We start from the raw sequence: 288,358 nt of genomic DNA on the forward strand, positions 1-288,358 counted from the left end.
TTTGCGAATTTGAATCCATCAAACTGGGGTACAGTAACAGCAAGATCGACCTGCATATTTTAAATGTCCCAATCTATGGCGGAACATAATATCGTTGTATCGTTACACAGTTTAATACACTAATTATCTACAAGGAGTTTTTTTAAGAATACAACAGATTGAGCCGCATGCCTCAACGGAATGTCTAACAACGAAAAACACAAGACAAAAATAACTGACATAATTTAACTTTACGAGTTAACTTTTTATGAGTAATGTAATCCCTCTCCCACATCACATACAGCGAATATAGTGCAAGTTTAACTTTTATATTTCTTTGTGACTGTCTTTGATGTACTGATTGCAACACCACAATATATTTATTATTATATTAGTCGTTATAATCATGGTACATTTTCAGTAAGACAAATTTCATGAAAATAAACGCAATGAATGAATACAATAATATGTACTTCTCAATCTTCATATTGTGCAAACAGTGGCGGATCCAGCAAAATGTATTGGGGCGGTCCAAGCGACGCTTAAGATATACGGACCGTAAATCGCAGTGAAGCTATGCGTAATCCAGATGATACGAATCTTCATGCGTTTGGCGGGGTGGGGGGCATGCCCCCCCCCTCTGGATCCGCCACTGTGTGCCAATAATACCTTATCAAGATACAACTTTGTCATAGAAATGTTAATAGCACTTAATGACTTTCATAGCCAGAATTTTAATGTAACCATGTATACAGAAGGATTTTAACTTTACATCAAAAATAATTTTAAATAAAAAATAATAACTATCAATGTCGTTTGTACAACGAATTGTATATTCAAATCGCTTTTGGCATTTACGTATTAGCCTTTAACAAAATCTAAGGATAAGTGCTTAACGTTACCACTTTCCTTATCTAAAGTAGTTACCTTTATCTCGGTATTGCCAAATTCAATGTCGAGTTTAAGCAGCCTCGACTTTCCCTTGGTTGTATCTGGACTAGGGAGAATGATTTCCGCAATCTTCTTGACATATGGTTCCCGGACGTACTTCACCGAGTCTTTTATTGTCGTGTAAAAACCAAAACAAACCGACGTCTGGTCTGGGAATAAAGGACAATATTTGAATGACCTAGTGTCACCCACCTTTATTTTTTCACCCTTGGTGGCCAGGGTTCTAAATACCATGCAATAGCATACCCCCCTTTGGGTAACCGCGTACTTCTTATTACATTTGACATTATCACATCTTTCAGAAACATCTGAACCATATGTGTATGGACAAATTCTGGTCTGCACTGCTTTTGTGTTCAGACCAAACAAAACAGCACCCTTAACAACACACAAACTTGCGTCCAGTGGTATCATTATTCGATACTTGGAACCAAATTTCTCTTCAAATCTTTTTGTCAGTAATCTGGACTCTGGGAATCCACCAACAAGATAAATAATACTAAGATTCTTAAGTTTATCATCATTTACAAGGGTTTCTACATGTTTGATAATATTTTCGACTGGGGCTAGGAATAAATTGGACATGACCTCATAACTAAGTATTAGGTAACCATTGTGTAGCTTTACATCGCATGGTTTGTATTGACCTTTAGCCCTCGCCATGAGGCTTCCGTTCATGAAAAATGCATGAGGAAGACGAATCCGAGTACTTGCTTTTGAGGATACAAATTGGGGGGATCGCTTTTTCATTTCGAAGTCTGCCATCATCTCTAACCATTCGGCTGGAGAATTCTGCTTAAAATTCGAAATAAATTTGGCCCCAAATAGAAAAATAATAAGGTTTTCAAATTCGGTTTCAACGTTTATTCCTCCCCAGGCACCACCGGTTGGTTGATACACTTCGTCCACTGCTTGATTGTTGATTGTATGAACAGTAATGTCAACTGTGCCACCTAATAAACGGAGAAATATATTCAGTAATTCAGGACAAGTATTACAAATAATGTAATGTAATTTCAAGCGACATCAATGTCACTTGTCTGGTGTAGATATTAGAATGAATGAGCTCACATTTTTTGTCGAAAAACCTTTTCGCATGAGTATTGTATAACCTTATATTTTCTCTGTTTGTACTAGTCGGTTGAATTTTGTTCAACAATGCACCATTTTATACACGCTCAGACCAATGCAAGACGCAGTATTTTCGCTCACATCTTTCAAATCGCCTAACGTCATACCTTGGTTGCATCCAGTATTGTGGTCCTTGTATAACGCTCTTCAATGATTTGACAATGTTTTGTATTGTATTCTTTGTGCACATTGTTGGTATTGCATGCTTTTATTTTGCGATGTCGCTTAATGATGTATTTTCGAATTCTCACGAAATATAGCTTTATATATCACTAACTTTTATTGGAAATGTTGAGAGTTGGGTGTCACGGACTCATCTACTAACCAAAACATATCTCACTTGACGACAAGAGAATACATCTTATCATAATATTGTATTTTGTAACTGTCAGACTGTCTCCGCAATAAAACGAGACACTCGTCAAAATTATTTTCTTCTATTCTTTCCCATTAAAATATGTTTGATGATTGCCGATGGATTTGCCTTAAAATTGTGCAAACGGTCACCAAAGTGTTGCTATAAATGTAATAATTTGGATAAATTATTATTTAAACTGATAGTAAGATTTTCGTTTCAAAAAACGTGTTTCTGTATGCAATACATATATATGGAATCCGCTAAACTAGCTTAAAGTTTGCACACGCAATTAATTGCGATTGTGGTGTTATGTTGAACTAAGACCTGTGAGTTGAATAGATTAAAATTCGTAATCTACGATATCATATGCATATTTCTCAAAATATTTAGTATTTACGGAATTAAGAATAAAATAACAAGTGCTACTTTGGGTGGTAGGATAGATTGACAAATGACCTTCTGAATCGATACTTACCCCCATTATCAATAATCATGTAGGTAGGCCCGTTGCACGCAATAACTTCAGGAGGCGTTCCATTTAATGTTTCATCCACAAACTCTGATAGATCCCTTTGGCGACAATCAAGCGAAGCAGCTTCTGGTTCCAGTGCTAGAATCAGCTGTGTGGGGTCATCAGATCGGATTATTTTTGCCTGTTAGCAAATACATTGTAAAATTACTCCAAGTAAAACCGGTAGTATCTGAACAAATTGTTGAGAATCTTAGTTGAGTTGAATAGATTTTATTCTCGTGTAAATATCAGTTTATTGTACATCATATCTCAGTGAATAATACCGCTTAAATTCAATATGAAGAGATGATTGAATTACTTAGTTAGGAATACTTATCAATTCATCTTTCGTCGTATTTTGTCTTTATTTGTTCAGTGTATGATATCAAACACGTCATCAAAACCATGGTTACGACTACATCAAAATGATCTCGTATGAATCAGATGCATACTATACCAGGAACCACACAGTTGTCATTTTAGTTCTTGTTGAAGTAATAATTACAATAACACAGGTGGTCATCGCGCCGCATATGTGCGACATTTGTGTTGATGAACATTGATTTTCCCACAATTCACTGGGCTTTTCTGATGAAATCGCGAGTACGAGTTTTGACCTGGGCACACTAATCACTGCCTCGAATCATTCGATACCTTTCTAGTCATCTAACAAATTACCTCGTCAAAACTTTGTAACCTCTCAGTTTGTAACGGCTGGTCTGCGCGACAAAATCGCCATCTTTGTTTATAAGAGACCCATATCCCGTGTATTCGTGGCGCGATGACCACACCCCTTTAATTATTAGGGTTGGTGTCCTACCTGAATACATGCCTCCCTCATAAACTGTTTAGATACTTGTTTCCATATTGCTGGCACAGTTAACACCCATTGGATGTCACTATTGTAAAATATGTAACCTGATGTTGTGGAAATTACTTTCAGAGCCTCTTTTGCGAGATACGTTATCGATTCAGAGAAGATTTTCAGAGCATTGACTTTCTTACCATTACTAGCAACAAGTTCAGTGGTGGTGTCAACCGCCTATAATCAAAAGTAATTACAATGGTAAATATTTGTCAGTAATCTTAGCATGTAAAAGAAAAATGCTTGCATCTTGTAAGTTAAAATAGAATAAGTAAATACATATTAAATACATTATGCAGTATATTGTTTAAAATGGCGATAATGTAAATTACTTGACAGTTATCTCAAACGATTTACAAAGAAACATTACGAAACTAGCATGGAAATGTATATCCGAAAGATATACAAAAAAGAATGTATCAGCAATGACGCAATCAAGGTTATTGACGCCACATTCGAACACTGTTCATCATCAGCAGTTTGCCATCTATACCGACATGACGTGCCACCACAAACATCGATATAATATTTTTTTAAAACATCTTTAATAAATTATATAACTTGGTAAAATGAAATTTACATTTTATGAACAAAATAAGTATAACCATTTTGTATTTGTATCTCAACTTACCCATACAATCACATAGAAATCTATGTGTGTGTTTTTTTTTTCTTGAAGACCGACATCCCTAGCAGTCAACGAGCTGATTCAACTTGATATGTGTGATGATAATCGATATTGTGCCCACTTTTCAGACATGCATATATTCCTTTATTTTATCTTACCTCCCTTTGGTGAAGTTCCATTTTGAATCTCTCAAAATAATAATACTCGTCTTCCATGTTCTCGCCATCATTCAAGGAAATATACTTTTCTTGGGCGTCATATCCAAAGGAGTCAAATGATTCATCCGGATTTAAAAGAATACACGTAGGTGTTTGTGATGTGCTTACACCTCTACTATGTCCCCATTGTTTACCTATGTGTATTCCAGGAATTCCACTCGTATAGCTATTCAGATTATATGAAAACGCAAATCCACTGAAAGTGGTACCGAAATCGATCGCCACTACTGCCAGGTATTTGTCTGAGAGAGGCATGACTCGACCACGCTATGATATCCACCTGTGGGTATATAAATAATAATAAATGCAACCGTGTGCACATATGCATCGAGTACGGGTAGGTGTTTACAACACGTTATAGAACTTTGATAAAAGGTTACGTCGGAATATTGTTCATAATATGTGTATTATTATCACATGACAACGGTAATATCATTTACAGTTTATTTGTTGTATATATATTGATAAAAGAATAATAATTATTGCGACCACTAAAACTGAAAACCATCAAAACTTTATATTCTCGGCTCCTTAGCAAAATTAGCATATGATTTCTAAGTGCAGTTTTGAAGAAAAAAAACATGCAATATATCCAGCTCATGTATGTTGAACGGAGTTTGTTATGTGATAAAAAGGTTCGCACTGCTTACCCAAAACACTCATTCAAAAAACCTTCGAAATATCATGATTTATCAATATAATGATTAAATAAATAATTCAACTCAATATTCTACAATCGTATGACGTCGTATGATACAGCTGATATGCGGGAGTCACGTGCACTCGTCCGCGATGACGTCAACTCGTTCGGAATAACGGGGTATTATAATAATAATTCCTAAATCTATTTGTTATGCGCGACGTCGTGCGACATATTACCTCATCGTCTTCGCACAATTGAAAATATGCAAATAAGGAAAATACATAACATTTTGTCTTGTTTACACACTTTGAAACAAGCCATCTTTAACAGTAAATATATGCATAATGGAAATATCAACGCATCGATGCCCAGGTGATATCATGAAAACGGAACTGAAATAGCAACTTAGCTTGAATACTACTGTGAACAAGTGTACACATATTGACATATTCCCTGCTATAACATAAGCTGTATTTTGGGTCAGTCCTACGTGGCGTAACGGGGGCACTCCTTCTTTCAGTGGCGGTGCATTTGCTGGGTTGTGAGTACGAATCTCGTGCTTCATGAGAATATTCACTTTTTAGATGTGCACAAATAATAGTCACAAAACGAAAAACAATTGGAAGATGTGGTTCATAACTATCTATCATGTCGATTAGATTTTATAATGATGTATAAGATATTGGTGTTATGTTTTATTATGTCACAAACAACCTACCTAGGGAAATGAGAACCGTCTATGTGACTTCGACGCCACAAAGAAATCATTGCATAAATATACTAAAACCCGACATTGGAATCAGACAAGCAAGTATGTTCAATATCATCTTTGTTCATCAAATACTCACCAAGGGAAGGATTGGGACTGAAAGGGTCGAATTCAAGCCTATTCCATCATATTTTCTCACAGGTAACAGCGACCAGTCGCCATCTTACTTACACTGCGTTCAGTTGGGTCACGTGTCATCGATGATGTCATTTTTTGTTATTACGTCATGTGGTTTGCGTGATTGTGTCTCCACTTAAAAGGTTGACGAACTTTTGATTGATTGACGTTCTATGTGAGGAAGAGAGTTATTGACACATCATGTGCGTGTTACCTAGTTACCACGTGGTAAGTAGTTCTATGATAATTCATCAGCCCTGAAGTGAATAATAAAGCAGAAAAATATCTGTTTCTTTACTGGAGCTATAGTGGTGTCGGAGAATACTGTCAAGTTGGTCAAATAAAATCAAAATGACGTCCGGTATCCAGAATTGTGTTGACCCTTCATAGAATTGCTCTCTGCCTAACCTAATTGTTCCATGATATAAGTTCAATTTGTTAACAGCTCAGAACTAATATAATAATTAATGTTGATAATGTTTTTGATATTGACAGGTAAGATGATGCGAGAAAGTAGTAACTGCAATAAAATAAGTCCTACATGTTTAAAATGTGATATTCAGCTCAAGTTCATACATGATTTATTTTATTTAATCGAAATGTTCATCGACGCTAGGCAATTTAGAAAATTTCTATTATTATTATTAACTTCATTTCAGGACAAGCCCATATAAATAACAAACAAACTTACAGTTACCTAAGCACATACAACCACATACTCCACATAGATGATTCAAAATAAACATCACTTTCTAACAAATTCTTTTGCACAGAATTAGTACCTTGCACAATTCATTGCGAAAAACTCGTCTTGCGTAACTTAACATGGAAGTCATCGACATACAATGTTGCAGAATATTGACTACAACTAGTGTTAACATTGTGGTATACGTTACATAACATTGTAAATGCAATATTATATGCTACTTGAATCCAATTAAAATTAACAGGTATAAAGTTCACTCTCTCCATATAAATCCATGGATGTATCGTAGGGTCATTTCATAGCGCTACTATAACTAGTAAAACTATTGTAGCACTTCGATGGTCACTGAGTAACAGTGTGTGTGTTCTGCTATGATGGTGCACTGTCATATACTCTGGGTTGTGCATTTTCAGACAATGGACATGAACCATATTGCCTGGGTCAGACTCATGTTGACTGAATCGACTCGGAGTTGGCTCAGTGTTTAGTTTTATCCCCCATGTAGTAAATTTCGGTAAATGAATCGCACGCTGATTGGTTCCCGTGTTGAATTACACACGTTATACTAATGCATTCCAATTTTATTTATATTTATATTTATACTATACAAGTTTGTATATACTACCTGGGTTCTCCACCACGTGTCATGAACATTAGCGTTGTGTTCGAGGATCAGGAAACTTCGTCTCGCTTGGCTGATGTCACTTCACAGTCACTTGGGGGCTGAAAATACTAATAAATACTAATTTAAAAAAAAACAATCATCCGCTATACGAATATAAATAAACAAGTTGTGAAACAAGGCACATAGTAAATCGACACCTTGTCGGTTTCAAATTTCGATTTCTTACTATAAATTTCGAAACAAAAAGTTTAAAAGGAATCGGGTGTTATGTTAATAACCATTGTTCATAATCGCTAACTTGATTTTATTCAAAACTGTACAAATCCTGCGTTTTCTGATGATATCAGACGATTTCATGAACGAAAATGGTGAACAGCCAGAATCAAGGGTGATTCGCACAGAGTTCTGGGTAAATCAAGTGCGCATACTCATTTTCAGCCAATAACAGCGAGTATTTCCTTGATTTATTCATCACCCCGACACTGAACTTTAACCCAAACACCCCAGGCCCCTAATGTAAATCAATATGCCCCCTCTAAGTAATTATAAGTAACCCAAAAAAGAGTGTTTATACCATTGAAATAGAGGAGGGATTCTGGAAACCAGGTTTAGAATTAATGGCGAGGGTGGTTCTAAAAAACTCTTGGCAATTCAGTTAGGATCGTGAAATGTGAAACTTTTTCTTTTTTTAATGTAATTCATAACTTAATTATATAAATCATATGCATATGATATATCTGTGCCTTATTTATAAGTACATATTTTGGTATTCTGGTGGTTAAATATATGAAGACCTATACACATCAAGAAGGTAAGGAAGAAGAGTAGCACACCATAATCCAAACTATTTTGTAACCTAGCGCAATATTTAACCCTTAATAGAAGACTTGAAAAGAAAAATTTCGCATTCTTAGTTTGTTCAGCGGGTACCGGAAGGCTCTATGCTCTAAAAACTTTAGAGTTAAGCAAAATGTTCAAACAAGGCCCCGGGTTTGTACACCCACACAACACGGGCAACATCAAGGTCACTTCTACACAACACAAGAGTAATCATAATCACAAAAATACATATTGACATAATGCAGGGAGGAAGTTATGAACACCATAGAGTCATCATGTGTTGTTAGTTGCAACGTACAAGGCTGTAGGACGGCTCTTTCCGCAAGCCCATAGAAAGCCTACAGTTCAGTCAGTAGCTACCCATTCATAGACATATATTCTGTTTTCACTGGTTTTGACTAGTTCAGTGGGAGCTATGATATAGAAGCACCTAATTCCAGTTTAGGGTACATGTTCCCATTCTTTGCCCTCTTGGCAGTACCTTGTTGACTGCCAGGGCAAGATACAATTGTGTTAGTATAGACAGACCTAGTAGGGTGTGGTTATCCCGCTACCCGGTCCCGGGGTTGCTGCCCTGGTCATATTACGTGACCCATGAACGCACACGGCTGAGAGTTTTTCTACAATAACACAAAGTACTGCAATTCACCCAAGAAATAGAAATAAATTATTACCAGCGTTTCAAACCTGGAATGCGTAAAACTTAAATCATCGTCTCCAAATAGTTGTTACACTTTCTTGCTGGCTGTTTATTTGCATAAACTTGAATGTTTACAGAAATTAGTACAAAGAAGTCATTTTTTAATTTCACATTAATATAAATATTAATAATTTACTTTCCGCCAACAATCGTAAATACATTGATTACCCAGTTAATCTTGACACTACCACTTCTAATTAATACTCAGAACTGTTCGTTAGTACTAGAAGTACCAGCTTTTTACTAGACTATATGACCAGAGTGATGATTTCAATGAAACTATTATCAATATATCACATCTTTGCAGAAATATCCTACTCTCAACTACATATTTCCAGCTCATTAGATATGTCAAGACATGTGGTACATTAGCTGGATTTTTTAAAGAAACATTACTTTCTTCTTCAAAGCAAACATTTTGTAGAGAACGTCTGACCTTAAAATTAAAAGTTGTTTGGCAGGTGTAATTAAATACAATGAAACTGATGATCACAGATGGTATCAATGATATTTGTCTGATTCGACATCAGGTTGCATGCAGAAACCACGTATGACGTAAAATGACGGTAAATATCATATGTGAAGTAGTGTGCGCTCACTTTTCACACCTGACATGTTCATATGCATATACTGCGAAATCTGAATACGAGAAAATAGATATTAAAAAGATCCATTGACGCTTGAACACTTGCCTTTCCCCTTGGCCCGCAAAATTTAATCAGTGATGCTCAATAATGTTGCCGATTTTGCTGTAATTTCCAGGGTACTTTTTTTTTTATTTTTTATTAACCAAGAATTTTACGTTTGTGTATTTTGACACTTAAAAGGCAAGCACGGTTGATAGCAACAGAAGCAGTGAATGCCCATTGCATCGCAATGCTTTCAGTGTACATTGCTATGATGATACACAAACCAGCAGTACGGTCGTCACATTACATCGTGTTGGATATGCACACAATTACGTGGTTGTTAGTTTCAAACAAGGGTGTGATTTTGTGGGGGAAATGAGGGCCTTCGAGTCATATTAACACGTTTGTTTTGTCATTAACCAAGTATTTTACAACTTAACGTGCCGTTATCAGCAATCGTTGGTAATATTGAAAGTATGTTTTACATCACACAACCTAACATATTTACGCAAATAACCAGTATTGGCATGTACATGCCTGCAGAAGATAGTAATGTAGCGCCCTCTATGTGCTAGAAAATTTCAAACAAATTATACTATAAATGATTGTGTGACAAACTTGAAAGAATATTACAAATATGCATGGTGAGGAGATCAAATAAAAGCCAGCAGGATGAAGTTCTCTATCCGGGTGACTGTGTACTGTTTAAATGGTAAGAAAAACCGTATGTCGTGATTCAATAACATGATATAAAAATTCCACAGTGTTGTCAGAACATGTATACAGTGAAGATTCGTGAACCAAAACCAGCTTGTACATTGGGTTTGCCTTGCCATTTGTTGAAAACTTGATGCAAAAGTCCTAAAAACGATCATGGCTGTCGAGTCGTCGAGAAGTGCGCCACCTTTTGCAGAGATGAGAAATGGTAATATTTATTGAGACTAGTGGTTGTTGTCAGTGGAGTAGTAGTTGTCATACCTCCAGTAATTGAATTTCATATCAAACATCGTCATCTTCATAAAAAGGTATTGTATGTTTATCATCATCTTCATTTATATAAATATATTACATGTTTCCGATATAATTCATCACAACATTGGATTGGATACATTTGGCAAGGGGTGAGTAAGCTCGTATAAGAGAATAAATTATGTTGAAATATGTATAAATATATTTACTGCATTTAGGCCGTGTTGTGATCGTGAAGAAAACAGTCTATTTTAGACGGATTACCATTCCGTGACATAATCATAACATGATCGACATACGTGTAGCGTGGCAAACTGGATGACATTGTTTGTTCTAGTTATATGGGAGTGGTGACCACCTACTTTTTGAACCGGATTTATCTAGCATTGACCTCGTTTCACATTTTAATAGTGTGCGAAAGCGTCATCTGATTAAATTGTCTAAACTGAAAACTATTTGTTCAAGCCATAACAAGGAAAAAATGCCAAGTTTCGAATTAAAATTATATACGCACAATGCATACAATATAGTAGCTACTATGGATACACAAACAAACGCTTTAATATATGTCGATGCGTTGAACTTTGAGTTCATGCCATTAATTCAGTGCGTGCAATACGTTGGGTGTAAACAATAGTCAACACTACTGATGATTAACCGCCGCCTGACACAGCCTCATTCAAGTCATAAATAAATGAATGTCCTACAGTAAATATGTACGTTGTTTAGCAGTTGATATTGAGTTCCTCTGGCCGAAATATTTGGCAAATCAGTAAAACACAATTATTCAGTAATGAGGTGATCATTGTAAATTATATGCTAAATGACAGGTCTGTTAAGCCACTATTTTGGTATTTGCCACTATTTTGGTACCGTGTCAATAATGAGCGGCCTAGGAGGTGGCAGTAAAGCCTATTGAATACTACTAACGAGCAAGCGGACAATAACTATATCGACAATAAAGACCGCCACTAGTAACCAAAATATTTGCAGCTTTTTTGGACATTGGTGGATTGTAAAAGTATCAAGGTTTAGCCTGAAAATAAAATAAACTGAAGGTGTGTTCCAAATTAAATGTTTCTTAGAAAAAGGATTTAATGACAAAAATTCTTTAACAGTAAAATTGCACACAAATTATACTTCACTATAGGAATAGTACCAAAATAGTAGCACATATGATTTAATTGGCGGGAACTGCTACACTTCACAATATGGATGGTACCAAAATAGTAGCACATTTAATTTAGTTGTCGGGAACTGCTATACTTTACTATAGGGATGGTACCAACATAGTGGCACATATAATTTAGTTGGCGGGAACTGTTATACTTCACTATAGGGATGGTACCAAAATAGTAGCACATATAATAAAGTTGGCGGGAACTGCTATACTTTATTATAGGGATGGTACCAAAATAGCAGCACATATAATTTAGATGTCGGGAACTGTTATACTTCCCTATAGGAATGGTACCAAAATAGTAGCACATATAATTTAGTTGTCGGGAAATGCTATACTTCCCTATACAAATGATACCAAAATAGTAGCACATATAATATAGTTGGCGAGAACTGCTATACTTCCCTATAGGAATGATACCAAAATAGTGGCACATATAAATTAGTTGGCAAGAACTGCTACACTTCACTACAGGAATGGTACCAAAATAGTGGCACATATAATTTAGTTGGCAGAAACTGCTATACTTTACTATAGGGATGGTACCAAAATAGTGGCACATATAATTTAGTTGGCGGGAACTGCTACACTTCACTATAGGGATGGTACCAAAATAGTAGCACATATAATTTAGTTGTCGGGAACTGCTATACTTTACTATAGGGATGGTACCAAAATAGTAGCACATATAATTTAGTTGTCGGGAACTGCTATACTTCATTATAGGGATGGTACCAAAATAGTAGCACGTATAATTTAGTTGGCGGGAAATGCTATACTTTACTATAGGGATGGTACCAAAATAGTAGCACATATAATTTAGTTGTCGGGAACTGCTATACTTCACTATAGGGATGGTACCAAAATAGTGGCACATATAATTTAGTTGTCGGGAACTGCTATACTTCACTATAGGAATGGTACCAAAATAGTAGCACATATAATTTAGTTGTCGGGAACTGCTATACTTCACTATAGGGATGGTACCAAAATACTAGCACGTATAATTTAGTTGGCGGGAAATGCTATACTTTACTATAGGGATGGTACCAAAATAGTAGCACATATAATTTAGTTGTCGGGAACTGCTATACTTCACTATAGGGATGGTACCAAAATAGTGGCACATATAATTTAGTTGTCGGGAACTGCTATACTTCACTATAGGAATGGTACCAAAATAGTAGCACATATAATTTAGTTGTCGGGAACTGCTATACTTCACTATAGGGATGGTACCAAAATAGTGGCACATATAATTTAGTTGTCGGGAACTGCTATACTTCACTATAGGAATGGTACCAAAATAGTAGCACATATAATTTAGTTGTCGGGAACTGCTATACTTTACTATAGGGATGGTACCAAAATACTAGCAATATATAATTTAGTTGTCAGGAACTGCTATACTTCACTATATGGATGGTACCAAAATAGTGGCACGTATAATTTAGTTGTCGGGAACTGCTATACTTCACTATAGGAATGGTACCAAAATAGTATCACATATAATATAGTTGGCGGGAACTGCTATACTTCACTATAGGGATGGTACCAAAATAGTAGCACATATAATTTAGTTGTCGGGAAATGCTATACTTCACTATAGGGATGGTACCAAAATAGTAGCACATATAATTTAGTTGTCGGGAACTGCTATACTTCCCTATAGGGATGGTACCAAAATAGTGGCACATATAATTTAGTTGTCGGGAACTGCTATACTTCACTATAGGAATGGTACCAAAATAGTAGAACATATAATATAGTTGGCGGGAACTGCTATACTTCACTGTAGGGATGGTACCAAAATAGTGGCACGTATAATTTAGTTGGCGGGAACTGCTATACTTTACTATAGGGATGGTACCAAAATAGCAGCACATATAATTTAGATGTCGGGAACTGTTATACTTCCCTATAGGAATGGTACCAAAATAGTAGCACATATAATTTAGTTGTCGGGAAATGCTATACTTCCCTATAGGAATGATACCAAAATAGTAGCACATATAATATAGTTGGCGAGAACTGCTATACTTCCCTATAGGAATGATACCAAAATAGTGGCACATATAAATTAGTTGGCAAGAACTGCTACACTTCACTACAGGAATGGTACCAAAATAGTGGCACATATAATTTAGTTGGCAGAAACTGCTATACTTTACTATAGGGATGGTACCAAAATAGTGGCACATATAATTTAGTTGGCGGGAACTGCTACACTTCACTATAGGGATGGTACCAAAATAGTAGCACATATAATTTAGTTGTCGGGAACTGCTATACTTTACTATAGGGATGGTACCAAAATAGTAGCACATATAATTTAGTTGTCGGGAACTGCTATACTTCACTATAGGGATGGTACCAAAATAGTAGCACGTATAATTTAGTTGGCGGGAAATGCTATACTTTACTATAGGGATGGTACCAAAATAGTAGCACATATAATTTAGTTGTCGGGAACTGCTATACTTCACTATAGGGATGGTACCAAAATAGTGGCACATATAATTTAGTTGTCGGGAACTGCTATACTTCACTATAGGAATGGTACCAAAATAGTAGCACATATAATTTAGTTGTCGGGAACTGCTATACTTTACTATAGGGATGGTACCAAAATACTAGCAATATATAATTTAGTTGTCAGGAACTGCTATACTTCACTATAGGGATGGTACCAAAATAGTGGCACGTATAATTTAGTTGTCGGGAACTGCTATACTTCACTATAGGAATGGTACCAAAATAGTATCACATATAATATAGTTGGCGGGAACTGCTATACTTCACTATAGGGATGGTACCAAAATAGTAGCACATATAATTTAGTTGTCGGGAAATGCTATACTTCACTATAGGGATGGTACCAAAATAGTAGCACATATAATATAGTTGGCGGGAACTGCTATACTTCACTATAGGGATGGTACCAAAATAGTAGCACATATAATTTAGTTGTCGGGAAATGCTATACTTCACTATAGGGATGGTACCAAAATAGTAGCACATATAATTTAGTTGTCGGGAACTGCTATACTTCACTATAGGGATGGTACCAAAATAGTAGCACGTATAATTTAGTTGGCGGGAAATGCTATACTTTACTATAGGGATGGTACCAAAATAGTAGCACATATAATTTAGTTGTCGGGAACTGCTATACTTCACTATAGGAATGGTACCAAAATAGTAGCACATATAATATAGTTGGCGGGAACTGCTATACTTCACTGTAGGGATGGTACCAAAATAGTGGCACGTATAATTTAGTTGGCAAGAACTGCTACACTTCACTACAGGAATGGTACCAAAATAGTGGCACATATAATTTAGTTGTCGGGAACTGTATACTTCCCTACAGAAATGGTACCAAAATAGTAGCTCATATAATTTAGTTGTCGGGAACTGCTATACTTCCCTATAGGGATGGTACCAAAATAGTGGCACATATAATTTAGTTGTCGGGAACTGCTATACTTCACTATAGGGATGGTACCAAAATAGTAGCTCATGAAATTTAGTTGTCGGGAACTGCTATACTTCCCTATAGGGATGGTACCAAAATAGTGGCACATATAATTTAGTTGTCGGGAAATGCTATACTTCCCTATAGGAATGATACCAAAATAGTAGCACATATAATATAGTTGGCGAGAACTGCTATACTTCCCTATAGGAATGATACCAAAATAGTGGCACATATAATTTAGTTGGCAAGAACTGCTACACTTCACTACAGGAATGGTACCAAAATAGTGGCACATATAATTTAGTTGGCAGAAACTGCTATACTTTACTATAGGGATGGTACCAAAATAGTGGCACATATAATTTAGTTGTCGGGAACTGCTATACTTTACTATAGGGATGGTACCAAAATAGTAGCACATATAATTTAGTTGTCGGGAACTGCTATACTTCACTATAGGGATGGTACCAAAATAGTAGCACGTATAATTTAGTTGGCGGGAAATGCTATACTTTACTATAGGGATGGTACCAAAATAGTAGCACATATAATTTAGTTGTCGGGAACTGCTATACTTCACTATAGGAATGGTACCAAAATAGTAGCACATATAATTTAGTTGTCGGGAACTGCTATACTTTACTATAGGGATGGTACCAAAATAGTAGCACATATAATTTAGTTGTCGGGAACTGCTATACTTCACTATAGGGATGGTACCAAAATAGTAGCACATATAATTTAGTTGTCGGGAACTGCTATACTTCACTATAGGGATGGTACCAAAATAGTGGCACGTATAATTTAGTTGTCGGGAACTGCTATACTTCACTATAGGGATGGTACCAAAATAGTGGCACGTATAATTTAGTTGTCGGGAACTGCTATACTTCACTATAGGAACGGTACCAAAATAGTAGCACATATAATATAGTTGGCGGGAACTGCTATACTTCACTGTAGGGATGGTACCAAAATAGTGGCACGTATAATTTAGTTGTCGGGAACTGTTATACTTCCCTACAGAAATGGTACCAAAATAGTAGCACATATAATATAGTTGGCGGGAACTGCTATACTTCACTGTAGGGATGGTACCAAAATAGTGGCACGTATAATTTAGTTGTCGGGAACTGTTATACTTCCCTACAGAAATGGTACCAAAATAGTAGCACATATAATTTAGTTGGCGGGAACTGCTACACTTCACTATAGGGATGGTACCAAAATAGTAGCACATATAATTTAGTTGTCGGGAACTGCTACACTTCACAATAGGGATGGTACCAAAGTAGTGGCATGTATTATTCTGTTGTTGGGATCTGTTATTATTCGATATAGGAATGGTACAAAAATAGTGGCATGTATTATTCTGTTGTCGGGATCTGTTATTATTCGATATAGGAATGGTACAAAAATAGTGACATGTAATATTCTGTTGTCGGGATCTGTTATTATTCGATATAGGATTGGTACAAAAATAGTGGCATGTAATATTCTGTTGTCGGGATCTGTTATTATTCGATATAGGAATGGTACAAAAATAGTGACATGTAATATTCTGTTGTCGGGATCTGTTATTATTCGATATAGGATTGGTACAAAAATAGTGGCATGTAATATTCTGTTGTCGGGATCTGTTATTATTCGATATAGGAATGGTACAAAAATAGTGGCATGTATTATTCTGTTGTCGTGAATTGTTATTATTCGATATAGGAATGGTACACAAATAGTGGCATGTATTATTCTGTTGTCGTGAATTGTTATTATTCGATATAGGAATGGTACACAAATAGTGGCATGTATTATTCTGTTGTCGGGATCTGTTATTATTCGATATAGGGATGGTACCAAAATAGTGGCACATATAATTTAGTTGTCGGGAACTGCTACACTTCACAATAGGGATGGTACCAAAATAGTGGCATGTATTATTCTGTTGTTGGGATCTGTTATTATTCGATATAGGAATGGTACAAAAATAGTGGCATGTATTATTCTGTTGTCGTGAACTGTTATTATTCGATATAGGAATGGTACAAAAATAGTGGCATGTAATATTCTGTTGTCGGGATCTGTTATTATTCGATATATGATTGGTACAAAAATAGTGGCATGTATTATTCTGTTGTCGGGATCTGCTATTATTTAATATACGATTGGTACGAAAATAGTGGCATGTATTATTCTCTTTCAATATACGAAAGGTTCCAACATAGGAGTGTGCATTCTTTTGTTGTCACATGACCCCTAACAATTTTTAATTCCCTTTGTTAATGTACTGATCTTTGTATTATCAGATTCCCGGGGAATTATTCGAAATTTTGCACAGTGAAGCCATACCTACCTTGCCAAAACCAATGTATTGTATGTATGTTCAATGGGTACAAAGTATACCCTGGTGGTGGCTGAATTGCGGGAGTTCAAGCCCATTAGTGACCCTCAAGTAAATCCCAAAATGGGGAAAGGGGCGCAGCTAAATAATTATCTATTCAAAATTACAGGCACATATATGAACATATAAACTGAAAAACGAAGATTGGAATTTGAAACACGGCATTGCGTGTTGTGTTGGCCACACTGTTTCTAATCCCTGCCAGGTGGGCTTCAGCTCTATTTCCCACTCTTTATCTCCTCCACTAGCTGGCTAGTTTGTGGGATTTGTCCACCCATGTTTTGTAATATATGCTAATACAGTTGTGTTGTCGCAATGGATGGGAACTGTTTTATTCTATACTTCATCTAGAAAGCAATCTAATGCCCCCCAACATATTAGGTATGTTTATGTGGAGCTGTGCTTTGCAAGGGAGCCACTCCCCATTCTATTTTCAAGGCGTCCATGACCAGTGTTATAGCCGCAGTTGATGGAGCAATCTGTTATCTCCGTCTTATGTTGGTTAAGTCCATTCACTTGATGGCAGTCAAGCTTTGTGGGGTCCATGATATTTCTCATGTGGCGATCCACACAACTGGAGTGTGTGGACCTGGACGAGCATACCTTTGAGAGCTGTTTGAGGCACAAGGCCTCTCATAGATGAAGCCATTTCCAAAAAGCTCAATAATTGTCTGAGCTGTGCGTGCATGCAAAAAGTGTGGCTGCCGGGTCTCTCAACCTGAAACACTCCCAAGAATACATTCCCGGAAATACTAAATGTGGGATATGATTGTTTGAAGGATGTGTGCTAAAATTACTGCTCTTGTATCAACCAGATATTGATAAAATGGATTCACATTGTTGGCCTGCTGTGCAGCCACAAAACTGGCACTGCCATTAATTTTGGGAAAAAAAAAAACTGTGAGGCTACAATGGGCAAACATTGAACTAATTAATATCTTGAATCAAATGTTTGAGTGATATCAGGAAATCCCCTGATGTACACAGCAGTGTACCTCTGCTGGGGTCACCATCACATAAAATGCTCTGAGAGAATATACTGATTCAGTTGGCTTGGGTCTATATTGTTCTTTATTGTTCACCAAAAATATGGGGGAATAACAGGCACTGCACTGCTGCCATTTGCCAATAATTCTCTCACTTCCTGGAAAATCATGCCTACCATTACTCGTGGCAGAGCCATTGACACTGGTGATGGAGTCAACTGAAGCTTTTTGGCCAACTTGATCTTGTAGCTGTGCTTGACTTCTGAAAGGTCCTACAGGGTCATTGTGGTAGTTTGCTACGGTAACCGAACAATTTAACGTCACAGGAAATAAGGGTTGGGAAACAAAATGAATCCTTTAATTCATACCACTGAAAACACCTGACCCCAACAACATCCACCTCAACGATCATTTCCTTGGTTGATATGTTTGTTCCTGTATTCCCCTCGACCATACTGTCATTATTGGGCATTCTGACCCTATGAATGAGATTATTGTTCGTGTGTATCTGTCTTCAGTTTATCATATTTAGAACACATATTATATTGGTGCATCTATGCCTAGCATCATTGGTTCTGGCAATATGTTTGACTGCTGCCTCTGTTGAGGCCCTCAAAATGACAAACTACCTAGGCAGAACTGGGCTAAACTAATTCCTTATATTTGGTCCCATTGAATCAAAATAGTTTTGCAGGCCCCTGTTCAGTGAATATCCTTTTACCATAAATACAACATTCTGGGTGATGTTAGCCATGTAAAAAAAGGGACACGTTACGATCAGCAAATTCTTGTATTGTCCATTGAGTGCCAGCTTAAAGCCAGAGACTGCAGCAAGCACTTGGTAAATCAGAAAAATGCAACTTATGTGGAAATTAAAATTTATTTAACATGGTGCCCAAGGTTAGACATTTATCCTTGCAAAAGAATGGTTCATCTGGGCCCACCAACAGTACTGGATCATATGATACAGGGTCCCCTTTACAATCTGGTTTGTCACCAGAAATACAGTACTGATGTTCCCACTTGTAATCAAATGGTGCTTTGGCGTGGTGTGGAATTTGCAACCCTACCTAATATCCCTGCCCTCTGCTCGACGAATGAATCAACAGCAGGTGGCAGTGGTATAACAGTGGATCTACACTGAGGTTATTGTACCATCTCAGTCACCTCATATACTTATCTATCCCAAGAATTTTTCTATTTGGGCTACATTTTTTGAGTAGACTTGACTCATCAGAAAATATAGAACTAAACTAAAGGGCACTGGACCCCACACATGATCAATTTTATTGTCATATTGGATGATCCCATGTTTAAACCAAATTTGAAAGAATCCCATACACACGACCAAGATCTGGTTTCAGGACAATGTATATATCGGTATATACATATTCATATATACCGGTATATCACAAGATGTTTGATGCATGTGTACAGTTAGAATGTTAGCAGTCCTGGCATGTTAACGATGCAGCTGGAGATGTACGCTTGTACACACACACAAAGATCAATCCCAATCAGTTCCCATTTTTGAACAAAACAATGTGACATAACAACCCACTATGTATGATGCTCATATCAAGTTTGTTGTGGTCTGCCTTTACACTGCTGGGAAATTAGTGTGACCATGCCAACCACAATTAGTGTACACCATGAACCTAGGTCAAACTGTAAGCCCCTAATTTGTGCTACACATGAACAGTTGTTTTTAAATTATTAGACATAAATCATAGAGATCAAAGCTTTATGCTTCAATCAAGTTTAAATTTTTAAAGCAAACATTTTGTAGAATATAAACACAACACAATGTGGTATTGCAAGAAGCAGAAATAATATATTTTTGTCTCATAGGTGTACAAACTATATTATTTGCTCAATTAAAGAATCTATAAACACTGCAATTTCAAATATTATAGAATTTTCCATAGTACTGAGCAATTTAATATATAGCATGCTTGAAAATAAACAATGCACCATCTTACTTATCATCTCACTCATTTGGAAAATATTGAGAGTTCAAATATTATAATTGTTGACAATATGCATAATGCTGACATGATCACATGCTTTACTACAAAGTGACCAACACTGACAAGGGTCCAGAAGAGAAACGTTATTTCTAAATTAAGTATAAATTTATAATCACACTTTAATTCTTGTTGTTATACTGTATGGTACCTTTGTAATACAGTTTTATAATATTTTTGTTATTATCATCATGTTATAACAAAATACACCATACAGTCATGAAATAATCAGAAAACTGAAAAAGTGGTATACAAATACAATTACTAAAAAGTCATAAATCATTGTTACAGGTGCTGAAGCCATTGATACCATATTCTTTCATTTCTCTGTATAGTATTTCCAAGTTTCCTACAATAATAAAAAAAAAAATTGTTAAAATATCTATCAAAATACAAAGCTTGTATGTTATGCTAATTTATCCCAGTACAGGGCCTAAGGGTTATTGGTAACAAGTCTTCCATTAGTAGTTAGTGTAGTGAGTCAGGTCAGGGAATTAATATTAATACCGGTAGTACCCAGTCCTAATTATAGGTAACAAATGACTCATTGGTCATTAGTGCAGTGAGTTAGGTCAGGTTCTCTGGGATTAATAAAACCCAGTCCTCATTAACAAATGCCAGAACAGAGCCCCAGGGATTAATAATACCCAGTATTAGTATAAGTAACAAAAGTCTGATTTGTACATGAAGTTAGTGCAGTGAGTCAGGTTAGGTTCCCTGGGTATAATAATGTCCAGTCCTAGATATAGGTAACAAAGGTCCCATTGCTAGTTAGTGCAGTGAGTTAGGTCAGGTTCCCTGGGTATAATAATGCCTAGTCCTAGATATAGGTAACAAAAGTCCCATTGCTAGTTAATGCAGTGAGTTAGGTCAGGTTCCCTGGGTATAATAATGCCTAGTCCTAGATATAGGTAACAAAAGTCCCATTGCTAGTTAGTGCAGTGAGTTAGGTCAGGTTCCCTGTGTATAATAATGCCTGATCCTAGATATAGGTAACAAAAGTCCCAATGCTAGTTAATGCAGTGAGTTAGGTCAGATTCCCTGGGTATAATAATGCCTAGTCCTAGATATAGGTAACAAAAGTCCCATTGCTAGTTAGTGCAGTGAGTTAGGTCAGGTTCCCTGTGTATAATAATGCCTGATCCTAGATATAGGTAACAAAAGTCCCAATGCTAGTTAATGCAGTGAGTTAGGTCAGATTCCCTGGGTATAATAATGCCTAGTCCTAGATATAGGTAACAAAAGTCCCATTGCTAGTTAGTGCAGTGAGTTAGGTCAGGTTCCCTGTGTATAATAATGCCTAGTCCTAGATATAGGTAACAAAAGTCCCATTGCTAGTTAGTACAGTGAGTTAGGTCAGGTCCTCTGGGATTAATAATACCCAGTCCTGGTTATAGATAACAAATGACCCATTGGTAGTTAGTGCACTGAGTCAAGTCAGGTCCTCTGAAACTAATATACCCAGTTCTAGTTATGTGTCCCATTGGTCATCAGTGCAATGATTATGGCTATGGCCTCAGGATTAATACATGTAAAACCCAGTTCTAGTTATAGATAACAAATGTCTCATTGCTTGTTAGTGCAGTGATTCAGGTCAGGGCCTCAGGATTAAAAAAATCCAGTCGAAGTTCAGTGTTCTCCCCAGACCCCAAGTCAAACACTGTATCTAATTTGCATAATTTTCCCATTGAATATTGTGATACAATAACTGTGTTAGTATAAAATTAGTTAACAATCTATCTACAATTAATTAAAGACGAGACAGTCTGATATTTTATATCATTTTACTCCATTGTCTTTTATGTATTTATCAAGTCAAATAAAGTTTGAAATAGAACAGCAAAACAAGCAGCCTATCGGCTGAGATAGCTCCGCTGTTAGCAAGGCACATTTCAATTAAAGAACTGAGGATATCATATAAGAAAATGAACAATATGTATGGTATGTATAGCAATCGGACTTTCTGTTTCAACAAGAATTCAAAAATATCACTTTTTACTAAAAATGACAAAAATATTCATCAAAATTAGATAATTGAAGATATCATCATGAAATGAACAAATCTGAGGGAGGTTTACCTGAGGTACATATATGTATAGTATCAAAGCAATCAGACTTGCGGTTTTTAACAAGAAGTCGAAAATATCACCTTTTATCAAAAATTACAAAAATATTGACTAAAATCAGAAAATTAAAGATATCATCACAAAATGAACAAATCTGAGAGAGGTCCATATGTAGTACTTATATATATATAATAGCAAAGCAATCAGACTTGCTGTTTTCAACAAGAAATCGAAAATATCACTTTTTACCAAAAACTACAAAAATATTCATCAAAACTAGAGAATTAAAGATATCATCACAAAATGAACAAATCTGAGAGAGGTCCAGGTGTAGTACCTATATATGTAATATCAAAGCAATTGGACTTGCGGTTTTTAACAAGAAGTCAAAAATATCACTTTTTACCAAAAATATTCACCAAAATTAGAGAATTTAAGATATCATTATGAAATGAACAAATCTGAGAGAGATCCACATATAGTACCTATATATGTAATATCAAAGCAATCGGAATAGCGGTTTTTAACAAGAAGTCGAAAATATCACTTTTTACCAAAAATGACAAAAATATTCACCAAAATTAGAGAATTGAAGATATCAACATGAAATGAACAAACCTAAGAGAGGTCTACCCAAGGTACATATACACCAAGTATCAAAGCATTCAGGCTTGTAGTTTTCAAGAAGAAGTCGAAAAAGTAAAACATTGACACGAACGACGACGACGACGGACAATCACTCATATGATAATCTCCGCTCGACAAAGTCGACAGCGGAGCTAAAAAAACTGCAAGAGGGAGCACTGCAATTCAGCGGCACCATCAAGTAGGGGAGATGGGGTTTTCCCTATCAGGGTGTGGAGCATTCTCTGGCTTCCTTTGGGCCAAAATTTCTGTCAGACAGGTCAAAGTTGAAGACTGAAGCCACTTGTGATCCCTTGTCATTCAGAATTTTGTGGTTGCCAGAAAATCTGCCCCCTAGGGTAAGGGGCACATGGCCATGGCATGAGGGCGATGCACCCCTGTTTCTTGTTTAAAAAAATTCCTGAAAATGATTCATTGGCGATTATCTTAGAACCACTAATAAACAGACTGGCAATCCAGGTATTTCTTTTGATCTAACGTGTGTCTCGAGTTAATGTTTTAATCTTAGAAAGAACTGGGGATGATAAAAAAAAAATGTCCACAAAGTCATGCGATAACATACGACTTTGTTGGTGTTTCAACAGGAAGTGATGCAAAAGGTCAGACCAAAGTTTCCAATTTTATCTTACATTTTGCCCTGATGTATCATATTTTCAAGAGTTTTTTAATACATGATCGGCAAAATACAGTAACATAATACCAGCTCTGTTGTAGACATGGCGACGTCAACTATCCTAGAAAAATCGACTAACTATCAGAAAAAATATTATGGTAAAAGTCGTTCATTTTTCTTTATTATACATTCAAGAACATTACTATAAAGATGGTTTATACATTCAAATAATCATTACTTTCCTAAAATATGGTCAATTTTGGCTATAAAATATATTATTTGGCAAATCAACTTAAAACTCAACTCGCCATTCGGCAAAATTTGGCAAAGCATGAGCCACCAGCATAGCCGAGACACACAATCGTTGGGCAGATTGACACCTCCAAACAACAGTGTTGCCAGTCAGTTTTTTTTCTTTGGCGATGCCTGCAGTTGAATAATTTTTGCTTCGATTTATGTACAGTTTTATTTTCAATGGGACCTAATTTCACTTGTTTTTTTTTTGAATTAAAGTACAAACTGCAAATAATAGCAGTGTACCAAATCAGTATATTTTCCGGACATGTGCAGTATTTGTGATTTGTGAGACTTGTTTTGTCACATTGTTGCTGTTACGTGCAATGGGCAAATTATTAATATTCTAGTATTTGATTTGGATTTAGAGGGACCACACCCTTGAAAGAACATCTCACAGGGTCACATCACTGTACCATTACGCTTTAGAGGTGTGGAGAGAACACTGTTGTTATACATGTAGGTAAAAATGTCCAATTTGTTGTTAGTGCAGTGAGTCAGGTTAGGTTCTAGGGGAATAATAATACCTTATTATTAGTTTTATAGTTAGTGCAGCGAGTCGGGTCAGGTCGTCTTCGATTACCAGGTAATAATACCTAGTCCTACCGGTCACTGGTAGTATACCGTAGTGGTTGTCGCATCAGACTCATGATTTGTAGACCCAAGTTCAAATCCTACTAAGGCTGAACACGGAAAGCCCAATTCCACTGGCCAAGATTTATTCACTAACGAATGCGACTTTGGGGGAACTTTGATTAAGGTCGGATAGTGCATTAAATTGCCATTTGATAGGAAAATGGCCGCACAGCCCTGTCATGTAGTCCCAAACTTGAATATGACTTCTGTGGCAAAAATGCACTATGTGTCAGCACTTGCAATTTGCACATAAAAAAAGTCAGGAGAGTCAACAGTGAAATTTAATGTCCGGAACTGTTGCCTGGCACAAAAAAATTATTAAAAATAATAATAATACCTAGTCCTAATTATGAGTAACAAATGTCTTATTGGTTGTTAGTGCAGTGAGTCAGGTTAGGTTCTAAGGGAATAATTATACCTTATTATTTGTTTCATAGTTAAGACAGTGATTCATAATATCCAGTTTTAGTTATACATGTACATGTATAGGGAAGAAATGTGTTATATACATGTATAGGGAAGAACTGTGTTAACTCCATATTTGATTTTGCAAAAAGTTGTGAGATAGAAAATTGAACTGTAGATGGCATTTGGGGGGCTCACATCTTTTCCATAGAGCCCTCCGTTAAAATAAGCTTTTTACCTCTCCTGTTTTCAAGCAACGTGCAAGTTATTTTTAAAAATTTGATGGTTATATTGTTCAGTTCAATTTTCAATTCCACAATTCTTTGCAAAATCCAATATTGAGTTAACACATTTCTTCTCTATAGGAAGCCATTATCCCATTGATCATTAGTGCAGTGAGTCAGGACAACGTTGTTAGATACAAATAGATTGAATGGTAAACTTTTGATTTTCAAAGGATTTTTTTAGTAATATTATTTATTCACTTATGGAACATGTATAAATGATTGTTTAAACATTCATCTATCACAGCAAGTATTTGGAAATGAAATTAAGAAAGCATTTCTGTGAATTCATGGCGTCCCAAAATTCAGTAGGAATTCCAAGTGGTTACTCACATTCTGGAGCTACATTTATATCCACAATGCAGCAATAATAAAGATGGTTTTTGTATTGTAAAACTTACTAAACAAATTAAAATGTAATACAAAAATTGAAATAACCATGAATGGTTGTTATTAGTGAGATTAATAACAAGTGTATAATGAGATTAATAACAAATTGTATGTCTTTTCTAAATGACTATAGTATTGCCTAGGCTGTTTTATAGCTGTGAATCATAGCCCTATGTTGCCGACCGCATTATTTACGTGACTGACTCTGGCCGGCCCGGTTAAAATCCACATGCCAAATTTGGTTGTCGCGAAAATCACATTTTAAGACCTTCGAAAGTACTCACTATGTTTATTTACTTCCAAACAATGACCAGAACCTATTTGCGCTGTGAAATCATGACGGTGGTCATAAATAATTAACTTTATTTACTGTACACCGAGTCGCAGAAAAATAACAAGACGAAAGACGCCATTTTGTATTCCAGAGTTTATAGCAAATTACGCGAGACCTATAATTTTGTACCACGTGACCGAAATCAGTAGATAAATTGCGTTTATGCAACTAGTTTCTATTATTAAACAAAAATCATACAATTATAAATACTGTATGTGATTGCTTTCTTGGAACAATTAGAATAACGGGAAGAGTGAGTTTTATTCTTCCACCACTGTATCACATGATCGCCAAACGAGATTACATTTATTCTGTGCTAGGGAGTGTGGGATGTTAATGGCTGCCGTTTTCTCGTAATTTGCTTGGTTTCCACGGTAATTGTAAAATATCACAAATTATTGCTTATTTATAAACACAAATTGCAAACAAAAGTTTGTATGTTATTCATCCAGCAATCAATTCACAATAAAGGTACGTCACACCATAGTAATCGAAAGCAAAAGCGATTTAATTTATGTATGCCAGATTTCTGTTATTAAACTGTGATAGATCCCGTAGCTCTATGTTCGACGTACAACTACAAAATTAAAAAAAAGACGTCCAAATGAAATTGTTAGGGCGAAATTCGATTGTAGGTCGCACCAAAGAGCTACGGAACCGCAGCTAGCTGTTTTATTGACTATTGACACACCTTTGTCATTTACGCAAGAGTATAATATATTATACAAATTGTTCTATCTCGTCATGTTATAGAGAAAAAATATGATAAAATAAGAAAGTGACTGACATGTTTTATACAAGAATATCATTCAGGTTATGGGTATAAATTACTAATATCAAGACCTCATTAATTACTTAAATCTTGCGTATTAAAACATTTTAATTTCAAGAAAATAAATAGCTGCTAAAATATAAAAATTTCCAGAATGGATGCTACAACTTGACAACACCAGCGAATTCTGTCATCATATACGGAATATTTTACAGAAATGCATCTCAAATGGAAGAAACACAAAACGGAAAAATAGCATATCGCTCGGTGGCTCTGTTGTTGTCCGTCTGCTCAACGTCCGCATATAGATTATTTAAATTCAAGCTGGACATGTACATGAAGTTTAAACTATCACTTTCTGGATCAGATGAACTATATACATGTCTATAAATTACTGTTTTGAGAAATCGATGCACATTCGAAATTGGAATTGAACACAACATGATGATGATGATAGAATCAAATGGACGACTCGAGACGCCGCAGCAGTCTGAGCAGGCACACTAAACAAGTCATAGTGCGATAGCTAGCTAGTAAATATCAATATTAGTATTGAATCGTCATATACTTACCTAGCAGCTTCGCCGAACAGTTTCGATGCACTAACACCATTTCAATCGGCGACGGATATGCTATGCAATTGATTTTTAAAAGTACGACAGTTGAATTGAGCTCCGCGATATGGCTGTTAGGACAGCCGATTGTAATACCCCCTAAGTTAGCGTCACTGTGTCTGCGTCAAAAAGATGACAATTCGGTCTGAAAAGATGCGCAAGTAAAGAAAACTTAAATTAAACATAACAAATTACTCCAAATTATACACAAACTGTCCAGAATTATTCAGAATTATGAGATTTATTGACTTGTGAAGAAAAATAATAACAAAGAGCAAGAGGACGTTGGTTTTAATTTTCGCGGGTACCAAAATAGTGGCAAATACCAAAATAGTGGCTTAACACAGGTCTATGGCCAACATAGGGGTATACGGAATGAAAGAACTGACGACACCTGTTAGACTCCTTCAAATGTGATATAAGATGTTGGTGTGGATATAATCCCAGGCCCGCTTTGGTTCATATGAACTTACATTGGTAGCTTCTTTACCCTATGTTATTTATATTACCTGAAACCCTGTAAGAGTGCATGGAATCATGTGAGAAACGATGTGTATTGCAGTGGGATAACTGTCATAAAAGTCATTGACAGGTCATACTTGTTTTCAACTCTGGAAGGACAGTGGGATCTGCCAGGTGTGCTTGTGATTTATATAACAAAGGATGTTTACGATCTACTGAATAGCCTACATGAGTGCCTGCATGTCATCGTGAGGCACCTGCTAGCAAGACCACATTCTGATTGGCTTCTGAGAAAACCCAGGTGGTGTACCTAACTGGACCATTTATGCATTTATGCAGAGTACTCTGTCGTCATACAAGTGATACAGGCTTCAATTATCATTCTGTGAGACTTGTATGAACTGCTCTGCGATCTTCTGTTATTTGCGGTACCCTCCAGAATAACAGGGTTCCTTAGCAAGCAAGACTCCTGTATCTCTTCGTTGTTGTGTTGCAGAAGCCATTGACTGTCTTCACCTTCCAAATCCTGTAACTGTGAGTTTTCAACAATGCACACTTTCCTAAGCAATCCCCTCTTTTAGTGAATTTATTCATTGTATTATTCTGTGCTTTGTTTCTTGTATAATTATTTCGAGAGGTATTAAAGACAGGAGCTTTAACTTGATATTTTGGTGTATGTGTATTCCAACTCCAGTCTTGTCCACCCCATTCTAGCAGTGAAAGAACCTCTTGTCCAATTTGAGTTCTGTGGGGGCCCCTCTCAATAGCAATAAGCGGGCCTAACACTGTGACATAGTCATCAAATTAACAAAAAGCAAGTATCTGAGTATACGATCCGCGAGTCGCTGAGTGTGGGCGAATTGCGTTGTATTCACATAACGGATGCTAGTTATTTTGTTTATCGGATGTGATACAGAGTGAAAATAACATACCGCACTGTAGATCTCATTTATTTTCATTTAGGTTACACGCACAATGAATACATGTGTGTCACATTTTGTACACACAGTGAACCTCGGAGTACTCGTGTCCCCGCATCGCGCTAATAATTCGAGCTTTTTTCAGTACGGACAACGCGGCCTTATCGCTGAGTCTGTTATGTACAGTAACACATTCTTCACTAAGAAAATCTAAATCACTGTAACCTATGACTAATGTGACCACTATAATATGATTAGATAAATTTTGTGATTTAGGATTTCGTCATGACAAAGAAAAATATATTGAGTGAGTGAGTAGGTGCGTCGAGTGAGTGGGTGGGATGTTGTGATGGAATAAAGTGATGGGTGAGTATAACTGTCCATAATCATGATACTGTCTTTCCAGACTGTTCTGTTGCTGAATGTTAAAATTTTTCACAGGATGTTTGATGTAACCATGGCAACTACCGGGGCTTATGACGCTGATGTTGAAGATATCAGTAACGTAAATCGGCCAGGAAAAGTAATTGATGAGTATAAGTACTTTATAGATGGAGGGCGAATGACGTTTATTGAACAACTGGAGAACGTTGTTTCACCTCTTGAAGCATGTTGCATAGCTGTCGAAATTTTCCAGGTAATGTTTCTTTCGGGCACTTAAATTATCAGTACTATAGAGCTGTTAAAAAATGTTAGAATGTAACGCAATTCATTATTTTTTGCAGTTTTATATCACATTTTTTGAATTACATTTTCCCCATCCTTTCACATCAAAAATCTGGAAGTTTTTCTTTCGGATTTGCTTTGTTCAAAAACCCTCCTTAATATTGTTACTCCAAACAGTGTTTATTGCAAGGAGATAAAAATGTGTTACATTTGTTTTAGGATGCTTATAATCTGGCAAATAAAGCTTTAGAGGATTATCATTCTCGGATGGCAATTGTTATTGATAACCCTGTCAGAAGGAAGACGAAAAGTATATCTAGGAGAAGCTCAATCTTTGCATCAACTAAGAGGGTAAGCATTCAAACAGGTACACCGAAACAACTATTATGTCAGAAAATAGAAATCCGATGGGTTTGTAATAATTTGTGTATCTTTATATTAAATAATGGCACACACACTTCCAGTGTGGATACTTATGGTATTACAAAGCTCAACTATAGGTGTTGTTTAGTTATATTCACATTCTGTATAATTGTCTTTAGAAAAAAGACGTTGCTGTAACCAACACAGTGAGAGTACCGGAAATGAATTATTTCATTGAGCGAAGAGCTCACGTCGAAAACATTGAAGACATATTGGAGGTACGGATTTGTTTAATATATTTTCTTGAAATTATTCAATGTCAATGAAACTATTCATATTTATGTGACTGTGGTGTATTTATGTTACTTCATTTATTGAGTCAATATGTATCAGTCTTCAAAGTGTCCTCCGCTAGTCATATTTTGTGCGTAAATTGAGGACAATACAGAGCATGGGGCCGGATATTTTATCTACTTTGGCTACATACCCTTTCATTCCCACATAGATCATTCTATGAATGGCGCGGACCTGTTCTCACCGTGACGCCTCATGAAAACTTTTTGAGATAGACTAATACTGATCTTGATGCCTTGCGTTACTTATTTTTTCCTTCCTTTACACGTGTCTCCAGGAAGTCATGAACGAGTTCAAAAAGAAGCAGAAAAAGATTTACAAAAAGATCAACAAGAAAAAACACGAAGATGTTCGCAGTTGTCTCAGCGAATATATTCGTCAATGTTGTCGGTTATCCTGGGAGATGGTCGTGTTAACTCCTCCATTAGAAATTGACCTGAAAAGTGGCATCGGTAAAAAACATAACCCTCTACGCCACGAAGTATATATAGATTATACAAGAGGTCCAAAAAAGAATGGACACGATGGCGTAATAGAGAAATACCTATGGCCAATTATGTCTCAGTCACAATCGGACAAGAAGTTAGTTTGCTGTGTGAAAGGGATTGTACTTTTGAAATAATATTCAACTGAATTGCAATATTGGTTATCTATAACACTCGTGTACACTGATAGGAGTGTACCAGTCATATTACATTATATTATTGTGTAATCTCCATTTTATTGTCTCCTTTCAAGGCCAAAACATTTTCAATTAGATATGATATTGACTATACTACATTCGATTAAGGAGGAGTAGATTTGATAATATTTGTTGTATTATATTATATTGATTTTTTGTTACAACCTTTATTTAGTCAGACAAAAAGACGTATCTGCTTCTTAGTGTCATTGGATTGATTTAAAATTAAGTGGCTGAACTAGTATATAGTGTTGTGTCACATTCTATTTTTGACATTACGATTAAACATAAGATATTTTATTGTAATCCTCCGTTGTGTCTTACTGTATTACAAATATTAACAATAAAACATGAGAATATTGGTTTTAATTTAATACCAAAACAAGCGTCGGTTGCCATTGTAGGACAAGGACGGGGCTTCGTATACAAAGTTCGAAAAGAGCATTCAGTCTTCAGAATTCACTTCACTTTATTACTAGCGCGTCTTTTGCTGTTATCATTGTTATATTCACGAATGTTGAACTTTGACCTGGATTTCGATATGATGACAAACTTTTTATTTCCGCAATATTTCGTAGAAATAGTTCCTTATGGCCTCTCTCCTGAATCTCAACCCTAACACCCCAGCCTTCCCCCAATGTAAATCATTATGCCCCTCCAAGTAATTATAAGTGACCCAAAGTGAGGTATATACCATTGAAATAGAGAAGGGATTCTGGAGACCAGGGTTATAATTATAGGCGAGGGTGGATCTAAATCCCCTTTCACAATTGTTGCCAAACAGACTACAACGGCTTGCGACTCGAAATTTTTCCCGTTGTACGACTCGTTGTAGCCGTTGTACCACTTATTGTACGATCCAGATGCGACAAAATGGTCGCATCTCGGTCGGGAAAAAAAACCGTGCTGCTCCGATATTTTGAGCGACTGACGCGATGAAAAATAATTGCACGACAGGCAGTACGAGTGTTGTGCGACTTTGCACGCACTCGTAAGACCCCAAACGAGTGTTGCACGAGTATTTTCATGTCGTACGATGATGCGTCCTGTCGTACGAGTCCGTTGTACCACCCTAAGACTATTGGAAGACCTGTCTTGCCCCCTTTGCAACGTTGTACGATTTTTTTCACCCCCAATATAAGCTCGAGAACTCCTGAGCTTTCATCCCAAATGTCTGGACCATCCATACTGTAAACATGGCTGCTGCTCGACCAATAGCTTCTGGGAGGCTCTTGCATTTGCTAAGTCTGAGAAGGCAAATCCAAAACGTTCAAGACAGACATGTCATATTGATGGCCTTACTCATCCGTAGACGTCAAAGACATGCAAGGCAAAGAAGAAGGTGGTGAGTCAAACCCTGGATTGAGAGACGTGTGCTGTTTGGACAGTATGATAATCTGATGCCGATGCTTGTATTTTGGTTGTGTCTTGTTCACTGTAGCAGCGTCTCGTCAGGCATCAGCGGTTGTAATGAAGAAAGTCGCATCGCATGTCGTATAGGCCAACACCTCGCGCGACAGGTGGTGCGGTGTGTCGCACAATGGGTCGTAGCCTTGTACGATCGGTTGTAGTAGTCGTACAACGGGTCGCTAGGTCGAGCGACATGTGGCGCTACAAAACGCATATGTCGTGCGACTTGGTCGCATCATCGTTCAACCGTTGCAGCCTTTGTACGACTGTTCCACCCGGAAACATGAAAATAATCGCACGATTACGTCTCACGACTGTTGTATCCTGGTGCAGTGGTCGTTCACCTCTCGTACGATTTTATATATAGCTTGCGACTCAAAGACAACACTTCTACAACAGGACGGAAAAAATATTTTCGAAAAAAAAAATTATCGCACGAGTGAGGCGCCAATTGTGAAAGGGGCTTAAAGAACTCTTGCCTATTCTGTTAGGATTGTGAAATGTGAAACTATTTCTTTTTTACTTTTTAGTTACCGTTGATTTTCCATAATAATTGTACTCTTGCCGACAGTTTTATTACGTTCCACGTATATTTTCTATGAAATGTTCCTAGCGCTGCGGTCATTTGATTAGTTCCAAATGTGTGTTTACGGAAATTTCTGTATTTTGTCAGTCAACGTTGGGGTTGACTTGAGAGCTTCATGCAATGGAAGTAAATACTCACCCAACCAGTCAAAGTTGGGCTTGAGTTGAGAGCTTCGTGTAATGGAAGTAGACACTCACCCGACCAGTCAACGTTGGAGTTGAGTTGAGAGTTTCGTGCAATGGAAGTTGACACTCACCCGACCAGTCAACGTTGGGGGTTGAGTTGAGGGCTTCGTGCAATGGAAGTAGACACTCACCTGACCAGTCAACGTTGGGGTTGAGTTGAGGACTTCGTGGAATGGAAGTAGACACTAACCCGACCAGTCAACGTTGGGGTTGAGTTGAGAGCTTCGTGCAATGGAAGTTGACACTCACCCGACCAGTCAAAGTTGGGGTTGAGTTGAAAGATTCGTGCAATGGAAGTAGACACTCACCCGACCAGTCAACGTTGGGGTTGAGTTGAATGCTTCGTGCAATGGAAGTAGACACTCACCCGACCAGTCAACGTTGGGGTTGAGTTGAGAGCTTTGTGCAATGGAAGTAGACACTCACCCGACCAGTCAACGTTGGGGTTGAGTTGAGAGATTCGTGCAATGGAAGTAAACACTCACCCGACCAGTCAACGTTGGGGTTGAGTTGAGTGCTTCGTGCAATGGAAGACGACACTCACCCGACCAGTCAACGTTGGGGTTGAGTTGAGAGCTTCGTGCAATGGAAGTAGACACTCACCCGACCAGTCAACGTTGGGGTTGAGTTGAGTGCTTCGTGCAATGGAAGACGATACTCACCCGACCAGTCAACGTTGGGGTTGAGTTGAGAGCTTCGTGCAATGGAAGTAGACACTCACCCGACCAGTCAACGTTGGGGTTAAGTTGAGGGCTTCGTGCAATGGAAGTAGACACTCACCCGACCAGTCAACGTTGGGGGTTGAGTTGAGGGCTTCGTGCAATGGAAGTAGATACTCACCCGACCAGTCAACGTTGGGGGTTGAGTTGAGGGCTTCGTGCAATGGAAGTAGACACTCACCCATACAATCGTTGGAGGTTGAATGAGATTGATTTCAAATGAAAACAGTTGGCTTTAAATAATAAGGTTTATTAAGTACAACATGAGTTCGTTGAGTTCCATGTTTTTCTCAAATTCAATTATTTACAAATACGCTGTTATGAGGTATATGGCGACAGTCTATCAGTTTATCAGCCTATAAATGTATATGTTATGCTAACAGGAAGTGCTCAGAACAAATATCAAACTTTAGCCGTATTTTTCACCAGGGTTTCGGGAAATGTGAACGTCTCTTGTTTATGAATATGTTTATAAGGCAGAACGACATAGGGTTACGTATTTATTCGAATGTGTCCATGCAAAACCTATTTTAAGTTACGTTCAATATTGGTTGATCCGTAGTTCTTGAATCAGTACACAGAAGCCCAGAGCACAGCAAACAAAAAAATCATCAGTGTCACTTTTGATTAATGAGTATCATGTTCCCCGTGCACAAATAGTTACTATTCACCATAAAATGTGAGAGTATTGTCGATGTAAAATGTACATGTTTCTACAAATATAAACTGGCAATATCATACGTGGTTTGCGGTATTAAACGCAAATGTCCTCTAAATATGCATAATAAGAAGTATTGTTATATATAATATACATATATATATTTACATACAAACTTTATACATATATATACATACTTTGACAGGAATAATATAAAGCGGTGGTTTACTTTGCCACAATCGAACCGTCATTAAGATATAAAATAGGTACATGAAGTTCACTTCTTGGTTTGAAATATTTTGTAAGAATAACAATGTAACTGCTTCTTTCAAAAGGAATAAATACACGATTTCATACTAAATTGAGTAAGATATACTAAATTTAAATAAAATATCCCTGAACACATTACAATCTGTAATTATGCAATCATACACCTAATGATTATAGATATATTCATCACACAAAGGTGCGAGATTCGTCAGTGTCAGTGTCACGATTTCTTTTCACGACCCACGTTCAGTGGAATGGGAAAAGAAATCAAGAAACACAATCTTGCTGTTGCCACTTTCTTCGTCTTTAGTTGTGGCTTGAATTTCTGTATTTCCAAATTGAATGTCCAATTTGAACTGCCTGTCATTACCTTTGCTGGTGTTGAGGCTTTCAAGGGTAACGCTTGCAACTTTTCTTACATGCGGTTCATTTACATACGTCACTTTCTTGTTAGCTGTAATATAAAAGTCAATATCGACAGTCTTTTGTGATTCATTCACGGGGTATGTGGTTACCGACCTGATCTCCCCGAGTTTGACTTTCTCACCAGTCGTGACCAGTTTGTGAAAAATATCACAAAATTCATCGCCCATATAAGTATAACGGTACCTTTCCTCGTGTTCCGATTCTTCGAATAAGACAGTCAGGTAGGTACCGTAGGTGTAGGGACTTACTCTGGTGCTAATTATTTCAGGTTTTTGACCAAACAATACAGCCCCTCTGACAACACATAAACTCGCATCGATTGGTGTCAAAATTTTATATTTTGATCCAAATTTGTCATCAAATTTCTTTCTCAAAAATGGCGAATCGGAAAATCCACCAACAAGAAACATAATAGTAACATTATCAAATTGTCTATCTTTCAACAAATCAGCAACAAAATTGGTGATGTTGTTTACTGGTTTCTCAAATAATCCCATCATCACACTGGGACTAAGTCTAAGATAACCACCTGTCAGCTTCACGTCATCTGCTTCAAAACGACACCTTGCTCTTGTGGTGATCTTTGCCTTAGTGAATAAGTCGTAGGGGAATCGGATTCTAGTGTATTCATTCGACAATTTAGGCGATTGCTTTTTCATTTCAAAATCGGTCATAAGCTCGGTCCATTGTGCTGGATAGCTGTATTTGTATTCGGCAATGAATTTTGAGCCGAAGAGATCACTCATCAGTTTCTCAAATGCCTCCTCCACACAAATTCCTCCCCATGCTCCTCCAGTTGGTCGATGTAGCTCATCAATTGTCTGATCCTTGTTGATTCGATGCACAGTGATATCAACAGTGCCACCTGTGTAAAATGTATTAACATGTGTTAGATAACGCATAATAACAGAAATTATATATTATGTAGTTTCAATTTCTTAGGGTGAGGTTATCTGCCTAGAAACGGACTAACATGTTTTTGGTAACCACTGTATGTAACCATAAAGTTAAAGCCAACATATAAACAACGACTGAAATAAGGAAATATAGCATCAAATGATTTAGTGGTACGACACACTTTGAATTTAAAAATTGGTACTAGCCATCAGATGTGAAAGAATGCAAACGCATTTACTGTGTTTTGGTCGACATTCATTAAAATAGAATACGCATGTTGGAACATCATCACGTATCTGTAAAAACATATGACTATTACAAAACGAAACTTTTAAAACGAAATCTACCGCCATTATCAATAACCATGTACGTTGTCCCAGGCTTTGCAGTAACATCTCCACACTTTTCCTTTGATTTTCCATCTACGAATTCCGCCATACTCCGTGTCCTGCAGTCTAGACCAGCCGCTTCAGGTTCCAGTGCCAGCATGAGTTGCCGTGGATTTTCCCTTGTAATGATAGAAGCCTGAAATACAGTGACGTATTCCAACTGAGATGGATATTTTAATGGCAATAGAATACAGTGCATCAAAAAGTTAATTCAATCTAAATTGTAGTTTGGTAAAAAAAAATAACCATGATGCATATCACTATATATACTGTTTAGACTACATTTATTGCAACCAGCTAAATTTAATACCTGGATTAACAAGACAAATTATTTTCCTATTGCCTCTCAAAGGACTACAACATCGTAAGAAAAGCACAGCAATATATGTTATCTTGACAGCTAGTAAGAACCGCTTCATTGAATCATAATTTAACATTCTTCCCACCTCTGAAGAGTCACACGGGCCCTATTTTATGACCGATCACAATACCTCATAACTAACCTAATAAAAGCTAAGAAGTTAAAATCACCTCGATACACGCCTCCCTCATAAATTGTTTGGATACTTGATTCCAAATTGCTGGTACAGTCAATATCCACTGAATGTCATCTTTACTCAACTTAGAACCAGAACGCTGACGTATTACTTCAACTGCTTCAGTTGCCAGGAATTTTATAGCTTCAGCGAATACAAGCAGGGCATTGACTCGCTTACCATTACTTGCAGTGAGTTCAGTGTTAACATCAATTTTCTGAAAGACATACATTGTCGTATAAATGAATATATATAAATATAGAATGAAAGTACTGGCATATTCTCAAACATGCAATCCAAGATGGACGACTAATTTCACATACACCTGTCGGATTAACTGTACACAGACATTGTTTGCCCAATGCAATCACGTAGCCGACTGAAACATGTACTAATATATATTTGCATAGGTAACTTATATATATTTGATAATATATAATTTCGGAAGAGTGTTTCATGTATACGACAAATTGCCAAGATCAACCAAATCCAGAATACTACGTTGCTTGTAAATTTTTCTTATAGGACTTTTGTTTAAAGATTCATGTTTGGACATGTTATTTCTAATTATTTGTACATAGTAACTTTACCTCTCTGTTATGTAACTCCATTTTAAATCTCTCTAGATAATAGTACTCTTTGTCTGCTCCTCCTTCCAGACTAGCAAATTTTTCTTGAGCGTCATATCCGAAGGCATCAAACCCCTTGTCTGGTTTCAAAAGCATGCACGTTGGCGTTCTTAAAGTGCTGATGCCTCTATTGTGCCCCCACTTTTTGCTCATGTATATGTGTTCTGTGGCCCCTCTGTTCTGGTGAGAATTATTGGAATAGGCGAATCCACTGAAGGTCGTCCCAAAATCTATCGCCACTGTTGCCTTAACCGCAGTAGACATGACGTTTTTGTGCGTATTCACAAATTCTTAATACCAATTAACTGGAATTCAACAAATCAGAACATGATAATGGTTAATTGAGTGAAAGATAATAGTGACACTGTGTAATAATCGGTGTATGTATAATATAAATAATGTGCGTATCATTTGTTTAATAAAATGAAAAAGATAAAACTAAATATATATGGCGGAACCTCCAACTAGTTAATAATCTTGTAAAAAAAGTTCAGAATCAACAGCCATGGAAATACATCGCCTAATACAATAATGCAGTGACATGTGGAAATAAGCCAGACAATTCTTATTTATAAAATAAATGAGAAACCTGCTGTGTTCCTGTGAACATGTCTGTGAGCAGCTGCTGTCTGCCTGTGAGCGCGACAATTTTGAGATTGAGTGTACACACCCTGTAAGATAGTTTTACCGATGCTACAGTTCTTATCGCAATGCACACCCTGTATGATAAGTCTATTGATGTCAATCTTCTTATCTTAAGTATATATGGCACACTGTACCAATCAAAGGACAACGTACTCAATGAGGGCATAATATATGTGACTCGTGTAATAACTGTGTTGTCGATGATGATAGATTGATGACATTTTTAAAATAGAGATTCACAACCGCTAGGCTATTTATCAACTCGTATGATTGTAGGGATGAATACGTGTGTGTGTGGGTGGGTGAGTGTGTGTGTCGTTACCACTCTTGTCAAGTTAGACTATAGTATTGCGTGGTCATTATCTAGGGACGAATATTCGCCAGGTAAGACGAGTTATAGAACCAATTTCGTTACTGAAATACCTAAACTGTTGTTGCTTATTAGAATTTAGAAATTGGCGAAATTTATAATATGTTTGGTAGTTTCTCAATTGTATTACATGGCTGGGGTTCTGGAAAATGTATGTCGTTTACTGTTAGTGGTTACTTCTCCGAAAGATACATAAGTGTTCAAGCAACTTTATATGCTCAATGTTGAATCTTTACGTGCTTCTGTGTCTTAAGTGTGGTGAAAGCAACGTTATCAAAATAACAATTGCATGTCAATGGAATCAGTCAATAACTGGTCACATGTGTATTATTTACTTCACACATACGTTACAATGTTTTTATTAAATGTCGCCCAAGTGTACACGCGATTTTACAACTGCGGTAGAACCTACGTACGTCTATATAGTTTCTGCCAATGTTTGCAATTTTAGGGTTATTTTCACCAATTGAAACGTGATCAAAATTTGTAGACAGCAAGCTGTGTTGCAAAACAGCTTATCATAGTTGAATATTTGTTCATGCATAATTAGAGAAGATTGTAAAAATATTCCGTTATATACAATAGCTGATAAATCTTATATATTGATTTGGGCCACAGTGATTTAATTTTATGGATGACATCCTCTGGAGACCCCAAATCTAATGCGAGAGGGCGAAAAAAAAAACTGCCAAAAAAAAATGCTGCTAAAACCACAGGACTATGGAGCTGATATAAAAATTACGAATTGAACTACAGAACACAGTGTATCATAAAAACAACAAGAAATAAATAAATATAAAATAAAGAAAAACTTACTGTGTTGTATTGAAAAAAAATGAATTAAAAATGAACAATAAGTTTGTCAACAACAACCTGGAAATTAACTTCTTTGACATTCAGACTACAGCTTTTAAAGTGACACTTCAGATAGACTAAGTGTAGACACAAATGCTCTAGTACTATTTCAACTATGTAACAAATTATAAGAGGCTCGATATTGAAAAAAAAAACACCAACAAAAATTTTGATACAGAAAATTATGTACATGTATCTTAATGAAAATTTGTCATATGATCAAAATATTACTGACTGTGTGTGCAAGCAAATTATTCAAATCAGAGGAGCTTCCTCTGCTTTCGTTGCAGTTTTGTCGGCTTCAATGCGAACAAAGCAACCGAACTGACTTGTCGCCTGACTGACTTTTAGGCCACCATACACCTCCACTCCTCTCCCATCTCTCTCATCATTGCAGAAGAAACGTGGGACAGCCACTCTGGACAATGTGTCCTTAAATTTGTCTGGGCGAAACTCGCTTGCCGCTACCAATCTCTCGTATAGCTGTGTAAACGTCACATCTCTCTGGCCTACGTCAATTGCGTACCAGTCTACAACAATCACTCCGTTTTTCCTCTGAACTTTTATGCTCACGTATTTTGGTGGCGTGGTCGCCATGTTAGAATTCCCGGCAACGCAATACGAATGTGCAGAAGACCATTTACGACAAAATTGGTACGTTTTGAGGTAGTCCAAAACAAGTTTTACGACAAGCAGGCGCTTTGCGACAATATGAGTCGGCAAGTTCTGGACAGAAAACCAATCTGTGGAGACTCGTCTTCGGATTTTTTTTTTTTTTTAGAACAGGCGAAAACTAATGCGTGCGCGGATGTCATCCATTAAATTAAGTCGGTGTGGCCTAATTTTAACACACGTCCGATCAATCAAATTGCCGATATGATGTGAGATATCCAATATAATGGAATCGTCGTCGAAGCATGATTGAAGGGATGGTCCGTGGGATGAATTAGAATGTCTAAATTTGTTGGTTTTGTGGGAATATTGGTGAACTTGTCATTTTTTTTTATAACATTTAACAGACCAACGTAGTGTAATGCTAACAATAGATGTACTTTGGTCAGGTAAGTTAGTAATTAACTCCACATCCTTTTAACACGTCCCAAATACATACTATACGTACCTAGTGACCGAAGCATGAACGGTTCTACAATAGGTCAACTCACACGCACCAATTTTAACTATTCACAGCTTGTAAAATATTGGACAAGTACTTTCCAAGTACGATGGAAATATAACACAAACATGCAATACTGTCAAAATTAGATTTTGTTTATATTCTGTGTGAATCAAATGAATATAAATAAAAACATTTGAAACAATCATATTGTATAGTACTTGTCAAGCACACCCATGTTCATGAAACAACAATGTACGTAACTTTGTGAAATGAGGAGACCAGAATCAGCCTAGTTGTTAATTAATTCTTTTTACTATTGTTTGGCACAGTTCTGATCATTACGAACTCAACTACGACCTTTGTTACATAAATTTAAATATATATAATTATTCTTACCTGATATTGTATCGGAGTTACTGGTCAGTTGATATCTGTACCTGCGAGGCAATATTCAGGACGTAGAAATCAACAACTACTGACACACTATGAATTCATCAGTCGTATATCTGCCATGACCAAGAGCACGTCCTTTGTCGTCGTACCTACCCCACTTAATGTGTACGAAATATATAACGAGTGAGGGCGCAATTAGAATTGGGCAACTGGCATTTTATTTCTACTGGGTATCGAACTGCTGTTGCTTGCCAACATGTCTATGAAGTTTTATCTTGTGTGTGTGACATTTGATCAAATCTGTATAGTCATCTTTCCTGATCTCGCCTAGAACCCGTAGCCTTGAGTTTCCCATAAACTATGTATGCAGAAATGTATGGAGTGTAATACTGGCAATATCCAGTCGGTTGTACAACATGGAATGTGCTTGATTTAAGGGTTGAATTGAGCTTTGTTCTAGCGGTTTTTGAGAGTGCAAGTAAATTGTGAACATATTGCCCAATACACTCGAATGAAACATTTACAAACCAAAGTCGTTGGTTGCCATGGCACCGTGATCACACTTCATCAATGCAACGCGTACAATGGTCGTGTAGTGTAGTGTAGTGTAGTAATTAACACCACACCTGTGGCCCCTAACCTCAATAGCCAAACCTTACTTGATGTTACGTACACCCATCAACTACTAATGAATGATGGATTGACCGATAGACATTATCACAGCCATTCAATAAAACTCATTGTGTTTTTTTCGGTTTTCGGTAAAAGCAAAGTACGAAGAAGCATGCATTCATACCAATTAGATTGATTTTTAATTTAAATTATTTAAATAATTTTCGAAACATGTATGTAAATTGCGTGTAAATATATACGTCGTGTTTTTAAACATGCAGCAAGTTGAATATGTTAATTTGTTCTACCGCCACGCGGCTCATCCCTCAGTTTGGTCATTCCACAATGTGTAATTACGTAATTATAGTTATTCTTAACTTGCATTTTGCCGGAATAATAATTCTTGGACATACTGACAAAGGTCTTGCAAGAATTGGCAGTACTTACTGTTGGGCTTGCATCTACAACTTTGGTTTGGATGTAAGCTATGCGATCTGTGTATAATTTAGACCATGTGAGGGCGCTGGAAACATACTCGTGTAACAACCCTGTGCACAAAATGAACACTCATTGGAAGAAGCTTGTACTCATTATTACTCATGAGCAAGTAAGTAAGATTCGTGATATTGCGCATCGGTTTAAATAAGTGATATTACTTATTAAATATATGATAATGTGATGATATCGTGACTATAATTTCACTAACCACTTTGTTTACAAATAATTCCCCCCCCCCAAAAAAAGAAGATAGAAGTGCATTTGAACTTACTCATCATCTTCCACGTTACCAAAGTGAAGAGCAATAATTCATCATCTATTACAATATAGCCATAATGTTTCTTTGTTATATTATATATACACCGATATATTGCTTCGTAATTAGTAGTCAGAGAAGGCGTTCTCATATATCGTTTAAAAATGTAGTTGTAATATTGTATACAAGCAAACTTAAAAAAAGAGAAGAATTTCAAGTAAGTATGATGTTTTACGTTGAAAATTACCCAGGTTTGTGATTTGCGACCTTTTAGCCGTGAAATGAGGGGTCATGATTGTTTTGTTAAAAATAGTAAGATTAGCTCGACTTGTAGATCTTGAACAGTAAGTCCTTGTCCGGTCGTATGCTTTATTAGCATGCGACTTGTTTTACAGAAATTAACGTGAAATTTGTGTTTAGCTTTGAAGTCGACGAGGATCGCTGGTAGAAGATCACAACAAATCTGAACATTAACTTGAATGTCATCACTACCGAGCACAAACGTCGCCTAAGAAAGTAATTATTTATTATGTCAAGGCTGCATTTTTTGAAGGTTATTTCGAGACGATGCCTGCTCGCATCTATAGCACAGCGTTTCTGTAGTCTGGAAATTGGTGTTTGTTTACGACGTCTTAATTGTAAATGTGAAAAATGCCTCAGGGTAAACGCCTATTCAAATGTAAAAGTAATTTTACGTATCTGTACATGACATTTCAGAACGAGCTAAAAACTGGAGTGCAGAATAATGAAAATGGCATGTTCTGAACATCACACGTAATACTGTCACAGCCATTTATTCTTAGATATGCGAACATGTATTCTACTGATTTGTACGCGATTTTTAACTGGGTTTCTTAGCAATGCAGCTTTTATGTATCGCCCTCTTGAAGTTTATGAGAAGAAGGTTTTAGGTATTTGAAAGCTTGAACGCTGATGCAGTGCACGTGGTTACTCATAATCCTATATGGTCTGTATAACATATTGGTTGAAAAAAGTTTGGTAAATTTCACATTTACATTTCACATTCACATCAAATGTCAACGGTAAATCAAATTTAGTTTATAACCATATTATATTATTCTTAGATAACTAAAAAATTCCTCAGCAGCTGGTTGTTACTTTGAATGAATGAAATAAAAAAAATGCATATGAGTTGGCAGGTGATGTGATCGAATATTTTGGAGAGTATATTTCCCGAGATTGACGTCATTTTAGCATCCATATATTAACAGGCTTGATAAGGCGACGCGTACGTGTCAACGTGTTACGCGAAGAACGTTCACGAGCAATCTGATTAAAATCCGATGTAGGTATGAGACTCGAATTTTTTTATGACCCTCTATATATTATTTGTTTGTATTTTAGTTTGAATATGTCAATTTATTGTTTTTTCTTGCCGTTAATCAGTTCTTAGAAAAACGTGTCCCAGTCGCCTCTAACTACATCTGACTCAATGCGTATACAAATCTCGTTTAGGGACCAGCCAATCAGATCACGGGTTACAAACGAGCCTGAGAAGGCTCAAAACATGGTACGGCGTACGGCAGCTACTTTTGCGTGAGTTGGACCTCGTACAAATTATTGACAACGCAGTTTTTTTTGATGATGGATCGTTGTCAAAAATAACAGCATACATTAACCAGTTTGGCCTTGATTGTATTTCATTTCTGTTTGGTGGCAAATGAAATACATTTTCCAGTAATGTTGTTTTTTTGCCTCCGGATTGGCGTCAGTGATCCGGTATCAACAAAGTCGTTTTATCCCAATCACGATCTTTACTTGAAAATTCCTTTAGTCGACCGTTTCTAAACTAAGAATTCATGAAGTATGGATGTTTTTTTCTACTGCTCCCGGTTGACAGATTGGTCACCGTCAACACGCATGTTTACGATCGGGGCCAACAACGCTATCAATTCATGTGTTTGTTTTCAGGATGAACGTGACACCCCGGAAACAACTATCCACCAGGGCAGATGAATGCGTTTTTTGTGAATTCAGTTTTAGAAACAAACTATTCGCGTGTCGATAGTATATGCATAGAGGGCGTCATCGTGTGACCATCGTCTCTCGTTCGCCTCTGCTAAAAATGTTTCTTATCTCCTTGATTTCTCCTTGAGACTCATTTTTTTGCTCATGATGAATGGAATACGCTGTAATGACTGTGGTGCTTCGTGTGGTGTTTCTTAGTGTAAAGGCAATCTGGATTTATGCACGACTTGTAACTCTAAACGGTTCCACCAAGTAGAAATGTCGAGGACAAAGACGAAGACGTGAATAGTTGGATTAATGGAGCATCTTCAAGTGCGCATGCAACCTATCAAGGTACAAGCATTATTATCAATTAAATGTTATGTTTTCTTGTTGACAAAATGAATATTATTGCCATTGATGTGCTTATGAAGTTATGTACTGACACGTATAGTGACTCGGAGATTGATGAAGCTAAATGTATGTTATATGAGTTGTGTTGTGAGCAAACCACTCGACGAAATATCAAAAGGCAGGGACTAAAAAAGTCTGTCAATAACATCAATGACATCATGGGACTACTACATGAAATAAAACCTGATCATATTCCGTGTTTTGTTGCTAGAAACCTGAGTAAGCTACCACATATCAACCTTGATCGTGTTGATCTTTCCTTGCTATTGAAAAACACAGTTTACACAAAACGTGACATTGCAATTCTAAAAAATTATGTGGATGCAATTTCTAAATATCATGAAGATATATTTAATGATATTCGTGCTATCAAGAAAAAGCTGGATATATCATCTAATACTGAGGTAACTGCTACTGTCAATACCGGATCAGATAAAATGGATAGTAAACAGAATCGTTTGACAGTTAATTCAATAACACCTGCCATTGAAGCTCATAACGAAAATATTGTGATTTCAGCCAATTATGTGACACAACACAGCCGTCGACAAAGACGAAGACATCGTAGTTACGCCGAGGCGCTAATTAATGAATCACTAAATGTGCTGACGTCATCCAAACAATAGAAATTACACTCAGTTGATCCTCAACGTGACCATAATGCGGACAGCAACCGTCGTCTTCATTATCGCAAGAGACCTCATTATGTTGTTTATGGCACCTGCAAACTTCCTGGGAATATCTCTATTATTCATAAGCGTGCAAGCATTTTCATCTATAGATTTGGTCCTGATACTACAGCGGACATGATTGAAGCATATATCCAGGCAAACATGAATGTAGTCTATGTTAAATGTGATAAATTTGTTACTAAATATGACACATACTCCTCATTCTGTTCCTCATCTTCAGTTGTCGACTTTTCTAAACTTATGAACCCCGAATCGTGGCCGGAGGGGGCGCTCGTGCGTAGATTCTATAATCGTCGTAACTAACTCAGTCCCCATGGCAAATCGTCTCAGACTTGTAACCTACAACTGTATGACTTTTATTCTCTCGGTATATCAGCTGTTGTCACAAGTACTGATATAATTGTTGGGCGACCATATGGGGGTGTAGCCATCCTTTGGCGGAAGTCTCTTTTGAACTTGGTTAAGGTTAAAACGTATAATGATCCGAGACTGATTGGGGCTGAAATTCGGAATGATAATAGCATGTTGTTTCTTCTGCGTGTGTACCTCCCTAAAACTTAGAAGAATATATGAATTACCTCGGTAAAATTATTGACGTCGTCGAAGATTGTGACACACCCAACGTTTGTATTTTTGGGGACTGGAATGCTGACCCCAAATCGCTATTCGGTAAAGACGTCCATGAGTTCTGTGAAAATATGGGTCTTATAATTTCGAACTCTGTGCTTACATATCTTGGTGAGGCACATTCCACTACCTCATGGTTAGACCATTGTATTTCGTCTTGGTGCACATCGCTCGATTATAGATATCCATTTTATTTGTGACTGTGTTGCATCTGATCATATGCCAATGTCCATTGTGTGCGAGTCCCAAAAGTTGATCCACACCAACTGCCAATCCTCCAATCAAGCTAAACCACGTGACATGCACATTGATTGGACGAAAGCCAAACCACACAATTTGATAAATTATATAAAGCACACTGAGCTATATTTGGAAACCATTGATATTACAGAGGAAGCCATTTGCTGCTCAGATATTAGTTGTAAAGATAGTAATCATTGTAGTGACATTAATCGGTTCTACAAAGAAATTGTGGCTGCACTGAACAAGTCAGAACATTTGTCGTTTAAAGTTAAATCTATGGTCAGTTTTGTTCCAGTTCCGGACTGGAATGATCTTGTTAAAGACGCCCATGATATGGCTCGTGAATGTTTTCTTGTGTGGCGAGATGCTGGCAAACCCAGACAAGGTTTCATTCACCATATGATACAATCATCAAGATCAAAATTCAAGCTTGCACTACGTAGTTACAGAAAGAACGAAGCACAGGCTAGAGCTGATTCTATTGCAAAATCATTTATAAATAAAGAGTGCAGTGCATTCTTCTGGAAGAAGGTTCATACAAAAAAACGTGGTACATCGCCCTCAACGGTTGGGGGTACCTCGGGTGAACCAGAAATTGCTGATATGTGGGCCGATCATTTTGAAGCTATTTTAAATTCTGTGAAGCATGATCAATATAAAGCAAACGTTCATAACTATATATCTGACTGTGATAATAACGATATTCTTGTATCTAGTGCGGACATTGCGAATATTATCGGTAAGCTACCAACTCAAAAGTCGCGTGACTCTGGTGGTCTCAGCGCTGAGAATCTTATGTATGCCAACTCGTCTGTTAATGTGCATTTGTCTATGTGTATCTCATCTATGTTTGTCCACGGATATATTCCTACTGATAAGTCAAACGTTACTCTTCTTCTTCAATTGAAGAACAAAAATGGAGATGTGACCAGCAAGAACAACTACCATCCTATTGCAATAACAACAGTAATATCAAAACTAGTGGAACACTTGCTTCTTGAGAGGTGTGAACTCTACCTCATGACTACCAGCAATCAATTTGGTTTTAAAAAGAATCATTCTCCGGTTTTATGTGTTTTCGATTTAAAAGAGCTTATTCGTCACTATAACTCTCTCGGTAGTAATGTCTTTGTTTGTTTTCTTGATGCGTCAAAAGCTTTTGACAAAGTCAACCACTGGACACTGTTTAGCAAACTAGTAGACCGTAAGGTTTCACCTTACATCGTACGATTTCTTGTGAACTGGTATTCCTCGCAAAACTATTCTATCACAGATGGAATCATTCTGTCTGGCGACTATTCTCTGTATCTAATGGGGTGCGACAAGGGGGTGTTATCTCGCCAGTCTTATTCAATGTGTATGTGGATAAATTGAACATCCAGCTCAATAATACCATGAGCGGGTGCCTAGTTGGTAAAACATTAATTAATAACCTTAGTTATGCTGATGATATGTGCGTGATCGCGCCCTCTATCAGGGGTTTGAGAAAACTTGTACATGTTTGTGAAATCTATGCGACCCATTATGATATTGAATGCAATTACTATATATGGTATTGACATTAACTTTGTTGGGAACTTTACTTACCTCGGTCACGTATTGACTACGGATTTAAATGACAATATGGATATTGACAACCAGAGACGGTCGTTCAGTATGAGAGCTAACATTATGTTACGTAAATTCGCCAAATGCAGTTATCATGTGAAATATATTGTATTTAAAACTTACTGTAAATCGAACATGAACGCTCTTAAAGTATGTTATAATAATGCATTCCGCAGACTCTTTGGTTATCCAAATGACTGTAGCGCTAGTACTATGTTCGTTACAAACCGCATTAATTCGTTTCCGTGTATTTATCGTAATCTCATTTTTAAATTTAATGAACGTGGGCAGAGGTCGTCAAATCGTCTGCTTTTGAGTCTGTATAACTCTGATATACAGTGGAAGTCAGCACTTTTCCAACACCGGAAAAATTAACTGTACTAACTTTTACATTTATTTGTTTGTTCTCTTCTGTTCTGCTATGAATCTTATGATTTGAATTAAAGCAATATTAATAGTATATTTATAGTATTGCATATATCAGCTAATTTACATAATATTTATGTTAATTACCTATATTGTATTTATTCATGTGCTTTGCTAACAGCACAGCTATCTCAGCTGAGAGGATGCAAGCTCAGTGTACTTTTTTCGCTAACTGTTGTAATGCAAATTTCATACAATTTATGTTATGAGATTAATGCAGCACATGGATGAATTTAACATGTTAATTGGTATTTTCTGAGACAAGATGCTGTACTATATTTTTTTCATACAAGTGATCAGAATTGATTCCATCTATTTTTAGTCTTAGTTATATCTTTGGTCACACAAAGAAAAGATCCACAAGGTATTGTTAGTATCCATCAATTTGTTATTCAAGTAAGATTCTCACAGGCATGTTTGGATAACAGATGTGTTAATGCCTTCTTCTTACCCACCTTAAAGAAAAGGGAAATGTGCAAAAAAATTGACTCAGCAAATAAATTATTCACGTTACTTGTTCATGCATATAGGTCACAGTCACAGCATGAAGACAAAACTGTTACTGTTACTCACAGATGCTCGAAAACGGATAAGACGGAAGTAAAGGATAGCGTCGAAAGGCTAAATATATAAATACAAATACGAAAATTACTGACATGAAAGCCATAGCTTTATTATAGACTCACAAAAACATTGCCTGGTCGTAATACGTTAACTCTTAATGCAATAGTTAGATCGCGATGACTGTATCATGAAATCAGTATTTCGTAATGTAAGGGCGCCTACACTGATGGCAAGTCTGTTGGGATTTTGCGCTCACATTACTTTTGCGTTCACCCCTCGTTTACGCAATTTATATTTATTTTTCAAGAATTTTTCATCGGAATCGCAACAGACCGCAAGCAAGTCTAAGGGGTCCTTCACTGCTAAAATAGGGAAGACAAGATAATAGTACTTGACATAAAATACACATAAACCAAAATATCAAGTTAAAGCGTCTGGCTTTAATACCTCCCAAAATAATGATAAAAACAAAGCACAGAATAATACAATAAATTCCCTAAAATAGGGATTGTCAAGGGAAGTGTGCGTTGGTGATAACTCAGGCCAGGGTGTTGAAATTGATGTCAGTCAATGGCTTCCTGTAACACAACAACGAGATACAAGAGTCTTCCTTGCAGAGGAACGTTGCTATTCTGGAGGGCACCACTGAAAGCAGGAGATCGCAGAGCAGTTCATACAAGTCTCACAGAATGGAGATTGAAGCCTGTATCACTTGTCTCAAAATATTGTAGCAGCAACAAGTACTCAATTGAAATGGTGAACCAGAGCTGTCCTCAATCTAGCCTATTTATAGAGTATAAATGACTCAGTTTCAGATACACCACTTGGGTTTCCACAGGAGCCAATCAGAAAGTAGTCTTGCTAGCAGCTGTCTCGCGATGACATGCATGCACTCGCGCAAGTCAGTATATCATAAACATCCTTTCTTATGTAAATCCCAAGCACCCCGGTAGATTCCAATTGTCCTTCCAGAGTTGTAAAGTATGACCTGTCAATCACCTTTATGACAGTTATTACACTGCAATGCACACCGTTTTGTTTCCCATGATTCCATGTACACTTCTATTTGCTTGAGGTAATATAAAAAAAACATAGAATAAAAGATGCTTACATAATTCCATACTGGATACGAATACAACAATAGCAATTACACTCTGCGAATACAATGGTAGTAATTACATTCTGTGTATAAATACAACTGTAGTTAATACAACGCTGGTGGTTACATTCTGCGTATGGATACATCAGTAGTGATTACACTCTGCATGAGAATACAATTGTAGTGATTACATTCTGTGTATGAATACAACTCCAGTAATTACACGCTGCGTATGAATACAACTGCAGTGATTATATTCTGTGTATGAATACAACTGTAGTGATTATACTCCGAGAGTGAATACAAGGGTAGTGATTAAATTCTGCGTATGAATACAACTGAAGTGATTACATTCTGCGTATGAATTCAACTGTAGTGATTACATTCTGCGTATGAATTCAACTGTTGTGATTACATTCTCTGTATGAATACAACTGTAGTGATTATATTCTGCGAGTGAATACAAGGGTAGTGATTAAATTCTGCGTATGAATACAACTGAAGTGATTACATTCTGCGTATGAATTCAACTGTAGTGATTATACTCTGCGAGTGAATACAACTGCAGTGATTACATTCTGCGTATAAATACAACTGTAGTGATTACACTGTTTTATGAATACAAGGGTAGTGATTACATTCTGCGTATGAATACAACGGTAGTGATTACATTCTGTGTATGAATACAGCGGTAGTGATTACATTCTGTGTATGAATACAGCGGTAGTGATTACATTCTGTGTATGAATACAGCGGTAGTGATTACATTCTGCGAATGAATACAGCTACAGTGATTACATTCTGCGTACAAATACATGAGTAGTGATTACACTCTGTATGAATACAACTGTAGTGTTTACATTCTGCGTATGAATACAACTGCAGTGATTACACTGTTTCATGAATACAACAGTAGTGATTACATTCTGCGTATGAATACAACTACAGTGATTATATTCTGCGTACAAATACATCAGTAGTGATTAAATTCTGTATGAATACAACTGTAGTGTTTACATTCTGCGTATGAATACAACTTCAGTGATTACACTGTTTCATGGATACTACTGTAGTGATTACATTTTGCGTATGAATACAACTGCAGTCATTACATTCTGCGTGCGAATACGATAGTTATTACACTCTGCGTATGAATACAACGGTAGAGATTACATTCTGCGTGTAAATACAACGATAGTGATTAAATTCTGCGTATGAATACAACTGCAGTGATTACATTCTGTGTATGAGTACAACTGTAGTGATTACACTGTTTCATGAATACAACGGTAGTGAATACATTCTGCATATGAATACAACGGTAGTGATTACATTCTGCATATGAATACAGCGGTAGTGATTACATTCTGCGTATGAATACAACTGCAGTGATTACATTCTGCGTGCGAATACAATAGTTATTACACTCTACGTATGAATACAATGGTGGTGATTACATTCTGCGTGCGAATACAATAATAGTGATTAAATTCTGCGTATGAATACAACAGTAGTGAATACATTCTGCGTATGAATACAGCGGTAGTGATTACACTGTTTTCATGAATACAACTGTAGTGATTACACTGTTTCATGAATACAACAGTAGTGAATACATTCTGCGTATGAATACAGTGGTAGTGATTACACTGTTTCATGAATACAACTGCAGTGATTACATTCTGCGTATGAATACAACTGTAGTGAATATATTCTGCATATGAATACAGCGGTAGTGATTACACTTTGTATGAATACAACTGTAGTGATTACATTCTGCGAATGAATACAACGATAGTGATTAAATTCTGCGTATAAATACAACTGCAGTGATTACATTCTGCATAAAAATACATCAGTAGTGATTACACTCTGTATGAATACAACTGTAGTGATTACATTCTGTGAATGAATACAACGATAGTGATTAGATTCTGCGTGCGAATACAGCAGTAGTTATTACACTCTGCGTATGGATACAACTGCAGTGATTACATTCTGCATATGGATACAGCGGTAGTGATTACATTCTGCGTATGAATACAACAGTAGTGATTACATTCTGCGTATGGATACAATGGTAGTGATTACATGCTGCATATGAATACAACGGTAGTGGTTACATCCTGCGTATTAATACAACTGAACTGATTACACTCTGTCTGATGAATACAACCAAAGCAACTTTTGCACATAGACAGATACACGTTTGCTTTTACAGGAACAATGGTCACATAACTAAGTGTGGGAAACATTGATTAATTACCATCGGTTTTGATTTGTCGGCATTATGGGTGGTAGAACCTGTCGTTTGGCACCAAGTTCGTTTTATTTATATCTATGTGTGTTTTACTGTTTAACAGTTCTGTACTTCGAATTGATTTGATCGATGGGTTCACGATAGCCAAGACCACAGTCAGCTGGCGCACACGTGATAATAAAATAAATACGATATTTACTACATGGGGGCCGCCATCTTGAATGACGCATAAAACTAAATAAGAGACAAGTTGTGAAACGCGTTTTTCAGATTCCTACAAATCAGAACAAAAATACCAATCTTTCACAAAAATATGGTCCGTTGGGGTTATATTAAGTCAACCGATAACAAAATTCGGCCTAATTCGTAGTTTTTGTGTGGAAAAATCCCTTGCATACGAACACCTAATTACGCGAAGAACCTAGAACACTAAGCCGGGGTATTTGAAACCGAAATTGTCATCTAAGCGTTAGGCCGTCGCTGATTGGCTGCTGAGCTGGAATGCAAATTTTAGATAGATTAGTATTGTCCAAGTTTCTTTGCGTTTTGAAAACTGCTAATGTGTTATGAAATCTGGATTTGAATAATTAATTAACTTTCGTAACAGTGGATCATAATTGTCAAAGTATGCCGGCATGTTTGCTCGTATGTCATCACTTGGATACTTTTCCTTATGGTATTGCATCATTTGAACCATGATTTCTTTGACCCGTGTTTTATTGATCTTGCCTTCGTCAATACCAATAACAGGCGGTTTTCCCTTCGCATCCAGACATAGCAAGGACAGTGGATATTCTTTATCTGGATCCATACAGTTGAACAGGGACGTTTTTAGAGTGTATGAATTGACCTTTTTCCATTTAGCACCTCCCCGGCAGTGGGGAGGTAGAAAGGTTCCATCACAAAGAACCTTGACCACGCCATAAGCAGCTTTGTATTCGTCTGGTAAACAAGACATAATGTGTGACTCCAGCCAAGAGAACGAAAGTGAAGCATGTGCTTCTCCATATAGGTTAATTATGTAACCAAGCTCGTTGAAGGCTCTCACAAGATTCTGATTATGTCCTAGAATACGAGGAGGAACCGGGGTTTCCATCATAATCACAGGCAAAAGGTCAACGTGGATTTCCATGTAGCTGCTCGGCCCTCCCATCCAAGTCAGACTTAGCTTTATGAGCCCTGGCTTTCCTGACTTTTGCGAACAGTTGTAGCGAAGATGGAGGCCGTCCCAAACAGAATCATCTACAAGGGAAAAAAACAAATGTATTACCTAAATGCAGTGATGTAGATTTGTTTTTGAGTTAAAAGTCAAATGAAAAAAGTAGAAGGTGCTGATTTGTATTGAAGCTGTAATTGCTCGTGCCATGGTCACAGGCCGCGGCGGCTGGCGCTGGGGTTATGTGAGGGGATGTGTCCTTTTCCATGATTTGGAGCTTTTTTGGTAATGAGGTCATTATTATTCATGCAATTTTAAGCTAATAAAATGTTAATTCTGCAAGAAATATTGTGTGTATTTTTTCTGTGTATATTCACCACTGTGATCATGTAAATTTGTATTATAATTCTGCGTCATGTCATTCACGTCTGGCGAACACTACAAAGTTTTCTCAGTCTTGCCCGAGACAGATACTCTACGCTACACTACGCTACGCTATCCCATCCCATTCTGTCTTTGCCTATTATATACATCTTACCTGCCAGTGCAGTAAGGATAATTGCACCAAATCTTTTCGACAGATTCATTAGTAATGCGTATCCATCTGTGTGCCTAAACACATGGAGAGTGGGGGGCAATTGTTGTGGATAAACTATGCACCCTTTTTTATCAATGTGTTCCACTGTGACGTTCTGCAATCTGAAGAATGTAGAAGATGTAATATAAACAAGATACATTGTTTAGTTGCCTCTGCCATAGAAATAAATTGGAGAGGCACAACAAGACCACAATTTTATTTCCCATGGACGACACGATCACTAATCAAAAGTTATTGAACCTCATATCATTATGATTCTGTGGCAAGTTATTTACCGACGATTAAATATCACTTCGTATTCAATAAAAACCTCACACACTCTAACATAACCACACCATTAAGGTCTGTGGCTAACTTGCATCAATGGCTATCATGGGAAGAATAATTTTAAAATGCCAAACTATTATTTTGCTGTAGGCAGATATTACACAAGTAGATAGGTCACAAGTAAACAATATAATGAAGTATCAGTGTTGGGCAGGGAGACTTTTTGGATCACATACATGATACATACCTGTCAATTATAAACTGGTAATCAAACTCATCTAGTCTCGATGTTTTGGTACCGGTACTTGAACTTCCAGCCAGGTGAGGTGTACAGCTAAAGCCAGGATCTATCTCTTTTACTTTCTCCGACAGTATTGTTGTAAATGTAGCCATTGTTTGCCTAATTTGTTCATTTTCTTCCGATTGTCGTGGAAACACTTCCCCGATCACTTTACCATACATCACTCTTTCAAAAAGAACATCAATCGTAGTGTGATCTTCATATCGATCTAGGAGAACTTCTTTAAAGGGATTATCCGATGATTTCATCTCTGGTGTAAAGTTTGGTATTTCTTGGTACAACATAGAGACAGTTGTGAATGTTTTGTTACACAGGTCTTTGTATACTGTGAAGGTATTACCAAATTTATCTTTCAGTTGTTTGGATGATTCGCTGGATTTTGACTCGAGGAATTCAGAGAGTGGTAAAATTGCATGAAATGGAAGATAGTACATATTACCATAATGCCAGAGCACATGCAAAGGCGTCATGCCATTGTTATCGGTGAATGATACGTTAGCACCTAGGTCAATCATCTTTACAGCAAGACCTTTATACTCGAGTACTCTGTTCTGCACTTCCAGTGAGTCGCCAAAAAGTGCAAAGTTACACACAGCTAGGACCAAAGCATGCATATCTGATATACCAAAAGGATGGCTATCTGGTATATGAACATCAGGGATAGGTAACTGAGCAAGATCGCTTGGACTCCCAATACCCTTTTCAAGGAGAAATCTGAAGCATGAGCGACCACTTGAATCACGACCTAATTGAAGTTTCTCCCCTGAATATTCAAGAAGGTTTTTTGATAAATTCGGATGGTCAACAATAATTCTAGCAGTTATTAAGAATATAATTGGTGTGCCGTATACATGTGTAGTTACTGACAGTCCAGCAGGTTCTAGGTAGGGAATAAGATCGACCACATATGCGATTTTCGGCCTTTCAATAAGATAATCAATTGCAGACCTTTTCCAATTATTTTCAACATGGAAGTCTGGCCTATTCTTCAAGATGGCTTCTACTGTGTGAGTGTTTGGTCTGACGTGATTAAGCGAGTTCATTAAAGGTGTATTTCCATTTTCATCCGGCTTGTTTATGTTATCAATATTTTCTGCAAGGTGTTCTACTAACATATTTATAAATGATGACAGCAATCCGTCCCGAACTATGGACCATTTAGGCATCTGTGAAAGCAAATGCAAAGCAGTCTGTCCCTGACTGTTACAATTGTTTACATTTCCTGTGTCTTGCAGTAAGTCCAATGCGTTTTTTACTGTAGCTTTATGGTCATCTGGAACATACTCCATTGATGTACGTATCTCTTTAATGAGCCTTTGCAACATAGAATCCATTGTTTGTACTTATAATTGACTGTGAAGATATAAATGATAGAAATGTAAAGTAAATATGCGATATTTATTAGTGGGATGTAACTTGATAGAAACACAATGAATCAGGTATACGTATATGATGGAATAATTGTAAGGTGAGTAAATATTAGTAGTTATTGCACTCCATGTCCTAAAAAATGGAAATAATTAATATACATCGGACACTGGAAAGTGAACGTGTATAACATTTAAATAAAACGTTATAAGGATAAGACGGGTCAGACATTTGATTCTGCATGAAAAGAGGCGAACGTAGTTATGTACAAAAACTAGTATACGAGAAGAGTGGAACAGCTCAAATGTTATCCCAGTGTACTATTTTGAAAAAATCATGGTCACATGATTAACACACGTATGCCACCCTGTACCCCGGCGTTCATAGGAAGATGATGAAACTTTTCTTCATCAATCTAAATAATTTCCGCAGGATACCAATAGTTGTCTCCCTCCTCACAGTCACAGGGGCGGTCTCGTGTACCAAAGTCAGACTTGAGGGTCCGGAGTAGAGAGTTGGCATGTAGATACAGTCAGGGAAAGGTTAACAATTTCAACACAGTTAATATTAAATCATTATCTCAGTATACACACACATATGCATGTACTCAAACATGCACACAAAAAGGGCGAGGTACATACAATGATTCAAATGCACAGCGTCACAATAAAATAACCTCACAGCGCCATCCCCAAAATACGACTAACTAAACAGCGTGACTTGTCGAAGAGAGTGCGTCACTGCCCAAACACGCCGCCGAACGAGGAAATTCGCCGTGGTTTCTCAAATGAGCGACCAAAACGAATCTAACCACAAAACAGCCAAAACAACGCAGAACCTAACACGAAATACGAGAACAGTAAAAGAATACCTTAATAGTGACATCAAACGGCGGTCAGAACGGCCCAAGTAACCCACAGGAAAAATTAGGAAAACATTCACCAAGCGTGCTAGGGGGGGGGGGAATGACGCAATCTCGGCGGCCACGCATAAGAAAGCTACATATGACTGAAAAAGTGCTCTCGCTTCCCCACAAAAAGATACGATACAAATCATAAAGGTTTGATGCAATAACATTCGTGTGATAATTATTCAACGTTCGATTGCAATCAACAACGTCGATTGAAGTCAACAACGTTTCGGGCCCCTTTCCGTTAACCACAGTTAATTTACCAGTCACGACGAACTCTACACTGGTTGAACTAGAAGTCCATCGGTGCACCGCAACAACAGTGTTTTCTTCAGCACTTCTTCCGTCCCGGAATCCCCGATTCACTTCCGATCTTCACTCGACGGCCACAGTCTTCCTTCGACGGCACAGCACAACGTTGCCAGCTCGAACCAAATAAGAAATTTAAAGAGCCTTGACGCTGCAGGTCGGCGTCTTCTACACCGATCTGAAGCATATTGAGCAAGGTGTGCTGGGAGTTTGTTCGAAACTTAGAACGTTTCGAAGTCTGTCGTTGGTTGGCACGTATTTTACAGAAATAATAAATCGTTTCATTGTCTTGTTTACTAAATAATGATAAATGAATCTTGGAAAACTTGGAACAACAAACTGGACCCAAATTGTGCAAATTTGCAATAAGTTAGATGAGTCAATATTGAATTTGTTTGAATAACAACCTGGCTTATGTTACATATATATATATAATTAATAACATTGTTATTGACATTGTTAATTTACAGTCATAGACATATATGTGTTGACATATATAACAGAGATTGACGCCCACTGTATATTGCATTTATATTTCCAAAGTCGTCATTAGTCTGATGTAGCTCAGAGGATAGCGTGTGTCAATGTTACTTGTTTAGTTAAATCATGTTGTTGAATCATGATGCTACGCAAAATAACAACAAGTTTTCACACTCGCAAGTAGCCGAGAATTGGTCTGAGGATGAAAATGAATTATTTGCTGTTTCAATCATATTCAACAGTTAGGCTAATATTGTGAGAAAAGATATGAATGGTAAATATTCTGCGGGCTTATCAATAGTGAGAAAAGCATATTCTCTAGCTAACCAGGATGCAACAATGCTGCAAAACCACCATCTTTTCCAAAATATATTGGGCAGATTGTTGCCCCGGGTGGTGCTCACACAGCGACCGACATATATGGGCTTCATATCAACAATCATGGATTTGTTTGCTAGCACTACTAAAGTGTAATGACATTATCATATAAAGCAGTAACTTGTCGTGACCTCTAGACAGTGCTCTGCTGATGAATCCTTAAGAACGAGTGCTTAACTTAACAGCACCAGGAGGAAAGTACACGACTCTCCCTTTAAGACACTATTCGTTTCAATAGATATAGTTTCTTCATTACATGCTTTACATAATGACTTAAAAGTGGCCATATGGTGAGTTAATTCACCTGACTAACTGGAACAGTGAGAAGATTACTTCTTTGAACAATGGGGCCACCTAGTTTAGGGATTGAATATCAAGCATCACAAGAGCAGGAGGACAAACAACCACTTTACAACTGCGAATAAGATGTACACCAAAGTCCGGGTTTCCAGCAAGAGCATAAGTGTTTATATAGTGGGTGGACATGGATGACGCTCAGTGATAAACTACAATGCACCACCAAAACAATTTACAGGTATTAGTATTATTGGGCATTACCATGTACACATCCACAGAGCAATTATGATCTCACACTGGTTGTTGCAGATCCCTACACCAAGGTTGGTGTTCCCTGGCATGAAGTTCAACACATTACATCACAAACCAAGTTAGGACGAGATCCAGTGCTCTGCCAGCTGATGAAGTTGATGTTGCTCTGGTGCAAATTACCTGTACATGTGCTCAAACAAAGATATTCCAGGAACTAATGAACATCCTGTTCACCATATGATGCAGCGACTGATAGATCTGTTCGCATCAGTAAGCAGCTTCAAGCTCTACAAATTACATTCATCCCAATGCACAGGTGAAAGATTCAAAGTTGTTATTGTGGGCATACTGGGATGTGCGTAATTTGTTTATTCCTAGTAGCTGTTTTTACCTACGAACAGATCCGCATGTTGTGTTTTTATCCAAGTTTTATATAAACATTTAACAGCAAAAACGCCCACTGAAGAGGTTTACTGACTGGAATATCAATCTAGTACTAGAAATAATATGTGAAATAATACAGCTGCTGTGTTCAGTGGCACTTAAACATTATATTTGTAGAAGTGTTACCACGCTCTTCATTGTACCTGGGGGTGGAGAAGTGAAATAGCAGCTCTGGAATACTGATTTCATGGCGGGAAATCAAAAAAGCAGGATTAAACACAAGCTTAAATTTGCATTCCCTCTCTCACAGATTTTGGGGTAGAGAAGAACACGGGGAGTAACCATCTGCTTTGCTTTCATTATTACTATAGAACAAACAAGTTCAGTGGTGATACCAAACAGATGTTTGTCTGCTATGCAACAAAGAGGATTAGCTGTTGGGTGAAACACAGCATCTTCATAGCATACAGAGTACATGCAGAGAAGGACTTGCCAAACCCTTATATGATCCAGGTCAAGGCACAAGTCAGGTGTGTCCATTGATGAGATTCTCCATATGTACACCAAATGTATTAAGATTTAGCTATTATTTGACAGTAATGTGAACGATCTGTGAGAGAGAGCAGATAATTAGCAACATAAACTTGTCACATTTGGGTGCAAGGTAATTTTGTATAATGTAACAATTGAAGCTCTACTTTACTTCATCCCATCGCCTTCCAGATCATCTGCTTTTGGGGGCGCTTCGAATTACCTACTGAGGTTTCAGCTTATTTTTGTGATGTACTTCTGGGGTTAAATTCAAGTATTGGCCAAAACTTTTAATTGGTAAGCTTTTATTGATTATATGGCCTCATTATGTAAACTGCCACTTTATTACCTCGGTTAATCTGATCCTGTCACCATTTAAAACAGTTTGGTGAGTGGAGGGATGATAGTATTACTGTGGAAATTGGTCAGTCCTTGCATGATAAAGTTGCAGCAATTTTGAATTTCAAGTAATATTTGAAAGATCTACTATACAATAAATGCAGTTTTATGGTTTAATGTACGCTTGCATTGGAGATTCAACTCTAATAGTGTAAATAAGGTAATTGGTTTTGGATATGAAAGTGGTTCTACTTTTGAACTGCTATCTGATTCATTACAAAAACAAATCTTACCCTCCTCTGTCGATTGAAAAAAAACTAATAGTTCCAGGCTATAAAAGAAAACATTGAATAAAATTAAAGTGGAATAAAAAGTGAATAACTTATTTATATAAAGATGTATATTATATGTAACATAATTTGTATTAATTGGCAACCCTTTTAAATGATCATTTTGATTTTGATCACCAGTCATTTGTATGTATTCGTCTTCCACGACAGTGCATCTTTTAATTGAACTATGTATCAATATAATCTTCATATGCAAGTTAAAATGAATGTGTCATATGATTTATTAATTCGTTCAATACTACTATCTGCATTAGGGGTTAAAAACAAAACAAAATATGCTGCGGATAGTAATCTGGACTGTACGGTTAGAAATTGGATTGCATCAATTTTATCATATTTTACCTATTGAAAGTTACCTATTGTGCGATCATCACCTCAATCGACCTAGATTTTACATTCAAAATCAATGTAATTGCCGCGTCATCGACAGACGGTTATTTATACATTTCGTCCCTTGACCTCCCTTGACATGTGATTGGAGGGATGATAGTATTACTGTGGAAATTGGTCAGTTCTTTTTATGATAAAGTTGCAGCAATTTTGAATTTCAAGTAATATTTTAAAGATCTACTATAGAATACATGCAGTTTTATGGTTTAATGTACGCTTGCATTGGAGATTCAACTCTAATAGTGTAAATAAGGTAATTGGTTTTGGATATGAAAGTGGTTCTACTTTTGAACTGCTATCTGATTCATCACAAAAACAAATCTTACCCTCCTCTGTCGATTGAAAAAAAACTAATAGTTCCAGGCTATAAAAGAAAACATTGAATACAATTAAAGTGGAATAAAGCGTGAATAACTTTTATTAAATTGCAGAGATAAAGATGTATATTATATGTAACATATTTTGTCATAATTGGCAACCCTTTTCAATGATCATTTTGATTCTGATCACCAGTCATTTGTATGTATACATGTCCCATAATAGTGCATCTTTGAATTGAACTATGTATTAATATAATCTGTATATGCGAGTTAAAATGAATGTCATAATATCATACATGATTTATCCATCCGTTCAAAACTACTATCTGCATCAGGGGTTAATAACAAAATATGTTGCGGATAGTAATCCGGGCTGTACGATTAGAAATTGGATTGCGTCAATTTTATCATATTTTACCTATTGAAAGTTACCTATTGTTTACATTACATTGTGAGATCATCACCTCGATCGACCCAGATTTTAGATTTTACTTTAAAAATCAATGTAATTGAAGCGTCACCGACAGACGGTTATTTATACATTTCGTCCCTTGACCTCCCGTGTGATTGAAACGGAGCCAGCCAAAAATAATACACCATGAATGGTTACCACACACAATGCTTTAGATTCTTAGCCCCATAGGCCGCATAAAGCGATGTGTTGTTTTCGCGAGAGTCGGTTGCTACACGTTAAGACATTCCACGACTCCAAGTGGTATTCAATACAAGGACAGCTTTCAAAACAAGCCTACATTCAAAGGTCGCTGAACTCAACCAACCCACTCCGTTACACGCCAGTCTGCAGCTAATATAGTCACGTGGTACCGCTGTGTTTTAATAACACGAACACCTGAATAACATTTAAATAATAAATCGTCTGTCCTCTAGGGATATTCGGGGCTGTTTCAGTACAGGATAAAAACTCAGAAACAACATACACGCATATTGGCAATGCTGGATGACGGTTTCACTTTAACACAATGTGGTTTAACACAAGACGTAAGGTGGTTTCAACTTAACACCAGGTGACTTAACAAAAGGTGAAAGATGGGCATAATCAAAACCAATTAATTACATATGCATCACACAAGCTCCAATTATTGTATTGTCCTGCTTACATGACGAGTTCTTTTAGTTACTAAGTGTAAACACAAATAAGTGTAAATAAGAAACACACATAATAGTTTTGAAACCTCTCAACAGTAGTATCATCTAATTTGAAGTCAGTATCAAACATCATTTAGTTTTGTCTTCTCTACCCGTTTTAAAAGTTGTGTAGGGTTTAGACTGCGCACCTCTTTCTACGAGAAATTTTGTTGGTTCAGTTTTGTTGATTATCATCCTACTAGTTTCAATAGATAAACTTGTCACATTTAGGTGCAAGGTAATTATGGTATAATGTAGTAAAACTTATCAGATTCACTGTGGGTTATTATCTGTCATTTTACAAATTGAATCTTTACTCACCTTACCCCCAACCTTCTTCCAGGCCATCTGCTTTTGGGAGCGCTTTGAATTACCTACTGAGGTTGCAGCTATTTTTTGTGATGTGCTCCTCTAGAGTTAAATTCAAGTATTGGCCAAAAGTTTTAATTGATAAAATTATATTGATTATATGGCCTCATTGTGTAAACTGGCACATTATTACATCGGTGAATCTGATCTTGTGACCATTCAAAACTGTTTGGTGAGTGGGGGATGATAGTATTACAGTGGTCATTGGTCAGTCCTTTTTATGATAAAGTTGCAGCAATTTTGAATTTCAAGTAATATTTTAAAGATCTACTATAGAATACATGCAGTTTTTATGGTTTAATGTACGCTTGCATTGGAGATTCAACTCTAATAGTGCAAATAAGGTAATTGGTTTTGGATATGAAAGTGGTTGTACTTTTGAACTGCTATCTGATTCATCACAAAAACAAATCTTACTCTCCTCTGTCGATTTAAAAAAACTAATAGTTCCAGGCTAAAAAAGAAAACATTGAATAAAATTAAAGTGGAATAAAAAGTGAATAACTTTTATTAAATTGCAGAGGTAAAGATGTATATTATATGTAACATATTTTGTATTAATTGGCAACCCTTTTTAATGATCATTTTGATTTTGAGCACAAGTCTTTTGTATGTATACGTGTCCCATAACAGTGCATCTTTGAATTGAACTATGTATCAATATAATCTGTATATGCGAGTTAAAATGAATGTCATATTATCATACATGATTTATCCATCCGTTCAAAACTACTATCCGCATCAGGGGTTAAAAACAAAATATGTTGGATAATAATCCGGGCTGTACGATTTGAAATTGTATTGCATCAATTTTATCATATTTTACCTATTGAAAGACACCTATTAATTGTTTACATTACAATGCGGATCATCACCCCGATCGACCCAGATTTTATATTTTACTTTCAAAATCAATGTAATTGAAGCGTCACCGACAGACGGTTATTTATACATTTCGTCCCTTAACCTCCCGTGAGATTGAAACGGAGCCAGCCAAAAATAATACACCATCAATGGTTACTACACACAAAGCATTAGATTCTTAGCCCCATAGGCCGCATAAAGCGATGTGTTGTTTTCGCGAGAGTCGGTTACTACATGTTAAGACGAATCCAAGTGCTATTCAATAAAAGGACAGCTTTCAAAACAAGGCTACATTCATAGGTCGCTGAACTCAACTCCGTTAGACGCCAGTCTGCAGCTGATACAGTCACGCGGTACCGCTGTGTTTTAATAACAGGACAAGGCGTTTTACACAAGGCGTAAGGTGGTTTCAACTTAACACCAGTTGATTTAACAGAAGATGAAAGACGGACAGAATCAAAGCCAATTAATTAAAGACGTGTCATACAAGCTCATATTATTGTATCTCTCTGTGAGACTGTGTGACTTACCAGATATGTACGGTGCAGACTTGAAGTAAGTTTCCGCCTTCTTGTTATACATATGCCTCGTACCATACATTTATCACGTGACTGATTGTGGTCTTGTCATTGGTAGATGGTTTTATAATATGCAGAAGCAGTGTTTGTACATCAATGTGTGTATTATACAATAGTGAACTGATGTAAGCGGATCAAATTAAAACCATTATAAATGAATTCAAACTACATCATCAACATTATATTTTAATTTGTATCACATATGTAGCGTTTTCGCAGATGTTCAATAAACTAGGTATAACCGTGTTTGAGATCAATTCCAGTTGTATACATATGCTCCAACGAATTGTGGGTAATATTAAACGAAACGTGTTTTTGAAATGTTTAAAAAATATTGTGGTTTACAACAACAAAATCATCATCAAAGACAATTTCTAGATACATGGACATACTGTACCGAAAAAAGCCGCTGCGCGAATTAAACAAGAACTAGCTCATGTTGTATAAGAATACGTTTCTCGTGTCTCCCTTAGATGTGTCGTCTCAAATAGAGTAATCTTCTCTACTTTTATTTTTTTGACATCAAGACAAGTAAGCCTTGGCAAGAAAGGGCAGAGATGTAATTAGGATGAGTAGTTAGCTGGGTCAACTTTCCTAACATTGTCAATACCAGTAAGTTTTAGTTAAATTTAGTTTCATTTTTCGAACTGTTATAATATGTGATAATGCTCTTTGTTATTTAAATGGTGGCAGTCGTCGCGCTGCGCATGTGCGACATTTGTGTTGATAAACAGTGATGTTTCCACAATCCAATGCGCTCTTCTAATGAAAATCACAAGTATGAGGTTTGACCTGGGCGCGACTTCGATACCTACCAATCACCTAAAAAATACCTTAAGGCTTAGTAACGTCTCAGTTAGTACTTGTTGATCTGTCCAACAGTCAAAGTCGCCATCTTTGTTTATATGAGACCCATATATCTTGATTATATATTTTGATTGCAGGTACTTGACTCCGTAATTTATGTGTGTAAAATAAAATAGCTCTGCTTATCAAGTGTTTGCATTGTCGTGTTTAATTGTAGCTAGTGATCCATAGGCCGAAATCTGGGTAAAGGTTGTGTGTGTCGTTTAGATAACTATATGTGTCCTTAGGAGGATTATATACTATTAAATTTGAGACTGCTGGAGAGTAAGGGTAGGTTTAGGGTGGTGTGCAAAGGCAAACCCTTTTCTTTTTTCTACCCAGCCTTCTATATCTGCGATTATTATTAATTCCTTATACTAATTTAGTTGAACTATTGCATTATTTGGCAATAGTATGTCACCAGGTTATTCCCGTTGATGGATTCAAACAATACATATGTACAATGTGGCGACCGTGGCGATCATTACAATTTATATTCCAATTTTTTTAATATAATTTCATATGTAATATAAATTTATAAGTTTGTAATTATTTATGTGACATACATAAGTTTTAATTAATAATAATAATTAATTGGTATAATTTTAATGAAATAAAATAAAATAATTCAAATGAAAATGTTGTGATGTACACATGACTCTTCTATAGTTATGTGACATCCAAATGATTCTTTTGTGCACTTAGCTCTGTTTTACGGGGACATAAATGTATCAGAAAAGTGCTTATAGGTAGGCCATTTCCGAATTAAATCAACCGACATTATACCAGTAGTACTTGCAAACTTGAGTGAAAAGAAATTAAACTAAGTCAGAGACTCCAACTAGAGACTTGTGGGTGAATGTTATGGTATATATGTCATTGACCGTCGAAGGTGGCATAATTCAATGCATAATTGTGTGGCCATGACGTCACCTTATTCAGAAAATAGTTTGATGGAACGAATTATTATAAGCTCTCTGCCAAAAACTAATGATCTAGACGCATTTCGAACCAATGTGTTATTAGAATGTCTGGATCAAAAAAAAACTAATACCTGTCCTTAATTCAATAAATATTTATTTAAGGTTTTAAACTTATAAAAAATAGGTTTTGTATGGCTATTTGTATCTGCTATTTCCACCACTCAATAACATATGATGTAATTTGTTTTAACAAATGTAAACAAAACTTATTTACTTCAAACCATGTCTGCACATGTTCAGGCTCTTAAGATGTATGTTTACGTCTTAGGGCTTTACAGAACATCAGGATTGAACCCTGGGACAGGCCATAAAAAATTTCTTTTAAGCATTAATACCAAATGTTTTCTATATCCTAAGTAATTACAATTCCAATCTGACGCAATGCTCCTTATCCCATACCATTTGGTTTCATAACAAGTAATGTGTGATATATCGTATCAAAGTCCTTCTTCAGGTCTATAAAGACCCCAACCAAATTTGTAGAATCATCCCTTGCATTTGTAAATTCTTCCATCAAATTAAATAAAGCTAAAGTTGTTGAATTTTTTTCTCCTGAATCCAAACTGTCCTTATGGTCAATAAAATTGAATAGCCTATTATTAAAAAGGCAGTAGTGATACTGAGCTATAATTTTTCACCAGCTTTAAAAATTTGCACCACTTTAGCAATTTTCATACAGTTGGGAAATATTCCTGCAGTAATGATCTATAAAATTTGTGTGCGAAAGGTGTTGCCATTGAATATATGACAGATTTCACAATTTGCATATTTATTCCATCATATCCCCTGGGATTTTTGCTTTTAAATGTTGACGTCCCAATTTCTTCAGGTGTTACACCGTGTGTAAATATAGGCATACTCATATACTTACAAAAATCTACATTTATAGAAGCAATTTAACTAGCCAAATCAGACCCCACATTTACAAAATAATTATTAAATCCCGTAGCAATATGAGACTTATTATCAATTACATCACCATCACTTTCAAACCTATTTGGTACACCTGAATAACTCATTTTTTTATTTATAATACTATTCAAAACTTTCTATGTTCTTTTCATATCATTAACATTTGTAAATCATGTTTGGCTATAGTAAAGCTTCTCTGCGTTTCTCAATACCTTAACTAATCTATTTTTATACCTTTTATATATATTTGCGGCTTCAGTTCTATACTTAGGAAAAGCCCTGTACAGCATGTTGTCTTATTACATGCATTTTGTAAACTACTTGTCATCCATTGTTTACTTGTTTATTAATTTGTTTTTACTCTAATGTGTCTTACATAACAATATTTATCATATATTTCAGTAATAATCTCAATAAATAACTCATATGCTGTATCAGGATTATCTAAACATAAAATAACATTCCGATCAACTTTGTCAAGCTTTTCCTCAAACATTTTGATAATTTTAATATATTCATTTGTATACAGTTCCTCTATATACTTTATCATCCCTTTGTAAATCAAGGCAAACCATACCAAACACTGGAAAATGATCTGTAATATCATTAATTAATATACAGCATTTAATGTTCTGCTTTATTTCGGAGGTGAATATATTATCTATTAAAGTACCACTATAATCAGTAATTCTAGTGGGTTTAGTAATCAGAGGAAACATTCCATTACTATACATCAAATCTATAAAATATTTAGAACCCATGCTATTTTCGCACTTCAACAAATCTATATTAAAATCTCCACATATATACACCTTCTTCGCTTTTTAGTGAATCAACACAATTGTTCAACTGAGTGTTAAATTCATTAATATCTATTCCCGTAATACGATAAATACATGGTATGCATACCTTATTATTATTTATCAAAGGCTCAACAATTACACATTCCATTATATTATTTATATAAAATGATTTATCCAAAATCTTTCCGCAATCCAAAGTATTCATAATAAATAATGCAACCCTGCCCCAGACTTATAGTTTCTTGTAGCAGTATAACAATTATAATTTTGAATATTGAATGCTGTTTCATTGTTTTTTTAACTATGTTTCAGATAATTCTATAATGTCAAAATCATGATTTAGTTCTTGCAAATAATTGATAACATTCTTAAAATTGGCATATATACTTCTACAATTAAAATGTATAAATGACAAACCATTATCCATTATTCACACCAGTAATTAACATTATAAACTGGTTATCCATATAATATTGAAAGTCGATATTAAAATTATTGAAAGTTATTATCTTGGTATATCAATAGCATAATTATTAACATTATATTCTGTGTATTTAATTTAAAAAAAAATCAAATCAGTGCATTTAATGTATATGTTGTACAAATTATCAGGTATGTCAATACCGAACAACATATCAAAATCCTCATTAACTATTCCACTGAAATTGAAAATTTCTAATCTGGATTTCTGGCAAAACCATAACCAGTCATTTAAATCATAATCCTGCTGCTCTGTATGTGTTAAATTTGCACATTCACGGTGTACCATAGAATTACAGACACCACATTATATAGAGTTTACTCCAACATTATTGTTTCTTATACTACATAGGAATGTCATAGTTAATTAATCACCTACCCTGACAGGATACTAACACCAGGCACTGAATACACTTTTAGCCTAAACTCAAGTCAGTCATTGGAAATCATTATGTGGGGATATAATGAAAGTCCGTTCGTCTTCTCCTACTGTTCTTACAAAAACCTTGCAATTTCTTGTCCATGTTGATGCTATCTTCTTTACAGCACGTAATGCCCTTGCCAATTTGAATAATAGAGCTGACCTTCTCCTTAGATGTTCATTTATGTACACCGATCCTCCTTTAAGATGTTTTTTTGTTTTTCATTATAGTAGATTTTATACGACTAGATATATAGATCTTGTTTTCCTAATCGATTTCTTCTAGCTAGAAAATGTGATTAAGTCAACCTCTTTTACCTTAACATTTAATTTTTTGTGAAAAGAAATCAATAACTTGAATTGAGACTCGGGAAATTCATTCGTCACATCACCATGTCTATCCAGTCCGTGGTTGCCTGTAATTCTTTCAGCTCTGGCAGCTGCTACCCCTGCATAGCTTTATATTCATATCAGAAATCACAATGTTATCCGTCTTACTGTATTGCTCCATTTCATATATTTTAATTTCAAGTGCAGACATTTTTTTATCTTTATTAACATTTTTCAACTTCAGAGTAGCTACCTTCTCCATCAGCTGTTTGACTTCCTTCAGGGGTCACAGGTCGATGTTCCGAGGGTTCATTAGTCCGAGGGTTAAATAATATTTAAAGTATTTATTGATGATTAATTTTCTAACTAACTTCTCAAATGACGTAATACAGTATTAGGTAATGTGGCTATCATTCCACCCAGACAAAAGCAAAGAAAATCAACAATGGCCAAAAATTGTATTTATATTTATCCATACTTTAGAATACTAATATGAAAACATTATGACTTGCGATTACTGAAAATTCATTCTTAAATACCTCATCTCTACAAAAATAATTATTTACCGATTTTGGGATACATGTATTGAAAAAACTCATGCTACTTTTCAAATTTAACATTGGTCACGTCAAATTATTGGTTAATACAGCTCGAAGGTTGTCTAAATTAGCATATCTGCAGTTCAATTCCTCCAAGCTAAAGGGCGGTAGTCGACGCACCAAGTCCTGTTCGATATGGGACTCATACCGACGTATACAACACGTGTAAAATACATTGTTTATTTACATGAAATTCGAACACGCGCTGCGCGACGACCACCGCGCTTTAATGTATTATCGTAATAAAACACGTGCCCCATTAACACTTATATAAATACATTTTAGTATAAAAATGTTTGTCTTGGACAATACTGTTTCATTCTTTATCATTCATTCACAACAAAAATCTTTTTTTGTTCAGTCAGTTTTCAAAAAAAGTATCTAATCACATAATCTGCATTGGTGAGAAGATCCAGTTCTTGCCGACATGGAATTATGCCCACTATCGATATCAAACATTCAACATCTCAATGCTTTCCAGTAGTTATTCCAATTAAAGTTAGTTGTTTTAGCAATGTCACACGTTTGCGCATGGTCTAACAGACTAGGTTTAATGCCATAAAAACATTGTGAGTATAGACTACATAAGACGTACATTGAGTAATAAGAACTGTCTGCTCTGTATTCTTAACTTTCTCTAAATAAACAAACATGATTATTTAATTTAGTTTAATTCCTTCAGTTAAAAATTGAGTTTCCAAAATAAATAAATAATAACACGTACCCTCATGTATACTTCAAGTTTTCATTAAAACAAAGTCTTTGAAATTGCCTTTCTGTCTGTTCGCCAACCCATTGCTCCAAAAAACACCTTTAAATATTCTTTATTTTCCCAGTATCGAGATGGCTCTGCCAACTCTTGTTCCATTTGTCATCTATAGTCATTGAACTTCCGATATAACACGTCAGTAGATAGTTCATTTCTCAATATGTGTAATTCGTCCTTTCACTCTGCTCGTTCATATCGCCGTTTGAATACCATGATAGGATCTAAGAATTAATTTTTATTCAAAACTGAGGGGTTTTACATTTCACAACTCTGTATGCCTTACGCATGTTCCAACAGGCAATTTAAAATAATGCATTTTATTTTCTGTGCTGTTAGTGTCATGTTCACGAAATTATGTTATTCAAGATGGACGAGCGCTCAAAAATAATATTACCCCCGTAACGATATACGGCCCTGTATGTCGCATGCAACTTGAAACATATTCAGAATGGCAACGTAAAATGGATATAAACTTGCGCATGCGCACAATTAGCAATGTGACCTTCCCCGGAACTGTTTGTTTGATCTATTTGTCGTGCATCAATTACGTTTGCTAACCAGAGCGCAAAGCTAAAAGATAATAATCATTATCATGCCGCTGCAGAAAATAGTCGGAAATTTCTACCAATAGGCCATTTTCACTGCGAGATCCCACGTTTTGCGCGAAATCGAACAAAAAAACAGAACAAACAAAGGTCATTGCGTCGTAGTGGCGTCAAACATCACGTGGGATTCGACAAACGCGAAAGTGTTTTGGGGGACATTTCCATGCTTAATAATATACTATACATATTTGATGATGATCAATTTTGACCTCAGCGCAAAATATTTTTCTCTCAAAGATCAACATTTCGACATTGAGCTATAAAATAAATCTAAATTAAATCTTTTGATTTTTCCACGCAATACGCGAGATCACACAGGGAACGGGAAATCACCGATTCTCAAGTGACGTACAAAATATTCCAAGGTGTTTTACCACAGAAGTAAGCGTACCGTGGACATCATAGGTGTGACATGGAGGGCAATGAAATGTGTCAAAATGAGTAGCCTCGCTGTAGCGAAATTTTTCTGGATCTCATAAACACTTTATGCCACCAAGAAGAGCAATTGATATGGATCGAAATGTTTGTTTTCAATTCACTGCACGTATGCCACTTTAGCACAACCATAGCGCCCTCCATCGACCATTCATAAAAATAAGTCTTGCATGACTTCAGGCAAAGTTCGCTTTCATCCAGACGAAAGCTAGGATCACGTGATTGTATTGTCCTCCCCTGGCTTATTCACTACCTTTAAGTTACTCGCATATACAGTACAGGCTGTCGTGCGGCTCAACGTCGAAATGTCGACGCTGTATACATTAGTTCACAGTGATATCCCTACCGGACGTCAGGCGTTGCGGGACAGTCACGCAAATTTGGAAAGAATTGCTGATTACTGCGAACAAAACTATGTTGAGGTACGTTGCAGACTTCGCCCCTATGATAAATTGTATATCACCGAGCGAGTTTCCGTCTTTACTTCCTCGTCTAACTTCCGCTTTCTAGTTTAGTGAGTAAACTGGGCCCGGAAATTGTACAATTATATCGGACATAATATTGACTTTTAAATTATACAAAACTGATATTGTTACACTGAACGACCACTTGTTACGCGGAATCTCAGTTTTCCAAAACTGGTGTAGAGAGTTTTTTCAGTGTTCCATAAAACTCGTGTACATGTTGTATAATACGTTATTGAGCAGCCTTCTCTGTTCAGATATCTTTGTTGTCAAAAAAGCTTCATATAATTTGTGTTTACAATTTTGAAGAACAAAAGTATTTATATATATAAAATAATATTTCTGAAACAATCATTACGTCATCAGGCCGATGTTTATACGTTTCAAAATAAACTGCACAGATAACTTCTTAGAAAGTCTCTAACGAACATGTTTAACCCCGAACCATTTAGTTTCGGATACTTTCGGGATATGTTATCGGAAACACTACCACTGTACCTGCGCAATAACAATGTTGAACAAAGGTCATTAAAGAAGGTCAGCACTATCGTCGTCCACCAGATTATGTTTGCGACACTGCGAATACACTGTGGCAACACATACCGACAATACCTTATTTAGAAACTATAATTTTAATATTCATTATTAAACGACATGAAAGTTCAACAGCCCGTGTTTTAGAAGGACAGAACACGTAAAATTAGATCGTTTGGGTCACTGTAATTGAAGTGAGGTACACTGATTGGTGCATTTGTAAGCTACTGAATACTGAAATGTATGGGTATCATATTTCACGTGTTTTTTTTGCGGTGAACATAAGGATGTTGTGACGACGATGATTTGTGGATCGATTGTACCGGCAATATTCACAAAATCCACACGGTATTTGTTTTACACACATTCATACGGTATTTGTTTACACATATCCATACGGTATTGGTTTCACACATATCCATACGATTTTGGTTTTACACACATCAACACGGTATTTGTTTACACAAATTCATACGATATTGGTTTTACACACATCCATACAGTATTTTTTACATACATCCATATGATATTTGTTTTACATACATCCATACGGTATTTGTTTTACACACATCCATGCGGTATTTGTTTTACACACATCCATACAGTATTTGTTTTACCTACATCCACACGGTATTTGTTTTACATACATCCATACAGTAATTGTTTTACACACATCCATACGGTATTTGTTTTACACACATCCACACGGTGTATTTTTACACACATCCATACGGTATTTGTTTACACACACCCATACGGTGTTGGTTTCACACACATCCATACGGTGTATTTTTACACACATCCATACGGTATTGGTTTCACACACAATCATACGGTATTTATTTTACACATATTCATACGGTATTTGTTTACACATATCCATACGGTATTGGTTTCATACACATCCATACGGTATTTGTTTTACACACATCTATACGGTATTTGTTTACACACATCCATACGGTGTATTTTACACACATCCATACGGTATTGGTTTTACACACATCCATACGGTATTTTTGTACACACATCCATACGGTATTTGTTTACACACATCCATACGATGTTGGTTTTACACATCAATACGGTATTTGTTTTACACACATCCATACGGTATTGGTTTCACACACATCCATACGGTATTGGTTTACACACATCAACACGGTTTTTGTTTTACACACATTCATACGGTATTTGTTTTACACACATCCATACGGTATTTGTTTACACATATCCATACGGTATTTGTTTTACAGACATCCATACGGTTTTTGTTTACACACATCCATACGATGTTGGTTTTACACATCAACACGGTTTTTCGTTTTACACACATTCATACGGTTTTTGTTTTACACACATTCATACGGTATTTGTTTTACACACATCCATACGGTATTGGCTTACACACATCCATCCGGTATTGGTTTGATGCACATCCATACGATATTGGTTTTACATACATCAACACGGTATTTGTTTTACACACATCCATACGGTATTGGTTTTACACACATTCATACAATGTTTGTTTACACACATCCATACGGTATTGATTTCTCACACATCCATACGATATTGGTTTTACACACATCAACACGGTATTTGTTTTACACACATCCATACGGTATTGGCTTTACACAAATTCATACAATGTTTGTTTCACATACATATATATGGTAGTTGTTTAAGACACATCCATACGGTATTGGTTTACACACATCCATACGGTATTGGTTTTACACACATTCATACGGTATTGGTTTTACACACATTCATACAGTACAATATTCTTTTCACAAACATCGATACGGTATTGGTTTACACACATCCATACGGTATTGGTTTTACACACATTCATACAGTACAATATTCTTTTCACAAACATTCATACGGTATTGGTTTTACACACATTCATTTAATATTTGTTTTACACACATTCATACAGTACAATATTCTTTTCACAAACATTCATACGGTATTGGCTTACACACAACCATACGGTATTGGTTTACACACATCCTTACAACACAATATTCTTTTCACAAACATCCATACGGTATTTGTTTTACACACACACTCATACAATGTTTGTTTCACATACATATATACGGTATTTGTTTTACACACATCCATACGGTATTGGTTTACACACATTCATACACTGCTTCTTTCACATACATCTATACGGTATTGGTTTTACACACATCCATACGGTATTGGTTATACACACATTCATACAATATTTATTTCACACACATCTATACTGTATTTGTTTTACATACATCCATACGGTATTGGTTTACACACATCCATACGGTATTGGTTTTACACACATTCATACAGTACAATATTCTTTTCACAAACATCCATACGGTATTGGCTTACACACATCAATATGGTATTGGTTTACACACATCCATACGGTATTGGTTTACACACATCTATACAATACAATATTCTTTTCACAAACATCCATACTATATTTATTTTACACACATCCATCCGGTTTTGGTTTTACATACATTCATAGAATATTTGTTTCGCATACATCCATATGGTAATGGTTTCACACACATCTATACGGTACTTGTTTTACACACATCCACACGGTATTTGTTTTACACACATCCATACAGTGTTGGCTTACACACATCCATACGGTATTGCTTTACACACATCTATACAATACAATATACTTTTCATAAACATCCATACGGTATTTGTTTTACACACATCCATACAGTGTTGTCTTACACACATCCATACGGTATTGCTTTACACACATCTATACAATACAATATTCTTTTCATAAACATCCATACAGTATTTTTTTACACACATCCATGCGGTATTTGTTTTACATACATCCATACGGTGTATTTTTACACACATCCATACGGTGTATTTTTACACACATCCATACGGTATTGGTTTTACACACATCCATACGGTATTTGTTTACACACACCCATACGGTATTGGTTTCACACACATCCATACGGTGTATTTTTACACACATCCATACGGTATTGGTTTCACACACAATCATACGGTATTTGTTTTACACATATTCATACGGTATTTGTTTACACATATCCATACGGTATTGGTTTCATACACATCCATACGGTATTTGTTTTACACACATCTATACGGTATTTGTTTACACACATCCATACGGTATTGGTTTCACACACATCCATACGGTGTATTTTTACACACATCCATACGGTATTGGTTTTACACACATCCATACGGTATTTTTGTACACACATCCATACGGTATTTGTTTACACACATCCATACGATGTTGGTTTTACACATCAATACGGTATTTGTTTTACACACATCCATACGGTATTGGTTTCACACACATCCATACGGTATTGGTTTACACACATCAACACGGTATTTGTTTTACACACATCCATACGGTATTTGTTTTACACACATCCATACGGTATTTGTTTTACACACATCCATACGGTATTTGTTTTACATACATCCACACGGTATTTGTTTTACACACATCCATAGAGTATTTGTTTTACACACATCCATACGGTATTGGCTTACACACATCCATCCGGTATTGGGGTACACACATCCATACGGTATTTGCTTCACACACATCTATACGGTATTTGTTTTGCACACATTCATACGGTATTGGTTTTACATACATTCATACAATAATTGTTTCACATACATCCATACGGTATTGTGTTTAACGCATATTATATTACTTTCACACATATCTACAGTGTATTAATTTAAGACATACATCCATAAAATATTTGTTTTACATATGTGTGCTTTATTTCAGTCAAATGACAAGATGGCTGCCTTGGAAGAAACCAAAAGTTACACAACCCAGTCCTTAGCCAGTGTAGCGTACCAAATCAATACGTTAGCAACCAATATGTTACAAATGCTGGATTTACAAGCAACACAAATGGCACATCTTGAATCTGACGGTAACATCTTAGCTCATGTGAGTGGTAGCAGGATAAGCTGTGGGAGGTAAACCCTGCAGTCATTTCAAGTTACAGGTGGCGTCAAAAAGACACAGTGTGACTAAGTGGGCATTGTCGAGTTCACAACTTGAAGATTAAATTATCTCAGTTTTACTCGGTTGTTAAATTCTTCGATATTATGATTGTTGACGACTTTTTGGAAACAATCTTAGTATCGCTTCGATATGAATGTTTCAGGCAGCGAAAAAAATATCACCTTTTTATTAAAATTTAACCAAAATTTAGTTCTCCAAAATAACTTATTCGCTAAAACACAATAGTATACTTCAATATTTGCCAAATTATGTTAAACTAATTTTGAAAAAAAATTATAGATATTCTCTTTGAAAATGATTGAGCCCGTAAAGTACATGGAGTTTTGTCGATCATTTTCCATGACAAATCGTATTCAATTCTTACAGGCTGTCAATATACATAAAGAAGAGGTAGCAAATCGAGCAATTAAAACCATGGCAACGAAGAGTAGTATCACACGTACACAGAGAATTGTTTTCCCATCTGTTCGAGAAGCATCTATTAAATATTCTCGGAAACCAATTGACCAATCGCGACTAGACGATATTGGTCATGGTGTGAAAGTATCATGTGAGACCACGAGCAACACAGTTACCGACAACGTGAAAGAAAGCTCAACTACTGGTGCATCCGACAAAGAATCACGCCCAGCGCCAAAACCACTGACGTCAACTAGGAACAGTGGTTTTCCTTCTGTTGATATACCGCCGCCACCGCCACCGCCGCCACCACCAACACCCACAACAATATCAACGACCCATGCATCTTCTCCTGGTGTGGTGGGAAGCAACCCTTCCAATGCACCAATACCGCCTCCCCCGCCTCCCCCACCACCACCACTACCAGGGCAGTCACAACCACAACAACCCATACCTTCACCATCAACACCACAATCACAACGATTGTCAGATTCGGGAACAGAAGAGAGTCAGTATGCCCCAAGTATGGCTGATTTATCAAAACGAAAAGAACAACGATCTTCCCACCGAGCAGTGCCTCCAAAGGCGGTCATTTCAGACACACGGAGAATTTCTGGAGCAGAGATAAAAGAACCGTCATCAGAGTATACGCTCTCAGACTTAGAAACTTTACCCCCGCCAATGCCCGACCTCTTCTCTGTAAGACAAAGCACTTCTTCATTGGCAGAAGGTGAGTATAACTTTGCTATATATTGCCATTGTAACATCTCAATCTGAAATTTGATCAATTAAATATCATCTAATTATTACATTTCACACGCGACGTTTGTTAGGGTCTTAAGTCGAAACAACCTCAGGTATACTGTTACATTGTAATACCAACGTTTATGATGACAAACATATCGCGAATAAATAAATCATATTTTGGTTTACAGTGGAACTGCCTCTTCCACCTTCGCCGCAGCAACGTTATTCATCCCAGCCAGGGGAATATGATGCGGCACCCTTGCCTGCTCCTCCTGTAGATACCAATTGGTTCCCGCGGCTGTCATCAATTCATATGGAAAAAGGTAAGATGATATGGTTTATCAATTACTGAACTATTTTGGGGGGATTCTCAGTGCATTCGATTAGGCATTGCTTTATCGGTTTCACAACATAATTTGATATTCTTGGTTGCAGTAAAGGCTACCTACGATTATGAAAAAAGAGAAGACGACGAGTTGTCTTTTAAAGAGGGAGATATTATCTCTGTAATCGATACTACCGATGCAAATTGGTTATCAGGTTTCCTAGATGGTGTCAGTGGGTTCATACCACGAAATTATGTGGAGATTATTTAATGTCTCAACAATCACCTGCTGATCGATCAATGCCAGATTATTCCCATCTAATTGATTCTAATAATAAAATCAAATAATAATAATGATCAATCGTTATGCATATTATGTGATATATTTGCAGATCTAATGAATTTAACCATGATGAATAGGTGTCAAATCTTCCCTCTAATTTGGCTCTGAGCATGAAACTCGGAAATCAATTTATATGATAACACCGTTTATTTTAAATCAAAATGAGTCACCTCGAAGAGTTGATAGCCACTGAATGTGTACATTTCACAGTTGAGTCAAAGCATATACATATAGGGCAGATAAAATGTCATTATTTATTGTATTCTGGATCATCATTAAGTATAATTAAGTTTTACCAAAAAAACGTAAAAATTAAATAACGCGTTTGGCCGTTGTCGTGGCATTATGGTGTTTTGTTTGCATAACTGCACATAGAATACATTTGCAAATTGATATATTATTTAATATACAGCAACTTTTACGAAAGACTCTTACTAGCTTGTGAAACTTTATACACATTGTTTTTAAATGAAACTAATGGAAGTATCGCGAGTACTCGCACTTGAATATTCACTAGGAAATTGATTGGCCGTTTAATCAAGGACCCAATGACCAGTATGACATTATATAAATGCTCAGATGTATGTTAAAATCATCGATCTCGTCCTGGAAATATTGTACAACAGATATTCGTTAGGTCCGAGTATAACACTTTTGCATCTATTTATAGAATAGTTAAATCCAATTTAGTTCAACAATACAATTGTAAAGATTCAAACTAAGTGAAATTTACACAATAAATAAATACACAAAACCAACAAGTGTAATTTCACATGTTTTGTAAATCTATTAAATACGGCAGGACATCTGATAGTAAACATCGCTTCGATTGTTCTACAAACAATTTTAAAAATTATATTTATTTTTTAACAAAGCTATTTTAAAGACAAGATTATTTGTTTTCTCCACCTTCAGACGTTTAAACACATAAACCATATTACCAAGGCAATGGAGATCCAAATTTGAAGTGATGTAGGATAAGTACAAAATGCACACTCTCACTGATTTGTAAAACGTGTATTACGTGCGTTTTGAATATATAGCGGTGATAACATATCTCATTTACCCATCGAATGCTTCCCGGTATCTACTACGTTCTGTGATTGGTCATTGGCTAGAGGTTACATCAATGAAACCAATCAATCAGTATGGGAATGTTTGTATTTGGACGTTCGTACTTTGCAATTATAGAAAACGTTTCCTGAAAGTTTCAGTGAATAGTTCAATAAAAATTTCGTACAAAATTTCCCAAGTTGAAAATTGAAAAAAAAAATGCAATTGATAGTTCGTGTGGGCTGTGTTTATTCGGCCATTGAACGAGGATGACAAACATATGTTGATGACGTAGTCGGACAGACATGCCACGTGACACCGACATCCCTGAATGTATTCGCCCTCATATTAGCGTGCATTATTTGTCACGTGATCGCATTATAGTTCTGAACTATTCCTTCTCTGAAACCCGTGGTTTATTAAGTAACGTTTGCTTACGACACTCAACGAACATGTCAACGCTGGATAATCTCTTCGACAGTGAAATTCCTGTTTGGCGCCAAGCTTTGCGAGACAATAACACAAATTTAGAAAGAGTTGCCGATTACTGTGAACAAAACTACCTTGAGGTACGTAGCTTAATTCCTCCTAATAACACGTTGGATGTAGTGCAATGTTCACACAGTAACTTCCTGGTTTACTTTTATCAATCATCTAACTTCCACAATTTGAAAAAAAATGCTGCGAACTAAATTAAGAGCACCATAAAAGTACTTGTAAACCAAATTCAAGTTTTTCCTTCAATCAATGAAAAATGGTCACATTTACTACTCAGTTTGTTGTCGAACAATCTATAACAATACACAACGAACGCTACTGCATTACCATTAGAACATAGCTAAACAAATCCGACGTTTTTTTTATAAACTTAAATGAACAAAATGATTATCGATTCTATTTTGAACAAAAGACACTTATAAGAGTGCGAGTTGCGTATATTGTGTATATCTTTTTTAAACAGTCTTTATGAATATTACTGCCTTTCCCAAACATTTTGCTGGATATTCTACAAAACGTAATAATGCTATTGCTTTGTTTTGTTGTATTTTCTGTTCCCTTGTTGTATTTTGTCCTCCTTCTCGGTGAGCGCTTCTCAATATCAGTTTGGTAAATTTCGTCATCTATAAACATTTTTATCATAAATACCCCGAAATACATTGTATTCACGTTCATTTGAGATATTGTTATTAATATAATTCATTGTAAATGGTTATATTTTGTAAAAATGCAATTTAGTAGGTTTCAGTTTGTGAAAGGTGACACAAATTTAACGCGTGTCCTAGCGCCAATTTAATTATGCGAAGCAACGTTTCGAGATATTTCCACGTATTAGCTTTAGAAAATGTTTCACCGTAATTGATTGTAGTATGGGATGTGTCGATGGTTTAATATGTGGCGAAACATCCAGCAACAAGTATTCTCTATGCATTACATGAGTTATTGAAACTTGAATTTTTCAACCAAACTCTTAATTATACCGTCCATAATGTTTTTACACCAATAATAATAGATATATATTTAATCGTAATGTCAGGGGACAGAATTCAAGTGTCTGCTACACAAATGCTGTGAACTAACTGTGTTATTTATTTCAGTCGAAGGACAAGGAGGCTGCCTTGAAGGTAACTAAGACATACGCTACAAAATCCTTAACAAGCGTCGCTCGCCAAATCAATGCGTTAGCCACAAATATGATACAAATGCTGGATTTACAAGCAACACAAGTGTCACAATTGGAATCTGACGGCAACTACTTGGCTCAGGTGAGTTGATGACCATTGATGGGTTTCGTTGTATTTATTGCCCGCGCATATAACAAAATACACAGGACAATTAGACCCGAATAAATTGACATTTCTGCTCGAGAAAATACAATAACATCAGATATAAAGTGGATGCGACATCTTGAAATTATTATTGAATTACATTATGAGTGCGTATGGAACCATGATGCGTTATTTCAAAGTAGGCAGAAGTGTTTCCTAAAACGGAAGTTCGTGGCGAACAAATTCCACTAGTTGGGACCACTCTGTCAAATTGAATTCATAACGTTTGTGGGCGTTTGAATCCAAAATGCGATAAGGATAAGGTTATTACGAGGATACCTTAAAGTGTGTACTGTCTTCTTTTTGCGGCTTCCTCCCATATTTGTACTTGTGCTGTACTGTACAAATGTTAAGTAACGTTCAAAAATGTCATTATACGTGACTTTTATAAACTCCGTGTCATCTTTGTGAACAATTAACAATTGTTGATTGCAGGTTGTCGACATACATAAAGAGAAGTTAGCGAGAGAGGTGATTAGTGCAATGGCAACTGATAGTGGCATTGTCATGTGCACAGAACCAGATGGAGCAATTCCCCCATATGAACTAGAAAAACCTTTAGAACATGTAAGGCAACCAATTAACTTTTCTAGACTGGATAATATTGGTCATGCCTTAAAAATATCGTGTGACACCAACTCGAGTACAGTTACGGTTAACTTGAAAGACAACGCAACGCCGCATGCACCCACCAATCCATCACACCCAAACCTGGAGCCACCGAGTTTGCCAAACCGTCATGTTGATTCTTATGATTCAAATATACCATTTCCACCTCCGCCATCGCCAACTGATTTAACAGCGCTGCTAACGGGTGATGATGAGTATCGTGATGAGATGCACTATAGCGATTTTGACATGCCACTACCAAAACCACCATTCCCACTTCCAGAGCAAGCTATATCGATATTCGCTACCACTGATGTAAAAAACATGTCTCCGTCTAAGCAACCAATGATGAATATCAATTCATCCCAACCCTCACGAACACAGGGACAGTCAGATCCAGGACCTGAAGGAAGCTATATTACCAGTATGATTGACTCGAATAAGCAAAGAGAATTAGTATATTCACAACAAGCGGTTATCTCGGTGAATGCAATAGAGTCGGGTGACATTGTTGGAAATGATATAGAAGAAGGATCATTGTACAAGCATATCCCGAACTTGCCCACAGCAATGCCGGGTCTAATCTCTACAAGACATGGAACGACTCCATTTTTAGAACGTAAGTATAAATTTATTGATCGAGGAGTTAATAATTCTATCATAGAGTTATTAAGAATTGCGAGTTTGTCGATCGCTTGAAATTAGTTCATATTCTACAAATACAACTTAGTACTTATCACGTGATTGACCTTGCTAAGGTTTTCCGTGGTTTGACATTCACTTTTTGCTAGAGATCAGATATAAAATTTAGTTACATCCGGACATGATAATACGATATGAAATTATAGTTTCTTACATTTAGAACGAACCAAAACGAACTGTGAAACTTGGCATGCTAAAATAAGAAATCTTGAAATATACTAGTGCGATCATTCAAATCTTGTCTCACCATGTTGAAAACGACAGTTAAGTTATGACGTGGGTTACACCAGCATTATCTTTGTTGGATTTTGTAGATTCTTATGATTTCAATGATTGTTTACAGCCGAACTTCCTCTTCCCCCTTCGCTAGCGCAACTGGATTCATTCCAGTCAGAGTTCAGCCATGACACTGTATCACCTTCTTCCCCACACACATGTGAGGGGGAAAATGATTTTTCTCCCCAGCTTCCACCGGAGTACTCAGGAAAAGGTAAGATATTATGAGGTCACTAGATTTATTCAATAATAATATTACATTATGTTACATAATTACATTACATTATGTTTAGCTTTCCTCAAGATTTGCTCATATTATTTCAAGTACACTTCTTACACTACTTTGTCGATCACTTGAAATTAGTTCATATTCTACGCATACAGCTTACTTTGTTTATCACGTGATTGGCCTTGCTAAGGTTTTTTCGAGATTTTAAATTAATTTTTGACTAGAGATCAGATATACAATTTATTACCATTGTATTTTATTTCAATTACACTACGTACACTATTTTGTATTTTCTTGTTTATTAGGGAGGGCCGTCTAGGACTATGAACAAAGAACAGATGATGAATTACTGACTCAACGGATGACAATTGGTTTTCGGGTTTATTAGATGGAGTACTAAGTGGATTCATACCATGAAATTATTTGGAGTTACAGTGACTCATCACTAATTGCCTAAGGAGTATCACGTGCTGTATTTTGTTTTGTTATGATTGATTGGCAACTACCACAGTCTAATAATTGAATATTCATATATGCGTTGCATTGTATGAGGTCAGAATATGTTAATTCTGTGGCGATTTTAGTTATATGTAGTAAATGTTAATAGAGTGGAAAGCGCTAATCCGATGTTGTTTGCCTTACAAATTTAAAATTTGCCATTTAATCATATTCAGTACACGCTTTATCTATATTCTCCAACAACTTATACATCATGTGTTTCCACGTTTGTTTCTAAATAAATAAATAAATAAATAACATGTATTTTGTATACTGTATATTGGTAAATACTTTCATTAGACAATTAATTATGATAAACTGTATTCATTCATTGACACAATTAAATTATACGCTGCAAGTATAGTGGTTAAGTTGACACGTACAATGACAACTGCACATGCGTAATTGTGTTGAATCTTAATTGGATTTGGTCTACTGCGGTATGGTTTCGAATAACAGTATTAGAAAAGATATGTACATATTACATCTTTATAAACATTTCATCTAAGCTGCCGTTTTATTTTGACTTCAACTTTATCCATCGCTTTTATCTCGAAGCTAGCAAAGTTGCTCTGTTTCAGTCCAATTTTATGTTTTAGTTTTAGCTTATCATTGTTTTTTGAAAAAGAGGAGGCATATAGAGGGCGCACTGTAGTCGTAAAACAATTCGTATCCACGCTTTGTATCTTGAATATGAAAGTAAGTGACTTCTGGAAGTTTTTATTCTGTTTCACAGATTGAGCATTGGCATACCTGTATTCTTTCACAATGACTATTCACACCCAAATATTGTTTCGAGAATTAATTCAAAATAAATTACATTTCCATTTTCTAATTTACTCCTTCGTTATATTTAAATTCACCTATAAAATCATATTATTTCTCTCCGCTTACACACTGTCGTATCACCACATTACAGTGCTTGTGAATTCGTGTTTTCGTATAGCTCTGAGAAATAGGCATTAAAGCGCGGTAGTCGTCGCGCTGCGCATGTGCGAGATATATGGGTCTCATCTAAACAAAGATGGCGACTTTGACTGTTGCGCAGATCAACGAGTACGAACTGAGACGTTTCCAAGCTTTAATTAAGTAATTTTCCTGTTATTGGAAGGTATCGAAGGAGTCACCGTCAGTAATCAGTGCAAGTCGCGCCCAGGTCAAACCTCATACTTGTGATTTCCATTCGATGAGCGCATTGGATTGTGGGAATATCAATGTTTATCAACACAAATGTCGCACTTGCGCAGCGCGACGACTACCGCGCTTTAATGTTTTAATGCTGTTCATACAGGAACAAAACTATTTACTTGTCGTTATTTGTCGTTACAGATATATCATTGTGCATACTCGTAAAACAACATATAGTATGCAAATATTAATTTTCCGCCAATATAAAGGATATAACTTTTCTAAATTTCAACGAATCGAATAATCAAAAATGGCGATTCTGTCATCTTCGTAAAATTCGAAATTGTAGAGCAACACAACAGCCGACCCTAGAAGTTTTAAATTCATATGAACGCCACCGAATCGAAGATTATTCGACATTCTCAAAACTTTGGCACCAAAGAGAAACACTTGTTATCGCCTCGTGAGGGCGCACATGCAGAATAGTGTCAAAGAGAGATACTGGCAAAATTGAACCACTGTGTGAAAAAATAAAAACCACTCTGCAAAATAAAATTAAAAACAACATCGAATCAATACGTCATTTAGTTTATTAGATCGTTATGACAGAACACAATATTATACATTTTTGAATGAGAAAGAAAAAATACCGTTCAATTAAACGACAGTGAGACATAAGATAATCTATTCAAATTGAATACAGCAATTTTACACATACAATATAAAGTAGAATATGTTGTTTTTAATATTTAATATTTAATTTGTTTATGGTTCATTATGGCCTACCAATGCTATTCTAAGTACATATATTCGCTTTATGAAAACTGATGATTATAGTCAGCAAAATAAAACAATGATTTATTTTTACATTCGTATGTCAACAAACGAATAAAATACATGTCTTGCAAAAGTAACATATTGAATTTACGATAAATCATAATCCAATGTTGTCACCAAAACGTGGTATTAATAAACAATATTGCCAAAATATGCATCTCGTTCATTTCGCATTTCTACCACCTTTTTTGAAGAAGCAAAGTCGCCCCTAGACCTTACGAATTAGCTGTTTATCACTATCCGTAGATCCATGACTCGCGACTAACAACAAACCAACAACAACGAGGTAAGAGCGTCGATGGGAAGGACTTGGTCTGCATGCTTTGTAACTATTAATTTTACATGAAGACTAACGTGGAATGTTTCGATATCGATTGTGCTGCAAAACTACCAACTCTTCTATTGGTGACGTACCCACAGAGAAACTACTGGGCAAAACGCTTTATTAGTTTAGTTCATTTTGTTTGTTTTTGATATTTATTTATTTCCCCTTAAGTAGCAGGAATTATCTACGAGGACCGAATAAAAAGATATAATTCACTAAACTACAAAATATAAAAAAAGAAATACGAGGTAATATAAAATGGAGACAAATTATAACATTAAATATTTTTAAATTGTGGATGACTATGATTATTTGATGCGATTGAATTTCGCAAGCGTGTTACAGTGGATTGGTAACTAAGCCCTATATATAGTCTTTGGAATAAGATTGTTTGTAAATATTAAAAACGCACAAACACTTAATATTTGATATGATTGAATGCACATGTTTTGCCATGTGTATTGGAAACCACGCTTTATATATTTTGTACTGAATGTTTATATTAACCAGATTTATACTTACTATTATACGTGATATCGAGGTATATTTGCCTAATCTAAAGTTCATGTGGACCTATAAAATGATTGTCAAAGGAACATTTGGCAAAGCATAATTGCACGACAGTAAGAATTAGCGTTTTCATGCATCAGCAAAATTATGAAACGTCACGGCACATTCACTTCTTACTCTTTAACTGGCTTACATTCGAATATGTATATCCATTCGAAACTCGATGTAAATGTAATCCAAATGTAAACATAATAGATATTTCAACTATTTTTTCTTTCTCGTCAGTTTTATTATATAATCTTCAATACCAAGAGAACTTAATCCTGGCAGGTCACTCGTGCAAGTCCAGTTCAAGTTCACTGCACTCCTTTCCGCCATCAACAATTTCGACCAGTGCGATTTACATGAAGCTATAAAATGATCGGACCCTGAAAAAATAAGATCGATTTTAAATCAATATTCAGAGTAGAATGTATACTTGCAAGTTATTGTACTACATTTATTAATGCCAACATACATCGTCGTACGTTACTTTTGGCACTGTTGTAATCTCACAAAAAAACTGCGTTATAACACATCATTTGCTGGGAAGGCTGTCATCATCCTTACGTTCGAGACATCGTGTCCATAGTGTTGTCGCATACGACTTGTTTACCACTTCCGTGTGACTGAGAATGTTCTAGAACCGTACTGTGTCTGGGTGGAATTTTTAGAAGTTGGTTGAATAGGTAATGGGACACTGTATAAGGCAATAGAAGGTAATGGAACATTCTAGAAATTTGTAGTAAGTTCCAGACTCATTATGTATGCTGATGTAATGGTCTATTTATAGACAGTGTGGGTATATATAGGGGAGTTGTTCAGCACTGAGATCAGATCGGAGATCTCGTTGAATTGTATTGGAGTTTAAGTATCTAGTTATTGGAGTAGTGGAGTTTTACCGCGTTATTGTACTTGATGTTTGCAGAGTATAATAATACCAGTACCAGTTGAAACCTCATCTGTTGGCTCCGTGTTCGTATTTTATCATCGCCGCCAGGGAAGTCTTTTTGTTACTGTTGCCGTTTTGGTATTTGAACCATCACACCTGTACTATACCAATTACGGTAATATTACGTTGCGTGTGACAAGTGTATTGTATAATCGGGCTGTTTTTTGCATTGAACAGATAAGGCAAACCACGATAATACAATAACATGGACATCACTGGGCTACGAGATTCATTTGAATGTATATATTTATCTACACATGTATATTGTAAAATATTTTTTTTAAAAGGAGGAAAATAGAATGGTTTACAAATCATATAACATTCAAGATAGCTCAATAGAAAATATTATCTCATATCATATCATATGAGTTATACTATACATAGAGACTGTAAAAAAAAAAAAAAACGAAACCCATATGTGAATCCCTGAAACTCACGAAAGCATATTTCTTGTTCAACCAATGATAACTCATATGGGTCCATTTGATAACCTTCCTTTTTGGTTGGTATATCAGCAGATGTCAATATATGATCACGTGGTATTCTTTTTGCTAAATGATTTATAATTTGCTGGAATAAAAAAAAACATCTGTAAAATAACTGTAAATGTGATAACACCCGTAACAACTCGTGAAGTATTTTAATATTCAAATAACAACATATTCACATTACGAGTTTCGTATTTTTGGGTAAAATGTCATATTTTATTAGAACCTAGAACACTTTCCTGGGGTATTTAAAACTAAAAATTTGCATTCCAGCTCAGCAGCCAATCAGCGACGGCCTAACGCTTAGATGACAATTTCGGTTTCAAATACCCCGGCTTAGTGTTCTAGGTTCTTCGCGTAATTAGGTGTTCCTATGCAAAGGATTTTTCCACACAAAAACGACGAATTAGGCCGAATTTTGTTATCGGTTGACTTAATATAACCCCAACGGACCGTATTTTTGTGAAAGATTGGTATTTTTGTCATGATTTGTAGGAATCTGAAAAACGCGTTTCACAACTTGTCTCTTATTTAGTTGTATGCGTCATTCAAGATGGCGGCCCCCATATCTTAAATATCGTATTTATTTTATTATCACGTGTGCGCCAGCTGACTGTGGTATAATCTGGTCCGGGTGTCCAAACACATCATTAACAAAGAAGAGACGCTATGTATTTGCTTTTTACAATTACATTTACGCTAATTAAACACATGATCTTATTTTAAATGTTATTCATAATAGCCTCGCTATTGTCTCTATGTTACTTACTCTCGACCAACTTGGACAAGACACATATATTCGGTCAACTTTTAGCGTCTTCATCATATCTTCTATGTCTTCGCTAGCTTTATCTGCCATCAACGCAATCTGATCGATTTTGTCTTTGCACGAACTATTGTAGAATAGGCTACGTTCGCCTCTGTGGTTCGGTAAATTATAGGCGCACCTAGTATTGATACAACATACAAAGTATCAAATAACAGTTGCATCACCGATGTTCGCTCAGTATCAAGTATGTTTAACGCTGAGGGCGACATTCAATGAATAATGTATCATTCTGTTACTGCATATATTCACTGTCACCATGGTTACTTATTCTAGCTGTAACATAAAGCGCTATGGGAAAATATTCAACACAAAACAGTTGCTCGTGGGGATCAATTGACATACATAGATAAATGCACTCATGTAATCTCTGTGACATCTGATTGTCCCTATCTGGTCAACTCATGTAATTTCTGTGACATCTGAGTTCCCTATCTGGTCAACTCATGTAATCTCTGTGACATCTGAGTTTCCCTATCTGATCATCTCAGGTAATCTCTGTGACATCTGAGTTCCCTATCTGATCAACTCATGTAATCTCTTTGACATCTGAGTTCCCTATCTGGTCAACTCATGTAATCTCTGTGACATCTGAGTTTCCTTATCTTATCAACTCATGTAATCTCTGTGACATCTGAGTTCCCTATCTGGTCAACTCATGTAATCTCTGTGACATCTGAGTTTCCCTATCTGATCATCTCATGTAATCTCTGTGACATCTGAGTTCCCTATCTGATCAACTCATGTAATCTATTTGACATCTGAGTTCCCTATCTGGTCAACTCATGTAATCTATGTCACATCTGAGTTTCCCAATCTGATCATCACATGTAATCTCTGTGACATCTGAGTTTCCCTATCTGGTCAACTCATGTAATCTCCGTGACATCTGAGTTTCCCTATCTGATCATCTCATGTAATCTCTGTGACATCTGAGATCCCTATCTGATCAACTCATGTAATCTCTTTGACATCTGAGTTCCCTATCTGGTCAAATCATGCAATCTCTGTGACATCTGAGTTTCCCTATCTGATCATCTCATGTAATCTCTGTGACATCTGAGTTTCCCTATCTGATCATCACATGTAATCTCTGTGACATCTGAGTTTCCCTATCTGATCATCACATGTAATCTCTGTGACATCTGAGTTTCCCTATCGGATCACCACATGTAATCTCTTTGACATCTGAGTTTCCCTATCTGATCATCACATGTAATCTCTGTGACATCTGAGTTTCCCTATCTGATCATCACATGTAATCTCTTTGACATCTGAGTTTCCCTATCTGATCAACGCATGTAATCTCTGTGACATCTGAGTTTCCCTATCTGATCATCTCATGTAATCTCTTTGACATCTGAGTTTCCCTGTCTGATCATCACATGTAATCTCTGTGACATCTGAGTTCCCTATCTGATCATCACATGTAATCTCATTGATATCTGAGTTTCCCTATCTGATCATCACATGTAATCTCTGTGACATCTGATTGTCCCTATCTGGTCATCTCATGTAATCTCTGTGACATCTGAGTTCCCTATCTGGTCAACTCATGTAATCTCTTTGACATCTGAGTTTCCCTATCTGATCATCTCATGTAATCTCTGTGACATCTGAGTTTCCCTATCTGATCAACTCATGCAATCTCTGTGACATCTGAGTTTCCCTATCTGATCATCTCATGTAATCTCTTTGACATCTGAGTTTCCCTATCTGATCACCACATGTAATCTATTTGACATCTGAGTTTCCCTATCTGATCAACTCATGTAATCTCTGTGACATCTGAGTTTCCCTATCTGATCATCACATGTAATCTCTGTGACATCTGAGTTTCCCTATCTGATCATCACATGTAATCTCTGTGACATGTGAGTTTCCCTATCTGATCATCTCATGTAATCTCTGTGACATCTGAGTGTCCCTATCTGATCAACTCATGTAATCTCTATGACATCTGAGTTTCCCTATCTGATCATCACATGTAATCTCTTTGACATCTGAGTTTCCCTATCTGATCATCACATGTAATCTCTGTGACATCTGATTGTCCCTATCTGGTCAACTCATGTAATCTCTTTGACATCTGAGTTTCCCTATCTGATCATCTCATGTAATCTCTGTGGCATCTGAATTTCCCTATCTGATCAACTCATGTAATCTCTGTGACATCTGAGTTTTCCTATCTGATCATCTCATGTAATCTCTTTGACATCTGAGTTTCCCTGTCTGATCATCACATGCAATCTCTGTGACATCTGAGTTCCCTATCTGATCATCACATGTAATCTCTTTGATATCTGACTTTCCCTATCTGATCATCACATGTAATCTCTGTGACATCTGATTGTCCCTATCTGGTCATCTCATGTAATCTCTGTGACATCTGAGTTCCCTATCTGGACAACTCATGTAATCTCTTTGACATCTGAGTTTCCCTATCTGATCATCTCATATAATCTCTGTGACATCTGAGTTTCCCTATCTGATCATCTCATTTAATCTCTGTGACATCTGAGTTTCCCTATCTGGTCAACTCATGTAATCTCTGTGACATCTGAGTTTCCCTATCTGATCATCTCATGTAATCTCTGTGACATCTGAGTTCCCCATCTGATCAACTTATGTAATCTCTTTGACATCTGAGTTCCCTATCTGGTCAACTCATGTAATCTCTGTGACATCTGAGTTTCTTTATCTTATCAACTCATGTAATCTCTGTGACATCTGAGTTCCCTATCTGATCAACTTATGTAATCTCTTTGACATCTGACTTTCCCTATCTGATCATCTCATGTAATCTCTGTGACATCTGAGTTCCCTATCTGATCAACTTATGTAATCTCTTTGACATCTGAGTTCCCTATCTGGTCAACTCATGTAATCTCTTTGACATCTGAGTTTCCCTATCTGATCATCTCATGTAATCTCTGTGACATCTGAGTTCCCTATATGATCATCTCATGTAATCTCTGTGACATCTGAGTGGCCTATCTGATCAACTCATGCAATCTCTTTGACATCTGAGTTCCCTATCTGATCAACTCGTGTAATCTATGTGACATCTGAGTTCCCTATCTGGTCAACTCATGTAATCTCTTTGACATCTGAGTTCCCTATCTGACCATGTCATGTAATCTCTGTGACATCTGAGTTCTCTATATGATCAACTTATGTAATCTCTGTGACATCTGAGTTTCCCTATCTGATCATCTCATGTAATCTCTTTGACATCTGAGTTTCCCAATCTGATCAACTCATGTAATCTCTGTGACATCTGAGTTTCCCTATCTGATCATCACATGTAATCTCTGTGACATCTGAGTTTCCCTATCTGATCAACTCATGTAATCTCTGTGACATCTGAGTTTCCTTATCTGATCATCTCATGTAATCTCTGTGACATCTGAGTTTCCCAATCTGATCATCTCATGTAATCTCTGTGACATCTGAGTTTCCCTATCGGATCATCTCATGTAATCTCTGTGACATCTGAGTTTCCCTATCTGATCAACGTATGTAATCTCTGTGACATCTGAGTTTCCCTATCTGATCATCTCATGTAATCTCTTTGACATCTGAGTTTCCCAATCTGATCAACTCATGTAATCTCTGTGACATCTGAGTTTCCCTATCTGATCACCACATGTAATCTCTGTGACATCTGAGTTTCCCTATCGGATCATCTCATGTAATCTCTGTGACATCTGAGTTTCCCTCTCTGATCAACTTATGTAATCTCTGTGACATCTGAGTTTCCCTATCTGATCATCTCATGTAATCTCTGTGACATCTGAGTTTCCCTATCGGATCATCTCATGTAATCTCTGTGACATCTGAGTTCCCTATCTGGTCAACTCATGTAATCTCTTTGACATCTGAGTTTCCCTATCTGATCATCACATGTAATCTCTTTGACATCTGAGTTTCCCTATCTGATCAACTCATGTAATCTCTGTGACATCTGAGTTTCCCTATCTGATCATCTCATGTAATCTCTTTAACATCTGAGTCTCCCTATCTGATCATCTCATGTAATCTCTGTGACATCTGAGTTCCCTATTTGATCAACTTATGTAATCTCTTTGACATCTGAATTTCCCTATCTGGTCAACTCATGTAATCTCTGTGACATCTGAGTTTCCCTATCTGATCATCTCATGTAATCTCTGTGACATCTGAGTTTCCCTATCTGATCATCTCATGTAATCTCTGTGACATCTGAGTTTCCCTATCTGATCATCACATGTAATCTCTGTGACATCTGAGTTTCCCTATCGGATCATCTCATGTAATATCTGTGACATCTGAGTTTCCCTATCTGATCATCTCATGTAATCTCTGTGACATCTGAGTTTCCCAATCTGATCATCTCATGTAATCTCTGTGACATCTGAGTTCCCTATCTTATCAACTCATGTAATCTCTGTGACATCTGAGTTTCCCTATCGGATCATCTCATGTAATATCTGTGACATCTAAGTTTCCCTATCTGATCAACTTATGTAATCTCCGTGACATCTGAGTTTCTCTATCTGATCATCTCATGTAATCTCTGTGACATCTGAGTTTCCCTATCGGATCATCTCATGTAATCTCTGTGACATCTGAGTTCCCTATCTGGTCAACTCATGTAATCTCTTTGACATCTGAGTTTCCCTATCTGATCATCACATGTAATCTCTTTGACATCTGAGTTTCCCTATCTGATCAACTCATGTAATCTCTGTGACATCTGAGTTTCCCTATCTGATCATCTCATGTAATCTCTTTGACATCTGAGTCTCCCTATCTGATCATCTCATGTAATCTCTGTGACATCTGAGTTCCCTATCTGATCAACTTATGTAATCTCTTTGACATCTGAGTTCCCTATCTGGTCAACTCATGTAATCTCTGTGACATCTGAGTTTCCTTATCTTATCAACTCATGTAATCTCTGTGACATCTGAGTTCCCTATCTGATCAACTTATGTAATCTCTTTGACATCTGAGTTTCCCTATCTGATCATCTCATGTAATCTCTGTGACATCTGAGTTCCTTATCTGATCAACTTATGTAATCTCTTTGACATCTGAGTTCCCTATCTGGTCAACTCATGTAATCTCTTTGACATCTGAGTTTCCCTATCTGATCATCGCATGTAATCTCTGTGACATCTGAGTTCCCTATCTGATCAACTTATGTAATCTCTGTGACATCTGAGTTTCCCTATCTGATCATCTCATGTAATCTCTTTGACATCTGAGTTCCCTATCTGATCAACGCATGTAATCTCTGTGACATCTGAGTTCCCTATCTGATCATCTCATGTAATCTCTTTGACATCTGAGTTCCCAATCTGATCAACGCATGTAATCTCTGTGACATCTGAGTTTCCCTATCTGATCAACTCATGTAGTCTCTTTGACATCTGAGTTCGCTATCTGATCAACGCATGTAATCTCTGCGACATCTGAGTTCCCTATCTGATCATCTCATGTAATCTCTGTGACATCTGAGTTTCCCAATCTGATCATCTCATGTAATCTCTGTGACATCTGAGTTTCCCTATCGGATCATCTCATGTAATATCTGTGACATCTGAGTTTCCCTATCTGATCAACTTATGTAATCTCCGTGACATCTGAGTTTCCCTATCTGATCATCTCATGTAATCTCTGTGACATCTGAGTTTCCCTATCGGATCATCTCATGTAATCTCTGTGACATCTGAGTTCCCTATCTGGTCAACTCATGTAATCTCTTTGACATCTGAGTTTCCCTATCTGATCATCACATGTAATCTCTTTGACATCTGAGTTTCCCTATCTGATCAACTCATGTAATCTCTGTGACATCTGAGTTTCCCTATCTGGTCAACTCATGTAATCTCTGTGACATCTGAGTTTCCCTATCTGATCATCTCATGTAATCTCTTTGACATCTGAGTTCCCTATCTGATCAACGCATGTAATCTCTGTGACATCTGAGTTCCCTATCTGGTCAACACATGTAATCTCTTTGACATCTCAGTTCCCTATCTGATCATCTCATGTAATCTCTGTGACATCTGAGTTCCCTATCTTATCAACTTATGTAATCTCTGTGACATCTGAGTTTCCCTACCTGATCATCTCATGTAATCTCTTTGACATCTGAGTTCCCAATCTGATCAACGCATGTAATCTCTGTGACATCTGAGTTTCCCTATCTGATCAACTCATGTAGTCTCTTTGACATCTGAGTTACCCTATCTGATCAACGTATGTAATCTCTGTGACATCTGAGTTCCCTGTCTGATCATCTCATATAATCTCTGTGACATCTGAGTTCCCTAACTGATCAACTCATGTAATCTCTGTGACATCCGAGTTCCCTAACTGATCATCTCATGTAATCTCTGTGACATCTGAGTTCCCTAACTGATCATCTCATGTAATCTCTGTGACATCTGAGTGTCCCTATCTGATCATCTCATGTAATCTCTGTGACATCTGAGTTCCCTATCTGATCATCTCATGTAATCTCTGTGACATCTGAGTTCCCTCTCTGATCATCTCATGTAATCTCTGTGACATCTGAGTTCCCTAACTGATCAACTCATGTAATCTCTGTGACATCTGAGTTCCCTAACTGATCATCTCATGTAATCTCTGTGACATCTGAGTGTGCCTATCTGATCATCTCATGTAATCTCTGTGACATCTGAGTTCCCTAACTGATCAACTCATGTAAGCTCTTTGATATTTGTGTTTCCCTATCTTATCAACTCATGTAATCTCTGTGACATCTGAGTTTCCGTATCTGATTAACTCATGTAATCTATGTGAAATCTGATTATATGTCTTTTCTCCAAATAAATCTCAACTTCAAGTTAAAGTTATCATTCTTATCTGTGTTTTTCAATCTAGCACAAGGTGGTGGTGCGGATATTCCATAGCCTTTTTTTCTAAAAAGCTTGGTTCCGGAAGTGTCACATAATTATTTTTTGGAGCTCATGATATCAATCTTTTGTCATTTTTATCTTGTGTTTTGTTAAAATAGCATTGTTACCTATACCATCTAAACATATCTTAGAAATTTTGATTGCATTATCGGGTGTGACTCACTTGTATTCCGTTGTCTTGTTCCTCCAGTGGAGACCCAGATATGGTTTTCCTTGGAACAAGTTCTGTATTATATTAGTTGTAGTGTTGCGAATTACCTCGGATCTTATAAGAAATCTATGCATATTCACAGGAAATCCTTCAAATCGATACTCATGGGGTCTGTAGTACACTAAGCATGGATTTTGTCCAATCATGTTTTCAAGTTGCATAACATCACGTATATTCTCCAAAGATATAATATTATTTGCCTTCGGAAATGCGATGTGATATGCACGATTAACTTTCACCAATGTCTCTTGGTATCCTGCCTGGGTCCAAGCAATCACCGTGATATTACCGTCACAGCGCTCCTTGAATTGTTCAACCGAAGCCACAGGAAGAAGTTCACCTAAACGAGTTCCATCGAATACCGCGTTGAAGAGTTTCGGACGACCTCTCAGCGCTGGGCGCATTGACGATCCAAGTGTGAAGAAAGGTGCCAGAACTATTGTTCTGTTTGTCAGGTATGCCATCATAATTGCATTTAGAAAATTACTGTATTGGGTGTTATGTCCTCCACAACCATACCTTTGGAGTGGAAACAAAAATGTTTGTTTGATTGGCAGAGTCTGGTTCGTTGTCCTCTCAATGTATGTCTGGGGTGCAGATGTGGTACTACTAATAACTGCTACTTGTTGTTGTTTTCGATGTGGGGTTTCGCTTTTCATACTGATATTAACTGGCTAAAGTAAATAAATATATAACATATAAACAACAATGTACATATGTATGTACTTTATTACTCAAGAAATATGATGAATGTAAAGATACACGTTGAGTACATATATATCTACACAGATTATTTTGTTTTGTCATTTGTTAATTGTCGGCGCCACAATTGACACTAATAGACACATTAACATGCATGAATTGAAGAAAAATGAAGTCATAGATTTATTATATTACACGTAATTTAAATAATCACATACATCTAAACTGATGACTATTTTATGAGAACCATGAAGAAACATTAATTGTGCCTCACATGTGACTTGCTATATATGGCATCGTTGTGCTTTAACTCCGGAAAAAAATATATCCCATAATTTACCCTACGCGTTCAGATTTATTAAACGAATGGAATTTCCAGTTGTTCTGCACTTTGTGAGTGCATGTTTAGAACGTGTTGTCCATTTGCATGAGTAACCACGGTTCATGAATCTCAATATACCACATGCCATTAGAAATCGAGCAATAAATATGCCTATGGTTTCGAGAATTCGTTGGTAGTTGATTACTATCTGTGGGTTGAGTTAGATTCCTTAAACTAGCAAGATTTTTCGAATTACTATATCTCATAACACTTCCTCGGAGGAAATATTGTAAAATAACTCAATGTAATTTGGGATTGACAGCCATGGTGTCAAACGTTCAATCTGCTTACTTGGACCAATCGATTTACTGTACAGAGATATTTGTTACCCAGTATATGGATATCAAATGTGATTTCACTGTTTTGTTTTCCGGAACTGCCCATATGTATGGCACAAATACAAACAGCATTATCTTTAGAATGACGTAAAACATGTACATATCAGTGAAATGGACACATACATAATAAAAACTCACATGGAAGTGATCACTATGTGCTTAACATGCCTTTGTCTTGTTGTTGGTCGTTAAAAACAACAACCACTGAACTCCAGACCTCCTTAAACATTTGCGATCACATTAATATAGAAATACAATATATATTAATGTGATATATGACTGTATATGTGTATTTGGTGTGTTTAATTGATTGTATGTCAGAATAAATTACCTACATGCAATTCTGTTAAGGTAATCAAATATGACACTTACCGTAATCGACCCAGGCCGTTTCCATGACTTCCATTCTGAAAACTGCATCAACGATGTGGGTAATAACGCCGTGTCATTCCAGTATGTGAGGGCGTTTAGAGAGAAAATAAGGAGGAGCACTAAAACAATGGGCAATGATTTCATGTCGAGCAAAATATGTTACATGCGAAAAAAAATTATTAGCAGCGGGTCACTAGCCAATACACTCCCGTGCCATCTGCTGTAAGTTGTACTGTAGCGTAAATAGTTATAATATTCAAACCGTACCGCATATCGTAGGCAAGCTGCTGCGGTTGTGTTTCCTACATTTTCATTCAGTATTTATGTGAATAGTCGTCTCGTCTCGTCTCGTCCAATTAGTCCAGATGTGTGAGATAGCTAATAAAGATACGCGTGATATGTGTGTTTAGTCAAAAACAGTGGATATTTTAGGATGGATGACATATTTTGAAAAAGGTTATCTATGAAATACAAAATAAACATATAAACATACAATTGTTTATATAAAGTATTATTATATTACATAGAGCAAAACACAATTAAAATGAAACAATGGTTTATACCTACGCTTATGTCCTTGCTTAAATCGAGTTTGTGCTTTCTACATGACATGGTATCTAAATACAGCGTTAGTCGTACATTTGAACAGAAAAAAAACGAACTTATTGTTTATTGAACTCATAATTTAAAAATTGTATTGGGTAGCCTAGCAATATGTAAGAGAAACTTATTATCAGTAAAATGGTTCTGGAGTGTCGACTCTTCATGCTTTAGTTCATCAAAATCGTATTAGCATATATTAGCATATATTAACGACGAATTCGTAACATCTATGTCGTTATTACATTCGAATGGAACTTTAATTATCAGTTCTCGATTTTCAATATATTGCAACAATGATTTGAAAAGCTGAATGAGACTAACAAAACAATGACTTGTTGAATATTTTTTGACGTTAAACATTTTATTTTAGTATTATTATAATATGAGATGTTTGTAATATAAAAATATGGATTACAAATATTTGGAATGTTATACGCATCATTATTTACGATCGGTGTAATATATATATTTCGCAAACTACAAAGCCGCGGTCGTCGTGCAACACGTGTTCGAATATTATGTACACAGGCAATAAAAGTATTTACACTCGTTGTAATCGTCACGTGTGGCACCCTTCACAGAGTATGATATTGCCTATTATTGGTGAATATGATATCGTCTGTCAATAGTATTGAGCAATGACGTCACCAAATTTCCAAATTTGAAGAATTATTTATTATAATTTTGAATTATTTTCATGAGTATATATCTCGTTCAAGAATGAGTAGGTCATCGTGAAACCATTGTCGATGTAACCAAGAAGAAGAATTTATTCGCATAGCAACGTTCTATCAAATATACAACCAGTGTGATGAGTTGGTGTAGTGTTGTGAGGTGGGTGCAGTGGAATAAACGTGTTTTGCATTTTTGACACGATGCGTGTATATACCGGATGAACCCGATGAAGCGAATACATGTATTGTGAAATGTTGAATTTATGTGTTGCTATATCGGTCAAAGCCATGTACAGCTAAGCACAATTTCAGGTGAGCATCGGAATTTATTTGAAATGACATGGAGCCTAGTTTATTATGTTCTGTGAACATCAACATACACAATCGTAGTCACGTGACGTTGTTGGAGGGTAGCATCAGCTGCATAATTGATAGCTTACAATATATATAGCATACATACTACTAATTAACGTAACAGATGTCAGAGATTATAATACACTGTTTTGAAATAACAGTATGCTTTCCTTTTGTGTTCAAGGTTCGTCTCGTTTTCTAAACTCCACACTATTTAGTAAAATTAGAGAACGTTGAATTGTTGGACAATTGTGAACGGTATAGTTGACAAGTTATTATAGCCAGAGAGCTATGCGATTAGGCAACCATACACGTCTTCACTGCTAGGGGGCGTTTACATTTAAAATACCGCCTACTACGGACGGCCCGGGATTTTGGACAGTTGGAATGCCAGTAATTTAGATAAACGGCTAGTTCGACAACGATGTTGGGAAATTTAGCTAACTGAGAAATGATACAGTTATGTGTTCAACAGACACACACAAGGGAAGTACTAGAATACAGTCAATGATCTATATTAATATGTGGTGAAATATTGGAACACGGAGCGGTTCCCATTCTACCAACATTAATTTGAATTCTGAAGATATTCAGGTCTGCCCGCTTTGTAGTATATTGCCCTCCCAATAACCCCTTCCATCCCGATGTTGCATACTTCCCTCAGCGACAAAAAGTACTCGTCGAATGCACACTTTCCCAATTTCTACCAATTTCCGCTTCCACTGTCCTCCGCCACGTGCCCAATGGTGTGCCTCATCTCCTCTTTCCTGGTTGTGCCCATCTGAGTGCAGTGTGTGGGTGTCCGGTCATTCTCATTACAAGTCGCAGCCATCGCCAGAGTCTTTGTTTTGCTTCATGAATGATATTTGTGATACCTGTGCGTCTACTGATTTCTTTGTTTGTAATATGTTGTGACCAGTGTACTTACAGAATTCGGCGGAGATACCGGCTTCCAAAGCCTCTGAGCCTGCTCTCAATCTTCTTGTTGGTTCTCCAGGTTTCTGTGGATATTTGATTTGCAGATTTTCAAATTGGTGCTGGTTTTCAGGACTGATGAGTTCCAGATATTCTGCAGTCTGTTGAAAGCCTCTGCCTGTCATACTTTCTAATTTTAATGGAAACCAAATATAGTGTGTTATATAACGAAATTCCGTACATAGATTATAACAACTGTTGTTTTCTATCTATTTGTATATTTAAACAGTATATTCAATGCCATAATGTAATCATGATTTGATAGTTATTAGCATACTACTATATCACACTAAACACTTGATGTGCTAACGATCATGGATTAGAAAACTTTTCAGAGTGGCGCCACCTAGTGTCGACGACTTCTGAAAGCTCTGTTGCTAACAACATCCGTTTGTAATGCCCGACATTCGATCAACAGCTGTGGTGACTGTAAATAATTCTTTAGGTAGCTGACTGTGATTAAATTATAGTTTGGATCTAGATAATGACCGAGATGCGAACTATGGGTCACGAAAGATGCAGCTCGTTTGATACGAACACCGATATTTTTTTTTTATTTTCGGCACCATTATACGAAGTTCGATGAGCCAAATTGTTCGCTATATTGCTGGCAATTGAATAGAATATTTATTTTTTTATTATATTTCTCCAGTCCTCCCTTTGTGACCATTTATTGCTTTATGCACATTGTACGCCAGCTGCGTACCTATTTTAGTGAGTGTGTGTGCGATGCATTAAACATATTTTATAAATATAAGTCCACGTATATCCGGGACGTATATGATGCATCGTTGCGACTGGGAAAGGCAACGATGACGGATCAGACAACACCATAGCCACTATGAAATGGTACATGGTTATTGTACTTGTCGCTTTCATGTCTGTATCGATTAACCTACTTCTACATTGGCAAGTGAAGTCCCTCATATCTGTGAGGCACTCGGCCTACCGAGCATCACCGAGGGAGAACGATGTGTATGATAGTGATATAAGTGTTGCAGCGGTGAGTACCCCTTATTTGATCACATCGTTGGCTTTACCCATGAATGCATATATCGCTTATTAATATACATATACGTGTGTCCACAAGTGTTGATTCGTTTGCGTTTTGGCAAAAAGCGACGACTAAGCCTACGGATGTATTAATTGGAATATACATGATGGACGGTTGTCTCAAACGGATTAAACATTTTCCTTTTATAAACGCCGCTATTATCTATAAGGGTCAATGGTCGCTATGTCCGCTTGCCTTTGATATGAGTGAGTCCCACATACTATGTGTGTAATAATCATGTGTTGCTTGTACAGCTATGGCGAAGGTGTGTTTTTGTTGTTTTATATATATATATATTATTACAATTTAATTGTGCTGTTGTAAGTAACGTGTTTACATGTCATCGTATGTTGTAGCCAATATAATTAAAAAAAAAAAACTTCGACAAAAGTGTAATCGTAACTAATGGAGGTATTATCATGTGTCTCAAAAACTACTCGATACCATCCGAAATGTCATGGTTCGTTTGTTCATTAACAACTAACTTTCTTTTTGTAGTAGTAGTTATCACAACTAATCTTTATCGCTATTAACTGATAGAAACATTGTATTTCTAAGGATGCAATAAAGTTATTATTATTATTATTATTATTATTATTGGTATATTGCCTTCAAGGTCTGAATACGAATAAATAAATCGATGATAAAGTAATTAGAACACGTATAAAATTATTAGGATTTCTTTTGAACATTTTAGGCTGCCATAATAACACCATTAAAGGCCAATGTTATAAAGTGAAAGGCGGAAATAAACATATTTATAAATATCTGTTGATACTGATCATGAGCTTTCATTCAAATTCAATTATTTGATAGTGAAACGAAGCACTTGCTGATTGGATCATGTAAAAGTGACTCGTTAATATTATTGATGCCGACGACACCTATCCTCGGGGGCGGAACTACGTCACATACGTTCTACGTTGCTAAGACGCGCATCACTGTACCACGTATTTCCAGGGGGCTTTGTGCGCGCTGCTGTGAAACGCCGGTGGAGCCGGTGAAAATTCGAGAAAACAACACAAACTCAACTTTGAAGTAATCCTGAACATCCAAATTCATATATGTTACACACGTAGGGCTAATCTTGTTACACTGTTCAGGGGACTCTCAACAACCATCGCAAAGTACCGTTTTCTGCGAGTTTTTGGTCTTTGTTTTCACCGCGAGGGTTGCCAGGCGGTAGAAAATGCCCGGATGTCCGCCCCGAGGATATGAAATATCTTGAAACAAATACTGATTGTGTGCCCCATGTACGCCAACTGACAGGAATAGCATAGACATACTATCAAAGTAAGATGTCGGAGGTGTTTGAAATGCATAAAACTACCTCCATACTTATATTGTTTTTCACTATTATTATTGAGGTTTTATTTTTGTCTTAATGTGGGAGGGGGGGGGGGGCTGTCGAGTACATCTAAAGTTGCCTCAGTTTAGTAGTATGTGGCCCAGGGTACGTTCTGATATCGAGGCTGATATTTAGTGCCCCCGTCATACTACTATCATCTATTTTCTAGAGATTCATGTACTTGTGCGAACGATTATTTTTTTTTCATTCACTGTCAGGAAAACGTCTCGAAATTCAATCTATTTAGCGAAGAAGATCAGATACTAGAATATGGTACTACTGCTGTTCAGATGGGACAAGCAAACACACGTCGCAGATATTTGCTACCTGTACTGAGGTACGGTGGAGGAGGAACAAACAGCCAGTTCAAACATTTCGAAAATGCCGCGATATTGTCGCTCGTCACTAATAGGACAATCGCGCTGACGCCATTTTTCTTGAATGGCGGTCATGTTCGTGGATTCACAAGAGAAACTCTGCGAGATTTCAACAAGACATTTAATGTTGCTAAACTTGCACAGCTAATGCCGGTGAGTGAGATAAAAGATTTTCAAAACGACTGCGAAAACAGGCGTATCAACGTGATCACCTGGGATGGAGACGAGGACGCGTACAAGTTGACAAGGCGGGAACTGTTTCGAAAATTACTTGCAATTCGACTACCCAGACATGCTGCGGTTCATGTTTTAGACGGTGAGCGTAACAGCGATGAACTATCCCGTATACTTGGAGACGAACCCTGCGTGGCACTGTATCGTCCCCATGATTTCAACCTTACAGAACATGAATATGAGAAACAGAGACAGATAGTTCATTCCCATCTTGTGAGGACGGATTTTGTGAAAAATGTAACGGATGTTATAATTCAGAAAATGTGCGACGGGAAACCATATTTGGCGTTTCATTGGAGAAACAAAACAACTGAGTACCCGTGAGTAATAATAGTATTGTTATGATTACATGTGACATGTGTTGCAGTGAATACAGTCATATTTAGTGACGTGTTGATCAATCCGTGATAACGTAGGATTACGCAGTTTTATGTTTACACTTAGCCTACTAGTGGTTCTATGCAAACACAGTCCCTCTATAGAGGATAGAGATAGACGGACTGTGATGTAAACGACAATAAAAAAAACGCTGTTTTTACTGAGAAAAACAAAAACCATACGCCGGGCAATCACTGAATTGTTTGAGTGTTTGACAATTTGGTAAGTGAGAACAAAAAACAAGAAATTTACAAGCTTTATTATATTTACTGCCGACAAAGGGAGCATAGATATACCTTGTTTATATAATTCGACCTTTTACTAGTATTCGTACGATTGGCAGATTGCGTGGCTGATATATTTACTAATGCATCTTAGAGTGATTGAACTACATCTTTGTCGTTGGGAGTATTAAAAATGGCGGAGTCGCTCGATTGTACATATATGATAAATAAACCCACAGGGCTTCGCCACTTATAGGTGCATATTCCAGATGAGGAAAGGATTGAAACCAAATGAATCGGTCTCATTTTCATGTGAGGCAAAGAAAAGTGAAGTGCTCCTTATGGCTGACAAAGTGGCGGAGAATATTGCTGATATCATGCAAAAAAAGAAAATAGAATGTGTGTACGTGGCAACACTCACGTGGTCTCAGGTAAGATCAATACACGTCCATATAATTATTCTAATACGTTTTAAATAGATTGTGTATTGCTATACCGGGGTACATGTATATAGTTCACACGAAATTCGAATGCATTGCTTGATGACCGTGGTGTGTGTGTCGCATCGACAACTGTCTAATTTAATCTTGTTTGCTTCTTTCTTACTAGACGATTGTCGAACATCTTGCAAAACGGATACCACGTAATAAAATATACATATCTGATAACATCACTGCTGGTGACGATTTATCTGTACTAAGAGACGATCTATATACAATGTCGCTGGTTGAACAGGAAATATGTTTCCGTGAGTATTGAGTTAATCGTTAAGCCTGGCGTTTGGGCGGTATGGGTCTCATATAACCAAAGATGGCGACTTCGACTGTTGCGCAGATCAACGAGTACAAACTGGGAAGTTACCAAGCTTTAATTAGGTATTTTTAGGTGATTAGAAGGTATCGGAGGAGTCACCGGCAATAATAAGTGCAAGTCGAGCCCAGATCAAACCTCATACTTGTGATTTCCATTAGAAGAGCACATTAGATTGTGGGAAAATCAATGTTTATCATCACAAATGTCGCACATGCGCAGCGCGACGACCACCGCCATTTAAGCCTATGGATTATGTAAGCCTTTGGGTACTTTTGAACATGGCGTAACACTTTCTAAGTAATCTGTGAACACGTTGTGAGGGCACTCATATTCAAATTGGCATTATATGAATAACGTGAAGAACATCGAAGGGCACCAAGAAAATTGGCTTTGATGCTAAGTGGTGTTAGGTCTTAAGCAAAGGGAAATTTTCATTTTTTTTCTTCACTTTTCAAAAATTTATAAAACGGTTACTTTAGACCTTGATACATCATCTCAGTTTTTCAAAAGATCGGAATTTCGAAAAGTCTCTGCTCAAATTGCTAACACAAATAACTAGTAATAAACTACAACTCAGTGGTGTTTCGTGGATATTTGCATAATGTTTATCTTTGGGACGGTTCAAATAATATTATAGTTCATTCTATTAATATTTCCAAAAGAAGTATTGGGGAAACTTATTAGGCAGAAGGGAAACATTTAAGTTCATCTGATAGCTATTAAGAAACAGTGTATATAGTGTGTTGTATGTTTCTAGGAGTCCACAACTCATTAGTATTGTAGCAAAATACTTTTTTGGTGGGTGCTGCCAATTTCGTCCGTTTGTTAGTGTCACACGCAACGTAATATTACCGTAATTGGTATAGTACAGGTGTGATGGTTCAAATACCAAAATGGCAACAGTAACAAAAAGACTTCCCTGGCGGCGATGATAAAATACGAACACGGAGCCAACATATGAGGTTTCAACTGGTACTGGTATTATTATACTCTGCAAACATCAAGTACAATAACGCGGTAAAACTCCACTACTCCAATAACTAGATACTTAAACTCCAATACAATTCAACGAGATCTCCGATCTGATCTCAGTGCTGAACAACTCCCCTATATATACCCACGCTGTCTATAAATAGACCATTACATCAGCATACATAATGAGTCTGGAACTTACTACAAATTTCTAGAATGTTCCATCACCTTCTATTGCTTTCTACAGTGTCCTATTACCTATACAACCAACTTCTAAAAATTCCACCCAGACACAGTATGGTTCTAGAACATTCTCAGTGACACGGAAGTGGTAAACAAGTCGCATGCGACAGTTAGGTTCAAAGGAGGTATACTTTTCAGGCTTCAGTCTGAAAAGGCGTCCATATTTGGAGCTGAAGATAGTGTTTGAAATGTTCTCCATGCAAAAGAATCGCTACTCTTGGTGGTAGATAAAATCAACAAAAACGTTAGTGATCTGGTGGGCAAAGAGGGGTAATTTTTTCGCCGATTTCGCTGTTTCGGAATGGATATCGACTGGGGTACTGACGCTTCTCCCCAACAATATTACCAGAGTACCCCTCTCACCAGGGCTTATAACCAACATACAACTAATCGCCACGGTTTGTGTGGCCAACAATATTCTCTGCTACTGCCATTTACTTTGTTTTTTTATTTATATAAGTACACCAAGAAATTGACGAGTTATTTGTCAGAGTATATGCATTATGTTTTATAGTTAAATACAGCTCACCTTTGTTTTCACAGGAGCAGAAATTTTCATCGCATCCTGTGCGTCGCATTGGTCCCAGTTTGTGATGGCTGATAGAGACGGTGTTGGTAAAACGACAGATTGTACAAGTGAACTACCAGGAATGAAAAATTTACCAATCAGAAATCAAATAATTAAGGCGTCATGAAACTTTAATTCCGATTATTTTCACCTGATGTTGATTACAAGTATCTAACAATGCCGTTTCAGTCCCAGAAGCCAAAAATAGAAGTTAATTCGAAACTACTTACAATATTGTACCCGATTGGCTGCCAAAATCTAACACCTAGCAGTTAGACCAATCAGAGAGCAGCTTGGTTGTAGACAGTTTTGTTTTCGATATAACACATCCTTGTATATATGCATCTACCCAACTGCAAAATGGCTCTATAAATTACATTTTGTATTGAAATGAGTGCTGCCTCCCGAGGTGAAACGTTTGGATAATACGAATTCATTCTAGTTGCATCGTCATAGATTGCCAACTCGTGCTGAATTTCGAATTTCAGAATAATGTTAATGAATCTTTTACGAATAAATCTTCTTTGTTTTGCCATCACGTAAAATAGGAGGTTTATCACCGTGTGATTAATAAGATGTTCACGTTTACGTCACGTGTAACTCAGCGATGTGTCAGGTGATTTTATGCCGTAGTTCAGACTACCGGTATATACAATGGTGCAGTGATACAGATATCGTAATGCATAATAATCCTTGCTTTTATAAAAACATCGCTAGCCTTCCTTTGATCGAAAATTCGTCTTTCAATTTATTTATCATTTTATGTTTTACTGTGTTGTATCTAATGTATGAATTATTTTAGAATAGATGTAATGGAAAGATTTTGTCATATGTTAAATCAAGTTTTGCGATCATGATTATATTACAAAATAAACTCATCTATTATTGGATTGAATGTCTAAATTTCAACGTTTACTTAAATACATATTTGAGATAAAGTACACGTACGTGAATTATGTGATGTTGATGGTCGGACGTCTACGGTACACCTGACTCAGTGTTATGTTAAGTAATTTAGCTCTTGTACGCCTTCCGTTTAAAAATGTTCAAGGAAAACTCGATATATTATATCTGATGAAATCATCTGTATCACCCTGTGGATTAGTATAGTACTTTTCACAGAGTTAACTGAAACATTTAGGAGTAATCTGGAAGTTTGACAGAAGTTCTTTCTTTTCTCATACTATGATGGACAACATCGCAGTATTTCCACAATCACTGATAGATGGTTAAGATATTGCTTGGGTTTTTAATAAGACATAAAGACGGGTATACGCCACTGTTTTGACTTCAATTTCCATGGTCAAGCCGTTCTTTGTGACCTCCCAAGAAAGCGCCCTCAATGTCAATATGTTGGGTGCTGTTTTCAAATGGCTGCGGAACACTAATGTTGAAACAAGTAACCTGTAGAATACTGTGTGGGTAATATTTTTTATATTGATTTTTGTTGCATTTGCAGCAAATAGTTACCAAACAATGAGAAATCTATAGGATTGAATATACCCCACAGCTGGCTTCACATACATTGTTCATAGTTCATATGGTGCTTACACCAGGATTTAATTACAGCACCTAGGCGGTATGTGGTTACAGCTTAATGTTCGAGTAATCGCAAGAAATTGACATGACAATAGAAATTCATTAAAGACTGCCACTCCCATGCAATTAACAGCGAGTGAAATTCCTGGGATTGAAACATATATTTTGAAGTCACTAGTGTAGGCAACGAATAACTGCAAGTTGACATAAAGACGAGGTAGTTTATTTAATCAGTGGTCAACTAGAGGCTGAAATTATAATTAATTTGTTTATTTCAATTTCTCCTGACGTCAAATAGAATACACTGGTGAAACACGGTAGTAACTGTGGGTGAAAGGATGTTTTGGGGTGTAGTTTACATTGTATATAGAGTGGTAGGGTCGGGTGTAATGTGTTCATTTCCAACTATTATGAAGTCACGTAGAATTTCACTTAATTTATTTTTTCTGACATGTTTTCAAGCATTACATGTGAATCCAATTTTCACTGCGCTGTGTCTCAATAGAGTATGAGGGAAATGGCATATTCACTGGAATTTATTTCAGGGGAAAAATGTTTTCAGTGATAATGAAGTATTATGACAGATACCCTCCCCGTGGCTTTCATTGCGTATGGAAGTTATTTTCACGAGTGATGCGGTGTATCCTGCTGCCGTACTTTCACGAGCGAAGCCACGGGGAGGGTGTGGGGTTCTGTTATTATACACATGTCCCATATTTGATTATTTCATATTAAAAAAAGAACGTGCAACAAACCGGGATAGAAATTTAGATCGGGGAACCCAATTGCCCATTAATATGCTCCAAGACAGTGCTGCGACCTAGCAACGCTTGTCAGTGTAGAACGCGTGTCGCTGTACGTGTGAAAATAAAATAATCAGACGTCTAATTTAAGTCATTGTCCGAATAAATAACTCGTGGATGTTTAAGCGCGGTGGTCGTAGCGCAGCGCGTGTTCGAATTTCATGTAAATAAACAGTGTATTTTACACGCGTTGTATACGTCGCTATGAGTCCCATATTGAACAGGACGCGACACGACGACTGTCGCCCTTTAGTTGGGACCACGACAGAACCAGAACTTAAACTGGGCGACTACGATACACGGTTGATGTTGAAGTTAAAAGTTCCTCCACAGATCTGTGCATTGGCAAACATGCCGTGCAACTGCAGTACTCCACTGACGGAATGACTTTCGTTGAAATCGGTCGTCGCTGACTCGTGAGCTGCACACTACAACCTCGTTTGTGATGTTGCTTGCTTGTCGTGGATGGACTGAGTCTTGGTTACCGGTTAAATTTTGCTAATTTGGCGTTGGTAATCTTTATTTGGAACCGAGTAACGCCGCAACGTCGCCAACAGAAACCTCATGGTATATCGATGTTGATGGTTGCGGCTCCATATTAATCGGAGATTTCACTGCGGGTCCAGGCAGCGGGTGGATCTTCCGAGAGCCCTTCAAGATTTATAAAACTCAGATTCCAGGTGGTCAACAAACATTAAGTTCTCCCAATCCTAGTATTCTATGTGATGTACATCTAACATGCCAAAAATGCTGGTGAACGATTTGAACCTGACAAAAATACTTGAAATAGATACCAGGAAGGGGAGGGGGGTAAAAGAAAAGTTATATAACATTTTATTATTCAATAATTTATTAAAATACATAAGTTTGTCCAACTCATAGCTCATTGTACTCGGCTTGAGTGTGGGCAAAAAGTTACTATTTGAATTTTTGATATCTGTTTTCATTAATGAGAAAGTTGACCCCGAAGTTAGAGTAACTGTTCAGCAGGAATGGCTTTTTAACTCTTCTGTGATTTTTTTGGCTTGGCTGATTTTGTCACGGTTCATACTTGACAGGCAGGTCGTACCATCACTAATTGGAAAAACAATCCTGACCCACCGCTATCATGGCAACAGCCAAAGTCTTGTAATAGCAGTGCCCAAATGATCATGCCTTTTATTTTGGCTACGTTGCGCACTGGTAAGAGATCACCGGCGCCGACATTGTTACCACTGTCAACGGAATCCCAACGCAGCTTTGAACTTTGAATAAAATGTAAATGCTGCCTCCAATCTAGAAAATACTATCGCAAAACGGTTGGAAATAATACATTTAACGGCTGAATACGTCCTAACAATAAAATAAAGTGACTTCTAATGACTGCCATGTTATTTTGCGAACCTCGTATAAGGTGCCCGGTTTTAGTTATAAACAGACGTTAGCTTCACGTTCATGTCCCTTCCATGATAACAGCCGAAAACATATTGCTTGTATTTTTACCGGTTTTCATTGGCAACCGAAGTATTTTTATTTTGTAAACAAATTTTCGTCTGCTATTTTTATTCAGTTCAAATCGTTCAGCAACATTTTTGGCATATTAGGTGTACATCACATGGAATACTACGATTGAGAGAACTTGATGTATGTTGACTGATTTTTATCATAGTACGAAGTACCAGGAAGTTACTCAGTTCCAAATAAAGATTACCAACGTCAAATGAGCAACATTTGACTGGTAATCAAGATTCATGTAATCCATGGCTAACAAGCAACATCACACGCGAAGTTGTAGCATGCAGTACCAGTAAGTCATCCCGTCAGTGCAGTACTGCAGTAACACGGCATGTTTGCCATCAGCATTGTATTCAAACGAATCACGTGGTGTGCAGTTCTCGTTCAAACCCGGGATTCGATCAATAGGGGAGTCCCAATTAAAAAAACACATTGCAAATCATGCAAGTTCAACATTTTCAAACCAATATACTAAAACAGAAATGCTCAGAGATGCAAATGAAGGATAGATATTACTTTTCACTATACACATCTCTGTTGATACTATCCCTCACATTTTCTACTCCCAATTACTCCTGCGTAAAATGGACTAGCCTCTTCATGTTGACATTCAGACTAAAATCACGTGACAGGCTGTTAAAATTGGCTGTTGTATACTCTTTCGCCGGTCTGGAAAAGGTGTTTAATTAACTCACATTCAAGCAACAATGCAGATTTCCCAGTGGGAGTGAGACTATTCGACTCTGCCACTAAAAAAATAGGGGTGTTTTTAGCAAAAAACGAATAACCCTGGAATACACACAATATACTGGATTTCGGAACAAATCGTGCATTACTTACAGCAGCAGAATACCACAGAAATATCAGACGAAACATGAAAACACTATATATTGTATTTCAGCTTGAACCCTCTATATTGCAATTCAAGGAATTAACCCCATATGTGCATCCATTTCCCACCTTGGTATCACCCACCCCTGAAAACAAACTCTTAATACCACGCTGAAGCGTTTGGTAATAACAGCATAAACTAAACTTTTAGGTAATCATGAACGACCAAATTTATAACTTTCTGTTACTTGGTAATATTTTTAATGCAGCATTTCTGCACGAATAGTTTCTGGTACTTTTAATATGTACAAGTACATATATGGAAATGCATAATAATTATTTCATTTTCAAACTTTGGAATAATTAGCATAATGATCATTGCATTATTATCACAGCTAAATTATTTGAATTCGTCACCTGAATAAAAGTATAGCCTAGCCAAGGCACACATCGTCCGCCTGCACGGTGTTGCTCCGTTCGGACATTCCTCCCTCTAGTGGAGTGCTTCGCCGGAACATTCACCTTGAAAATTCAAGATGAAGGCACATGACCAGGAGTGATATAAATAAAATTGTGCTACATAGTAGTCAAATGTATAACAGCCTAAATACATACAAATTAGCATGATAAATTTAACAGAAAATTACTAACCAACAGTAGAAACAAGGCCGACTGACATGCGGCAACATAAAAGACTAATGTGTTTTAAAAAATCTTAATGATAGCCCATATCACACAATTGCGTTCATGACAGTATGCCATTAATATGCAAATTAGCTACTTAATATGCATGAACATGACCCTAAAATTAATCATGTCTGCACATTACCCTAAGGTAGGAAATGAAAGGCAAGTATTTGAGATTTTGCTTAGGTACACCAAACTCATAACCTCCCTTGCGGGTTTGCAAGCACACACACACACACACATAGGACGACATCCAAGAATCAAAGAAAGCTTAGAAAGAACTCCTGTGTGCTGAGAGTATTGAAGACACATTAAAAATTAATTCAAAATTACTTGTACTTGAGATATTGATGGAATAGCTGAAAACTAATTATGTAAATCAGGTAACTGATATGAACAGATTTTAGTGTAAAACTAATAAGGCCTGCGTAATGTAATATCTATGTACCAAGTTTCATTGAAATGTGATTAGAACAAAAAAAATATGAATTATGCTAATTAGAGAATTAATATAAACAAATTTCAACCCAAAATTAATCAGGCCTGTCTATTGTTCTAAAGCATTTATGTACTAAATTTTTATTCAAATGAGATGCAAATTAGGTAATTAATATTGCAGATTTTCACCCAAAACTAATCAAATCTGCACATTAGTTCAAAGCATCTATGTGCCAAGTTTCATCAAAATCCAATGAGTATTTCTTTAGATAGTAATGGAACAGCTAAAAATCAGCTAATTATCATGCAAATTAGGTAATTAATATGCATATATTTTTACCAAAACCTAATCAAATCTGCGCATTGGCCCAGAGCATCTATGCATCAAGTTTCATCAAAAAACGATGTATGGTTCTTGAGATAGCAGTGGAACAGACACACACACAAGACACACTGACTGCAAAGACTCCCTTTTTGTGCTTCGCACACAGGAGTCAAAAAGATGCTCATAAGGTAAACTACACTGTAAAGTAGAATACTTGTTGAATGCATACTTCAGCTTCAAATATAACTCATTTTAACTGAATGGGGTGATTACATTATGAAATACACTAATCACTGATCAATACACGAGTCACTACTAGTAGTTGTATAAGACAAAACTTTTACTGTGAATTCACAAAATAGGACAATATAATGAAAATGATTACACAGTTTCCTAAAACCATCTTGACAGAAGCCAATTCAAGTAAGTATTGATACAGCAATACTTTCATAATTTCAGTTCCTGTGGAATTGAAAGCTTTGAGGTTTCAAGTCCCTAAGATCCCAAGCAGAGAGTACACAAGAAAACTTGATGATTTAATGTATAAATAAACGTCACATATGGTTTAAACTGTACACAATATAGCAAGGGTTTTACTTTGATAAGCTGAACAAGAAAAAAAAATAAACCACTTAACCAATTCAGGTGTTGTACATCATCAATAACCATCAGACATGATATGGTTTATTGTGATTTGAATTGTGTCTTGAGTGAAATATTAACTCAAAATTTTGAATTTGATGAATAATATGAGACAACAAAATACAATGTATAATTCTCAATTTACAATCCTGAATCTAGTAAAATTTGAAGCAAAGCACAGTCTAGATATCAGCTTATTTTGAAACCTCAAAGCTGCCCAGTTCCCTGTCATCATAATGAATAGATTTTTCAAAGTTATGCTATTGATGCTAGATAATCTTTTACTTCTGCTGGTGTAAGTCGTCGAAAACCATTTTCGTTACAAATTCCTATTTCTATATTGTCTTCTGTCATTTGGCCTTCAAAACTTTCCTGTAAATAAACACAAGTTGAGAGTATAAAATAAAATTAAATTGAAAATCAAGTATCAAGAAGAGAATATATATCAACATACTTTGCTCGATCTCTGTTCACACGAGTAAATCTGATTTTGTAAGTATATGCATTAGGTTCTGTGCTCAGTGACATGATATACTAATCTCAATCATGTCATATTTTCCCCCATTCCTTTGTGGAGGGGTTTTCAGCAAGCAATGAGTTCAAAGTTCATCATCAACTAAAAGGGAGAATGACATTGCACATGCTATGTTGTTATTACCTTCAATGTGAGTATAGCTGTATGTACAGCGTCTTCCAACTCTAAATCTTCATTATATCGTTTCTCCAAGAAGGTTTTGCCATTCACAAAATTCTTTCCCATGGCGGTGGCTTTCCAAGCAAAGTATGCTCCGGATGGATCGCACTGGAATAAATATGGTTTTTTCTCATCTTCATCCCATCCTGCTACTAGCAATGATACCCCAAATGGTCTGACACCTCTGAAAAAAAAAAATCGTGCATCAAATTAGAATCTGCATAATATAATAAATTGTAATACTGCAAACAAATTTATTGGGAGGGGGGGGGGATTGATGGAAATTGCCTTGATGCCCAACTTTGCATTAAGTGCACTTCAGAAACACAGATAGAATCCCAATATGCTAACTCTATTTATCATCGTCATGAAACTTTATGCCCTCCCAAATCTAAAGTTTAAGACTTGAAAGTATGAATGAAGGCAGTATTGTGATTATATAGATCAACGTCTACTGCACAAGTGCAGTCATAAATTACTAACATAAACAAACATTAGTAAATAATGTGCAAGATTGATTGCCTGCATGATTGATTGATTTCCATTTAGTTACAAGATTCTACTTCTGATGCATGCTAAATTGTTTCTGCATTCAATGTAAACCAAAAATAAAAGCAACACAAATTTTACAAATATAAAAGGTGACTCAAACACATTTACGTATATTTTTTTACAAATCCATAAATCCTATAGTCTATACTAATATATTGCTGACCAATATATTAATTCCTCCTTGAATATGCAAGTGCTTGATGTGATTCATATACTGTATACATCTACTTACCCAGACTGTGTGTATTCTTGCATAACTGTTGCTACTCGTTGTACTAGCTGTGATGTTGGAATTTGTTCTTGATATATTAGATAATATTGCTGTGCTATCTTTCTTGCTTTCCGTACTAGAACCCTGAGAACAAGAAACATATACAGTCAATCAAATGTATATTTGACAGCTAAAAACTAAACTAAACAAACATGAAAATTTATTACTTCACCAGGAAAAGAGAATCACAATTGCCTGTATATTTTAGCTAATCTGTAATTTCTTTAATTCAAGATGTTACTAATTTAAAATAAAGTATATTGTTGAAATGAGATTGTTGGCACTCAATTAGGATTCTGTTAATTCATGCATTGAGGTACAAACTGTAAGACAGGGGAGGGGTCATATGAATCTATAGAAGTCCTTGACTTCCTCAGGAATAAATTATATTTCTCATGTGGACTAATAACTGTAAAACATGTCTTTTTAACTACCATGTTGTTTTAGCTAAGTTAGCTAATTTTGATAATTTATATTGTATTGCCAGAGAGGGTGCCTTTAAATACACGTTTGATAATTGCCAAATGAACAAATCCTTGACTGCATGACTACTCACCTATAGTCAGGTCCCATACCACTATATATCATACCAATATTCTTTGTCATACTTTCCACTTTATGTACACTCTGTTCATCATACAAAACAGATTTTTGTTTCTTCTCAGTTGCTACCACCACACCATTTGATGCCTTGATTCCAACACTGGGAGCACCAGCAGCAACAGCATTCAGGGCATATTCAATTTGCACTAGTTTTCCAGATGGACTGAAAGGTGAAAATAATATTCAGTGTGAGGTGCATTCAATGAAAATGGTGCACTTCCAGTCAGTAGGTGTCACCCTTTTGTTTGTTTCACAACTTAGATGTATGGTTCATGATAGAACATCTTCAAAAACATTCTCCAAGAAATCAAGGATTTGTAAGATTAGGACATGCAATTTACACGACCATTATACAGTGATATGATATGAAGATCTCAAGTGAAGTTAACTCGTACGATTTGTGAACATTTTAAAGTGATAGTACTATTCCTTACACATCAATCAAATGTAGTTCTGACTGTCACAGAAAGCAGTGCTTGAGTTGAAATTTTCAATTACATAAACAAAAACAAGCAAGATTATCACTGTATTAAAAACACAAAACAGAAATGTAGGTTCCACTTGTGATTAGGTGACAATTCTTATAATTCCTTGGTAATATATAATCCGCATACATTTCCTTCTCACTAGGCTTGTAGTGGTTAATTCAAAAGCTCATTTTCAAGTGTCATTCACCTCTTCTCTAACACATCAATAATCAATAATTGTAATACCACAGGCCAAGAAAGACTGATTTGTAATAAATATAAGTTGAACACTCAGCATTCAACTCATTCTTATAAATATCTATACATTTCAATAGCAGTTGAATCCAACCAGTCTACCAACAAAGCACAGTGAGCAGCGTCATTTGAAAAAATTCCAATATGGTTCAATCAGCCAATAGAAGCCTCTCGTTTCAATTTTAATTGCAAAACTCATAAATATAGAGGTAATGCCTTTGTTGCCCTGAGAGTATTCATTTTATTCGGACAGGTTATTAGAACAACTTCAACAACATTGATATTATTATTGATATATATGTTAGAGCAAGCACAAAAATGATAATCCCACCAAACAAACGTTGACATGAAGATTGAAATATGTTGAAATCAGTCCTTTTTCATGTATATGCTATTACATGTACATGTACTATATTTCTGATCAATAATAAAAATGCATTGGTGGCTCTGTCAATGAGTTTGCAAAACACTCGTGGGCTTCCTCACCAAGCGGTTTCTAGCAAGATAGCAAAGTAGAATCATCGGTAAACCACTCTCGCGTACACTGCCTTAAATAGCGACATGCTTCCGATATGTAACAATATAAACAATCTGTGAAAATTAAGATATACTGATATTTCACCTGAAAGTTGTCAGCGAGAAACTGTACCGTTCCGACATCTTGAAAAGAGCATGCTGGGAAAGTAATGGTACAAACCAAATAGAATAGGTAGGTTAAATTTCAACAGTCTCGAGTACAGAAAGTTTCTAAATGTAGTCTTTGGATTCAATTTCGAAGTTGTAATTTATTTTAAAATTTGCATATACGCAAAAATAACAGTATGCATGACAGTATGATTTAAATTTAACATTGTCCATCAAATGTCGAATTTACAATGGAATCGCCTACATTCAAGATGGCGGCGCGCATGTTAGCAATGCGCCTTAGATTGGCAGTCCAGAATATCGAGGCGAGAATACAGGAAATTTTCAATTTCCCCCCACCAGTAGGTAAGTAATTATGTGCCAAGATCACATATACTTATCCACATTGTATATCCGTTTTAGATTTAATTGTTTCGTTCACCAAGTACCACCGGTCGTGGATCGAGTGAGAACGAGGTTTTGCTTTTAAATACTTACCACCAGTTTTTATTTAGTGGAACTTGATTGGTGAACGATGCTAAATTCATCGATTGTTCAGCGATTCGCTGTACCTATATTTGTATGTCTTGACGATAGTTTGAATACTCATGCCGAAGTTCAGTGAGAATAACGCCCTCTTTGGCAACGTTTTTAATTTGAAAAGAGTATGAAAATAAAAATCACGTCAACTCGTCACCCCCCCCCCCCCCCTTTATAGCCCTGAGTACAGTCCTGAAGTTTGGCCTTCTTCCGCTGATCATTCGGCTGCTACCAAAGTCTTGAGAAGTCACATAGACCGGGAATTCGACACTATTGTGAAGGAATGTATCGGGCGATTTAAGAGGCATTCAGCTTTGCAGTTAAAAAATAAGCAGGTCGATACGTCTAACTATTCTAAATACCTTCACTGGAAGCAAAATTACATAAGATCTCCCACTAGGGTTGATCAAATCGTCATTTTCCAATGTCAACCGAAAATATATGCCGCCATATTTTTCTTGATGTATTTATTAACAAAACGTTGTTTCGTTGCGTAAAACTAGCTTTCGCCAACATTCCAGTACTGTAGGTTCATTTTTCTGCCACAAAAAAATTGGTCGATAGATGTTTTGGTTACAATCATGAAAACTGCAGAACTGTTCTCCACCATCAATTTGTAGGTGGGTGTCGAATCCTTGGTCTATGCGACTTCTCAGGACTGTGGGGCTGAATGATCAGCGGAAGGAGGCCAACCTACAGGACTGCAATCAGGGCTACCCCCCTTTATTGCACATTAAATTATCAAACTTGACATGATAATTAAATTTATCAAATGACAAATAACTAAAATTTTCCACTTGTCGAAGAATATCAAGCAGGTATTGATACAAATGTAATATGGAACATGTAATTTATAGATTTAGTAAGTCACGAGTGTTGAGATTTAATCACATGAGAGTTAGGTAGCGTCGGCAAGGGGTATTTTCGTAAGCTGTAATCAATTGTTTTCATTCTCTTAATAATGTACATGTAATTTAAATAAATAAAAAACATAAATTCATCGACATGGGCAAGGTGTAAAATGTACATAACTTGTTTAAAGATACTAGTTTTAACCTGTACCAGCTATTACTATTTTCGTCACTTGAAGTAAAAAAAGGTTATTTTCACCATATTTTAAAAATTCCAGCCATATGGCTTTGGTACTTAACCTCATGATGTACAAACTTCAAGTGCAACTCTATCAGATTTTGTTTATTTTACATGCTAAATTCAATTTTCCAATTTGGTATCATATTTATTTTGGCCATTCTGGAAATCTCTAATAATTTGAGCATCTTATTCCCATTCAAACCTTGAACACATCACTGGTTAGTTTTGCTCAGAAGACACATAATTGCAGAAATCCATAACTTAGATGTGCTTCTTGTGAACACATTGCCAGCTGTTTATGTAGTAATATGTTGCAAGCCCTAACAAGAGGAATCAAAGAAAGCTTAGAAAGAACTCCCATGTGCTGAGAGTATTGGAGACACATTAAATATAATTCGAAATTACTTAGCTGAAAACTAATTATGCAAATCAGAAAATTAATATGACCAGATTTGAGTGTAAAACTAATGAGGTCTGCGCAATGTAACAGAAAATCTATGTCTCCAAGTTTAAATGAAATGTGATTAGAACCAAAAAATTATGAATTATTATGCTTATTAGGGAATTAATATGAACAGATTTTTACCCCAAACTAATTAGGTTTGTACATTGTCCTAGAGCATCTTTATACTAAGTTTCATTGAAATGGAATAATTAGTACCGTGAAAACTCCAAAATTTCGACCCCTCTAAAAATTCGACCGCCTATTTATTTGCCGGGTTTCGGTGTTTTATTTACCTCCAAATTTTCGACTCCACTAAAAATTGCCGACTCATTCTTATTCGAAAATTGCGACCAGTTTTAGTTTTCCCACAAACGAAAAAAAAAACGATGTGAGCGTTCAAACGGGACCTTCCTCGAAGGCATGAATCCGGGTTTCTGATTGACTGAGAGATTTTTATTTTATTGGTAACGAAAATATATTCTAAATAAACGAAGTTTGAAATAAAAACGAACACAAAAATCTCGGCATGCTGCGTTTCTGAATTGTTGATTATTACTGTACTCAGTAGTGATTATAATAATGTACACAAAATAAATTTGTTGAATGGTTATGAAATACAAATAAAAGTCAACTTAGTTTCATCGTAAGCGAATGATTCCGGTCTCGTATAAACGTTTGATGCTGTAGGATATCCGCCATGTTCTCTTAGGTCAAATAGTAGGTCAAATCGCTAATTAACCAATCAAAAAGCTGGATGATGCCAACGTGTTCAAATTACCATAGCTTATTTAAATATGTTAATGTTATTGAACGCAATGCGGAAGAGATTGGTGTTGTAGTACGATGTTTTGGCTTGGATTTTGATGCGAAAACGGCATGATTTTTTTTAAATAAAAAAATTAGTTGTTTTTAAAAAATAAACTGGTCATCTGAAGAATAATTTAACATTGTTCACAGTGATAACAGCTCATTCTCGAAAGGAAGCTTACCCGCTCACGCTAGTCACGATAAAAATCATACACGTGTACTCTTGAATAGATAAACGTCAATGACTACGGTAAAACTTAGACTCTATTTTAGCCGGCAGGATTGATTGAAATGTCCGAAAAATGACGCCAAAATACACCTTAAAAGTCCCATTTTATTTTCTTAAATCCCATTTTATTTTTTAATCCAAGGGCGAATTTACGGCAGAATTTGGTCCCTCAAATAAGGGACACGTGAGCTTTGATTCTAACCGGATACATTGCACTGGGTCGGGGAGATCGTTTGCTAAACTTCCATGTATCTTTTGTCCAATGGGTACCTGTACTTCGAACATTCGCAAGTTTTTCTAGGTAGTGCGAGACAGCTTTGTCTTTTGACCTATTAGTTTTGTGCTGACCTCTTCTCCGCGTCTTGATGTTTTGTTTTGCTTGTCATAATACTCACTGATTGATGACTTTGTTTAGATTTTGAGTTACAACTCGGCCACGACCTTTGCTTTTACCGTGAAACATGAGGAAGTTTACGTCAATTGACGGACATTGCATTTTTTAAAAACTAATGAAGCACACTGTCTATCATCCCCATTTTTTCATTTGCTGATTTCTATTCTGAAAAATTCGACCGTCCGAAAATGCACCTTAATTTTGACTCTAAAAACACGTCACATATCTAACACCAATTATTTAAAACCGGTCGAAATTTTGGAATTTTTACGGTACTTTAGATATCAGTGTGAAAGCTTAAAATTGGTTAATTATGCAAATTAGGTAATTAATATGTACAGATTTTAACCCGCAATTATTCAGGTCTGTCTATTGTCCTACAGCATCCATGTACATTCATTGATATGTGATGTATAGTACCTGAGATATCAGTGTGAAAGTTGGTTAATTATGCAAATTAGGTGATTAATATGCACAAATATTTACCGGAAACTAATTGGGTCTGCATAATTCTAGATTCATTGAAATGTGATGATTAGTACTTTAGACATCAGTAGAAAAGCTGAAAATTAATTATGCAAATTAGGTAATTAATATGCACAATTATTTACCCTAAAACTAATCAGGTCTCTGCATAGTCCTAAAGGATCTATGTACCAAGTTTCATTGAAATGCGATGATTAGTACTTGAGATACCCGTGGAAAAGCTGAAAATTAACTAATTATGCAAATTAGGTGATTAATATGCACAAATATTTATCGAAAACAATCAATCTCTGCATAGTCCTTGAGTATGGAAGTACCAAGTTTCATTGAAATGTAATGCTAACTACTTATATCAAATGCTGAAAATTAATTAATTAATATGTACTGATATTACCATAAAAACTATCAGGTCTGTGCAGTGTCGTATGACATCTATGTACCAAGTTTCATTGAAATGTGATGATTAGTACTTGAGATATCAGTGGAAAAACCGAAAATTGACTAATCATTATGCAAATTAGGTAATTAGTGTCCACGGATTATTACCAAAAACTAATCAAAACCTAGCATTAGTTCAGAGCATCTATGTACCAAGTTTCATCAAAATCCAATGAGTGGTTGTTTAGATATCAGTGGAACAGTCATGGAACCACTAAAAAATAGCTAATTATCATGCAAATTAGGTAATTAATATGCACGGATTTTTACCAAAAATTAATCAAATCTGCGCATATGTTCAGAGCATCTATGTACCAAGTTTCATCAAAATCCAATGAGTGGTTCTTTAGATATCAGTGGAACAGTCATAGAACAGCTAAAAATTAGCTAATTATCATGCAAATTAGGTAATTAACGAGCATGGATTTTTACCAAAACCTAATCAAATCTGCGCATTGGCCCAGAGCATCTATGCACCAAGTTTCATCAAAAACCGATGTATGGTTCTTGAGATAGCAGTGGAACAGTCGGACACACATACACACACACACACATACACACATACCCACATACACACATACACACATACACACACACATACAGACACACTAACTGCAAAGACTCCCATTTTGTGCTTCACACATGGGAGTCAAAAATAAAAGTACTGATCCATTCAGCACTACCTTATTTTTCTATTTTTGATCTCTGCAACCCTGGAGCTGTCAGGCACATTCTCTCATTTGTCACTTTTGCTTTCCCATTTGTTGTGCTTGCATCACACACTGTCATCTTGCCTTTTAAACTGCACACTGGGTATTGAATAAACTATTAGATCATTTCATTAAAGGACGATCATAATAAAAGTTATTTGTGTTTTCTCATAGTAAGTTTAGACAGGTACTGCTGTGGCTGAAATACAAATGTGAAAGATAGGAAAATAATGACAGAATGTACTGTACACATAGTTCGCATAGAGCTACAACTAGCTAGGTTAATCAATGGCTAACATTTAAAGGTTAAACTTATTGATTCAGCTCCTGCCCTGGCTTTCCACCAACCCTCTATAGATGTTGGATCAGATAGCTCCAGTTTTGATATAAAAAGTATATTTGATGGGTTCTTATGGGCTGCACCGAAATCCAGAAGATCTCTGGAAAGAAGACGCACGAGGAGAAGAGCTACTGAGAAGCGATTGAAGTCAAAACCAGATATTGTTGCCTGTGAAGTTTGTGGACAACCCAAACTACTATATCACTTGTGCGGGTGAGAACATTGTTTTAGTTTGTGACAAGTGTTAAACCTCATGGAATTCCTGTAGTTGTCAGATCCAAGCAGAATTTACACATCTAATTATACCAGAATACCCCAGTTACTTTCAGTGAACATACGACTTTTACCACTTACCAGTGATTATTAGTAGACTGATTGAAACAATATTTACTGTATGTGGCTTAATTATTTGCTTGATTTTATAATCGCTTACTTTGCACAGCACAGAATTCTGCATAATCACTGATTGGCTCGCCTACATTCCTCCAGACTGATTCACCTGTCTATTATTCATAGATTTTCATAGACAGCATTTAGTCTATCAAGCAATTATATATCAACCTAACTCAGAAATGGAATGTCCCTTTCTATATGCCCTTGCAAAGTTGAAGTTACATAATTTTGTGTCAGCTAAAATCATCAGTTAATCATTCATTACCACTTACTGTACTGTAAATGCATTCGTTTTTAATTTTTCGAACTTGGTGATTTAGATTCAAATGAACGAACACATAGTATAATAATTGTCCCTGTCAAGTTTGTGAACTTAAACCCAGTGAAATTTCTCAAAACAGTGAAAAATTGCGAGATGGCTACCCCATCTGGTTTCCACATTTGTACAAGCAGTATAGTGACGATTTATAGTTACGCATGTCCAAATAATTATGTTTGATATTTTCGTTCTCTTTCTAATTCACAGAAACTGTTTGGAAAAGGTGAAAGCTGAAACCGAAGCTGTTCGTGAAAAATTGGGCAAAGAGTGGAGTTGGAACACCCCACAAACGGAAACTATCGTACTCTATGAAGGAGAAAAAGTGAGTGAGCAAGATAAAGACAAACACATTGTGGAAGTACCAAGGAAAAGACCATCGTGGTTTACAAAAGATCTGTACACAGAACATTGAAATAGTTGTGAATGTTGGGCTATAAATCAAAATCATGTTAAAAAAATTATGTTGTCACTGCTCCATGCAATGAACACTGTAGTAGAATAGTGGACTGCCCTAAACATATCTTTACAACAAATTTTACCTAAGGAATGAAATATATGATAGATGATGGCCAAAATTAGCTTCTTTGCATGGCTAATCTTATTGACCTTTAGCTTTGTTGTTGACTTTCTCAAACAGAGCTTGTCATATCATATGATGTCAGTGTCACTTTTTACTATTTCGACTTCTTGAGAACTACAATTCTTATTGCTTTGATTCTTGGTGTATATGTACCTTGGGCAGACCTCTCTCAGATTTGTTCATTTCGTGATGATTTCTCTAATTTTTGGTAAAGAGATATTTTCGAGTCCTTGTTGAAAATCGCAAGTCTGATTGCTTTGATATTATACACATAGGTACTACAGGTAGACATCTCTCAGATTTGTTTATTTCGTAATATCTTCAAATCTTTAATTTTGATAAATATACCGGTAAACTGCATTTGTCATTTTTGGTTACAGCGGCGCTAACTCAGCCAAGGGGCTGCTTTTTTTTCTGAAACTCGGGAAAGAACCATTTTCATGCACCCTCAGAAGCAGAGGCTGGAATAACCAGATTAGCCAATCAGAAACAAGGAAATTATCATCTATCCACTTTATTTTTCCCCCATTTACAGTCCTGGGCCAACTTATCATTTATCTGCCATGGGACTCAGACTCTCGTTCAATTGTGTGTGCACCTTATTGCACTAGTTCGTAATTTAGTCATTTTTATCTCATTTATGAAGAGATAAGAGTGAGCAAGTCTTCAAGCAGATATGAATAGTTTTTATGTACAAGAATTACCATACTGAAGATGTTCAATAGTTATTTCAGACTGTATCTTGTTTAAATCTTTCCGAGAATGTAGTTTGTACAAGCTCTTTAACCATACCAATTTAAAGCACAAGACAAAGGCCGAGATCAGTAAATATCACAAAAAACAGATTTCCTTGCATTTCACATGTACCAACCATTCTTCCAGTGCAACAATATTAAGATCATGAAAACGTTTAATAAATTTTGTTCAACATGCATACTGTACCAGTACGTCTTTAACATACAATAGTCACTCTGATCTAAAACTTACACACACATAGAATTTAACAGTTATAAAATATATTACAAGATTATGTTCTAAAAAAGCAAGGTTTTTATAAATACTTTGCACTTAAAAAACCAATAGACGCATTCCCTTCCAACAAACCTAATCTATGAACAAGAATACTAGTACTGTAACTAAACAAAAAATAACTAAATGAATGTACATGCATTACTGCACAAAACTAAATGAAAGGTTTGCATCAACTTCCAACTCTGCTTCCCAGGCCACTACTTGTAAATGCAGGAATTGCATCAACCTTCAACTCTGTTTCCAAGGCCGCTAAATGCAGGAATTGCATCAACTTTGCTTTGTTAATCCTTCACTTTCTTCTCAAATGTTGACATCAACAATTCCAGCTGGAAGTTGGACATAATCAGACGAAAGCACAAATTACATAATGGTACGCGTAGCTGGGACTCAGTAGTGAAATTATTCAGCAATGTAGAAATAGTGGCTCCAACATTCCATCTGAATATTTCCACCCAGCTAGTTACTTATTGTTAATCAAATTGCAAATCAAAGAACCCATATCAGGGATACCCACTTGACATGACTACATTATTATTGCAGCGTGCTAGTGAGTACATTTGTGGGTTAGTAATAAATGCCACTTTCAGAAAAGAGGTTGTTAATTGCTTTTAAAATTGAAACACCAATACACAAGTTCTTCCCATCAGCAGTCTTATGAAAGACACCATTATTTGAGGTGTAAATCGCCTTTAAAACTGTTTGCCTATTAAAGACATCTGATATATATAATAACATGTTACTGGTTCATCTTTTTGTACATGACCTGATTGATGTCAAAGAACTGGATGCTTTTTTTAAAGCAATGTTGGCTTTCACAAAGGGAAAAAATAGTTTTAGCCATGGTAGCTATTATCAATGTTTTTCTCAGACAAATACAACTAATGCTACTTAGCACTTGTGTTTAAAAGGTTCAAGCCAAATTGAAAAAGGCGTGTTCTTTCATTATTACGAGTTTATGCCATCAGGATATGGAAAATGAAAGAAAAAGCAATTGGGGTCAGACAATTTAATATTAGAATCCAAATTTTTTTTTTGAAACTGGCATTTTACACTTGTTTCTATGATGAGATTATTTCTTCATATCTAAAAATTGTTGATGAGGGATGTAAAAGTTGTACAATATTATATTTATGAATCTACATTTTGGGAAAACATTTCTAAAAATGTACACAATTGAATAGTGAGTTTCCAAGGTGATAATAGTTTTTCATCATATACAATAGGAGCCTATCTCTGATAATGCATTGCCAACATGCGCAGTTTACATGCTTAGTATTATAAATTGTAATTTGGCTCAAACTGTCTTGAAAGACTTACTAGCTGTCAAATACTTTATTTTCGCTGAAAGGATGATTTTGTGAAAATAAAAGTTCTATATAAAATGCCCTAAGTTTTTTCATCAATAAAAATAAAGTTAGTTTACAGTAAGTAGGCAAAATGTTTTTTTCTGATGTTTGGTTCAAAATATCTCTCTTCATTGATGACAAGCATTTTTTTTTTTGCTCTAATGAGCATGTCAGTTTATGTATAAATCTGCTGACTCCCCACTGATAAACACATGGCAGGTTAGGCAGCCATTACTACAATGAAATGGCATAATTGGATATTTTGTATGGCACTTCTTTAATGTGTTTAGGCACCGCACCATATATAACACAATTTCGTTTCTTATTTTGTTCACTTTAAACACTGCAGCTGAATTCACAACTACAATTTAGTATGTAAACAGCAACTGAAGCGTAATGTTCAATCTACTTTGGTAAATGTTCTGGTATTTGAACTTGGACGTCCCTGAAGTATCTGTGGCTCAGTGCAGTCTTGGCAGACATTCGTTTGTTTGGTTCATACGTCAACATTTGCTGTAAGCAAAACAAAATACATTATTATCTGACACCGAAAACAATTTAACAGACGGTAAAACAAACTCGAAAGTGTTATGAACATGTCTTTCTAATTTGAAATTATGCATCACCTATTACGTCACACCCAAACACTTAGGTGTTTACTTGAGATGCAGAAACACTGTCAGCATGTGATGGTAATAGAATCCTGTTACTGTGCACTCAGCATGAATGTACTTTGCCATTTCAGGCTGTTATTTAATAATAATAATAATAAATAATAACTTTATTTAATTAAGCGCAACAATTCCAACATATGAAGATCAAAGGCGCTGATACAATAAACAATCAGTCAAATATTAAAAGCACATTTAAATAAGTACGTTTTCAGTCTAGATTTAAAAATGTCTACTGAAGGACTAGAACGAACAGACAGAGGTAATTCATTAAAAAGTTTAGGACCTAAATTTTCAAAAGCATGGTCTTTGTATAACACCTTGGACTTTTTACTACTCATCTGACGAGTTTTAATAAGAAACTTCGATTCAGATCTTAAACTACGACTCGGTACATAAAATTCGATTAATTCACATAGATAATTTGGGGCAAAACCATACAAAGATTTATACACTAGTAAAAGTAATTTGAAATTGATTCTTTGTACAACTGGTAACCAATGAAGTTTAATAAAAATGTCTGTAATGTGGTCATATTTTCGAGCACGAGTGATAAGGCGGGCTGCTGCATTTTGTACACGAATAAGACTCATAAAATTATTACTTCAAGCAGATAAAAGATGTACAATAATAAGGTTATCATCGCAAAGTATTCACCAAGGCAGTACGGTAACACATCACCTTCTGCTACATGTTGGTTATGGTAGATACGATTTTGCAGTAGTCTCGTAATAATCTTATATTACAACTCATAGCCCCAAAAAGTCACAAATCTTGGTACTTTCTTTTACCGTTATACAATACCACAGGTACTGTCATGATGCGAAACTTGCATATCATATTGCCTATTAAATTAAATGACTGTGAATCAGACATTCTCTAAAAGAAACATCTTTCTGATGCATGGAACCATTTTGGCATTTCGCTTCCAGCCAGATAAACTGATAGATTTTTGACAGATTACAATACAATAAAACAGGTTAAATGAATGGATTTCACAGTGAAAACATTAGAACTACCGATGGAGTTTGTAATCAAGACATTTGCTGTTTTTCAATTGTCATAAACATGGTTAGTGAGAACTAGGAGGGAAGTTTGTAATCAGGATGCTGTTAATAGTGGCCTCTTAGAAATAGAATCCTCTTTATATTGGTTATAATACTTACTCTCAGTAAATCTAGTCCATCCATATCTAACGACCCAACAACTTTACTCAGATCTTGCTGTGGCCATTTTGGAAATGAACTTTTAAAATCAGGTAATTTATTTACTCCAGGCCAGGTCTGCTCATCTGGGGTGCCCATCGTTCTGAAGATGCGAAATAACTGATCAATTTCTGAATCACCTGGGAACAATGCTCTCCTTGTAATCTGGAAAGAAAATAAATAAGAGGATTGTTGGATACAGCCTGATGCAGACATAACAAGTTTATGTTGGTGTGCCAAAGACTACAGTACAAACACAAGCATAACATCTTATTACCTCTCAGTTTGAAGAGGCTGCCATTGACATTGATTGTTTTTCTTTTACTATTTTTATATCTTACTCTTAACAGTTCTGTTACATGGCAATTTTTTTTAGTAAGCCCAAAGAAGCTTGTTATATTTATCTGCTACGACTAATCATGATACACAAATTATTAAGCAATTTCTAGGAGGTTTTCAATAAAAACAAACATGAAATTAGAAAAGAAGATATGACAGAACTGACAATAACATAAAAAGTATTTTCCTGCACTCAACGGAATGAATTTGTAATTACAATACCAAACAAGACAAGATATTTTGGTGTTATACTGACCATTTCTGCAAATATACAGCCAATACTCCATACATCTACAGCTGTGGAATAAAATCTTGTACCCAAGAGAATCTCTGGTGCTCTGTACCATAATGTGACTACCTATCATCAAATAAAGATCAAAGAAAGCTTAGAAAGAACTCCCATGTGCCGAGAGTATTGGAGACACATTAAATATAATTCGAAATTACTTAGCTGAAAACTAATTATGCAAATCAGAAAATTAATATGACCAGATTTGAGTGTAAAACTAATGAGGTCTGCGCAATGTAACAGAAAATCTATGTCTCCAAGTTTAATTGAAATGTGATTAGAACCAAAAAATTATGAATTATTATGCTTATTAGGGAATTAATATGAACAGATTTTTACCCCAAACTAATTAGGTTTGTACATTGTCCTAGAGCATCTTTGTACTAAGTTTCATTGAAATGGAATAATTAGTACCGTGAAAACTCCAAAATTTCGACCCCTCTAAAAATTCGATTCGCTATTTATTTGCCGGGTTTCGGTGTTTTATTTACCTCCAAATTTTCGACTCCACTAAAAATTGCCGACTCATTCTTATTCGAAAATTGCGACCAGTTTTAGTTTTCCCCCAAACGAAAAAAAAAAACGATGTGAGCGTTCAAACGGGACCTTCCTCGAAGGCATGAATCCGGGTTTCTGATTGACTGAGAGATTTTTATTTTATTGGTAACGAAAATATATTCTAAATAAACGAAGTTTGAAATAAAAACGAACACAAAAATCTCGGCATGCTGCGTTTCTGAATTGTTGATTATTATTGTACTCAGTAGTGATTATAATAATGTACCGTAAAAACCCTCAAATAAGAGCCACTTTGTAACACTTTCATTTCTGGGTGGTGCTTATTTGAGGTAACATGTTGACAACCCTGTAGCCAGTGGCTCTTAAACCAGGGTCATCAAACTTTTTCATTGTGAAATAGGGAAGGGGATAGGCAAACACACACACAACCAAAACAGACAAGTAATTATTAATGATGTATCATTGCAATTAATTTATTCTGTAAAAATACTGTTATGGGAATAACAAATGTCAAATAAATACGACGATTCGACGTTTCATCGACAATGTGTAGCAATGCCTGAAGTCACGTTTCACTGACAATGCGTAGCGATGCCTGAAGTCGGATTTGGTAGCACTCTCAGTGTCTGACCCAACACTCGAATCACTTGTACAATTGTTTACCAAGTTTGGTACGGCAAACTTTACTCTTGAAAACTGGGAATAACTTGCGTGGCTGTGGCTGGCGTAGTGGTTGATTTGGTGACAATATAAAATAGTTTCGGATAGAATTGATCTGACCAGCAGCGACAGGAGAGGACATACTTGCAAAGGAAGCATGGAACCATGATGCCCAATCACTTGTATTTATGGCAAAACAATAAATAAAAACACGTTTTTCTATAGATTTGTACAGCTTGGGTACTTGGGCATTGTTTTAATTGCGCTAGACGTTTGACAGTACAGCTTTGGTTTATATTTCCTGTTTCATAATCAAGCCAGCTTATAATGATATGTTAATGATATTCACGTACTTCACAGTCCACGCAAACAGGGTCAAACTATAGCCCCACCCCTATATGACCAAATACGAAACAATACCGAGAAAGTAACAATTACATGTATTAAAAATAATTTCCTGTGACCAATCGGAGAGACGAAATCATTCACGAGAGCCCAGGCCTGTTACAAGGCATTTTCTGATTGGTACAAGTTCAGATTATTTTCAATTCTCACAAATAGCTAATTTAAATATTTGGGTCAGGCGGGTCACGTAGACTTCACTTTGCTGTAAGACAAGTTGATCGCACAAGTTTGTGGAACTAATCCATTCGACTTCAATTTTGATTATTTTTCGGCAAGAGAGTCCTCTCCAAACTAATGCCAGTTATTTTGTTACTTCCCTGAACATTTTGTCTCGAATCACCCAAAAACGAACGTCTCAAATAAAATGCAAAAAATAACCCAAAATCACGATCAGCGAGAGTGGGCTGCGTAATCATTACATTCTCACAGTCGGAGCTACGTCACGATCCCTCAAACGTTGCCATGACCGGATTAACACCTCCGTTTTCCCCCACGCTAACCAAATTCCCCCCACACTAAGGAAAAAATCTTTTGTTTTCTGCTGACTTCCTGTTCCGGTCCGTCTGTGAGAATGTATTTTCGATACCTCAGATTTTCCGATAAAGGCGTTCTAAAATCATGACGTTCTTTACTTGGTTATAAAGACAACATTGACAATGAATATCTCAACGTGTCCTTCGGTGTTTCGGCAAAAAACATACTAGTAGTTACTACTGAATAGTTTGTGAATTAGTCGATTGTGTGTCAGAAATGTAAAATGGACAAGTTGACAGTCACATTCACGCTCTCAATGCATTTCTTTCGTCTATCATTCTTCCGTTCTCAATTACACAGGACATCAGGCAAGTTATGGGGATAATCTTTATTTGTCTCACACCTTCTGTGGGGCAATAAACAATGCAGGTGGAAGTGAGGCACGACAAGCTCGGTGTCTGCCTGATTGTAAACAACCAGGCGGCTGGCGCTTATTTCAGGGTTCTTATTGACAAAACCACTCAACTCTTGGTGGCTCTTAATGGAGGGTCAAATGTAACAAATTTTCACTGAGTGGCTCTTAATTGAGGGTGGCGCTTATTTGCGGGATTTTACGGTACACAAAATAAATTTGTTGAATGGTTATGAAATACAAATAAAAGTCAACTAAGTTTCATCGTAAGCGAATGATTCCGGTCTCGTATAAACGTTTGATGCTGTAGGATATCCGCCATGTTCTCTTAGGTCAAATAGGTCAAATCGCTAATTAACCAATCAAAAAGCTGGATGATGCCAACGTGTTCAAATTACCATAGCTTATTTAAATATGTTAATGTTATTGAACGCAATGCGAAGAGATTGATGTTGTAGTACGATATTTTGGCTTGGATTTTGATGCGAAAACGGCATGATTTTTTTTTAAATAAAAAAATTAGTTGTTTTTAAAAAATAAACTGGTCATCTGAAGAATAATTTAACATTGTTCACAGTGATAACAGCTCATTCTCGAAAGGAAGCTTACCCGCTCACGCTAGTCACGATAAAAATCATACACGTGTACTCTTGAATAGACAGACGTCAATGACTACGGTAAAACTTAGACTCTATTTTAGCCGGCAGGATTGATTGAAATGTCCGAAAAATGACGCCAAAATACACCTTAAAAGTCCCATTTTATTTTCTTAAATCCCATTTTATTTTTTAATCCAAGGGCGAATTTACGGCAGAATTTGGTCCCTCAAATAAGGGACACGTGAGCTTTGATTCTAACCGGATACATTGCACTGGGTCGGGGAGATAGTTTGCTAAACTTCCATGTATCTTTTGTCCAATGGGTACCTGTACTTCGAACATTCGCAAGTTTTCCTAGGTAGTGCGAGACAGCTTTGTCTTTTGACCTATTAGTTTTGTGCTGACCTCTTCTGCGCGTCTTGATGTTTTGTTTTGCTTGTCATAATACTCACTGATTGATGACTTTGTTTAGATTTTGAGTTACAACTCGGCCACGACTCTAAAAACATGTCACATTTCTAACGCCAATTATTTAAAACCGGTCGAAATTTTGGAGTTTTTACGGTACTTTAGATATCAGTGTGAAAGCTTAAAATTGGTTAATTATGCAAATTAGGTAATTAATATGTACAGATTGTAACCCACAATTATTCAGGTCTGTCTATTGTCCTACAGCATCCATGTACATTCATTGATATGTGATGTATAGTACCTGAGATATCAGTGTGAAAGTTGGTTAATTATGCAAATTAGGTGATTAATATGCACAAATATTTACCGGAAACTAATTGGGTCTGCATAATTCTAGATTCATTGAAATGTAAATGATTAGTACTTTAGATATCAGTAGAAAAGCTGAAAATTAACTATGCAAATTAGGTAATTAATATGCACAATTATTTACCCTAAAACTAATCAGGTCTCTGCATAGTCCTAAAGGATCTATGTACCAAGTTTCATTGAAATGCGATGATTAGTACTTGAGATACCCATGGAAAAGCTGAAAATTAACTAATTATGCAAATTAGGTGATTAATATGCACAAATATTTATCGAAAACAATCAATCTCTGCATAGTCCTTGAGTATGTAAGTACCAAGTTTCATTGAAATGTAATGCTAACTACTTATATCAAATGCTGAAAATTAATTAATTATGCAAATTAGGTAATTAATATGTACTGATATTACCATAAAAACTATCAGGTCTGTGCAGTGTCGTATGACATCTATGTACCAAGTTTCATTTGAAATGTGATGATTAGTACTTGAGATATCAGTGGAAAAACCGAAAATTGACTAATCATTATGCAAATTAGGTAATTAGTATCCACGGATTATTACCAAAAACTAATCAAAACCTAGCATTAGTTCAGAGCATCTATGTACCAAGTTTCATCAAAATCCAATGAGTGGTTGTTTAGATATCAGTGGAACAGTCATGGAACCACTAAAAAATAGCTAATTATCATGTAAATTAGGTAATTAATATGCACGGATTTTTACCAAAAATTAATCAAATCTGCGCATATGTTCAGAGCATCTATGTACCAAGTTTCATCAAAATCCAATGAGTGGTTCTTTAGATATCAGTGGAACAGTCATAGAACAGCTAAAAATTAGCTAATTATCATGCAAATTAGGTAATTAACGAGCATGGATTTTTACCAAAACCTAATCAAATCTGCGCATTGGCCCAGAGCATCTATGCACCAAGTTTCATCAAAAACCGATGTATGGTTCTTGAGATAGCAGTGGAACAGTCGGACACACATACACACACACATACACACATACACACATACAGACACACTAACTGCAAAGACTCCCATTTTGTGCTTCGCACATGGGAGTCAATAACCAAGTCATTATATACTCTCCATGTTGATATTCCTTGCGTACCTGAAGCTTCAGTGAACTTGTGTTATGGAGTAGAACCTCCCGAAACTTTGTGTCAGAAGGTGTGCGAGTTGGAATCCCACCACCAGCAGTGGTTAAGTTTTTAATCCGGTAACGAACTGTTTTTCCCTCCAACACAGCAGATAAGCTCTACTGTGCTTTATAGTTCAATGTTGTCATAAAAGAAGGTTAATAACATAGATCAGCACTCAAAGTGTTTTTGCTAGTAATCCAAATTCACGGTTCTCCACGAGGGGTTTTTACAGGGCGCTGCGCCCTGTTATCTGAAATTGACGCCCTGTTTAAATTGTCAGCACCCTGTTATATTTCCTGTGCGCCCTGCATGATCCCATACAAAGAATTGTTTACAAAACAGGCCAACACTCATTGTCTTCCGAAGATGATTCATCGTGCTCAGGGTAACTGGTTCATTGTTTAAAGGTGCAACTGTGAAAATTCCGGTTTGTTATCGTAGCAGGTCACCGCGAGGTGATAACACTACCAAACAAAAAGTTACAAGTTTTTTCAACACGATTAAAAATGAACATGTGGCCCAGAAAAGTGCATTACCGTACCCATATTTTTACTGCCAGGGTGACGTCAAATATATAAAATCGTTATCGGTAAAGCCATTCGTTAAACATAAGGTCTATGGTTAAAACCAAGTTCACGCCGTGACTAGGTAGCGGCAACATCGTCACCGCCGAGTGGAACAAAGGCAGCAACCGGGCAGCTATGCACTTGCATGATCGGTAAACGACCAGCGCAGCCGACGTACCATCACAGACATTGCTGATCACCAAGAAGTCCACATGAATGCTTGCTTGAACACGTAAATGTTTATATTTAAATGTCACTATTTAAAGTTGAATTTTCTTTAAATCACGATTTAAAAACCCCGGTAAAACGGCCATGCTTTCAACTCGCATCATAAGTGGAAGAAATAAATTTACTTGTGTTCTTTTGGAACAAATATTCTGATTGGTTGTTTTTCGCGTCAATGCGTGGCTTTGGCCAATCAAAAGCATCGTTACATAGTATCAGGGTGCACACAGTAAAATGAACTGTTTCCGGGTCATAGCTGTTTTCAACGAAGCAGACATCAACAAACTTTCGATTCAAATGAAAATTATAATATTCTTTTAAATATGTATTTTGTTTTTTTATACCTAATTCTATTATTTTTGATAGTAACTGTTAACTGCAGATCGAAAATCTTCTATTGTGTACATTTTATTTCGTTTGATCACCTTGGTTGTTGGTGCCATTCATGCAAGTTTTTTAATGAACCAATTACGAACGTTTGTGCGACATATTTTATTTTGCTTCGTCCAAATAAATATAAATCATAAATATAAATTTTTGCTAATAATTAAATAAAGCATGTATGTATGTATCTATTTGGGAAAATAAATTAACAAACTTGTTACGTTTTTTTCTGGACACGATCATTACTTGTAAACAACTGATGTCACCGCTTGAGGAATCGTGCAGCTAAAATCAGCTGATTGTACGTGCTGACGTTTACTTAATAATAGCTCTTAAAAATTCATATTCATTTTGTAATAATAAATATATATTATGCATATGTAATAATATGTAGATTAATAGATTTTTTGGTTTCCATTTTTCAACATCCTTGCCAATGATGCACATTACAAATGTGCCGCGCCCACTTCACATTGGCGCACCCTGTTTAATTTTCAAACCGTGGAGAACCCTGAAATTGTTGGTGGCCAACTGGAAAATTCAGTAGCTAAGTCCAAAATTGTTGGTTGCCTGTTGTAATAAACTAAACACACAAAAGCCTGCAGGGTGAAGTTCACTTCAGTCACACAACATTTTGCTGCAAACAGCCTGCCTTATTTATTTATTGATCGTAGTACATAGTTTCATATTGCCGACACTGAAATGCACATATACAAACTGTTGAATTTTGGTTAGAAGTTCTCCACCAAGAGCTGACAAGGTGTACAATCTTATTTTACAAAGTCTTGCCACCAGCCAGAATTAGTTTAATTTGATGAACTAGATCGCCATTCTTTAAATTTAGTCACCATGACAACAACTGACATGACAACTGAAATTGGGTGTAAGCACAGATTAAAACAATATCAATGCTGTGACTCATTATACATTTACAACACTGAAGCATTCTGCCATGAGAAGGTGCGGCCCATAGGAAGGATACATTAGGAGACAACTTTGCAGTAGCAACAAATATTCAAAAATATATAAAATATTTAAAACGTGTCTTTTTCTTACCTCGTGTGTATACGTCCTTACAGGAACTCCAAATGCCCGTGCTAAACCAAAATCAGCTAATTTAATTGCACCTTCTGAATCTATCAGTAAGTTCTGTGGTTTCAGATCTCTGTGTAAGACTCTGTGTGAATGACAATATGCAACTCCTTGAAGCAACTGGAAAAGATAACTCTGAAAAAAAAAATATTGGCTTTTATAGAGCAAATGCAATACCTGAATGAATACTGTAAAAAGAGATATTCTGTTTAATTTGTAAGGATGTTCACTAGGTTTTAAATTCACTGGTTTGTGAAGGAAACAGTACATACATGTATGGTTATCTTTGCCTTCAACAAAGTAAGCGAAAATAAATCATCAAAAATAAAATTTGACAATATAGGATATTTATACCTTGACTAATGGAAGTGGAAGTCCTGAAGGTGGACTACTGTCCATATATTTCTTTAAATCTTGGTTTAAATACTCAAATACTAAATATAACTTTTTCTCACTGTGTACTACATCTAATAACCTGGAAGAGAAGCAATAGAATTCATTTAGCTATATCATTTTTTAACCCAATCATGGTTGCTGAAGGTGTACATGCATTACATAACACCTTTTTAGTGTTCCCATCTACTTTTATTTTACACTTACATGTTACAAATGAAACAGTTCAGAAAAGCCACTTGGAATGATAGAATAAATTTAATAAACACAGCATATTACCCATGCTTGTTTTTGTGTACCCATCACTTTATCAATTGGACAAACCTTCCCTCAGCTTTTGTGGTAATAGCCCGGTGAGCGAAAAAATCATTTGATATCATGAATACGCCATCTGTCTGCATTAAATATTTGCTTTTGTGCATTTCAGTAAATTGGCCAAGAGGATGAGTACTAATTTAATTGTTAGCCTAATATTAATTTTCTGTATTCATATTCATAAACTCAATTCATAAACAAGTACCAGTACGCTGAGTATTGAATACTACACGTTATTAAGAAAGTAAGCCTGTCTTACCTGACAATGTTAGGATGATTCAGTTCTTTTAATAATGAAATTTCTCTGATTGCTGTACTGGGAACTCCTTCAGATTCCCTAGTGAGAAAAGAAATAAAGTAAGTAAAATAAATATGAAATTCATCAATAAAACACCTTCATTTCAATTGAATGGGCATTACAGTGATTCACGTTCCAGAATGTTAGCATGCTACAACCCTCAATGTTATTTCCTAGTGGCTATTGACGACCAAGTTCAAATTGTTGGTTGCCAGGAAACATTGTAGTGATGCCTTGTTTCTTTTGTTTGTGTCCGATATTATGTGGGTTGTTTGCTGTTGCTTGCCACTTAGACGGTAACATCTTCCAAAATAAACCAGTTTTATCGCAATTATAAACTTGTTCGTCGGAATAACCACCTTCATAGATAATTTCTCTCAGTTTTTCGGGAAAAGTTCTGACAGTGTCCATGTCCGCAGATCGAGCTTCGCTTTGAATTGAGACTTTGTGTATAGCGTGTCTTCTTTGCCATGACCAGAACCAACCCGAACTGGCCTCAAATTCAAAATCGCCACATCTGAGTTGCTTGGCGAGGATGTGTGCTTTGCACTGGGTGATGGGACCAGAGAGTGGAGTTCCCGCAGACTGTTCTTGAAAAAGTAATGGACAATTTTGCACGTTTTCTGTTCAGTCCCACCTCTTGGTCAACTTCGAAAACAAATTTCTTTTCTTCATTTTTTTCCCAGCCACGAATAGTGGACACACCGATTGCTAGATCACATGCAACCCTTGACTTGGTTTTCTTGACAGTCGATCGCTGCGAATGTATGTAGTACAGACAGACAGACTGGATAGCTTTCGCTTAGACATGCTGCTCAGTTGGGAAATAGAGATCAGAATGATGAATTCAAACTCATCGTAGCAAGTTTTATAGAGGTAGATCAAAGGGGGACTAACTGAGAAGTATGTACGATCGCTACTAGACACCCTATTGACGGCTGCCGTCACCCAGTTTATCTTGAGTCAGTAATAGACTGACAGAAGGTGTTAAAAATAAGTTGTTTCTTTAACGGATAGTTAAATACACGATGCAATGAAACATTAGTCTTTGTACTTTGTACAAAACTGTCGTCAAAACACAATAGAAATGTTGGGAGCCATCCAATAACCCATGACTTAGCCGAAATCGCGACTCACTGGGGCTAGACTTAGTGAGGGGTCACTGTACATGATAAACTGCACAACTACCGAACATGTCAGAATAGTAAAGAAATGCTAAAAGTCAGTTGCCCTTGCCAGGAGAGCAGCAGAACCAAAACAATCCGTCAGCCACCACCATTCACAGTAGCAATATGATTTTACATTGCATACAAATGAATGCTAAATACAGCAATCTCGGCCAGCAGTTAAATTTTAGAGAGTACAGAAGAAGTTCAAGTAAGGACTTATTATGCATATCCAAATTAAATCTATTATTGGAACAGAACATGTTCTATATTCACCAAAAAAGCAACATTGCCATGTTTCTTGCCATACTAGAAACTCAAAACAAAGAAAAAAGTCTGATCCAAATGACCTATGTCCTTGAAAATCGAGTCTTATCGCCTTTGCTTTTCCGAGCAAAAAGGTTGAGGCCAAAAACAGGATGGGTTATATATTAGATGTACCAGGGGAACTAAGATTTGGGACGTGAATCACTCCAGCGAAGAAAAATTAGTCCCTCTATAGAGGGAGACTATTTACCTCAACGATAGCTACGGTAATTGCGACCCAATCAATATTGGCAAGATTCCAGAAAATGCGGTGACCAAAAACTGTTGTGAATTTTTATGAAGGACATGGATTCACTTTTAATAGACTCCTGGGGGGTCAATTTTTCGCGATGCAATTCACTCTGGCGTGGAAAAGTCAAGGATAATTAAAAATGGCGGCAAAGGTCAAAAACATTGTTATGCTAATAACTTTTTTTGCCATAAAACGCTTTTTTAATTTTCTTGGCGTTAGCTAAATTTGGATCAAAATGGCAGTACAACCACCAAAACGAAATTAAAAGCAAATAAACATACGAAACATAAAAAACTGTTTCAAATCAGAACATAAAAGTATGGGACAGAACCTCTGTTTACCATTAATAGGGGGGTGGGGTGGTGGAAATTACTCACATTTGAGGGTGCCATGAAAAGAAGCGTGAAAACAGTGTTTATGGTACTTTATGTTCAGGGCCACCCAAAATTATGATATGAAGTCACGCTTGGTAATTTTAATAATTTACTGGGTAAACCTACCACAGCACTTTTTATTTACCGTATTACCCCGGGAACGCGCCCCCTCCCTGGGCAAGCACCCACCCCCTGTTTTCACAAAAGTTACATGTTGGGGACATCCTCGGTTAAACGCCCAGGGTGATTTTTAGCCAAGAACAGGGTCAACAATAAAGTTTTATTTGTCAAAAACGAACACGTTTGATTTATTTACATTGTATATATGTGTTTGTTGCGTCGTTTTCTTTTTTGGAGTGTGTGGTGGCCCTGAAAAGGGCCATTTTGTTTATGTTTTTACGTAAAAACTCATTGGAACTTAACGACTTAAGATGAACCACGCAGCATGTGGCGCACACGTTCTGCTTTCTCTTCATTCACGATGAATCCAATATTGCAACAATCCATACCTTGGTGAGTGGTTTGAAGCACTTGGCTTTGGTTTCAAAACGTAGCATTTCACTGACCGTGAATCCATAACGGGAGCTAGAACTTTTGAGACATCACGTCGTAAACTTGCTACTTTCTTTCCATCCTTCATCACAGCTATGGCATTACGGTCATGTGGATTATTTTTCTGTCATTGAAGAAAAAACATTTTGCCAACCTCAAGTTCATTACGATAACCATAATTAGGTATGCCGACGATGGAAACTTGTTGCATCATCGTTATTTTTGTCGTTTTGTCATGTGTGTGTTTGCGTGAATAAGTTATGTTAATGAGGTCAACCAGAGTTCATTTTCAGTCTGTTTTTTATGTATCGCCATTTGGATATGTTTATGTATTCACAATAGTTTGTAAACATTTCACATCAGTAATAAAAGGTTTATTTGTTTCATAAACCTGTCTGCTATTCTTCAGTAATTACAATGCGATGTATCAATACGTGAGTGCGTGAACAAAATTATGCTAATGAGGTCATCGCCATCTTGGATTACAAGCGGTAGTTTTTCCCGGCCGTTTTGACTTGCACTGATCACGGTTACTAAATTCGCTGACATAAAACAAGTTTTATTCTTGAAATTCGGCCATGTGTCTTAGTGTTCCCACAGTAAGTAAATCAAGAAATAAGTACGTGTACAAAGTGTACGAAAGCATTCCTTTATTCTACCTTATCATACGATCACAAAAACAACTTTTTAAAATCTTTTTTGGGGTGGTCCTCGGGTAAGCGCCCACCCCAAATTTTTCTCGATTTTGTATGTTCAGGCCCCTGGGCGCATGCCCGGGGTAATATGATATGTGTACCATCTGGGAAGCATAGGCCAATGGTTCACATGTAACATTAAAATATGAAAACTTATAAGTTTTCAAGTATGTGCAGGTCACAATTTAAATGTGCATATAGATTTTTCTGTCCAATTTAAATAGTATTTTACCAGACTTGATGGCGAGTTATGTGGATATGTGATTTCACTAAAGCTACACAGGAAATCCAGATGGAAATAGTTAGGTATGCAACAGTATAAACATAAATTATGTTGGATGCAACAAACTCTGCCACATCAAGGGCAAACTGGCATTCATGTAGGTCATGGAAGCTGAGAGAAAGTTCTAAGTACCGACAGCACTTGAGTATTTGTGTCAAGTCACATAAATCAAAGAAATAATATATTCTGCACTGCGATTTTTATTTTTTTATAATTTCTTTCTTGATTTTCAACTAAAACAACATAAGAAGTAAAAATTTATAAAGGGTTTTTTGTGTGTGAAAGGTAACGAAAGTTGACTTTAACAAACAGTTATTTAGTCATCAAACTGTTTGATACAAGTCACATGCTGCAACATATACAAAAGGTGCATCTCATCTCATTTAGATAGACCGAAACAGGAAATGGGGAGATAACGAGTGACTTTCAATAAGCCACTGTAAAATACATTGCCATTCCCAGGAATTTATTTATAACCTATGAGGAATGCGAGATTTTATTTTTGTGCAAGAAAATGTCAACATTTTTTAAAATTTGTTTTGGTGCATAGATTTCATTGCTTTTTTCCATTTAAATGTGAAATCATTTTTAATTTTGTTTTCTGTATTGGATAATTTTGTGTTACCAGCGATTGAGTAGTAAAAACTGCAAATTGGCGTTGTACAGCAAATCAAAATAGATCTTCACAGCACACGTTACACTGAGACTTGACTTTATCACATTATTGCCACAAATATACAATATACAACTCTCTGATTTAGAGGCGTAGCACCACTGAAATACTTAACATGGAAGTTTTTGCTCACAGCGACCATCTTTGAACATAAAATTTGCACATTAATCAAATACTTCACAGTATTAGTAGGATGGGAGAACATAGACAAGTACTTGTTTTTATAAGTTGCTGACAATGTGTTTGAGACTGCAATGAAATTACAATTTATTTTTGTTCAACATCACCTGATATTATTAGTTTATGTATAATGTACTCCAAAACATTAAAAACGCAAATCTAGTGTTAACCTATGTGTCAAACCATATTGACCAAAATGTCTAAATGCATGTCCATATTCGAGAACTAGAAGTCCCACAAAACGACACTAAACCCATAAGGAAATAAAAAACAAAATGTGATAATACGAAATTATTGTTACAAATTATATTCAATCGGAAAAGAAGGCAAAGGATTTTCGCGCGGTATTCAGATCACGCCATGACGTTTTTTTTTACAGCTGACCCATTACGCAACAACAGAGCCCTAAGCATCGCGTCGGTTAACTCCAATTATTCCAATATAGTCAGTTTATAGTCCCTTCTCACAAAATTACCCCTTGCAAGTATTAAAACCACCAGAAAGAAATTAACCCAAATGAAATAGCTCCAAAATGATCTGCAATTAAAATCATATTTACGGGACGAACATTCCTTTTTCGTTCAATCGGTTGGCCGCGACCACAACAAAGGCAAAAGTGTTTGTTTACAATTTTTACCTGATTCCACAACGAAATGCCCCAACTGAAATATTGAGAATTCAATGAATAAGTTATTATATAACAATTCCACTATGTTCATTTGACTTATCGGGGGACACTGTAGAACCAGTACATGTGCAATGAGAATGTGTGGGAAACAAAATGCCATTCGCAACGACATTGGCAGGAATCAGCAGTTGAATCCCGATTATGACTTACGTGTCCAAACGGATTTTCTTTAACGCCACCATTTTACCGGTCAATTTATCACGGGCTTTGTAAACTACACCATAGGTTCCCTCGCCAATCTTCTCAATTTTCTGGAAATTTTCCATTTTCTAGCTTCTAAAATATATGTAGTTGACTAAAATGATATCTAAAATAAGCCGGGGTCAAGCAGTAAAACAAGTTGAGGGTCGTCAAAACTTTTCGCGGGAATCCCCTTTCTCACGTGGGATAGTTTGTCTACATCTGATTGGTTTATTTTTGGCGCCATTCTTACGCCCACGTAGCTTGATTGGACAAAACTAATGGACCAGTTCACTCCGTTGAATAGGTATAGAATAGGAGGGAATTTGTGAGAAAGTTTTCACAACCATTCATCGATATAAAATTTAAATATTCAAACCTTTTTATGATAATTATAATTTTAATTGTTATAATATACGCTTAAGATACACAGCGAGAATTATAGAACAACTTAACCAAACAAAAACTAAAGAAGCGTGCAATGTTTTTCCGATGAAAGAATGGGATAATCCAAAGCTCAAAGGTTGAAGGTGAATTTTGATATATTTCTGTCGTACGAAATGACGAAATGGTGGTGTTAGTTTGGGGAGGTTGTTTTTTGCTATAATTAAGAAATGCTTTATTAAAGAAAGCCGGGGTTGTATTTGTTTCTATATATCATTTTTTTTAATCTGGCCCTGTCCCTCCCCATTGACAAACAGAATTACCCGAGATGCAGTGCTGTAGGTAAAACAAAATGGCCGGAGTGGGTTCTTTACAAGAGGAAGCATTGAAGAGAAAAGAGCGTTTGAAGGCTTTACGGAGGAAACACCAAGGGGAAATAGAGGTACGTCACATAAACTACTGCATCTACCACGTCCTGGTTGATTCTATTTCCTTGTACTTCCTCGCAACCATTGTAGTTGTGTTGTTTTTGTTATTAAAATAGTATGTATCCAACATTGCCTGGCCAGTCTGTTGTTGAGAGACTCTCGCCACAGGGAGCCCAGGAACTATAATCAACTGTAATACGCAGTCTCTATGAACGGGGGCGGGGGGCATCGGCTGGTATCTAGTGTAAGAAATAGACAAGGGATGAAGGCTCCAGCCAGCTCACATTTTTTAAACTCGAAAAAACAGACGAAAAGAATGAAAAATAAAATATAAAAAAAATACCAGGTTGAAGAATATTAGTTGCTTCTTCAAATTTCGCCAATGTCTATTTCTTACACTAGATACCAGCCGATAACCCCCCCCCCCCGCTCATAGAGACTGCGTATTACAGTTGATTATAGTTCGTGGGCTCCCTGTGCTCTCGCCTGGCAGAAAAATGTTCGGTAAGACTTTCTCATGTCCCCCACTTCTGATCCTAATTTTAACCCGACCGTCACCCTCTATTGCCCCCTCAAATTAATTGTACATGTCCCTCTTGAGAACACTCGCAGTTATCTAAGAGGGGCATATACAACTGAATAAGGGGGGAGGGGCGGGAGGGTGAGAGTGAATACAAGATAGGTTGCCAGTTACGAATTGGGCCAGCTGGAAAAGTGGCCAGTTACAAAGTGGTCCAGTTACTATTTTAAGGATGTGGTAGACTTTCGTGGTGATTTTTTTTTCATTTTTACCTTGCCCGTACCATCAAAGATGGAAGGGAAAGGTATATTAAGGGAAACATTTTGTCCGGTGTTGTTGTCGTTGTTGTTGTTGTCGTCGTCGTCGCCGTCGTTAATAATTGTTATTGTGTGCATAATAACTTTACTAATTCTATTCCAAACTTTATCAAACTTGATCACCTTATTCATCAGTATAAAGTCTTCCCTGAGTTTGAACAACAGATGTCCTGTATCAAAATATCATGCAAAAATTGAGAAAATCTGATAAAATATTTTGACTGTTTCTACTTGACTGATCACTGGTGATACACATCAAAGGTCACTGATCTCAGTGGAAATGTGCATTGTTGTATGTGTTCAATGAAGCAAATAATTTATCTTGTAATAATATCCTTAGTAATGTATCTCAGAATCGCATACTGGGTTTCAAATCCAACTCATGGAGAGATTGCACAGTCTGATACACATTTGCAAACCTTCCAATAAAATCTTTACAGAAAACAAGAAAATCAATATAAGCACTCCTATGAACTGGGTGCCAAACTTTAATCAAGATCTGAAGCTAATAGAAAATCTGTTTAGTTCGAAGTTATCAAATCAAAAACAATACATAAAAAATACATAAAAAAGCAAAACATTTCATCCACATTTTAAAAAGAAAGTTGTTCTAAAATATATGTATTCTGTATTTGACAAACAGTTCATTCGACAAATGAAAACACACAGGAATATGTTTCAGCTATTAAAACAGAATGATAGTGTTTTTATAATACTGGTTTAAAAATGCACTTCAAAGATTGCAGAGTTTGAAGATGTAGATTCTCAGGAGGCAACAGTACTGTTGACTTCTCCCTCCACTGGACACCAACTAACTATTTAAGTTGATTTGCATACAAAGCAGAGCTTGTAACATGATAGCTATTCATAAAGGGTGTTTTTTTTTACTTTTCATATAATACAGTAGTCACACAATGAGGCAGTTCATATTTGTCTCAGTGAATCATTAATTTTTGACAGACACCTGTACAAAATACTTGGACAAAAGCCAGCTAAGATTTTCTGTTATCTTGCATGTTTTATCAATCTATTCACGTCTAAATGCAGCACTTTTTTTTGCGATGAGGCATTTGTTTTAATAATAAAATATCTGAATTACTTTGAATAAAGCTAGAAATTATGTCCCTTAAAATAATTAAACAAATAAGGCACCAATGTTTTTGTAAGATATTTACATCTTTAAAGGACATTCGGTAGACTGATTCCCCACTGTTGGTTCAACCTCAAAACTTGTTTGTATTCAAAATTAATAATGACAATGCATATTTATATTGAAACAAACTATGATAAAGGGAATTATATTATATAACAAAGGGCAAGGTCACCAGAGTTCAACTATGTTTTTTTCTTTTATTAAACGGTGACTTACATGTGTATACCTATACGACCTTGTTTTTTTTTATTAAATCACATTTTTATTTCAAGAAGAAACAGCTTTTTAAAAAATAATTTACAAGTAACGAAAATCCCGGGAATGTGCACTTCGGCTAAGCCCCTCTGAGCCAAAACAATAACGTTTGTAGCTTAATCCCGCAAATAAATAACGCATGTCAAATGACCGGATTCACTCACTCATCGCATTGCATCGCTTCTCTCTACTATATATTACTGTTCATTTATTTTGTATTGACCAATTTTATTTTGAAAAATGGCACGGGAAACCTGAAAGTTTCTGAATAGCAGAAAGCATATTTTTTACCAGGGTTCTCCCCAGCAGACAGAGAGTGTTGGACGATATGAATATTCATGAGCTCATTAATATGCATGAACTCGTTAATATTTAAAATGGCCACAGGGAATGAGTATTTCTTTCAACAGGAGTCAAAATACTAGCGAGAAGACAAGTCATATGTAATGATATTTATTATACAGTATGGAAGATTACAACACAACACAGGATAAATAATACACAAACAAATCATCTTTGAAGACATGATGCATAACAAATTGAAGGCACAAAATAATTACTACAGTTACAATATGAAATATTTTTTTAAATTAATGTTGTTTTATGAATTCAGCCAAAATAAAATATTGTTTCAAAAAAAGTACATCTATAACTTAGTTTCTGTATTTTTGTTTTGAGAAAAATCAATAGCTACTGGAAATTTAATGTTTGTATTTTTTGTTTTAAAAAAAATGTTGTAGCCAAACGAAAATATTAAAGTGTGAAAAAATTCGTAATATTTTGTAATAAAGGCAGTCAAATTGGTTTGTTGAAATCTACACGCTTACTACTTCAACGATATGCGTCTATTTTTCATCTCCACTCATCTCTTCACGGCACTTGAATAGTTGTATGTGTCCACAGATGGACCGTGTTCACAGATGAACCGTCAACACCAATTCTAATTAAACTGTCAAGACTGTCGTGACCCAGGCGATTTTGTGGAATTGTTTTTACCAATTTTAATTGGGAAAAAGTTCTCTCAGAGCTGGCGGTATGGCATAGCAGAATGCGATATATCTTGGCAAGACGATCTTTGGAAATCCGAATTACAGCGATGGTGTTGTACATAAGACATCGACGACGGCGCTAGGTTTCAGATCTGGTAGGTGTAAAATGGTGTCCTTTAAATAACTTCATTCACGCGTCTGCTGTAATGTCAGGCTGCTCCTCGCGTTGGAGAAAATGACGAGACAGTTCTCTCACATCGGCGTTGCCATATGTAGTCTAGCTATCTTGGTGTAAACTATCGGGGTTGAATATACTAAAATGTCAGAGGATACCGCTATCTTTGTCTAGGAATCGTTGTTCGATGTTTGCGATCAATGTACTTCCTTCGGACACTGTTCTTGAAAAATTGCATCATTGGCACGTGTTTTCACTGTGATATCAGATTGTTGCAATCTGTTGATCAAGTCGGGTAACTGCTGCAGGTTTTTGCTGGCGTTGTGCTTCATGTTGGATATTATAGTAATTGTAGAACGGAACAATGGTTTCATACTACTATATTCAAACTTGCTGGCTTGAAATGCCTTAGAAAGCCTGCGCACGTGTGGCAAGAGGTCGCACATTAGCAACATTGTAGCAATGAAGCGCCAGGACAACATAAGATTTTAGAGTTCAACTTCTTTTGCATCACTGCATTCCTCTCCTTCACAGTCAAGACTCATCAACACGGAAGCAAAAATATTCTTCAATCTGGTTACTGACAGATCGTCACTGAGCCAGCGTGTAGATGATGGTTGAAATAATTTTAGTTCTTGCTCTTGTAGCGTAGTCTGAATAGCACTGAGTCCCGCAGATCGAACAGCACTGGTGTCAAAATAGTCATATAATTGACGTAAAATCAACACGAATTTCTTTACGTACGGTACTGTATTTGCGGCTTGTGATGATGCTAGTTGCAAACGGTGCACACAACTGTGAATTCCGATTGCAGTAGTAGCTATTTTCTGCAATGGTTTTACAACACCAGATTGCTTGCTGGTCATAACAGCAGCGCCGTCTGTTCCCACGCCAACCAATTTCTCGAAATCGAGCTCATTTTTCCGGAAATACGTTGTCACGTGCCTGGTGATGTTTTCTGCGTTAAATGTTACAGTATTAATGTCGTCAGCGTCTGGTTTCAGTGGCTCGACCATCTTCAAAAATTTTACACATAAATGTCCAGTTGAGTACCTACAGTTTAATGTTAATTGTTTGCCGACACTCACATCGGTGATCTCGTCAGCATAATTGAATAAAACTCTGACTGCTTCAGCTCGTTGATTGTTTTGTCTTTTAGCATTGATGATAAAATAATTATCATTTCGTGCATGGATCTCTCGCTGCAATATGCGACACTCTTACTGACGAGTAAACAGGGATCTCGCTAGCCCAACGTGAGTGCAGGTCGGTCATAAATATTAATGACCTATATGAATATTAACTATCAATGAATATTAATGAGTTCGATCGCAATTAAGACATTATGTTTCACAATTTAGAAGCGTTTGAATTTAAAAATTAAATATATTCGAAATGCGAATGCTGCAGACTAAAAAACAGAAACAAATAAATTATTGTTGCAATATTAATGTCTATTGTAAAAAAGTTAAATAAAACGCATTTGAAACGTTTCAGCCAGGAATATCACGATCTTATTTACTCCACATTCTCTTTCAAAAAATCGAACTTACTTCACGATGTTATACACCTCTTACTCAGTCATGATGCCAAGCAAAAAAAATTTTACTTCGTTTTTTGATATGAAGTAAAAGTAAACTTTGACTTAGTTTTATCGGGAGTGGTTATTTTTTGATCGCTTGATCGCTTCGGTAAAAAACACAGCCCGTCATGATGTTTGTGATGTATTAGTTGACCGACATGTGTCTTTTGACCCGATGGGTTAATAATTCCATTAACTAATCAGAGTACCGCATGGTAAAGTTTTCCGAATGGTAGTGATCATAAAAATTACATTGCGGAAGTGAAGTGATGTTGTAGCACGATGTGTTAACATCGATTTCAGTTAAAAACTACATGATGATTTTCGAAAGAAGTGATTAGCAATTTTTAAAAGGTAAAATAGGTCTTGAAAGAAGAGTTTTTACATGAATCCGGATGATAACTGTTCAAATGTATTTTACCAAATCACGCAATAAACACATTGATTTTTTTCTTGAGTAGCATAAACTGTCAGATCGTGAACTCTGCTTTGACCATGTTATATCGAGATGAAATTGATTTTAAAAGAATTGTAGCTTTCAATCTACAGACTATGTCTATCGCAGAAAGTATTTACTTTCAAACAAATAGGTGCTAATTTCACAAAATTGACTAGCCGCTACGTATTGTCGACGAGGTCTATTGTTTACAAATTATAATCCATGACTGGCAGGATGCGTGTCGATCGGTACATAATTATAATAACAATCGAACAATAGTCCTGGTCGGAACCATTTTCATGGTGGTCACTAACTTTGAGTGCCGGTCAGGCCCGACCAGTGTGGTGAGATTCCTGTGTGTAAATCTGCTTTCACGGACATTCCAAGTTGAGATAATAAATTCAGCACTGGTTCAAAGTTTGTTGAATGCGGTATACGACGCTTGGCAAGATAATACATAACTTTAAACGCAGAGGTGATGGCATCTTCTTTCACTTTGGTTTGAATAACTTCGCCGTTGTTTTGGCTGGTAGCGGATGTCATCTCACGTTTCACGGCGTTTTGTGGGCTGATGCCTGCTGGAGGTCCTTTATGCTACTCAGACGAATTCATTTACATGCAGTTACATTCCATGTATCACGATCAAATGGGTGCATGTTGAATTTTTGACACAATTGGCATCCCTTCACCACCATAACGACAGTAAAGCCACGGCTCGTGCCCTCGTGCTCGACCGGTTTTAAATAATTGGTGTTAGATATGTGACGTGTTTTTAGAGTCAAAATTAAGGTGCATTTTTGGACGGTCGAATTTTTCAGAATAGAAATCAGCAAATGAAAAAATGGGGATGATAGACAGTGTGCTTCATTAGTTTTTAAAAAATGCAATGTCCGTCAATTGACGTAAACTTCCTCATGTTTCACGGTAAAAGCAAAGGTCGTGGCCGAGTTGTAACTCAAAATCTAAACAAAGTCATCAATCAGTGAGTATTATGACAAGCAAAACAAAACATCAAGACGCGGAGAAGAGGTCAGCACAAAACTAATAGGTCAAAAGACAAAGCTGTCTCGCACTACCTAGAAAAACTTGCGAATGTTCGAAGTACAGGTACCCATTGGACAAAAGATGCATGGAAGTTTAGCAAACTATCTCCCCGACCCAGTGCAATGTATCCGGTTAGAATCAAAGCTCACGTGTCCCTTATTTGAGGGACCAAATTCTGCCGTAAATTCGCCCTTGGATTAAAAAATAAAATGGGATTTAAGAAAATAAAATGGGACTTTTAAGGTGTATTTTGGCATCATTTTTCGGACATTTCAATCAATCCTGTCGGCTAAAATAGAGTCTAAGTTTTACCGTAGTCATTGACGTTTGTCTATTCAAGAGTACACGTGTATGATTTTTATCGTGACTAGCGTGAGCGGGTAAGCTTCCTTTCGAGAATGAGCTGTTATCACTGTGAACAATGTTAAATTATTCTTCAGATGACCAGTTTATTTTTTAAAAACAACTAATTTTTTTATTTAAAAAAAATCATGCCGTTTTCGCATCAAAATCCAAGCCAAAATATCGTACTACAACATCAATCTCTTCCGCATTGCGTTCAATAACATTAACATATTTAAATAAGCTATGGTAATTTGAACACGTTTGCATCATCCAGCTTTTTGATTGGTTAATTAGCGATTTGACCTATTTGACCTAAGAAAACATGGCGGATATCCTACAGCATCAAACGTTTATACGAGACCGGAATCATTCGCTTACGATGAAACTAAGTTGACTTTTATTTGTATTTCATAACCATTCAACAAATTTATTTTGTGTACATTATTATAATCAATACTGAGTACAGTAATAATCAACAATTCAGAAACGCAGCATCCCGAGATTTTTGTGTTCGTTTTTATTTGAAACTTCGTTTATTTAGAATATATTTTCGTTACCAATAAAATAAAAATCTCTCAGTCAATCAGAAACCCGGATTCATGCCTTCGAGGAAGGTCCCGTTTGAACGCTCACATCGTTTTTTTTTTTTCGTTTTGGGGAAAACTAAAACTGGTCGCAATTTTCGAATAAGAATGAGTCGGCAATTTTTAGTAGAGTCGAAAATTTGGAGGTAAATAAAACACCGAAAACCCGGCAAATAAATAGGCGGTCGAATTTTTAGAGGGGTCGAAATGTTGGAGTTTTCACGGTACTAATTATTCCATTTCAATGAAACTTAGTACAAAGATGCTCTAGGACAATGTACAAACCTAATTAGTTTGGGGTAAAAATCTGTTCATATTAATTCCCTAATAAGCATAATAATTCATAATTTTTTGGTTCTAATCACATTTCAATTAAACTTGTAGACATAGATTTTCTGTTACATTGCGCAGACCTCATTAGTTTTACACTCAAATCTGGTCATATTAATTTTCTGATTTGCATAATTAGTTTTCAGCTAAGTAATTTCGAATTATATTTAATGTGTCTCCAATACTCTCAGCACATGGGAGTTCTTTCTAAGCTTTCTTTGATCTTCATTTTCTTTGCTGGGTTTCTTACGTTTGCTGAATGTAATGAACTTGAGCATATTGGAGCATATTCTCTCTGGCTGGACAATCATAAAATGATGCAGTTCACCACGATTGCTGTGTTTTTATCCACTCATTTTCAATAGATTTGACTTGATTGACAGGAAAATTCAATTGTTGCAAGTATGTCATTTTATCGGCTTCACGGATAAAATAAAAAGATCGTTTATCATGTCATTGAAAGCGGGGACACTTGTTTTCTTGTAAACTTGACATCGGGCCTCCACTCAGACCGGGCAACTTCAATGCGTTACCGTCGTGCTATGGTTTCACGCTTAATAATGTCGATTGCCACTGGGCCTCTTACGTCGCCAACTCGTTGAGTTGAGTTTCACGCCTATTGTTTTTTTAATTAGTGACACAACTCAAGCTTTGATTATCCGCCCCTCTCAAACATTCTTTTGTCTTCCAGCGCTTTCGTTGTGTCATGGACAAAAACAATAGTGCCAGACGGCAGCCATGTGTGCCGGTCGCTAATTCTGAGTGCCGGACGGCCCCATCCATTGTGAGGAGAACCCTGTTTTACTACCAAACACTGTCCCTCTACGAAACAAAGTATGACGAGTCGAGTGAAAACCCAAGTTTTGCCCAATGAAAGTCTACTACATTTTACTTTCTTAATAAGCATTGAAACCACTCTACACACTTTCTAATAACTTTGAATGTATCCTTTGGTATGAGTTGTAAATAGTATTATTCGGAAATAGTAGTTTTGCCAATGTTTTGAGGGATCGATGCGACGGCATCTACGTGACTTGATTTGTCGAGCGTTAATTCCGAGGGTTTGCGTTGCTATTTACCCCGCTATTTCCATACAATTCGAAACACATGTTTACCATAAATCAAACCAACGTGTTTTGTTTGATGAGTTTTATTTCAAGAAGTGGTTTACGGGTAGGCCTATGCACAAATTTGTTCACTGAGTTTGATCTACAAATATGTAATTTTTATCTGTTTTCAACATATAACCCCCCCCCCCTTCACATGGCCCCACGGTAAGTCATAGACCCCAATAAGTCACGATTTTTGTTTTGATTCAGAGAGCCGTAATTTAGCGACAGTTCACTGTGTTGCAATACAACAAAATAAAATTAAAAAATTGCAACATGCCATTTTATCCCATGTAATAATCTATTTTTTCTTTTATTCACAATTCGTATTTATCATGTACCGGTAATTGGTGTTACAAGTGCTTATTATAAAAGACTAGTAGTCTAACATGCCATTATATTCCACGTAATAATATATTTTTTCTATTATTCACAATTCAATTTATCACATAATTGGTGTTACAAGTGCTTATTATAAAAGACTAGTAGTCTAACATGCCACTATATTCCACGTAATAATATATTTTTTCTATTATTCACAATCCAATTTATCACATAATTGGTGTTACAAGCGTTTATTAAAAGACGTATTATAAAGTACCATAGATACCCTACTTTAGGCGTCCTTTTTGCAACATTTCAATTCTCCATGGCCGCCAAAATTAGAATACATTTAGCACAATTTGTTGCAAGTGGCGCCTATTCAAGGGTCATAGGGTCAAACAAGTATGATTTTTTTTATTTGCACCTTTTTGGTTTGTGGAATGTGGGGCATCAAGAATATATACCTTCTGGTTGAGTGTTAATTGGAACAGGAATTCTTTTAGAAGGATTGTCAACAAAATGGAACAAGACATATACTGATGAAGAACCAGGTGATTTATTCATGTAAATGTAAACTTTATATACAAAATAAACAAGCAGTGATCAACACATTTTTTTGTACTTGACATGAAAATTTATTATTACAGTTTTCAATACAACTGTCAGGTTAGTGATTTAAAAAAAAAAGTATATTATCAAAATTTTATGAAAAATTAAAACAAAATAGTGTGCATGATATCACGGTAAAATAATTAAGAAAAATTCCCGGAGTTCAAACATCGTCCACATTAGGCGGTGGAGTGCCTGGATTATCTTCTGTAGGACGTTTGGCAAAATAATTTGTAATAGAATTCATTGTCGAGTGGCGTTGTGCATCACGATGCGAGAAAGAGTGATTCATCAACTATATTGGTCCTATATTTATACCATAAAAACAAAAGTGTTTATCACAGGTACGTGCCAGACTCGAGAAACGATGTCAAGAAACCACCCCGGCAGCGGTTATCAGTGTCAGACTTGGTAAACGAGTATCCGATGGCCAGCTTTCGGGACTGTATGCCTAGCACGAGAGGCGAGAGATAATTCATACTCAATTATTTGAAAGTAACTGGCCTCATCGTTCAGTCGAGAGTTACGATTAATCCGGGATAAATGTATTTTAAACAATCTTGTTTTTAATCGTACAACCGAGATTTGTTTTGCCAACTGTACCAAAAATTGTGCTCAAACACTCCGCAATATGTTGCAATAGAAGTGCGTGAAAGCGGCGTTTTGATTGGATGTTAATGTGACCTCCTGTCAAACGATGCACAAACTAACACATTAAGGCGGTCCTTTCTCACGCGATGAATTCGTGAGACTGAGAGGTAAAAAAAAGCAAAAATATATAGTGGTCTGTAATCGTTTTTTAGAATGAGAACTATCTGTTTTCCACATTTAATGTCAACAACATTACATTTAGAAAGAATTTACAGCATGCGCAAAATATTTACATACACCTAACTTCCGCACCCGGTAGGTAATTACCGAGGGACTTAGCAACATCCCCAGACACTTTCCTAGACACTCCAGTGACCGCTGCAGACGCACTAAAATTACATACTCGCTCACGCGACAGTTAATCAAAACACCAGACGCGGTATGCCTTTGATGCTTTGTAGGTACAAAAATCATTGCTGTGTAACACTTGGAAGAAATATAATACGAACATAAAACTGGGAATGAATATTAACAAGAAATGATAAATGTAAATTCCTTTGATTGGTACTTCATTGAAATGGCATTGTTTTGTCTCGTGCGTTTTTCTTTTGCATCCAGACGCCATAAGCTCCTTTGGTGTACTGCGTTCACTAAATTTTCTTGTTTTAATTAGCCATGACGTCGTTTAGTTAGAAGCTATCAGACTTTTAGATAAGTCGCTTTGCATCATACCAACTATGGCAGTACATGTACATCGGAGATCGAACAAAATACGATACCGGTATATGACTGTGCAGTGTTCTCCCCAGAAAAATGTATCAGAGTGGCGGCTAATTTGCATATAATTTACATATCATTAGCATTTGTCTGAAGATAAAGAAAACAATAATGACAGGCTTGCATGGATGAAAATGTGTCTTTATTTTTTAACAAATTTATGTAGAAGATTAAATGAATCTGCTGCTGTGTGATTTCTATGTAATGTTGATTTTTCGGACTTTCATGGAAGCCCAGTGATCTGCAGCTTTTGAGAACGCCGTGATTTTCTTTGCTTCCCACTTCTATTAAATGACATGGCCTTCTTGCGCATCTCCGAGTGTGCGTGTTTATCGATAGCATATTTCGTAATAGTTATACATGGCATAGAATTCCATACCAAAGAACTATTTCTGGATGTTTTTAAGTTGAATTTTCCACATATGTGTCACAGCATTCCTAAAAGATAAGAAATAGGAGCGAATCAATACTTGTATTTAAAAAATATCGTCACGATGAACACGAAAATAAACAAATTGCCGCCATTTTGAAAAGTCGCTAAACTTAAAAATTGCCACGATAAACTTTACCCAACTATTTCAAAACACAATACTAGTATTAGTTACTTTGATAAATCGTAGCCAACAATTTTTGAACTTCCAGAAAGAAGGTCGTTTCCAAAAAAATGTTTCGACGATCGGCAAAAAATGAAGCCATACAAAAATTTACTAAACTAGGTCAAAACTCGCTTCCAAGTAAAACGCTACAAATAAATACTTTTTTTACCTTTGCCATCGGATGTTTCTCTCAGCCACGTATATTTTGTTGTCCATTGTGCATCAAATCTAGAGTTTATTTTTTTGCACTTTTCGTTGTAACATCATCTTGGACACGTTTAGTACCACTGCCGACAGGGGTACCGGTGACCGCGTTGCTGGTGGGTTTATCGCTCGCAACCAGGGGCCCAGCAGGGCGTTCTACGCGGAACCACAACGTAATATTTCTGCTGTTTGACATCGTTGCTTCTTCCAGCCAAATATGCTACTGAGAAAATACTCGCTATTACCCCAATTAAATAGGGCGAAAGTGTTTATTGTCGAAGTACGAAGCTGTATTAGTCCATTGTCTTTGCGTAATCACTGACATGTTTCCATTCACACCTGATTTGGCTCACAGTACCGGACGCTGATGACGCTGACTAACAGATTCGCACGTGTATTAACAAGCTAAAACAAAGAGTAACAGGAAATGCCACAGAGTAGCGGGCAATCTCTCAGAGTAGCGACATAAATAATGGAGTAGCGGCCCCGCTACGCTAAAACGCTTTGGGGAGAACACTGCTGTGCCCATGTGATCATCGCTCAACCAAAATTGTGAAGTTGTTTTTCGTTTGCATGGATTGGTAATTCACACTTGATGTACTAGGTCTGAAACAAAGAAAGTGCCTTTCTAACAGGAAGTCAAGCTGTCTGGATTTGACCGGGAAATTTAACACATGTTCTTAGCTTAGTCCACTTTACAACTTCGATACATTGTGTACAATTTCAGGTTTGGGTGACTCCTACATAAGAATTCTTTTGTTAGGTTTGACCTTTGGGTGACGCCTAAATTAGAATTCTTTTGTTAGGTTTGACTTTTGGGTGACGCCTAAATTAGAATTCTTTTGTTAGGTTTGACCTTTGGGTGACGCCTAAATTAGAATTCTTTTGTTAGGTTTTACCTTTGGGTGACGCCTAAATTAGAATTCTTTTGTTAGGTTTGACCTTTGGGTGACTCCTAAATTAGAATTCTTTTGTTAGGTTTGACCTTTGGGGGATGCCTAAATTGGAATTCTTTTGTTAGGTTTGACCTTTGGGTGACGCCTAAATTGGAATTCTTTTGTTAGGTTTGACCTTTGGGTGACGCCTAAATTAGAATTCTTTTGTTAGGTTTGACCTTTGGGGACGCCTAAATTGGAATTCTTTTGTTAGGTTTGACCTTTGGGGGACGCCTAAATTGGAATTCTTTTGTTAGGTTTGACCTTTGGGTGACGCCTAAATTAGAATTCTTTTGTTGGGTTTGACCTTTGGGTGATGCCTAAATTGGAATTCTTTTGTTAGGTTTGACCTTTGGGTGACGCCTAAATTAAAATTCTTTTGTTAGGTTTGACCTTTGGGGGACGCCTAAATTAGAATTCTTTTGTTAGGTTTGACCTTTGGGTGACGCATAAATTAGAATTCTTTTGTTAGGTTTGACCTTTGGGGACGCCTAAATTAAAATTCTTTTGTTAGGTTTGACCTTTGGGTGACTCCTAAATTAGAATTCTTTTGTTAGGTTTGACCTTTGGGTGACTCCTAAATTAGAATTCTTTTGTTAGGTTTAACCTTTGGGTGACGCCTAAATTAGAATTCTTTTGTTAGGTTTGACCTTTGGGTGACTCCTAAATTAGAATTCTTTTGTTAGGTTTGACCTTTGGGTGACGCCTAAATTGGAATTCTTTTGTTAGGTTTGACCTTTGGGTGACGCCTAAATTAGAATTCTTTTGTTGGGTTTGACCTTTGGGTGACGCCTAAATTGGAATTCTTTTGTTAGGTTTGACCTTTGGGTAACGCCTAAATTAGAATTCTTTTGTTAGGTTTAACCTTTGGGGGACGCCTAAATTAGAATTCTTTTGTTAGGTTTGACCTTTGGGTGACGCCTAAATTAGAATTCTTTTGTTAGGTTTGACCTTTGGGTGACGCCTAAATTAGAATTCTTTTGTTAGGTTTGACCTTTGGGTGACGCCTAAATTAGAATTCTTTTGTTAGGTTTGACCTTTGGGTGACGCCTAAATTAGAATTCTTTTGTTAGGTTTGACCTTTGGGTGACGCCTAAATTAGAATTCTTTTGTTAGGTTTGACCGTTGGGGGACGCCTAAATTAGAATTCTTTTGTTAGGTTTGACCGTTGGGGGACGCCTAAATTAGAATTCTTTTGTTAGGTTTGACCTTTGGGTGACGCCTAAATTAGAATTCTTTTGTTAGGTTTGACCTTTGGGTGACGCCTAAATTAGAATTCTTTTGTTAGGTTTGACCTTTGGGTGACGCCTAAATTAAAATTCTTTTGTTAGGTTTGACCTTTGGGTGACGCCTAAATTGGAATTCTTTTGTTAGGTTTGACCTTTGGGTGACTCCTAAATTAGAATTCTTTTGTTAGGTTTGACCTTTGGGGGACGCCTAAATTAGAGGGACGCCTAAATTAGAGTACATACGGTACAAGCATGGGCGAAATCTGGAACTCAAATGTCACAATAAAAATATTAAAATAATATTAACAGATATTGGGTGACGCCTAAATTAGAATTCTTTTGTTAGGTTTGACCTTTGGGTGACGCCTAAATTAGAATTCTTTTGTTAGGTTTGACCTTTGGGTGACGCCTAAATTAAAATTCTTTTGTTAGGTTTGACCTTTGGGTGACGCCTAAATTGGAATTCTTTTGTTAGGTTTGACCTTTGGGTGACGCCTAAATTAGAATTCTTTTGTTAGGTTTGACCTTTGGGGGACGCCTAAATTAGAGGGACGCCTAAATTAGAGTACATACGGTACAAGCATGGGCGAAATCTGGAACTCAAATGTCACAATAAAAATATTAAAATAATATTAACAGATATTGTGAGTGATTACAAATTATTTGCAACAATGAATTATGTATTTATACCAAAAAAAGCCATATTTTTAGAATGTAGTAGACTTGGTAGTATTTACGCTAAATTGCGTATGCTGTATGCATCCACATTTGTGATGCATACAAAAAGCAATCGGATGATATGATGAAGACATTGTTGTTGAGCAACTATAAGTATCTACGTACCGCTCAGGCTGGTACACGCAGGTGAATGCCAAACAAATGTGCATTTCATGGTGACGTTGATTAAAAAGACTTGACTAAAAATCGGTAGGTGTTGGTTGCGTCTGTACAAGTTGTTTTTGACATAGTACAACTAAATATTGGTTGATATTCGCCGTGTCTATCGTATTAGGGGGGTAATCAAATAACTGGCCCACTTTTCCTACTGTCCCACTTCACCGACGAATTTGCTGGCTCACCCCGTAACTGGCCCACTTCTCCGGATACTGTTAGAGTTAAACCAAGGGGTGAGGGGTACATTGGAAAGTTTTTCCAAATGTTCTTATTTGAAGGTATTTATGCTGTGTCTGTACTCTTCCACCTAGTTCATCGTCAGCAAACATTCTGAATTATCCTAGAAGTAGTGATATGATATACATTCCAGTAGTTTACCATGTAAAACAACATACAATTTACAAATATACCTGTATTATAATAAGTTCTGCTGTTTTGTCATTGGCACACTCCAGAACACAACCAATTCTGAGGCGTGACGAGGTGATTCACAGTCAATTCGTTCCAATTCACATTTATCCCATTGCCTTTGGTCAGCATTATGGTATTGTGCAGGAAAATGTCGTGGTGGATGTGCAAGATGTTGTCCATTTTGTTTGAGTGTGAAAGTGTGTCAGGTGTGATGTTGAGGTCAAATTCTGCAATAAAAACATGGCGGAAATTCCTTTGCATCAAGTTGTTTGCATTCAATCAAAAATATTCCACAACACAGATAAAGATGGATCTCTTGACTTTTGATTCTGATTCTATCCAAATGATATTGTAATGAAATGCAAGTATTTTCTGTGATCATTTCTGTTTCGGCATTGTAATTTGGAAATCAATGACGATGCAACTCATTTTACAATTTTTCTTCCAAAAGTTTTTCGAGTGATTGTTTAAGTTGAGTAGCCTGGGTGTTGAGTGAAACGAGTATGGTATATACAGTTTATTGCTCGGATCTTGTTGCTGGTTAATACCTAGCAAGTTTTGGTGAGTTGGTACAACAAAAATGTATGTGGACGAATAAACTTGTGAGACAATAGGTGTGATACAAACAATGATATAGTAATATATACAGTATACACTTCTTTTTCAATTTTTTATTTTATCCACATAATCATCATGCAACATAGTATGTATAAAACCAAAATTTGATTGTTTCTCATCATCAGCTCATTAGTGACCCTACTATTGATTTTGTTTGGTCAAGATTATGCTTGATGCCAACTGCCAAAATGGCTGATCAGTCAGACAGAATGCAGCTTTGGCAATAAAAAATGTGGAACCATCATCTGCCAAAATGGATAATCAACCTACTGAAATACAGTTCGACAAAGATGTTACCAATTAATCTAATATGATGTGAAACCTATGGAGCAGATCGAGGTCATTCTTTCACTGTGAATCTGAATCTGGTTGATAATTTTATCATCTGGACAACCTGAAATCCTGGCATGCAACTTGGTTTTAAATTTGAATCACAGCAGAGACTACTAACTTACATATAGGATGTACAAGTGTACTGTATTTAACTTCAATGCAATGGATGTTTTAGTACGTGTATGTGTTCAGTATATACCTGCTATTAAAATCATTATTGAACAAAGTACTATGGTATGTCCATGTAGTGCTTATAGGTAGATGATACGTTTTCCTTTTAATTACAGGAAACAGGTGATTCTGAACCCCCAGAGAAGAAGATTGCTGGAGAGGCAGAGGAAGGCAATAAAGAAATAAGGTACTTTCAATTGAATGGTTCTTCCTTGACCATTTTACGGTAGTGGCCCTCAACTATTTCCTTGCTTTCCAAGGTCTTTTAATTTGACAATTGCCTCACCACTGTACCATGGCAAATACTGTTCAGTGAGTGTGTATTAAAGAAAGTGCAACCTTTTTGGCAATTTGACATTCTGCTATTTCCATTGCCATAAGCTACATCAATTCTTATTTCACTTGGGTACATGTTTTAGAGTCCTGTTCAATTATTATATATATTTAAGCATTGTTTAGTGAGGAGTATGTTTACATAAACTTTGTATGCGATCGAACATGGAGACAAAAGAACCCAATTATCATTGCATTAAATTAGCATCACAGCTTCCCCCCCCCCTTGAATTTTTTTATTTAATTTTAGAAATATTTATTCTTTATTTACATTTTAAGAACAATCCATAAATCTGTGTTCTTGTTGAGTCTGTAAAACTGTACATGTGTGAAATGTGTTCCTACTGACTACCTGCAGCTGTAATCTTGTTCTAGGCAACCAATATTTAAAAATTACAAACCCGAAAATGAGAGTCTAAAGGATGCTGTTGCTGAAAGAGCACAGCCAGAAAAAGGTATGTGTAGTTTTAGTTTGCTGTTATCTCTCAAATAGTCTTGCTCATGTCGCAAAATATTATTATTTTAACAATTTCCAGAAGTTAAACTCTTTTTCTAGACAAGTGCTTTTCCTGATTGTTTGATTTGATTGTTTTCTATCAGAATGATCAAAGCATTTTTTTACAGTGATCGGCTGCGAATGAAGAATGGGAGTTATTTGCTCTAGATTATTCTTCTACATTGTACATGTTACATTTTTCACAGAGGTCCGATTGTCACTACTGGTTTGAAAACCTATCGCACAGCGAGTGTTCAAATTCTGCATAAACAAATAATGTATACATCGCTATGGCTTCCATATCGAACTTGATGCAGTGTGACGACCATGGCACTGACTGCTGAGAACCAAAAATTCAACATTTCTTATGTGTGTAGATGCTTTAATAGAAGCCCCATCCCTTGCGTTACATTGTACCATTTTAATAGAAGCTCCATCTTCTCTGTTGCATTGTACCATATTTAAAAAGGCCCACTAAACCGACCACCCCACCCCACCCGTGGCTTCGGGTAACCTGAATCTCTGGCGCCCCGCCAATGGCCCTCGGCCAAATTGAATGGCATACATCTAAAATATGTTTTTAAAATTCAGTTCCTCACCCCTTTGGCTATTATCGCTGATTTTTTGTCGCCAGAGTGATTTACATTGTCAATTTTGTTTCTCGAGCGTCTCTTATAAATAAGCCATCTAACCGCTGAACTGAATTAATGATATTATTCAAAAATCATAGAAGATTTGGTGAAAATCGCTTGGAAACTCAATGGCGTTTAGACTGGATTTTCAAGGACGCAGGTCATTGACGCTGCAGGTCGACGTCTTCTTCACCATGCTGGGACAGCGCTTCCTATGACGACACAACGGGATGCAGGTTGTTTGGATCGGAATGTTTCTTTTGTTTCGAATTTGTTGCGAGTCTAGAGACATAACAATGTTATACTGGATTTGTCAATAGTACTAGCCCAGAATGGACATCTTGTTCAGCACGTCTTGGATTGTAGCAATGTTCACGCCACTGTACGAAAATACGCACACTCGCGAATTTGACAACATTCACTTGAGCATTTTAGTATGGTGGGGGAATAGAAGCAAATAGATGGAAATACCAGTTACATCACTCATGACGATTGATGATTGGATTGCTGGCCGGGATAGATGTATTTAATGTTCATTTCTATGCTATATGTCTACACTTGCGATTCTCGATTTCGATGTGTAATATCATATCACTGCTGTGGACGGCGACGGCTGACAGATTGTTTTGGTTCTGCGGCTCTCCTGGCATAGGCAACTGATTTTTAGGGGTATTTTTTTAATATTCTGACGTTTACTTTGTCGTATTTTGTATATACCAGTCAGACACTGACAACAAGTAAGTAAATGGGCCTGGACATAGTCAACATGGGACTCTGAAGGCCATGGAGAAAGCGTCATCAAACAACATTAATGAACGAAATGTACATTACAATCTCATGCTTCTGAACAATCCGATATTTATGCTGGGAAAACAAATTATACAAGTATCGTCTACGATATACTGCAATATGGAAATAACATACCTATTTAACAACTGACAATAAAAGACAAAAAAAACTGCCGAGTACACTACACAGTCACTGTAGTCACACCAGTAAAAAAAAAATACAAAATAAATGTCAGTGAACACAATCTTTATAAAAAAATTGCAATTTGCAGCCTCCATGGACAAGTTCACAACCTCTAATATTGCAAAATCGTTAGTTGTGAACTGTACATTAAATCTTATTAGGATTTCCACATAAAATTACGCAGATCGAAAAATAATAATAATAAAAATAATGCTTTTTTGTCAAGGCTATATACTAAATTCTCTTATCCTGGGGGTATTTTTGTGGGTGTACAAGTATGCATGAAAATTATCAAAACTTCAAATGTAATCATAGTACAAATGTAAAGTAAACAAAATTATCGAGTGATTTTGGATTTGTTGGAAAAGTGGCAACAATTTTCGTAAATATTACCGACCACGAAGGACTCCCATCGCGAAATATCTCTATAGTACTGTTGAGTCATGGTAACTTGTCGGTCAATTCACTTACGCATTTTACGTACATTGGCCAGGAGCGTTAAATATATAAAAATATGTGAGAAAAACATGTAAATTAATGTCTTATTGGCCAGGGATCATTTAATTTGGCCGGGGGCCAAAAATTTGGGTTACCCCGTGGCTTTTTGTACTGATTTTAAAGTATCATTCTTTATGTACACATGTTGCACATTTCTGACAGTGGCTATTTGATAGTTTTGGATTTATGAATCTCAATTTTATGTATTTTGATGAATTTTTAATTCAAAATAGCCTCCAAAACTTACTCATTGTTTCCTATGGCAACTAGTTTAGGTATGCCCACTTTTTAATTTGCTCTTCGTCTCACTTGTTGGAACTTTTCACTCAGAAAAATTTCAAGAATTGTTATTACTTTTAAATTTCGGCCATTTTTACTAGCTCGGCACCTTCAATCCTTAATATAAAATCACTGTCTTTACCCTCAGTTGAAGAGCACATTAAAGACCAGTTGGAAGCTGCTAAACCAGAACCAGTGGTGGAAGAAGTTGATCTGATGAATTTAGCTCCAAGGAAACCAGATTGGTAAGGTGGTTTACTAGAGTCTGTCTCTTTATGTGGTTATGTGTAACCATTGTAATTTTTTGGACATTTCTGGACCTTATTTTGTTTAAATCTTTTAGAAAAACAAGTCATAGTAGGAGACTTATTTATGTCAATTGTTTTGTTTTTTTTTGTTCTGGTCACCTTTGACTGGCTGATGGCCATTTTTGTGCCAAAAAAAACAAACTCATTTGAACATGTCATCAACTGTTTCTCAGGGATGCCAGGATCCATTTCATTCAAACTTAGTATTGACATAACTCATGGTGGGTTACTTGATTCACATCATTAATTTTTCAATTTGATTCATAATGTTTCTTGCCGTTTTTCAGATATTCTCCGATTTTATTCAATGTTAATACAAGCATCTGATGTAATGTGTACATATGTGTGTCAATTACTTTTAGTTTGGTCATGTTTTGATTGACTAAAAGCCATTTTCTTTTTAAAAATATAAATAAAACAAAAATGTTCAAACACGCGTCTTGTCAAAGTATGAACATCAAACATGGTGGGTCACTGATGCACATTATTTGGTGTTGTGGTTTGATTCAAGATGGCCTGCTGGCGGCCATGTTGGTTTTAGTTTCATGTGTTTTTAACCATTACTCATATACATATACACTTTGATTGGTTTCTCCCTTTGTTGACATTTGACAGATTCACGTCTCATCTTTTCAAATATTTCATTGAGCATTCCCAACAAATTTAGTTCTGTTAGAGGGCAAACTTACCCTCATGGTTGAGTTCTATAATTCCTGTCTTATTTGACACTTCAGTTACTGCCACTTACTTGTATTTTTCCGTTTTCTAGGGATTTAAAAAGAGATGTTTCCAAAAAGTTAGAAAAATTAGAAAGGCGGACACAGAGGGCTATAGCTGAGCTGATAAGTAAGTTATGATGTTTTGGTTTTCTAGTTGCTAAAAATGTAAGTGCAACCATGGAAGGTAGAAGGACAAGAGAGAAGACGGGTATAAATTATTTGTTTCTTTTGGTTCAAGCCTCTATTTTTCTTTCAACGCATCATCGCTTCATTACTCAACAAAAAAGGTTAGACTCCGATTTTCGGGACTGTAAACACTCGTGAGTGCAACTTACTATGCACATGTGAATACCCGGTATTTGGCAGCAATATACATGCACAGAACGATTGGCAAGGCATGCCACTGGAAACAAAATACTTGATAGTTATTTTCCAGCCCCCAGTAGACTAGTAAAATTGTTGCAGAAATACTTGTTCTGTTTTTAATGATTTAGTGAACACCAAATGCAATTTTTAGGGTTATTTGCACTTTCTTTGGAGTTGTGCTTCTAATACACCAAATACTGTAAAATACTTTATTTTAGCTGGATTTTATTTTCACTGAATCATTCTTTCAGCAAAAATTAATGATTTTACAGTACAGTATTTGCTAATATTCTTGGCGTACAATGTACAAAAAAAATATGTACCTAAGAGTGAAACTTTAAAGTGACTATATTCTACTTTCAGGAGAGAGGTTAGCATCTGGCAAGGAAGATTTAGTGACAGTAGTCAATGTCAGTGCCGCAGCCAATCAGCAATCACTGGACTCAGATGAGGACTAAAAATAATTCTTGAATTCCAAAGGTGTAAATAATCATCTCCCATGTGAGGGGGAAATTAAAACCGAAGGCGCATGAAAGCTGTTTTTACCATTCAACAAGTGTCACCTTGCTGTTACTCTGAACATAATATGCAAGGTCATGGTGTGCAAATTCATGGACTTGTTTTTTAAAGGGCAGTGGTCGTCGCAGCCACATAAGATATTGGTCCCATACTAATATGGGTGAAATGTGTTTAGACAAAATGTCAAACTATTTGAGCAGCCACAATGACTCCCATTCTCTGCACATGTCTGGTTGTCAGATATCATCTTTATTTGTTACTTGTATTTTTTGTAAAATCTGTATTAGAGCTGCATCCATTCTTTTTGAATAATTGAGAACCAAAAATTCTCATAAGAGCTGCATCCCCCTTTGTAACATTTTAATAGAAGCCGCGGTTTCTAATACAGTTTTTACAGTAGTATAACTCAAAGAAGTCGGATGCATTGATATGTATTTATTCTTGTGAAAAGATAACTTTTACTTTTATTTGTACATATTTACAATAAAAAGTACATTCTCACAAAAATAGACACTGTGGTATTTGTGTTCTTATTTATTAGTCAGTTACAAATAAAGCTAGAGCCCCTAATTCTGACCCTTCGTTGCAAAGTTTAACTCGAAGTACCGTATCTGTCATGCAGGATGTGATACTCAACATGGATTGTTATTTCTCTGATTATATCATCTGTTATGGTTTCAAACCATTAAGGTTGCTCAATACACTTTCATGAATGTCTTTGGAATTTTGTAGAATGTAGAATTCTATTTACAGTTTTTTTATATCGTATTGTGTAGTCCGCTATCGTGATTCTCCAGCAAAGGATTATAGGTATAGTGTGACATCATATCCACTGTTGTGAGAAATACTGATGCGAATTAGTTCGAATTTATGGTGTGCATATAATTATATTGATGAAAATGCATAAAAATGACACTTATTTTGTGGTCAACAGGTTATATATATCACCTGTATAACCTACTCTCATTGATAAATTGTGTAAAATATACAAAAAATTGAGCATTTGGCAGAAAAACACGAATATTTTCAGTTCTGTTGCCATGACAACTATTTTACAAGTATGCTACCATGTTGTAAATTTTGAAGTCATTTTCTTACAACAGTGGACATGTCAAACTTTACTCGCAATCCTTTGCTGAAGAATAAAGATGGACAACATAAACTGACGAAAGGTTGAATTTCTGAAAAATGAAAAGTGATACAAAAATGTATAAAAAACTGTAAATTGCATTTTTACTTTGCCCGTAGGTAAAATTTTGTCCAGTGTTGTCGTTGTTGTTGTTGTCGTCGTCGTTAATAATTGTTAGTGTGCATAATAACTTTACTAATTCTATTCCAAACTTTATCAAACTTGGTCACCTTATTCATCAGTATAAAATCTTCCCTGAGTTTGAACAACAGATGTCCTGTATGAAAATATCATGCAAAAATTGAGAAAATCTGATAAAATATTTTGACTGTTTCTACTTGACTGATCACTGGTGATACACATCAAAGGTCACTTATCTCAGTGGAAATATGCATTGTTGTATGTGTTCAATGAAGCAAATGATTTATCTTGTAATAATATCCTTGGTAATGTATCTCAGAATCCCATACTGGGTTTCAAAACCAACTCATGGAGAGATTGCACAGTCTGATACACATTTGCAAACCTACCAATAAAATCTTTACAGAAAACAAGATGTCAGAAAATCAATATAAGCACTCCTATGAACTGGGTGTCTAACTTTGATCAAGATCTGAAGCTAATAGAAAATCTGTTTAGTTCAAAGTTATCAAATCAAAAACAATACATAAAAAATACATTAAAAGCAAAACATTTCATCCACATTTTAAAAAGAAAATTATTCTATAATATATGTATTCTGTATTTGACAAACAGTTCATTCGACAAATGAAAACTCACAGGAATTTGTTTCAGCTATTAGAACAGAATGATAGTTTTTATAATACTAGTTTAAAAACACACTTCAGAGATTGCAGTGTTTGAAGATGTAGTTTCTCAGGAGGCAACAGTACTGTTGACTTCTCCCTCCACTGGACACCAACTATTTAAGTTGATTTGCATACAAAGCAGAGCTTGCAACATGATAGCTATTCATAAAGGGTGTTTTTTTTTTTACTTTTCATATAATACAGTAGTCACACAATGAGGCAGTTCATATTTGTCTCAGTGAATCATTCCTTTTTTGACAGACACCTGTACAAAGTACTTGGACTAAAGCCAGCTAAATTTTTCTGTTATCTTGCATGTTTTATGAATCTATTCGCATCTAAATGCAGCACTTTTTTTTGCAATGAAACATTTGTTTTTATTCTAAAATATCTCAATTACTTTCAATAAAGCTGGAAATTATGTTCCTTAAAATAATTAAACAAATAAGGCACCAATGTTTTTGTAAGATATTTACATCTTTTAAGAACATTCGGTAGACTGATTCCCCACTGTTGGTTCAACCCCAAAACTTGTTTGTATTCAAAATTAATTATGAAACAAACTATGATAAAGGGAATTATATTATATAACAAAGGGCAAGGTCACCAGAGTTCAACTATGCAAAGCAACTTATCATTTAAGACACAAATTTTATGGAGATTTCATGTACAAAGTTCAAAACCTTGAAGTAGACCCAACACTTATTAATAACTTTCTTTCTGGAGGAATTAATTTTAAGTTTAATGTACTTTTTAGCGACATATTGTGGAAAGTCAACAATAATTTGGGGAAAATTGTATCCAAGGAAGTTAGAGTATTTATTACTCAATTGTATAAGTATAGAAAAGAAAGTTTGAATTTAATGTGATTTTTCTTCTTTCCTTTTTCAAATATGTATGATTTGGTTGTTTTCTTTTCTTTGTTTGCCGCTCCAAAGGCTAATAAAATATTATTATTATTTTGTACATTTGCTGAGCTCTTTCATCTGGGAGTATTATGTTGTTAGCCTTGACTTTTCCTTTAAACATTGAAACTGGGTATTCTGGGCTTTTAAAACTCAAAACATCTTGGGCAGTCGTAATGTGTTGGATTACTGTATCACTAGTGCTGATAATAGTTTCTCCATGAACAACTTCCTGTATACGTTGGTTTGGATACTCGTTCTATGACAACAAGTCTTCGTTGACTTCCTTGTGCAACAAAACTATGTTGTGGTGCGACCTGACTGCTGCATTGTGATATTGATGAATCTGGTCGTGATGTTGTTATGTCGCTGTTGTATGGAGAAATAAATCTATGACATGGCTTGTGGCTGATCTGTAATCGTCTTGCATGCGTCCGTGGCCGTGGTCTGTGCAGTGCTGCATTATCTTAGAGAAAGAAAAAAAAAATAATCTTAAGAGAAATACGGTACATTCCCAAACCCTTTTTTTTAAATTTTTTATTGGTCTGTTACTATCTTGACTAACTGAAAAATTCTTGTTGTATTTGCGACATGACCACTTGCACCAAGTGATTCCTGAAAGTGGTGTCCTTTGAGCTAAATATGGTCAGTGGGGAGGGGTTCTTTGACATTAATTTAGTTTTTGTCCACCACAAATATTCCCAATCAGCTGTGAAGAGCTTACTTACCTCTATGTTTGGGTACAGCATTTGAGACCCAGGCCTCCGCACTGAACTGAATCTTTGGCATTGCATGTGATGTAAATAAGGCTGTATTTGATATCATATTATCAGATAATTTCCGTCCTGATCGTTGGCCTCTTACATCGGTCTGTTGTTTCTTGAACTGCGCATCTGCAATGATTCCTTGCACAATATCACTTTTAAAATTTTTCCATTTACTCTGTTTTAAGAACTTTGCACAGAGTTCAGCATCAGATGGAAACACAGGGATCTGTTTTTCCACTTCTCTCAAAGTTGCGGCGTCTGCATCTTCTCGGAATCTGGACATTGACACTCTGATGACTTCACATCCTCCGCTGACGAGGGATATGTGAGGCATTTTTCCAATTATTCCTTGTAGACCCTGTTAAAAAATGTTTAAACTCACAATTCATACCTGGATGTTATACCTAACTTTGTATTTATGTAAAGGTGATTGGCAAGGTGATCTTTAATTTTTATAAATTTACCATCCATCAGGGGTACTAGTACCATATTTATAAATAACAAAAAAAAGCCTGGATTTTCAATCTACCCGGTAACAGTGAAGTTTGCAAGTTTTTTTAATTTCACCACCAGACTTTCTCGCTCGAATTTTCCTGCACTTTTTTCTTTATATTCTTTAATATTTTTGGAAAAGAACCCTAATTTTGGAGCCAACAGACAAAATTGGAGTACATTTTCAGTTTTTGCTCAAAAAATGTGGCTATTTTTCTGAAGGAAAGTGCAAACTATAACAGCAAACTATTTTGTGAATTTATGATAAAAAAGGGGAAACTTGTTGTGAAAAGGTTAATGATATACTGATTAAAGTAAATTAATGATCGCCTTTGTTCCAGGTACATTATGTAGTCAGAATAGGGGTTTAAGTTCGAAAAAAACACCATAAATAACGGTATTTGGAAGTGTGATGCAAATTACATGATCTGATGTTGCAATATACTAATCTCCTAATCACAGTAACTAACACATGTGAACCTGCGGATAACTAAAATGTGTGGTTATTTCTGTAAGCTTGTATCAATGCAATATATCAAATGCCATCAAGTCACTTCGTATATCTACGCTTATTTCAATGTAAATTCAGTGTGTATGGATATGAGCGATATTCTATGAATGAACACTGAAAGTTAGTTAGACTTATGGTGATGGTGGTCATGTCATGTGATGTTGTTTTTTTGTTTTGTTTTTTAAAATGATTTTGTACCAGGCGACAGATCCGGACATTGATTGTCACTGTTGTCTCTCCCGACTTTTTTTTTTTTGTAAGTGCAAATTGCAAGTGCTAGTGCTGACACATAGTGCATTTTGCCACGGAAGTCATATTCATGTTTGGGACTACATGACAGGGCTGTGTGGCCATCTCCATATCAAATGGCAATTTTAATGCGCTTTCCTGGCGTCAACCAGGCTCGGTCAAACACAAGCACCTGCGGACCTTAACCAAGGTTCCCCCAAAGTCACATTCATTAGTGAATGAATCTCGACCAGTGGACTTGGCGTTCCCATTGAGTCTGTGGCACACTCACCCAGGGTAGGGGTCGACCCTTTTGATGTTCAGCCTAAGGTAGGTTTTGAACTTGGGTCTACCGATCACGAGTCTGATGCGACAACCACTATGCTACCAGTGACTAGTAATGTTGATGTGATGTTGTGATGACATGGGTCCCATCGTATGTAATATAGTATGCATAATATGCACATGACAAAATAAATTCTTGCTTCTATATAACATGCAGTAAATAAGTTTGGTCATTATATGGTAGTATACAAAGTGAGGTCATGACATAAATTAGCAATTTCCATGCAAAACTGGTGTACGGAATATTCAACTGCATTTAGTAAAATGAATCAATAATAAACAGTACCTGAAATAGTGTTCAATTTCTTTCCATGCAGTGATTGTGTTCGATAAGGTTCCCATGCAATGTATGTCAAATTATAAAACTTAAAAGATAGTTTTATGTCATACAATGACTACTGTAAAACGTGTCTTTTTAGCTCGCATATAATTTAGCTAATTCACAATTTCGCTAAATTAAGATGTTGGTAATTAGAATATAGTATATTCTCACAGTAAGATTATTGGCACTTTAGATTCAGTTATTTCATGCATTGAGTCGAATTCACTAAAATGGTATGTGGCTATTTCAAATTGTTTTACAGTATATTTATGGTTGAACATATTTAAATAATCTGTGAAACATTGGATTTATTATTGATAAGCTTAGTCAAATTTATAATACAATACTATCTACCAGTAATCTATAGTGGGATAATGAATCCAATGTTTCATTACATTGTTCACTCAGAATTCAAACACGCTGTATGTCACTTATTATGTACTACTCATATTACTTACAAAGCACTGTCCTGCTCTAACAGAGTCCACTTTGACGAAAACACCATAACCGATCTGATTTGCATTTGTAGGTGTTCCTTGGGATAAGATACTTTTTGTGCTGAAAAATGAATTTTCATGAATACTACCATCATCTGACGAATTGAAGTCATTGCTGGGAAAAGAAAAGTAAGGGGAAAAGTTAGGTATTGGTTACTGTGATAACTTAGCTAGTCTGTGTGCAAGACTGCACCCTTGGTAGATGGACTTGCCTATGGACAAGGGCAAAGTAATGTGCAAGTCTGGCTATATTTTAGCATGCACTGTCTGCAAACAATCGTATCAGGGGCAGAAACTTAAAGTTCATCCAGATGCAAGGCCAAAATTGGAAGTATGATAAGGTAGAATTTATATCTGGAAATTGCAAAAGGCATCATTGGGAAACAGATTTTCATGATTTTTAGATCTGGGTTTTCCAAGGTAGTGCATGTGGATACACAGAATCGCTGAAAAAACTATAAAACAATAATTTGTTGCCTTTAAAAATGTTCTTAATTTGGCAATTGTAGATTTTGAAATTAATATTCTATGGGACAATTATGGAAAATACTTGCATGTTTGATAGAGGAAAGCGGTTAACATTTTTTAAACATTTTGAAAAAACAAATCTAGCTCAAACTAAGTTAACAAAAAAATAATTTGCACAATTTGTTGGCATTCTCTTCCACTCAGAGTTTCTAATCAAATGCTTTGGTTCAAATGTTTGTGTTTTCATCTTTATTGAACCTGCATCATATCATTAGTGTGACTAATATTTAGACTAAACCAAAGCTAACACTCTTCAAATGTTCGACAGTACTCATTACCTGAGTACGAGGTATGGGTTACTTCCTGATTCTTTTCTCTCTAGATCTATTTTATTCTTACTGCTAGTGCCATATGTCAACTTCATAGCAGCACTTTTACTGCGAGATCTACCCTCATCGCCTTCTCCATGTTTCGGCAGCATTCGCCCTGTGGTGAAAACAATTACACAAACCATGTTTTTTTTATTGTATATTTCTACGAAAACTGATGACGTAAAATAAATAGCTTATCATGATGTGATATTTTGACGACACCTTAGGCCAAACTGAAAAATAGGTTTTGCATTACGTTAAGCGAAGGGGAGACATCTGTGTATGCGCAGGAATTGAATACCGAATGATGAAAACAATACACGCTAAAAACCCAAAGGCCCATGGGTAGGTGCTTGTTTGTAAACAACAATACGCTTTGGCTGTCTGCCGTGATTTCAGGTGACGACTATCCCGCTTTAATACTTGTTGAATCTTCAACATACAGTGAAGGGCATACAGCTGTGGTCATTATAATTGTTTTATAAATATACAAAGATATAAATCAAAATGGTATTGTGACATCATCGTTAGTTCTAATTAATATTAATGCGATATTTTACCTTTATCCAATCAACAAGAAGCTCATTTTGAATGTGTGTGCAGTTGCTAAGACAGATGCATGCACGCAATATGGGCATAGACAATGTTTAGCCAGTCATTAATTATTAAATATTTAAATTTGAATAAAAGCAGATGATCAGCATTTACGAATTTTAATAAATAACTTTATAAGCAAAGTCCCAACTTTGTGCACTTCACTATGCATCCAGCTGTTGTGGTATTATTATTATTTTTGTTTGGCCTACTAATATTTTACTACTTGCCTGTCGTTCTTGGTCTTGGTGAGTTTTTCTGTATATTTGTGTTTTGGACAGGTACTCCTAAGTTAGTCCCCGTTTGTGGGGGATAATGCCCTTTTGGTACAGCTATGTAATCTTCCAATAAACTCTGTAAAGCTGGTAACTTTCTACCATTTAAGCTGTCAGCCTCGCCGTATTCTTGTTCTAAAGCTTGCTGGAATGACGGTATCTTGGACAGATCGACAAGTTTCAGGACATCACATCTTCCCTATGGAGTTTTGAAATAGTAAAATGTGGAAGATTTTATATAGAAAAAAAATGTATTGTGGGATGACAGTAAGATAAAATAGCTTGCATGACGGCTGCATAACGTTGTTGTCATACAGATGAGAATAGGGAAGAGAAAGTCGCAATGGTATTTGCTTAGGCGATTATGTTCTTTTCTGTGAGGTCTTGAGATGTGAACCCTTCATCAGTGTTTTTTTTTCAATACATGTACCTATATGTTGAAATGACCGCTGTCTTGTCACATCTTGCAATACACCTATTTCCCCCAAAGGTTAATCAGAGCCCAATACATATTCATAAATATTCATCATAAGTGTTACCTTGGTAACAAAGAGAAGCCATTCATATTGTCGTGCATCTTTAACAATCAGGGAGTCATGATTGTATTCTTCCAAGCGACCCATGTCACTAATTTCTTGAAGACTGCTCTCTGACCAAGTAGCAAATATGTCCAATTTGCTGGAATTTGAATAAATGACATGAATTGGAGGAAATAAAACACAAACAGTAAATTCATCCAACAGATGCACACAAGTTAATGGTAGTGAACTTTTAATGAAAGTGTTATGATTTTATTTGATTTTATCTTGATTTAATCTTTATTTAAACATAATAAACGTAAAAATATCTTTTTCATGAAGGTTAAGTAACAAGCATAGATTTAGTTTTAGTAGAGTTTATACACAATTTGTTATCAAAACATCTCTTATCTACAGTTTTTAAATCTTGATTAAAATGAGTTGATATATTGTCTAAGGATTTGTTGGACACATACAAGGTTGTGTCATCTGCGAATGATACACATGGAGAATTGACAAGATGTAATGAAGTCGTTTGCATAGTTAATAAAAAGTAGTGGCCCTCAGAAAACACCAACAACAACATCAGTCACATCCAAGATGTTTTCCTTGAACTTGATAAATTGTTTATGCATATATATGACTTGCAAAATGACAATGATTAGTTGGTACAACCATATATCTGAAATTTCAAAAGTAATATTGCATGATAAACTAGATCAAATGATGAGGTCCAGGAATACAGAACTAACAACAATTTGTCAATTTCCTTAAGCCAAGCATCTATCATACCAACAAGTGTACCCACACAAGAATGCTTAGCACTAAATCCAGATTGATTATAGAAACACAATTTTTTGTTTCTATAAATTTTGTGTAATGGTTGTGAACATGTCTTTCGATAATTACACTTATTAGTCTATAATTTTCTGGTTTGTCTTTGGGACCTTTTTATAAATAGGAGAATCATGTGCCACAAAGACAAAAACTGACCTTTGCTAATACAGTAATTGATACAATATATCAAGAAAATTAGGCGAGGGTTCTCCGAACCCGCCTATTCACATAGTTCATACCCACCATAGACTCCGGTCAGTCAAAATGACTATTTTGAACTGTAGGCATTAATCAGCGATTCTGCCGGTGACGGAGAGATAGAATCCAGGTCAGGGGAAGCCCCATGACCTCAAGATTCTTTTACCCCTTACGTCACGAACCCACATGACCGAGGCCACCTGGCAGCGCCACAGGTAGCCGTCCATCACTCCGGTTCCTTTCTCTCCGCCTCAAAGACCAACGCGCCGGAAAGAGTGGGGAGGTTGGGGGGGCCCGGAGTCTATGGTGGGTATGAACTATGTGAATAGGCGGGTTCGGAGAACCCTCGCCTAAATTCACTATGTTCAATTACCCACCATAGACTCCGGTCAGTCAAAATGACTATTTTGAACTGTAGGCAGAGTCAGACACCGATAGGTGGCAGGTTTTTCCGAGCAAACAGAAAAAAAAAAAAAAAAAAGGAGAATGATGAAAGATTTTCCCCCAGTCCGGGATGAAAACAAACCCAAAAACCTAAGTTAAGACCCAAGAAGGGTGGTGTCTTACTTTGCCTGTGCTGTCCCCGAAGCAAGAAGCCAATGCTGCTGTGGTGACAGGGTTTGGTGTGCCAGAGAAAGCTAGACCCAAGCCGAATTCGGGGGTGATAAGCTTGAAGTAGGACCGAAACAGTTCGCATGAGGGCGTAGGTCGACAGAAGCGAAACCTGGGAGCTTCCAGGAAGTGCTAGTGGAACAGACAATCTGCCCGCAAAAATGCCGAGACTGACTTATCGCCTATGCGCAGAGGCCCCTGCAGTCGTTCGGGCTGGGTCAGCAAATTAGGCCTGACCCGCTATGACGGGGCCTAACCTGACGAGACCCTGCTCAATAGATTGGGTGTCTCTTAGGTAGTAGTTGATGAAGACGTTCTGTGTTCTCCAGAAGCCTGCCCTCAGAATGTGTTTGAGGGGGGCACCTGACGCTAACACAATCGCACGGACCTCATGTTCTCGTACTTGGTGTCTCTGCAAGGTCTGTGTTGAGGAGGATAGTGTATTATAGACCTCCAGTACAGTCGCAGTAATCCACCTGGAGATGGAAGTCGGGGAAGCCGACTTATTTTGTTTGCTAGGGCGTTAACACAAAAACACGCGTTTGGTTTTGGTCCCCGTCTAGAAAACCTGGTACGGTTCTCGTAGCAACTCAGCGCTCGGACCGGGTAGAGAAGCAATTCCTCCTGATCCTCCAAACTGACAATATTTGCCAGCCGGGGGATGACGATTGGTTGAGGATCGTGTCCTGGGATTTGGTTCTTGGCGAGAAACCCGATTCGTGTCTTTAGTACAACTTGATCGTCCATAAAAGCGGTACAACCGTCCGTGAAGGACAGTGCGCGCCTAGCTCTGATCAGCGCCTACCTGAGGCGAGGGCCAGTAAGAAGACTATTTTCCACATCAAAAATTTGAGTGGTGCTAATTGGAGAGGCTCAAAGGGCGGTCTGCTTAGAGCAGACAACACAGCTGACGAGTCCCAGTTGGGCGGCTCCCTTGTATGGGGTCTTGGCGTCTGGAAAGCAGTAAATACTGTGGAATACTTTATTTTCACTGGAATTAATTTTCGCTGAAAAGGCTTTTTCGGTGTTTTGCTTGGAATTTATTTTCACTGATTTTTCATGAGTTTAATATAGAGAAAAAAGTATACTCGCTGGATTTTATTTTCACGGAATCATCCCTTCAGCAAAAATAGCGAAAATAAATTCCAAGCGAAAATAAAGTATTCTACAGTAGTCTCCTAATAATAGGACAATCGGCTAGTCTTGTTCCCGTACGTTCTGAGTGGTGGGGGACAAGACCGACCTGTAGCCAACGCTCGCTGCGTAGAACAAACCCACTTCGTCAAACAGGTGGACGAAGGAGCCTGCTACCTGGCCAATAGAGGGATGGTATGGATCAATCTCCCTTCTGCTACACCAATCAGTGTATGCTTGCAGCCTAGAAATGTAGGCCGCGTAGGTGGAATCCCTGTTGGCAGCCCGCTCAGATAAGGCTTTCGTATGTGCGGGTCTACTGAGAGCCTCTATGCGTGTAAGTGATACCTGCTGGGCTCGTTGGTAGTGCGTTGTCTGGTTGGGACGGCAGGTCCGGTAAGTCCGGAAGCACTGCTGGCGCTTCGACTAGCATTTTCAACAGAAGTGGAAACTAGGCCTTGCTTGGCCAATTGGGTGCAATCCATGATAATATGCGGGTGTGCACCTGTCAAAGTTTTTAGCGGAAAGGAAGGAAAGGCGTACACAACTAAGTGAGTCCATGGGGCTTGCAAAGCGACCCTGGACCAGGCTCCTGGAGTCAGCAGAAGTGTTACATACGTCGGGAGCTTGGCGTTCTGGGGTGCGGCAAAACGGTCTAACCTTGGACCGTCCCACGGCCGAAACAGCCTAGAGGCTACCCACTGGGGTATCAGCTACTTCGTGTTCTGGAGATGGAGCCGCCCTGAAAGGGCGTCGCCAGACTGTTCCTCACCCCTGGAAGGTGGTGTGCGGTTAGCTCCACATTGTATTCCAGGCACCAAAGGAGGATTTTGCTCCGCTAGGACTGATAACGATGGGGAATGCGTCCCCCCTCCTTCTTGAAGGAGACCACCGCTGCATGGCCTGTGCGGAGCAGGACTCTGTGGTCTCGAACTACGGGTAGAAAGCGTGGTAGTGCTATGTACACTGCTCTCAGTTCGAGCCGGTTGATATGGTAGTCCCGAAACTAATGAGGGGGCCATATCCTTGGGTTTGTTGGCCCAATAGATGCGCTCCCCAACCCGAGGGGGAGGTATCTGTTACCAGAGTCATACCTGCAGCGAGCGGGCCCAAGGGGCTCCCCTGTCTGTGGTTGGCCAGTGGCGACCACCAGGGCAGGGCTTCCTTCACTTGGTCCGAGATCGAAACCCGCCTATCTAGTTCCCATAGGAGAGCTCGGCGTTATAACAAGCGTTATACCGGGCGGCTGCGTAGTGTGGCCTGGGGAACAGCCTTTCGAACTGAGGTCATCATTTCGATGTTCCGTATTAGTTCACGGAGGGACACTGAGGGAACGCTGACTAGGTATTCGGCTAGGCTGCTTAGCGCTAAGCAATACACTTGAAATAGCTAAGGCAAGCTTACCTCTGTGTCAAAACTCCATGCCCAGGGACACCAACTGCACGTTGGGTCGAGGTGGGACTTGTCGATTTACTAATGAGCCCAACTGGTGAAGTAAATCCCGTGTTAGCCTGACGCGTTTGGCTAATACCCCTTGCCCGGGTTGTTGGTAACCAGAAGTCTGGGTACGGATTAAGGTGTACCGACATCTGGTGAAGCAGCAGCACTACCTGTTTCATTACTCTGGTGAACAAATAGGGCGCTGTGCCTAACCCGAACGTGGGGCACCCGAAATTTGAATACTTGGCCCAGCTGGGCAATTCTGGGAGACACTGACGGGGGGAAATGGAGATTTCAGTGGTATCCCGTAAACGGATGTCACCACCTGGAAAGGTCCAGGGATCGGTCACCCGCCGTCTCCAAACCGGACTACACCGGTGCAATCTGTGTACGACAGGGATATGTGGCCATGTGTTGGGCCGTTGCGAGGGGGGGGTGCTCCCTTCCCCCATGAGGTGAGTTCCCCAAGGCCTGAAGTAGTCACTAAGTTGTGACCTGGCCATTCACCAAACACGTGCCTGCCCCCCCCCTCCCCCCCCGTTGCAGAGGCGAGCGTCAAACATGCCTCCCCTGCTGCCGGGTAGACGTCCGCCCAGGGAGGGTGATGAGCCAGCACCTGGCTCTTACCTCCCTGGGGGCACGCCACTACCCTCCCCTCCCATGGAAGGGTATAAGCGCTTGCCTCCTGGCTGACTCTGGCTAGCGGACGACGCCCTAGGGCGTTGTGTTTTCTGTGCTTTGGGTGCCCTCCGTTTGCCCATGGCAGGACCAACTGGCTAGCGGATTCAATCTGAACCCTCTGGTTCATTGCACTACGAAACTCCGAGACTGTACCCACCATTCCCTGAACAAAGATGGTGGAGGATGTCCAGTCTGCGTCACTGAGGTGAGGACGTACCCCGGCTCAGCTTGTCGGCGAAAACATGTGCGTCTAAGGCCGCGTCTCGTAGCACGGTAGTGGCCCAGGCCAAGAGAGCCAGGCGACACTAGGGGGTGTCGCATGTAGATGTGCAGTGGCCCACCAGTAAAAATGTCGCCTGGTCTAGGAGGCTGGTGTGTTCTGCCTCCAAGGTCTCCAGAGTGCTGGTCACGCATAATAATGTTCTCAGGGCTGGATGGGTCGTCTTCAATTGGCAAAGACACCCATGGAACGCGGCTATCCCCCTTTGCCCGGTTTGCCAAATTCGTGGTTCCGGGGTCTGGGGAAGGAGCCTTGGAATCCGGTTGGGGGCGTTTTGGTCTCATCCCACGCTATGGGGTCTGATCCCGAAACCACACCGACCGGGTAGCGTTTGGTCCAGTGGGAAGTGTTGCCTAATGTTATCCCCACCCGGGGGCCTTAAGCATTACATCCTCCGCGCCCGTGGGTCAGTAAGAAAGGAGTCAAAACCCACAGCGGGGGCTGGACACAAGGAAAAATTCGTTACCGTTGTACCGTTACCGCGTGACGAACCCTAGCTGGCTGAAAGTAGGGGGGGTCAACGTGTAATCTGCCCTGAAAGCCCTGCCCCGAGATCGGAGACTTGGCTGCCAGCATCCCGTTGGCATTCAGTGCCCGAGGATCCAGAGAAGGACCGGTGCAATTAGCCTGAGCCTCGGCTACCCCCCAAAATAGTGGGAGAGCCCACAGTCAGCTGGCGCAAACGTGATAATAAAATAAATACGATATTTACTATATGGGGGCCGCCATCTTGAATGACGCATAAAACTAAATAAGAGACAAGTTGTGAAACGCGTTTTTCAGATTCCTACAAATCAGGACAAAAATACCAATCTTTCACAAAAATACGGTCCGTTGGGGTTATATTAAGCCAACTGATAACAAAATTCGGCCTAATTCGTCGTTTTTGTGTGGAAAAATCCCTTGCATACGAACACCTAATTACGCGAAGAACCTAGAACACTCAGCCGGGGTATTTGAAACCGAAATTGTCATCTAAGCGTTAGGCCGTCGCTGATTGGCTGCTAAGCTGGAATGCCAATTTTTAGTTTTAAATACCCCCAGGAAAGTGTTCTATGTTCTTCGCGTAATTAGGTGTTCGTATGCAAGGGATTTTTCCACACAAAAACGACGAATTAGGCCGGAAATATCGGTACCTCTGCCGTCGGGCCTCTTACTCAACGTTCCGGTACGTGAAGTACCGGTAGCCGAGCGTGAGGACTTTCCACTCTAGCCCTGAGTACAGTCCTGTAGGTTGGCCTCCTTCCGCCACAGTCACTTGGGGGCTGAAAATCAATAAATACTAATTTTCAATAAAAATCATCTGCTATACGTATTTAAATAAAAATACCATATATATTTATAAATATATATTTATTTATATACGTATAGCGAAAGATTTTTTTTTTTTTGAAAATTAGTATTTATTGATTTTCAGCCCCCAAGTGACTGTGCCTTCCGCTGATCATTCTGAGTACAGTCCTGTAGGTTGGCCTCCTTCCGCTGATCATTCGGCTCCCACAGTCCTGAGAAGTCGCATAGACCGGGGATTCGACACCCGCCTACAAATTTATGGCGGAGAACCGTTCTGCAGTTTACATGATTGTAACCAGCTAAAACATCTATCGATCAAATCCAGCGATCACAAATACCCTTTTTGTGGCCGAAAAACGAACCTACAGCACTGGAACGTTGGCAAAAACTAGTTTTACGCAACGAAACAACGTTTTGTTTATAAATACGTCAAGGACAAGATGGCGGCGTATACTTTCGGTTGACGTTGGAAAATGTCGATTTGATCGACTAGAGTGGGAAATCTTATGTAATTTCACTTCCAGTTAAGGCATTCAGAATAGTTAGACGTGACGACCTGCTTATTTTTTAACTGCAAAGCTGAATGCCTCTTAAATCGCCCAATACATTCCTTCACAATAGTGTCGAATCCTTGCTCTATGCGACTTCTCAGGACTGTGGGGGCCGACTGATCAGCGGAAGGAGGCCAACCTACAGGACTGTACTCAGGGCTATTTCCACTCATGCAAAACACGCAACTCACTTTAACCGATTTGTTTACTGGACGCGCGACCTTGCTGTGACGCGGTCAGTCTCAGTGATTTTGATGGCTATGAAAGAAAATCTCAGGCCTCAGAACTCCAGTGAAAAAAACACGCTTTCACGCAAAAACCCCAAAACCCGCACGTAGCTACGACAAAATATCTCGGATGCGGGTTCTATGCTGGTAAATTCTGAATATAACCACTGCACGGTCGGCTCGAAACACGAGGAGACCGGAAAGAAAAAGGCAGCGAGCCTTGGTGCTGTCATTACATCTATATATTGCTAAATACATTGAAAGTAAAAGACGACATGCATGAGGGAAAACAAATTACAGTTGTAAAAGGTGCCGTCATGAAAACCAACTGGTTACGTAGTGGCGAAACCCTACCCCTTTTTTAGCTCTTACCCTTTCGGTTCGAACTACTGGTTTCTGCCAACCCAACAACTGCGTTAACATTGTCTTAACCTCAGACAACTTGTCCGAGTTTTAACTGAAATGAAATGAACTCACCTTAGAAAAGTATGTCGAAACTCAAATTCTTTCTGGATATGTAAATGTAAATCATTGGCAAAGAAGTCGTCTTTGTCGATGACTAAGAACTCCGTGTCCTCCATACAGACGATAGTAGCTGTTCGAGGTATGTCTTTCATTAGCGCTATTTCCTGCAAAACAAATCGTGACCAAAATATTGGCATTTCCGTTCCATTCTGTTATGCTGATATTGAACATGATGTCATGTCAAAATTCATTCCTTCGGCTGTCACTTCGGACGGCCCTGGATTGTCGGATTCCGTGGAACAACGCTACTCGGAACTTGAATCGGGTGATCAGTAGGCCCATTATTATATAAATATCGACGAGCTGGTATTTTGGAATTGGCCGAGTCTCGTGCCACGCCCGTGGCAGGACACAATATGGCTATTGCCACGGGCGTGGCCGGAGACAATGTGGCTATTGCCACGTCCCGGAAGTAAACGTACCGACGTTCTATGTGTAGTTTCGGTCGTCATATACAGGTTTTTCACTTGTTTTACCATCGGTGTTTCAATAAAATACTTTCACAGTGGTGTCGCTGGCAGAATAATTTCAATCCGCGCATTTTTTACGAAGATGCGAAGTCCAACCATTGACGGAACCTTTGCACGCCCTCCGGTGTTGGGAACTTGGACACTACGTTTACCTAAAGCCAACCTCGGCGTTTATCAATCTAATAAAACTCGCAAATCACGGCGTCGTTACCGTATTGTTAAAGTTTTAAATAAAATTAATATAGTACCAATAATATATTATTTCCTCTTTTTTACAGTCAGAGAAATGGTTAATGTTAAATGTAACTAGGAATTACCAATATTCAATAATATGCAACAGGTGGTACTTTGAATTATGACGACGAGGCCATCGACTGTACGAATGAAAAGTTATTTTATCTGAATAATAAAACAGGTTTTATAATTGAAAGTGAGCTTATAACAGAGACCATGAACACGCTTGTGGCACGACGAATATTACTAGTACATTCATTGTCATTGCGACCTGGGTTTCTTTTAGAAAAAAACCTTGCAACTTAGCATAGTAAACAGTATTTCCACTTTTACAACTGACTGTGTGGTACGTTCACACTATTTCGCTGTTATACAAGTCGTTAATCGACGCAATTACACCATGATTACTTTGAAATATGCCCGAAACTTAGCATAGTACATTAACAATTTTTACATGTTCCCCTATTTAGTCAACCATTAATCGATGCAATTATTACACTAGCGACTTTAAAAAAAATCCAGCAACCTTATAGTTTATATGTGTATGTATAGCCACAACTATGCACATGGATTCCTGTTATGGAAGAGAAAATAAAATATAGTTTATTTATACAAAATATAGGTTAGTTTATTATTTGAAATTCATTATGGTTCTGTAGATTTTCAAATTTACTGTACATGTGTAATAACCAAATGTGAAGCTGTTTGAACATAGCAATGCATAAACATTCAATGATGATGACAACATAAGAATATTCATAGAATGGTGAATGTGTTGTACAGCAAAGTAGTTGTTATATTGTGATAATAATTAAAAGCATTCTAATAATACTGACCCAAGATGATCAGATAAGGATATCAATGTCCCCGCCTAAATGGGAAAATTGAACTAGTGCATGTTAAATTACAAGGCTATGTAATGATTTTCAGAGAAACCAAGTAACGAATTTCCTGAAGAAAATTATTTTAATAATTTTAATAGTGTATTTTCGTTATATAACGACGCCGTGATTTGCGAGTTTTATTAGATTGATAAACGCCAAGGTTGGCTTCAGGTAAACGTAGTGTTCCAAGTTCCCAACACCGGAGGCCGTACAGAGGTTCCGACAATGGCTGGTATAAAATGCGCGAACTAAAATTATTTCTACCGTACACGACAATGAAACCATTGTAACAGTATTTTATCAAAACGCCGACGGTGATTCGCGAGTTTTATTAGATTGATAAACGCCGAGGTTGGCTTTAGGTAAACGTAGTGTTCCAAGTTCCCAACACCGGAGGGCGTACAAAGGTTCCGTCAATGGTTGGACTTCGCATTTTCGTATAAAATGCGCGAATTGAAATTATTCCTGCCAATGTTAAAACAAGTGAAAAATCTGTATATGACGGCCGAAAATACACATAGAACGTCGGTACGTTTATTTCCGGGACGTGGCAATAGCCATATTGTCTCCTGCCACAGGCGTGGCACGAGACACTCCGTTTTGAATTTCAATTAGGTCAAAGTTGTTTCGTTTCTATCATGGAAGGTACTAACGGTGTTTCTATAGAGGAGCTCCGGTCTCTTTTCCCGTATTCCACAACCCATGCGTCATCACAGTGAGGTCAATTGCAATTTACCGTGGTTTTATGTAAGTGACGTTCACCACCGTCAACGAGGTTTGTCAAACAGACCTCATTGATGGTATTGAACGTTGTGTTTGTATTCGATGCTACCAGATATACACACAGCTAACAAGCCACGCCAAGACAACGACTGCTCAGATAGCAAAAGATTTGTACACACTCCCATTTATAGTCTGTAATTTACAATTCTGGTTCCCCAATAACTCTAGGTCTCACAGTCAATTAACTATTTAGTTTCGAGCCGTATTCAAGATGGCTGTCCCATATAGTAAATATCGGTTATCATTTATTTATTGTAACTTGTGCGTGAGCTGACTGTGCTTCATTGGAGTAGAGAAACAACGCACTGTTTCCAACCGAAAATGTGTGATACTAGTATTTGGCAAGTTGTTGAAATAGGTTCATCAGAATACGCATACAATTAGACCTCCGTCAGTAGAGAAAACTTCTTACCCCAAATGAAGCTCCTTTCTTCAAAACCGAAACTTCTTTCTTAACGAACACACTCTCGTCGTCTTCGTCTAGTGTCACACATGCGGTGCCTGAAAATATAAAATAAAATCCACGGCCTCGATGCCCTTTACGAACTACAACTCGCCGCCGACCGTATCTGTAAGATATAAAAAAACATATAAGTACAATACAGTGTTTTAAATGCTCTTATCAGGGGTGAATTCTTCTCTCTGGGTTCTCCACACGTGTCAGGGGGGAATCCCGTCTCGTCTCTATATCGCGTCCCCTCGAGGTGCGGGATCGGGAAAGTCACTTATACTTTACAGTCAAATAAGACACACACAACGAAATACGTTTCAGCTCTCGTCTTAGTCGGTCAATCGAGCACTCTATAAGACACAGCGCCCTGGGGAAAAATCCCCAAGACTATCGCAAGGCTAACCCAAGACTCTTTTAGACTGCGTCAACACTCGCCCCAAGGCTCTCCAGGACTGGACTCGACTGCGTCTCTCGTGGAGTATTCGCCAAGACCAACTCAAACTCTCTTTATTCATTTTCAAAACTCTAACCAATTACAAAACAGTAAAAAGACTCTAGGGCGTAACCTTCAATCATAAAGCCAATCACACTAAGTACTGAATACGTCATATCTTTTGATTAATCGTTCACTACATTAATAACTACGAATACTAACTGTCAGAATGAGTAGTCTGAATAGCGACGGTTATCTCGTAATTAGTTCCAAATCACTGAGCCAAGTTCCGTCCAAAACTTCAAATAGGCCTAAACGATGACAGACATAACACAACAATTCAGCTAATAATCAACTAATTAAGTCGGTCAACAGATACGCGAAAACTAATTCATGACACACTTCTAAGACGTCAAAATCACGTAGGTGGAAGAAAGTAACTTTGAATATTGTTCAAAACGGCGACTGTGTTTAGTGTCGTCTGTAATTCAAGATGAAATAATAAAATCAACGCCGTGAATTTTTGGAGAGTTTGGAATGTCTGAGAAGATGCCAAAACATGTATTCTTCGTATCTTCAAATTCTGCTCGGTGACATGTGCTGAAGAAGTCACATAATTATTGGTTACATTTTTAAATTTAGTGAGTTTTCTGCGCATTAATATTTTGTTTTATAGTGTATCTGCTTGTTAAAATGCCTTGGCTGTATAGTGTGTCTGTGTTATATTTAGTATATGTTTGCCTGTGAAATTAGTTAACAGGAATTTCTCTCTAATAATGAATTACGAAATCGAATCCCGGGCTTCGGTGACAATATTAAGGTTTTACTCGGATAATATTATTAGATTTACTGTTATGTTTGTCCAATTATATTTGAGATTATGTAGGAAACGTGTGTACGATATCTACAGATCCATTCCTGGTACAAATTTACTGACAGCATAATAACACAAACAAGCTGACTTCAATCACGGAGAAATCTGAATAGATTTCTGACATTTTCATCTTGAATTGTCAAGGTACTAGTATATTGTTCCAGCTTACTGTCTTCACACATTGAGGGGAATAAACGAATACAAAACTGTGTGAGCTGACGATGAACAATATGGTTACACTATTAAAGGCATGCCCAGTTTTTATCCCCCTCCCCGATATTCAAACAGTTTTAGTAATGTGTATCACGGAAATACTATAAATAGTAGGTCCTGGGTGTGTAGACTAGAAGATTGTAAGAATTTGAAAAATCTACGAATAATAAAGTGCCCTCGGAATGGCTGGATACTAGTGGGTGTATAAAGTTAGCTATTGTTCGGCGTCAGTATCGAAATAACTGCTTACCTTTCCAATCGTACTACTTTACATAATAACAGTTGTATTGCTTTTGTATATTTCCGGAAACTGTGCAGACCCCTCATCAGGTTGGCAATGCTATTGACGTCTTCAACTGTGCGTTCTTCTGGATTTTTCTCCAAAATTTTCTCAACTTTTGTTGGAATAGTGAACTAGAAGAAATAATGGGATCGAAACGACATAGACATCTGATTTAGAAATATATATATCTTATATGTAACATATCAATTTCGTCTCAAATGACATGTACACTCGAGAAACATTGGCTCATCATGAGCAAGACTATGTTGATATGTAAACGTTGTGACAGTATGTGGAAACGCGCATATTTCTCAGTTCATTCACTAGTTTTTAAAGGGACATTATCTTCTTTCGCCCGTTTCCACCAACTTGAATAAGATCGCAGTTTGTCCATGCTATAATCAACATATAGGTTGGGACGAAACAATATCACTTGGAGTGGACGTTGGAACGCATGAAACTGCCTGGAATATCATTCTATTGTTCGATTTAAAGCGAAAGTCGGGTTGATTATATGTCAATTTCGCTATCGGAATCAACATTGATAATAAAAATAACAGCATCAGTGGCGAGATTGACAGTGAAATAAACATATGATCGAACAAATCGCCAGAGATACACGTGACTTTGATTGCAGCAACATTTGAAGTGGGTAAGAGAATGACATAGATGTATATTGTCATTCAATAATATATACGTACATAACTAACATCCAGCAAGAGGGGTTGGGTTAATGGAATGTTCAAAAATTCTGAAATAAAAATATATGGTCACCAAACTATTTTTTTTTTCACAAAACGACTTTTTGACCTGTTTTGAGTAATTGGTTCCTACACATGATATCACCTTTAGACAAAGTCGACACAGCGGAGCTGCTCATATTACAGATTGTCCATCGTTGTCAACTTTACAATTTTAACTTCTTCTTCGAAACCGCAAGTCAAATTTGATATGCAAGTACCTTGGATTCTCAGATTTGTTCATTTCATGTCAAAATTTCAAATATTTTGTCATTATGTGACTTTTGTTCAATGATCTACAGTTAAGTATGTTGTTTGGTCATTGTTCTCACTGTTTTTTCAGTGCAATGATACCTCTTCAAGTAGACTAATTTTGGTGGATTTCACACTACCGCGAAAATAGTAAAATTGAAGCTCAGTAAATAATCAATGAGGTTTCATTGCAAGACGTTTTATTTTTTCGAAAAAAGTACTTACCTCATAATTACTTTTGAAAGCCCTGGGGTCAAATGCAATCTGCGTTCCTCCATTTTCAGTGTCTGTTTTGACGTTTGGGAGTTTGCTCATTGACTGTGCTAGATCGGGAAGAGTGGAGAAGAGAGAGACGCCGGCTTCCGTTGCGTACTGACGAATGCTGATCGTAACGGCGCATAACATGCGCACCTGGCGAGCAGCTTTGAGGAAGCGTTCTTTTGGCTGAAAGGAAAATGAAAACGTGTTTTAGAGTAAAGATAATATTTATTTGCTGCGTTTGGATTTCTGACATTCATGGTCAAATTCAGCGAAACTAAATCACTATTCGGTACACTGAAGTAATATTTCTACGGTACATAACATCTTCAATTTGCAGACTTTCTGATATTTGTTTGCACCTAGATCTCAGACAGCTAGTTGTCTGAGCCTTGATGTAACAGGTATTAAATATTCAGAAAAGTGTGGGAAAGAGAAGTATAGTTAATAACATTTTAAGTATCGAAATTATCACCGTGTAAAATGTGTACATAATACAGTGTGGTCTTTGAATCCCACGACAATCAACCAATCGCATAGTTTCTCGTAAATTCCTTTTTTGATGGTTTACGACAGAGAGTGCATTTACGTAAAGACGGGTCTAAATGAAACGTGTTTTACGCAAAAATCGATTTAATGTGCTTGTAATTAGGATACTTACCCCAAGCTTCGGCTTTCTTGAATGCCGGGGCAACTCCGGAGACGGTGCCTGGAAGAAGTAGGAAGGTAAGAGTCATATTAGATCATAGATATTAGTTGTCACATAGGGAACGTTCTTGTTATCAGCGCACAGCGAAACGAGTAGCAGGCAACGACAGGATGACTAGAACACACCATAACGACAGCGTGGAAAACAAGCATGTGACCTAGAGCCTAAGCAGTGATACTACAGATTATGTATCTACCACGTGGGGGTGATTAGTAGATGTGAGAATATGGCACCCAACTACAAACTGTTAGTTATAGAAAACGCGATCTAAATCGTGGGAAGTGGGGGCGTGTGGTAGTTGGCGAAGAATCCTTATCGTAAGTACGATGGGAAACACTGGGCCCTGACAAGAGCTGAATGGGTTATTTGAAACCGCGGTGGCATCTGTTCAAGCACATATATCAGCAACATTCTGTTTTCAGTACACATACAGACTGGAGCATGTCTTAGATTTAACGGTTTGATGTTATCATTTACAATAATTTTGTTACATTGACTCTGACCGCCTTTCATGCATCATATGGTGTGATTGTTTCGAAAGTCCAATATGTTGAATATGTGTGGTCGATTGTTCTATCATCCACCTCTATTGCAAAGTGTTGGTCCTTGTCTGTTCTACTAACAAAGTTAGGCTTACTATAAAGACGATTCCTCAGTGGCTGATTTGGTTGGTCAATAACTGTACGTGAAACTACTGAGATAGATGACTTGCGTTCCTGAGATTTTATCATATCTTAATAAAGATTATATCTTTTTTATCATAGCTTTATTCACAATTTAATAAAAATTTTCGTCAAACATATGTTCAGTTGCCATAACAGAAAGACATCGAAAAGCAGCGCGCCCTCTCAGCACTACTCGTTGGGGGAGAAGGGTCATTAACTTGAGACTGGTGAACAAAACCCTCGGCATACCCAAATACATTTTTAGAATTCACCACCTCGCGTAAACATTTATTTTAGGCTGTTTCTTCAGTGTTGTGTTATGGTATTTTTAATTCCACGTAAAACTACATGCACATTTACAGTTGCACTTGTTTTTTTGTCTTTAGTATTGATCCGTCTGATACAGAAGCAATTTATCACGTGTTTAGGCGCTGTCATCGCCACTGATAACGGCACCCATAAATCCTCCTCTATTATATTAAGAGATATTTGACAACAAGTCTGTTTTACAATACGGTCCGATTTACATCGGTCCAAGGCAAAGGGCGATAAAACAAGCGTTATTCACCAAAACGAATTGCCATCACTGTGGACTAATTTGCCTAGATCCCGTACACAGGTGGGTTTATACTCTATAATTATTATACGCTTATTCATTGACCACTGACGCAATATCAAGGTGTAACCGTTATTAGGAAACGCGACAATTGCTTCTTGCTCTGTCGTATTTCCGCAACAAACTGTGGGTGAAACATTTTGTTTCAGCACTCAAGTGATATACTCCACCAGTTTGTCGTAGTCACATTGTCATTAGAATTTCCCTGATCTTTCTTGCCTCCAGTCACACTACAGCGTATTGTCGTTCGGGCTCTGGTATACTGTCAACGCACCATACAATCATCGTCAATAGCAACCACAGGGTTGTCAGAGTCTATACGCATAACACCAATGTCAAAAAGTCAGGCTTCTTTTAAGTAAGCCATCGATACATCCCCTTCTTCACTATTATATAACTTCAACAAACTGGGTCGTTTTACGAACGATACTGCTATCCGAACAGTAGCCCTGAGAGACGATGTTTTGTGCCACTCATGGGGGATTAGCTAACCAAACAAATCAAGGTAGTTAAGCGTGTGCTCTTGAGGGTCACCGACCATGTCCTCCAGTCTACTCAAGTCTTACCGCGGCGGCCAACACTGCCTATCACCCATTTATACAATGCGCAGCGTGTTCAGTTCTCATTGGAATCGGGAATCGACTTTTAACAACGACATCTCCGGCAATGTTAGTGTGTCAACATGTACGTTGAAGTCAACACATCTGTCACGAGGGCTGATAGTTCAGAAAACGCAGCGACGTGTTAAACAGACTGTAAATTACGCCATATTTTCGTCGCCACGTACACTAGCGACGTATTTATTGTGAACGTCTGTCATCAACATTTACTTATTTTCATTAACGTAATGTTGACATACAAATTCTCCAAACAGTTCTTGATATCTCCACAAGAGTGTTAATATGAACATCGGAAAAGATATTTGGGTCCTAGGACTATCTTAATATTAGTTTAATTAAATTAGATTTCCATCATACCGAGGTATAATGATGCTGGGGATGACGACAATGATGATTGAAGACGACGATTAATTAAATATTAAAAAGAGTTGTTTGCCTGTTTTGTTTTTATTATTATTATTTTTTAAATAAAATAGTAATCACTGAACATCATCACAGGTAGGCTGGATTTTCACTCTAAACGTATCAGTCCGCTATTTCAAAAATGGTCGGTTTTCACTAAAACTGGTCGGTTTTCACCAAAATCGATCACAAATCTAAAGCCCCGGCTGCTTATTCTTGTATCATATAAATAGAACAGTTTGAAGTACAAGCATGCCACCCCTTGCAAAAAGTTGTTTTCAAAATAAAGAGATTACGTAACCCCGCGCCTTGATAACAATTCAAATTGTGGTATGAAATCTATACTAGTAATATAATCATAGCAATGGTAAGAACGAGTTCAATACAGTGACTGCGCTCTGATACGCTCGCGAACAATTCCATAACTACATTGTATTTTGAGTATTTGTTTATCACTGGGCGCTGGTTGACACGCAAGGTCCATAGGTTGACAGTGCAGTGTATTAACTCTACTTGCAGCTAATCCCACGCACTCCAGCGTCGTCATAACAACACATGTGCTAGCCTGAGCTCCTTGACCATGTACCGGTATATTACAATGATACTGAGTGTACCATGCGTCATACCACAGTGAATGTCAATTGCTGTCTAAAGGAAAGTCTAAAACGCGCTGACTTTGTGTCCATTGCGTTTGTATTGAGTATCAATGCATTAATTGCAATAGTAGGTTTTAAAAAGTAATGACATGACAACACAAAAATATTTCAATAAAGATAACATGTAGAAGCGGTTATTTGTAGGTTTACCAAGCAGTTAGCTTTACCCTGGTCTGCGCCATGATACTTTAGCCTGTACGATCACCGTGATATCGGCAATTTTTTAAAAACACACATGCTGATTGCAATCTTAAGTGACTGTCGAACAACACATAATTGATTTACTCCCCATGAATTGTACATGTTTGTAGTTCGGTTAGGTTGTCTGGCAATAACAAGCGATACGCGATTTTTATTTCGCTTTGAAGTATAATTTAGAGCTAAGGTCATCAAATAAATACGCAATTACTATCAGGTTAGTATACTGTATCCGCGTTTTCAAACCTCTTTGGCTAAAGCTGGCGTACAACGGAGTCCCAGTACAAGTTGACACCCGCTATCATCATGGATCATGTCATCGTAACAGGGATGGGAGTGGAATTACTTGGAAGTAGTCTCAACAGTTTCTGAAATGTGCCATGTGAAAACCAACAAGCCTTGATTTCAACTTAAAGCTCCAAAGCTCAAAGTTTATTCATCAAATGACTGCCCCTTTGCTGGTGCAACGCTACGGGGAAACACTAAATCCATGTTCTATAGACACACACACACATACGGCAGGTAGCCCTCTAGAGGCTGTCGACCCAGATCACGTACTTAAAAACAAAAGTATTGCCTAATGATTTGATAGAGCGCACTTGCATTTCACAGTTACCACCAAACATTACAATACCTCTATTCGTGGAATAATGAAATGTCTATAATATAATAAGTGACACAATTGTATATTTTCTTGCTGCATCAAGTTCCCGTGACTGCATCTAATGTATATATATGTTAATAAGCATCTATATAAGAATACATAACAGTGAAATATTGAACTTGACCTAATAATCTTTTCGAAAAATTAATAAATATGTAGAATTTATATTAATAATTCACACAGTTCGCCGTTGGAGAATATGTTGTAGATTTTGGGGAAATGCGTTCATCACATAAACTAAATGTTAAAACAAGGTGTTCATACCGCACATTTTTTTCATTTTATGTATGTCAATGGCATTGTTTAATGTTATTTTAAGTATGTGGTAAAATAGCATTTAAGGTTGAATAATACTGTTACATGTTTGTTACATGTACGCATATCTTAACGCTTATAACACTGATAATACTCCGTGTCAAAATCTGTCTACATTCAATCATTTTAGCATTAGTCAAAAAAGTTTCGGTTCGGTTTTTGATTCACTGTCAATCAGAACTCCCGTATGCTGAAGGCATTAGAGGCATACAAATAAAGACTACTGTATTTATTACTATATTAGAAGCACATCTTCAATACACATTAAGCAAAATCATTGAAATATGTCTTATTTTGACCATAGACTTGTCTTTGTTATTTATATGTGCTTCTAATAGAGCAAATACATCATTACAAAATATAACTGGTTTAATAATTATAAATATTTAATGACATAATGATAATATATCGTCATCTGATACATTATTCATATCACATTGCCAGTTGCCTCAATATAATAGCACTGGTTGCATGTCCCTATCTGCAGCAGTGTTTAGTACATTACAGTTATGCATATTATTGAGGTCACATTACCATATATAGTCATCTGATACATTGCCAGTCGCCTCAATATACTAGCACTGGTTGCATGTCCCTATATGCAGCAGTGTTTAGTACATTACAGTTATGACACATGACTATTTATACTAAGTAGGTAATTAGTATGCAAGAATTTCAACCAAAAAGTAATTTGTGGAGCACCTATAAAATGGTTAGTTTATGCAAATTAGGTAATTTGTAACCACAAAGTTTAACCCTAAACTGAACATGTATATGGCATAGTCCAGAGTATTTATGTACCATCCGATATCACATCCGATATCATATTCAAGTTAGTATAGTCAACAGCCGATGGGGTCGGCACCTGCGCACGCGTTGGGAATAAGTCCTAAGCAACGATAACAACGCATGCCAAAAACGCAAAGACTCGTGGGTAGACACTTGTTTGTAAACAACGACGCGTTATGGCCATCTGCCGCATGCGCAGGTGACGACTCCAGCTTTAACAGTTTTGATGAAACATTGGTGAAAGAAAATCACCTGAAGAATACCTTATACAAGTAACGCGCACTCGAGGTAGAAGAAAGTCGAAATTCGTGTCTTTACGGTTTGTCCGTCTTAATAATACATGATGGCGGACATTATTAGTCATAGAGAAGACTGAGATAATAGTTTGCACATAGTTCATGGTCCAGTGAACGTTTTTCTAGCGCGGTATCCTTTCAAAGTAACACGGGAAATATAATAAATATAATACTAAAGGCGGCGTCGACTACTAGTATTTTTCCGAGAGCTGGCCAGAATTGTTGTCTTGCTTTTTTCGAGAATTCTGTGACTCCCCTTGTGCGGGTCACTTTCTGCCGATATTACCCACGTCTGAGTGTAAAGTGGGACTGGATTTACAATAGCATATATGTGTGGAAGGCAGCCTAAGTGTGATCAAATATATGAGAAATTAACTAGACGATGAGTATTGGCGAACTTAAACACCAAAAAAAAAAAACGTTTTTCATGAAAAATGTTACCCACCCTAGAACACAAAATATCCCTTCCGTCAAAGTGTTTGGCTCTCAAATCGTCTACAAGGTGTCCGGTGCACTTGACGCAGTCCATGACGCTTACACTTCACAAACAAATATTCCGCGATGTCCCAAACCTTGGGTGGATGGTACAATTGTTCACCGAATATAAAGTTAGAGCGCTTATGCGGTAAGGGACATTACTGTTCGCTCGATGACGTAACAAAACACTTCCAATGGGAAATAACAATTGTCCATACTGTGCGACGTGGTGATATGATCAGTATGCTTATCTTACTTAATGTATACATAGGTCTGTAGAGATGCTACGTACAAAAATTTACCTTATCATTTCCGCGTTTTAGAATATCTCCCAGAGACAGCAGGCCACCGTCTTTTGATGCAAATGAAATTAACTAACAAGTTCCGTAGCTGGGTCGATTGTAATGAAACTTGTCGTAGTCTCATTCCACATGGTGTTATCGTTGGTAGTTCATTGTGGTTGATTACACGGGCCATAGTGAGGGTGCATTCAGGGCCAACGCAAACAAACAAACTTTCACGATTATAATAAACTCAAATCCACTGACATCGGCGTATGAGTTTGGCGAGATTTATACATTCCACAAACTGTTTTATCAGCGTATTATAAATCTCCTATGTATTGTATGGTAGCATGTGAGCTTATACTTGACACGAAGTGAGACATTCGGCAATGTTTTAAAATTCAAAGCTTTTTACGCACGCGCCAGTGATCACACGTAAATTAAAATTAGCTACATGTTTATTTACTTGGAACGGTTATTTCAATGTCTGTCTGTCTGTCTGTCGGTCGGTCTATTTATTTATTTATTTGTTCATTTATTTAGTTCATTTATGTTCATTTTGAACAAAACCACACTCAAAGATACGTTGAAATTGACGAGTGATACCCCCCCCCCCCAAAACACCTCTCTCCACACACAAACAAACTGTGTCCCTGTAAGCTGAAAACGTCGTAGAAAACAAACAAACGATATATACACAAATACGGTAAATATGGATTGTGGAATTGAACTGCTACGTGGGCTACATGGCTCCTAGACGCCAAGACGAGACCAGAAAAGGGAGATAAAAAAATTTCCCTCATTACAAAAAAACAACAACACAACTTTTTAGACGTAACTGATTGCTGATCTGCACAACTTGTCCCGTTTTCTTGAATTAGGCAGCCACGAATACACGAGACATTCGTTATATCGTCACTGATTCACAAACAGCAAACAAACAAATAAATGAATGAATGACGGGATGCAAAGCAGGTGTATGTTGTTCTATACATGACTTGTGACGCATACAGATTTTCTTCGTACATGCTCCATCAGACGAAAATGCATCCATAAAACACGTTCCTCAATATCTTCAAGAAGTTTCATGCCCCGGGCCATTGCAGTGATACCGTGCTACGACACACAGAGCGGACCATACTATGCTAATATATCCAAGTTGTCTGTCCTGTGAACAGTTCCTTCTGTTATATAAAAACTCACCTAGAGTCCGTTCGGAATACCTTGTCTTGTCTGTCAACTTGCTGGGTGCATTGCCTGCGTTTATCATGGCGTACACCTGCAATCATATTTACTGTCCTACGAATAACGCACTATATGCGACTGGTGGTATGCCAACGTTGTGATGACGTCAGTAGGCTAATTTCACTGCGTGCAAGGGAAAACCTTGAAATAAAGTCGTGTGCTATGCTAGGAATATAACACCTTTTCCCTACGGCAGCCACCCCCTCGGAATAAACAAGGCGTTTCGTTTACCTTCAAAATATATAATGAACATACATTGGTATTTAAACAAGATCGCCGGATGTCACAACGATACTGACCTTAATTGACTGTTTGAATGTTTTCCGTTCTGACCGAGTGGAGAAGGGTTTCTATTTTGAATCAGTTGAACCTTTGAGGAGGGGTCGCTGAGCGACTTTGTTGCTTTTCGAAAGTTTTCGATTCATATTACAGACGATATTTATTGAGTAAGCTGTGTTGAAATCAACGTTGAATACAAATATTATTATTATTGAAATTTCTTTGAATACAAATATTACAAGCTCGTCTCACCCAATACACTTGTTTTTGTGCACCAAACAAGTGCGTACCAGTATTCAACAGCGCATGAGCAGGCGTGTTGTTCTTTTTCCTTGAACAAATCACTGTGCGGCTAAAACTACGTGTTTTACGATCGCATATACTCTAGTGTACATGTCAACATCATGCACTATCAAAAAAGAAACAAATGTTCCAAATTATCTAATTTTTCAACATTTTGAACGTGTTCCAAAGCCATATCTCTCCTATAAGCTTCTTCTCTGGCAACGTTGCTTTTCCGTGGCGTAAATGAATGATGTTCACGTTGTCTATATTATTTTGTCAAAAACAAAAATAATAATTTTGAGAGATTTACTATATACCAAATGACCAACGACCATCACAACCAAACACAGCTTTCATCCATTTAGAATTACAAATATTGTCTATTATTCTGGATGTTTTGGATCAGAATAGGAGTTCATTCACTTTGTTCACGCTCAATCGAAATACGTGAATGTTGTATCGCATTCTAGATCAGAGACCACTGTTGTATAGATTGGGAGTAATGTGATAGGTATTTTTGATGGTTAAAACCCTTTCACTTAGGTAACCGGGATTCGGTCGTTTCCACGCTAGGCTGACAAAAGACACACACAAGCTTCGTTCATGTTCCCAAGACGATTCTCTGCCAAGTCCCTGGTTTTCACCCGAGACAGCATTAAATCCATCTTTATTTCTTGTCACCCCTTAACCAATTACAATCAGTATAAGAGACTCCAAGGCCTTTCCTTCCAACAAACAACCAATCACATGAAAGTTTTACACATCATAATCAATTAATTACTCGTCAAGCTGTCTAGAGAAAACATTTCTATACATTGTCAACACTAACTAATATTGATGGGGTAATAATCTCGCACTAACATTCCACCAAGATACTACCTTTTTTAAACTCGCAAACAACATTGGTTTAGAATTACAGCTACTGTCTTGTATCTTAAAAACTGCAGAGTCATAAGATGTTTTTGGTTGATTTCGACCAGCTCGCCATCTGGTCTTGTCATTAACCTTTATCAGTATATGTCATGACAACCACTGTCAAACTGACTGAAATATAAATCATGATAGTAACGCCGCACACAGTTTCAAATCACATGCCAAGCCAAGGTAGCAGACACATGAGATGTATTATCTGATTTGAAATGAAAGAATGGCCGAGTTGTTGTCACCCGACTCATAAACAAACTTACTTTTCGCTGTGTCCACAATTCATCATGCTCACTGTCACCAATGCACCAACTTGCATCATTAATACCGTTGACTGGACTGTTACCAACTTCGTCATCGACGACACTTCCGGCTAACATAAACGGGTCCGCACTGAGGCAGTTCGCCCGTAGCTCCGATGTAAGTCTTGGAAATCTGAACTGTTTTAGGACGCCGTTGCCGCAGTCACTCATGTCGGGAAGTGTTCACGACCACAAATGATACTCATCCTCTACGGTCTTATCGAACTTCATTGGTGACGCGTTTAGAAATGTTGTTACTTTGGCTTGTTGTCCATAGCAACTCAGTTTGCGAGAGAAAAATAGTTAGTTCTGGTTGATTAGCAATGTTTTTTATATTGTCTGTACATCACCGAAGTTAATAGTATTATCTACAGTCAGGTGAGTTCACAGGGCAATGAATAGCCCCGAGCAGTCGCGTCGATTGTGAGGTGTCAAATGAATATTTGCGCTAATCAACCGGGAAATCAAACATAACTTATGATCCAGGAAAAAATACTGGCATAAATGTTTTTCCACTCCGTGAACTTTAAAATCTGAGGTCTTGATTTTTACGTTTACGATCTGTGGTGTCTCACATCGCAACGTTCAGACGATCTCTTGAAATGACGGTTGCGGTGAGCGTCAACGTCTCGGTACCAGATGGGCAACGATATAGCTTGTACGATTTCCGAATGTGATATGAATCTGTTGTTATTGACGTTAAGATTATTTACCGTCCACTGTTATTTTAAGTCACATTGTATGTATGATTTCGTTATCAAATACGCGTAAAACTCCGATAGATTGGGCGTAGAGTAAATAAGTTCATATATTGCTAGAAGACGATTATGAGGACGAAACAAGTTATCCCACTCACTGCACAGTACTTTATAACCTAATATAACCATTGCATATATCACCCGATCGCGCGGCGGGCATGAATGAAACTATAAATTGAGTTTTCTTCCCTTAAGGAATCGATTTTACCGTCCATTGGATATATACTAAGACACCATTCAATTAAGTCAGGTCCTTTGGTTTATCATAATACAATACCACACTATCGCTCACTGCCTTCGGCTAATAACCCAGCAATTTTAGCTTGTACCCTCAGTTGTTTTCGCTAGTTTGAAATGCTGCCATGCCCCCCCCCCCCGTAAACCTGTTGACCCCTGAGCTGTGTAGTTGTATCAATTGCGACGACGAAAACTTGATAATGAATATGTCGTTGTGCCGCGTCATGTTCAAATACGGGTTTCACGCCACGTATACAACGAATGTCAACATACATTAGAATTTTGAAATTCCAGTGCATGAAAGCGTGTCATCCGCTTTCATCTTTAAAGATATGGATGAAAACAGTTTTCATATTGCTGTTTGTTACTGTATGTCGATGAATACATGAATCAGGATTCATTATTAACTTACTGTTTGTTCAATGAAACAATGGACATGTCTAGTACGTACAATAAAAGTCGGTGCACGTGCTGTATCATTGTATTACATTTATCTCCCAAGAAATACTATTTGGTATGCTGCAAGTACAATATATTTAGTTTACAGTGAACCATATTTCAAGGCAGTATTTGTTTGTATCTCAACCAATGTGCAACCAACTAATTATTCAAAATATCCTGAAATATTTGACAAGATATGAGTAATTTGTTCAAAACAATATTTTCCCTTGTTCGCCTATTCACTATAGTTTGAATTAAATTCCTTAACTTCATGACTTCAATATTTTTGGTTCAATGCTTACAACGCGGGATTTCGTTCTAAGCGTTCTTTTTTTTTAGTTTTTGTTTATTTTGTTGCAACCATTCTTCCAGAATACTAGTATCATCTGCACTGAAGGTGGGCAATAAGTTGCAGTTGCAGACAAAAGTTGCAGACATATTTCATAGTATATGTGTTACAGTGTCCGCAACATTTGTTGTGCAACAGCAGTTTTTGATAAACCACGAGTTTCGTGTTATATAAACAACCTAATTCACCCCGTAGAGATATCGGCATTGAGTCATATATCACATTGTATTTAAAAAACGTTTACGAAGTTACGACTATAGAGGGATTTTTAAAACGTTGTCTCACTGAAGGAAAATGACGACGTATCGCGGCGCCCTACAGAGAAATGACAGTCGGTTCATGTGATGCGTGCAAAATAGTTAAATCGTGCCCGTCATGGAACTTCCTGTATAACATTTTTCGTCAATTTTTTCGGAAGTTGTGTCCTTTTTCTAAAATACATACGCATGTGTGAACATCTGGAATTTGTTTTGTTTGTTTTTAACACCGACACATTTCCCAACAGAATATGTCCATCTTAATAACATAACCTCGCTGAAATATGTGAAAAATATACCAGCATTTGACACTGACCTTTACCATTCGTTTTTGGACGGCGTTGTTTTCCCATTCCGTATGTTGTCTGTGTTTTGACCACTTCGACCACATGTTAGAGGCCAATCGGAGAAGGTTGCTGTGCAACAAGTGTTCGACCCGTGCATCGCCTGATCTTCGAGAATGACCTGACTGATGCACACTCTCTCTCCTATGCTGTATCCCATGCTTCGTGCTCAGGGATTGATGCTTGCTTGGAGATGTGTTGCGGTGCCTAGAAGACCCGCATTGGTGTCGGAGCGCCGAGTCACCACATACACCCAATTTCTTCGCATCCCTCTCCAAAGTCGTTGTGCCACCTGGCTTGCACCGCACACTAGTATGGTGACTCGAATATTGTGGACTTGACAGTGATATAGTAGGCGTGGCTCTTAACGTTGAGTGTCTTCTTGTGTTGGGGATTGGAGCCTCGACTTGCTTCGTCATAATTTTATAATGAAAAAGAGGTCAAAAATATCCACGACATGAACTGAAAATAATATGCCAACCCAAATCCTGGAACAATGGAACCCGTCTGTTTTTGTAAAAGCGCGCGAATCTCAAAATCCGAAGGAAAGGAACGCACGCTCTTGCGCGCGTGCGCTTTCCAGGCGCCATGACGCGCCTCGAAGCATCCTGATACAAATGCAATGATCGAATAAAGGGACCAATAAAGATACAACGTCTGTTGTTAACAAAGGTAGAACCGTGTATCATGGCTTTTATATTTATTAATCGATTCCTTGTTATTACCATAAAACACGAATTAAACTAACGAATACAGCATTGTTTATTTTATACTCGAGTAAAACTTTTAAAATCTTAATAATTAATCATATTCTTGCTAATTATAGTCACAGTAATTAGCAAATAACATTACAAATTAAAACTTCATATTGTATAAAAAAGACTTTACCCACTCGCATTGCACATATCTGAATTAAATATTAATTAAATCAAAGCGAAGACGTAAAAAATCATATTAATATTTTAACATTACTTAATCCTGAGCTGTGCACATTTGTGAACTATTATCCAAAACAATTCACTAATGACGTCACAATATATCTTCCTGCGTGTGATTTCAGGTTTGCTGCATTCTACCTATAATACTAATGCCTTATTGTATTTTTCTAGTTTATGATTTAAAACTAAATCATCTCACTTGATTTGAAAACTGCTGAACGATAACAACTAGCTATGTAAATCTAGCGCCACCAACGATATGCGAAAACCACTACGAATCCACCGGTCTTTAAACTGTTTATGGCGATGCAGTGTGTTCAACAAATGATGCGGAACAGAATGTGATGGTTTGAAAATGACCTTCATTGAAAATAGAAACTCGCCCCAAATACAGGTGTTGTTCCGCGGTATTTTACTTCAAACGACCACGAAATAAGACACGCTATATGTAAAATAATATGTCTTTACATGAGTTAATTCGAATAAAATAAGACCTCTAATTGCAAACCATTGCAACATGGGCCATATTTTTATATTCAATCGGGTTATACCATAGAATAAGCAGATTTATCCGTTTGTCTACACACATTTGCTTGCAAAATATTGGATTGAATGATATTGTTACTGCATTCCTAGCTCAAAGCAGATGCTTAGTGACAATGATGTTCGTATCTAGAAAGCTGGTAGATTTCATTTCACGATTTGGCAGGTCTTTAATGGTCTTAAATGTGCTCGGTTTAAAAGCTATAAGAAAAAAAGTTAAATCCCAACGCTTTATCCGATTTTAAACCAGAAAAAATGTGTACCGTACTGTTTGAATCCAATATAATATGTGCATTATTGAAAATAATGGAACTCATCGTATTCAAAAGTTGTTTTTCCATATAACTCATATTAGTACGCAGTGACTCGTGTCTGTATACCGTACAGTCGTCACAGATGAGCGGTCATCTGGAACGGTCACCACCAGTCCCGTTTACGACTCAGAAGTCACGGCAGGGTAAGTAATGTTAGAACGTTGATATCGCTCACGCATTCATACCAGAGATTGTGTATAGCGTTAAATAAACTTGACGAAGAGTCAACAAATTAAATCACTCCGTTCGAGTTAAAATACAAAGTTTTAGGATCTTACCGAAATACATTTCTCGAGCCGCTTTCTAAGTGCCGCCATATTGATATCCAGCGGTTTCTTTGAGTCGGCCATGATGACGTAATCTTCTGGGCACCTTGTAACGTTGATATTAATGCTTCTCCGTCAAATTTAAAAAATAATTTTAGAACTGAAACTATCCATATATACAGATATATGAATCGTTAAGTTAATGACACTTTAGACTTAGCGAGTTGAAACAGGTGTTTCTCAGACGATATTACAAAGTATACCAAGAATACTATCGACGTCCGTTTGTTTGATGTCAATTTGCGATATTCATTCAACCTCCGTCGTCGCCTGCATATCAACATAGCGTATATCCTCTATTTACTTTACCGTCGTTTACGATTTGAACAAAACAGTTGAGGTTCGTTTTTTTTTCTCTCCTCTCGCTTCTGTTTTCTCTTCATTGCGTAGCATGGTGTTTCAGTTTTCATGGCAACAGATATTAAATAGTTAAACCCACCATGTGGCGCTATCAACACCGTGGTGCATGCCAGCTTTATGACTGGTAGTGGGAACAACTACTGGCATTGTCATAACTTAATTTACACGTACAGAATAATTAACTATAATTATTCTACATGTTATGTGCGAAAAGTCGTGGTGGTTATTCGGAAACTCGCAGCGCCGCTACGATAGAGTTCTGATTAGCGACAAAAGAAACTAGAACCACATATGATAAAAATGTTGTTTGGTGCAAGCATTCTTATGACTAGCCAATCTTGTTCGTGATTTCTTGTTTAACCACGCTCTGTAACGTGATTAAATAGAACTGGCTATAACGAGAGAGGGCGCTGGGCTTCAATAAATGGTGTGATATTAAGTTTACATACACTTCTACTAACGTTGCGGCATTTTCTGGCAGGCGGTCACGGTCACATGAAACCCCAATTTTTAGTTGTATAATAATACTGTCATATGTTGTTACCATTGACACACGAATATAAGATTGTAGTCTTATTGTTTCAAGTTTCATGGTAGTGACAAAGAAGTTTTTAATATTTTTGAATGAAGAATTCTCTGTCTATTATCTCATTCAAAACATATATTTACTATATACTTACCTGAAAACGCGGTAGTATTTCCGTCGACTGAAATCTTCGTGATACACTGCGGAATACAATTTACGACAAAGATGTCTTATCTGATTTGATGAGCGAAATGTTTTTGTGCTCATCCAAATTTGTGCTCATCATTTACTGACTTCCGAATTGGGAGTAAGTTACTCGTAACTCTTATTTCTCGCGTACAAGTGTCGTAATGTTCAATGCGGAACGAGCACACACCCGGGGTGGCTACTTTCATGGAAGTGCAATACGGGTATGTGCCTCCCGACTGGGGTGTAATTTCACGTTATTTTGTTTCGAAGTGGGTGGTCATTTATCAATGGTTTGGTTTAGAAGTTTGTAGCATTTATTTGCTTTTTCACAGGGCCTTATATTCAAAGGCAAATAGCGGAAAAGGCTGAATAAAATGCATTGCCCGGATGCGCTCACTTGTTGCGAAAGTTGTGAGCTGGGTGTTTTTTTTTTTCGCTGAAAACACTTGTGTTTAGAAGTGGGTATATAAATAGAAAAAAAATGGTTCCACTTATTGTGGAAGTAGCCCCCCCCCCCCGGGAGCACACAAAGCCAAGTGCTCAAGTGTATACCTAAAGGCACGCGCACTTACACAGTACTGGTGCGGTGGAGGCAAAAATAGTCTGTGTTACACCCATGCTAGCATATAGACCATTTCAGCATATTAGTTATTTTCTTCACAAATATGCGAACTTTTTATGGCGAGTATAAATGCACTAGAATAAAGTGGTGGTGAGCACCAGGTGGGGATATGTTGAGTGCCGGGTCACGACGGTAACCCAGGTTGTGATAACACTTGCATGCAATGACACCCATTCTACGTGGTGCGTGAGGGTCGAACAGGTCAACCCATGTACCCGCTTGTATCACGAATCAAGGTGAGGTAGGTCAAAGTAAACATGTATGTGTGCGTGGCAATTGATGTGTTAAAGGAATATGTAATAAATCACAAACAACCAACCAGCTGTAAGGAAAGATACGGTACTCACAGGTGCACGTGTCCTACTTCAGGACACGGCGATAGTGGGAGTACTGAACTGTTCGTGGTGTAACTACATGACTGATAAACTAGAGCATGGAAGGTGACAGTTTATCATCAGTACACTGAAATTACACTGCATTTTAGCTCTTATACAAAAGGAGATTTGCTAATTTGCATATTCATTAGTTGTAACCTTTTCCGTCCCCCAGGGGGGGGGGGATATGTGAGTGTTATTGAATAAATGTTACGTTAAAAAAATACTACTATTCAGTGATGTTCGGTAATTAATTGGCAAGCTATTACCGTCGCGGATATATTGTAAGTACCGTATTTGTTGCATTATGTACACATATAATATTACTTAAAAATTCACCTTTCAAAATGGCAGCCGTGCTCGCTGAATGCATGTGAAATATATCAAAATCGTGACACCAACTGAAACTATCATGACCAAGGATTAATAAAGAAGTCCGAGATTAACTGTGTGCTAAGTGTACGCACGTACGAGCGGTAGCGTGCTCTAATACTATGCACGGGAACTGAATACACATACGTATGGTAAGGATGGACGCGACTAACACACATATATGAGGTGCCCAAACATGTAGTATAAACTTCAGATGTATAGCATTTTGTTAAATCATATTTCAAAATGATTAGTGTTTAGCGTTATGGGAGGAATAATATTACAGTATAAACTCATTGGTGTTTTGTTTGCTCATTATCATTTATTTAATCACAGTCCCTCTATCCCGGTACTGTGATTTAATGGATTATTTCTCGTCGCAGGAAAAGATTGAGAATCTGTATGGTGCTATTGAATTGTCCCATTTTTACGAGTTACTCACTGGGCCTGGCATACTGTACCAATCGCAGGTCATGACACATACTGTTACAATCCTGTATTTACCAAGTATCAGCCATGCAATGCTTGTAACACTTTGTACGGGAAGGCAGTTATCAATAGTCGTGACTGTGTATGTGCAGTGTCGTGTTACAACGAAACCCCCGTCAGTTTAGACAGGGATTAACTACTGAGCAACCTTTATACCCCTAACAATCGCTGCGCTGGTAATGTTTGACCACTTCTGTATCGAGTGAATAAGTCGTTTAATGTGTGTTTGAATGTTTTGCGATTCCACTTGACAGATTCGGCAGTATGCGTTGATTTCACGTGCCACGTGTTTCGAACAATGAGTTTGATTTGTCGACGACTGGTTAGCCCGATACTTTGAGCCAATCAGACACTTGTCAGATTCGGTATATTGAATATTAATGAGGTAGCAGATCTCGCTCAAATGGGAACTAAGTAACCATATCATTCCGCGATAATACATTTTTGTCTGCAATTTAGTCGCTTGCTAAGACCATATATCACATATTTACAGAGTGGTCAGATGTCGTACAGAATTAAAAACTCATCAATCAAAGCTCAACGTGACGGAACAGTCCCTGTCGTCCAATCGCTCCTTGATCGGGGAGTTCATTTCTATTAAGATCGAGTGCGGACAACGCTGACTTGGTTACAGTCATTATTTAGCCTTAAAGCGTTGTTGTCAACGTGCGGAGTTAATTTGACTTGCCTAAATTTAGTGTTAGGACCGTACTGTTTTGAAACGTCGTCCGTTCATTATCGAACTCGCCCACACGACTACAGTGTGTTGTTGTTTTTTCTCGGAGAAGGTAAGGCGATAGTGACATTATTGAGTGCATAACTTATTCTTTGTGGACTCGGCGGATGACCAGACTAATAATCTCAAGTTGATACCAAGTACATCGCTCTCTTTACTCCTCATACCAATTTATGGTAATGAAATATTTCCACGAGCGAGATTTCATTTAATTCATTGAAACAAACATGCGAAGTGTTCTTTTGGTTTCGTGATTATTTTTTGTTTATGCTTTAAAATAGTCATCGATTGTTACTTCCAAATGAATTTTGTTCTCGGTTATATTATTGTGTACATCGCCGCGTTGTATGCATCTGTTAACGTGTAGTTTAACTGTCCGCGTTCAATGCCCGTGACTTTCTTTCCTGCCACGGCACTGTACGCATGGATCTCCTAGCTACACGATAACAAGCTTACACGGTCTATCGTGAAAAAGATGCATAAGCGTCGGAAAAAAATAATCGACATCCTTTTGAAGGTTAAATTGGTCAACAGCAGTTAACGAGTAAAGAGTACGATTAGCCGATGTCCAGTTATTTGCCTGTATGTGTATTTTGCTATTTTATCTACGGCGTTCGAAATTAAATTGATAACATACAGAAGTTTTGATAGCTAAACTAACAGTAATAACGCGACTTCTTAGAGTCTATAAAACGTGAAATTAATAGTTGTAAATGTCAACGATGTATGCCGTGTCGTACCAACTAGGGGAGTTCGTATAATAGACATGAGATTAACCGAGACAATGTGCCCTAATCCTACCTGCCCAATCTCTATAGATCACACCTGTGGCCGGTGATCTCGTTGCGCTGGGCGACCGCTATCAACAATAGTCTCCTTGTGAGTACTAGCTTGAAGCATTTTCGGAGGTGGATCAAGGGTGATTCGTTAGATACCGTATCGATTATTAGTTGCAATGTTTAATTTACTAGTTGCGCATTTTAATATGTTTTATAGCCTCTGTCCTCGAAATAACACAACACAAGTTTGTTGGCCATTCATTACAATGTGGGCTGCCGCGCAAACTCATGTTGATGTGGAATGCGTATTTTTCAGCATGTATGTTTCACACCTGCGTCCATCTATATTCAATAATGTTTGTGTTGGTGTGTGGATGACACATTTTACAACAAACCAATGTTCCGGATTGTTTTATTAAATTTAGGCTAGTCTCAGTCCAGTCGTTTGACGACTATAATATGACTTCGATACTTCGCACACGCGTGTGAAGGTTGGTACCGTAACCCTGACAACCATGCATTCCCCCGGGTACATAATGTTTATTGTGCTAGTATTTATCTATTTCACACATGTCTTCAGTTTAAACCGATTTAACATCATAGATTCATTCTGTTATGTTGTTATCTGGAGAAAGGTATTGTCTTATGTAATGTAATGCACAAAGCGCATATTAATTATGTATAAACTTGCGGTGGCAGAATACGACACGATCCGTAAGATAGATCAGCCTAGTCGAGGGCGGTGTCCCGTGCTGATAATTGGCACTATATAAACACTCATATTAATTTCTTGTTCTTTTATTATTTTTCCACGACTGAGAATACGCATCATGTCAAACAAGTTGTTCGAGTTTAGGGAGTTTGGTTTGGCTTTACTGTAAATTGTGATTGGTGGCGCTGTTTATCAAAAAGCACAGCTTACATACACATATTTTAAAGTCACTTCCATCGCTTGGCTTAGTGTTTGTCGGTCATGATAGGCTCCAGGGTACACATGTCACTAAAACATTATCTGGGTGAGGCTTAAAAATAAAATACCACTGCAACATTATGACCACTAATTTAAAAAATCTTTGCTCTTGGCACCCGGAATGTCGGTTTGTATTATAAAAAACAGAATACGACTTTGTACATAAATATTGACTAACTGTTTTCGCGCGGGCGTCCATATTTTCGTAGATGTATATAGCTCTAACGTATTTTGGGTTTACAATTCTAGAATCGAATTTTGCAGCGTTATACTGGTAGTAATAACCACTTTGCGTTACCATGACGACCAAGAGCCGCAACACGTGGATTATTTGAGGCAAAGAAAGTCACAGGCTACTTTTTTTTCAAAGTACATTTAGATTACTTTTCATCTGGCTGCTCTATAAAACATGGTTTCGGGTCGCATTTAAAACGGTGCCCTTAGAATTAGGATTGACAAAAGGACGCGATTGATAAACCCACCAGGAATCAAGACTATGTGAATAGAAAACAGAAGCCAATTGAGCGCAGTTAATCATAAACCTTGTAACATGATAGATCATATGAATCCATGCGCATATACCAATAAACATTCGCATTTCAGCCTATGGCTTATAAGTCTATGTGTTATGGTATTTATGTGTATTGTCCAGAATGAAGACCACTGGTTAGCGCTTATGAACGGTCACGTGAATTAAGTCACTGCATTCTGCTATTTAGTGTTGATGAATTTTAGTTTGTTGTTTGACCTCAGATATGTCACCTTGATGCAACGCTGTAAGAACTGTGCCTCAGTCATCATGTTTGTGTATTTTTCGCTTAAAAACTTCTCACTGAAATTGACCAGAAAAGCCAATCAGGGAACATCTTCAATATTTACTGGGTGTGTCTGACCAATCATATTATAGCTTATTTATCGACAATGCCATTCAATTGGTTAAGAGAAGCGCTTTTCTTCCCAGGACGATGTTTTGAATCTATATATTTTCGACATTAACCAATTCAATTTCCTGGCCAAAACTAGCTGAGATGTCGTGAATCATAACAAATCTGCAAAGGAACAGTAATTAAGAAATTGTTTTTCCTCACTTGACTAGTGTGCCTATTCATTGTAAGTTACGTTTTCTTCTACACAATTGACCAAGGTGTTCGTTTGCTGTATTTCACACATTCTTCTACCCAAGACCACCAGAAGTCCGAACAGCGCATGCGTCATATGATTCTTACAGCGACCTACACAGTAAACAGAAAATCGATTCAACCTCTAAGATATGTCGTATGGCATATTAGCAGGAAAGCTAAATACAATGCAAGACAACACCAACAGTATGTTTATATCGTGTATAGTTGATTTGATGAAAAGATACTGCTAGATACGACCGACGCCATTACGTAATCTGCCCTGTGTTACCTTAGATGATCTTCGTATAGTTGAGGAAAAAAGACACGCACATGCGCACTTATTACAACATATGTCCATCGCAAACTAAAGACACCTGTTGATTCAATGTATTATTGAGTCAGGCGAGAGTGGCGGAGTCATTACAGCGCAGGTCATGACGACCACCATAATTTCAGTCTATTTGTCGATTTCATAATCAAACGTCGTGTCAGGAATATTTTCTGACATAAGCCATACGCCACCATACCCGTAAATCCAAAAAGGACCTAGATGCTTCATTCATGCATCGTATAATAGTATAACCGGCAAATGTGCGCCCTCGGCGACAGACATCTGATTGATTTCTGTTTGAAACAAAAATGCAATTTACTCCAAGTAACACGTGTAGCAGAGTTTAGGGTGATGAATGTATCGGGTCATTTGAATACTCCAGTGGAATAAACAACGAACATAACACGGTTCCTTAAAAATACCCAGTGTTAAGCATTCATATTGCATATCAAGTTGTCTTCGTGAGAAAGCGTATTTGGTAACTTTACTCGGCTTTTTCTGACCTCGTCATTCATGCAAGAGTTGGAGGTGGTTTCACTTTAAATGAGGTGTTGTAGTATTGATATCGCTATCTAAGCAACCGACTGTTTTGCATTTCGGCACAATCCGATCCGCACTACGAGTGAGATTCCGTTACATGCTGTTTATATATGGTACTTTTCACACCGCTGTTTTTTCCCACCGCGACGGGTTTTATAATTGTCCCGCTCTCGCACCGGGAAACGCGGAACTTTCGACAGGTAACGTTAGTGTATTCTACATCACGCGGCATATTTTGTTCATATGATACCCCTATTTGTCTAACGTTCAAAATGCATATTGTATTTTTATGTGATAGAGGCCGAGTCGTTGAACCGTGCAGGGTAGCAACAGGTAGCAGTTCTGGTTGGATCGTAACTTCGCATGGTCTCGGCGTCCAGGGGAAAATTACTCGAACTTGCCTCAGTTGGTCCCTCGTATTCGAAGTCAGAAGGTTTTTCTAGCTTGCATTGGAAACCACTTAAGCCTTTCCGGCCGTACCTTCGGTAAGTACGTTATTAAGGGTGGTTTGATTTATTTGTGCTTATATGTATATTGGAAAATTGGTGTACAGGTTATTCAGTAGTTGTAACAAAACAGCTGCTTGGACTGGGAACGCCGATACGATTTACGGTGTAATGTTGTTTTTCGAGCTCGAGTCACGAAGATTTTTATACGTTACGTGATTTGAAATTAAACAATGGTTAAATTTCCACCTTTGTAGTTAACATAAACATACAGTATAATGAGGTTGTATTACACCGAGCTGTGTTGTTCAAGTCTAGTTAATTTTGTTCTAGAAAATAAAAGTAAAATTATCGAGACATCTCATATAGATGTATCTTGTAGTGTATGTGTGGATAATAACATCAATTTTATTACAGATAAAACTGAACTATCTCACTCTTTACTGACATCCTTTGTACACACCAGTAGCAGTTTGTTGTTTGATAAAGGGGGTTTTACATCTCCCCGAAACGTCATAAAATAAACTATTGTTTGAAGTCAGAGACGTTTGGAGCTTCCTATATTATACACAACTGCCTTTATCACCTCACTCATATTTTTTTGTCGAATAGAATACATTGTTTGAAATGTAATAATTTTTGTATGTACTCCATCTGCACATCTCAGAGATTTGACCCTAGAGTGTATAGAATTCTAATTGATTCATTTCTCACGATGCTTATTGTGATAATGGAAGTATTGACCAATAATGTATAGATGAATACATTGTGAGGACATCTACCCATTACGATGTCTTGAGGATTTTGCTTTGCTTGTATATGAGACAAAACAAACCAAAGCAAACAATTCGGTATATTTCGTCGTACAAGACCTCAGGGTGTATTCGTGGGTGAGGGATCCAACAGGTGTTCACCTAGGCGTTTGTCCCCCCCCCCCCGCACACAGATGCGCTTTCATTTCATGTCTACAATGTTTCCAAAATTGTCAAATTAAACTATTGACAATCAAAATTTCCCAATAAATAAGTCCACAACTGTACAGGATGAGTTTACAGTAGTTTACCTTACGGACATATTAACTAATGGCAAATGGGTATAAAATAACGTTATTGCATGGATATTTTATGCGTCGACCATATTTTTATTTGAATTTTGTGAAGGACATAAAATAAACCCACATTGTAGAAGTCTGGGAAGTCTGATGACATGTTTTAATAATAGCCGAGCACTTTATAGCGTAATCTCATCGCTGTGATTGCGTAACTCATTTATGAAGCAATTTGGCACTCCCATGGTGCATCTTATTATGTGAACAATCTAGGGGCCTGTAGGCTCTGCACTCAGAAGAACAACATAACAGTTTTATAATAGTTAACCATGCTTCAACGTTTGTCTGTTTACGTGGGAATTGAAATCTTGAGAGTACTACGGTGCCAGTGGGTTTAAGTAGTGCTGAGTACAAAACCACTAATAAATTAAAATACCCTACCCTAAATTTAGTTATTAATTAATTTCTTTTTTTCAGTCTTCAGTTTCAGTGATATCTCATTCACAATGACGCACAATCATATTCTGTACCGTACGCCACTGCGTCGTGTGGACTCTGTCCAATCAGGAATCAAGCCTCTTCCGCCGCCTAAAAAAATGCGCGAGATGGAAAAGGACTTTATACTCGACGCCATATTGGTGGAGAAACGTCGTACACGGTTGGCGCCCATCATACCCTCGTACAACGCTTTGAATGATAAATACTCGCAAGCCTACTTCCAGTCACCGCAGGTGCAAGAGGTGATCAAATCAACAGTTTCTGACGAGGTTGGTACTCATCAATTATTCATGGTCATTCATTATTTATTCGCCAAAGAGGGCAAATGTTTCAAATCTTGCGTACTTTTGTTAATTCAAAGACACTAGAAAATATTTTCTAGTGTTTTGGATTGATTATAGTTGTCAGTAAGATGGACAAAACATTGGCATAATTATTTCATGTTGCCTATTTGTTTCAGAATTTATGTTTTCGTAAAAAACAAATCAACAGTTTTTTTATTGAAAGTACACAGAACACATAAATCATGTTCATTCATTATTGACATTTTGATATGTGAAAAGTTACGCCCAGAGACGCTTTAATGCTTATTGGTATAGTTACCACTCCGTCTAAACAGTTTTCACTGCAAAGAGACAGTTGCCCCCTAAACATACAACAGGTGCATAGAAGACACATGTGTTCAACATGAGCTCCAGGAATCAGGTATTATTTACAATCGATTTCGCTAAGAGATTGCCTTTTTCACCGAAATACCCACCCCAGGCGAATGCGACGGATTTTTCTTCGATTGTTCGACTAATTGCCTGGATAGAAGCGAGAGTATTCTTTAGGAATACTAGCACGCTAATTTGTGCTTGGTATGTCATTTCATACTTATGTCCGTGACTTAGCGAAACATTCTTCATATTTTCGGGAATTCGCTGATTTGTTATGGCCCCTTCAGTGCCATAATTGAAATTGTGGTTCTACATTTTAAACATATGCATATATTTTTCAGTAAAATATGTACTAATTTTAGACCTAATGAACATATCGTCCCATCGGCTGTCGATCTTATCAACATTTGTGAGAAAAAATGAAACAAATTGTAAAAGAGTTGACTTTGACGCTCAAAGGGTTAATTGTGGTTAAACTAGTAAACAAATAAACAATTTTCGTCATTGTACAAATTAGGTAAATAAGAGGAAGATGAGTAAAAACGGGCAAAACTACGAACTTTAGAAGGGTTCTTGTTTGAAATCAAGTCTGGTTATCCTTGTTCTTTTGAGGCGTTTGAATGGATTCCTGTCAACCGCTCATATTACAACTTGAAATTTAAAAAAAAAACACGTATTTTACACGCGATGTACACGTCGCATGGGACCCATATCGAACAAGACGTCTATATTGCTTTAATATATGTTTTATTTATGTACAGGGTTCGCGCACGAGTAGAGAAACATCAAGAAGTTTGAACAAACTCTCAACCAGGCGGCGAATAATTCCAACTCCGCCGGCGTCATCATTACGAGACCGGGAAAAGAGCTTTGTACTGGATAGCATTATATCAGAAAAACGCGTTACTCGCTGGAAGCCGTTGATTCCACCTTACAATGCCAGGTTTGATCCGCATGCAAACCACTACTTCAAGTTTAAGGGTGTACCAGAACTCATCGACCTCACCTGTACACTAAAACCAGTAAGTTAACTTTTCTAAATTGTAACAAACATTTTTTAAAGTTACAGTAACATGAATAAAGCCGTGTAAGTCAGTTATGGTGGCAGGGGAGACGGACTAAATAATAATCGACAGGGCATATCCTAATAACGACGTCAGAGAAAGGGAACGAAGAGGTGATTAGGCACACATAATTTAAATAACAGGAAATAATTCTCAGTATTTGTTGCATAATTTTAATTTTATTTGGCTGAATCTTGGATGTACATGAAAAGCATGAAGAATCTTTCGACGTCATAAATTAAATACAACACAAATATGCATAAAAATAACGCTGTATAAATACACGTGCGTGAGTTTGCAGAGGACATGTCGACATTTAAAAACCCGATACCCCAAGTTAATATCAAGTTTGAGCCAAGACAGGAATTATTACAATACAAACAAGAGAACGGACAAAAAAGATTGTTCGGGTACTTGACGATTCAAATCGTGCATGGACGTCTCATATGACGTCACAACATTGTGACCTGTGGGGTTTAATACCTCGTGTTAAGGAGATACGGTTTATACGGCTAACCCGGCGTTGAACATGTTATGAAAGACACCGATACCGCCTAGAACACAGCGTGTTGTAACCATGGCAATTAAGTGTGTCCAGGTGGTCCGAAAGTGTTAATCGGTGACTTCCTGGGAACTATGGACAGGTGTTGATAATAGAGCTTAATGTCAACAACAAAAATGTCAAAAAGCACAAACAAGTCTACGTTTATGTTCTACGTTTTAGTTTTATTAATAGCGACCGTGGTTGATATAGCGAGATTTGATGAAGTCTCATGTGAATTCGAGTTGAAATCAAAGTTTGCATATTCTGAGCATATGACAATGCATTATGGGAGCGAATGTTCCATTGAATATACCGGAAAAATATTATCACATTAAAAACTTAAATTAAATTTAAGGCAATTTATAAGACTATTAGCATTCTTAATAATAATAATAATAATAATAATAATAATAATAATAATAATAATAATAATAATAATAATAATAATAATAATAATACTATACTAGTACATATACTTCAATCTTTATGTCCAAGAAACAATGTTCCTATATAAACCAATTTGAAATTATAACACATTGCAAATATAGTCTTTGTCTTTTTTGTAATAACTCTTTATTCTCGAAAATAATTATCCGATGATGTACTCTCGATTTTTCATTTTCTATACGCTGTTGACCTTTATTATTCAAAATATGTTTTCACATCGTTCTAACCCCACCCGAAAAATCTCTCATTTGTGTGCAACATGCTCGTAGATTGGCCGTGTTCACATGCAGTTAACACTGTTTCCCCGAATCAGTCGCCTCAAATAGCCACAATCCGAAATCGTTCCTTGTTTATACTTACTAGTACAGAATACCTCTGTATACCGAACACTTTATCGTTATGCTTACTAGTACAGAATACCTCTGTATACCGAACACTTTATCGTTATGCTTGTCCTGCGCCGATACTATTACACGATTCTATTTGTTCAAAACTCCGCCGTTTTACGGCTTCAAAATTCGCATTCGCAATGTGATTTTGTTCTGTGAGGTTGAAGGAACCACCATCACATATCACGGAGCCCGAATGACGTAATACAAAAAATTACCACTATATTCACGTGGAAACAATAGTGCCCATGGCAACCGACGTCCAGGTTACCCACACCTTCGAATCTTAGACTGTACACACAACAGCTTCTTGTAATGATTCAAGTACCAATCAGTAATTCCATCCGACACACGCCATGGAATACAGAAACAGCTATGAACACCACAAGTAACATTACCTCAATAAACATCTAAATTATGCAAAAACATGATTAACTCAGCCACAACTTTAAATGCAGGTATAATCTTTTAATTCTAAACAGCCTCGCAAATATAACTCACTAAATTGTTAAAAGGCCAATGATCGACGTTTTTTTAATATAGTAAAATGAGAACACACACAGTATGCAGTGGCGGATCTACCGGGGTTTCTTGGAGTACTTGTATAATATAAAAAAATCATTAACTTAGTCTAGCGATTTTAAAGTTTGACCCCCCCCCCCATAAAAAACCTGTATCCACCCCTGGTATGTGCACAGCATCCAGACAGCTGGGGACGACAAAGGAGCCAACTACATGTGTATAGAATTATCATAAATGCATGCCATCTCATTTGCTGCAACAAGGGTAGTTTTTGATCAGTGTTGCATGGATTAAAAAATACGAAAACATGCGTGAAAGCCATGTAGGAGTTGAATTCGTACACGGTTCCCTGTCTACTTTCCGCTAAGTGTATAGTACTGGGAGGGACTCGACGTAACTAGCGTTGAAAAAAAACACTATAATATTGAAAATTACAAGGATGTCTTTCTCATACTAATACCCAACGCCGTTTGAATGTACTGGTATTTAAAAAAATATCGTGTCGTGTAGTATTTCGCGGGATTGAAATGTATTTTAATATTTTAAACATCATAGACACGTTATGAAATAAATGAAATAAGACAACCGCACCATTTTTGTCACTACGCGCTGGAAACCCCGATTTCTTATGTTGTCTTCAACTGGAAAAATCAGCTTAATTCGTAGTTAATATATGGCCGAAAAAAATATATACTGGTATATATATGTACTAGTACCTTACGTACTTTACCCACTGTGACATAGAGGGCGCTATTCGAGGAGTCGCGGCTTGCTCGAGAAATCCATGAAAAACGTCTTAATTATTCGTCTACATATTTCAATAGGGTTCGAGTAACCGGAAGTTTCGTTTCATTTTCAGAAAGCACCGGTTGAAAAGAATATCCCATGGTGGCTGCGTAAATGACAAACACGCAAGGATACATAATATCTCATAATGAGAAAATACACTGACTTGTTACGTCACTTCCGGCGTTTTACCTGTTGTTGACGAGCATCGAACCATTCATTTATTCAATGTTTAGATATTACTGTAGTTGTGTAAATTTGTGCAAAATAATACTTTTCATTTTTAAGGCAAAATAACATGTAGTTAGATAAAGCCCTACTCAGAAAACCCGCCCATTTTTAACATGACAATTTTGTAAATACCGTCCAGATTACCGGCTTTGTAAAAAGACCGTATTCAAGTAAAATTTATTTTGGTTGAAAATAATTTCTTACTTTTTTTAAAATTACTCCTTATACATGTAGTCGTAACAACCACGTAGTCACTTAAATTTATTTCGAATAAAAATAATTTCTTACTTTTTTTGAAATCACAGTTACTGCTTATACTCGTCATATAGTCATAGCAACGACATTGTTACCAGTTACCAGATCTTGTAGATCTTGTGTAAAATTGAGAAAATGTACTTTTATAAACGACATTAGTTATTCAAAGATTTTTTTCTCAAATAAAGTAGTATAGTTCACATAAAAGTGCGATGTATATGTCAGCGTTTATTTAGTTATGCTATAGAACGAGGGTAGTTGTTTTGGTAACGCTTGAGAGAGGGGAGTTGGAGTTGGCGTATGGTTTGAGGGTAAGTTTTATAAAACTTAAATATTTAATGAACTAACATGTATTTCATTTAACGACCTCTGTAAACAGTATAACTTACAATATTATCGTTTACTCTCACATCACTCGTTCACGTTAATCAACTTTATTCTACCTCTCTTTAAACTATGACTAACTTCTTACATTCTTCGTTTTGAAAACATGACGAATTATAAATATACAACATCAAAACATGTAAGGGCTTTGTTTATGTTTTCAAAAAGAAGCTATGTGAGATGGGTAAATTCTTGGTGGCGGATTACTAGTATTTCCATATCAAAACGTCGCATATCTGGTATCGGTCATAGCAACCGTTGTTATGCTAATGAGGAGGCTATTCATTCACCTCAAGGCGAGCCATCTGAAATGACATGCGCATGCGCCCTCTATCGCTGACATAATTTAATCTTGCATGCATAATTAATTTGTTACTAAGGTACGCCAACAACCTGTGTGTGTATTGAAATAAGGCCGTGTGTGGTATATGCTTTTACCAGAGTGTTCGTCACGGTTATTACCAAGCTTCTGGCCCTTGTTTTCTTTGGCTTAGCCGATTAAAATAAACAAATATGGACGAAGAAAACGAAAATAAACCAGAGGAACAACAGGAAGAAGGCCAAGAAAATGAAGAACAGCAAGAAAATGACGGGGGAAATGACAACACCTCGGAGCAAAAGGAGGCATGACACTTGTTTATTTTAAACCAGGTATATATTTACTCGGATTTTGTTTCGCTATGCATGTTGGTTACTGATCATGTTATTCCTCATTTTATAGGGAGAAAATGACAAAAAGAAGAAGAAAAAGAAGCCAAAAAAGCCACATCGTGGACCACCATCCCCGACACCTGAACAGTTACGAGAACTCGAACAGGGCTTCATTCTTGACAACATAGCGGTCAACTCCATATCAAAAGATTACTCCAACGTTCAGCCAAAACTTGGACCTGCTATTCCACCATATAATTCACAAAACGACAAACACGTCGATCAATACTTTAAATTTGAACAAGTGGAGAAAACGCTCAAAAAGACCGGGCAGGTAAGGGCGTCGTTGTTGTTTTTTACGGTGATCCGTAGACATATAGGTGGCACTGTTTAGAGGTAATTTAAGTCTAATGCCGCCTGTACATGCGACGTAGTTGCAAGATCGCACGAGTTAACACCCCATTGTATATACAATGCCTGTCGTTATAAGTGTAAATCGTTAACTCAGATTTTTTAGCAGTGAATGGCAGGAATTTTCATATTGCACTTGGAGGCTTTAGTTTTTCGTAACGGGTTCATTTGAAAAAAATATTTTATAGTATACAAACGTATAGCAACGAGCCTGAAGAAACGTGTGAACAAAAGACCAGTTTATCACGCTAGTCTGGTCTGACCATATCGCTAGTTGCTTTATTTGAACGCAGCTCGTGTTAGATTCCACCAATTACGTATAATTCATATTATAAATGTTTTTTCCCCGAAATTATGAATAGTAAAATTTGTGACGTCTTCCGGTAATATGGCTGCCTACAGGTTGAAGTCCGGTTGTTATGCTAATTCCTTGAGGTCAGACCCCTTACTGAATGTCGTCATCGTTACTCTTAATTGCCGCTATTGTTAAATCGTGGTTACATATTTTGAGTTAATCAATAATTTGACCGAAGTCAGTTATTTTCCTAGGTAAACGAGACAATAACATTCCACTACAAAAGAAAATGTCCCCAGCAATCAGTAATAAAAATATAATTTTTGACAACATATTGATTTAAAGGTTTGGCAATGTATTGAAATGCATTTCCATTTAAATTGGACAGACCTGACTGAATTGTGATACGAGTTTTCTTGATTAGCCCTCATAAATATATACTTTATATCTGATTTGTACTTAAAGGCCGGTGGCCTATGTACTTGAATAAACTTATTATTTAAATTGGACAGAGACCCAATAAATGTTATCACCTAGAACAAATTGAAAATATTATGTTAATTTTTGTCACTTTCTTGCTGAGATTTATATTTGTGTTCAACTCACACAGATTGAAGGCTCTTCTATCGATGGCCCAGTTATAGATAGATTTATTGACTCAGGTGCAGGCTACAGGTATTTATCTAGGCGTAATGCTGCAGGAGCAGGTATGATATCTATTTAACATTTTAACAACACAAGTCAATTTTTTTTTCTTGACATGTTTTTATGTATTTTTCAATCATTTCATAGTTTTGAATTGAATAATTTTCTATTGCCTAAAGCTCTTGATCAAATTACTGTGAAATACTTTATTTCAGCTGGAATTTATTTTTGCTGAAAAGACATCTTGGATGTTTTGTATGAAATTTATTTTCTCTGATTTTTGATGAGTTGAATGTTAAATATAGGAAAAAAGGTATATTCGCTGAATTTTATTTTTACTAAATCATTCCTTCAGCAAAAATAGCGAAAATTAATTCCAAGCGAAAATAATTTAAAAGTATTTTACAGTAAAAAAAGAGAGATAACGAATGTAAACAAATATACATACATGCTGATCATATAATTTGCATATGAAAGAGACGTTAACTGATTTTTTGCAATAATTAATTTGGAATGTAAAAATAATCTTTACATAATAATGTTTTTTCAGTAGTGTTTGTCATGGTTACAAGATCTTGCTGAAAATATAATTAACATTGTACATCATGTAAAACTGATCTAATGCCTGTCGATGTATAAAGCAAACGCAATGATTTATCTCACTAAGGCTTTTTAATTATTTGCTGTGAATCCGTTTAGGTTTATTTCCTGAACAAAGAAAGGCCAAGAAAAATTATTTTTTCAACACAGCAACAACTAAACAATAAAAAGTTATTGATTATATTCTCATGAAAATAATATCTTTTCAGATAACTTTAAAAAAATTACTTTCGTCATATACAAAAATATGAATACACAATATTACCTGAGAGTAGCCAATCATGTTTAACCTACAGATTTGTATGAACTCACGATAGACTTCCAGTTGAAAAGTGTTAAATCATAAGTTTGCAGTCAGGAATATTTCTAGGATGTAATCACCTAAATTTCGGGTAACACCATTGACCTTTTTAAATATTGGCTTAAATCAATAACATAATTAACATTAGATTAACGATCATTTCCTAATTTCATTGCAGGTCATTCAACAAATGAAGTGGACGGTCATGCACAGTTTATGCAAGGGGTGCAGCCCATCTTTGGATGGCATGGCCAGTTCGGATTTCGACGGAATACCCCACCACTCAGAAACAACCCATCATGCTTTGGGACCGATGTACGATCACCGACCCATTGAATCTTGGGAGCACTTCTGCGTGAGTCCCACATCCATCAATTTAATCATTTGTCTGCATGGTTACACGCATTGCACAGTTTCCATAGCAATGACCTAATAAGTGATTCGGCTGATGGGTGTGCGGGTACTCTTTTTGCATCCGATCAAGCTGTCTCTCGTATCACAATTTGGGTATGGCTCCTGATTTCCTTCTGTAAGGGGGTCTTGGGTCTTGAGGGACAGCTGTCGTCAGTGACCATATGGATATTACTCACCATGTTTCCATCTGCCACATGTGAGCAATCAGAAACATGGTAAGTGAACATCTCATAACTCCTGGAAGGGTGGGGGGTAAAGCTGTGGATCTTCAAGTAAAGACGCAGAATTGGAAAGTTCAACAACATGCCGATACTTCGCAATTCAAGAACAATGCTTAGACAGTTTTTTTAAAACAAGAAATAATGTATTAGTGAGGTATGGTGCTTGTGGAAAACAAGTCAATGTAACAATATACATTTACATGTTATTCGAGGGATGTTTTTTTCTTCTCAAATGTATTCATTATGGTATTTAATATAGAATAGTAGATTAGAGACTGACTTAGATTAGTTGAGTATATACGCCTTAACAGAAAATAGGCTGCTAATAAAACATGCATAAAATACTACTACTGCATGAATCAATTCAATGTTTTGTCAAGATCTTGTGTCAAAACTTAGTGAACATGTGCAGCGACTAAAACGTACCCAGCATGCACCTTGATATAGTACAGTTAAGTTTTTAAAATAAACTGGATATCACATATCTGCTATCTACTTTCTAAATCTTCGCAAAAGCTACTTTTAAATCGTGTGTGTGCTAATTTTTGTCTGGACAATAATATTAGATATATTTGGCGCCAAACTTAATATTCAAATACATTACCCACAAACCGTCCATGTTGCATGTATTATGCATTTTGAAAGCCAATGATCATGTCAACACAGTGTAATAGTTTGAATGTAATTTCATAATAAATGGTACAAAAATAAGAGCTATATTGTGTCAGTGTGTTCGGATATGTCTTGCGTTTATGCAGTTCTCACAAACCAAATAGTCTATTTCAGTTTACCAAGGTAGGAATTTAACTCCAAACATAGGACCTAAACCAATAATGACACTACCATGTACTGTATTTAACAACAATTTCATTTACCATATTTGCTTTATTAGAACCTTGCGTAAACCAAAAAATTGTATACATTGAAAAGTGGATTATTTGAAATGTTTTTTCCCATGGACTAATCTCTGCCTGTATGTACTTCTCGTAAAGCACAAGTGATACTGTATCATTACATGACACTTATTTAAAGGGAGATAGTCTCTGCGCTGCGCATGTGTGTTGATAAACATTGATTTTCCCACAATCCAATGCGCCCTTCTAATATAAATCACAAATATGAAGTTTGACCTGGGTGCGACAGTAATTACCGCTGGTGGTTCCTTTGATACCATTCAATCACCTGAAAATTCCTAATTCCGTCTCAGTTTGTACTCGTTTATCTGTGCAACAGTCAAAGTCACCATCTTTTTTTATATGAGACCCATATATCTTGCACATGCGTGGCGTGACGACTACTGCCCTTTAAACACTTATTTATGTATGAGCATACATTACTAATAGAGCAAATACAATATTTCGATATGGTACTGCACATGTGTAAATACAAGACAACCATTATCCAGCCATTAATACTGGTTGACCCCTTGAATGCCAATATCAGCCTCTCACAACACTAAAACCTCCATATCCCCCCCCCCCAAATTTATAATGGTCTATTGCAAAATCTTTCTGTTCTAAAACTAATAAAAAAATAAATAATAATGGGCACCAACATTTTGATGGAACAATTATGCTAAAATGCTGTTGTGGATTAAAGTACTCTTTGTGATATCCTATTTGAGAAAAATCAATCTTCCACTCAAACAAATTTAAAATGGCTAGACATTGAAATGTACAGCTGACATGGCTGACAAAGAAAGTGACCACAATGCTGACTGGGTGGGTGGGACCTCTTAAATTTGAATGATCAATGGAATTCATTACACATCTCATTGCCAGCTACTTACAAATAAGTTGAAGATAATAGCATAGCATCATAAGATAACGCATTTATAAAGGACGGGGTGAAATATTCTATTTGCGCCATTAGCAATGCGATCAATGTTAACCATAACCACCAATTTACTCAATGCTTAAATATTTATTTGAAAATCTGACTCCACGTCTAAAGAACCATTCTAAAATTTTCATTGTAGCAAATTTAGTGTCTTATAACTTCCATTTCATATATGTCTAAAATTTGGTTAGTTCCAAAATTATAGCATATTTTTTGCCAATAATAGTGAATTAAATATATCGGCATGAAATAAACAAATCTGACAGAGGTCCATGGAGGGTACCTTCATACCAAGTATTAAAGCAATTGAGCTGGTAGTCTTCACGAAGAAGTTGAAAATAGCATTTTTTTGCCAAAAGTAGAGAATTTAAGATATCATTACGAAATGAAGAAATCTGACATACCAAGTATCAAAGCAATTGAGCTGGTAGTTTTCAAGAAAACGACAATGCAGTTGTTAATGAAGATGACAATGGAACTAATAAAAAGGGGGAGGGGTTAACTTATGGCCACGAATAAATTCTATACGAATGGCAACCTTATTTCTTGTCATACTAATGGGACAGTAGATGAAAAAGATGCGGTGTTTGAATTTCATGTAAACAATGTACTTTACATGCGTTGTATACGTAGCTATGAGTCCCATATCGAACAGGATCTTTTAAATAATATACTACCTGTGTTACATGATGACCGTTTCAACAGATACATTACAAAGGAAAGGTACACTCACAAACTACAATCGTCCGAATCGCACGGTTTCGCTAAGGCTGAGGCTGAATAAATGGTTCTTGGTATACCGGGGTAGAATGCATTCCACTCCATGCAGTAAACTTGGAATTTTTTTTCAAAATTTATTCAAAATCTTAAAAATGAATTAATAAAAAATACATTATAATCTACCGAACATGAGAAATGCTTGCCATTTTATTGTCAATTGTTCTCAATTATTGCATTATTAAGGCTCCAAATAATTTGGAAAGCACACTGCCACAAAACTTTTTTTTTCTATTAGAAACGGACCATAAACCAGACATCGCATTTATTGTATGCTTGATAATTAAAATGACTAAAACATTTTGAACAAGACTGACCTCACCAGAGCAAATATGGTAATATCTCATTTCACATTCATGCAAACATTACACACACTATGGAATGTTTGGAAATAAGAATTCTCTGTATTTGTTGGTAGACTTGACTTCCAGTCTGTGTCAGCCTCACTGGATATCTAGTATTCTAATATCTTATGTTGCCCTTATTGATGTTTGCTTGAAAAGGTGGGCTGGACCAGTCAATCTGTTAGACTAGCATTTGAAAGACTTTTTGAAGCTCCGCTGTATACTGCAGCCAATCATACAGGAGTATAAAGGTAAGAAATGCTAATAAATAGCTGACCTTGAGATATTACTAGCATTGTATCTAGGCATAGTTGATGGTATTTCAATCAACCAATCAAATTTACAGTAAAGAGTTGACTTTGAGATATTAATAGCACTGCATCTAGGCATAGTTGATCAAAGTGAGCAAGTGGAACGTGACACAGATTCTCTCAACAAGGAATTCTACACTCAAAGAGATATGTAGCACATATTCGTTTAATCACTAGTTTTGGGTATTATTTATTTAAATATGACAAAAAACAGTTACAACAGAGGAATCACACTTCTAACACTTTCTTTAAATTAGCTGTTGGTATAACCTTAATGAAAGAGATGATTCATTTAAGTGTCTGTGATTCGCATAAAGTGATAATATGTCGTTATTTCTTTGCTTATTCCTTATAATCGATATTCCTTGATTTTTCTTTTCTTTCCACTACTTGTGAGTGGCGTACTACTGTTCTCTTTCAAAAAGTTCACATCAATGAGAGGGGACTTTTGTGGTTTCTTTGACTTGGGAGTTTTTATCCGCAATATAGACTGGGGTGTTTTGGGTTTTCCAGTCTTGGTCTTGGGTGTTTTAGGTGTTTTAAGATGTGGTGTTTTGGGAGTCAATGTTTTTGATGTAGAAATCATTACCCCTTTTTCAGGTAATGGAGTATTTTTTGGAGTGACTACTTTCTTTTTCTTGGCAGACTTTGGTGTTTCTGCTGTTAATGATTTCCTCTTGGTTTTCTTGGCTGGTGTCTTTTCCCGAGACTGTTCTACCGATAATTTCTTCTTTTTAGGCGTTGCAGATGAACCTGATGTCTTCACCAACTTGGGTGTTGGAAGTGAGGGCTTAGGTTCTGGGGATCCAACATTCAACACTTTGTCATTCTGTGAAAGAAGAAAAAAGAGCATTTCCCTAATTAGGTGTTTAACTAAATAACTTGAGTATTTGTAAAAGGATTTTATTTTTTACTGATTTACTTCTTCAGCAAAAATAAAAATCCAGGCAAAATAATGTATTCTACAGCATCCCCAAAATCTTAAATATATACGAGTACACTCAGAAAGAAATAGAAGGAAATTACCATGTTAAATATGCTTTTATTTTTCAGTTACACATTGACGAGTGATAACATGCAATTATCCAGGTGAACATAACATGGATTGTTTCAAATTAAAGAATCATTTCCAGATATGGAAAAATATTGGATATTGTAGATTCACAAAATGTTTTTTCACTTCTGTATGTCTTTCTGATTTGATGACAGAGTGCATTGACCTCAAGCACTTTTTGTAGAGAACATCTTCTTACACTTGCTACTGTATCATTAAACCAATGAGAAAGCATCAGTGCGCACTCTTAAGTTGGTATCATGTATCACTGATGCAGACTCATATTTTGTGACGCAACTAGTTATGTTGACGACAGAAAATCATACATTGATATAATGATCTTCAAAAACATCTTTAATAAATTATGGAATTTTGCAAAAAGAAATTTTAAATTTTATGAACAAAATAACGTGTAAAAACCAAGGAAGTCAGGTGTCATAACAGTTTAGAGTTTGTTTCTGGAGAAGCTCTCTACAGCCATGTATCTTTCATTTTTTTTGGTTTTCTCTAGTACAGTAGTCACCAACATGACCAATCTTGACTTTTGGGATTCTATTGTGTCTACAAATTTAGTTTTGTTGGAAGACATACTGGGAAGTATCTAGGTCTTTAACTGCATGGAACCATCAAAGGAATATACCCCGTTTCTTGAAAAGTTTGCCTTGATGCTTTTTTCAAAATGCAAAAATTCATACAGTATTCCAATACACCAAAGACAATTTAAGCAAATTTGGCCTTAAAACTTTCTCAATTCCCAAGTTACGCACATGTTATACACATGACCAAGACACAGGAACTACCAACATTATAAATTACCCAGAGTTCTTTATGATTTTTTTTTTTAAATCTTTTATTGGCTCATTATTTTGGACCTTATTAAATTCTTAGGGAGTCTACAGTACCGGTATTTGTTTTTCAAAAGTATTTTTTACAATGTGTGATAAGAATGTCAAAATGACCTCCAATGAAAAACAATTTATAGAGATGCTAAAAATGCTGCCATTCTTTGGAAAATATAATCACCTGGAAGCCAATATGCACATTACTTTGTATCAGCCATTCAAGCAGTCAACCAGGTTCTTAGTCATCTAAGAATTTTATACTGTAAAATACTTTATTTTTGCTGAAGGGATGGATTTGGTTTACCATTAACAAAAAAAATACTAGTACCGCTAAAATTATAAACCGTGGTTTATATTACAATGTATCAAATAAAAAATTGGGATAAACAGCTTCAGTTCGGGGCACGGTTTATATTAGGTACATATTGCAATCACTAAATGGGCGTGGTCATTTTTTCCCCACATCACTTGCACAAAACAAACAATACACCGTACAATCTTTTGAATATAAGCTAACTCCAATTTAGATGTCAGGGAAGAGTGATAAGCGTCACGTCACAAAAAACTGTTCACATGAAAAAAAATACTTGGTATATTTAATGTAATATGCATTTATTTGTTTAATTTTCTTCATAACGGAAAGTATATTCTGACAGCAGTTTCAAATAAAAAAAATGATTAATGCATTGCTTAGTAAAAAATGATCATTGTAAGGCACTAAAAAAGTACGGTACCGTGGGTATGCTAACGCAATCCGGCCATGCTTCGGCTCACAAGTGAATAACTTACTTGTTTTCGAACTGTTGAAATTGTTGATTATTACTCAGTAGCGATTATAATAACGCACGAAAAATAAATTCGTTGAATTGGTCGATGCGACACGACTTCCGCTATGTAGTTTAAATGCACACGGGACATTACTTGACCGGGTAGGTCAAGTCGCTAATTAACCAATCGAAATGCTGGATGGTGCCCACGTGTTCAAATTACCTTAGTTCATTTAAATATGTTAATGACAGGTCACCGACTTCATGGTGAACGAAACCCGGAAGAGATTTACCGATAATGTAGTGCGATCTTTTGGCTTTGATTTCCATGGGAAAACGACATGACTTATTTTTTTAAATCAAAAAATTAGTTGAACAGCTCATTGTCGAAAACTTGCGACAAACGGACGTATTCATAAGGAGTATTGATAACAGTTGTCACAAGACAAAAGCAGTTTCACTGCGTGTTTGACATTCTAACACTACTGAACAATAAAGAGGTGTGAATATTTTTAGGCACGTTGTCGAAACAAATGAATAGGATTAGGAACAACGTACCAGCTGGTTGAAACAAAGTCAATCACGGTCTTGTTGAATTGGGGGTGCGGTTAGTAATAGGTACTTTTCATGTTTTCAATTTTTGTTGAGAACTCTATTCTCGGGGGCGGAGCTACGTCACAAGACGTTCCAACGTTGCTACGACGCGCACCACTGTACATGCATTTCTATGGGCTCTGTGCGCGCTGCTGTGGAACGCCGGTCGAGCCGGTGAAAATTCGAGAAAACAACACAAACTCAACTTTGAAGTAATCCCGAACAACCAAATTTATATATGTTACACATGTAAGGCTAATCTTGTTACACTGTTCAGAGGAGTCTCAACAATCATTCCAAAATACCGTTTTCTGCGAGTTTTGGGCCTTTGTTTTCACCGCCTCCGGTTGCCAGGCGGTGAAAATGCCCGGATGTCCGCCCCCGAGGATAACACTGAAGCCGAAATCGGGGGTGCGGTTACTATTAGGTATGCGGTTTATAATAGGATTTTAACGGTACTCTAGCAAAACATCAAACTATTTAGCAATTTGGAGAAAAGAAAGAGAATCAAAGAAAGCTTAGAAAGAACTCCCATGTGCTGAGAGTTTTGGAGACACATTAAAAATTAATTCAAAATTACTTATACTTGAGATATTGATGGAATAGCTGAAAACTAATTATGCAAATAAGGTAACTAATATGAACAGATTTAAGTGTAAAACTAATAAGGTCTGCACAATGTACCAAGTTTCATTGAAATGTGATTAGAACCAAAAAAATATTAATTATTATACTAATTAGAGAATTAATATGAACAGATTTTAACCCAAAATTAATCAGACTGTCTATTGTCTTAGAGCATTTATGTACCAAGTTTTATTCAAATGTGATGATCAATACTTGAGATATCAGTATTAATTATGTTAATTAGGTGATTAAGAAGCATAAATATTTACCAAAAACTAATATGGTGCATAGTCTTAGGTTCATTGAAATGTGATGGGTACTCTTTAAAAGTTTCATTGAAATCCAATGAGTAGTTTTTAGACATCATAGAACAGCAAAAAATTAACTAGTTATGCAAATTAGGTAAATAATAGGCACAATTATTTATCCCAAAATTAATCAGGTCTCTGCATAGTCCTAGAATATCTATGTCGCAAGTCTCATTGAAATGTGATGATTAGTACTTGAGATATCAGGTGAAAAGCTGAAAATTAACTAATTATGTTAATAAGGTGATTAATATGCACAATTATTTACCCAAAAACTAATTAGGTCTCTGCACAGTCCTCAAGTAACTATGTACGAAGTTTCATTGAAATGTGATCATTACTACTCAAAATATCAAAAGCTGAAAATTAATTAATTATGCAAATTAGGTAATTAATATGTACTGATATTACCCTAAAAACTATCAGGTATGTGCAGTGCCCCAAATTTTATTGAAATGTTACGATTAGTACTTGAGATATCAGTGGAAAAGCCGAAAATTGATTAATCATTATGTAAATTAGGTAATTAATAATATTAACAGATTTTTACCCAAAACTAATCAAATCTGCGCATTAGTTCAGAGCATCCATGTGCCAAGTTTCATTGAAATCCAATGAGTGGTTCTTCAAAAATCAGTGGAACAGTCATAGAACAGCTTAAAATCAGTTAATTATCATGCAAATTAGGTAATTAATATTCATAGATTTTTACCCAAAACTAATCAAATCTGCGCACTAGTTCAGAGCATCCATGTGCCAAGTTTCATCGAAATCCAATGAGTGGTTCTTCAAAAATCAGTGGAACAGTCATAGAACAGCTTAAAATCAGTTAATTATCATGCAAATTAGGTAATTAATATTCATCGATTTTTACCAAAACCTAATCAACTCTGCGCATTATCCCAGAGCATCTATGTACCAAGTTTCACCAAAATTTGATTAGTGGTTCTTGAGATAACGGTGGAACAAAAAAAGTGACATACATACATACATACATACATACATACATACAGACAGGGTAACTGCAAAGACTCCCTTTTGTGCTTCGCACACGGGAGTCAAAAATTACCAAACTTTTACCAACCAATCTGTTAGTACACACCAAACAGGATTATGGGTAATTACAGGCACTGTTCATCATGACATTGTTGACTACCTTGATAAATACTACGGTCAAACACACTTAAGGATGCTGTACACATTTTTTGCTTTGAAACCCAAAATTCTACTTTTTTGTATTTTTCAATGCTGGACTACAAAGAGCAAACACTCAATAGGAAAAAAAGTGATTTGAATGTTTTTATAGGGTGTAAAAATCAATTTTTGTTAATTAAAAACAAAAGCACATGTCATTGTTTTGAAAGCTATGTTTTAATTAATCAGCCAAAGACATAATAGACAGATAATTTGCATAATAGTCACCACCCATAGCAAATATAAACAGTCTCTTGCATTCAGTACAAGCTCAGACTAGTAATACAAGTGTTAGTAGTCCGAGGTACAAGTTACACGCATTCCATTTACGATCGTCCACAAATTTAAATTCGTTGAATTTCTCGCTCTTCGAGCAGTCGACTATGAAACCGTCTTGGGGTCGACTATGACAGTGACGAAAGAAAACGAATGCAAGGAAATTTGGAGAAGAACGTCGACAGTATGTATAGCGATTATTATGAAAATTTAATCATGGAAGGTACCTTCCACAATTTAATTGATCAGACCATGGAGGTATAAACAGAAGGTAGAAAATTTGAGCACATGGCAGACTTAGTTTTCGTGACCAAATTACGTGTCATGGACTCCGACCACAATGAGTCGGAAGTGAAACACTTGGGCCCGGACTTGGCTACACCATGGCTACACGTAAAGCCCGAGACAACATCTGTAAAAGCATGTGTGTGAGCATCCTTGTTTTACCTGTTTTATTTTTCTTTATCTTTACATTCTCAATAAATAATTTGACGGATTCAATGAAGTTAGATTTGTTATACATGATATAGAAAGTGAACTTAATGTAAGATACCGGCAGTAGTCCCCGCCAGCGGTTGTTCCAGTACTATGTATTACGCATTGAAGTTGGAAAAAGAATCATCACACTAATTTTGTCACAACAGTTTTGGGGACTAAAAAACGGAAAACACGATTTATGGCGAACAGGTTATTTTACAAACCAACAAAATAATAACAGAGCAAACAAACTGAAAATTCACCGCCCGATCGACAGACAACTTTAAACCTAAGCGATCGCATCTCCCGATTCAGTTCAGCACTCGCTGTGACTTCTCTCCCTCTCATTGCCATTCAAATCAGATAATACAGACCTTCGTCGAGACATCTCGCGTAGTAAAACAAAAATCTTGGAAAGAAAACTACATGTCGTTGACTCTGGTGGTGCGTTCAGCCACGGTTATTGGTTCAGCAGCTGAGCAAGAGAATGACCTTCCATGGAGGGAAATGTATGGTAATGAGTCTTCCAGAAAAGGAGCGTCTCCTCCCACAACGTATTAATGAATATGTAAATCATGACGTCATTTTGGCGCAGCTTTGTCACGCCGTGAAACAGTGTTTCCTATTGGATTCGGGAGCATATTTTCGTAATTTATAACCAATTGTGACCACGCATATCCACACATCTGCGTGATTATGACAGACAGATACCATGACTATTCGTTATGAGTTTGTTTTGATCAATGGGACAAACGGATTTTGAGTTAGCCGACGATACGTTGCTGCTAAGTTGTTTTTGCCGTTTTCTCGGTTAAACAAAACAACGATTCACGGAAACTGCAGGCCTTTGATCTCGAGTTTTAGTGTACGCATTATACTAATTTTTTGCACAGACACTCTTCGATATGTTCCCTCTCAAGCGGCGCTGAGATTGTTCTATTTATCTATCGCATTGTTTTTTCTAGATAGCTAAATTATTATTTCTTCTCCAACTATCATGTAGATATATATCTCAATTAACGCGGAATGGTGGTGAGCGTCGTCTGAAAAACTGTTTTGTTGCCAATGTTCCACTAAATTCGTTTACTCATTGGTTCAATTATTTTTTTACCGGCTTTCTGTGTTTACACAGAGATCACGTGACTATACACGTCCATACACACATTATCTTGTCGATTTCAAATCCAGTGTGAAATAAGCTTTCCATCAATATATAGCTTTGTGTGGTTCAGTAAATAATTTATATGAAAATATCATTTTAGAAAATCAATACCAAAAATGTGTACAGCATCCTTAATTGAGCATACTTACATATCCATCAAAGTTCCACTCAATTCCCATTCTTTCCAATCTCTTTTTCTTCTGGCGATCCTTCCTCTTCAGTTTCTTCAAAGACTTTGCCAATCTCTCCGGCTCTTTCACTAAATTGTTGTGTCTCTGTAAAGCTAGTTTATGTGCTTTAGGTTTTGAAAATTTCCTGTTGCAACCTCGAAATAACGCAGGCATCACTTTATCAGGAGGCAAATACTGACCTAAAATATACCACAAAGTCAATTTAATATCGATAATTGTAGAACAACTGTAAAAGTAGAAAGTCAAACAATGTTCAAATACAAGGTTTTATGGTTAGACAGTCATTTTGGGTAATTTTGGAAGGGAAGGGCACTGAGCTGAAAGTGACTTCGAAAATAGAAATGTCCTAAAAGTGGAGGGTGGGCTCTTACTTCAGAATGGAGAGCGGTAAGTTACTGTTTCCTTGTTTTTAACATAGGGGTTTTTAATTGGCTGACATTCAGTTTAAAAGTCATACAAATTCAATTCTATATCCGTGGGTGAAAGAGCAGAGATTGAACTAAAACAGAATGGGAATGTTAGAATTGCTTGTTTTTATATCACCCCTTGCAGCTCACTTAAAATGAAGGCCATTTTGTTCTATTCTGAAAAAGTAGTGACAGTTTACTTACATTTTAATAACTTATGATACATTAAATAATTATTCATCGTTTCTGCAACTATCTTGGCAACTTCAACAAACTCAAATTCGACAAAAGCATAGCCTCTTGATTTTCCAGACTGGAATTTAAAAAAATAAATTAATCACTGTGTTACAAGTTCTACAGTCATTAAACAGCTTAAGGTATTTTAGAACAAAACACACACATAAACACTGGATGAAGAAAAGGAGTAAGAACACAAGCAATATGAACCAGTTAAATTCAAACTATCAACCCCCAGTAAGTTCAAAGTCATTGCTAATGCATACCACCATACCTTCTTCCATTCCTCTTGCCATTGCTTGGTGACCTTGTAACAATTTTACTTCATTTAATACAAGAATTTTCAATGAAATTTAATAAAGTCCTTATGAGGAGAGAAATGTGGTAACCCAAAAAATTAGTTTAAAGGTATTAAAATTATTAACTGGGTTTTAATTTTGCTGATAAGTGTAATCCACTAAGTACATATAAAAATGTTAAATTCCAATAGAACTTGTTGTCTCATTCATTAATCCATGAATTTAAAACCAAGTGAATACAATGAAATATCAAATTGATGAAATTAAATGCTTTCGGAGTACTTTGTATTTTTATTAATTAAATTAATAAGTATGAAAAATCTTAACAAATCTTGATAAATCAGCAGATGGTAAGTAATTCTATCCACAATTCCTGGACAGAAGAGAGATGCTATACACTGCTTTACACTAATTTGAATTAAATGACTTGCCTTTTTACTTCTGCTTAATCGTAATCTTGTTACTTTCCCAAATTGAGAAAAGAATTTATTCATCTGTGCCTCGTAGAAACCATGGGGAATATGTCTGACATAAACAACACCACGTTCCAACTCTGATGTATCCTCCACCTGTAATAACAAAATTTCACTAAAACAGTCAATGTAAAAATGAAGCATGAAATTTTAAAAGACAACAATGAAGACGACATATAGACAGCATTGCAAACTTCTCAAACATAAAGTGCCCCACCAAGAAAACGAGCCAACAGCCAGTCCAAACTACCAACTAGTTTTTTTTTTTTTATTATTTTTTTATTATTATTATTATTTTTTTTTTTTTTTGATATTCATTTTTTTGGGGATTACCCACATTTGCATTTGTTTCTGTTATTTACTGCAGCAAACAAGTTATCCCACTTTCAGCTTTCTGGAGACAAATATCCCAGAGGTTTAAGTTCTTGTATTCTTTGGGTGATGTTCTGAACCGGGAAGATACCGAACCATTTGGCAAAACTGGTCAGAGGTTGGATGCTTTACCGAAAATTCCTTTGTCTATATCAACTCAGTGAAAGGGAAAAATCATTCTTTATTGTTGTTTAAAATTTACTGTGCGTGATGCATTTGGTACGTAATTTCAGTTTATTTCTAAACGCCCTGCTGCGGGTAAAACACATCGCCTGTACACTTGCATATCATGTTGAGTGACAGACTACCGTATAGGCGAAGGATTTAATTTGCATACTCATCCAGCTTTATTATATCCTATGTAATCTATTGCTACATTTACATGGCAGCATTCTATGGAAGTCGAACTATTGCTCCTCCCACTGATTAACAGGAAATTATCTCCAATGTGTGCCTGTGCAATGCCCACCCACATGTTTCCCATTTTAGATCTGTGCCCCACTGAAATGGGCAGTTATTGATTTTTTCGCTGAAAATGATTATGCGTATCCAAGTAAATATGAGATATTTCCCGTGCTGTAGCCATGCCCACCTATCCTGAAACGGTCCACTTTTTCCGGATTTCCAACTCTCGCCGAAAGTGTGCCACCAAATGCTAAAATATGAGAGAAAGCCATACATGTACCCCTGGGCCGTACTTTTATATCACTGTGTCATTCAACATACTTTTAAACAATATACATTTTTTGATCGGCGCTTCTTTTTTTTTTGTTTATTTTATTTTATTTTTGAGAAAGAGAGTTTTTAGAAGTTGTTTTTACAACAAACATTTATGATGGTTAAACGTTGTGTTGTGGGTGCAAAAAGGTGGACGAAAGCCGTGAAAATAACGGGAAAAGGTTGGGATGGACTTCCTCCTTACAGCGTCATATGTAGTGTCCACTTCACCTTAGATTCTTTTTTTTCAAAAAACTGTCCTTGTTCATGACAAAACAACTAGGTTTTAACGAGAAACGCCAACAACTTAAACCTGGTGCAATACAAAATGTTTTTAAAAAAATAGGCCAATGGCCTGTTGCTTAACGGCTATTGTACAAAAAATTAGTGCTGTATATGCCACAACTTTTCGTTTAAATTTGTACTTTTAAATGAAATATCGCCAAACAACCACACAAAGTTGTCAATGGAATAATAAACACATGTATGTCTAACTAGGGTTCTCCCCAGAAAAAATGCATAGTGCCGGGGATAATTTGCATAATAATTTGCATATCATTTACATATCTTTCCTTCATTGATTAACAGAACTTATTTACAATTATGAATATTAGTGAGCTCAGTCACAGGGCAAATATTTTTTTTAATGGAATCAACACATTATGTTTCACAATTTAGAAGAGTTTGAAACATTCTCGAAATACAAATGCTATAGACTAAAAACAAACACAAATACATTATTGTTGCAATTTAATTGTTTTGTAAAACGTTGAAGGAAACGGATTCAAAACGTTAAGCCAGATTTATGTTCACGAATCTCATAATTTTATTCACTCCAAAAACATTCTCCTTCAAAAAATCGATCACGTAATTAATTGACGTATTGTTGTAATTTATTATTCGTACCATCAACTTCTAAAACGTTTACAATTACAGTAATGAGCGAACAAATAAAGCTTCAAAACGATCATCAAAGTTACGACGTGACATAACTTACTTGGCCATGTTATACACCAGTTATAGCAATAATTCCTCAACAAATTTTACTTCTTTTTTTTTGATATGAAATGTAAGTAAAATCCGACTTATTTTTATCGGGAGCGATTATTTTTGATCACTTGATCGCTTTGGTAAAAAAAAAACAGACCCGCCATGATGTTTGTGAAACATTAGCATGTGTCCTTTGACCCGATGAATCAAGAATTCCATTAACCAATCAAAATGCCGCATGGTAATGTCGGTAGAACCCGAAGTTTTCCGAATGGTAGTGATCATAAAAATTACATTGCGGAAGTAAAGCGATGTCGTAGCACAATGTGTTGGCATCGATTTCAATAGAAAACTGCATGACAGCTTTCGAAAGAGGTGATTTGCAATTTTTAAAAGGTAAATTAGGTCTTGAAAGAAGAGTTTTTACATGATTCGCAATGATAACAGTTCAAATGTATTTTACCAAATCACGCAATAAACACGTTGTTTTGTTTCTTGAGTAGCGTGAACTGATCGTGAACTCCGATTTGACCATGTTATATCGAGGTGGAATTGATTTTGAAATAATTTTAGCTTTCAATCTAAAGACTGTGTCTATCGCAGAAAGTATTTACTTACAAACAAAGAGGTGCTAATTCCACAAATTTGACTAGCCGCTACGTATCGTGCGACTAGGTCTATTGTTTATAAATTATAATCCACGACTGGCAGGATGCGTGTCGGTCGGTACGTAATTATACCAACAATCAGACAATAGTCCTCGTCGGAAGCATTTCCGTGGTGGTCACTAATTTTGAGTGACGGTCGGGGCCGACCGGCGTGGCGAACAAAGCTTTTTCACATCTGATATTGGCATGTCAAATATGAAATCAAGCGCCGAGGTGGGAACACATAGCGCCGAGGTCCCAAGTGAAGTGCCGAGATTCACAGGTATAGCGCCACGGACCTCGGCACTAAAAAGCCCTGGGGAGAACCCTGTCTAACACCAAAGCATTGGAAATAGTGGTTAGTTGAAATTCCATTTTTAACCAATAATGACAACAAGCCATGCATGGCACAGTCCCCGTTAGTTATCAAATTTAAGATATATAGTTTTGTTTATAGTAATATAGCTGGAATATAACCGTGTCAGGAATAAGATTTTTTAACATTAAATTTGTATCTGGTCGTCAAACAAGTACTTGTCCATATTGAGAGATATTGCTCTGGAACAGCATTCAAAATCAGCCATTTTGAATACATGTATATATATATATATATATATATATATATATATATAACATGATGTACAACGAATATATAAAATTTGAATATAATCAGTCAAAGCATTTAAGAGATATGGCTCTAGAACCCCAATCATTAAAGCAAAATGGCCGTCAGTCAGCCATTTTGAATCCAATCTAAAAAATAAAATGACGTGCATCAGGAACCCGTAATGTCTAATGTATGTACCAAGTTTGAACGTAATCCATCCATACATGCCAGAAATGCTTGATATATGATGATTTTTTAGCACAAAAATGGCCACCATTCGGCCATTTTGAATAGGATCGTCAAACCAATATATCTGTCTATGACATGATGTATAATGAATATTTAAAATTTGAACATAATCAGTGAATGCAAGTCAGAGATATGGCACAAGAACCACAATCATTAAAACAAAATGGCTGCCAGTCAGCCATTTTGAATCTTATCCGAAAAACAAAATTATTTGCATCAAGGTCCCATAATGTCTAATGTATATACCAAGTTTGAACAAAATCCATCTGTAAACAGCCGAGAAATGCTTGATTTTGATGATTTTCAGCACAAAAATGGCCGCCATTCGACCATCTTGAATCAGATCGTGAAACAAATTGACGTGCATATGTATAATATCATGTATGATGTATGTGTTAAGTTTGATTGTGATTGGTCCAGGCATTTCTAAGATACAGATCCGGACGCACGCATGGACACACAGAGGTCAAAACATAAGTCCCCGTTTTCGGACTGCGTCCAAACGGTGACTAAAAATATTGGCCAAAATTAGAAAATTAAAGATATGGCCATGGGATGAACAAATCTAGTAGATGTCAACACAAGGTACATACACACCAAGTATCAAAGCATTCAGGCTACCGGCTTTAAAGAAGAAGTCGAAAATAGAATTTTTTACCAAAAATGACCATTTTCAAATATTCTGAACTTAAATCAGGTCGGGTCGTAACAGCCGTTTTTTTTTCATTATTTTCGTCTTAAGTTTCTACCTTTCTACTGTCGATGGGTCCCAAAACTATGGTCGATTTCACAACGAAAACAGTGTGAAATGGGAAAACTATGACGGGTTTATTGGAGCCAAACCTGGATAGAGCCGGAGGGCTCTAATAAAATTCTGTTGTGTAAACACAGCATAAGTAGTGTCTGTTATGCGATCACACCAGGGTGTTAGCCAGCCACCAGTCCACTCACCAAACGGACTGGCAACATTGATTTTGGCCTGGCAACTTTTTTCCCATTTTTCTGTTTTTTCCTATTGTCTATAATTTTACCAAAATATATCCTAAACCATCTACATTTTCATGAAGTTGAATTTTTTTGGACTGGCAGTTGCAAATTCCTGGCTAATAGCCTGGATCACACTCAAAGCACAAACAAACATTCTCGCTTTGCCTTTTCTATTTCAAGTTTTTCTCAAGTTTTTTTTTACAAATAACACATCTAACATATTAATGAGCCTTCTTTTACTGGGTTGACTTAGTTCATCACGGAACGTTTTTTCCCCATTTTAGTGTGAGTTCGCTGTATTTAAATACATGCTTTGAGAATAAGCAAAAACAATATCAGAAACAATATTTATGTACACTTGTACATTCTTCGTAATTTGCATTAAAATGTCCAGATATGTAAGTTGGTCTAGTGATTTCGTCATCATCTCGCAATTTGCGTGACTGCTTCAATTCAAACGAGATATTCATTCCATTGGTCATTCAGTTTTTGTCCACCACCCCCCTTCTATGGGCCGATATTAAGGTTATATGGATTCCAATCCACCATTCAGGTGTCGGATTTTTGTTAACTAACACACCCCCTGGAAACTTTACTGATTTGACGTATACGGATGGGTATGTGAAAAAATTAAATATATCAAAACTATGACACCTCTGGGAATTAAACCATCCATACTTTTTGTTGAAATATGACCCCTATTGACCCCATATTACACACTAGCATACACCTCAGACCAATAAAGAACAGACGCCTATTGTTTTAGGTGTGATTACACCAGTAGGATGCGTGCCACGGCAGACCTTGCTGGTAGTTTATTGACACAAGTCTACCCGAAGAATCCCGAACGTACTCACATTTACCTGCTTTGTGTGTTTTCATAATGTCATTCTACTGCAGAAATCGCAGGCGCATACTTTCATATCTAACCGGAAATGACGTCTATGTGTTCTGACCTTTCCATCGTCGTCTTTTCTGTCCAAATCGGTCAATTTTTGGATGAGTTACGGCTTTTTTAATGTTTCCTACTTTCGGCCACGATATTTATGAATACATAATGAGCAAATATATAGTGATATTTCTCGGTACTTTGACTTTTCCCAACATTTATCAAACTTTTTCGTGTTGGCGTCGACAGTGTTCCTTTGTGTGGCCTATTCGTAGTTTTTGTGGACACTGCGTTTGAAAACTTGATATGCTCACGCTACTAAGCGATTGAAGTAATTTAATATTCGGTAGGAAGCTAGTATTTTCATGGAGGATAAATTATAATTGTCTCTATTCTCTTTTTATAATTTCCAGTGTTCTCCACAAGGGGTTTTAGGTGGGCGGCCCGCCCATCAAGTTTTACGGCCGCCTAGTAACTCTCAACGCCCGCCCACCAACGTACATCCAGCTGAAATTATTTGTAAAAAGCTTGCATTGTTCTTCCCAAGCCTAAACAAAAGAGTAGTTGCCCAATCCTTTATTTTGCTATTGTTTCAAGAGTCCAAACATAAACAATGACCACTGGAAGTCTGCAAGCAGTTATCAAGTGTATTCATGGCAATGTGTCAATCGCCTGAATTCATTGTCGCCCGACATTGTTGCCACTTATTACTCACGATACACAACTACAGTGGTTTCAATTTACAGCTGTATTTTTAATAATCGTCTTCCAATCACGAAAGAAAGAATTAAATACGAACGAAATGTATATGCATAGAAAATAAACAAATATATTAGCATATTGCATGTAAACTCGAACAAAAATTAAAATTCTAGCCGTATTTACAACGTTCGCTCGATTTTCATCGTGAAAACAGCATGGAGAAGGCAAACTGGTGACCTTTTGGCCTACCCCATTCAACGACCGTCGGCCACCCACCGGTGTTGGCGCTGTAACGATTTAGTATTTAAGTTGCATAGGGGAGCAGCGCATTCTGGGTGTTCGTGTACTGAATTCGGAAAGCGGTAATAAACATCAAACATGGCTGCCAGATTAGTTTACCGCGAGTATTTGTAATTGAATAATATTTTAGTTATCTTTTCCACGTACTTTTTTTCATTTATCCATTTTTTATGTCTAATCTTTCGAGAAAATAGCAGATTCTTTTATTTTGCCGATTGCTAGCATTTTTCTTGAATCCCAAAACAACGTGTGAAAACGCAACGTATCGTGACCGTACATGCGTAAATGCATCTTACCGTCCGTCGGCACGGGTGAGTACTGATGCCACAAATAAAAAATGTTATGAGTTTTATTTTGACAAATCGTCCGTTTTAGCGTCGGGAACAAATCACCTCGTATATTTTCTACATTATAACTCGTACTTGCTCTTGGTTACTCGAATTGCAGAATAATTTGCGAACGTATAAATCACCGATTTCAAACTTTTTGCATTTCGTAAATATTAATAGTGACCAATCTGTTTGTATTTCAAAAAATTGTAACATGTTTCAATTAAATTAAAAAGAGAATAGTAAATAACTTGGTGTGTATTGCATTGCATGACATAAAAGCTAGAAAGATGTATGTAAATGACATGCAAATTAATATGCAAATTTATGCTAATTACGCCGCCCACCAGCTATTTTGGATTGTGGAGAACACTGATTTCAGAAACATGGAGAATAAACATAGAAATAGATTTGATGAAATAATAATGGATATCGCGTTATTACGTTATAGTCGCATTAGTTCGATCGGTTGTTTATTGGATTGAAAAGTTAAGCCTCAAAACAAACGTGACACGCATCTGACCAAAGGAAAAGCCGCGTAGCTAGTCTGTTCTTTAGTGGCCTGAGCATACATTCATTAACTAATGAATGTTAAGAGTTTTATCTCAATTTTCGTTTCAAATAACTATGATTGGATAACTTTGTTTTCCTTGAATCTCCAAAGTCCCCCATCCGGCAAAGACTCAAATGGTTCTGTATAGCACGTTTATACGTACTTGTTTAATGTCGAAACGCTACATATGATGGCATGATTAGTCTGAGAACACGTGTTTGTCAGATATCGAACACCCGACAGCGATCATAATTTCAGGCGATACCTGGCAGCAAAAATAACATTAATCTGACCTTCGACTTAATATCTTTTACTTTCGCTTCAAATTCTTTCTGTTTCTTGACATCTAGTGCCATAATAGGTGGGTCTTTTTCCCTTGCTGTGTCCGGTGCTTTTCGACGAGGTGCCATGTTGGATTTTGACTGGAGGAAACAGCCAACGAACACATTCACCATAAATCTCTATGACTTTGTGATTAAATTCTTATTCGCATTGGAATTAGTAATCTGCTATTTTTTAATATGCTATTTTTTGATGTTTGATATAAACATATTAGAGACGATTAAGTTTGTGAAAAACCTAATTACATGACATATTTTTAAAATAAGCATCGACATTTTATTTGATATTTGAAAATATATTTGAAATTATGAATGGATTTGAACCTGCACGGAATAAGAAGTTAACGATACTACTGTTATAGCAACACCCGAACAACAAAATGTCGAAGTTTGTGGTAGCAGGTTAGTTTTCTCGTGTTGTACAATGATAAACATACTTCAAATGTGGACGGTCAGAAATACCGATCTGCTAAATGCAGAATGAGAATTATCCTTACAAGAAATATGTTGTCGAGCTAGGCAAATACTTATCATCGGCGTTGCTGTCGGTGGATGGCGCGAGTCTTCTCGTGCTAATGTTATTTTTATATCTCACCAGGTTCTGCCGATTGTCCATATTACGCTAAGGCTGAGCTATTAGCAGACGATCTGAAGACCAATTTACCCGATTTTAAAATCCACAAGATAGTGAAAAATCCTGATGAATGGAAGGTAAATTTGACCATGGACCCGCGTCGCGTTTGTTGTCATAGTTATCATAGGAGTTGAATACTCGAGTACCTGTGAATTAATTGAAATGTCTCCAGCTACACTTCATTTACCCCAGAGTTATTACTATTCAATCAGAACAGAATAGAATTCTTATATTGCAATGATTTAAAAATATATTTTTTTTTATTTGGGTTAAGTGCATCATGGAGGTAAAAAGTTACCTCCATGAGTGCATTCAGTGTTTGCACTCTGGGGTAGATCTTCCGGCCCCTGTGAGTGAACATGTTCCTCATGAAACAGAGAGATCCTTTTGTATTTTGAAATAGATGAAGTGGATATATCCGTTCCTAAAAAGAGACATTGTCTGGCGTTATATAACTTAGGAAAATGTAGTTATATTTATTTTATTTGTATGCAAATTAGCCATGCTGCATGCACAAAAATGAATTTGGATGAATGAGTTATCATTTTTTTGGTGAACGACCATTCCATGTCTCCAAAGAAATCCACTATTATGACTAACTTGCAATTGGTAGTCATTCTTACCTAATCTTATGTATTAAATGTGTGATTCTGTTAAAAGGTAGTCCATCAGGAAAAAACTAAAAGTAAAATAAAATAAAACCAAATGAAATTAAACCCTACCCAATTACCTAGTGTTTTTTAGTAGTCTTATAGCCTGTTAAGTATTCCTGATCTGATTTTGATGAGCAAAATATTGGTGACGATTTATCTATCATTAATAAATAAAACTAATCTGCAGGAAGTCTGTGATCACAGTTATTAGTACCCATTATCTCCATAAACCATGTGGATGACAGTTTTTGTGTATCAAGTAACGAGAGTTTCTATACTTATGCCCATCAAAAAGATGTTGACTTACTTACTATGTATTACAGCTTCAATTTTGTTTCAAACATGTTGATTTTGTATTGTATCCATCCAGATTGCCTTTCAAAGTTTACAAAATATCTGTAAAATATTAGAATCCAATTTTATATTCATACAAACTGATAAAGCATAACAAAATATGAATCAGTGATATCTTGGTATAATCATTTTTACTGATGTGTTGCTTGGTTTTCTTCCAGAATTGGTTGGAAGAAACATGTTCGAAACACGGCTGGATGCACAACAAATCCCCAATAGTATGGAGAGAATTGGTCGACCGTGGAGGCAAGGGTGTGCTTATTGGTGGTGCCAATGAATTCCAAGAGTATGCACTGGGTTATTATGGAGTCAAATCTAAGATGGTTAGTGATGATATGAAGAAAGTCAGCACGGAGAACCTGGAAACAAAAATTATTGTTACTGCAGAGGAAGAATACAAGAAAAGCTTAAGTAAACCACTACATGTGTGTATCACAGATGCTGCTAGCAGTGCTGCTTACTATATGGTGCATGCTATCGCACGTGGTGATGTATTTGGGAAAGATACCGAAGTATCGCTTAGGCTGCTGAGTGAAGATTCTGGGGTTACGGATGAGTTGGAAGGTGTAAAAATGGAAGCAGTGGATTTGGCATGTCCACTATTGAAGGATGTAAGAGTGGAAACCGATATAAAACAAGCATTCACTAATGTGGGTGTTGTAATTATGATCGATGAAATTGAAAAGAAGGAGGACATGGACTCAAAAGATTGGCTCAAGAAAAACGCTGATTTCTTCAAGTCGCGTGGTACGGTTCTAGATGAAGTGGCGAGTGGGGATGTTAAAGTTGTTGTTGCAGGACATGGACCAGTCAATTTTAATACATACATTCTCAGTCACTCTGCTCCTTCAATTCCACGACAAAACTTTGTAGCACAAGCAAGGTTGCGAGAAAACTATGCTAAGGCAGTAGTCGCGAAAAAACTTGCAGTCAACTCAGCTGGCATAGTTGACTTGATTGTATGGGGAAATGCCAATGGCACAACATACACTGATGTGACCCGGTCACGTGTGCATGGCTATGACGGAGCAATCTGGGGACCACCTACATTTAATAGACCTGTGATGGAAATGGTGCATGATAATAAATGGCTAGAGACAGAGTTTTTGGATTTGGTCAAAGCTCGTAAAGAAACTGTGGAAGGTACACTGGGTCATAATACGTCCATGTCGAATGCAGCAGCCATAACAACACTACTCCATGATTGGTGGAATGGTTCTCCTCCAGGTCGCATTTATTCTCTTGGTGTTGTCTCTGATGGTAAGTGTATAGCATACATATGCACAGTCCAAGCAATATTTGACATTAAGCTAGCATTCAGCTGACTATTTACTTTAAACCCACTATGCCTAAATATGTCTCTTATTAGTATTGTTGTTGAATACTATAAAATACTTTATTTTACCTGGAATTATTTTTCGCTGAAAATACTTTTTGTGTGTTTTGTATGGAATTAATTTTCACTGATTCTTGACGAGTTGAATAAAAAGGTATATTTGCTGGATTTTATTTTCACTGAATCATTCAGCGAAAATAGCGAAAATTAATTGCAAGCAAAAATAAAGTATTTTACAGTAGTACCAAGAATAGGTTGAAATTATTGATGACAATGATGTTTACTTAAAGGCAAAGATAGGTAAGAGTCAGCTTTGATGTTAAGTTATGCTTGGATGGTACTATAAATTCTAATTTGTTCAAATCTGAAATTGTTCTTCTGTCATTTTTAAACCACTTCAGAATGTAGTGATTAACTTGATTGCAGCTGAATTATGTATTTCATTTTTAGTTATTAAAATAATAGTTATGAATGGGGGGATAAGAGCTTTCTTTGTTTGCTCTACTAATACTGCGCAGATACTGTAAATATAATATTTTCACTGATTTGATATTTCACTATTTTGAGTATATTCCTTTTAATTTTACATTAAAAACAATAACTTCAATTGTAAATGGATTTAATTCATTAACATCAGAGATTATAGCAAAATTCAAACCCATTAGATAATTAATGCAATTACAGTACCGGTATATTAAAATTGTTCAGAGTATACCGCTACATTCATCCACTTTTAACCAGTAGATGTTTTAACTGCATTTGCATATTAAAAATAAAAATCTGTATTTTGATATACATGTATTAATTAAAACATGTTAATTTGTCTTCATAGGCTGGTATTATGATCTTCCTGAAGGCATTGTGTTCTCACTTCCTGTGAAATTCCAGAAGGGAATTTGGGAAGTAGTCCAAGATCTAGAACTGGATGAAAATGTCAAAAGCAAACTCCAAGAAATTAGCCTTGAGTTGAAAAAGGAACTGCATGTCATGTTCCCTCCTCCATTCACCTCCACCCCACCGCCATCTGAGGAAGAGAGTGAAAACGATGACGAGAAATTGAAGAAAGTCTTTGGCCAAGATGGAGATACTGATGAAATAGTGCCATCAGATGGTGAAACCAAGACAGAAGAGGAACTTAACGCTGAGCGGCAACTTGGAACGATAAAGGAAGAAGTGGAGCCTGAAATAACAGACGCAGAAAAAAGTCTTATAGCTACAACCGACACTGAACAACCCAGCTCTACAGAACCGCCACCGCCACCAGCATCGCAAACAGAATAAATCTATTGTATCATTCAGTCACTGAAAATATCTATGGTGTAATAATGTGTTTGTGCAACTTGTACCGGATATCTATCTCATTTGACTAATTAACTGAAACAACACTTGTTTGTATTGTGTTATCTTTCATAACTGATGATTGTACACTAATTATAAGTTAATTGTCACATTAGAATATCAACTGCAGAGTGTTATAGCTAAATACTAGTAGGCTTGCCAAGCCAACGTGTAAATTGTCATTACCAAATTGTCATTATTGTAGAATAGTTTAAGGGTTTTTTCTTCACTAATTCCTGATTTACCCATGTGTATATAAACATAATCACTCGTATATATTCTGTGTTATTCAGTGGATTTCAATAAAACTTTACATATGACTGTAATATTGTATTAGCTTATTAATTTTTGCAAATGCTCTCTGTACCCCTTAAAACCATCACTTTTTTAGTTTTATGTATTTTTTAAAACTTTCTCAGAACACAATGACCAGAAACAGTTTTGTTGTTGTCTGCGAACCATATTAATCAAACGTTATATATACCAATCAATCCTTATATTGATAAATTTAATTAACTTTACCTAAAAGTTCTAGGGAATTGGTATTTCTTTAAGAAGCACTTGTTTGATAATAAAACGCCAGTCTCACAATTGTGCTGTAATGACTTTTCTTTTTACAATTGAAATTTTGAATTATTTAAAAATTTCCAGAAACAAAGTCATTCAGTGAAAATGTGTAATTATTTGGATTCTATTTTGTTGAAAATTGTTACAAAGCCAAGTTACAATAATATACCAATCATTTCTGTTGGAATTAATGAGACTGAATTTAAATAAAAAACAATTGGATTTTAAATGTCATAAATAATGTATGTTTATATAAACATTACACATTAAAGCGAGAGGGTTGTCACCTGTGCACACACAATAATTGAGTCCCAAGCGACGATAACAACACATGCTAAAAACACAATGGTTCATGAGTAGATGCTTGTTTCTAAACAATGACACGCTATGGCCACCTGACGCATGCGCAGGTCACGACTACTCCACTTTAACACTGTAACCATTAAATTTTGCTGCTAGGAATTGTTACGATTTAATGGTTTTATGGCATTTCTGAAAACTAAATTCTGCCAAAGTCACTGACACTGTGTTGTAGAACTACAGAGAAATTTTCACTGCTACAAAATTTTAGATTTTCCCTGGATTGCAAAATTTACAAATTTTATTTTCCAAAATAACTTTATGAGACAAGATTACATGTAGTGGGTTACTTACCTGAATGTTATTAGTCCCCGTTCAGACGAAGTCCACAAACGGGGACTTATAATTCGGTCTCCGTCCGTGCGTCTATGCATCCGTCTGGAGTCATATCTCAGAATCCCTTGGACCGATTCCGTTCATTCTTTGCATGTGCCTAGTACTTTATGTAGGACATATGCACATGCAGTGGTTTAGCGATTCAATTCAAAATGGCCGACTGGCAGCCATCTTGTTTTTTGAAACTGTTGTATTTTGGACATGCTTTGTCTGTTGTCATTCAAACTTGGTACATAGATTATAGATGTTAGGATACATGTCTATGACGATTTATTTCGCAATTGGATCAAAGATGGTCGACTGGCAGGCATCCTGTTTTTTTTATGCGGTATCTTGGAAGTGCTCTGTCAGTTTTCATTCAAATTTGGCACATACATGTATTGTATACATGTTAGGATGCATGTTCAGGACAGTTTGTTTCATAATTAAATCAAAGATGGCCGAATAACGGCTGTTTTTATTTTTGGCCATATTACTACTACATTGAACATGTGTTTCGATGTAAATAAACAATCTGTTGTATACGGCACTTGGAACTCAAGTTTCAAGGACACGCTTGTGACAACCTCTCTGCTTTAATATGACGAGCACAAAGCGAACTTTCAAAAATTTTACGGGGACTGTGTTATTTAAAATGGCAGACTGGTGGCCATTTTAATTTGTTTTCCCTTGACAAGAGATATGGGATGTAATGTATGTTTGTGTGTATTGATTATGATGGAACTATTTTATTTGCATATTACCCGTATATTATGAAATGTTCAAAACAAAGATGGCATTCTCTTCATTTAGTGATTATTGCTGGTGGTGCAATTCAGTTGCAATGATTACACTCTTGAGTGTTTGTTTGCAACCCCCCACCTAAAAAATCAAACCATATATTATCTTAGTTTGTGATTGTAGTGCAATGACGTCATGCTTGTGGTCATAGTCCTTTAATGTCCCAGCCACTTTGGTGATATGCAGCAAATGGCCCATAAATGGAACCCACCATAGAGGGCGGTTCACTGCGCAAGCTATATTCCAACTTTACAGAGTAGAATCATCAGATCCACGAGATTGTGTGGCTTAGAGGTCCGAAATTGAATTATATCAAATACAAGCAGTCTGGCTTCACATTGAGAGGATCTATGAAACGATATAGAAAGGTAACCAGGTTAATGATACAGCAACATACATGAATGCAATACAAAACCTGTTAAAAAATGTACTATCGACTATCTCCATTCTCTCCATTTTTATAAAACCAATCAACGAGCATACTGCACAGTGACGTAATTTGAAAACGTTATGTATGTTATTCCATCGGCAAATAGAAACCTCTCGTTTCAGTGACTTGTGAATTATTATTTTTTTGGTTGTAAGCAACAGCACATCGGTTGACCTGAAAGCGATTGTGCAATTGAATGGTTGTAGCCTAATCAAAATGTGACATTTAATGAAAGATATTTGTTTTTAATAAATCGGATTAGCTTTAACAGTAAATTACATGAAGGCATGCACTCTAACGTCTGTTCTATCATTAATTTTATCATACGCCAGCTGTGGTGTTCTGGATTTTTATTTGAAGCAACCTGCATTAATTTGTGCGGGTTGGTGAGATAGGCGATTTCAACTCAAATTAATGCATAGACAGACGGCCCGTGGTCACCACAGACTTATTTCATACTGTGCAAAAATTCCGACATCCTTCGAAGACATGATTTGTGTAACCAATTGAGATTATAGAAACGTTAGCTAGAATTTAACAAAGAAATGCAGTTTGATTTGTGTAATTGATCAGGGCATATTTTTGTGTCCTTATTACATGTGGGTTCAATTGATATTAAAACTGAAAATAATATTGTACGTTTTATATTTCTGATTCAAATATCGCATTGCTGGAAACAATAATGATAATAAATTAAATATTACTTACTCGTTGTTAATAATATTATATTTTTCAGATTGAATGGAATTTAAAGATTTTTTGCAAACATTGGTAATTATTCTTCTGTGCCGGAAGAACTCTGGTTAGTTAAAATAACACAGTGTCCCGTTTTAATGTTCATCATCACAACAATTTTAAAAGTACTTTCATTAGACACATATTTTGAAAAGTTTTTCCAGCAGAACACTTTGAAAAATGCTTTTACGCAAAACGCAATATAAATATTGAAAAGTGCTGGCATCAGCGACACATTTTAAATTACGTTTTCGGTGATAATTTGGCAAAAAATCATCATCAATACACATTACCTGATATATATATTCTGGAAAGTGTTAATGTGCACAATTAACAAATCACATAATTAAGTAAATATTTATTACTCAATATAAGCATTAATAAAATAGGTTTGCATGTAACATGGACACTTCAAAACAGATGAGTAATAAAATAAAAAAATTACATCTTTAAACTGTTTTTCTTTGATATAAATTAACGTGCCCTGTGGTAATGCTGTCTCGAATGCAGGATAATAATGGTGGACCAAACAAAAAACATTTATTTCAGAGAATCTTGCTCACTAACTATAAATTCACTCTATTCCAATATCATTCTCACCCAATCTACAAATTTGCATAACATTCATTCCATCTCATTCACTTTTCAGTCAATTAATTTGGGGTCCGTCTGTGCGTTCGTACTTATTTCTCAGACAAGCGCGTTCAAACTTAACATAAAGATAACCTATGATGACTTACATATGCACGTAAATTTGTATGAGAATTTGATAAAATATGGCTGACTGGGGGCCATTTTGAACATAAATTTGCTAAATTCTGACATTCAAACGGGACCGGAAAAGTTGAATTACTTATGAAATTTTTCTAAATAATAGTGATTCAGAAATAGTTATGTAATATTAGAGACTTGGAATGACTCATTTAGATTATGCGCAAATTCGCATCGGTGTGTAGTAATCACCACTAGGTGCACGTGGCATCAAATATTGCCTGCCCAGCTCTGCGGCATTCAGTTTACTAACTTGAGCGTTGATAACAGTACTACGCAGGTTAAATCTGTTACTGACATGTACATGGTAGACACACGCGTAAAATACATGAATATATAAAGCTATTTATTATCGAAAAACTAAAATAAATAATGTTATCTTTACGTGCACAGTATGTCTGCTGACCATTGGTGTGTGGACATTTTTCCTAATAAATATGCTGCATACAGACAACAATCAGCGTTGTGGCTATTATAGATGCGTACCGTATACGGCATACACAAATATCCTGTAATAAACTATGAAACATGCAATGTTGTGGGTGTATAGGTTGAAACATCGCATGCATAATGGTTTTCCGAAGTGATTCAAACAGTTTTAAAGAAAAGAGTTTTAATTACTCCCATGGAAACAAATGCGTCGTATACATTAACACTTAGTGAAGCAGTTGTGATCTGGTAATTTTGGCCGAAGCACCATTGGCGAGTTTGCTTTCTAAAGTGATTCAAATTTAACAGTTTTCGGGAAAATAATTGTTCTAATTGTGAAAGTTCGGATACGATTCGAAACAACGTCAGCGTTCACCAACTGCGGAGCATAAAACTCCATCAGGTGTATCTTCGCAACAGTGATAGCATACATAGGCTGGGGCATAGTATAGCCATGGCAAATTTGTTATTTGTTACATTAGTAAAACTACTATGACAAATTACTGCTGTGAGAAATCATACCTAATGCTTAAATCAACCAAACATACCTTATTCTCAGAGTTCCGTTGGAAAACGAATATATTTGCGTCTAATACCAGGGATAATGTGTAGTATTGTACGAAGCAGAATTTATTTATTTGAGTGCATAATGCAGACTTTAAATCAGCTACTTTGTTCGAAGATGAAATAGCTAACTGACTCTACCGATTATGCACTCCAATTGAACTCTTAAAATATAGAATGCTTAGCTACATTCAATACACGGAATACCCGCACTTATAAGCAGATAAAAGTTAGGGGTAAATGTCAAAATATGCAGTATAACAGAAGAAAAACGGCAAATGACGTTAATGAATGAAATTTATACCAACAAAATACCAGAATAGATTAATTACCAACAAAACATGAAAACAACATTAAATATATAAATTGTATATGCAAAATATGTAATACTTTATTTAAATTTTTTTTTGTAAGGAATACAGATATAGTTCATTAAAACTAATCGGGTTCGACACCTATATATATATATATATATATATATATATATATATATATATATATATATATATATATATATATATATATATATATATATATATATATATATATATATATATATATATATATATATATATATATATATATATATATATATATATATATATATATATAGTTTTGAAGTATAACAAATTAAGCTACCGGTTAATTCGGTTTGATAATTGATACAATGGATTTAAATATAGTTGTTTACATTATGTAGAAAATAGTTATTACTGAGATTAAAGACAAATTGTAATTTGCTGAGTGAAAATATGTCTAGTATTCTTAGGTTTTTGGATATACGCATGGGTATACGAGTCAGAGATAGTGATGAGATATACTATTTTTTTTGTTTTTCTGTAGGAGATATGTTGGTTGGAGTATTTATTACTCCAGGTTTCGAGACAATATGTAGTGTGTGAAAGAATTAAAGAGTTGTATAAGAGAATAAGGATATGTTTAGGTACAAAATGTCGTAGTTGAAAGCAGTTAGTCTAATTTTATTTATATGGGCTCAGTAGTGGTGTTTTAATTATTATATACTTTTTTCAGAGTTAATAGTAAGTTTATTCTCCATTCTCGAACTCTTTGAAAATTATTATCAGTTTCTGAGAGATTGAGTTTATTAGTTTGAATGAATTGAAAAGGAGCTTTCAACGTCTCGAAAGTGAAAGAAATTGGTAGCATTGGCTATATCATCAATATAAATTAAAAACTGGATTGGTCCTAGAATCGACTCTCGTGGAACCCCGCATGTTAAAGTTCGAGGCAATGATGTAATGTTTTCAATACTTACAACTTTTTGGCGATTAGGTAGTTTTTAAACCATCGTAGAGAAAATCTTCTAATAAAATAGTGTTTTAGTTTGCGACAAATAATATCATGATTAGTAGTATCAAGAGCGTGTTTGTAATTAATTGCTTATTAACGATTGATTCACATACTTAGCTAAAGATAGGTAGAATGGAAATTGGACGGTAGTTGTTGAAATCATTAGCAGAACCATTTTATAGGAATGACCTTGGCTATTTTAAGAGCGTTGGAAAATATGCTTTGACGAGGTGAACTATTGATAATGTGGGCAAGAGATGAGAGATTAATTACATCGTTCTCGAAAATAAAATGAGTCACGATAATTGCCAGTTATACGCGAGTTTAGATATGACATTGGTGACAAAGTGGTCACATTCGTCAACAATATTGGTTGTTTCTGCCTGGGTGGTGATTTAGTTAATTTGACCTGAATATGCATACACAAAAACGTATAAAATAAGTCATAAAATGTATTACAGGCATCATTGGGGTCGGAGCGATTATCCACTGACTGCCATGATATCTCGTTCAAATCCGAAATGTTTTTGTCATAATTAGTATAATCATACTTTAAGGCAGAATCCTCTGGGTGATATAAAACAAGATAATGGTCGATAATATCTATGTGAATAGTTCCATGTATAAAATAGCCGGCTGCATTTGTAAGCACGTGATCAATGACAGAATTGAGAATAGTATTGTAATGAGTGCATCCACAGGGGAATCCACAGAAGTGTCAATGTTCAACGTTGCCAAGTATGATAGAACAAATACCCTTGGCTGAAAACTGGTGCAGAAATAGCTCCAAACTGTCAAGATATTCTTGACATTAAGTGGTGGTGGTGGATCATCCCTGATCACTTGTAGGTGAGATACCCATCAAGCCTAACAGTGTCATTAATATATATTCATCTTCCTTACACGATCTCACCTGGTTTGGGCAACATGAGATTTTACGTTAGTATTGTTGATGACTTACTTTCACTCATACATGAATCAAGTTTAGTAATCAGGTTCTTCAGTCGCACACCTTACAAACAACAAGTGGCATCTCTTGCCGACTTGACAAAAAAATGATATTTTAACTCGCTGTATGAATGCAGTGAGTTACAATCATTTTTCCCTAACATGAATCTACTTGATCACTCAACTGTTGTTCCGAGATTGGAGATCGACATGATCACATGGTGGAGTATAGTATATTGGAAATTTCATTTGTTATTATTCCAAGGATATCACAGTGCTAGCATACATATGCTCGATCGTGTCACAGGCATGGCGAATTTGTTATAGTTGTTATTATGGTTATATACGTCATATTATCAGGTGTGAGTACTAGTAGTTCTAAATTTAATATTATATTGCTGCCAAGGGCGGTGCTTCGTGTTGTTCGAACAACGATGCTGGTGATTAAAGTGATTCATCAAAGATATTTTGTGAAATATACTGTGTCACGAAACCGCAGCTGCAGCTTGTAAAGAGAGAGGGAACTTCTCCGCACAGTAAACAAACTCTATGCCAGCGTATTCCATGCAAAATTACACTTTTGGCTATTGTTTATGACGTTGTGTTCTCAGAATAAATATACTTTATTTTTCGTGAATAACTGTCTTGTATGTAATATTTATTCTTTACCCTATCTGATTTCATAGTCCCTTATATGATTTTGGACATGCCCAAAGTCGATTATGCAGAGTTATCTTATATGTTCATCATATCTTGGTTAGTTTCCAATATGTTATGGCTGCCCCCAGGGTTTACACAAAGAAGTTCGCTAAATCTGTTCTAAACGTTTTGGATGTCGGCATTCCCAGGATGTATTCCTGCGAGAAAAAGATGTATAATAATAAGGTTATTAAGAGGATACTGCAAAGTATGCACTCAGACAGTATGCGGTAGCATAGAACTGCGTTGCGCGTCGGTCGATACTGCTGCTGTACTATCTTCGTGCATACTTAAAAAGTTTGTATTATCCTCGTAATAACCTCATAGTATCCATGCATTTATATGTAATTGCAATGGAACACACCTTGCACCCATGATACCATCAATCACGACCCAAATTCGATGTGTTATATTTATACAGTCTAGAGTAAATACTGCATATACACAACGTAATGTGTATTGTGGGATGAGATGGTGCAATGTGCAAAACAAATGTGCATTTTACATATATTTAAATTTTGAAGCTGGTTGTCACACGCAACGTAATATTACCGTAATTGGTATAGTACAGGTGTGATGGTTCAAATACCAAAATGGCAACAGCAACAGAAAGACTTCCCTGGCGGCGATGATAACATGCGAACACGGAGCCAACAGATGAGGTTTCAACTGGTACTGGTACTGGTAATACAATATATCAAATCGAACTGAATAAACTGAGTACATAAATTCGAAAATCACATACAGTAGAATATAATAAAACATGAAATACAGTCATAAACGAATAATATTCTACTATACTGTTCAAAAGTTCCTCAGTTCATCAATCTACTCAGGTAATCCGCTACTACATTGTCCCGTCCAGGAATATCCTCAACACGATAATTATATCCTTGCAGAGTCATCGCCCATCTCATCACTCGGTCATTTACAAACTTGGCTTTATCTAGGTAAGACATTGGTTTATGATCCGTCTGCAAAATGAACTCCACACCGGCTAAATATAGGCGAAATTTATTCACGCCCCATACAATGGCTAAACGTTCCTTTTCTACAGTTGAATATTTCTTTTCTGCATCGGATAACTTCTTACTTGCATAAGCAACTGGATGAAGCTTCTCACCATGATTCTGCATAAGTACTGCTCCAATTCCTACCTGAGACGCGTCCGTCCGCAACACAAATGGTTTCTGTCGGTCTGGCAACTTCAAAATTGGTTTGCCGAATAAGTATTCCCGCAAAGTGTCATATGCTTTCTCCTGGGCCTCTCCCCATACAACTTTGTTAGGTTGTCCTTTCCTTAGTAGGTCTCTCAAGGGGATGTGGTCTCTGTAGTAATTGACCAGCCCAAAGAATGATCGAACACCTTTCTTGGTCGCTTGTCTTCGCGCTTCTCGAATTTTCTCCATATTGTCGTGACTTGGACCCAATTGTGTCCAATTTCATGACCCAGGAATTCTACTGATGTTTCACCCAGAACACACTATCAGGTCATCTATATAGCTTCCAACCCCCTCCATACCTGACAATAATTTCCTGATTCCCCGCACCAGAGTAGCTCTCGAATTTTTCATTCCAAATGGCATCTTTAAAAATTCATAAGTTCCATCAGGAGTAACAAATGCTGTCTTTGGTATATCTACTTCAGCTACTGGTATCTGCCAATAACCCTTACTTAAATCAATTTTTGACAGGAACTTACTATTATGTAGCCTCTGAAATATGTCCCCTGTTGTTACCATTGGCTCAGGGTCGGTTACAGTGAGCTTATTTAATTTCCTATAGTCTACACATATGCGATTCGATCCGTCCTTCTTCTTTACAATCACCACCGGTGATGCATAGGGTGATGTGGACTTCCTGATTACTCCCATTATTAACATATCTTCAATATCTTACCTAAGGTTCTCCCTTATTGCATACGGTAGTGAATATGGCTTAGATCATATTGGTGTATCATTTGTCAGGTCAATCTTATGACTGATTATTTTGGTCTTTCCTGGCAAGTCAATAAACACCCAGGGTTCTGCCCAGCTTGATTTGAGTGCCGGTCGCTAATTAATATTCATGAGCTCATTAATATTCATGAGTTAATTAGTATTTATTTTTCATTCTACTAGCTACGAATTAAGTACTTTAATTATTTTAACTTTTATTTATTTTAAATATTTCAATGTAAAATTTATCTGCTCTAATAAAAGTGAAAAATACATATACTTTATTTTTGAAATCACGTCTAAAATACGTATTTTTAGACATTGACCTCTGATCTGGCAGCCATTTTTTTTCAAAGCGTGTCGTTCGTTTGTTACGGCAAAAGTGGCAACAAGAATTTAATTGTTTTCTTTTCCGATGGAACGCTGGTAAATCACATTAATAGTGAGAAATTAGTATTCCTTGTATCGCTGACTGAATATAGCTTATGAATTTATTTTTATGAACGAGTCATGAAGCCAAAAACATCAATGACGGTTACTACACTTGAGTGCAAGTGCAGATTAAACGAACGACAGCTTGACGCATCGCTGCCGGTGAAATGAGCAAGTTATTGTCCAACTCGGCAAATCCTACACACAACTAAACTTGCAATGGTAATCCTTCCTTTTGTTTATTTATCATTGTCTTCCCTTCCATTATCTTGATATACGACTTATTCCGATCTGGTTCGTTTGTTAAAACTAGCAGAATGTCAATCGGAGGTTAAAACAAAAACACATTAGGCTGATGTCACACGTGTACGTTGATTTTGAACAGCGGTATCTTCTTTCAAGTTTTGTTGTGTGTTAATTTGTTGCATTGTGTTGTGTGTTAAAACCAACAAGGACAATAGAATGATGGTCCAGTGGCCGACATCCTGTGTGTATCATAAACAAATAGAATAGTGCTGGTCGCCAACTTTTTGTCCTGGTCGGAAATTCTAAGTGCCGGCACTGACCAGCGTGCGCAGATCACTGAACACCTTATCATAAGTATTGACTAAACCCACCAGTTCTTTTCTCTGGTGTTCTGTCAGGTCTGTACCAATTTGATCATCTTTACCTGACTCCTTGGGTTTACAAGTTCCTAACTCTAGAAGACCATCTTCATCTACAGCATTCTCTTCATCTGACTCGTTACACCCCGCTGTAGCTGCGCGCACAGCATTCATCAGGTCTATGGCCGTATTTGGTGAGTAACTTATCTCACTTCCATCTGGTTGAGGTGACATCTCCCGCCCAACATACAACTTTAACATATTTACATGATACGTCTTCACTTTGTCACCTACCCTCACTCGATAATCGTTTTCGCCTATCACCTGCTCCACCACATAAGGACCCTTCCACTGCATCAACAGCTTGTTGTTGTCAGTTGGCAGCAAAACTAACACCTTATCTCCTTCCTTAAGCACTCGCTTCTTCGTTTTACGATCATAGTAACACTTGTATTGGTTCTGTGCCTTCTGTAATTCCTCTCGAGCAATCTCTAAAGTCTGTTCTAACCGATCTCTCAACTCAAACACATACTGGTAACTATTAACTATCTCAGGAGTATCGCTTTCTTTGGTCCATAACTCTTTAAGGATCTTCATTGGGCATCTAACCGTTCAACCATATAACAGCTCAAATAGGGAAAAACCAGTTGACTCCTGTGGTACCTCTCTATATGCGAAGAGTAAAGCACTAATATACCGATGCCATTGCCTTGGTTGTTCATGGCACAACCGCTTTAACATCTTCTTCAAAGTACCATTAAACTTTTCCACTAGTCCATTACAAATGGGGTGATAGGGCATAGACATCAGTCTTTTAATGCTGAGCAATCTTGATACTTCTGGCATGCATTCTGACACAAACTGAGTCCCCATATCACTTAGTACTTCTTCTGGAACCACCAATTGGCTATAAAAGTCAATCAACGCCTCGGCTATAGTCTCTGTATCTATATTTTTAAGTGGAGCCGCCTCTGGATACCGTGTAGCAAAGTCCACCATAGTTAAGATGTATCGATGACCCCCGTCACTGGCTGGTGTAATTGGTCCAACCAAATCTATAGCCACACGCTTGAATGGCATATCAATTAAAGGCATCTTACCTAATGGGGCCTTCACAACTGATCCCTTTGAAACAGTCTTCTGGCACACATCACACGACCTAAAAAAACTGGTAACATCTTGATGTAGCCCAGGCCAATAAAAGCTAGTCACAATCCTGTCTTCTGTCTTCTTTATCCTCATTTGTCAACCAAATATTGAATCATGGGCAATATCCATAACACGAGTCCTCAACAGTTTCGGCACAACCACTTGACGTACTGTCTTGCCTCCTGGAACTTAATGATCCCGATACACACGATATAGCAAGCCACCATATACCTGGAACTCGGTTGTATGGTGCCCTCTCACTTCTGGTTCTCTCTTATTATAATACTTCTTCAATGATGTGTCTGCTTGTTGCATCTCGATTAATTTGTCTTTTGTTACATGTGCTCCAGTCTTTACATCACACACTTTGAGCGGCTTCACCTTACCAGATTTCTTCACTTGCGCTCTGGTTGTTACTGCCCCACTCACATTCCACACTGGATCCGGGTCATCTGGTGGTCTTGCTCCGGGCACATTCCCAACAATTAACTCATAGATTGGGTCCTGCACACATAATGCTTCAACTGTGTCTCTCAAATATGGCGTATCAATTTCCACCATGGCGACTGGAACCCTTCTTACAGTACGATCAACCATCAATATATGACCCATCTTTTTTCTATACTGGTCATCTGGTACCAAGCTCTTCTTGACTATAATGCCATTACACCCAGTGTCTCTCAACATGGTTACAGCTGTGTCACCGACTTTCCTTTGACCCACAGGCAAAGTCCTGTCCTCCACAACACCACTTCGATCCATACATGCACCATTCACAACCTTTAACTGCTCCCCCGATGCCAACAACAAATGGTCCTTCTCAATCATTTTAGGCACATCACTGTTAATTTGAACAGCACAGCTCGCACTGATATTAGACTCCTCTTTAACCACTGCAGCTGCACCAGTAGTGGTACTGGGTTTGACACTCTTTCTTTCTTGACCCCTGTGTTGTCCACTACGACAGAACTTAGCCACATGTACTATGGCACCACACTGAAGGCACTGTTCACCTTTGTCATGGTTGACATCAGTAACGCGGGATGGACATTGTGCTGCTCGATGACCAACACCCTGACACACAAAACACCGGATACTACTACCCTGTCCCACATCAGTATTTCTAATGGCAGTCTTATTATCATTACACCTCACCTGGTCCTTCTTGGATAACTGTCGACCATGTGCCACTAGGTACTGCTTTGCTATTACTGCCAACTCATCTAAATCTTTGGGTGCTCTTTCTTAAAGATAAACTGCAAGATCTCTTGTACAGGCACCAATAAACTGCTCCTTCACCATCAAGTCGGTAACACCATCATATGTTGCTGTAGTGCCTGACAACTCAACCCATTTAGCAAAATAATTCTTAAGCCGCACAATTAACTGGTCAGGACTCTCAGAACTTTCAGGTTTAATTTCACGAAATCGCTTCCTGTACACATCCTCTGTGAAATCGTATCTTGTCAACAGCGCCACCTTCACACGATCATAGTCAACTGCATCAGTGTCGCACATCCTGGAATATATTTCCAGTGCTTTACCAGTCAACAGCGCACTCAATTTTGTGGCCCATCCATCTCTATGCCAACTCGCATTCATTCGTTGCAAACCTCTCAAACTGCAATAAATAACTATCAAGTTCATCCTTACCATCAACAAATGCAGGCAACTTTGGTGACTGTGCATCGCTGACCACAATTCGTTGACCAACAAAATCAGCCTGTTGGAACCCCGGCATTGCTGCTTGCAGCTCTAATTTCCTCGACTCAAATTCTCTTTCGCCTGCTTCCGCTTCCAGCCGTAACTTTTCCTTTCTTTCCTCAATCTCCATTTTCCTTACCTCTGCTTCCCTTTCTTTTTCTCGCTGTTCTGCTTCCGCTTCCAGCCGTAACTTGTCCTTTCTTTCCTCAATCTCCATTTTCCTCACCTCTACTTCTATTTCCATTTTTGCCTTTCCCTCACCGCCCGCTGAGAACTCAGTTGCTCCAAAATAAATTTCCCTTTGTCTTCTCCAGTCATTCCCAGTTCATCCACCCATTCCATCAACTCTTGTTTCGACATATCTTTTATCTCGCTGGCCATGTTGTCTTCTATATGACTTCACTGTTCCCGGACGAGCCCCCAGATGTCACACGCAACGTAATATTACCGTAATTGGTATAGTACAGGTGTGATGGTTCAAATACCAAAATGGCAACAGCAACAGAAAGACTTCCCTGGCGGCGATGATAACATGCGAACACGGAGCCAACAGATGAGGTTTCAACTGGTACTGGTATTATTATACTCCGCAAACATCAAGTACAATAACGCGGTAAAACTCCAATACAATCCGATCTGATCTCAGTGCTGAACAACTCCCCTATATATACCCCCACTGTCTATAAATAGACCATGACATCAGCATACATAATGAGTCTGGAACTTACTACAAATTTCTAGAATGTTCCATTACCTTATATTGCCTCCTACAGTGTTCTATTACCTATTCAACCAGTTTCTAAACAAAATCTAGACTATTCCACCTAGACACAGTACGGTTCTAGAACATTCTCAGTGACACGGAAGTAGTAAATAAGTCGTATGCGACACTGGTTTACGTTTATTTGTTTGATGTTATTGCTGTTAGACAATAAGCTCACATTTAGTCATTTATTTGCATTTCAGGGGTTAGTGGAGGACTACATTTAAACTTTTGTTTCTGATGTGCCGATAGATTTTCTTGTGCTCCTTTATTTGTCTTAACATTTCAGTAATATTGTGTTCTTAGACACCTATCGTTATGTATTATCAATTTGGATAATAAATAGAACTAAGTATGATTTTCCATTCAATGTGTGTTATTTGTGCAATTACATTTGCTGGCATTTTAAGTATATGTATATACAAGTGTCAAAACGAACTTGTCATCTTTTATAGAATTATTCTATGAAAATTTCAGGGTGTATCATAGAACATGGTTAAAACAGTGAATTTTACTTCTTGAAAACCTTCTACTACATCAACGAAACAGGACAGCAGAGAAAACATTTATCTAAAAAACAAACATAACTATTTATAACACATATCCAGTAACATTATTGTTTGCAGCATTTCTATTCTGTTGACATATTCATTGTCTGTAATTGGAGTGAAAACGTTTTTCCCAAAATGCAATTGCTTGTGGCTGCCCTAATAATTATTAAATTTTTATTCCCCTATTGGTCTAATTATTATTGATGATCTAAACAGTATTCCACAGTATTCCTTATTATGTCAACAGGATTCAACATTTTAAAATCATTATGAACTTATTATAGTTGAAAAATATGCTAGACAGTGGGTAGAGCTGGATACTTCGACCAAAATCCCGATAAAGAAAGAGTTAGGGTCAGTTATATCAGTTACTTGCAAGTACACTATAATACAGGAGAGACTGGTTAAGAAACAATAAGTTGTTTAATCGTCACATTTCACTGAATTTCATGTTTGTATGAATAACATTTATGCAGCAGTATAATAGGGTTCCATTATCCTTGATAGTTCCATGTCAGCTCCGATGCACACCTTTGAGATTGTGATAGAATTTCCCTTTTGTCATTGTACGTTTAGCATTTTAGCACTCAGAGTGTCGGTATAATCATCACTGTAGTCGCTTTAATCAGTGGTAAAGGCAATCGTTTGGCCAATATTGTAAGTTTTAGATATTCAGAATGAATTAGAACAGTTACGTACACAATTCAGCTCAACAGAATTACTATGATTTAGACCAGGCACACAACATAATAATGTTATTGTGTCTACATTTTCATCAGCCATTCCTTTCCCTCACTTCGCCATAGCTATTTTTCTCATTATAAATTATATTTTTGTAGTTTTTATATCCTTATTGACTTGACATTGGAATAATAATTGTTTGTTTTAGTACACATACCTCGATTCAAAGACACCAATTCATCAGCTATCTTTATTAAATATATTTACTTTCAAGAATAGCCATTGGTACACATATTAACTGACCTTCGAACTGCACACCACGGCTGCATCGTGTACTTTTCATGTAAATTAGTTCAACATTTATCATTTGGTTCAGTGTTCTTTAATTTGAAGTAATATTTCCTTGGACGAAATCACTGTTGACTTTTTGTCTATTTGTTTGGAAAAAAATATCAATCAAAACAGGATAGCCTTGAAAGAACTAGATCTGATTTCCACAAGGGCCCTGTTATATAAAAACATATACCAAAAATATACAAAAATACTAATACAAAAACATACAACGTAACTATAAATAATTACGAAATATAATTATACATGGACTTACAACAGCGAAAAGATATAGTAACATAAACAAAACACTAAGGAATTGAAGTAAAGACTCTAAAATTCAGTCAAATTTGAACTAGCTTTTACAACTGTGCAGGAAAGCGAAACGTACGTTTATCTGAATGATTTTATGCCGTGGAGATAGAAACACACTCATACGTGTGTGATGGTTATGTACGCGTTAAACTACAACTGCTTGAGCGGCCTTAGATGAGCGAGTTATTTTTTACATTAAAAGTTAGCCTATTCAGATCCAGCCGATCTTGAATATGATTCTGCTCGGAACTAATAGTTCGACCCTATGGATGATTTTGGAAGCGAAAAATAAAATTATGTGCATAAATAACAATTTTGTAAGAAGTTTATTAATATAAATCATAAATAACAATGGAATTAGTGTAGATCCTTGAGTCAGACTATAGGCTACAATTAGTGGGTGAATTACTATGCCATTAATACAATATGACTGTTGGCGACTAGTAATATAATCACTAAACCATGCGTACGCACTATCTTTAACTCTCTATTTCACTAAGCCTGTATATTTCTATCAAACACCTTCTTTAGATCTACGAACAAAACACTTGTTAAATATCATTAATCATATACTGTAAAACATACGCAGTGCCATCACATAATACAGTGTTCGTAGAGTGAGAAGATCTGAAACCGGGTTGAGAATCATTTAGAAAGTTTATTCTTGCTAGATATGCATAAAGCAGCTTATAAATAAACTTTTGAAAACCTTACTTAATTACTGTAATAGGCCTGTAGTTCGATGCGTTCTTTTCTTCGCCTTTTTTTATAGATGGGCGTAACTTTGTTTCTATTTCCACTGATTGTGTATAAGGCCGTCCCGCATTGAGCCATTGAAAGCGATGATAGGTTCTGGCGGTTCTTCTTTTGGCGAAGATTATAATAAGGTTATTGAATTCACGGTTTAACCACCGGATCGTTTTCTATTTCTTGAAAATGGTTAATTCTGTTAATTAGATGCATTCACGCAAACTCTAAGTTTAGGTGTGCACAATACATTTTCACTCATTTTTTGAAAGTTTCCAACTCACTCTTTCGTCACTGAATTCGTTGAGACTACTGATTACTGCTGATGTGTACGGGTGTGTTATGAATACATTTGCAGATTGTGACGAAATTTATAATAAAGTTACTGCGCTTACAGCTTTACCACTGGTCCCTATTTGTGTATTAATTTTCTATTTATTGAGGAAGGAAGTGTAATAATGTTGGAACTCCTTACTTACAACATATTGGGTATATGTCATATCCGGGAGGAAATCCCGATACAAGATTACAGAAACTTGAATTCAAAAAAACTTGAAACTGATCGGGGGTGAATTTGTCATAGACCCAAATAGATCGCCTGCGCACAAGAAACATAATTCATTCAATGTAGTATGCGACTTAAATGTACGGTCGATGCAGTGCAGGGCTATCCCATTATGACAGGAATATAGCCATCTAACAGTTTGTAGGGGAGAGACAACGCTGTTATGATTTGAACTAAGTGAATGACGTTATCGTGTCTTTTCTCGACTTATTGTAGTTGATGCTTGGAAAACGTATTTTACGCGCGCTGTACATTGGCACTATAAGGTTACAAATCGAAAATATTTACAAATGAAGATGAAGTTTAATTTCACTATAAAACATATACACAGATAAAAATATACAAATGAATTTGACATGTAAACAAATGAGTAAATAAAATTAAGTAAATAAGTGTATAATTTGAATTTTAAATATATATATTTTTTGATATTTAAATAAATTGCTTATAGTGAGGATCACAGAACTAGTTCCCAAGAACTAGTCTAGTCCATGACCCTTTGAAAAGAATGAACGAAATAAACAGTAAATAATAATATTAATAAGTGATATACAAATACATAGTACTGTTTTTGAATAGACTCAAAGTCTTAAATTAACAAAAAGAGACGAAAGAAAATAAACCACTTGAAGCATTTTTGTCAATTACGCGGAGAAAAAAAACTTAATCAAACAAAGTCAAAACAGTAACAATAAACTTATTTGTCTCTGTATTATACTAAACCATCTCTTCACCTCAGCCAATGGTATACTTAAGAATTCAGTCTACCGGTCACTGGTAGTATAGTGGTTGTCGCATAAGACTCATGATCGGTAGACCAAAGTTCAAATCCTACCTTAGGCTGAACATCCAAAGAGTCGACCCCTACCCTGGGTGAGTGTGCCACAGACTCAATGGGAAGGCCAATTCCACTGGCCGAGATTCATTCACTAGCTGTGTAACGAGGTATTTGTAAACAGACTTGGTTGGCACATATGCATATGAAGATTTTTTTACTGACGACATTTTACCTCATTATATGATATCGTAACACAAACGCCCTCTTCTATTTTAAAATCCACTATTAGCACACCGCCCTCAGCGTCGAAAAAAACACAAAGATGAGTTACATACTACTTTGCGTACAAGATGTTTCGTATTGCCACTCGAAATGGATTCGTCGTGATATCGCCGAGGGATATAACGCGGCCTTCATCTGAGACTGTATAAGTTAGAATTGTGTAATAAGACATGAAATATACACCACTTTAAAAAATGTATTATAATTGGAATATGCTCACAGCTCATTAATGGTTGAAATGTGAATGATTTATACGCCCAGCGGGAATTGGTTTGTCTTCTTCCAATTATAAAATAACTTCTGGGGAATCATTAGTAAATAAAGGCGTAATTATAATTGTTAAGTTTCTTCTGAGACTACTATAAAAACAAGGTAGTTTTAGCACATATTTATGTATATTGTCTAGATATGTTCAACTATTTGTAAAAAAAATAGCCCATTACAGATTTGGAAGCCCTGACGCCTATGAAGGCTACACTGGTTTATTAGCGTTTAGTGATGACAGGAATAGTACACAGGATTGACGGTTCAATCGTGTGCTATAAAATGTATGTAGATTTATACTGTTGATTGATCAGTCGGGCTGATGAGGTCGAGCCCGCAACCTCCCTGATATGAGGCACACACTACAATCATAATATATTACTGGTGCCTGTGACATGAATACATTATTTTGAATTGGTAAATAATGTACCGTAAGGTACTACTTATACCGGTTATGTTCTGCAAAGTTACGTTACGTAACATAATATGAATAGAAAAAAACTAAATCAGTATAAATTAGAATTGGGTAAAATTTAGTTTTATGCTGTCAAAACGAAAACAAATTAGCAAAACGAATTTAATCTGTTGTTGTCATAACTAGCTTGATATTTAATACAGTACGTATTATTATGGTATCTATTCCAGTCTCCGCAAAAACAATTTGAAAACGAACACATTACGAACTATGGCACATTAGAATTTACCTGCTGCTCGTTACAGATTGTCCTGTGTAGTTTTATAACTATATAGCGGATATACCCCTTGTAATTGTAATCCATACGCCATGAATAGTGGTATATCGTTTAGTGGGAGGGAATATTACCTAATTCAACTGTCACGTGCCAACATGAAATTGTCTTATACATGTTAGGTCACTCACATCTTTAAATATTCCACGAAACACGTCAGGAGTAATATATTTTTTTATTTTATGGCAGTGTGTTATGAGAAATAGAGTTTAAAAGTTAATGCCTGAAATGTGACAAGTTGGAACCAATTTGACCTAACCTGTGACATTCGAATGATGATTCGACGAGATTGCGTTTTACCGCTCCGTTGCGCCTATCAAACATGTGACGTCACCGGTATGTACGTGGTTTGGACCTGGCGGTGTTCATGTTTTAGTTCGACTGTGAGTACGGGCACTGTACGAGATTTTACAGTGTGTTAAAACTACGAACATCAATATCTGTTTATTTGTTTTGTCTTGCTTTCATTACACATTTTTCTGATTCACTCGAACATTAACACAGTAAAACGTAAATCTTAGAGCATATTATTCCAGGATAGAAAATACGTTCATACGAGGTTGTTCAATACTCGTTTTTACAGAGCAATGGACGCAAAAGCTTTGAATTCCGCGAATTTTACCATACCGCTCTCAAAGCGCCGTAGTAATCACGTTGAATGGATTCGATACCAGGCGACGTATACTGTATGAGTAAACATATAAATACAATATTCGAACACGTGTTTTAGACCAAGTTGGAAACTATTTACAACAAAATGCATATGGATTCCGGGAATGCGAACGTACGTAACGTAGCGATTTTCAACTGTCATTTCGTTATTTCATAATCTTATTTTTTGTCTATGACTATGTTTGTTGCTGTATGTTAATGATTGTTTGACAGTATTTACAGTGACAGGGTGCTTTGCCGTGGTCGTGAGTTCGAATTATAATAATTTGTCTGAGCTCTTATATGATACACCACAAATTGCGCCATTCACATTTTAATTCAAGCAGCTTCAATCCTCAGTCAGTTATTTTAGTTAGTTGACTCAGCTCTATTTCCCGAACAGCTGAAACGTTCTGACAAATATCTGGTTCTTTAAACTCGCTCGCAAGCGAGCACTTAGAAAAGGAACCTGGACGCTGATAATCTAAGATACAGAAGAAAGACACCAAACGTCACAGTGACGTCAACGAACGTAACTATCATAGAATCTTTATGTGTAGTACACTTCAGCGATGCTATCGAACCATGATGATTCAGCTGAACTATCTTATAATCGTTAGGAGAATACATGACTAGATAAAGTCCCGAATCCTTAGTTCAACAAGAATACGGATTAGGAGAAGGGTTCTCTAACTAATGAGAAGGTAGTCTCTTAGCAACAATCAAAGTTATTACAACAAAGACTCGTAACCTAGGTAACAACTCATTTTTTACCGCGTTTATTAAAGGCAGCCTTCAAGTGAAAATGGAAAATTACAACAATTTTTTCGGAAATTGCAGAAGCAAATGCTTTTAGAGGACGTCAAGCGATCGGCAATTTTCTGCCTGGCTTGACTGGAGAGAAGCGAGATCACATGCAGTGGACCGGAGTATTGATGTGTGCGTGACTCTACTATGACAGATCGTCTTCTGTCAAACACGAGACAATATCATGCCCATACATGGTCGCTCTCGGCGTCACTTTGTAACGCAAAACTCCTATGGAGAACATTGTCAATCTTTTGCGAGAAAATTAACGAATCGGTATTATTAGGAATTTAACTGTGTAAAGATTATTCATATTCGGTTTTAAATCAATAATCAATTTTGGACGCTCGGCCTCCTGCTATTATCAACATACATACATAACAGCAGTGGTTTTGGCAATTTACGTCATCCACCATGTTACACCAACAAATGAGCAAAATACACGTCACATACACAAATTAAGATAATGCGACGGACGACAATAACGGATATATTTTGCTCAAAAAAGGCTGATTCTAAACTACATACTCCCCTTCTATTTTTGTATGGTTGCTATATGTTCATGATTGAAAATATTGATGGTATAATATTTGATACCACAATAAAAGTGTCGATTTGGTCAAAAATACCAAAAACACAGCCAAGGATTAAGAATGTGTGAACACAGCTCTATTTTTTGTATACCTTTAAATAAATCCAAAATTTAATATATATCATTTTCAGCAATGTCTAACTTACGTTTTATTGTTTCAAAGTCAGTAAAAAGATTTTCAGCGAAATACGTATTTTTCAAAACAAAATGACAGGTTTATTATTTTTTTTGTTTTAGTACCTTATATCACCATGTAAACATATTTAATTGTCTAATAATATACCGATTTGTTGAATCATTCAACTTTTTTTTCGTGGTATAAGTCCGAAACACTCCCTCGAAATTGTGAGTTTATAGATATAAACCTACTGTTTTGGTATGGCGTTGTTGAGTAATTTACTCGATTCAATAGTTATGGTATTGGTTGCAAATTTATTCTCAATATCCGGGTTTTCCTTTTTATCAGATGTAAATGAAAAAAGTCAGACATGGCTAACAATAAACAGCACTATGAATTGCTGCCTTGGTGATAGGAGAACTTTTAACCAACTTAAATACTGAAGAAGAATGTTGAACATTCACATTGCAAGTCGACATATCCTGGATGAGCATGGTTTGCGTTGAGGATTACTTATGAGTAATCATAGAATATCAGAGTTATTAAACAAGTGTAGTAATATCCATTTAATGAATTTGATATTTTAGACTTTATAAACAAGTAAGAAATATATAAATATGTTCGATTTGAGAAGTAAATTCAATCAGTGGCATTACACAAATGAACGCTTGACTTGGGTGAAACACATGCAAGTTGAGTTTGGGAAAATTAGAAATGGTTATTAGAAAATTGAAAAGTGTGCCTTTATAACTCATTTTGGTACATTTCAGCTGATATCTGAAACTACCACAATTCCACTCATCCACCAAAATTAATAGACTTTAGAAAAAACGTGTATATTGTGCAGGGTAATTGTGTCACTCAGTGTTACCCAAAAGAGTTTGTATTTGCACGAAGATAAACAGTTGATCTAAACAAGAATCAGAACCTAAGGGCATTGTGTCAAGCATATGGGGGACTACTCGGCCGCTATGTGCGCACAGACCGACTTCGTGAGATGAAATTTCAAGCGTTCCTCCTGAGAAGTAATTTCAGTGATTGGTAAATGTAATGCGATTGAACTATTGGCATCATGGCTGAATGTCAAGACCTTAATTTAATTCAACATTCCCGTAATTTAGAGGTCATCTTTGATCTCATTTACCAAAAATAAAATAAGAGCCTTGACCTATACAGCGAGTTATGGTATATATGCAAACCATAATATCCATGAATACGCACTGACCTACACAGATTTATAATAATAAGTTTATTACGAGGCTACCTCACAGTATGCACTCAGACAGTACGCCGTCGCATCGACCTCCGCTGCGCGTCGGTCGATACTCTCGCTGTACTGTCCTCATGCATACTTTGAGGTATCTTCGTAATATCCTCATAATATATGGAATCTAATTAATCATATTAACCCACAAAGTTAAAAATTTACATATAACTGCATCGATATATACCTACCAACATAGACGAACTGGTCTATAATATTGATTTTTTAATACTACATTTAAAAAAAACATACACACTGCCTCGCTCACTCATACTGAAATAAAGGTGTACATGATTGTTAGAAAAAGTAGTTACAAGTATAGAAGCTAGTTATGTTAAAGATATAAGTTATTAATATTTCATGTTAAAACCCTTTGAATTTTTATTTTGCATTGATTACATAATTCTAAAAAATCGGTGTACCAGTATGCACTGATTAAAACTGTTAATTTAGCATCACCAAGGTTCCGATTTTTGTTTATTTGTGCTTACTTAGGAAATGTGGGACGAGATCGACCACGTGTGGTCAAACTGCTGTTAATGCGTAAAATCACAGTGAAATTGATTAGGTCAAACCAATTGCCCACAAGCCATGCATTATCCTTTAATCTCCTCTCACTGGTCTCCTTGACAAACGCCAGTGGTTTGTTTTTATCTTTGTGTCTTATACATCAATAGTGAAATCCTATTCCTACTTTATGATTTTTTTTTTATTTGCCTTTTCATAAAAGCAATCGACGTCACGATCACTCTTCAAAGTACAACCAATGACGTGGCACGTGCGTGAAATGAGAACATCCAAACTGCTAAGTGGGTATCTGTTTCATTTATGACGTCATATTGATCATTTTGATTGGCAGATGTTGTTACCAATCTTACAATTTGTATCCTGCGTTTTTGTGTCGATTTTTAATTAAAGCTGACATGTTCTTTTTATTGACGTCTACTAGTCTGAATTGACAGAGACAAATTATTGATTTTGAAAGTTCTACTTATTTTTTTTATTTCGACAGTCAAACAGTGTTTCTATTTCTTTGGATTTCCTGCACAGATTAATCACATATGTATTATTATTTTATGGTGCATCATGGGCCAGAAATTCACATGATATTCAATGGAATGTAGTCAATCAGAAGTTGAACCACGATGCGCATTTCAGACAAGAAGCAGTCTTTCAATCAGAATTAAAATATGGCCCAATATATTGACAAGTCGCTCATCACAAACAACGACAATTGCCAGGAAAACACGCAAACAAAACTATTGATATATTATTATTACCTATAATTGACTCATAGTTTGCGATCGATATAGCTAAAAATACAGAAAATTATGAGATAAATAATTCATACAATGATCGAAGAATTGAAAGCAACGATTCGTTTGCATCCAAAGTTTCGATACAAACAGTCTAATTATATAATGGCAACCATATTATAAAATCAAAATCTACAGAGAATACCCAATCAAAGCAAAGAAAGTACAGGATATGGCACAACCGACGGTATTAATAAACTTTTGAGATGGCTGCAAAATGAGAAAATAATGACATATTTATCATATCTGTGTAGCAACTAACCGATAGTGACATTGCAACGTGTTTTTGTCTTGCATGTAATAATTACAATTGATGAATCAAAATAATTATTTTATTGTCTTTGCTGGTGGACATAATTGCCCAAAGGATAAACTTAACTGTACAAGGTTAGAATTAGACAAAGAATATCATATCATTATATACTATACGTTTTTGTATACCTGTGAGATTCGGCTTGTGAATTAACAACTAGTCACTGTGTGACCTTGCTAATTATATGCCATTTGGAATTTCTTCTTTTCAGGACGATGTCTGTGGCGTGATGAGGAGCACGTCTGCCTCGATCACGAGTTCCAATCCTATTTTTATTGCTGTAATGTATATATTTTCGTTTGTTTGTAATTGCATTAAATGACTCACAACTACCAATATATAGTTAAGATGAATACATATCGATTATTCTCATTGATGATAATGAGTAAACATAACTGTTGGCAGTGGAAAGTTGAGTGAAATCAAATTGTTGGTGACATGTAACATGACGTAGTTTTTAAAAAATATTCCCAGAATAACTCATGTGTTATAACAGCGGCTTTTGTGACGTCAATTTCTAAAATCTACATTATCGAAAACATCGATCAATTTGGAATGCGGGAAATGCATGGATAATAAATATTACTGGAAATTTAAATGATTTATGTTAAATGACGTTAAACTTAATAACATGTGAGGTAATCAAATTTATATTTCATTTTTTTATTTCCTACCATCAAAACACTTTTTTACATTTTAAATGTTCTAATTTAATGCGTAGTCTGCAATTCAGCCCTGTTACGGCGTACTTTTTTTGTAGCATTTTAAAAAAGGCAAAGAGAGGTATGTGAAGAATTTGTATCGACAGGTTGTGCTTTCTAGACGACACTCCATGAATTTATGTTAAACAGAAAACCTACAAAATAGATTATCCTAACCGTGTGAACCAATAGTTTTGTATAGTATGCTTTTGAGGCTCGAAATCATATTTTCAGTTATTTCAACACTCCATTGAATGTTGATAAATTGTACAGGTACTGAAACCACAAACACATGGCATTATTTGAGAGAAAAAACACCTTTGACTATATAGAATATATATAGAATATGACGTGAAACAAGAGGTTGTCAAGAAAAAAGGAAACATATTAGTAATCAACACATCATCAAAATATTCATATGTTTAAATATACTAACGAATCAATATAAACAATGTCATGTGCATCTTGTGTGTTTAGTGACTATATATGTATAAACAAATTAGTACTTTGGAGCATGTATGTTATTCAATTAACAACTCTGTGTAAAGAACGTATACCGATAATGTGTGCGTTGTACGTGCGAAAGTAGGAAAACAACTCTTTTAAATTTTACAAAAAAGAAAAATCCTGCTGGCAACATTTGAAATGAACGTTTTATGAACGTGACGGACGGTCACATGGTCTTTTTTGTCCGAGTGATTATTATGTCTAACACCGTACAAAACTTAACTTGAAGTTCCAGATTGTTATGAATAAGGTTTTTGATATCGAGTATGGTATGTTATTTCTACATATCCACTAATAGTTGAATTGAATTTCCAGTGCGATACTGATAAGTTTTTATCATTTTGTAGCACTTGATAACGATCTATATTCACATCGAAACTAATTTGAGATTGAAATGTACTCGGTACTTTGCCAGAAACCAGAGAACATTTAACATTCACTAATTCAAGATCTATTTTGAGTAATTCGGTATAGCAAATTTCTACATTAGCTTATATTCCACAACTAAAACAATTACGTGCACCATGCTTTCCACTGCTGTCATTGACTCATTGCCAGTTTTCTTATTGATACAGTCACACACATGACAAAGAGGCCTTTCGCGGCTAATATCGGAGATAATGTGTGACTCAGTTTTAACAATTTTATTCGCACTACTCGCTCAAAATATAAACAAATAGCAATATCACGCATTATTTCCGGCATTGTGTCAAACTTTCTATACACCCCATTGCAAGCGACGAAGATTGATTCTCTCTGAATCCAATATGGCGCTGCACTAAATTCATTCAATATTGTTACAAATATAGATTACTAAAAATGCTATGCTTTTTTTTCGTTTCGATTAAAATTGTTATTTTGCAGAACTCAACCACCCCCGCAACACTTTGTACCACATAACTAAGGAATATAAAAATCACAAACACAAATCGCCTGTAAAATAAAACAACTTGAACCTGACTGAGTGCCCATGTCATTGCACTGATAATTACTCTTACTCACTTACTATAGACTACATAGCACTTCTTTTTTTAAAACTGAGAGTTGTTTGATCGCTATGGCAACGCCCTCTTTTCAGCATCTTCGATTAACTTAGTTTGTACAAGTGGAAATGTGTTTGTCAGAGTGGTTTACAAATATCTACAATGTCAAATAATTGATTTCGGATTCTGTTAGACGCCTTCAAGCAGCGGGAAATAATCTTCGGAGAAACTCAATTTGACTCATACATTCACATGAAAGTGTTCTTTTATGTCATGCCTTACCACTTCGTTAATGTTGTCGAAACAGCCTTTCAATTGACGTCTGAATGAGTTCCGCTACTCGCACAGCGTCACGGTTTCTCTACGGATGTGTGTATAATGTCATGTCATCGCAGAGTACGATACCATAACGTAAACGATAACTCTCCGTAGTTGAAATCACCAATGCGAAATATCACTTACATATTTGAAGTAGGAGCGTGTGTTATGCAACTCGCCGCGACAGAACTATTAGTTCGCTGTGAAGATGACGATAGAAAGCAAATCATAGTTTACTTTATATTAAAAAATCTTGCTGGCACACCTATTAAAAGTTGAGAACTACTACAATGATTTATTTCACTAACGTGTGTTTTCTAGAGGATTAGTGCTCTTTGTAAGGGCGACACTAATAATAAAACAGATTGCGTACTTACCCAGGTTGTGAACGAGATTACAGTAGCGTAACCTTGATATAGAGTTTACCTTCTGAAAATAGAAAATAAATCCTTACACCTAATTTAATAGTCGTGTGATTGTTCCCCTTAATTCCGCTATTTAATACCTGAACAATCAACAACGATATCAAATGGAAATACTAAGGCCATGTCATATACACAATTGCTTATCTAAAAGAATAATTGAGAGAGAGAGAGAGGTCAGTCAAAAATGTGTAACCATGTTAAATATTTGGTAGGACCTCTTGTATGCGTGTCATCGTGGTAATGCATACTGCTCGTAGAGGTTATTCTACCTATAGGTTTTTTTAGATAAGCATCTAATTATCCTACCCATATTTCACAGTGTCTTTATCTACCTAGGCATCACGTATAATTCACAAAATCGTTAGTTTAAATGTCACATATTGGCTGGTACATACTGGCTAGCATGTTTTCAGTTCCCTGAGTGCAATCATTATTCATCACTCAAAAAGCATACTCTTAGATCCAAGTCTCACAGTTTTAAGAATTGCACAGATTTTTCCAATTCGTAAGTATCTTTTTTTTAAAGTAAGGATTCTGCTCTTCGGTTGTTGTCTACGCCTGTGTCCATATTGTATATTTTCGACACTGATGACAAAAGGTAGACACTGAAAGGGCATGACCTTCCAATTAAGCAGCGTATTTCACTTTCATATTCATGAAAAAAACTGTCTTCATTAAACGCAAATCTTTTCAAAGCAAAGAGGTATTCTCAATGGTTGCTATTTACGTAGTACGTAGCTGCACTGTAGTACCCAGTAATTGCTGGACGATTGTATCTATCTCATGTTCTTCGGTAGGGGGTGTTATAATGTGTGTCATAATGTGTGTCAAGTATAGTTATAGGCGAAATGTCGCGATGACAAATCTAGCCATACGCACATATTCGTTCATGGAATATCAGTCTGCACACAAAATTTGGGACGTCAAGCGAAATAAACGAATAAGTTTGATATTATCAACATGGTGTCGTTGTGGTGGTGAAGCAGGGGACGTATTCACACACATTGAACATATAGAGTGGAGGAGCGATGGTTTGATGAATAATGGTTGGTGTTCTATTTTTAGTATAGTGGTTACTTAACAACATTGATGATTCTCTATCCAAAAATAAACACGGATAAAAATCCTACTGTTGTTTCGTAATGTCACGCGCCTCGCCGGATAGTAATCGTTGAGCCTTAATGGATGTACATTTTAACTGTTCAATCCTGGAAATGCGAAACGGAAATGATTTCAATTTACTGAAATCGATTTTTAAGTTTTCGAACAAAATGTTCAATAAAATATATTTAATTGGTAAACCAAATTCAACATGAAGCTCGCTACTGTGGCAGTACAAAGTAGCTATCAAATAGCCAACTCTTAGAAATTACGTACAATCCCGCTCAATAAATTGGTGTCTTTTATAAATTCAAAATAATTTCAAAGCATGAAAACGTAAGTCTATTTTTCATTTAAAGACAGAATCAACCGACTAGTGCCGAGGTTTACACAGGAAACAATGTTGAAGATCGAAAAAAGGCAGGGCTAACGCAATCGAAAACTGCTTTATTCATTCAAATGAACAATTATTTTTAGATTTTTCGATTAATGCTCGTAAATTGAAGAGTGTTTGTTGCTCAGACTTAACGATGGGCGGCTTTCAAGTTAGATACGCACATATACCTCTTAAATATGTAAAAAAAAACGCGTCATGCAGTTTTAAAATATTATATATAGAGAGATCTCCTAGGACTATGCAATAATAATAATTGCCGTTACATAAATCCAGCACATAAATCTATGAAATATAGATTTAAAAACAAAATTGCGATGTCTTGTAGGCATATGTGCGCATGCGTAGGCTAAAAGACTGTTCATTCGTAGTACATGAATTTGATACAGATTAAAACAGAAAGCAGGAAGTCGCCCATGACATGTATTCCTCATCATGGTTAAGTATCATGTACAAGTGTTTATTGCGGTTTATTGGTATTTATTGTTTTCATTGTACAAGGTGATATAAAAGTTCAGGGTTCGATTAATTACTGAAAATCGACAGATCAGATATGGCCTCAGTAACAATTTATATTCGTATTACAAGATTACATTGATCACGCGAATGATGAGTATTACGCTAACCGTAAAACTATAGAAATCGTGTTTAGGGTTGACAACACTTATTCACTGTAGTTGTGGATATGCCACCAAGAAGCCGACCATGTTTCCAAATACAAGATTAACGCAAACACACATATTACGTCATGTCGTGTATATTTATTAAATCTACAACGGAAGACTCAATAGCGTGAGTGTTTTGTACGTGTTGACTGTAGAAACACTTGATAGCCCTGTGCATAACACGTGCCTACAAACTCGTGGCATGCATGCAGCTGGCATGCTATTCTGTCCACGTTGTATTTCTAAGTCGTGTTTTTACAGACATCATTTGCATTGAGAAGAAAGAACGCGATTTTTGTAACAACTTATTTTTAGGATGGTTTGATTATCGGATGGCATTTTTGGCGACAGTTTGTTCTTATTGACAGTAAATGGCCTTTCGTAATATTTTATCCGTGTCTGGATACAATTACAAAATCCTACTTAGAAATAAACTATTGTAATAGTGCTTTTCGGAAAACACGTGCAACAGAATACACTTAGTGCCCCGACTTTAAGGAAACATACAAGTAAAGCACTAAGGGCACAGTTAAAATGCAACGTACTGAATCGCTATGGCGACCGGTGGAAGGAAGCATTTAACCTCAGCTGCTCGTACGCGGACGGCTAAAAGTACGGAACGGAAATGCATTCAAGCGAAGACGATAACGAGGCCATTGGAATGTGATTTAATTTAGAAGATTGGCAATTCACCAATCAGGGAATACATTGTTAACAAAAACTACCGAATAATTCTCTAGTGACATGAAACCTAATTAGTAACGTTAACAATGTCGTGAGTATTGTGGTAAAAGTACTGCCAGTTACGTGCGGTTATTTCAAACATATGTAGATGTTTTTTGCACGTCCTGAGATTCAAGGAACCAACCACTTTGCTTCTATTCCATAATTTCACAGTACCAGCATAGTTTAGAAGGTAGTTAGTACCCATGATCCTCTACGTCACATGTCTTAGGATTATTAATTGAATGCAGTGATATTCATTAAAAATATTTTATAATCATAATTTTTACTATAACAAACAGTGAGCTTTCATTACCGTTTTTCTAGGTACGATTACGGGGATAATGTAATAGGAACAGGTTTGTGATGTTACATCGCGACACGAATGAAGATTTTGTTACATATATGTAGAACAAACTCGACAACACTAACATTGACCAATACTAAACTAAATACGCATTTTATAATCAACCTACATCATTTCAACTAGAACATTTTTAAACCAAACAGATATAGTGAATATGTAGACAAATGTATACTATATACTTTTAAATCCGTTGACGAGGTTCAGTATACGTAATATATATGCGGTACTTATGAAATTAGTGCAAATGTGCATGTCTTTGTAGTCGTGTATATATTTATTGAAAAGAAACATGACTCGATGAATGAAGATTTGATGGGAATGTTAGGAAAGGTCATGGTTCTGAATGAATTCTTGAAAATGAGAGAGAGAGGGGGGGTCATGGTTAAATAATGTGCCGGAAGTAATGAGATGTTTTGATTTCCAAAAGAGTTGTTGCATATGCCGATGTAAATCACGATGATACCTAAGAATACTTATTAATTTATTGGTGCGATACCGTGAAACTAGAAAGGCAGGCCATCGTGGAAAAACATCAAATGTACAAAAATAATTCGCATCTGAATTTCTCAGTATGGCGGAGGTCTAAGCGATACGATGACATGTCTGGCGTCTCTTAACCTGCCTCATTTGTCTGATTGGCTGTGTATCACTGGATAATGCCACGCCAAACGCAGACGCAGTTCCGGCGTAAGAATTAATGTCGAAAAACGTCCTGTTTATTAGGCCAGAATAGAACAATTTTCAGTCACAGACACTCAAAAAACTTTCCTGTACGATGTCTCAGAATGTGCTTGTCCACACACGAGTCACGTGACGTTTCATGAGTGAAAGGTCGATTATGTTATGTGAAATTGCTTTGTCAAATCACGTCGCATCCTAACTTCCGGTCTAATATGCGCGAGACCATCTCGATATAACATACGCCGCTGAATTCAACCGACATTTACATGTATCTACTTACGGGTCTTCCGTCATTCCTATCTTTCACGGGGGTGAATATAATCGTCTCTGAAATTACACGTTTCATTCAAGTTTGTCGATCGTATGCACTGTTTCAAGAATTGTCGTGATAATCCCGATAGGAGAATTGAGAATACATGTGATATGGGTGACGTGCTCACATCGTGTGCTTGTGAGTATACTCTTATCTGATATTTTAATTAATATATTTCTTCGTTAATTATGCATTAATATGCAGCCTGGCATGATAACACTATTCAAGTAACACCCGTCATAATATCAACGTCAACGTTAAAGTAAACCAAAAGTTAAAATCAAGATTCTTTCTGGAAATCAAGACAGAGTCAAAGTTTGACATGCCAATTACAGAGTGAACTGAATTTTGAATTGACATGTCAAAAAGACGAGTATTGCAGACCCTCTAAAAGTGGCAAACCACAATTTGAATAACCAACAATAATTGCCATTGTCGCCGTGAGAGCTAACGCTGACACGGTTTCCATGGTTACGAACGTTGTGAGTGACTACTATAATTCAACATGCTTTCTCTCCGTTTATCACGTGATAAATTGACATTTTCATTTCAAGTTCAGAGAGGTTAGTGCTGCATGGCATATGTCGTGTATTCCCATTTTAAGGTAATAATAGCATGGACAATTTAAATGATATACGTTATGTCTACCGAAACCATTATAGATAACCACGCTATTGCAATCTACATCAAACCCGAGCGTGTCATATTTGAGATAATGTCGCACTACAGTGTGGCATTCAGAGTTATCAAACATCAACTTGTAATAACGAACAAACAAACATACTAGTGTATACTGACACTGATTCATACTGCTACATTCTCATGCCAGTAAGTAAACCTAAGTGTTCAACATACTGAGATTGCCGGCGTGGCGTGTCTTTATTTTAGTGTTTTATTACATAATGCCGTATATAAACATACAGTTGCGTGCATTAGATTGGCGTCATGCTGTTGAATAGTTCTCGTTATCCATGAGTATATTAACAAGTACAAACTCGCCTTGTCCTACCGGAGCGTGTGTGCAATTACAATTACATAATTAATTATATAAATTGTGATAAATTCGAGAATTTCGCGTAACGTTTTCTCACCGATATAAAGAGTGATGTTCATAAACACCTTCAGTTTCGTGATCTGCTTCTAGATTATGTTTGTACACGTACATTCCATCAAAAACGATTTCCTGGTTCAGTTTTGTCTTTTGAGGTCTTCTCCGGAGTCCACTGATATCAACAGAAGTCTATATTAGTAAGATATACTAGTATATTGCGTCCTTGGGTAGTCTATATTTAAAATATTTAAAATTACACTACAAATATATATATTTATATATATTTATATATATATATATGCTTTTACAAATTATATTGTGACAGTACAAATCCCGTGTACAGCTTGTACAGCATGATAAGAACGGCTATACATCCAATGACTTGAACAAGAAAAATGATGAGAGGGCAATACGTTTGGTCTGGCATGAATATTTAACATATATCCGTAATGGACTCTCTCGTTATTCGCACGCACATACGCTCACCGCCACTTGCTTTAAATGTATCTCGTATCTGAAATGAAATATTCACTACAAGGAAACTTGAATAGACATTCAGTTGTCTAATTTAAGAGGCATACTCTTCATTCAAGTGATGGCCTCCCTCATAGAAAGGTCGCTTAGTTTAACTTCTTCAATACTGACCGTTATCGTCTATACGGGTAGATATTGAGGCGCAGTTTGTATCAACATTAAAACGAGTTGTATATAAGTGAATTCATCAAATTTGCTAGACTAGGATTATAGTACCACTATAAAATGTACGGAATGACGCAGCTTTCTCTGTTGAGGAAGAACACGTATTGGGGACCTGTTCTTAAACTCAGAATAAACAAATTGCAGTTTACCATTATTATATGTTCGGATATGAATGAGTAGTCGGACAACACACATATCAATAAGAGTAAAATTGTAGACTATTCTCGAAATGCCTGCAACATGTACATTCGTACTATTCAGTGAAAGAATGATTCCAATCATCTCTTGTAACATATATCAGTCGTCCATTCGATATTGTGCACGTTCAATCAGAGTTGTTTCAGGTCTACGTTACATAATATACAATGTGTTCATTTTGAAGCTATCCATCCGTTCAACTACTGACGGTTTGACATTGCTTGAGTACTCTCCAGTTTGAGTGAAGCTCATATAGACTGAGAATTACTTTTACTACGTTCGCAAAGCTTTCTGTCGAATATTAGTAGATTTACCAGTAAAGGAATTTAAGATATATCGCCCCTATGTAAACCTTAAATACGGGAAATAGCACTCAGAATTAGCTATTTCTCTTACAGTTAACCATTGGTAGATTAGTAACGATGATTCTTCGATTGACTTGTACAGAGTTGGCAATTGCAATTTATATGATTGTCCCCATATCGTAGCTTTTTTCGGAATTTACCACTGACATACATAATAAATTCACTGGCAAGACATGCAAACGTACCTGATGTTTGTAAACCTCATATTATACTAGATGAATGGAGCGCAGTTGTAAATATACGAAAACGGTAATCGTAGCGCTAGATTTCTGAAAAAAACAAAGAAGACAAACAGAATCCAGTACAACATAATCAATTCAGGGGAATATATGAACTTTCTGGAAACCAACATTATAGGACTAATACTGACTATCTTATGTATTGAAATACAATTATTTTCTTTTACTAGCTGCCTGTAGCGAATAAGTATTTTAATTTACTGACTGTCATAACGTAAGTTTTGTCAACATACTGTGAGTTGATTCAATCAAATACTACAGATAACCAGATAACCGATAAACTGGTTACATTAGGCTAGAATGCTGCTCGTTTTTTATATGTGCGCGTATTTTTGAACATATAACATTGACATAATTAATTTACTTATCTTAGTATTAGTCAACTGTATGAGGACTTTATTTGCAATCTGCCAATCAAATATTGTACATAAACTGACAATAGGAAGTGAATTAGTTTCGTCATTAAAAACAAATAATAGAACCTCAATTTCATGACACCCCCTGACGACTATAAACACCCAGTAAACACTTAATATAATATTTTCGTCCTACGTCACACTGCTAAATGTTGAGATATTTCTCTGCCATATGTAACAATGATAGCATTTACTGAACAAATACAATATGTTATTTTCATACTATTTTGTACACCAACTGTGTTTAGTGTATATCTGTGTTCAATGTTCGACTAGCTGGCGTAACTTTTCCTGATTATGTTGTCATTTGTCTTCAATAAAATATGCATTGCTGTTCGAATTCTGCTGTTCGGGTCAGCGCTAAACACATCTAACCTTAGAATTACGTAATGTTCGATGTTCAAGAACCCTCCGACACAGTGGTAACATGCCCAATGAATTCAATGGTTTATAATGTCTAACACAGGAAACAACTTTGGAGTCAGGTGAAATCGATGAATAATCTTATCGATGATGTTCACCTTTCACCTTTTGGCCGAAATATTGCGAATAACGTAGCTGATGCTTTTTTTTTACAAAACAAATATTTCTTGACATGTCGAAGACCAAATTCCGACAATACAATTGTAATTGAATCAGGCTTCATTCAACTGGTACATACCGTAACTGGAGTACCATGGTTGACCTCGATACAATTGCCTACCGATTATTACGTTCTGCTACAATGCAATATAATATAATATGCACTAACAGCAGCTCAGTGGGTGCTACTCAAGGTAAATCGTAAAGCCCGAAAAATCATTTGATGTAGCGTTAACCTAATATTGACTGCAAGGATCCGTACGGTTGGTATTTTCACGTCCAAAACACGTAATTTACATGTGCCATCAAGCGCCCCTTTGTCGTGCATGCTCTAAGTACATAAATATTAATTTGTTATTTTTTACACAAAATAATTCATACAATACGTTCCACTGTCAAGGACTAACTTAAATAAGTTGTATTTATTTCAGAACAATGTCTAGTGTTACATCAAGTTACAAAATATCAACTATCAACTATTCGTAATTAAAAAGTAATAAGAGATGTACGCCAACTACTTTGAATTGTTGATACTGAAAAAACAAATGTATAATTTACTCCAAATTTGCGTCTACCTATAATAACATCGTGATATATCTTATTTGAAAAGTGGAGTGATAATTACTCTATAACACTTCATTTACCCAACACGCATTCTAGTAACAATGGCGGCGGGAATTCAGAAAGGGAAAGGATATATTTTAGTAAAGTACACGTGTCTGTACTCTAGATACCGGAAACGTGCTAGATATTACCCATGGTACATCTCGCGCATGCGCATAGCTACCGGAATAATAACATTTTGTTTTTTTGACGGGAGTTTCAAGTTGTTCCAAAAGAGTGGATCTACAGAGTATGAATGTAACCCGAGGCAAGTGTTCTTGTGTATATTTTAACTGATATCATAAATTGTGGAAATACAGTATAAAGAAAATACCGTTGGCAGCACAAGTAAAACAATTTTAAAACAGACTATTATATGGGATGAGTAATCGTACGAATTGTATGTAAGTTAGTGAGGCGAAATTGGACATTGTGTCCTGTATCTGATGTTTATATTTAATATATATTCATATTTAATTTGCGAGATATGTTATTTTGAACATTCAATCCAGACAGTGTCCACTCAGATGCAAATCCGACGAAATTCCCAAGATACATTTTCACATCAGTGGAGACACGTCCTTCATGCATGTCATGTAGTTTTCTAAGCGGTGTTCGAATATGAAAATGCAATAGAACATATATTATTCATATTAATTTATATATTTTTCTTCGACAAAAGTATTTTTATCATGAAAAATTGTGCTTCTAAAACTGTATTTTATAATGTAGAATTTGTAAGGGCACTTTATACTGTACGCAGATTATTAGATTGCAACAGTACCCATTTTTATATTACCAGGAGCAGCAATCTACTCGTAAATCATTAAAACATGCTAGTTACTTCGTCAGATACGTCGTATTTGTTCCTGACAAGCATACTCACCATGTTTATGGCGCTTCTAAATATCACCACGCCATTTGTGCCATTGTATATCATCATGAGGCAAAGCATGACGGGACATATAAACACCAGCGTAATTGTTTTTCTCCAATCATTGTATTCAACGTGAACTATGCCATCACCAATGAGCTATATTGCTATGAGCTATATTGACAGATAAACCTTACATAACGAGGAAATCACAAATGCCACTTAAAGTATAATTCTATTGAGATGTGGACATCTACCACGTACCGCAATCTTTGTCAGTGGAAGAGTATAGTATCCATATATTGTTATGAGCGTACATTTACACATTGACATAATGATAGCGCGACATTTTTAATTTCCAGAACATAAGAAATACTCCAGTTGCTTCACTTCACGCATTATTTAAAGCCAAATTTTAGATCTAAACGTTCGATACCAATCAGATCATTCTTGAACATTGTACTGACGGAATCGTGTTCACCTCACCCATCTCTTTAGATGTGGAGGAAATAAAAACTTATTAATTTCCGACGCTGAACAGAGTTGTCGCCATTGTGGCTGGATGTTGAAGGGTAATTCACCCAGTAACGTCTAGCTTCACCCCTAGTTAGTTCAATATTGCAGTACAATTCAGGTTGATTTCGTCTTCTAGGAAAAAGGGGAAATCAAGCGAACATATGAGGACTACTTCGAGAACGCAAATGACTCGCTAACTCTTCTTTGAAATTATTCTTTTGTCGTCACGAATGTGCATATACATCGACGTGCATGTTCTTCAATGTGAATAGTCTTTACCCAACCGTAAGGACATGCTATCGATGGGAAATTCGTAGTTTATTCTCTGAGCTCTAGTCAACCATTGTCAATTGACGAAGTTGCGTGGGGCATTCAGTAGCGACGTAGTTTGAACAATATGACAATCCCTCGGGTATGTTGTCATTTACAGTTGCCTTATACAAATGCAGCGCACATATGCACGAGGATGAAGCGTGAATTAGAAGTATCATTAAAATACCGCGACTCCAACTCTCTGCACTTGACTAGACGGCAAAAGCGCCGTAGTCTTAAATTTGCCGACATTGTAATGAAGTGGATATACGTAAAGCAATATTTACCTTTTAAATCGACAAGTAGTATCTCTCCTCTTATTTTATTGCCCTGACTTAGGTTTGCCGACCTTACATCAATTGTTGATATATATCAGCCACGATGGTTGTAGCCTTTTAATAAAAATAAAGTCATTAAGCTCGAAAATCTTTCGTCTTTTTTCGTGGCTTATTTGACGACCCATGTAAGGCCTTGAGTCAACCCCAATATCCTAACCGAGGTCACGGTGTCGGGGTAAATGTATTGTGTCATTGTGAAAGTTTGGAAAATTTATTCTGACGTCAGTGAGTATCGACAGCGCCATGTATTGTTTGTTGTCACGATTTTCGTGTGCTTCTTGATTTAACGTTTTTTATTATAATATATACTTATATATATATATAATCATTGGGACTCATACGACAGTTATTATTATTCGAAGGTCGACCGTTATTGACCCCCTTTAAATGATCTTATTACCAAAGTAATCAAATATATAACTGAATTTTGGGAAGCTGAGTACTATATATCTCGTAAAATGTAAATTAGTTTTGTGACGTAATTTGCCGAAGGAATTCAATTTGGATATCAATTATGAAATACGCCCTGCATTTACAAGTACTAGTATGTATTACATATATCGGATTAATTTATATAAAATAGAAAATGGTTAACAAATAGTTGTACTGTATATACATATTTCGAAACATCGTATTTTGTTCAGATGTTAGTGATGGCAGGCCTAATTGTTACAAATATTCCTTGTGACATTTTCAATAAACTACATTAGCTGGTGAAATTTAGGTTTCAAGATAGTGATGACATTTTTGTATGAATTTTTAGTTTGAAAGTTAGTCTTGTCGAATATACTGGCCTCGATTGTTGACATTAATTAATATGTTTAAATATATTTTCTCACACCTCTGCACGTGAGCCTAATTTTAATATATAATAACGATACTAAATGACAAGTTCTAATTACCAAAGTGGTATTTGAATCACGTGTAAATTCATTAGTGTAATGTTCCTAAAATCAGTGATTTCAAATGTGATAAATGACAATCTGCATTATGTGACCTGTGCCTTAAAATCTAATGATGTCGATAGTGTTCACTATACGTCATTTCGAACTGCGATTTTTGGCGCAGTGAGTGTGACTTGATCATGAGATCGAATCACGTTTTTCATGTTGTAACATGCGTGTTTTCGTTTGCATTTGTGTCTACAATACATTACCACCGGCCTTTTGGCAAAGTTGACAATAACATTTATCAGGGACATTTCAGTGTTTGGCAATACAATGAATGATAAACTCTTTCAAAAAATGAATTGTTGGCTGCCACTATCTTTGGTTTTTACCGTTGATCGCTGAATGAAAAAGATTACAGAACTACATCTAAGGTACAATACATATCACATAATTTCGTTTGGTTATACATGTTGAAAAATCACGGTAGGCAGAAACTCATGGTTGAATAATTAAAAACCTCTGCTGATTTTCACTATTCATTTATTTTGAAAAATGTAAAGTCTTTTTTATTTTTTTCGCCCACCATACTCTCCTTTCAAAAGTTGATAACATTTGTTCAAATTAATTATTAAGTGCCACTTTTTAAACAGACAAATGTGATAAATGTGTCGTCCATATGTATTAGTTCGAATGCCCACGAATAATTCTAATAACTTTTTGTGAACGTTTGTTTGTAGCATACATAAACATAAGATTGTGAATTTGATAATATCAGTTTGCAGTGATGACAGTAACATATCATAAAATATATGGCTTAGCGGGTAGATAGATAAGTATGTAGGTATATAATCCATAATAATATGATACAGAAATGACATTCGACTTCGTCACTTTGTATTGCATCAAATACATTTCCGATCACTTTTCGGTCTGTTCCATTACGCAATGAAGGCGAAACAAATCCAAAGGCTGTTCCCAAATTGATTTTGGTGATTGTTACGAGAAGGTAGTTTTTTTTCAAACTGAGAGTTGGTATTCATTCACCTGAAATATACTCACGTTAGTGTGTCTTACATTAGTGTCCATATCCCCACACGATATAATTCATGTTATCGTATGATACTCATAGTTTAAAAGGTTCAAAGTGTTAATTAATAGTACAATCTACAATCTCCCGACATATGCTTTCGCACAACGTTGCACTGATATATAATATATATATATATATATATATATATATATATATATATATATATATATATATATATATATATATATATATATATATATATATATATATATATATATATATATATATATATATATATATATATATATATATATATATATATATATATATATATACATTTATTAAACCATTCTACACTCGCCAATCAAATATCAAACCTAACTTGCAAAAGAATATTTCTACGAATTCACTGTCACCAAGGCAATTAAAGAAACAATATTATTGTGTTTAGTGGGATATTGATTACAATCAATGATATGTAAACAACAAGCAAGAATAAGAAAGACAATTTCAAAACCTGTAATCAGTGAATTGAAAGCAATACCATCTTTTGCATACACGGATCGTGATTGTTATATTAAAAGTAACATTGATCAACAAAGTATCATTTGATAATTTCTGAGAATCAATGTGAAGACCTATAAGAACAGAGAAGCACTAATTGATATCGCAAGCTCACAAACATTTATGTATTCAACAAAACAAATGATTAATAGCAATCTACCAAATAAGTGTCTTTAATTTTAAAATATTGAGCTTAAACAATGTATTCATTATAATGAATCAATAAAACTACAATTACATCGCAAAAATCTTGTTTGATTACGTATTATGCTGCACTAGGACTACTCTCTATCTCGTAGATTCGTCAAAGGTATTAATATGTCTACGCACGCATAAATTGAAAAAGTAAAATCTTCGCAACTACTCAGGTTAGCCCTTATGAATTCAAGTGTCGACATTCCGTTCTGTGTTTTCCACTGTGTATTGTTTAACCATTCTCATTAAAACTATATGAGGTATAGTTTAACTCAGCGATCACCGCTTCAGTATTATAAGGGTAGTACAAGGTCTTGTTGGTCAAATCTGCAACTTTTACGCCTTATTAAATTACAAGCGTCATAGCACGTATGCCTATAACAATCTGTAAAATATTCAGAAAAGAGTATACGTATAAAAGAAGGTGACAGCGTTTGATTATTGTTTCACGAATTTCAAGAATATATAACGAAATGAATTATTGGCGAATACAATACACATATACATACGTAGCCATGACACTCAACTTGATGTATATTTTAGTCTAATAACATTATTGCATTTCAGGTTTTTCATTCAACTGCTATTTTCAAGCTCTGTGAAATCACAGTGACACATATTTTATAGTCGGTGTCCATCACTGACATACTCGAAGTATTACTTGACCCAAGTCCATACAGCTGCTTGGCAAGGCGCCGCGACAGCAATCAGATTGCGTTTCATTCCGTGTTTTAAGTACATTTCATAATCACGGAAATCATAATTCAACGATATTTTGTTTCTTTGACGTCAAACGTTTCAGTAACTAGCGTCAGATATATTGTGACTCATAGTATTCGACGTTATTTGTAAACAAGTCGACAGTACACATGACGTCAGGGATGAATCATATAAGTATGGTATGAATATTCATAACATCCGGGTCACATGCACACATATAACTTTTCCTTTTTCCCCATAAATGGAAACATATTAAACTCTTCTTGGCGAGAAGCTTTTATTTTCATATGTATGAATAATTATATATCGAATGTTTGTCTTATTATTTTAAGTTATTTTCCGCATATGAAGCCAAATTACTCACGAAATGAATTCTAACATTCTTAGGCATTTACACCTAATTGCAATTTAAAGAAATGATTTGATTTGTCTAAAATGTTGCCATTTGACATTACTATATCACCTGAGCTCCGGCACCGATTAATATAAACCGGCTTAACATGTTCCCTTGGGTATGACCTATGAAAACCAAAAAGAATCTTGTTGAGATTTTTAAATCCATTTAAACCCTTTGAAGCTAATAAACTCAGCTACGTTTAAAATATCGAATATTCCGTACAGTTCAATTTCGCTGGTAAACCCATCGTTGTTTTCTGATCAGAAAGAATTCCCTGTTGTATCGCCCTGGATAGCAAAATATAACTCACAGGTAATTTAAAAATTATTTCTAGTTATCAAATTAGGAACACGTTACCATGACAACCTACATACACGACTGTACTCCCATGGTGTATATCGCTTCTTATGTCTACCGCTTTCTGTATGAAAGACACCTGAATACGACATTACTTAACTAATGATATCCTCATGGACATTCTTGTATCTTTTACCTAATTATTCAATTGTTTACATAAGTGAAATGCACCATGGGAGTACCACGATAGAGCTTCGTGTCTTAAAGTGGTGGTAGTTGGGGACAACGTTTTTTTCTATAGAATATATTTTTAATATGGCGTTTGCATCTCTTTCATTAAAAGTGTTATTAAAAATATTGGGATCGTTTTGAAGCTATAATTGTATCATATTGCTAACTCCTCGTTTCGCTGCTTGACTTTGAGGCAAGCTGGAAGAAAACTGCAATTATGTTGTTTATATTTTTCGCTTTCCCGTTTGTCGGAATATATTTTTGTCGTATACACACATAATTATTGATATTATTGATGCACAAGAAAAAACTCAAAGAGTTCATTACTATGCCACGAGGTATCCATTATATCACGATTGTTGTCGCCATGTAGTCTATTGAACTTTTGCCATTAACTGGTAAAGTTTGCGATCAGGTGAGATTATTTTCTTCGTCGTGAACAAACTCTTGTCCAGGTACTGAGTTCGGCAATCACGAACAGGAACGCCGATCATGAGGTCGATTTCTGAAGCTACTTTGTGCAATTACTACGCTTCCAGACAAACCCCGGGGATCAGTATGTCGTCATCAGAGTTAGCTATCCAACATTTGACAAGATTTTGCTTTTTAAATCACAAAAAAAGATTATAATATTGTTCACATTTCTCGAAAGGATAAACCAGACTTATTTTTAATTCACGTAATCAAAAATGATTGATCCAATGTCAATTTCAACATTCTAGCAAATGGATACTTTGCTAAGGTTCAATATCACGCACGTATAGTTATTCCATCTTTTTTCTATTGTAATTTTAATGTATTTGTATTAGAGTAATTCCATCATTTACCAGATTAAGCGTTGTTTATTTGCGTATTAAACATGAGGGTTCATAATGTGCCAACTGTAGTTACATCAAACGTATATATAATCATTACCAGAAATAATCATCCGTAAATTCAAAAATCCAAATGTGTAATTAATTTAATAATGTGTAATTAATGTGTAGTTAACCTCGCCAAATTTATTATTCATTATAACCATCTCAGCAGATATGATTTCCTTTAACAATATCGACTTCCATGAAATGTGCATCACTGATGTTTGCTTGACATGTCGTTATATGGATAGTATGCACACAACTAATTGTAATTTGCAATTAAAATTATAATAGTTTGGTTAGATTCAATGTTCACATTGTATTCCTGTCATGTGTCGACTAAATGATGTGTATACAATTGTTGCTTGTATTTGTCCGAGATAAGCCCCATATCCTAAATGTGTTCGGCTAACTGAGTTTCGATAATGTTACAATGTGCAGTTTGATCAGAGAGAGCTCTGTGAACTTTTGAGAACAAGACCGTTACATTACACTAATATAAATAATCATTATTATTTTGTCTCTAATTTCATGGTATTATACAATTAAGCAGCTATATCGGCGTAAGGCGGTGGTTTTGGAATCGTAAAAGTGGAAAACTTGTCCTTTAATAATTAACTATCCTAATCCTTATTATTATTGACGTGTTTGCTGAGACTAGGTATCTTCACAACTGATTATTAGCCACTTCTGTTAATTACCCTAAATATAGTTTTCTAAGCTGTCTAGTTCAGCTCGTGCACCTGAGATCAATCCGCGATTTTCCACTCTATCAATAGGTCAACCTTACCGGCTAGGAACACCGAATCAGAGTAAGAATACATGTGGTGAACTCGGTGGCAGCTGCAAGCCTTGAACGAAATGATACGTAGGAATACCACTCAAATGTCTTGTAAATTGCTCCTTGGGCGTAGGAAAAAATTCGTCATGTCTGATTTACAAAGAGTCGTAGAATAAAAAGAGCAGCAACTAAAAGCATGTTGATTAGTCATATCCAGAGTACAGTTAGTTCAGCTGAGCGTTGACACATGCAATTCCCTGGGCTATGTATTTAACGAATTCGTGTAGCAATGTGCGTCTTAATAAAGCTGCCACTCAGAATTTCATTTCATCGAGCTTCATTCAATTGCTCACAAGTTACTTGGTTTGAGTGTAGACACTCTCAAACACCATCATCCAAGTAGCCGCGAAAGAGACCCCCGTCTCTTCGGACATCTATAAGGAGATCTCACACTCTGTAACCTCGTGAACTCAAGTTTGTTTAAACATAACTTCCGGGCATGAAACAACATATCTCTGTGGAATAGGGTTCATATGATTGACACACTTTGTAGCAGCTATATTAGATTTAGGGAAAGATACATTCTCATTAAATCTGTGTTCTGACGAGAACCTAAACGATTAAGTTAGAAATAGACATTGGCAACCGTACACATGTCAAGTGAGGTTTTTATATATTGCTTTCCCTGGCAATCGTAATAAGGCCATATCCATGCCCAATCAAAATGGCTCGTAGTTGGAAATGTTTTAAAATTTGTTCGAATTAGTGCTTGTATAGAAGACATGTCGTAAGCATCTGGATCTTTGGTAGGGAATTAAAAAAATATACGATTTTAGTTTGCAATACACGACTTGTCCTTGTCTTTCTATTTATCACTACCATATTAATGTCACCACTCAGCAGATATTGTTTCGAAAATACGCTGATGCTAATACATTATTTATTTATTTATTTATTTATTTATTTATTTATTTATTTATTTATTTATTTATTTATTTATTTATTTATTTATTTATTTATTTATTTATTTATTTATTTATTTATTTATTCTTGCACTGACATGTAGACATATATTGATATTGATAATGATTTAAAGGCTCTTTCAGACATTTGTTGTAGCAGTAACATAAAGTTTTCAAGAATTTAGAACGATTACAAGGAAATATTTGCATATAACACGATTAGCCAACCCCACCATACTCCACCTAGCTAACCTAACCTAGCTAACAGTCTTTTGGTTTAAATAATTTACTGAGACTATTTGGCATTGAACAAAATATTGTATTCAGCATTTTCATGCACTGTTGGTTTTGATAGTTAGTCTTCACCGACATACAAAGTATTGCTATCTGTGGCTAGTTGTTTTATATCACAAACCTAAATATACATTTGCACAAGAACAATGCCAGACACACATGCGGACT

At 36.5% G+C, this 288,358-nt stretch overlaps 17 protein-coding genes and 2 long non-coding RNA genes across 21 annotated transcripts; 9 read left to right on the forward strand and 10 right to left on the reverse strand.

The window, feature by feature from the left end:
• Positions 1-840: 840 nt before the first annotated feature.
• LOC100368999 (heat shock 70 kDa protein 12A-like) lies at positions 841-6,245 on the reverse strand. Its single transcript, XM_085495110.1, has 5 exons — positions 6,133-6,245; positions 4,582-4,921; positions 3,751-3,972; positions 2,895-3,072; positions 841-1,883 (listed from the first exon to the last, which is right to left on the reverse strand). The coding sequence occupies exons 2-5, from the start codon at positions 4,894-4,896 to the stop codon at positions 841-843; spliced, it is 1,758 nt and encodes a 585-aa protein (XP_085351236.1). The 5' UTR covers positions 4,897-4,921; positions 6,133-6,245.
• A 4,360-nt stretch (positions 6,246-10,605) lies between these two features.
• Positions 10,606-31,151, forward strand: LOC100368853 (uncharacterized). Its single transcript, XM_002740637.2, has 5 exons — positions 10,606-10,695; positions 29,588-29,783; positions 30,032-30,163; positions 30,355-30,453; positions 30,807-31,151. Exons 2-5 carry the CDS (start codon positions 29,589-29,591, stop codon positions 31,149-31,151), a joined length of 771 nt encoding a protein of 256 aa, XP_002740683.1. The 5' UTR covers positions 10,606-10,695; position 29,588.
• LOC146729837 (uncharacterized) lies at positions 20,499-27,875 on the reverse strand. The gene is made up of 2 exons (XR_014928015.1): positions 27,723-27,875; positions 20,499-21,060 (listed from the first exon to the last, which is right to left on the reverse strand). It is a non-coding gene; the product is annotated as an uncharacterized LOC146729837 (long non-coding RNA).
• A 4,121-nt stretch (positions 31,152-35,272) lies between the features above and the next one.
• Positions 35,273-38,180, reverse strand: LOC100368695 (heat shock 70 kDa protein 12A-like). Its single transcript, XM_078014310.2, has 4 exons — positions 37,878-38,180; positions 37,319-37,504; positions 36,710-36,887; positions 35,273-36,330 (listed from the first exon to the last, which is right to left on the reverse strand). The coding sequence occupies exons 1-4, from the start codon at positions 38,178-38,180 to the stop codon at positions 35,273-35,275; spliced, it is 1,725 nt and encodes a 574-aa protein (XP_077870436.2).
• Positions 38,181-49,624: 11,444 nt separating this feature from the next.
• On the reverse strand, positions 49,625-64,181 carry LOC146729838 (uncharacterized). The gene is made up of 4 exons (XM_085495328.1): positions 64,103-64,181; positions 54,832-56,238; positions 54,258-54,418; positions 49,625-53,805 (listed from the first exon to the last, which is right to left on the reverse strand). The coding sequence occupies exons 2-4, from the start codon at positions 56,217-56,219 to the stop codon at positions 53,120-53,122; spliced, it is 2,235 nt and encodes a 744-aa protein (XP_085351454.1). The 5' UTR covers positions 56,220-56,238; positions 64,103-64,181; the 3' UTR covers positions 49,625-53,119.
• Positions 63,925-78,234, forward strand: LOC100368390 (abl interactor 2-like). 3 transcript variants are annotated; one of them, XM_085495331.1, is made up of 6 exons: positions 63,925-64,127; positions 64,678-64,762; positions 76,161-76,328; positions 76,773-77,535; positions 77,741-77,875; positions 77,988-78,234. In XM_085495331.1, exons 3-6 carry the CDS (start codon positions 76,173-76,175, stop codon positions 78,146-78,148), a joined length of 1,215 nt encoding a protein of 404 aa, XP_085351457.1. In that variant the 5' UTR covers positions 63,925-64,127; positions 64,678-64,762; positions 76,161-76,172; the 3' UTR covers positions 78,149-78,234. The 3 variants fall into 3 exon arrangements, with proteins under 3 accessions (XP_085351457.1, XP_085351456.1, XP_002740680.2); XM_085495330.1 differs by lacking the exon at positions 64,678-64,762; XM_002740634.4 differs by lacking the exons at positions 63,925-64,127; positions 64,678-64,762 and adding an exon at positions 71,560-71,755.
• A 124-nt stretch (positions 78,235-78,358) lies between these two features.
• LOC146729839 (uncharacterized) lies at positions 78,359-83,677 on the forward strand. Its single transcript, XM_085495332.1, has 4 exons — positions 78,359-81,036; positions 81,535-82,327; positions 82,754-82,900; positions 83,221-83,677. The coding sequence occupies exons 1-4, from the start codon at positions 80,965-80,967 to the stop codon at positions 83,232-83,234; spliced, it is 1,026 nt and encodes a 341-aa protein (XP_085351458.1). The 5' UTR covers positions 78,359-80,964; the 3' UTR covers positions 83,235-83,677.
• Positions 83,678-85,113: 1,436 nt separating this feature from the next.
• Positions 85,114-97,605, reverse strand: LOC146729840 (uncharacterized). The gene is made up of 5 exons (XM_085494821.1): positions 97,456-97,605; positions 95,614-96,335; positions 88,462-88,639; positions 87,642-87,774; positions 85,114-86,641 (listed from the first exon to the last, which is right to left on the reverse strand). Exons 1-5 carry the CDS (start codon positions 97,597-97,599, stop codon positions 86,478-86,480), a joined length of 1,341 nt encoding a protein of 446 aa, XP_085350947.1. The 5' UTR covers positions 97,600-97,605; the 3' UTR covers positions 85,114-86,477.
• Positions 97,606-100,792: 3,187 nt separating this feature from the next.
• Positions 100,793-106,817, forward strand: LOC144364032 (uncharacterized). The gene is made up of 5 exons (XM_078014309.2): positions 100,793-101,064; positions 102,682-103,394; positions 103,933-104,107; positions 104,286-104,424; positions 106,248-106,817. Exons 1-5 carry the CDS (start codon positions 100,903-100,905, stop codon positions 106,397-106,399), a joined length of 1,341 nt encoding a protein of 446 aa, XP_077870435.1. The 5' UTR covers positions 100,793-100,902; the 3' UTR covers positions 106,400-106,817.
• A 5,894-nt stretch (positions 106,818-112,711) lies between these two features.
• LOC100366781 (proteasome subunit alpha type-2) lies at positions 112,712-116,547 on the reverse strand. The gene is made up of 5 exons (XM_002740623.4): positions 116,496-116,547; positions 115,105-115,314; positions 114,510-114,632; positions 113,690-113,909; positions 112,712-113,403 (listed from the first exon to the last, which is right to left on the reverse strand). The coding sequence occupies exons 1-5, from the start codon at positions 116,531-116,533 to the stop codon at positions 113,287-113,289; spliced, it is 708 nt and encodes a 235-aa protein (XP_002740669.1). The 5' UTR covers positions 116,534-116,547; the 3' UTR covers positions 112,712-113,286.
• A 221-nt stretch (positions 116,548-116,768) lies between these two features.
• LOC100368093 (large ribosomal subunit protein bL32m-like) lies at positions 116,769-124,202 on the forward strand. Its single transcript, XM_002740632.4, has 3 exons — positions 116,769-116,863; positions 121,963-122,191; positions 122,898-124,202. The coding sequence occupies exons 1-3, from the start codon at positions 116,770-116,772 to the stop codon at positions 123,100-123,102; spliced, it is 528 nt and encodes a 175-aa protein (XP_002740678.1). The 5' UTR covers position 116,769; the 3' UTR covers positions 123,103-124,202.
• LOC100367943 (cyclin-dependent kinase 2-like) lies at positions 124,163-141,997 on the reverse strand. The gene is made up of 7 exons (XM_085494791.1): positions 141,747-141,997; positions 136,388-136,465; positions 135,775-135,895; positions 135,385-135,555; positions 128,120-128,221; positions 127,486-127,689; positions 124,163-126,161 (listed from the first exon to the last, which is right to left on the reverse strand). The coding sequence occupies exons 1-7, from the start codon at positions 141,860-141,862 to the stop codon at positions 126,054-126,056; spliced, it is 900 nt and encodes a 299-aa protein (XP_085350917.1). The 5' UTR covers positions 141,863-141,997; the 3' UTR covers positions 124,163-126,053.
• A 343-nt stretch (positions 141,998-142,340) lies between these two features.
• LOC100366631 (coiled-coil domain-containing protein 12-like) lies at positions 142,341-164,753 on the forward strand. The gene is made up of 6 exons (XM_002740622.4): positions 142,341-142,602; positions 159,239-159,309; positions 159,831-159,910; positions 162,481-162,577; positions 163,410-163,486; positions 164,089-164,753. The coding sequence occupies exons 1-6, from the start codon at positions 142,513-142,515 to the stop codon at positions 164,181-164,183; spliced, it is 510 nt and encodes a 169-aa protein (XP_002740668.2). The 5' UTR covers positions 142,341-142,512; the 3' UTR covers positions 164,184-164,753.
• On the reverse strand, positions 153,858-154,639 carry LOC146729841 (uncharacterized). The gene is made up of 2 exons (XR_014928000.1): positions 154,497-154,639; positions 153,858-154,169 (listed from the first exon to the last, which is right to left on the reverse strand). It is a non-coding gene; the product is annotated as an uncharacterized LOC146729841 (long non-coding RNA).
• LOC102802172 (cyclic nucleotide-binding domain-containing protein 2-like) lies at positions 164,675-196,025 on the reverse strand. Its single transcript, XM_085495112.1, has 12 exons — positions 195,816-196,025; positions 186,790-186,837; positions 186,096-186,314; positions 184,846-185,009; positions 183,037-183,193; positions 180,206-180,357; positions 172,497-172,635; positions 171,913-172,156; positions 171,056-171,203; positions 170,211-170,364; positions 167,816-168,212; positions 164,675-167,553 (listed from the first exon to the last, which is right to left on the reverse strand). Exons 1-12 carry the CDS (start codon positions 196,023-196,025, stop codon positions 167,285-167,287), a joined length of 2,301 nt encoding a protein of 766 aa, XP_085351238.1. The 3' UTR covers positions 164,675-167,284.
• An 11,807-nt stretch (positions 196,026-207,832) lies between these two features.
• LOC144364036 (uncharacterized) lies at positions 207,833-214,866 on the forward strand. The gene is made up of 5 exons (XM_085494794.1): positions 207,833-207,970; positions 208,069-208,255; positions 209,742-210,031; positions 211,183-211,443; positions 214,247-214,866. Exons 3-5 carry the CDS (start codon positions 209,771-209,773, stop codon positions 214,289-214,291), a joined length of 567 nt encoding a protein of 188 aa, XP_085350920.1. The 5' UTR covers positions 207,833-207,970; positions 208,069-208,255; positions 209,742-209,770; the 3' UTR covers positions 214,292-214,866.
• Positions 214,867-215,396: 530 nt separating this feature from the next.
• LOC100367787 (sperm microtubule associated protein 1-like) lies at positions 215,397-219,294 on the forward strand. Its single transcript, XM_002740630.4, has 4 exons — positions 215,397-215,667; positions 215,765-216,028; positions 217,011-217,107; positions 218,125-219,294. The coding sequence occupies exons 1-4, from the start codon at positions 215,557-215,559 to the stop codon at positions 218,280-218,282; spliced, it is 630 nt and encodes a 209-aa protein (XP_002740676.1). The 5' UTR covers positions 215,397-215,556; the 3' UTR covers positions 218,283-219,294.
• Positions 219,295-222,000: 2,706 nt separating this feature from the next.
• Positions 222,001-238,560, reverse strand: LOC100367638 (MKI67 FHA domain-interacting nucleolar phosphoprotein-like). Its single transcript, XM_085494790.1, has 5 exons — positions 238,396-238,560; positions 230,719-230,856; positions 229,956-230,064; positions 229,303-229,523; positions 222,001-222,681 (listed from the first exon to the last, which is right to left on the reverse strand). Exons 1-5 carry the CDS (start codon positions 238,555-238,557, stop codon positions 222,202-222,204), a joined length of 1,110 nt encoding a protein of 369 aa, XP_085350916.1. The 5' UTR covers positions 238,558-238,560; the 3' UTR covers positions 222,001-222,201.
• A 208-nt stretch (positions 238,561-238,768) lies between these two features.
• On the forward strand, positions 238,769-243,084 carry LOC100366482 (putative malate dehydrogenase 1B). Its single transcript, XM_002740621.4, has 4 exons — positions 238,769-238,845; positions 239,042-239,154; positions 240,246-241,344; positions 242,253-243,084. The coding sequence occupies exons 1-4, from the start codon at positions 238,824-238,826 to the stop codon at positions 242,699-242,701; spliced, it is 1,683 nt and encodes a 560-aa protein (XP_002740667.2). The 5' UTR covers positions 238,769-238,823; the 3' UTR covers positions 242,702-243,084.
• Positions 243,085-288,358: the final 45,274 nt, after the last annotated feature.

The sequence above is a fragment of the Saccoglossus kowalevskii genome, chromosome 21, assembly GCF_978046115.1.
Source record: "Saccoglossus kowalevskii chromosome 21, keSacKowa6.1, whole genome shotgun sequence".
Lineage (NCBI taxonomy): Eukaryota > Metazoa > Hemichordata > Enteropneusta > Harrimaniidae > Saccoglossus > Saccoglossus kowalevskii.

Excerpts from the sequence above, each read along its gene's own strand:
- LOC100367638 (XM_085494790.1), bottom strand. The coding sequence starts at position 238,557 with ATGGTGAATGTGTTCGTTGGCTGTTTCCTCCAGTCAAAATCCAACATG. Across the intron at positions 230,857-238,395 it reads TAAAAGATATTAAGTCGAAG|GTGGAGGATACATCAGAGTT; the intron begins GTCAGATTAATG and ends TTGTTATTACAG. Across the intron at positions 230,065-230,718 it reads GATTAAGCAGAAGTAAAAAG|TCTGGAAAATCAAGAGGCTA; the intron begins GCAAGTCATTTA and ends TTTAAATTCCAG.
- LOC100368999 (XM_085495110.1), bottom strand. The coding sequence starts at position 4,896 with ATGCCTCTCTCAGACAAATACCTGGCAGTAGTGGCGATCGATTTCGGT. Across the intron at positions 3,973-4,581 it reads TGGAACTTCACCAAAGGGAG|GCGGTTGACACCACCACTGA; the intron begins GTAAGATAAAAT and ends TTTTGATTATAG. Across the intron at positions 1,884-2,894 it reads CATGATTATTGATAATGGGG|GTGGCACAGTTGACATTACT; the intron begins GTAAGTATCGAT and ends TCCGTTTATTAG.
- LOC100367787 (XM_002740630.4), top strand. The coding sequence starts at position 215,557 with ATGGACGAAGAAAACGAAAATAAACCAGAGGAACAACAGGAAGAAGGC. Across the intron at positions 215,668-215,764 it reads ACACCTCGGAGCAAAAGGAG|GGAGAAAATGACAAAAAGAA; the intron begins GCATGACACTTG and ends CTCATTTTATAG. Across the intron at positions 217,108-218,124 it reads GCGTAATGCTGCAGGAGCAG|GTCATTCAACAAATGAAGTG; the intron begins GTATGATATCTA and ends ATTTCATTGCAG.
- LOC100366781 (XM_002740623.4), bottom strand. The coding sequence starts at position 116,533 with ATGTCGGAACGGTACAGTTTCTCGCTGACAACTTTCAG. Across the intron at positions 115,315-116,495 it reads TTCTCGCTGACAACTTTCAG|TCCATCTGGAAAACTAGTGC; the intron begins GTGAAATATCAG and ends TTCACCTTTCAG. Across the intron at positions 114,633-115,104 it reads GGTATGGGACCTGACTATAG|GGTTCTAGTACGGAAAGCAA; the intron begins GTGAGTAGTCAT and ends TCTTGTTCTCAG.
- LOC100367943 (XM_085494791.1), bottom strand. The coding sequence starts at position 141,862 with ATGGAAAATTTCCAGAAAATTGAGAAGATTGGCGAGGGAACCTATGGT. Across the intron at positions 136,466-141,746 it reads AAGAAAATCCGTTTGGACAC|GGAATCTGAAGGAGTTCCCA; the intron begins GTAAGTCATAAT and ends TTTTCTCACTAG. Across the intron at positions 126,162-127,485 it reads ATGGACTAGATTTACTGAGA|CAAATGTTGACGTATGAACC; the intron begins GTAAGTATTATA and ends TTTTGCTTACAG.
- LOC144364036 (XM_085494794.1), top strand. The coding sequence starts at position 209,771 with ATGACGCACAATCATATTCTGTACCGTACGCCACTGCGTCGTGTGGAC. Across the intron at positions 210,032-211,182 it reads AATCAACAGTTTCTGACGAG|GGTTCGCGCACGAGTAGAGA; the intron begins GTTGGTACTCAT and ends ATTTATGTACAG. Across the intron at positions 211,444-214,246 it reads TCACCTGTACACTAAAACCA|AAAGCACCGGTTGAAAAGAA; the intron begins GTAAGTTAACTT and ends TTTCATTTTCAG.
- LOC100368390 (XM_002740634.4), top strand. The coding sequence starts at position 71,639 with ATGTCGACGCTGTATACATTAGTTCACAGTGATATCCCTACCGGACGT. Across the intron at positions 76,329-76,772 it reads ACGGTAACATCTTAGCTCAT|GCTGTCAATATACATAAAGA; the intron begins GTGAGTGGTAGC and ends CAATTCTTACAG. Across the intron at positions 77,876-77,987 it reads ATCAATTCATATGGAAAAAG|TAAAGGCTACCTACGATTAT; the intron begins GTAAGATGATAT and ends TCTTGGTTGCAG.
- LOC100366482 (XM_002740621.4), top strand. The coding sequence starts at position 238,824 with ATGTCGAAGTTTGTGGTAGCAG. Across the intron at positions 239,155-240,245 it reads AAAATCCTGATGAATGGAAG|AATTGGTTGGAAGAAACATG; the intron begins GTAAATTTGACC and ends GTTTTCTTCCAG. Across the intron at positions 241,345-242,252 it reads TCTTGGTGTTGTCTCTGATG|GCTGGTATTATGATCTTCCT; the intron begins GTAAGTGTATAG and ends TTGTCTTCATAG.
- LOC146729838 (XM_085495328.1), bottom strand. The coding sequence starts at position 56,219 with ATGGATTCTATGTTGCAAAGGCTCATTAAAGAGATACGTACATCAATG. Across the intron at positions 54,419-54,831 it reads TACCAGTTTATAATTGACAG|ATTGCAGAACGTCACAGTGG; the intron begins GTATGTATCATG and ends TACATTCTTCAG. Across the intron at positions 53,806-54,257 it reads TATCCTTACTGCACTGGCAG|ATGATTCTGTTTGGGACGGC; the intron begins GTAAGATGTATA and ends TTTCCCTTGTAG.
- LOC102802172 (XM_085495112.1), bottom strand. The coding sequence starts at position 196,025 with ATGAGTGACTGCGGCAACGGCGTCCTAAAACAGTTCAGATTTCCAAGA. Across the intron at positions 186,315-186,789 it reads CAAGAAAGCCGAAGCTTGGG|CCAAAAGAACGCTTCCTCAA; the intron begins GTAAGTATCCTA and ends TTTTCCTTTCAG. Across the intron at positions 183,194-184,845 it reads AAAGTAGTACGATTGGAAAG|ATACGGTCGGCGGCGAGTTG; the intron begins GTAAGCAGTTAT and ends TATATCTTACAG.
- LOC146729839 (XM_085495332.1), top strand. The coding sequence starts at position 80,965 with ATGATACAAATGCTGGATTTACAAGCAACACAAGTGTCACAATTGGAA. Across the intron at positions 81,037-81,534 it reads ACGGCAACTACTTGGCTCAG|GTTGTCGACATACATAAAGA; the intron begins GTGAGTTGATGA and ends TGTTGATTGCAG. Across the intron at positions 82,328-82,753 it reads AACGACTCCATTTTTAGAAC|CCGAACTTCCTCTTCCCCCT; the intron begins GTAAGTATAAAT and ends GATTGTTTACAG.
- LOC100368093 (XM_002740632.4), top strand. The coding sequence starts at position 116,770 with ATGGCGGCGCGCATGTTAGCAATGCGCCTTAGATTGGCAGTCCAGAAT. Across the intron at positions 116,864-121,962 it reads CAATTTCCCCCCACCAGTAG|CTCCTGCCCTGGCTTTCCAC; the intron begins GTAAGTAATTAT and ends TTATTGATTCAG. Across the intron at positions 122,192-122,897 it reads CTACTATATCACTTGTGCGG|AAACTGTTTGGAAAAGGTGA; the intron begins GTGAGAACATTG and ends TCTAATTCACAG.
- LOC100368853 (XM_002740637.2), top strand. The coding sequence starts at position 29,589 with ATGTTTGATGTAACCATGGCAACTACCGGGGCTTATGACGCTGATGTT. Across the intron at positions 29,784-30,031 it reads TAGCTGTCGAAATTTTCCAG|GATGCTTATAATCTGGCAAA; the intron begins GTAATGTTTCTT and ends CATTTGTTTTAG. Across the intron at positions 30,454-30,806 it reads ACATTGAAGACATATTGGAG|GAAGTCATGAACGAGTTCAA; the intron begins GTACGGATTTGT and ends ACGTGTCTCCAG.
- LOC146729840 (XM_085494821.1), bottom strand. The coding sequence starts at position 97,599 with ATGAAATCATTGCCCATTGTTTTAGTGCTCCTCCTTATTTTCTCTCTA. Across the intron at positions 96,336-97,455 it reads AACGGCCTGGGTCGATTACG|CCAGTTAATATCAGTATGAA; the intron begins GTAAGTGTCATA and ends TATTTACTTTAG. Across the intron at positions 86,642-87,641 it reads TGAACAAGAAATATGCTTTC|GGTCCGATCATTTTATAGCT; the intron begins GTGAGTTTCAGG and ends TTATTTTTTCAG.
- LOC100368695 (XM_078014310.2), bottom strand. The coding sequence starts at position 38,180 with ATGTCTACTGCGGTTAAGGCAACAGTGGCGATAGATTTTGGGACGACC. Across the intron at positions 37,505-37,877 it reads TGGAGTTACATAACAGAGAG|AAAATTGATGTTAACACTGA; the intron begins GTAAAGTTACTA and ends TATGTCTTTCAG. Across the intron at positions 36,331-36,709 it reads CATGGTTATTGATAATGGCG|GTGGCACTGTTGATATCACT; the intron begins GTAGATTTCGTT and ends CATTTTACACAG.
- LOC144364032 (XM_078014309.2), top strand. The coding sequence starts at position 100,903 with ATGAAATGGTACATGGTTATTGTACTTGTCGCTTTCATGTCTGTATCG. Across the intron at positions 101,065-102,681 it reads GTGATATAAGTGTTGCAGCG|GAAAACGTCTCGAAATTCAA; the intron begins GTGAGTACCCCT and ends ATTCACTGTCAG. Across the intron at positions 103,395-103,932 it reads AACAAAACAACTGAGTACCC|GTGCATATTCCAGATGAGGA; the intron begins GTGAGTAATAAT and ends CGCCACTTATAG.
- LOC100366631 (XM_002740622.4), top strand. The coding sequence starts at position 142,513 with ATGGCCGGAGTGGGTTCTTTACAAGAGGAAGCATTGAAGAGAAAAGAG. Across the intron at positions 159,310-159,830 it reads GAAGGCAATAAAGAAATAAG|GCAACCAATATTTAAAAATT; the intron begins GTACTTTCAATT and ends ATCTTGTTCTAG. Across the intron at positions 162,578-163,409 it reads GCTCCAAGGAAACCAGATTG|GGATTTAAAAAGAGATGTTT; the intron begins GTAAGGTGGTTT and ends TCCGTTTTCTAG.